Raw genomic sequence first — 288,358 nt, 5'->3', positions numbered from 1 at the left:
GCTTCTTCTCTTGTCCACCCGCCCTTGTTCTCTGTATTGTGCTGAAATGTTTCATATGGAAAATCAGTTGTTCTCAGTCCATCTGGGCAACAACTCTGGGCTTCTCCATGGCTCAGCGGGGCATATAAACACAGTGACTCACTGAGCTGTGTTACAAACTTCAAGACAGATTTTGGATCCAGATAAGCACAGAACTGGATGAAGCATACTCAGGAGTTGGCAAATACTCTGACTTGGGAATCCTTGCAAAGCGGTTTTTCTGACAGCTACTTGACGGTTTGTAGTTGGTGTATGAGACACTACTACAGGACCTGATGGAAAAAAACCTAGTTTTCAGTGCCAACATGGAGATGCCAGGGACTAACACGCCTCCTTTTTACCTTTGCACAGCTCTCTTTTGTGTTTCCAAGCCCCATGAGAGCTTTTCTTTCCCTTTCCAGGTTACCCTAGCGTCCCGTTTTGCTCATACGTTCTGTTCCCTGGGTGGATTGAAAAGGACTAGCAGAGAAACAAAAGGGTGCTCTATTCTCTCTTGAGGAAGCTTTGTTGAAAGTCATGGGAAATAAAATATACAATGGAAATTTTAGACTTCTTGTCTCAAAAAGACATTCCTGACTCTAGGTCGTAATGCCCTAAAAATGTACTTACAAGTACTACAGGCATACATAATTCATTTGTTTCTGACTTTTCAGACATACATTTTGATACATTTATGTTTTGGTGGAAAACAGAGAGGAATTGATCACACGAATTATCATCACCCATTTAATGCTTTCTCTACCATTTAAAAGTCAGAAAATAGAAGTTCGTATCATCTAAGATTCTGGGATCTGGAATTTTAATTGTGTAGAAGTCAAGTGTTTCACTTTAAAACATGATAGGGTATCCTTTCCCAATCAGATTGTGCAGACCTATTTCCCATGACTGTATTTTTCAGTAATTATTGGTAAATTTAAATAGCAGATGGCATTCTTCAAATATAAAATCTGACAGAGGACCATGGGGTAATTATGAATAATAGCCGTGTAATTTCAGAACAAAAGAGGAGTTGGTGTGGAGACTTTGGAGTGGAGGAGGTTCACCTAGAGTTGATATCTGTTTCTCACCAGAAGGCCACACACCACGCTTTACCCCCACTGGTGTGTTTATGGCAACTGTCTCTTATTACAGTGTACCGCCAAGCTTGAGCCCAGAGTCACCAGCGCTAAGGTAATTACTCACTGCCTTTACAGAAACCTCCAGCCTTCCCAAATAGAAACCACATGCTCTAATAGGCTGAATATATTCAAAATACCTCTTAATTTGTTTAATAAGTAGAGAAATGCAATGTTAACTGCTGGCTAATTCCTTATTATTGAGAAAATTACAGTATAGCATAGACTTCAACATCAATTGAGCCCCTTACCTGCAGGCTTGGTGGTTTGTGGTGGGCCAGGCTGGGCCTTCAAGTGAGAAAAACAAAGCCTCTGCCGATGGAGACATCCCAGATTTTAAGTTCTGGAGACCTGATACAAACATTGTTTGTCAGTGTGATGGAGCCTCCAACCAGGAGAGTCAGATGCACCTTCTGTTACTCCCACATAGAGGAACTCTTGATTTTCTGAAACCTCTCCGGCTGTTAGAAAGAAGTGTAGAGAGCAATATTTCTTTGCCAAAATATTACAAACCTTTCAAAACCTTACACCTTGTTTGAACACCCGTCGGGATATTTCCTCAATGCCTTTTAATGGCCCAGAGGAGGGGTGTCACTTTCGTAATGAGTGCACGTTTAGAATTCCATCAACATTTTATTTACTATTTCTTGTTATTTCTCATAGCTGAATTAGTATAACTAGTGAAAGTCTCATGTTTCTACCCTCTAGTTCATATGGTTTTAATTATTATATCAAAGGATTTAAATAGTATGTGTATTTATTGTATATGGTTAACTAGTATATCCTTTTAAAGCAGACTCTGTTGAATATTCCAGTAGAATGACTTGGAAAGAAATAACTCACGTTTTCTCTTCCCGTTAACATGCATGTTTTAGTGTCTACAGTGTCATGAATCATCCCACAGCTGAAAGCTCCTGTAATGTTACTAAGCACAATTGATATGTGTAGCAATGCATTTTAATTGTTAGTAGTAAAAGAAATAGATATGGAATCACTTGGTACTTCCTGTTTGGTGGTATGGGGGATAACCGAAGTTCCGGATGAATTTTGCCTGACTGAAAGTTCATAAAATCATCTTTGAACTTTTTTTTTTTAGTTGTTATTGTTTTGACTTAGGAGTTTAAAGGCAGTCATCACATGAAAGAAATAAATGTTGCATTTTATCTTCAATTTGATTTCTTATATTTGTTTCAACAATTATTAACAAGGCATATCATGTTTCTGCATGGAATAACATGCACAGAAGCATGAAAGTAAGCTCACACGTAAAGGGGACTCATCTTTAGTAAAGTAACATAGAAATGTGATGCTTGGGAAATGGATACTATAATCTTGCCGGACTGTGGAGTGAGTGGGATTCCTACATAGCAAAGGAGCTATGAAGGGTCAAGGAGTTCGGGATTTAAATTTAACTTAGATCTGTTCAAACATATATGAGGAAGAAGATGTTCTACTCTTTTGGCAAATTCTGGGGGAAGAGTGTTATTTCCAGCTGCACCCACTACTGTGCCCTGACTGGATTCGAGCATTCCGTGCACTGTCCCCTGCTTGCCATAGCTGGCAGTATCACATACAAGTCAAGCCCCAAGATAACCCGCGAAGATTTGACAACAAGTGGACATGTTTCCCAAGGACGGGGTTTCATAAATGCAGGAAGGTTAGCACAACCACTGGTGTGAGGGGAAGTCGGAGGACGTGCTCATAGTTCATGGGAACCAGCAATGCAGGATGGGCTACATTCAATTTAGTTTCCTTTGCAGGCTTAAAATAGCACCATTGTAAATTATGTCAGTCTTTCTCAAATCATGAAAATGATTGTTAAAAATGCCTCAGAATACACAATATGCATTGTTGTGTGGCTTTGATGTGTGAATGATGAGAGCATATGATATAATACAAATTAAATAATGGTAGAGCAGTCACAGGCTTTTTCCCCAAGGGAAGAGGGAATAAAGGTGAAGTTTCTGGGGGAGGGGAAGGCTGTTTTCTTTTGTGTTGGTGCTTACAATATAGAAATCTATAAATGGTCTAAAATGTTGAAGGGATTCCTATTCTGTTTCATGTTTAGCAGATCTTGAGAATTTAAGTTGTAAAGATTCTGGTGGTGTCGTCATTGGGTTGGGAAATCAGTGCATGCTGGAATTTGACTTTTTAATAAATATTTGAATACACAAATATGATGCAAAATACGATGTAGTGGGGGTGACAAATATTTATATATATTTATATGAAATATTTGTGCTGTCTCAAGACATTTGTCAGGTTGGATGCCTTGCTTTGGAATCTAGTGAAATGGGGTTTTCTGTGTTTGGAGCACCACTTTGGTGCCTCCAACGTCTTTTCCTGGCTTCCTAATTGAAATTTGGGGTAAACCACTTGTGATACTTGCTAAATTCAGAAGCAATTGCCATAAAGCCTGAGATTCTTTTTTGTTGTTTGCACACAGGTGAGGTCTGCCATAAATCCTATACTCAGTTTTCAAACCTTTGTCGTCATAAGCGCATGCATGCTGATTGCAGAACCCAAATCAAGTGCAAAGACTGTGGACAAATGTTCAGCACTACGTCTTCCTTAAATAAACACAGGAGGTTTTGTGAGGGCAAGAACCATTTTGCGGCAGGTGGATTTTTTGGCCAAGGCATTTCACTTCCTGGAACCCCAGCTATGGATAAAACGTCCATGGTTAATATGAGTCATGCCAACCCGGGCCTTGCTGACTATTTTGGCGCCAATAGGCATCCTGCTGGTCTTACCTTTCCAACAGCTCCTGGATTTTCTTTTAGCTTCCCTGGTCTATTTCCTTCCGGCTTGTACCACAGGCCTCCTTTGATACCTGCTAGTTCTCCTGTTAAAGGACTGTCAAGTACTGAACAGACAAACAAAAGTCAAAGTCCCCTCATGACACATCCTCAGATACTGCCAGCTACACAGGATATTTTGAAGGCACTATCTAAACACCCACCTGTAGGGGACAATAAGCCAGTGGAGCTCCAGCCCGAGAGGTCCTCTGAAGAGAGGCCCCTTGAGAAAATCAGTGACCAGTCAGAGAGTAGTGACCTTGATGATGTCAGTACGCCAAGTGGCAGTGACCTGGAAACAACCTCGGGCTCTGATCTGGAAAGTGACATTGAAAGTGATAAAGAGAAATTTAAAGAAAATGGTAAAATGTTCAAAGACAAAGTAAGCCCTCTTCAGAATCTGGCTTCAATACATAATAAGAAAGAATACAGCAATCATTCCATTTTCTCACCATCTTTAGAGGAGCAGACTGCGGTGTCAGGAGCTGTGAATGATTCTATAAAGGCTATTGCTTCTATTGCTGAAAAATACTTTGGTTCAACAGGACTGGTGGGGCTGCAAGACAAAAAAGTTGGAGCTTTACCTTACCCTTCCATGTTTCCCCTCCCATTTTTTCCAGCATTCTCTCAATCAATGTACCCATTTCCTGATAGAGACTTGAGATCGTTACCTTTGAAAATGGAGCCCCAATCACCAAGTGAAGTAAAGAAACTGCAGAAGGGAAGCTCTGAGTCTCCCTTTGATCTCACCACTAAACGCAAGGACGAGAAGCCCTTAACCCCAGTACCTGCCAAGCCTTCCACAACCCCGGCTGCAAGCCAAGACCAGCCCCTGGATCTAAGTATGGGCAGTAGGAGTAGAGCCAGTGGGACCAAGCTGACTGAGCCTCGTAAAAACCACGTGTTTGGGGAGAAGAAAGGAGGCAACATTGAATCAAGACCAGCATCCGATGGTTCCTTACAGCATGCTAGACCCACTCCTTTCTTTATGGACCCTATTTACAGGTAAGGGAGGTTGGGAGACTGCTAAGTGTGGACGGACAAACAAAAGGTAGTTTTTATACTCTAAAATTAGGACTTTTAACAAACCATTTTTTATTATTGTTATAAAACAGAGTAAAGTTGTTTGATCTGGTGAATTCATTTTTCTGTTCAGAAAGTCAACTCATTAGGTTTGGACTTATTTTTGGATGTCTCCGAATTTGGGGTTTTGGAATAGACCCATGGAGTTCTTTCCCTTGACAATAAATTTATTTTTAAACACATTTTTTTTTAAGTGGAAAATATGGGAAAGCCATATTTAAAGCAAGTTGTCAAGTGGCGGAAGAATGAGGCTCCTGAAGGATTAATGCAAATATGTGTGGGTACTTAAATGGGTCAGGTTATTTGGAATGAAATGGGACAGAGCGAGAGTTTATTCTTTATTAACCTACCAACACAAACCTTAATAAGTGCTAGTCCTATTCTGTTTATAAGTAAATCTCTTAGAAGCCCCATGTAAATGAAATATTGATCACAAAAATGCTTTGTAAATAATGTGAATGATCGGCTTAAAAACATATCTGTGTTTAATGCCTGCATTATTCAATTTCCTTTGATGCATCCAAAATTTTTTAGGGGGGGGGAATATATGCTTAATAAAAAGCCACTCAGGTCCAGTTCTCAGTTAGCACTGGACCATTCAAAATGATTCAGCTTTTAAATACTAGTTTTCTTCAAAGTGTACAGACAACAATAACAGTGCTTGTGATGTATTTTAAATATTACTGAGCATTTTCACATTTACTTTCTCATTCAAATCATGAACATCATTAAGAGTTAATGGAAAATGTAGACAATTTTTTATTGGACTTATTTAAGCTGGCAGTATTTGATATTTTTGCCTAATTTTTTTTTTAAATCAGGAGACAGTTTTGTTCAATTTCTTCATTCACAATGTTTTTTTGAGCACCTATAATTTGGTAGGTACCAGAGCTACAAATACTTTGCACTTCAAACTCTTTTTCTACCTTTATTATGTACGTTCACCAAGAAACATTACCAGTTCATTAAGGACTACCCCTACTTGAACATGACAAGGAGCATAGAAAAGGACAAAACAAAAATGTCTCAAAGCCATCATTACCATGCTTGGGCACTTCCCCCCCGTCCCCACTGATTGTATTTTCATTTATGTGGCAGTTCTTTTACAGAGAAAGAAAAAGAAAGGGAAAAACCCCCAGATCTTCCATATTTTGTGTGTAGCTTGTATATTACACGTGGTCAGTGTGTAATTGAGTGTATCACTGAGTATTCCAACTCAGTGATATGTCTCAGCCCTTTGTGAAGATAATTTCTCAAGCTTTCTTTCTTAGACCCTCCCAATGGCAATGAACTTCCAGTTCATGCACATACCCCTTCCACTCTTCTCCGTCATCTCCCAGCCTTCCACCTGCTTACTCTAATCTCAGTCTTCTCTCTGATACATCAGTTTCAATTGAGGCTTTAGGCATCTCATTTCACCAAACTCATAAAAGACCTAAACCCAGTTTTAGTGTTAAGACCTGGGTTGAAATCTCAGCTTTCTCGTGTCTTAAAGTTTTCTTCATCCATTAAATGGGTATAAGGGCACTGAGTTCAATAAGTGAAACGGTATGTGTAAAACATAACGTATATGCAATTTCAAGAAGTTGAAGCTGCTTCTAGGCTTCCCAGGTGGCGCTAGTGGTAAAGAACCCGCCTGCCAATGCAGGAGGTACAGGTGACCCAGGTTTCATCCCTGAGTCAGGAGGATCCCCAGAAGGAGGGCACAGCAACCCACTCCATTATTCTTGTCCGGAGAATCCCAGGGACAGAGGAGCCTGGTGGGCCACAGTCCATAGGATTGCAAAGAGTTGGACACAACTGAAGCAACTTAGCACAGAGGCTGCTTCTATTCATTCTGAAACTATTTTAAAAGTATACTTATTGAATGTTTTTTAAAATGAAATCACCAAAAGTTGGTGAAAGAAATTAATTCAATCCATGATGTCATTTCCTATATGCTTAATAGAAAGTAGAATGACAAACATTTCTAAAGCAGAAGCACTGTATAGATAAGTTTGATAAAGTCTTTCCTTATCTTCAAAAATTTCCTTATCCTCTTCCTACTACCCCTCTTTCACCTACCCTGTTCATCACCTTCAGCGGCGGCTAGCAGGGTGTGTAGTAGGCTTAGAAAGTCTCCTGCTGGCATTCATAACTGTAAAAGAAATAGAATGATGATTTGTGGGAGCACCTTATTGATAGAAAATGACTTTAATTTTCAAAGTGAACCTTCTTCACCTGCTTTTGAAATCAGCCAGCATTTTTGTCTACATTTGCAATGGAAAGGTACAAACTTGTGACCAATGCCTCTGATTTCATGACTTCGTTTTTAACATTTCCTTCTCATTATTATTAGTATTACTACTCATTCAATAGGAGTTTTCCATTTTAAAAAGGACCTTCATTCTTTGAGCACCTAGAATTGCCACAAGTATTCTTCAAGAACTGAAACAGATGTCTATATTTTTATTAGTGTGCTTCCCAGCAACCTACCATTTGCTTTATTGTTAGCTGTTTTAAATGTCAGCGATTATGCAGGGATTGATCTGTGAGACTGATTCTTCTCCAAAATCTAATTTTAACCTTTCAGAGTAGAGAAAAGAAAACTAACTGACCCACTTGAAGCTTTAAAAGAGAAATACTTGAGGCCTTCTCCAGGATTCTTATTTCACCCACAAGTAAGTATTTTGAATTTGAGACTTCAAGCTTGTAAACTAACTTGTTGATCCTGAAAAGCAGGTGCAATGAAATGAAAGAAATCTTGAGAACATTAGGATTTCCTATGACGCTGGTGTGGAAGAACACAGGAAATTCTAGCAGAATTAAAATCCAAACTTTTTAAAGAAAAAGTAGTCAATATATGTATATATATATATATGTAAAAATAACATGGTTTCAGTGTTAAGTTATTCTCTATTAAGTACTTACTGAGCTAAAGTGTATTTTGGAGTGATCAAAATTCAGGTAAGAAATTAAATATTGAAGTTGTCTTTCGTGTTTAAAAATTTGCGATTGTAAGAAATGGATCACTGTGCAATTTGTCCCAAACTCATGAAGGTCATTCATGTTCTTTTAGTGCTTAGATAAAAACAGGAAATGAGTCTACCTGACAAGTTGTTACCATAGAGGGTGAAGGAATTTATCTAGAGACCACTGGGCATTCCAGCAAAGTTCTGTAATTGCACAAGAATTCACCACAATACACAGAGCTATTTGCTGGATGGAGTTGTGTCCATTTATCAAAATACGTATAATTTCTCACTGCAAAGAAAATACAGAGCAGTGCTATCTAATTAGTTCATCTTTATGTCCCCACATTTTTGGTCATTTAAAAGAAAACTAGTTTGCATATCAATTAAAGTGTGGAGAATTATATTAAAAGAAGGAATATATAAACATCTCAAATCTGGCTTCTTAATGATATTTTTGTTTGTTTGTTTACTGATTTTTAAGGATACAAGCTCCTTATAGATAGTAAGCAAAACTTTTATGAAAATATTTGACAACAGAGTTAACTGATTTGTTCTGTTCCAATATATTCAAACCGAAACTTATGCTTCTCTAATAAAATTGGTGGAAAATTCTATGCAAGCTATCTTACAGAAAGCTATGAAACAATTAAATTTAATCATCTTGATATGATTCTTTCCCCCACCCTTCACCCTCACCCTCTCTGCTACTGCTTTTTTCTTCATTTTTAAAAATACTTTCCCAAATTCTGAACAATAAAGTATGACAGCTGAAATACCATATTCTGGGTTGAGTGGAGAGATCTGTCACTGCTCAAAAATTCTCTCTGTTTTAACCTGAAACAATATATGATTTAGTATGAAAAGGGTTAGAAATATTTCAGTTAGTATTCATTTTGTGTAGAAAACTCAGGAATTTCTTAAATTATTTTATGGAAAAGCAAGTTCTAAAACAGTAAATGTTTATCAGGTACTTATTTTCCACATTTAGATTGATCTGAATTGCACTTGTTGGTCTCGTGGGCTAATAAACCTGAGCATAAAATGCATTTTTGTGTCAGATATTAAACAAAAAGTGTAACTCTCTTGATAACTTTCTAATTAAATGCTTATAAGGATATTATAGTTATCCTTATAACTGTAATTAAATTTAATATAATTTAATTACAATAAGTCAAGCTATTTTATATTCTAATTATCTTTAAAATCTAGTAACTAATCATTTCAGAATCAAGTGCCATGGGTACGTAGTTTAAGGGAGAAAGAAAAAAAAATGCCAGGATTCAGTGTCTTTGAGTGACTCAGTCTACCTGGCTTTTAGTTTCCTTGCTTATCAGATGAAGGAGTGGGTGTAAGGTTCCTATCTTCTCTGAAATTCAAAGATTTCTAACTAACTAAGGCAAATTTACTGGTTCAGAAAATGGGGAGTTTTAGCTACTAACATCTTTACATGTGCATGCAGCTGTTGTAAATGTAGTATATGCATATTTTTAATCAAGTGATATAAGAAAATCTGCTATGTTTAATATTCCCAAAATTAATGAAGGATAGCAAAAGATGAGGCATGTGTACGGAGCTTGGGAGTATAGCAATCACCCGCTCAGATCACTGAAAATATACCTATGGGAGCACAGTGGCAGAGGGTGTCCTTCCACACCAGAATGTCACGTCTTGTTATATGGGACTGCCTATTGCTGCATGTTGCTGTAAGAACAGTACCCAATAGTGATCAGTAAAATATTTAACACATCATATGTCATGAATACTGATCAGTCAGAATGGGCTCCTGCCACTGGAGAGCTGGGTCCTGGAAGCCCTTGCTGGCCAACTCTTCACGCTTTGGTTGCTGGCTGGCGGGCTGTCTGAAGGGTCTTTTGGGAGGAGGCCGGGACAGCAGGAGGACATTCAGGGTAGTTGGGGCAAAGGCTATTTATCAGTGATGACAGAAATATTTCATTATTTTGATAACTAACCATTGTGGCTATTTTTGTGTGTAATGGCTGTATGTCACTGAGATACAGAGGGCATAAAGAGTGTCACCTGAGAGATGTTCAGGTCCCTCAATTTTCGTCAAGCCTTCAGAGCAGTCTGTCTTTTCAGACTTTAGGCTTTCCTGATGGCTCAGCAGATCCCCTGCAATGCAGGAGACAAAGGAGACTCAGGTTCGATCCCTGGATTAGGAACATGCCCTGGAGTAGGAAATTGAAACCCACTCCAGTATTCTTGCCTGGAAAATCCCATGGACAGAGGAGCCTGGCGGGCTACAGTCCATGGAGCTGCAGAGTCAGACATGACTGAGCACACAAATGAGGACTGAAGTTCTTTCAGAAAATCTGCCTCATATGTTCTGAAGTTTCAGCAGAACTTTTTTTGTTCTCTCTAGTACTTTATCAAGTCCATCACAGCCTCAAGGTCCACCTTCCCACAAACAAATAAACAAACAAATGAAAACAAAGAGAAACTGCCTAGGATTTGGGACCAGAAATAACTGCTTTAGAACAGGCTTTACTACTTATTAGCAGAAACGCTTCAGTTTTGAGCCATGTAGTTCATCTCTCTGAGCCTTCTCTACCCTTCTAGCCTTACTAGGGGCAGCTGAAAGGATCAGTGCTCACGTACATGACGTGTTTAGCACTGTGCTTTGGCATGTGGAAGGATCTAGAGGAGGAAAAGCTCTCTTTATTATTGGATGCAGAAGTACTCTGTTTTGACTATGAAGGAGTATCAGTAAAATACCCTCCTGCCATCCCCTGAGCCCAGTTTCTTTGGTGGAGATACATCGAGTATCTAGAAATACCTGGGAGGATGCTTGCTGTGTTGTTGGTGCTGCCTTGGTGGACACCAAAGCATTACACCAAAATGAAAGGACTTGCCATCGTTTTGTAGGTGGATAAGTGCTCGGTTAAGACCATTCACAACTTCATTTTTCATTTAAAGTATTTTGGAGCAAATCACACGGTCCCTCTGGGGCTTCTATATCCTCATCTTCAGAATAAGAATAATGGTACTTATCTCAGGGTTATCTACCTCTATCTATTTCTTACAGTTGTTATAATAATTAAAAGGAGACCACATGTTTTCCATGCTTTAGGGAAAACCTATAAATAGATAGATATGTAAATGCTTTGTAGTGGTATTCTCTGATTGTAAAAATTTTACAATTTTTGTATGTCTTTGTGTTCTGTCCCCCCTCCCCTGCCTGCCTCCCCTGTACATAGTTACTAATCAATGAAAGTTGACACTTCACTCAGATGGTAAAGAATCTGCCTGCAATGCAGAAGACCAGCGTTTGATCCCTGGGTTGGAAGATCCCCAGGAGAAGGGAATGGCAACCCACTTCAGTATTCTTGCCTGGAGATCCCAAGCACAGAGGAGCCTGGCAGGCTACAGTCCATGGGGTCGCAAAGAGTCGGACAAGACTGAGCGACTAACACTTTGATTTTCACTTATCCAAATAAGTTGGATATTTATTAAATTTTATTGGAAATAAATTATTAGGCCATTTTACTGCCTTTTAGAAGAAAACATGTATTTTTAAAATCCTTGACAAAAATACAGAAAACATGTAGGAACATATACATCAGAATCAAAAGATAAATACTGGCTTTATCATTCTCAGGGTTTAAATTCCTCTCAGTTCAGTTCTTAACAGAAGTATGTTTGCTCTGTCAGGCCACTAGAGCACTATTTCACTTTCTATTTTTCTCTTATAAATAAGTTAGTTTAACATAAGGCTGAAATAAGTAGTATAGGGTTTCTCCCTGACTATGTGTTTGAAAATTACATTTGGAGTCTTAGATTATAATTTTGAAAAGAAAATGACAGCCACAGGAGGTGAGATGGAGGAAATGATATTACCCTGTGATCTTTGGAATGTCCATTTCATTGAGTACTTTGCATTTTGGGTACTTTGCATTCACATTGACAGCTCATTTGAATTGCCATAGAAATCACTTGGCAATTATACTAGTATAAAACTGGCTATAAACTATACCTTTGTTTGATTTTCCTATACTTTAAATATTATTTTTAGTTATTTATATATTTCAATTTCAGATGTTTGGCTTTGTGTTAATCTACAACAGAAACTCTATTTTACTTCCATTTCTGTGCTTTATTCATTCTTTTTTTATTTTCTTCATTTTTAAGTGTCTTCACTTTCTTCATTTAAAGTGTCTACTTGTTACAGTATTCCAAGGAACTGGGAAAAAGACTAAGGTCTTTTCCCAAGTTCTCATGTGTATATTGATGTGAAAATCAAGTAAGTCTTTTGCCCTTCGTCTTTCTTTTGCTTTCAACAAGAGTTTCTTGCATTAGATTTCTTTTGTGATAAATCTTTCATCCTTAAAAACTGTGTATATTCCTTATTAAAGATACCATAACCTAAGAAAGTAAGATATATCCGCTTTAAACAAGCAAAATGATGTTTTTAAAGACATAACATTTGTGTTTCCTGGTAGAGTTTCTATTGGGTTAGCCAAAAAGTTCATTCAGATTTTTCCATAAGATCTTACAGAAAAACCCAGTGGAACTTTTTGGCCAAACCAGTAATCCACTGACATTTTCACTAGTAAGTCTTGTCATAAATTGTCACAAATAACTAGACATTGTAGTTCTTTTCATTAATATTCTTCAGAGTTCAGACTGCTGATGGTCCCATGCTAATAGAAACCAGTTTATTTCCAAGTACACTACCTTTTTGTTACTCAGTGATTCACATTTGAGTATTTATTTTCTTTGTCATTAATGCTGTAAAAATATAAGAGACTAGATATTTTTTTGCAGGAAATTGCTAAAATTTTAGTTATTAAAGTAAAATTTAGGAATCTTGTTTTGCAATCAGTAGAGAAAAATGAAAAGGAAATATCTATTTTGCTAAGATTGGTAGTAAGTAGTATTTAGCTTTCTTGGGAAAAAGAACATTCTGGTTCATAACCTTGATTCTAAAATTTAATTGAGGTAAATAGAGAAAACTCAATGTTATAAAAATATTCATTACCAAGGCTTTTACTCAAGGTATAGTTACATGATAAGCAAAAATTACTTAGTATAAATGTTAATTTCTCAAAGGATAGATTGCAATAAAGATACCTATACAGAAGTAATTTTTTTGTTTTTGTTTCAATTTTGCTCCCAGTTCCAACTGCCTGATCAGAGAACTTGGGTAAGTTTTCTATTTATATTTTTGACTAAAATAATGTAGCATTAAAAGGAAAACAACTAATATTATAAATTGCCATGGAGAGATTTCTGAGCCCTTTTCCTTTAAATGATAGAGCTTTAGCAGTTAGATTTTCATCTTTGTCAAGCTGCAAGATACTTTCAGTTTTAATTGGACATTTAGAGTCTATAAATTGTTTACAGAAAGTTTATTCTCTAAATCTAACCCATTCCATAGTAATTGTACTTTGATGTAGAACTCTTTCTGAGTACTTGGGAGCATGTGTTAATAGGGATTTCAAGATGGATCACTAAGTGGAAACAATAATTATTTGGGGGAGCCTGTACCTGCATGTTAAAGACGATTATGATAAAGCCTTAAAAAAGGATAAAACATGAACTTATGTGTAGACCCAAGTTGACATTGTAATTCACATCCATATAACCCGGGGCAGAACTTGGTTCTGGCTGTGTGGATTCACAAAACTAAATGTTTAAAAATCTTTATCTATCTAAAGAATATATCTTTTAGCATTGGGTCCCACTTCTTCAGGCTTACTGGTGGCTCAGAAGTATAAAATCTGCCTACCAGTGCAGGAGACGTGGGTTTGATCCCTGAGTCTGGAAGATCCCCTGGAGAAGGAAGTAGCAACCCACTCCAAAATATTCCTGCCTGGGAAATCCCATGGACAGAGGAACCTGGTGGGCTATAGTCTGTGGTGTTTCAAACAGTCAGACATGACTTAGTGATTCAACAACACCAACAACCCGCTTCCTCAACTTTTTTTTAAACTTTTAAAAATATTTTTATTGGAGTATAGTTGGATTTATAGTGCTGTGTTAGTTTCAGGTGTACAGCATAGTGAATCAGATATACTTACATATATATCCACTCTTTGTTTTTAGATTCTTTTCTCATATAGGCCATTACAGAGTGTTTTGAGTTCCCTGTGCTATACAATAGGTTCTTATTAATTATTTATTTTATATATAGTAGTGTGTATATGTCAACCCAATCTCCTTATTTATCCTTCCCCTTGACTTTCAATTAATATTTCCAGATACAGTAAGTTGGCATCACTAGGAGACAGCTTTATTTTTTATTCAAGATACAAGGAATACTATTTATTTACATTTCACTCTCAAATAAACCTTGAGACAATGAAAATGTATATAAATAGTATGTATTACAAAATTTCCTCTAAGTGTATATATTTTTACTCTTTTATTCTCCTCTTCACTCAGAATTATACTGATTTTAAAGTATGGATGAAATCTTGAAATATATTTCAGTTTTTCCTTAGTCACCGTAACATTATATATAAATTATTTTAAATTAGAACACTTTGGCACTTACCTGTTTCCTCTATCTGATGTTAGTTTTCCTTTACCAGAAAGTCTTCCATTTATTTCTTCTTCTATGTGAGGAACTCTGGATTTTTCTCGTCCTATCAACTTTTAAGGTTTAAGTTCACTTATTTCCACAGTATTAGAGCAAAGAGACAGAGACTTCCTTGTTAGGCAAAATTGTGTAGTAGACAGCATTGTTCTTTGGTTATCCTGGCTTATTATTTCTAGTGTTTTTTGGTCTGCCTTCCCTGGCAAGGGTTTGTCTTAAATATCATGCCACATTGTCTTCGTTCTTTCTAATGTTGACTTTTACTTGCTGGTAGCTTTGCTGTTAGCTGCTTCAAGAACAAGGTGTTGTCTCCTATACAAATGGCCAGTGCTGCTACAACTTACCAAGACAGTTCAGATTTTAAGTTAGATGCCTTTTCCTGATAATGCAATGGTATAGCAACTGCCATGTCAATACTTTGGAAATACTCCCACTCTTTGAATCATAGATTTTGCAGAGCGGTAATTTATATTTTTATTACAAAGTGGATATTAGTGGAACGTATTAAAATATTAAATTTTATAATTTTTAGTGGTTGAAAGCTATAATTTTATAATCATGACTGCAGAATATGATACATGGAATGAGACAACCATAAAACATGAATATTTATTTCTCCCCCAAATGGCCATGATTTTAAGATTTCTCAAGATAATCAAGTGAATAAATATAGAAAACTACCAAATCTACAAACTTTCCCATCATAAGTTATTTATGAAAAGTTAGTTGTTTTATGATAAAGGCATGTGTACTCTAATTTGTGAAACATTAGGTCACATAATTCATGGTGCCATTGGACATATCATTTTGTATAATCAGATTGTCACTTTAATAGTTTTAATGAGAAACTTCTTTATGTCATCAATTATTGGCTGCCAGATAAAAAAATGTTAAGCTAAGTGCTTCAGACCCAGTTGATGTTATCTTGCCTGCTGAAATGTTTTTGCAAATACGAACTATTTGACGAGGGAGATAGTTACATTTTTGGTAGAAGCTAGGGAATTGTGTCTAAATACTAGTTTACGTCAGTTTAAAGTTAATAGCCTCTTGGGGACTGAAAGAGGGGGAAATTACTTCCTTTTCCAGACATCTGGCTGCAGATACCATCAACAACTATAATATATGTAAATAAAAATCACTGTTCTATAGGAAAAAAAAGCTGTCATTTACTGATTGGAGATTAGTCAATGACATTGATAGGATATAGGGCAATATCTTTCTAAAATATATGATCTGGTTTTTGCCTCCTTTTTTCCCCTTATTTTCAGCAGATTTCCTATTCATTGTAGTATATGTTGTCCCCTTCATTTTTATTTTCATAATTGAAAAGTATACGTGGCTAAATTTTTTCATTTATCCCAATTCATCCTGATTTTTTAAAATACCAAGTCAGACTTTAAAATGAATGTCAAAACTTACTACATCTACAAAATGAATGTTTTTCCAAGGGGAGTATCACATGAGTCAGCCTAGATAGCTAGAGAAAGTTGAGGTTTTGACCCATACCCTAGATAAAGCTCATCTTAATCCCAAGATATGGAGTAGGACTGATTGTTGATCACAGAATGGCTAAACTACCCCAACTAGCAGATGTCTAAGTCACTTATTCTTTTTTTAATTAATTTTATTGGAGTATAGTTGATTTACAATGTTGTGTTAGTTTCAGGTGTATAGCAAATGAATCAGTTATACATATACATGTATCTACTCTTTTTTAGATTCTTTTCCCATATAGGTCATTAAAGAGTATTGAGTAGAGCTATACAGTAGGTTTGTATTAGTTATCTCTTTTATACATAGTAGTGTGTATTTGTCCAAGTTACTTCTATCTGTCCTAATGGAGAAATTTATTCTTTTCAGCTGATGTTAAGTACATGAGAGCAAATGTTAGGAAGATGAAAGAGAGGATTCAGTGTTGCTTTGGTGGTTGCTAGCTGCAAAGAAAGTGGTGGGTGTGTGTCCGCATGTGTGGTGTTAACAGCTACCCTCAGCTCACTTCCCATCTTTCTCCTCTGCTTCTTCCCCACTCCAATTTAATCTTCTTTTCATTTGACACCAGAAGCCAGAGGTGGGGGTGGCTTATAGAGGAGGCACCTGAATAAACACTATTTTTTTTCTTGTTATCCTTAAGAATGCTGTTACTTAGTCAAATCCATAATATATTTTTTAATTTCTTGATGCTTTCCCAAGTTGAAACAGTTTGAGGTAAAGTAATCACAGTGATCTTTCTTCAAAAGGAGCTATTAGTAGCTCCTAAAGTAAGACACATTTCTCAACAGCCAATTGCTGTTAAATAACCTGAAGGACTTACAGTTCATATGTGCTCAAGATAAAAGCCGAGAATAATAGTAGTCATGAGTAAGCTATTTTCCATATAAAAGGAAAGTGTTTCTGTAAGATGTATTGCCACAGGAATCTGAGTGTGTCAGCAGGGCAGACACTCAGATGATTTAAAACCACTAGATAATGAAACTTTACTCAAATATTAAATGTACATAAATAAAACATTTATAATCATCACCCTTGCACTTACTATTCTTCCCCATAATATATGCAATCATGACCCTTACCCTTGCTTGTTACTGTTAATCAGCTTGAAGGCCAGAGGTCATTTCTCACTCAGACAATTTATTCCATGGAGGGTGGATTATCAAAGTGATTTTCTGAGAAGAACAATTAGAAGGAATAAATGCAAATAAGATAGTATCATAAAATATTTCTGGATTGATTTTTAATAAATAAAATCCAAAGTAATATGAAAATGCTAATGCTCTGGCTAGAGGGGAATAATGACCATATTCTGTAGGGACAGAGTTTCCGCCAACCTCTCTGAGCAGCAGCATCATTCCATATCTCTGCCCTGTGATCAGTATGTGTCAGAATCCTTCATAGTGACAAATGTGCTGTCCACTTACATCTGTGGAGAATGTTTTAGCAGCTGAGTGATTATGAATCAAACCTCTGAGCTTACAGCCCCTACCGCCTCCCAGTGCGTTCACATTTGTCGTCTGACAAGTAAATGTATCTTGACTTTCCTCTGAGGTTTTTTTGCACCGTGTTTGATGAAAGACATTTGGCAAATTGGCAGTGGTACCCTGTACGTTGCAATTTGTAGCTAGCATTAGGAGTCCGGGCATGAAATGAGAGGGCAGCCTCCAGGATAAAGGGAAAAGAAGGAAAGCTAACTAGAGTATGAATAGTCATTTGAAAAATCAAGCATACAGTATTCCCTTTGTAAGAAGAGAATCATGTTTAGGCCATTCACTTAAGATTTTGCTCTAGTTTTAGAAGTCAGTAGTATTCTGTCCAGCCATGTGTCCGCACAATATAAATTTTAATTATCCTCTCGAGTACGAATTGTTGCCTTTTATTTTTAACCTGAGCTGAAAATAGATTAGGCCTCCAACTCTGTCTTGCCATCTTATCAGCAGAAGTATCATTTTCTTGAGTTGATCAGTTGCTTGAAGGTACAGTTTTTACCATTTTTAATCTTTGCATGAAGTCTCTGGTCTACCACCCTAGCCTTTGGAGAAACATACAGAGTGAATACAAAATACAAACACCTTTTAAACAGCTTTCTGAGTTCTCCAGTGGCAGAGTGCCCTGAGAGCCAAATAAACAATGGATGAGTTGATTTTACAAGATGGTCTGAAAGTTTGCTTTTTCTACTTACAAATTCAGTAGTAAGCAGCTTCCAAATAAAATGTGAGCAAGGAGGAAACATTTTAGGAGGGTTGAAAGAAAGGAGAGAGTCTAACTATAGACAGTAAGAATCAAGCTAACTTTGAAAGTAGATACCACCCTCTGATTATGACTGTCAAATATGTGTGCAGATAGACAAAAACTTGAAGATTATAAGCACAATAAATTAGGTTATTTGAGGAGAAGAACTAGGCAGGATACTTTTTCTGTGAGAATACTGCTCCTGTGGTCATGCCAATGTAATATGAAGTTATGATAATATATCATGAAGTGTCATTTCAACTCAATCCTTTTTCAGGACAAACTAATATTTTACCAAAACTCTTTGTGTTTGAAACCACTTAAAAATCTAGTATATCGATATTAACTTAACATAAAGTACATCTTACACACTTAATTTTTTCTTTCTGAATTACATATATTTGGCTACAGCAGTAACTTTGGAACACTTGATGTTTTTCATGCTTTGAGTTTTTTTCATGGGACTTCCTAGTTCCTATGGTTTTTATTACTTAGGCAAGGCATACAGAATCTTTTCCTATAATTTCCAGTTTACTATTTTTACTGTATGTTTTACTTGATCAGCTTGCAGGCCAAGAAGATGGTGGACTCATGTCCCAAAGAACCATCTTGCCAGAGTTAGAATTCAGACTTCTTTTGTTCTAAAAGGGGAGGGGTAGAGTCAAACATCTCCTGGTTCTGGTCAGCCTCTGGAGAGGATGTGTTAATTTCTTCCTTCCTGGAGTCATTCACAGGTGGGCCTAGTGAATAGCATGATACTAATGCTGTCCCTTAATTTAATAAAATCTGTAACTTGGTTTTGTTATCTCATGTATTTCATTGCTTTATTGTATATCAAATTATTATAAAGTGATCTAAGGTCTTATGGAAAAGTTCATGTGACATTGTGTATGCTTGGTTCTACCTTTGTTATTTTTAAAGTCAATGAATTCTTTCATTTGTTTAATATTGGGACACTATAATCTCTTTCTTCAGCCCCTGCATTCAGCAGATTTAATGCTTCTCTTTTATTAATAATGATTTCTTAGTTTGCTAGAGATGATTGCAGCAGAAAAGATCTCTGCCCTGTCCTTCATGGTCTTATGCTTTTGCCTTTCAGATGTCGGCTATTGAAAACATGGCAGAGAAGCTGGAGAGCTTCAGTGCCCTGAAACCAGAGGCCAGTGAACTTTTACAGTCGGTTCCCTCCATGTTCAGCTTCAGAGCTCCTCCCAACGCCCTGCCAGAGAACCTCCTACGGAAAGGAAAGGAACGCTATACCTGCAGGTAACTGAAAAGTCATCACGACTGACTTCCCAAAAATCTCCCCTCTGATTTCAAAAGGCCATGCTGTTTGTTTTGGAAATTATTCTTGATTAGATGATTAATAGCAACCATGATAGATTTCAAGCACTTCAAAGTACTGTTTATTTAGTGAGATATAAAAATAGTGGTTTAAAAGATTATTGTTAAATGAAAATTTTAACACAGGCCGTTTGGTTGTGATAAATGAGGTTGGAAATGGTCCAAATGCTATCTATTTGTTTCACTTTGATATTTATGAATTTTCTTTCATGGTTAATTATTTTCATCTGAAGGTATAATACTACTGTCCTCAAGCGTACATTTATTAATTGTCATGGTATTTAAGAATAAGGCTCTTAATGAAGGACAAATAAGGTCAATAAGTGAGAAAACTAGTTAATAAGTGCCTTGTTACTCATCAGTAGTATAGTAAAGCTTTTATTTGTTTCTGTTTTCTTTTTTTAAAATAAATCACGCTTATCATTTCTGAATTGTCTCAGAAGTTTGTGGCATCTGACTCAGGCATATCAATTTATCTGCTATTTGGAAAATGTGTTCCTTTCTTTCCAGAAAAGCTTTTATAGGAACATACCTTGATGGATGAGTTCTTAGAATCTTGTCTGATCTGATACCACTCAATGTATAGAGAGTTGTCACTGTGGCTAACATGTAAAATGAGTTAAAACATTTGAATTTGTTTATAGCAACCCAGAACCACAGGCTCCTGTCATTTTTTTATCTCCTTGTCTAATTTAGTTTTGCAAATGTAAAGATACAGAGTTAATAAAAGAGGCACATGGAGGGGGTCATCAAAACTCAAGTCTATTTTCATAAACTGCTTGCTTACGCATGAGCAAATTCTACCGTACTGGGTCTCATAAGGCAGCCTTTATTTATAGAGTTATTTATATCTGTAGAATGACTTTGTTGCAAATTTTAAATAACAAAGACATGTGAGTTCCATGCAAGATTAATTAAGTCAGAAATAAGCATGTGGGTTTTAAGCAGCTTGAGTGAAATATAGGCAATTGTGCTGACTTTTCTCTTATAAATATCTTTTCATAACAGATACTGTGGTAAGATTTTTCCAAGATCTGCGAACCTAACACGGCACTTGAGAACCCACACAGGAGAGCAGCCTTATAGGTTTGACAATGATTTTTACTAAATATCTTGATAACTGTTGTAATAAATTGGAGTTATTGCCACAATTTTAAAAGAGGTTACTTTTGTGTATGTCTGAACATATGTCTGTTCAATTTTGATTCAAAGAAGAATTAACTAATGGCTGGGATTAAAATTTGGAAGAATCTTAATTTCTTGAACTGTCTTCTTATATCTAAGTTTAAAAGTTTCTAGCAATGTCTAGAATAGAATAAGCTTTTAAGAACTGTTAGTAGTTTTTCACTTTCATGCATTGGAGAAGGAAATGGCAACCCACTCCAGTATTCTTGCCTGGAGAATCCCAGGGACGGGGGAGCCTGGTGGGCTGCCGTCCACGGGGTCGCACAGAGTCGGACACGACTGAAGCGACTTAGCAGCAGCAGCAGCAGCAGTCATTTTTAAAATTAAGTGTGCTCTCTCCTCAATGATTCATGCTATTTTAATTGACAATAATCATAACCTTGTAGTCTCCCTTTTCCAAGCCTTAAATCTTTGCTAAGAATTAACAACCCAGATATATCTTAGTTTTCCCAGTACAGCTAAGTCAATGTCTACAAGTCTTGACAGGAAGTTTAAAGAATAAATTTTACCTTGAGGAGAGGAAGAAAAGGAGTAGAACAGATAAAATAGAACATATTATAAGAAGGGAGCAGTTCCATCAACAATTTCTCAAGTGCTTCTTAGCCTATTCTCTTAAGTGTCAAAATCAGCCATATGACACATGGAACTATGTTTAATTTTAATATTATTCTTTACAAATGAATGATCATGATCACCATCTCCCTTCCAGCTTTAAAATATCATCTGCGTTGTTCAATGTGCAATGCCTTGCACATAGTATTAGATAACTCATGAATATTTCTTCAAAGAATGAATGTTAGTTATTTTAAGTAATACTGTAACTTTTTTTTACTTTGAAATTCTTATGGGTTGCATATGTGTAAGGAGAAGGCAAAGGCAACCCATTCCAGTACTCTAGCCTGGAAAATCCCATGGATGGAGGAGCCTGGCAGGCTGCAGTCCATGGGGTCGCTAAGAGTCGGACACAACTGAGTGACTTCACTCTCACTTTTCCTTTCAAGCATTGGAGAAGGAAAGGCAACCCACTCCAGTGTTCTTGCCTGGAGAATCTCAGGGACAGGGGAGCCTGGTGGGCTGCCGTCTATGGGGTCGAACAGAGTCAGACACGACTGAAGCGACTTAGCAGCAGCAACAGCAGCATATGTGTAAAATTATTTTTATCTGAATGTTTACTTTTTCATTAAAATAAACAATTTATCAGCTTTCAGATACTTCTTTATATACAAGAATAAGAAAGTGGGAAGACCAATGTTCATTTGAAGATAGTTGAAACTTTAGGAGAAAACTAGAGAGACTTAAACTAAGATAATAATAAAGTATTTTCTTAAATCCTTTGCTTTCCTACATGTTCTGTAAATTACTAATCATAAGTAATATTTCCACTTTGCATGTGATAGATTGCATTGGATATAATAGGTCTCAGAGAGATATAAATGTGGGAAGTGTTAGATGATTTCCCTTTTTGAGAAAATGTCATATCCAAGGAATTCTACTTAAATGGAAGGAAAGATTTCCACACTTACATTTTGTTATGGCCAAGGGTCTGGTATGCAGCTATGATATCATGCTCATTTTTCTCTTTTTTTGTACCTGAATTCAGTGGATTTATTCTGCCCCATAAATGGTGCTATTATTGTATATGTATTTTTAAAAACGCAAACCAGAATTTTGCATAGCTGAGGATCTTAAACAATTATTTGTTCAGCTCCTCTGTTTCACAAGTGAAAAAATTCAGATCCACATATGCTAATTGCCTTCTGTAACTGTTGTCGTTTAGTCGCTAAGTTGTGTCTGACTCTTTGCGACCCCATGGACTGTAGCCCACCAGGCTCCTCTGTCCATGGGATTTCCCAGGCAAGAATACTGGAGTGGGTTACCATTTCCTTCTCCAGGGGATCTTCCTGACCCAGGGAACAAACCTGTGTCTCTTGCATTCTATAAAATCGGATATTAATAGACCCCATACCGTGATCTCATACCATGATCTCAAAGACTCCTATACCCCCTGTGTTTACCAGGATGGCTTAATTGTGTATAGCTCATGAATGCATTATGTACTTCTTTTTAGAATTTCTGAAACTTAGGATCGGATTTGAGGGTTTCTTAACCACTTACTTCCTGGTGGCTCAGACTGTAAAGAATCCACTTGCAGTACATGATACCTAGGTTCAATCCCTGGATTGGGAAGTTCCCCTGGAGAAGGGAATAGCTACCCACTCCAGTATTCTGGCCTGGTTGGACACGACTGAGCAACTTTCACTTCACTAAACACCTACTAACTTACTGAAGTAGAATGGAATGATTATTATTTAGGAGCAGTCAAACTTTTGGCCAAGATGTTAGTAGAGGAAAGATAGAAAATTATAAATGCTTTTTGGTTAGAACTTCCTTATTGACTGAGTTTATTCATGTTAAAGTGGATGCTATTTATTAGATTTAAAGCTTCTATGCACGCAAGCAGTTTGAAGCATGTCAAAGACAAAATGTTTCTTCTTTGTGATTTCTGTAGAAATTATTTTAAGTGAAAATTATTCTAAAAAGTTTAATGAGAGTTTAAGTTTTCTCTGTCAGTGTTTTTTAGGTTATTCTGCTTAGGACAACACAATTGGGCTCATTGTACCATGGTTCTCGTTGCAGTGAACCTTGGAAGTTCAAAGAAGGCCCATATATATATTTTTTCAAAATCAGAGGCTTAATTATAAATGTGGGATCTTATCCATTTTTAAATTAATATTATTAATTTAAATTTGATGGACCTCATGATGCCAGAACAGTTTCTTAGGGGGAAATTAAATCAGCCCTTGAGTTGGTTTACTGATACTATGCCAAAGTAACTAGTTTAACAAATTTATGTTCCCCACTGGACTAACTAGATTTCTGGCATCATGTGGAGACAGCCATAGAACACTTTCAGTGGAACAGGGTACTTTCTCATGTTGAGCCCTCAAACTTGTGTATCTGCATTCAGAAGTAGGAGAAGTGCCCTTCACACATGAGAAAATGAGTTAAGGACTTTTTGGTTGCTAAGTTAGAAATTTTCACTTAAAAGTCATCTAGAGAAAGGTGATTTTTCCTTTTAAGCAACACACACAACAAATCATATAAACAGCTAACACAATCTTTACTTTAAAAGGCCAGAGGGAAAAATTTTGTCAATTACCACCTTTCTTCCTTACCATAAGAGCTGGTGGGAAGTGGGGTGGGATGATGAATTACTTTTTTATTTTGTGACTAAAGGAGAACTTCAGTAATTTATGATTTTTTATCATAAATATCATGGAAGACAGAAACAATTAATCAGTCAATATTATATGCTTTCTTGAAAAAAACTGACCTGGTTTAGAAAAATAGAAATGGAAAACTGGGAGAAATTCAGAATATGGTGGGGGGATGGGTAAACAAAGACCTTGTGCTTTTATTCAAAAAGGAGAATTTAGCACCCTTTGTTTTGTAAAGGTTTAAAGGTTAACACAGTAAAGGCTTTGTGGCTCCTAATCACTACAGATTATGAAAATAAGTATCTTTGCTATCAGACTAAACTGTTCATATTGCCCCAGTTTTAAAAGTTGGGAACCTTTATTGTTATTTTGCAGAAGAGAACAGAATTTCCTTTAGGATTAGCAATTGAGAAAATGAATTTACTAAGAAATTATTTAATCAGGCTCTGAAATTTTGAATTAAAAAAATGATCTTTTTGCTTCACTTGAAGAGTGCTCGAATCTGTTTCCTGTTTGTTTACAGAAGATTTAATTGTCCTAAGTGGAAGATAAAACTGCTACCGTTTCTTAATGTCTTTAATTTTGTCAACTTTGCTTGAAATACTAGAACTGATTATCTGGGTAAACTTGTGAGCAATCAAATTATCAGTATTTTATTATGATTTTTCACGAAGTCATAAAAATCTTTGATGCAATCAAAGTCATTTACCAGAATTGAAACCTTGGCAATGTGGATAGTAATCTTTGCTGCAGTGTTGTTTTATGGGTGATAATTTTGGAGATCTGCGTTGCTTGTCTTGAGAAATGTCTTTTGATTTGCTTGCAAATATTTGCTCTGTGTTTGCTTTTCAGATGCAAGTACTGTGACAGGTCCTTCAGCATATCTTCTAACCTGCAGCGGCATGTTCGCAACATCCACAATAAAGAGAAACCCTTTAAGTGTCACTTATGTGATAGGTGTTTTGGTCAACAAACCAACTTAGACAGACACCTCAAAAAGCATGAGAATGGGAACATGTCTGGTAGGTCATCGACTGTCTTCTGAGGAGGAGATGCTTGGGTTATTATTCTTATTTTAAAAGACAATTGTGATCGTTCATCTCTCATTCCCCGTTGACACGAGAATCAGATCCTATTGTGAAAATTTGTAGCACTTTTCCCTTGAGATTTCTGAATGAAGTGAACTGTTAATACACAACTCAAGAGCTTTATTTGGACCGTTTTATTTTCTGGATGCATCTCAACGGGCAATCTTGAGCACAGAGAACCATAGCTGGAACTCAAAGGAGGCTGATGAATCATGATTTTCTAAATCGCAGGGAACAATCTTTGACCCTGTTGGCACAGAATGTGGCCACTGACCTGGCTGGGATGACCAGAGTGGAGCTCCACGCTCTCAGCATTAACCTAGAAACCACAGCTGCTTTTGCAAAAAGCCTGCAGTTCAGAGAACTTCTCTAGGGGACCTGTTTTAGATATGAGTGATGAAAGACTGTCAACTTGATTAGAGTAGCCTGTAGCAAATGATAGTGGTGTGTGATTTTGGTCACAAATTCTGATGCAAAATTAAGTTTAAAATGGCAAAAAAAACCCTATCCTTCCTTTAATCCAGGCCTACTAATGCATAGTTCGCAGAAGACATGGTGGTTTTTTTGCCTTTGACTTCTAACGTGTGTGTGTGTGTGTGTGTGTGTGTGTGTGTGTGTGTGTGTGTGTGTGTGTACTCAGTGGCTCAGTTGTGTCGAACTCTTTGCGACCCCATGAGCTGTAGCTCTCAAGTCTCCTCTGTCCATGAAATTTTCCAGGCAAGAATACTGGAGCGGGTTGCCGTTTCCTACTCCAGGGGATCTTCTTGATTCAGAGATTGAACTTGCATCTGTTGCATCTCCTGCATTGGCAGGCAGATTCTTTACCACTGTGCCACCTGGGAAGCCCTTGGCTTCTAATAGTTAGATAATAAGCCATTAACTAATATTGACCAGCTGGCATATGTGCGTGATGCCAATCTATGTAGCTGTAATTGTTTCTAGAGAATTAAGGGAATGACTTGGCAGTGAGGGGAGGGGGCATGCATGGAATCGCTGAAAAGAGGTTTTAAGAACAGAGAAAAGTTGGATTGATACAAAGTAGTCTTTCTTTAAGGAAATTATTTTATTATTAATCTTTCATCTACTGTATAGGCACATTGCTTATGAATTTTGAATGAACTATGTACTGTTTGTTTCCCTTAAAGCCAAAACTCTAATGATCATGGTTTAAAAATATTGGATTTTAGAGACAAGAGTCTAATCCAGTACTCAAAAGTGACAATACTTTCTGCGTACACCCTTACAGTATATCACTATAATTTTTCTAGTCAAAATTATTTCAGAAAATAAATAAATAATTAAAAAAGCAGAATGTGTCAAAATTGAATACTTATTTGTTGGTCTGGATTATAACTTCATGAAGCTGAAGGGTATTCTAACCACTTGTGTTTGGCATCTAGACTATTGTGATGAACTATCAAGCCACAGATATTTTGTGGGCAAGATAAACAAACAAAGCAAATATTAGTATAAAGTTTGACCACATATTATAAAGAGTTTATAATTTGTAAATGTATGGAAATTTTAGGCAATCTTATGATACAGCTATTTTGATTCTAATTTTATAGGTAAGGAAGCTGAAGAACATTCTGTAATCCACAGACCCAATATTGTCTTCTTAATACTGTCTCAAGACTGGTGTGTTCTGGGTCTGCCCACAGCTTAGCTCAACAAAGCAGAATGCCATATTTGCAGCATGTGTTCAGGCTTTATTTGATAACATACATTAGCACAGGGGCAATAAATACATATTAACTGCAACCAGGACTGGGTATACAGTTTTTTTCTGGCAGAATGTTTTTAAGACCTTTTTATACTTTGCCTCACTCTGTACTCTCATTCTACGAATAAAAACATTCCTATATCACAGTGGGAGTAGGAGGAAGCTGGTAGGAGAAAGAGAATCTTTGGGAGATTGTACCTCATGATTTCAGTGGTTCACAGTAGTCCCCATTATTCATTGGCACAGATACTGTGGTAAAATTGGGAAGACCTTGACTTCCTAAAGTTTTCATTAATACTTGAAAAAGCCTGTTTTAGGAAACAACACCAATCAAATGAAGAAGGTGTGAGATTTCAAATAAGTCGCCCTGTAAATAATAGTCTTTTTCACAAAAGGGTTTCTCTCCCCTCAGGTACGGCAACATCATCGCCTCATTCTGAGCTGGAAAGTACAGGTGCAATCCTCGATGACAAGGAAGATGCTTACTTCACAGAAATTCGAAATTTCATCGGGAATAGCAACCACGGCAGCCAGTCCCCCAGGAACACCGAAGAGAGGTAAAGCTAGTCTTTCCCTTTTTAAAGTCAATGATTTCAGAAATGAACATTTTGAAATACATTTCAGTGCTCATTTTTGTGACACCGCTTTACTCCTGCCACCAATGGTTGGTGTTTATTTAGTACAGATTAAATACCAAATGTTCTTCTAAGCACTTTATGTGTATCAATGAGCTTAATTACCCTAATAACCCAACAAGATAAGGACTGTAATTATGTAATTTTATCACTGAAGGAATGGCCACATTGAAGGTTAAATAACTTGCTAAATGTCACATAAGTAATAAATGAGATTTAACCTAGGCTGTCTGATTCTATAGCCCATGATTTTAGCACCATTCTATTCCACCTCTTTTCATAGCCAATTAGAATATTTTATCAAAACTTGGCAGTTAGAAGGGAAAGCCACACAGGGGTTCAGTTGAGTCACTGACTAATGCTTGTTACTATTACGTATCATATTGTGTATAATGTATACATATAGTGACAGTGTTAGTTGTTCAGTCACGTCCACATCTTTGCAACCCCATGGACTGTAGCCTGCCAAGCTCCTATGTCCATGGATGGAATTCTTCAGGCAAGAATACTGGAGTGGGTAGTCATTCCCTTCTCTAGGGGATCTTCCCAACCCAGGGATTAAACCTGGATCTCCTGCACTGCAGGCAGATTCTTTACTCTCTGAGCCACCAGGGTAGCCCCATACATATAATGTATGACTATATATATTACTATATGTATCTATATATGTTAACATTATATGACTGTATGTATCTGTAGATATTTATACATAAAATACTTATTGTCATCCAAATATCTGTTTTGAAACCATTTGTGACTTCTTAATGAGATTCTATCACTTCTTTATATGCTCTCAAGTGCATCCTTGTTTAATTCCAGCGTGTTTGTTTCGGTGGGTATAATTATACTTGTTTTTAGTGACCTGGTGCACTGGATTCCTCTTGTCATTCTCAACATCAAGCACATATGGCTTAATTGATACAGAAATAGGGCTTCTCTGGTGGCTCAGCGGTAAAGAATCTGCCTGCAATGCAAGAGATGTGGATTCCATCCCTGGGTCAGGAAGATCCCCTGGAGAAGAAAATGATTACCCACTCCTGTATTTTTGCCTGGGAAATCCCGTGGACAGAGGAGCTTGGCAGGCTGCAGTCCATGGGTCGCATAGAGTCAGACACTACTGAGCAACTAAACAACAGCACAACAATCTAGCATTTTATGTTTTATGTGATATAAAGGAAACATTATTTTACCCAAACTACTGGATTTAATTTTTATTGCCTATAAGTTATAATTAAATATCTGGCATTGAGAAATATGTTATTCTAAATATAACTATCCAATGGCCTATTAAATTAGGATGTTGCACTGTAAATTTTAATGTAACATGAAATTAGTTAATTAAAGTTCCATTACTTTTTATCACACAAGTTTTGTTATTGTCCTCCATTTCTGATGCTATTAAAAGTCGGAGTTAATTGTTTCAGGTAGTTTTCCATTAAGGCAGTATTAAATAAGCATTATTTTCCAAGATTATATAAAAATATATGATCACTTCTGTTCTTTAGCTTGTATAAAAGTGTCTCTAAGGGAATGAGGAGAGAATATCTGCTATTGCATGACTCTTCCAGCTTCTGAGAAGTCTGACAAGACTAAACTTTGTGCTGTTGGGTGTATCTCTCCCTCTGCTTGCCCGTGTGTGTGTGTGTGTGTGTGTGAGAGAGAGAGAGAGAGAAAGAGAAAGAGAGAGAGAGAGAGATAGAAAGGCAGAGGTGAGGCAGATACTCAGAAGTACAGAGTACTAAGGACAAGTAAAGACAGTCATGATCTTATATTTTAATAATGATAGTTGCATGATACAAATAATAAATATCAAACAAAAAGCACCATTTGTGTTCTGAGACACCTATTCAGATTTCAAACCCTTAGTTGGAAATTTGTGAACCATAAAGCTGCAACATCTGGCTTCAACATGTCTAAACAGCATAGAAGTAAGAAGACTGAGTCATCTAACTTTTCTCCCCTCAACTCCTATCAGACTACTTTTGATGAATAATTTATCTTCTATAAATTGCCACATTTGAAGGCAAAATTAACAAATAGGTTTTCTTAATCACGTTGGCTTTGTTACGTTTGGTTTTCATCCACGGACTCTTTTGTTCTTTTACTTTTTCTTTCATTTATTTTAAAAAAACAATTTCAATCCATTCAGACTAGCAAGTTGGCAGTGTAACTGGAAACTAATAATTTATGTCTGTGCAAAACATGTTTTCATCATTCTTTGATAAAAGAGGTTAAGTGATGGATTGTATAAAAAAAACTTAATGATGATATGACTTTTTCTGGTCAAATGAATTTTTACTATGTGCCTCTGTCACACCCAGGATTGTTTAATTTATGTATTTTTTTGGTCCTGGGAAATCTAAATATAAAATTATACTCATTTTTTTAATATGGGAAATTGATGGGGGTCTATTGCTGGTATCTGATTTTCCATAACCTGAAAAATAGTTACATTAGTGTGAAAACTGTACATGACTGTAACAATAATTTAGCAGTCTCAGAAAGTTTTCTGAGTTAGTAAATAGGTAGGACTACCAGATGCCAACGTGTATGCTGAATCGCCTCAGTCATGTCTGACTCTTTGTAACCCCATGGACTGTATGTAGCCTGTCAGACTCCTGTGTCTCAGCATGGGATTCTCTGGTAAGAATACTGGAGTGGCTTGCCATTTCCTTTTCCAGGGGATCTTTCTGGTCAAGGGATCGAACCCGGATCTCTTGAGTCTCCTGCATTGGCAGGCAGGTTCTTTACCTCTAGTGCCACATGGGAAGCCCACCTAGACACCTACGATTGTTTAATTTCTAACAAGCTTTCTGTACTTGGGCAAGTGCCTTAGTCTCTCTGATCATATATCTTTAAAAGGAGGAAGTTAGGAGAGATTCAAAACATTTATAATTATTTTCTAACAGTTTCGTCTTAATCTTACAATGAAAGAAATTCAGCTTATACATATTTTAATGTTTCCTTTAAAGCCTGAAAAGCTTATCCTCATTTCATAAACATTCTCAAATGTATTAAATGGGGACTTCTATGTTATTAAACATTTTTTATAATTAAACTTTTGAATTACATATTGCAATCCTTGCCACCACTAAAATATTACAAATGATGTTTTAAATACAATAGGCTTCTTTTGCATTATTATATTACACCTATAAGCTTCAAAAGATATTTGTACAATGACATTTTTATATCATTTCCCACCCCAGTGTTATCCTGGGAAACAAGGAATATTTTTACATTCAGACTATCAAGGATAATTTGAACAAAGTACAAATACATGAGTTCTCGATCACTCCCAAGTCTCAGGAGAGTGTTTAAGTGCCATATACCAACCAGTGTCACCTAGAAAGAGCAAATACTGGTTGGTCCTTGGCAGCTGCTCTAACACTTTCTTTGAAATCTTAGCTTCTCTTGAAGCACGCATGTTGAAGCTTTGGCAGTGCTGCTTATGGGTATGAGTTTTCCAGAAATCTGTTCTCTTAAATGGTGCATACTTATATGGTAATTAGGTAACTTTGTGTAGAGAAAAACCTGTATGTGCTTTTTATATCATATATAACAATATCATTTATCAAGCAAAGGCCTGATAAGAAATAGGAGACTAAGATTGTTTTCCCAGTTCTGCCAGAGGTTCCATTTATAATCTGAATAATCACACAATTATTTTTTTCATTTTTCCATTTGTGAGGTTACATTATTTTCCCATGGTTGCCGTAGAGCATAAATGATAAAAATTTACTCTAGAAATGTGAAAAACCTAAATTATTGCTAGAAAGACATAATGTTAATAATAGATCTAACTGCATGTTTTGAAATGACACCAGTAATTGAACCTGCTTCTTTTTTATGCTTTTGAAAGAATGAATGGCAGTCACTTTAAAGATGAAAAGGCTTTGGTGACCAATCAAAATTCAGACTTACTGGATGATGAAGAAGTAGAAGATGAGGTGTTATTAGATGAGGAGGATGAAGACAATGACATTACTGGGAAAATGGGAAAGGAACCAGGGGCGAGTAATTTACATGAAGGAAACCCCGAGGATGACTATGAAGACACCAGCACCCTGGAAATGAGCTGTAAAGCATCCCCAATGAGGTGAGAAGCAAGGGTGGACCCACACAGGAATATGATTCCTGCTGCTCTGTTCCTCCATAAGCACGCTATTCCAGGGGATAAGCAATTTGGGAGCAATGAATCGTAAAAACTGTTTGAATTAGCAAGGCATATGCAGTGGATTAATTTTAAAAAGATGGAAACAAAGTGGCCATGAACATAATCCGCAGCATATAAATACATCGATAGATGTAGAACTCTGATCATCCTGAGGAAGGAAGGGTAAATGAAAGGGTAAACAAGTGCACAATCACTTATTTAGACTCTACCTATAAAACTCAAAGAAAAATAGAGCTTTTGGCATTATCTACTTTATTCAACTTATCATGTGTTGTTCAAATATTATTGAGAGAAATATCACTTTATTTGCTGTATATGGAATCTATATAGATAATAAATGTTTACAAGAAAAACATTAGCCCAATGATTAAATTGACGGGAATATTAAATTTTCATATGGATAATTGGTGCCAACTGAATATCATCATAACTGGCTTTATTTTAAATGGAAATTGTAAATGTATGAATTCTGTCTCCACTGCATTGCTGACTTCACATGTCATTGACTTTAATTCTTTATCTCAAATATGTTCTTGCTTTAGTCAGGAAAAATCTGAAAAGAAATATATGTATAAGATAAAATATTCGTAAGTTTTTTGAAGAATCCAAGAATCGATGGAGGCTACTTTCTACAGCAAATATAATATGACGTTTGACAAGCATATGGAATCAAATGAAAAGTGATTTGGTTGGATATCAAACTGAAAAAGAAAAAAAAAAACCCTCTGTGCTTTCCCATTGGTTCATTTTAGGTATAAAGAGGAAGAATATAAAACTGGACTTTCTGCTCTAGATCATATAAGGCACTTCACAGATAGCCTCAAAATGAGGAAAATGGAAGATAATCAATATACAGAAGCTGAGGTGTCTTCTTTCAGTGCTTCCCATGTGCCAGAGGAACTTAAACAACCGTTACACAGAAAGTCCAAGTCACAGGTACATACTTTCCTGCAGTATAGCATCCTGGTGACATTGTGCCTTTGATGCCAAAGGCAGATACTCTTTGCTATGTTCTAGAATCTGAGCAGGTTCAGATGCTTTACTCAAAAGGTTCCTATCTCTGCCTATGACTGAATCCAAAACACTCAACCACTACAGCAATTAATATGACTGGATTCTGCACAGAAATTTCTGTGACAAACCCTGACCTCCAATAATCCACCCTTTCCTTTGCAATCACCTTACTTTTGTATAGATGGTCCATAAACATTTGATTGCACCTATTTGGAGTAGGAAATGGCAACCCACTCCAGTATTCTTGCCTGGAGAATTCCATGGACAGTACATGGGGCTGCAGAGTTGGACACAACCTAGTGACTAACACTTTCACTTCATTTGTATATTACTTCAGAATTATTTTCTAATTGCTTTGTGTCTATAATTTTTGTCAACCTAATTATATTTTGATATTTTTGGAAAGTGAATTCTATCCCCTGTTTTTGTTTCTTATTGTACATAGTTAGTAGCTTCCCTTGTAGCTCAGTTGGTAAAGAATCTGCCTGCAATGCAGGAGACCTGGATTTGACTCCTGGGTTGGGAGGATCCCCTGGAGAAGGAAAAGGCAACCCACTCCAGTATTCTTGCTTGGAGAATCCCATAGACAGAGGAGCCTGGCAGGCTATAGTCCATGGGTTTGCAAGAGTTGGACATGACTTAGTGACTAAACCACCATCCATAGTTAATATACAAGTCAACTAATGGTAGAATTTAGAAATAAACTAAATTTAGGGGAGTCAGAGTTGAAATGAATTGCCAAAAGTCTATAGCAACTTAATGGCAATCCTGGAAATAAACCTTATCAATTTTGAATGAATGAATGAATGGTACCTGAGTTGGATGGGTTTTACAGCAATCTATCAGCACTATGGTAACCAAAATAAATCCATCTAAGGATCTATAAATATCGTTGAAAAGAGCCTCAGTTCTTCTTTCACAAAAAAGGGAATCAGTCCTTTCTGCTTGACATCTGCACTCAACCAGTTTGTTTATTCAGGTCCTTTTTAAAAAAAGAAAAAAAAACTTTCTGTCGTTACCATATTTGTTGGTTACTTTGGTCTAACTGTTTGATCCTGAGTTCGTTTTGGAGATGGCCCAAACCGTGTGACTGTATTCATTACTACATTTGGAAATTTTCTATTTGGCTGAGATGTTTTGGGCTCTCTTAACAGCAAATGTGGTCATATCTCAACTAAAGTGGGAAAAATGTTATCCTACTGGGATAGTACCAGTTTTAAAATATTAGTAAATTCAATAAAACGTCTTAAGATGTCATGTATGGTAATAGACAAAACACATGTTCTTTCTGAATTGAAGTGAAAGCAGCCAGCCTCATCTCTGACTAGTCTCACTTCCGTGGGTTTGAGAACATCACTTCACAACTATAGGTACCATTTCCTCACTGTAAAGTCGGGTGAGTGGAGAAGATGTCTAAGATCCCTTCCTGCTCTATCATTCAATGGTGATAAAAATGAATGTTTCAATTTCTAACATTAAAAGTAAACCAGCCAGTTTAGACATCTCATTTTTATGTGGAGACAGCCATAAGAAGTGGCTAATGTTTTTTTAACTCTTAGTTTCCCATTTTCCTTCCTTATTGATCAGAGAAACTGGGGAGCCAACTTTTCTTTCTTTTTTCTTTTTGAAAAAAATTATTTTCATTATTCCACCCCACATTATAAGACATCACAAGGCACAATACTGAAAATTCCTGAAACTGTCACAAGTTATAGAAAGCAAAGGGTCCTGGGAACCTAGAGATATTGGAAGTGATATATGCAATAGCATTTTAATATATAAAGTCCCTGCCCAATTGGGCTAACAATTACCCTCATGAGAAATGCTATAATTTTGCAATTTTAACTTCTATTTGTATTGTTACTTTATAATGTCATATATGTATGTATATATATTTATATCAGTTTAAAAATGGTCAGGCCTTTTGCAAACTGACATTGTTTCATGAGACTTTATTCTTTCATTCCATTGTCACTGTCAGTTTTGTGCTCAGCACTGATCCTTGTGGATGAAAATGTTTATTTCCTTTGATTACCAAAAGGCAGATACTCCATATTTACCACTTTCTAGAATCTGAATAGATTCAGATGCTTTACTCAAAACTCTTACATTTACTCTGTGATTTTTATAGTGATAGAATCCAAAATAGTTGACCAATACAACAGTGGCTGCCCTCTGCATGGAATTTTCAGGAGGCATGTATGCATGCAAACTAAGTTGCTTCAGTCGTGTCCAACTCTTTGCAACCCTATGGACTATAGCTCACCAGGCTCTTCTGTCCACGGGATTCTCCAGGCAAGAATACTGGAGTGGGTTGTTATGCCCTAGGCCAGGGGTAGTTTCAGGGTAACAGGTATTATTTATATCAGGCATGCTATGCTAAACACTTTATGTAAGTTAGTGCTTGTGGTACCTCCACAACCGTTGGAAGTAAGTTGTTATTATTATCCACATTTTATATGAAGGAAGTAACCTTGAAAGACTAAGCAACTTGCCCAAGGTCACACAGCTAGTTGAATAGAGGCAGGATAGAAGCCAGGATTAAAACTTAGAATTTCAAAATGTTCTCTCTGCTCCCATTTCTTTTTCTAAATACCAGAATGAGTTTTGTTAAAACCATGGCAGACTAATCTTTTATCTTGATCTGTAAATGTGAGTACATAATTGGAATAAAGTTAAGTGCTCACTTCACCCATACTTTAAACCTGCAAAGGAGAAGGACTCTGTATTATTTATCCTTAACTCCCTAGGACCTAGCACAGTGCCTGGCATTAGAGTAGATGCTTAAGAAATGTTTTTTAAACGTCTGCTGAGATTTGTAGAGGTCCAAAAAGCAAATTGCATGCAGAAAAGTCAAATGTGTACATTTAGAGCAGTGACCCAGCAAATCAAAATCAGCCTGAGAGGGCAGATTTTCTAACTGTATGCCATGATTACGGAAGAAACCACAGACCAGCCACATGTCTCAGCATGACTCCCAGAGATGAAATTCTGCTTCACAACAGAGGCATTTTGTCTTTGTTTACCGACAGTGGAATGTCTTTGGCAGGACTTTAATGATTCCACTTCAGCAGCATTTTGACAAGCAAGTTTAGCAATGGATGAGACCAACAATAGCAAATCAACAGTGAAAAGTTCACTCCCAAGTCAAGACCAAACATTTCATTTGAATATTTTACTTGGCAGCAAATGGGGAGATTCTCTGAACAGTTATTTAGAATTTGACATGATAATAGGTAAGAGAGAGCACTTCCTCACAGAGCACCCCCGTACATCTTCTGTTCAGCAGACCCTGGAGCCCAGGGGTGAGAACTTTGTTGCGTCTTGTGATTTGTTTGAGTTTTTGGTAGAACCTACTTGATCTACCTTGATTGTCAAGGTCTTTGAGTGTCAGCATTGAATATTTCAAGCTTGGAGGGGAAGTGGAGAGAGGACACTGGATTTGGGCAGATAAGCTTTTATTGATGCCTTCTTCAGTGTCTAGTTAAGTGCCTTTGGGTGAGTCTTTTCACCTGCAGGGCTCTTAGTCATCCAGAGAAGTAGTCTGTGGCATGCTTCCTCTAGATGCTTCCACAGTGCTGTCAAGACAGAGTTGTCTCTTATATGTATTTTCTGTTTCAGTTGTAAGCATTCAGTAATATTTTGGGTGAGTCAAACATGCACATCAACAGTGGATGGATGGTTATTATATTTATGGCTGGGGAGGGGGATGACTCCTGTTTCTTAATGGAGACATGATTGTCATTCTAGGTAGGATCATTAATTTTTTGTTCTGCAGATTGTGTCACTTTTGTGGCCCTGAGGCACTGAAGGCCAGCAGTAACTCCATGCCATTATAACACACAAGAAATGTTCTGCACTTTTCCAAACACACCCATGAGGGATGCTCCTTCTCAGGGTCCCGTCTCTTCCTAACATTCACCCAAGACAGCCTTCAAATGAAAAGTGATGTTTTTCAAATGCCATTTACCGATTCTCTCCTTTCTACCCCAGGCATACGCTATGATGTTGTCATTGTCCGACAAGGAGTCCCTGCATTCTTCATCCCACAGTTCTTCCAACGTGTGGCATAGTATGGCCAGGGCTGCAGCAGAATCCAGTGCCATCCAGTCCATAAGCCACGTATGACATTCTCAAGGTTGACCGGAGTGGGACCAAGTCCAACAGTAGCATGGCTCTTTCATGTAGGACTATTTAAAAGACTGCTGAGCAGAATGCCTTAGAAACCTGAAGGGTCACTCATGTAAAGTCTGGGGACCTTAAACGGAATGATTAAAAAAGAAAAGAAAGAGAAAGAAAGAAAGAAAAGGAAACTATTTATTCTCGATATTTTGTTTTGCACAGCCAAGGCAGCTGCTGACTTCTGGAGGATCAATGCGACTTAAAGTGATTCAGTAAAAATGAAAACCTTGCTGGGCAGAAGGCGTCTTCCCATCCACCTTGCCCTTGGGAGTGGGTGGGTGAGAGGAGCAGTTGAGATGGTGGCATGAACACTCCATAGAAACTGAATTCTTTTTTTTTGTACCTGACACATGATTGGGAACAGTTGCTTTTAATTACAGATTTAATTTTCTTGCTTTGTTAAAGTTTTTATGTAATTTAACCCTTTGAAGACAGAAGTAGTTGAATGAAATGCACACTTGATTATTATAGAAACTGATAACAGGGAGTTTCCCATTAACTTTTGCCTTCTTTAAGTACATTGTTTAAAACTAGGGAACAAGGGTATGTGTATATTGTAAACTATGGATGTTCAAATGCTCAGAGGGGTTAAGTCAGTGAAGTAACCTGTTCATCACCCGTACCGCTGTACCACTACACTAATAGAAGGTTTGCCAAATCCTTGTAATAACATCTTAATTTTAGACAATCATGTCACTGTTTTTTAATGTTTAATTTTTTGTGTGTGTTGCGTGTATCATGTATTTATTTGTTGGCAAACTATTGTTTGTTGATTAAAATAGCACTGTTCCATTCAGCCACTACTTTCTGACGTCTGAGGCACACTCCGTTTTGAATTGCAAGGACCAAGGTGACTCGACCTGTGTATGGGAGTGCCAAATGGTGTTTGGCTTTTCTTAACATTCCTTTTTTTGTTGTTTTGTTTTCCTTCTTAATGAGCTAAATACGAATAGATGCAACTTAGTTTTTGTAATACTGAAATTGATTCAATTGTATAAACGATTATAATTTCTTTCATGAAAGCATGATTCTTCTGATTAAAAACTGTACCCCATATTTTATGCTGGTTGTCTGCAAGCTTGTGCGATGTTATGTTCATGTTAATCCTATTTGTAAAATGAAGTGTTCCAGACCTTATGTTAAAAGAGAGACGTAAATAACAGACTGTATTCAGTTATTTTGCCCTTTATTGAGGAACCAGATTTGCTTTCTTTTTGTTTGTAATCTCATTTTGAAATAATCGGCGAGTTGAGGTACTTTCTTCCAATGCTTTGTACAATATAAACTGTTATGCCTTTCAGTGCATTACCATGGGAGGAGCAACTAAAAAATAAAGACTTACAAAAATGGTTATTTTTCCCACAGTGCTGTATTTTCCCTTCTCATGCAATTTTTGTTTCCCTTTGGGATTCAGTGATTTAAAGATATGCTGTCTGGGACTTTGATGCCCTAACAGATACATGGAATGTAGAGCATGTGTGTATAGACATTTGAGATGACAAGAAAGATAGCCCTTGGCCCATGGGGAATTGGACTCTCTTCCACTCATTGCTCGGAACTTTCTCCATGTGGTGCAAAGTCAGGGCTCAGGTGCAATAGTACAGGGTCCTTAGGATCACCCCACATCTGCAGCACCCATTTGAGTTAGAACAGAGCAACCTAGTGTTTTTTTTTTCTTCTTTATTTTTACGTAGTACATGCCAAAAGGTGTTCTGTGCTTATTTTTGTTTTTAATTACCCAAATACTGTTAACTGATTCACAGGAGGATGGGGACCCTTTAAATTTTCGATGATCATGTTAAGTCTTTGCTCACATGCAAAATATCATTTTTTTCATGACTAGAATCAGAGGGTAGATATGATTTTGAGTTTTCTTTCTTTACCCCCACCAAAAAATTCATTGCATGTTGCTACAAGTTCTTCAAAATAATCACTTATCAGTTTCTCCATTTTCCATGGGTCTGACCTCCTATGATTTCTTTAACCATTTCACTTCTGTTGAAAATTTATGTTTTCTGCTTTTCACTAGTGTAAGCAATGTTATTTTAATTTTCACGGTGGTAATTGTTTCTATGTGTTCATATATGTACACACAGGTTTGAACTGTGATGAGTGGTATTTCCATATTATAAATTGTCTAGTGGAGGAGCCATTATGAATATTTTTTGAACTTTAAATATAATGCCAGTTGTTTGAGAATGTGGCTTTTCAATCAGGCCAGCTGTAGAGGTTTTAACAAGGTCTGCAGATTAAACAAGTATGACACATAGAAGTAGATCCAGACTAATTTCCCTGTTTGTTTATTTATTCATTCTTAGCCAAATTGCCAGATATGGAGAAACTTCCTACATCCTTTCTAAATGTCAGTAGTATTAGAATTAAATGTGGGGGGGAGGGGATAAATATTGCTTTTTAAATAGAAAGTGGGCACAGGAAGTATTCAGAAAACATACTAAAACTATAAATCTGGTCTACACAGAAAGATAAGAAGAATCTAGTGTTTGAGACATAATAACAACACATTCAAGAAAGTCGAGAGTGGGAATGTGTTATGCATTTCCTTTTGTTTTAAAGAAAAAAACCCATAAATTCTGAAGCTGTTTGAATATTCTCAATGCTACTGAATTCGTGTTAGATTCTGAGCGTGACATTTCAGTTGTTTGCTAATGCTTAGCCCCTCCAAATTCCAAAGAGGTTTTCAAGCCTCACATTTCTGCTTTCTTTTACATTCATCTCACCAGCAGTCCTGCACCACATGGCCCTGTGGGGAGACCATGAGATGTGGTGGAGACAGTGTTGGATTTAGAAGGTGAAGACCTGAGTTTGAGTTCTGGTTCCATTCCTTTGGTGGCTTTGAGGTCTTAGGCAAGTAATATACCTTTCAAAATCTCATCTGTGAAACCAGGGTAATACCTGCTTCTCCTGCTACTGTACTGGGTCTCTGTGGATGTTGAAAATCAAAATCTATTTTTGGAAATATTTGGGAAAAGTTGAACACATTCAGGCACTTCATAATTTTTGTGGTGGTAGTTAAGAGAATAGAACGTGCATCTCTGTGTGTGTTTATACACATACACAAACACTATGCTAAGAAAAAGTTTTTAGAATATAACAGAAATCTAGAGTATAAAAAAGTGGATATGGACCTTTTTTGGAAAAATTGTATTGAAATATAGTTGATTTGCAATGTTGTGTTAGTTTCAAGTGTATAGCAAAGTGATTCAGTCATATATATATATATATATATATATATATTTGTATGTGTGTATTATTGTTTACACTCTAAGTCACATCCAACTCTTGTGACCCCATGGAGTATAACCTGCCAGACTCCTCTGTCCACGGGATTTCCCAGCAAAAATACTGGAGTCGGTTGCCATTTCCTTCTCCAGGGCATCTTCCTGACTCAGGGATGGAACCCACATCTCCTGCATTGGCAGGCATATTCTTTAACCACTGAACCACTAAGGAAGCCCATATATATTTCTATAAATATATATATGTATATACATGTTTCTTTCCAGATTCTTTTCCCTTTCAGGTTGTTACAAAATATTGAGTAAACTTCTCTGTGCTATACAATAGGTCCTTGCTGGTTAGCTACTTTATATCTAGTAGTGGGTATCTGTTAATCCCAAACTCCTTATCATGTTTCTTGAATAAATATGTAGCTTTGAAAAATAAAGAAAACTCAGCCCTTTGAGAACATGAACCATCCGGTCTAATTGCTGTGTGCTCTCCAAAAATTCAAGGACAGTTAAGAAAACACATTCAAAGAATAAGCACACACATATTTTTATTTTCAGATAATGACCATCAACCAATCATTATTTTTTATACAAAATAAATAAAATAAGCTATTCATTTTTAAAACTGTTATGCCAGTGTCATGCTAGGAATGTGTACATCCATTAGCTCCATTAATCATCACAGTAGGCCTGCATGCAGGAAGTATTATTCCTGTTTCACAGACGAGGAAACTGGAGCTTAGAGAATTTTAGAGCCTATTCCACTGCCACCCTGCTGGGAACTGGCTGGCTAAGAAGAATTCACAGGTGCCAGGCTCCTTAGCCTGCACTTAGTCTAGCATCTCAGACCTTCTGGTTCAGGAGCAACTGAAGAAGTCCAAAAAGGTCTGTTCCAAACCAAGGCTATGTGCCAAGAGACGCACATGTCTAACAAGGCTACGTCTCCAAACCAAGAGAGTAAGGTTGTTGGAGATTCAAATATGCCCCAGAGACATTTAGGCATTTGAGTCTTGACTGTGAAGAGTTGGAAAGGTAAGTGCCAAACAGTGGTTCCCAGGCTTTTTCTATTCAGGTTATTTCAAGTCACAGCCATAATACTTGTCCTCTTAAAAGATCCTAAATGCTTCCTTAATAGGAGGAAGGTCTGAGTCATTTTGTTTGCATATTTTTAACAGGTATCTTGAATGTCTTCCTTATCCCTTTTCAAACAAAAATTTACTCCAAACTTACATTTGAAATTATTAACATGACATGAGTTAAGCCTTTTCTAAAATAGTTAGCAGACTCATTGTGAGAGGAAGCAAAAGTGAAGGCAAGTGGAGTTGATAGCGTACTTATTTCATGTTCTCCAGGTTCAAAGAATTATTAATGGAAGGTTTATGGGGAGAAGTGGATGATTCAAAACAAAACAAAACAAAAACTAATAGTCTGGGTCCAGAAGACCCAAAGAGAGTTTAGAGAGCCAACCAGCTCTTCCCTGAAGAGACTTTGGTTAGTATCTGATCGTTCATTATAGTCTGCATAACTCATTTATGAATACAAGAGACTCTCCTTGTTGCAACATTTAGAAAATGTTTAAAATATTTATAAAAAGGAATGTAGAATGGAAACCATCAAAAAATCCAGAAAATAAAAAGTGCTGGCAAGAGTGGAGAAACGAGAAACTTTGTGTACTGTTGTTGAGAACGTGAAATGGTGCAGCTACTATGGAAAATGGTATGGCGATTTTTTTAAAATGTAAAAGGAAAACTACCATATGATCTAGCAATTCCACTTCTGGGTGTACATCCAAAAGGGAAGCAGAATCTCAAAGAGATTTTGTCCATTCATGTTCATAGCAGCATTATTCACAATAACCGAGAAGTAGAAGAAATTCAGGTGTCCATAGATGAATGAGTTAGACAAACAAAACATGTAGTATAAAGACCATGGATGTGGAGGAAATGGCAATCCACTTCAATATTCTTGCCTGGAAAATCCCATGGACAGAGGAGCTTAGCAAACTACAGTCCATGGGGATGCAAAGAGTTGGACAGGACTGAGCAACTGACCATGCATGCACAAACAATGGAATATTAGCCTTAAAAAGAAAGAAAATTCTCATACATGCTACAACATAGTTAAACTCTGAGGACATTATATTAAGTGAAATAGTCTAGTCACAAGAAGACTAGTACTGTGATTCCACTCATACGAGGTACCTGGAATTAGTCAAATTCATAGAGCTAAAATTAGAATAGTGGTTGCCAGTGGCTGGGAACTGGGAGGAATAGGGATCTGTTGTTTAATGAGTATATAATTTAAATTTTGCAAGATGAAAAGAGTTCTGGAGGGGACTTCCCTGTGGTCCAGAGGTTAAGACTCTGCATTTCCAATTCAGTGGGTGCAGGTTTGATCCCTGATCAGGAAACTAAGATACTAATCACCTGCCACATGGCCTAAAAAGAGAGAGAGAGAAAAAAGGGGGTTCTGGACATTTGTTGCACAACAGTGTGAATGAGCTCACCACTACTGAATTGTACACTTAATATGATTAAGATGATAAATTTTGTGTTATATATGTTTTTACCTAAAGAAACCTGAGCGCTGAAGAATTGATGCTTTTGAACTGTGGTGTTGGAGAAGACTGTTGAGAGTCCCGTGGACTGCAAGGAGATCCAATCAGTCCATCCTAAAGGAGATCAGTCCTGGGTGTTCATTGGAAGGACTGATGTTGAAGCTGAAACTCCAATACTTGGCCACCTCATGCGAAGAGCTGACTCATTTGAAAAGACCCTGATGCTGGGAAAGATTGAAGGCAGGAGCAGAAGGAGATGACAGAGGATGAGATGGTTGGATGGTATCACTGACTCAACGGACATGGGTTTGGGTGAACTCCGGGAGTTGGTGATGGACAGGGAGGCCTGGTGTGCTGTGGTTCATGGGATCACAAGGAGTAGGACACGACTGAGCGACTGAACTGAACTGAACTGAAAGTAAAAGAAAAAAGAAATAATGCAATACCTCTCTGTATGGTTCCTTAAGGTGAAAGAACCTAATTCTATTCAACTGAAACAGAAATGAATTACCAGGTGCATATTAGAGAGCTCATAACAATTGAAGGGAAAGCTAGGGACCCAGGCCTAGAACATAATCCAGAACTAGTGGGTAGCCAAGCTGCAAGCCACAGGCAGCCTCTTAGGCTGCTGTCATCAAGGTGAATTATCAACTACCATTATGTTCAACTTTTTCTTTTTTTTGTCAGTTTGGGTCTAGATTAAAATTCTAGAGACAGAGCATGAAAATGGCTCTACTTAAAATCCTACTTGATTAAGATCACCATTAAACTCACCTAAAAGTATGGGGCAGAAAAGGCTAGTCCCAATATAGCCAGATTGAGAGAATCCTCCCAAAAAAGTGAGAATCAATTATGGATGTCAAAAATAACAAATATCCACACCATCTGAATGACAGGAGAACTAACAAACATGTAAAGGCTAATATTTTCAGTGTAGGACAGAGTTTGGAAATGTCAAGGGTAATCAGAGGTGTAATGTGATAGCACACGCAAAACTAGAACTGTTCCAAAAAACAGAGGACTTAAATCCTCAAAGGAATAACTGCTTCAATGAATTCTTGAAGTAAGGATTGTTGCAATATTTTTTTTTAAGTGCTTCAACTGTGACTCCTACTGGTGACTGTATTGCCAAAACTGGCAATAAAACTGTAGCCCAAGTAGTCATGTATTACCCAGAATAAAACTGAATTGATTCCTAAAAGTATTTTGCACACTTCTTTAGGGCACATGCAATAATCATGGTGAGTAAGCAACTAAAGCATTTGTCTGAATCAAAAGCATTCAGAAAGCCAATGTCCAGAAAGGAAAGCTGAAATCACTCTAAATATTTTAAGCAAGAGGGACTGAAGGCAAAGGGTTGCGTACAAAAGCTCTGGAGGGGCTGAAGAGAAAGATGTAAACCAGAGACCAGGAAGTGGCTGGTACCCTCACTATGGAGTTGTGAAACCAGGGCTCTGCAGGTAGGATCACCCTTTCTGCTGTCTTCTCATCTCCCACCAGTGCCTTCCATTCACATCGTTGGAAACCAACTGGGAAGAGAGTCTGGGGAGTGAGGTTTTCAAGCACTCATTCCCCTGTGATACAGATAAATACTGGGAAAGGTGCTGAGTATCAACAGACAGTGTCAGGCATAAGAGCACTGAAACTACACATACTAGTTTAACTGGGAAAATCCTCCAATATTTCCCACTATTTTTAGAATGTATATCAAGACATCATCATGGCCTCCAGGGCCCTCCATGACCAAGTTTTTGCCTACACCCTAGTCTGTTCCACTTGCCTATCTGTCTCATGTGTATTCTCTCCTTTCAGTCACCAAATTCATCTCCACTTCCAAGGACTTCACACATTGTGCTCTGTGAACTGAAGACTTCCTTTTGCCTTCTTCTCAATGCAGAACCCCTCTCTCTCAACTTCCCCCTGCTGCCATGTTCTTGATTGGCTAAATTAATTTACTCTTCAGTTTTTAACTTATCTCTTGTTTCTTCAGAGAAACTTTCCTGATAACTCCTCACTGTTCTTCACCAGTAAATGTTGTAGTATGTTGTATATAGTATGTTGTAGTCTCTCATCAAATCATTTACTACGTGTTCAGTGTGCCCATTACAATTTGTAATTGTATATATGTTGGGATGTCCCTGGTGGTCCAGTGGTTAAGAATTTGCCTTCCAATGCAGGGAATATGCAGGTCCAACCCCTGGTCAGGAAACTAAGATCCCACATGCTACGGGGCATCTAAGCCCAAGATCTCTAGAGCCGACAAGACGCAACTAGAGAAGCCTGAGAGGAAATCAACTCTGAGTATTCATTGGAAGGACTGATGCCGAAGCTGAAGTTCCAATACGCTGGCCACCTGAGGCGAAGAACTGACTCATTAGAAAAGACCCTGATGCTGGGAAAGATTGAGGGCAAGAGGAAAGGGGACAACAGAGGATGAGATGGTTGGATGGCATCACTGACTCAGTGGACATGAGTCTGAGCAAACTCAGGGAGATAGTGAAGGACAGGGAAGCCTGTCATGCTGCTGTTCATGGGGTCCTAAAGAGCTAGACACAACTTAGTAATTGAACAACAATGAGCTTATTTGTTTCAGTCATGTCTGACTCTTTGAGACCCTATGGACTGTAGCCCACCAGGCTCCCCTGTCCATGGGATTTTCCAAGCAAGAATACTGGAGTGAGGTGTCATTTCCTTCTCCAGAGGTTCTTCCCAACCCACGGATCGAACTTGTGTCTCTTAGGTCTCCCTCATTGGCAAACAGGTTCTTTACCCCTGGCACCAGCTGGGAAGTCCAACTGTATATATATTCGTAGATAATTTAAGATCCCTGCTCCTAAATTCTTAGGCTCCATGAGTGCCCTAACTATGTCTGTCTTGATCAGTGTTTTGTCCCCAGTGACTAGTACAGAGTATGGCACATTGTGGTTTTTCTATAAATTTTATTAAGCCAATGGATAGACTCTAAACCATTCTCAGTGGTTACCTCCAAGAGAGGAGTGGAGAAAGTAACTTTTTACAATGTACACTTGTATTTTATTGCTTTCAGTGAGAATGAATTACTCTTGTGTTAAAAAAAAGAAAAAACACATGCATTTCTTTTTATGAGCATACCTCCTGAGCAAGAGACTCTCAATTCTAAGAATTCATCATAAGATATCAATTAGCATTACACACTAATATTTGCATCCATGGAAATTCACTAAACATTAACAACAGAAAATTATATCAATATTGAAGTCAAACAAAAGAGATCCAATGAAGTAAACTGTTCTATGTCTGCATGACCATGGTTAAATAAAAGGACAGATAATGCCAACATATTATTAAGTGAAAAGTCTTGTTACAAATGACTGGAGGTTATACACTGTAACATTTTACTGGTTAGTAGGGTTATGGGTGAATTTGTTTTCTTCTTTGTGCTTATCTACATTTTTACATTATCTAAAAATAAACATGCATTACTTTTTAAATGAGAAAAATATTATAAAAACAAACAAAAAGCTTCTCCCAAATTATTAAACAGAACAAAGGTGACTCAGACCATAAAGAATCTGCTTGCAATGCAGGAGACCTGGGTTTGATCCCTGGGTCAGTAAATTTCCTTGGAGAAGGGAATGGCAACCCACTCCAGTGTTCCTGCCTGGAGAATTCCAAGGACGCAGGAGCCTGGCAGGATACGGTCCATAGGGTTGCAAAGAATCAGACATGACTGAGTGACTAACACAACGAAGAGAAAAAAAGAAGATGTTTTGTCTGAGGGAGTGATGTATGTGCTTTCATATCATCAACTGTGAGAGTTGGATGAGACTGAACTGTTCACTATGTAAGTGACAAGAGTAACAAAGAACTATGATGGTTTTGTCCAAGGTCCAAGGTCACAGAGATAATGTGGTGTTGAAACTCAAGTTTGCGCTTTCTGGGCCACTTACCTGTGAACCATTCTCAGGATGAGGAGTGGGTAGAGTTCGTGGGTGTGTGCTCAATCATGCCCATTTCTTTGCAACCCCGTAGACTGTAGCCCACCTTCTCCTCTGTCCATGTGATTTTCCCCCAAAGAATACCAAAATGCTTTGCCATTTCCTCCTCCAGGGGATCTTCCCAATCCAAAGATCAAACCCATGTCTCTCACATCTCCTGCATTGGCAGGCAGATTCTTTACCACTGAACCACATGGAAAGCCCTGGAATGTGAGTTGAGAGTGAAGTCGAATTCTAGTGTCCCCTAAGGGAGCTGGGGTCAAGGGTTTCTAAAGTGAGTTCACCAATTAGAGTACCTCTGAATGTCCCTAAATCAACACCAATGCCATAAGTGTTAGACCATATTTGAACTTGTTTTTATGTTCAACACAAAGAAAAGGAAACATGTCTTTAAGGCAACACACTTATTGCACATGTTATAAGAATAGTTATGGTAGCCATTTCCCTCATGTAGATTCATGTTGATTTTATTTCAATTTGGAGTTCTAACTATTCATCGGAAATGGGGCTCCTTTAATAACTAGCTGAATGGTATTGAGCACATATAAGCAAGACGTGATGAAAGGCATTTTGTGTAAACCATCTCAGAAGGAAAAACTCTTTTGATACTTTCTCTACATTATTTCTGCAGGATAAAATTGTGGCTTCTTCCAATCATCTCTGTAGGCAGCAACATCTCTAAAACTGGATAAATAAATCAGGAGAAAGAAGAATCGGAGATTCCCCCAAAGAAGCAGAGTTAACAAGTCTAGCAGGAGGCCAGTTAGTGTCATGACTTTGTCAAAAAGTAACTCCTCACCACCAGCATTGAAGTCATCCCTGTCTGTTACAGTCACATTCTCCTCACTTAAAATAATAATGCATTATTCTAAGAGGAGTGACATATTAGTGATATATTACGTGGTTTCAGTCAACATTATTTTGAATTTGTGAATCTGATCTTTTCCTCTGTGGCTACAAGGGGAGGCTATATTTTTTGAAGAGGTCAGAGTAGGATGACATGGTCAGTAAGGGGACAGATTTGAAGCCCTCTCTGAATGAGTGATATGAGAGTTGAACTATAAAGAAGGCTGAGTGCCAGAGAATTGATGCTTTCAAATTGTGGTGCTGGAGAAGACTTTTAAGAGTCCCTTGGACAGCAAGGAGATCAAAGCAGTCAATCCTAAAGGAAATCAACCTTGAATATTCACTGGAAGGACTGTTGCTGAAGCTCCAATACTTTGGCCAACTGATGTGAAGGGCCAACTCATTGGAAAAGACCCTGATGCTGGGAAAGATTGAGGGCAGGAGTAGAAGGGTGTGACAGAGGATGAGATGGTTGGATGGCATCATTGACTCAATGGCCATGAGTTTGAACAAACTCCAGGAGATTGTGAAGGACAGGGAATCCTGGCATGCTGCAGTCCATGGGGTCACAAAGAGTCAAACATGACTGAGTGACTGAACAACTGAAATGGATAAAACTAAGGCTTATAAAGCAGGAGATGGTAGTCACAATCTGAATCTGGCTCTGTTGACCCGGGACAAGAAAAAGTGTTGTAAGTTGGAGAAATAAGTGCAAATTTTGTCTGCTGGTTTGTTTTGATTTGCTTTGCTTTATTTTTGTCGAGGACCGCTTCTTTCATCAAAATTCACTTGCTGACAAAAGTAAAGATAAAGGTCTTCAGATGTAAAAAATAATAGAAGTATAAGTTGGAAATCTCAGTGAAGAATTCTTGATAAGCAAATCTCTGTGACAGTGTAAATAGGAAAATTCAATTAGCTCTGTGGTTTTGTAAACCTCTTTTGAACAAAATACATGGTCTGAAAGAGAAAGATTTAAATTGTTAAGCTCTGAATTTCTTCAATATGGTCTTTACAGAGAAGCATTCCCATTTTAGTTCTACTAATTTAGTGTCTACTGTTATTTAAACTAATAAATGGGTGGTATTTTCTTTACTGTTCTCTCATGTACTTAAAAATCATTAATTTCCTCTCCACATTCTTCCATTAAGTCCAAAAATTTTTTTAATTATCAAAAAATTAGTTGCCAGGCCATTTCATTAAAAAAAAAAAACACTCCAAAATAATTAAAGAAAGTGGAGTTTCTCTCTTTAATACGTTCACATTTGAAAGACATTTGTAAGATCTCCTGGAGAAAGGAATGGCTATCCACTCCAGTATTCTCGCCTGGAGAATTCCATGGGTAGAGGGCCTGGCAGGCTATAATCCATGGGGTTGAAAAGAGTCGGACTGAGTGACTAATACTTTTAAGATGTTCACATAAGCTTGGTTGGCTACCACAGTTCTTGGAAGAGCAACAACAATATGGGGAGGGCATAAAGATGGAGTCAGAGACCTGGAATTTTATCATTTTTGTCACAAATTAGTTGTGTGACCTCATGCAAAAACAGCTACTCTCAATTTTAACAATTTAGATATCACTAGAGTTTTCACTATATCTGTATACCACCTGAATCATTGGTTGCTTAACATTTCTTTTTCTTGATTTATTTTTTATACATTGATAATTTTATCTGAAAAGAATGCTTACATAGAAACTCACTTTCCATAAGTATCACTTAGTCATAAAAATAAATATAATGAAAAACTACAGCGATATTAGATTTTAGGGAGATGCTTGTGGTCAACGTTGCTACCCTCTGGATGTATCAAAAAGGAGATGTTCCAGTTATAGAGGTACACAAGATTAGTTTTGTCTAAGAGACTGGAAGGGGAAGTGACCTAGCACTCTGATAATTTAATTGACACTATGCAGTTCTCTTCATTTCCTTCCTTTGATGTGACAAGGAAGAAAGCTGAAGGTCCCAGACGATGCCCTTATAAGATGGTAAAGCCACAGCCCTGGTCTCCAAGTGGTGATGGCATAGATTTGCTTCTGTCCCAAACACTAACCCACTGGGATATGAACTGTGAATAAGAAATACACTTTTATTCAGTTCAGGCACTGAGACTTTTTTTTTTTTTTTTCAGGCACTGAGACTTTGAGTGTGTTTTCACTTGCAGCAAAACCTGACCTATTCTGGTTAATACAACACTAATTGCCCACTTAAGACTGTGGTCTCTTAGCCTATTTGTGCTTTATGGGACAAGGGGAATATTTGGAAGTGTTAGAATGGTGTTAGAGAAATGTATCACTAATTTGAGACTTTCTGCTTGATTATGATGAAAAAGTTAAGAATAAAAAGAAAACAATGTTTTAAAATATACTGGGAAAAATATGAAAACTCTTTGATCCTTTGTTCCTCTATCAAGAAAATGATAGAAAATAATTAGCTCTATAATGATGAAAGAAAAACATGTGAAGATGGCAGTTGGCATCTTGGCATACAATCAAAACATCTTAGTAGGTCTTATTTTAGAGCTGTACAATATTATGCAAGTAGCACAAGGGTATTTTGAAGGGCAGTATTCCTTTAAAATTGTTCTTGGCTTTGGAGGATATACAAAACAAAATAGTACTTGGTTAGGGCAAGCCTATTTGAACTTAAGACATCCCTATGGAGAGCTGACTTTTGGAAAAAAGTGGAATCAAGGGAGATCAGCTAATTCAGTGAACCAGCAGCAGCAGCAGAAGAGGTGAATGAATGCCTCATTTGGGTCAGGTTGGAGAGAGAGAGCCAATAAGGACTTACCGATGGTTTGGCCTGTAGGATATTCAAATAGTATCTAAACAATAATTATTATTTATTGAATCCTTAGTATGCATCCAGCACTGAGGATAATGCTTTTATTTCTTTTAATTAACAACTCTACGCATGAGTTAATACTATTCCTATTTTATCATCTGGAAAACTGAAGCTAAAGAAATCAAGAAACTTATCCAAGATTGCAAAGCAGGGTAATCCAAGAACTGGGAACAAACCCAGCTGTATCTGTCTCCAAAGGCTATGAACTCAATCACTGTTTTGTCCTGGTGGCAAAAGATGCTATTTACCTTCCGATTGATTAATCAGCTATTACCCTTTTCTGCAACCGCTGTATCCTGCTTCTTGTCTTTTGAATATTTGGAATCTGATCATGAAGACAACCTGAGATATATCCATGTGCTTAGAATTTTGCTTGTGTAAACAGAACAGTTTGCAGGGGAATGCTAGTGTTAAGGGTTGCATGAACAGTCTAGCTATGCAGAGTAGGGTGGGTGCCACTTAACTTTGACCAATTACTCACATATGTCTTGAGCATGAAAACTATTCGTTGGTTTCCTACAATTATCCACGGAACAGTGCAAGGTTCTGGGTCACTTCACGGTAGGTGGTTGCTTTCCAAGCAGTCATTTCTGTATGTATGTGGGTTCCTATGAGTTTGAGGGGTGGAAAGGGAATGCAGAGGGGCAAGTGAAAAGATGGATGGATTAAAAGTTGAAGATGGATGGACTAAAAGTTGACCAGTGGGATGTGGCACCATCAAGTTGGCTCTGAAGAGAATCTCAATAAAATATGTTGTAGTAAGAGAAAGCACAGTGCAAAAAGTTCATGGGTTGAACTAGATACACCCAGATAAATATTGCAACTTTGCTATTAACTAATGCAGAACCATGGAGGAACAGATAAAACTACCATATAGTGGGGAAGAAGGTTGCAAATACTGTTGCACATGAAGCTTTTGGTGTATAATTCATGTGTTATTATAATCCTTTCTTTTTTTAAATTTTTATTAAGTTATTTCATTCATCTTTTTGCACAAGTAATAACTGCTCTTGGTAAAATTTTAAAAATTGTAAAAGGAGGCACAGTAAAAATAAATTTTCTTTCATCCTTGTATCCCAGCAACCTGGTTCCCCTTCACAAATGCAAATCCTGTTTTACGATTCTTATATATCTTTCCAGAAGACATGCATATTATTCCTTTATTTCTCCCACAGATGGTAGAATGATATATGGCTGTTTTTACTTTATTTTTCTTAGAAATCATTGCATCTAAATTCAAATAAAATTGTCTTCTTATTTTTCTCCTCTCTTCTTGCCTCCTCTTCTCCTTTTTCAAGTACATAATATTCCACTGTACTATAATTTGACTGCCCAATCCCCTACCAATGAACATTTAGGAACATTTCCAGTATTTTATTACTGGAAACAACACTTTAATGAATATCCTGGTAAATAATCATAGAATTGCAAGTTCAAAAAATATGGGCATTAGATTAATCCCTAAAAAGTTGTAACCAATTAATATTCTCATCATCACTGCTGTGTTTATTTCTTCATATCAAAGTAACAAATCCAATATCTTGATTTTTGCCCGTCTAAAATAATAAAACATGGTGTATTTCTTTCATTATGAGTGAGGTTGTGTGAATTTTTCCATATGTTTAAAGATCATTAGTTTTTTTATTTCTTATGTAAGATATTTGTTTAGTTATCTGTTCTTACCCTCTGCCTGCGCTTCTCTAGATTTATTGGTTTTGTATTTCAGGAGCTCTTAAGTAAGCAGCCTTTCATTTGTGGTATTTAATTATAATTTTTGACTTTAGCAGAGATTGGTTTTGCAGTGAAATTCATCAATCTTTTCTTTCTTTTTTGGTTTACTGTTATGTAGAGAGAAGTTCCTCACTCTGATTATCTTTAAACTTTATTTCGTTTCAGCTGAAGTTTGTTTTGTTGTATCATATGAGGTAGAGATTATACTTAGTTTCCTAAACATCATTTAAAAAGCTGGTTTAAAACTCAACACTCAGAAAACTAAGATCATGGCTTCTGGTCCCATCACTTCATGGCAAATAGATGGGGAAACAATGGAAACAGGGACAGACTTTATTTTCTTGGGCTCCAAAATCACTACAGATGGTGACTGCAGCCATGAAATTAAAAGACACTTGATATTTTGGAAGAAAAGTTATGAAAAACCTAGACAGCCAAGCTTCAAAAGTATATGAACTGTGAACTTCCAGATGTTCAAGCTGGATTTAGAAAAGGCGAGGAACCAGAGGTCAGATTGTCAACATCACTTGGATCATCAAAAAGCAAGAGAGTTTCAGAAAAACATCTGCTTCTGCTTTATTGACTACACCAAAGCTTTTGACTGTGTGGATCACAATAAACTGTGGAAAATTCTTAAAGAGATGGGAATACCAGACCACTTGACCTGCCTCCTGAGAAATCTGTATGCAGGTTAAGAAGCAGCAGTTAGAACTGGACATGTAACAACAGACTGCTTTCAAATTAGGAAAGGAGTATGTCAAGGCTGTATATTGTCACCCTGCTTATTTAACTTATATGCAGAGTATCATGAGAAATGCCGGGCTGGATGAAGCACAAGCTGGAATCAAGGTTGCCGGGAGAAATATCAATAACCTCAGATATGCAGATGACATCACCCTTATGGCAGAAAGTGTAGAAGAACTAAAGAGCCTCTTGATGAAAGTCAAAGAAGAGTGAAAAAGTTGGCTTAAAACTCAGCATTCAGAAAACTAATATCACGGCATTTGGTCCCATCACTTCATGGCAAATAGATGGAGAAACAATGGAAACAGTGACAGATTTTATTTTTGGGGGCTCCAAAATCACTGCAGATGGTGACTGCAGCTATGAAATTAAAAGATGCTCGCTCCTTGGAAGAAAAGCTATGACCAACTTGGACAGCATATTAAAAAGCAGAGACATTACTTTGCCTATAAATGTCCGTATAGTCATAGCTATGGTTTTTCCAGTGGTCATGTATGGATGTGAGAATTGGACTACAAAAAAAGCTGAGTGCCAAAGAATTGATGCTTTTGAGCTGTGGTGTTGGAGAAGACTGTTGAGAGTCCCTTGGACTGCAAGGAGATCCAACCAGTCCTTCCTAAAGGAAATTAGTCCTGAATATTCCTTGGAAGGACTGATGCTGAAGCTGCAACTCCAATACTTTGGCCACATGATGTGAAGAACTGACTGGAAAAGATCCTGATGCTAGGATGGTTGAAGGTGGGAGGAGAAGGGGATGATAGAGGATGACATGGTTGGATGGCATCACTGATTCGATGGACATGAGTTTGACCAAGCTCTGGAAGTTCGTGATGGACAGGGAGACCTGGAGTGCTGCAGTCTGTTGGGTCACAAAGAGTTGGACATGCATGAGCGACTGAACTGAACTGAACTAAAACATCATTTAATGATAATTAATTTTTTCATAATAGATTTGAAATGTCACCTTTTCATATACTAGATTTCTATACGAATTCGGTTTTATTTGAGGAGATTTTACTTTTTCCTCTAATCACCCTACCCATTGAGAAGCTAATAATACACTGTTTTAATCAATATAACTTTTCAAAATATTTTATGGTAGGATCAAGCTGTTCTGTATAATCATGTAGGTTGTAACTTCTTTTCAGGGCCATTTTTTGCATAAACTATAGATATAATGATGCCTACATTCCTCCCCCCACCATGTCAGAATTTTTCAGTATATAGCCTACACAGCTGATGGGTAATTGTCATTCAATGGTTTAACTTTTTCAGAATTTACTGTCCATCACTGGCTATTTATCTTTTAAAGGAATTTAAGAATTAATTTATATAGCTTTAAAAAGTCCTATTGATTTGTTTTTTTCTTTTCAACTGGGACCCACTGAGTTCACAAATTAATTTAGGGAGAATTAGCATTTACTCATGGCTCAGCCGGTAAAAAATCTGCCTGCAATGCTGGAGACTTGAGTTCAATCCCTGGGTTGAGAAGATCTCCTGGAGAAGGGAATGGCTACCCACTCCAGTATTCTGGCCTGGAGAATTCCATGGACTGTATAGTCCATGGGGTTGCAAGAGTCAGACATGACTGAGCGACTTCCACTTTCACTTTCACACCATACCAAATGATAAAATTAATTCCACTTAAATTGTGTGTGCTCAGTTGTGTCTGACTCTTTGTGACACCATGGACTGTAGCCCTTCAGGCTCCTCTGTCTATGAGATTTCCCAGGCAAGAATACTTGAGTGGGTAGTCATTCCCTTCTGCAGGGGATCTTCCTAACCCAGGGATCAAACCTGGGTCTCCTAGGTTACAGGCAGATTCTTTACCAACTGAGCCACCAGGGATGCCTGCTGAATTATAGATCTAAAAGTAAAGCTAAACAAGAAAAAATTGACATAACATACAGTAAGGATATCTTTGTGAATTTGATGTAAAATTTCTTTCTTAAATGGGATGCAAAAATTCTAACCAAAAGGATAATTGGTTAAACATTTTGTCTTCTGAATATGTAATGAATTCATACTAATCAACACATAATGAACTCCTCCTAATCAATAAGAAAAAGGTCATTAATCTCAGTAGAAAAATAGGCAAGGAATTTGACACTTCACAAAAGATGTTATCTAAATATTCAACTTCATCAAAAAGCAAGGAGTACCAATTAAAGAAAGCCTTCGTGAGACACTCTTCCCAACACTGTAGACTTATTAAATTTAAAAGACCGACAAACCAAGTGTTGGTAAGACATAGAGAGCAACAGTAATTCTCACACATTGCTGGTGGGAGCATAAATTGGTAAAACTACTTTGGAAAATTGTTTAAACATTACGTATGAAAACTGAATATATGCTATGCCAAAGAACCAGCTACTCAACAGAAATATGTACACATTTGCACCATAATTCATGTATAAATGTGTTCACAGCAGCATCATTCAAAATAGCCCACAAACTGTAAATTATTCAAATATTCGTCTACAGTAGCATAGATAAATATACCAATGACTCTGGCATTTGTATATAGGAAAATACTTCTTGTTGTTCAGTCACTAAGTCATGTCCGACTCCTTGTGACCCCATGGACTGCAGCGCCCCAGGCTTCCCTCTCCTTCGCTATCTCCTAGAGTTTGCTCAAACTCATGTCCATTGAGTTGATGATAGCATTAAAAAGGAAAGACTGAAGCTACATGAAGCAACATGGATGAATTTTGCTAAACACTATTTCAAATAAAAGAAGTTAAAGGCAAAAGAATACATACTGTGTTACTTCATTTATATTAAAGTTAAAAAAACCTAGGTAGTACTATTCTGTGAATTAAGTAGTCAGGATGAGTTAATGACGTGGTAAGTATAAAAAGGAACTTCTGGATGCTAATATATCCTGGCTCTTAACCTGGGTGATGGTTGCATGGGAGTGTTCATTTTATGATAATTCATTCAGGTAACACAATTTTTGCCCCTTTCTAACTGTGCATTAAAATACATATATATATATATATATACTTATATCTACATATATATACATATATATATATATACTTACATCTACATGCAGATGTAGGCTTTTAGCTTAGTCAGTTTATTATTTAATTATCATCAAATTTTAAAAATCAAATTATTAAATACCTCATAATAAATATTTTTAAAAGTCCTCTGGCCTACTCTCTGATTCCCTTTTTCTGCTTTCACAGGCATGTAATTTCAAGCGTTTTAGGTATTTAAATATTCATCTATAAATAACATTCTTATACTGCTGTAAGAATTGATTGGATTCTGTGCTTATATATAAAATGTTTATATTTATAATATACTATATTTGTATGCAATAAATTTTATTATCCATTGATTTCAGTTTTAGATACTATCCTCAGATTCCTGATATGGTTAATAAGAATTTAACTATCTTACATAATCTCTCCATACTTCTTCCTCTTATCTTCCCAGCATAGTTATATAAATAGCCCAAAATTGTGTTTACAAATTATGCTAATGAATATATTTTGTATTGATTATATAAATATCATTCATAGCTGACCCATGCGTTACATTTTATTTTGTATTGACTCTTATTTTCCTGGAGGTAAGGCTTGCCGTAAAATCTCTAAATTATATCTAAACTTTTGAAATCTGTTCTGAGCATTCTTACCATTGACATTTCTAATTTAATATATTCATTTTAAACATTTTCTCTAACTTGTTTTCCATAATTTATTGAACTCTGACTCCTTCAACTATTGTCTGTATGCTGAAGACTCCTCAAATGGTTCTATTTGTGGCAACTCATTACTATCCTCTGCAGAACTTCCCTCCAAGATGTTTCCTCTGTGTTCTGGTTCACAGCATCACCTAACAGAAGCACCTGCTACCACTTGACTGGCCACATGGGTTCTTTCACCAAGGCCTGTCAGTTCTTCCTCACTAAATTCTCTTATATCTGTTTCAAGTCTCCTTGCTCCTTGTTTCTCATTGGCTATAATTATTATATTTTGTTTTGTTTTATTTTCATTGGAGTATAATTGCTTTACAATGTTATGTTGGTTTCTACTGTAAACCAAAGTCAATCAGCCATGTGTATGCATATATTCCTTCCCTCTTGGACTTCCCTCCCACCTCCCCTCCATCCCATCTATCTGTTTCATCAAAGAGCACTGAGCTGAACTTCCAGGGCGTTATAGCAGGTTCCCACTAGCTATCTATTTTACACATGGTAGTGTACATATGTCAATCCTAATCTCCCAATTCATCCTACCTACCCCTTTCTCCGCTGTCTATTCTCTACATCTGTCTCTCTATTCCTGCTCTGGAAATAGGTTCTTTGGTACCATTTTTCTAGATTCCACATATATGCATTAACATGCAATATTTGTTTTTCTTTCTGACCTATTTCACTCTGTATGACAAACTCTAGGTCCATTCACACCTCTACAAATGACCTAGCTTTGTTCCTTTTTTTGGCCGAGTAATATTCCACTGGGGCTTCCCAGGTGGTGCTAATGGTAAAGAATCTGCCTGCCAATGCAGGAGATGTAATAGACATGGGTTTGATCCCTGGGTTGGGAACATCCCTTGGAGGAGGCCATGGCAATCCACTCCAGTTTTCTTGCCTGGAGAATCTCATGGGCAGAGGAGCCCCGGGGGGCTACAGAGCATAGGGTTGCAAAAGAGCCAGACTTGACTGGAGCAATTTAACACAAAGACACAATATTCCACTGTATTTTAGCTTACATCATCTCTTGTCTCTGGCCTGGCTGATCAAGTAGACTTCTGCCTGATTTTCTGGTTCCAGTCTGATCATATTCCTGTCAGCCCTTCATACCATCAGCAATTTTATTTTTCAAATCGGGAGCCTGATAATATATTTTAAAGATATTTATAATGCCAAGCTAAAAAAGCAATTAGATAACATGGAAAAATTCTTACGATAACATGATAAAGGAAAATGCCAAAACCAGAACAGTGTATGATGTAATTAAAATTTTGTAAAAGCATATATACTGAAAGGAAATACATCAAAATGTTAATTTGTATGGCGGGCATGGTAGGATCTATGGATCTTCCTACCCTGAATTGAGTAAAAACTACAAAATTTTGTTGACTACCATGAAGCCATCCAAGGACATGAACACAGAATTCTACCCAAGGAAGCCTCAGGATACTCCATGGATTCCAATAGCACGAAGCATACGTGGAGTATCGTTTAGTGAGGCAGACAACAGAGGGAAGCACATTCTGGATAAAAGAAACAGCAGTGTAAGAGCCCAGAGTCATGAGAAATAATGCTGGATTTCAAGGAACTGCAGAGGACTGTTTGGGTTGGGATGCATATGGGGAGGGAGTAGCAGATGAGACTGGGAATCCAGATGACTTAATCCCTAAAACTATGTTATGAGTTTGAATTTACACTACAGGTGACCATGAGGAGCCATGGAAGAGTTCAGTCATAATGTGAACAAATTTAGAACATAGAAAGCTCACCCTAGGAGAAAAGACTGCAATGGGCAAGACTAGAAACTGAGAGAATAATTGGTTCAATAGTTCTCAAACTTTTGCAATTGCTATCCTAGTAAAATCATTTTTAATTTGCAATCTAAGTGTGGTATTGTGATTTATAATAAGAAATACATATTTGATCTTCACCTCTAATTCTGGCACAAAACTTTCAAAACTCTTGGAGTTTCCCTAAGTGATGAGAGCCAATAAGTGTATGTTGTTATGTTCACGAGGAACCTAAGCTTGGACTGCACATGAGCATGGAGGCTGGTTGCCAATGGAGTCAACCACGTGATTAAAGGTTGGAAATTTTAGTCCCACCCCTGACTTCTGAGGATGAGAGAAGGGCTGGACATTAAAGCAATCAGTACTGGCCAATGATTTAATCATTCATGCCTAAGGAATGAAGCTTCCATAAAACCCTGCAAGGACATGGTTTGGAAACTTCCAAGTTGGTGAACCTGACATGTGGGGATTTGGGAAGAATGGCTAGCTGGAAGAGGGCTTAGGAACTTAGTGCCCTCTCATCATACTTTGTCCTATGCATCTCTTCCATCTGACTCTTCCTGTGTTCTTTCCTTTCATAACAAACCAGTGATCTAGTAAGTAAGATGTTTCTCTGAGTCCTGAGAGCAGTTTTAGCAAATTGATGAAACCTGAGCAGGTAGTGATTGGAATCTCAAACCTATAGTCAGTTGGTGTGAAACCCTAGTAAACAACCTGAACTTGCAATTGGCATCTGAAGTGGGGGTGGGGAGCACTCTTGTGAAGCTAAGTTTTTAAACTGAAACTTGACGGTAACTCCAGGTCAGAATTAAGTTGAACTGTAGGACACCAAGCTGGTTTGGATTGGTGTTGACTGCTTGAATTGTAAAGAAACCTCCCCTCACCCCCAAACACACACCTTGGAATTGCTGTCAGAATCCATACTAGGTAATACATACAATCCATATATCGATACATATTAATGTGTATATGCATAAATATAAATGAATCAAAAGTTTCAATAAATAGTACTTGTTTTTAACTCCGACATTTTCTTTTCTATTTCATTTTTTAACAAAAAATGTTGGTCATAATCCATTACAAGTATTTCATAACCACTAATGGACCTCATTCTATAACATGATAAAGACTGAATCTAGGGAGTATTATAATTAATTTATGGAAGAAATGGAGGATGTGGATTAAAAACTAAACATGTCTTAAGAACTATCTGGATGAATAAAGAGGAGGGACTGGCAGTCAACTGAGATTTAAGAAGACATGTCAATAGCAGTTGGTGAAGGATTAGATATGAGACAGAAGGGAAATCACACTCAAGAACAAGTTCCAGAGAATTCCCTGGCAGTCCAGTGGTTAGGACGCAGTGATTTAATTGCCCAGCCTGCGTTCAATCCCTGGTCAGGGAACTAGCATCCTGCAAGCCATGTGGCACCACCCTCCCCAAAAAGATGAGTTTAAGATTTTTTTTGCAGAACTAGGTAGAGGTAGGGCCATTTGTAGAAATGAAGAATGCAATAGGAAGGACACGTGTGAAAGGGAGTGGAGAGTGAGTAATAGTTTAATTTTGGCCATTTTGAATCTTAGGTGCATGTGAAACATTAACATGGTATTGCTTAGTGGAAAAAATTATCTGGATATAGGAAAATAGGTCTCAGCTGAGACCTATTGAAGCAAATTACAGATTTAGAAGTACAAAAAAATCTATAAACGATAGGGGGAAATGTAGAATGAGAAGGAAATAAGCTCAAGGACAGAATTCTGGGAAATATTGCCATTTGGGTGATTGATGATGGACAAATAACAAAGGACAGAGAGGAAGGAGGAGAACTGGGAGTCAGCTCTGGAGGCTGAGAGAGGACAGTCTGGAGAAGGATCGGTCAATAGTGCCACATGACAAGAAGGGGAAAAGGATCATTGAGAACTTTAACAATAAGTGTTGCTGGAGAAGTGAAAGTGTTAGTCGCTTAGTTGTGTCCAACTCTTTGTGAACCAGCGTACTGTAGTCCATGTGTATTGATGATCCTGTTCGTGATGCCCATTGTCTTGCTGTTCACACTGTCCACACTGTTCACTGAACCCGTGGTAGGCAAGGCGCAGGCTAAGAGGTTGGAAGAAAACTCGAGGAATTGTAGGAACTGCAAACACGTTTATTCTCTCCTGGCTGGTGCAGCAGCCATAGAAGCAGACACAACATAACACAACATAACCGCACACAGCTCCCAGGGCTTTTCCAGGTGAAGATTACATAAAGAACAAAAGTAGCCTATGGCCAAGCGAGTACCTCGTGACATTCAGGTACGCTGCCATAAGCAAGCTCAGTTGTTACATAACTGTGCAAAGTCATTGTTTACAGAACATGGGGCTAGAGGGTGTGAGAACATGGGGTGAGAGAGCCTGACCGGCACCATCTTGTTAATTTCCCCACACCACAGAATTCTCCAGGCAAGAATACTGGTATGGGTTGCCATTCCTTTCTCCAGGGGATCTTCCTGACCCAGGGACTGAACCTGGGCCTCCTGCATTACAGCTGGATGCCTTACCATTTGAGCCACCGGGGAAGCCCTATGTGTTGCTAGAGAATGGTAAGTACAGGAAGCCAGCTTATAGTAGCTCAAGACAGGACACTTTTTATATTAACAGGGTCCAGAGTATCAGTGGAGGCAAACATACTGTATGTCTAATATCTAAAAGCTGCAAACCAATAGCACGAACTGCTGAAGATGTTCTACCCATTCTAACCTGACAAATGTACCTATATAACCATCTGGAAGGCCAGGCTCGAATGTTGAGCTCTTTGATTCTTCAGAGTTCTGTCCTGGATTGTGGTAGTTTGGAGAGGTCAATGCCAGCCTACAGGAGCCCTTTTTTGCTCCCACCCCATAACCTCCATACAGTGAGGAACCCTGCACCCATAACATATGTATGGCCACCCAGCCTGTGAGTCCAAATTCCATCCACACCTCTTTCCCTGCCAGCATTCCCCTTATATCTATCCCTTGGCACTTGGAGTGTGCCCAGCAACATGGTGGTCTGCCTTCTAGAGAGCTGACCAGAGAAGCACTTCCCAAAATAATGGGTGAGCAAAGGCATATTTACATACCAGGGGGAAGAAACTAACCTTGGGGGAGTAGTAGAGAGCCTGAAAAGAGTGAGTGATTGACAGCCAAGTCCCTATAGGAGATGATAGGGGTCAGGATGGCACACAGAGCAAGGACAAAGGAGGGCTCCCGCCTCGATGGGAAGAGAGGAGAATTATGGATCCAGGGTAATTTGTAGAGGGAGAGGGAGTTTGAAAGCACTCATGCTTTATTCTTTCATTTTCTTGGCCAACTGGGAACCCATCTCCATGGAAAGAAAGTGGTTGAGGTTGAGATGGGGAGAGGAACCCTGACAAATATGGTTGTTTTTCTTAAGGAAAAAAGAAAATCTCCCTGCAGTAGCAGTGAGAGGGGCACAGAGAGGAATGGAAGACTACCAAGTGGCCGTCAAGACCAAGCTAAGTTTGGAGCAAAAAAAAATTCCAGGTTGCTATAATACAAACTGCATGACTGTGGGATTTTTCTTGGCTGTGAAGGAACCAGAGACATAATGTTCACTATGAGGTAAAGGCAGGATCTTACTCAGAGGTGGTTTGGTGAACATTTAATGGGTTATTATATGATTATTTCTGAGATTTTTTTCTTAATATCAGGTCACAGAAAATGGAAACGGAAAGGATCTCCTTCCTCTCCCCAAAGCAAAATGGCTTGTTATAAGGTACTCCAAGAATGCATGCCTCATTTGCAAAGTCCAGCTTTAAGGAAGAGGTCTCCACTTCCCTTAAGAATTATTTCATAGCCTTAGAGTTCTTGTAGCCAGGAAGCTGACTTTTTTTCCTCCTCTTGATATTTAGTCCAAATTATATTCTTCTTGATTTCAACCTATTATTGTTGGTCATTTCCTCATGGTTAACTTAGAAATCTCTATCCCTTCCTGGTATTTGCACCTTCCAAATATTATGTCGACTTATCACCTGACCTGGCGATAACTGTTTAAAAATATACATTTTTGGTTTATATATAGGATGATGGTTTTTACATCCTATAAACACACTATATCTGGATGTCTAGGGACTCGAGAAAATACACTTTTGTGTGAGTGAAAATATGTAGGCCATATATACCTGATATAAGTAATTACAATCTTCATAATCATTCATTTTAGATTTGCCAACTTGCACATGTGGAAATGTTCAATTTGTAATGTGATTATAACACAAAAACAAAGCATGTTTGATACCTGTGGCTTGGTCGTTTCATGGTAAGTGCAGAAAATTCAAAAAACCGTGTTACATTTCATACTCCCAGCCAAGTCAAACTCTGAAAGTAGCTCTATAATTCTTGGGGAATCTCTTTAAGCAGACTTGTGTCAAGGCCAATTAGAATCCAAACAGCCTTTTTCTAATTGGGGTGAGGTATGCAGCTGAATAATTCTGTCATTAAGCAAACCCCTTATAAAGGTTACAACTCCAAGGCAAACCTCAGCCCCAGGGCTGAATAAACACAGGAGGGCGGGAGTGTAGCATTCCACGACTGGCACCTTCACCCCAGAAGCCCTGAAGAGGGGCATCTGGGATTTCTTTTTATGCTATTGCCATCCATTTCTCCCCCCATCCCTGGCTTTTCTCATACGGGGCAAAGAGAACAGAATTAAGTGGGCGAATGTAAGTTTTCCATTAACTTTCACCTTGTCAAGAAGCCATATCGTTTTTTTTGTTTTGTTTTGTTTTGTTTTTTCCTTTGGGGAGATAAGAGCATTCATTTGAGAATTTTATAAAACTGTTTCAATTATTGGGTAAGCCCATGTCTGCTCTGGCATTCTTGGCTTATTCAAATTTGAGCTCTTCTTTTTCGAACTTATTTCTTCCTACTGCTCCTCATGTCCCCAATCACTAGCCACCATTCACTACTACCCTTAATAGAATACTCTATATTTCATCTTTATCTATCTAATTTATCATCTATCTATTTATCTCTATCTTTGTTCACATCATTGCCCCTGACAGGAATACTCAACCATTCATAATATTTTGCACAGGCTTGAGAAGTTGGCTTATCAGTTTCAGACCCTGACTCCACCAGTTATAGACGGTGCAATATTGGGTAAGGCATTCAACTTTTCTAAGTCTCACTTTCCTCAACTGTAATGGGTTGACTTTATTGTTTTTTAATTAATTATTTAATTAATTTTATTTTTGGCTGCTCTGGTCTTCGGTGCTGCACTCGGGCTTTCTCTAGTTGCTGTGAGCAGTTGCCACTCTCTAGTTGAGGTGCTAGGCTTCTCATTGCAGTGCGGTGGCTTCTCTTGTAGCAGAACATGGGCTCTAGGCACGTGGACTTGTAGTTGAGGCTCCTTGGCTTAGCTGACTTGCAGTAAGTGGAGTCTTCCTGGACCAGGGAGCAAACCCGCATCTCCTGGGATTAATATAAACTTTGCAGGTTTTGGGGGGCAGGAATAAAATTATATTAAAGTATACTAAGCACCTAATAATAATAAGTAATACTTCATCCTGTGATGTAGATTGGGATCTTTAAGAAAGACTTTGAAAGGGAGATTTGTTTGTAGGAAATTTATTAGGGAGTGTTCTTGGAAACAATACCTTTGCTAGTGAAGGAGGTACGACTGGAGACGGGAGAGAGAGGTGGCACTATGATGCAGTTACAATGAAGATCTCAACCCACTTTGTGGAATTCTTTGAAGCTGAGATGGCCTTTAGAATTGCCCCAAACTGTGTCAAGGTGCTGGTCCTTTGTATTGAGCATTGGAGGAGGGCTGATTCTGGGAAGTGAACATGATCTTGGATAAGGTGACTCCTTTCATCTGAGGGCAATTTCCAGTAGCTGACAGACTGAAAGATTAATACTGAAGCAGGAAAATATGCATAGCGTATCCCAGCATCCACAGAGATAGGATGGCTTAGCTCCACTCTTGGCATAGCTCAGATCCACTTTCTAGGAGAAGCTCCTTCATGATTCTGATGGACATATTTACCTGGAGAAACTTAAAAGAAGAATGTTAGCAAGACAGCTAACAAGATAGCAGTTAACCATAGCTGCTACTGCTGTAGCTGTTATTGAGGCTGCAACAGATATTCATCATCTCCTGTCTCTATTACAAATTTTAAATTTCTCTTGGTTAGTTCATACGCTGGTCGAGGTGACTTACCTTCTGGGGATAACCCAGACTCTCATCTCTCAGAGGTCTGATCTCAAGGTCACCGTGCCTTTCTCGGTCTGTGCTGCTTCACTTCTCCATTTACCATCAATATTGGTGAGGAAGTATCAAGAAACACTGAGGTAAATCACATGAGTACCAAACACACTCTTCCTTGCCTCCTTTGTGTAATGGCAAATCTCTCTTCCTTGATAATCAAGGCTAATCATCCCTGCCAGCATAGTCATCTCTTTCCTTGCTGTAGGTTTCTTAACAAAGTGAGTAGAAAGCAGCCATGGCTTCAAGTTTAATATAATGTTCCCTGTTGAAAGCATTTCCTTCTGGGAATCAGCATCCCTAAACCGGCAAGTACAAATTCCTCAAGTCAATGGGAATTATGGTAGTGGCACCACTCATTTCTACTTCTTGGGTCCTGGATTCAGGTACTCTGTGGAGTGAATGTATAATTTCTTAGCTGGCCCACTACACTCTTTCATTATTCCGTCAGGGCAGTTAAGTGGTGCAGCATGAGATACGCCCAATGGATTCAATGGTCTTGTGCCCAGCACCACACTTCCTTTGCTGTAGAGGATTCCTTAGTCTTATGCAGTGCTGTATTGTTAGTATTCCTGTGTTAGTAGTGAAACTCCGCACACCCTCCGCTAATGGTCCTAGCTGAAGCCCTCAAGCAAAAAAAGGCACATCTATACTAAGAATACATGTGGAATATAGGTAGAAGTGGTCCAATATCATCATCAGCTTCTCCAAAATTGTTCTTCTTGAAGAAGTACCATATAGAGGACACAGTCTTATTCTTCAGTGATGACTGTTTCGGGCATTTGGCAGTGGTGGTAGCTCGATCAGCTTCAGTGAAGGAGAGCTAGCTTGTGCTTTAGGTTCAGTGCAGAATTTCCATTCCTCCCATGAGGTTATTCTATTCCTGCATGTATTGTGCAAGAATGGGGGCTTCCAATGACAGGAAGGGTGATGTCAACTATTGAGTCATTTTTTCTATTTTGTTATTTAAGGCCTCTTCTCTGGCAATTGCTGTCATGTGAGGGACATTATGTGATACAAAGATCTTCAGATTTCATGACCACTCATATTGCATTCATATGGATCAGGAAGATCCCCTAGAGAAGGAAATGGCAATCCACTCCAGTATTCTTGCCAGGACAATCCTATGGACAGAGGAGCCTGGTGGGTTACAGTGCATGGGGTCACAATGGCTGAGCAACTGAGCACGCACACATTCCTTTTTCTTAAACTTCGCTACCCCTCACCTGCCAATCTTTTCTCTATCAGGATTCAGAATAACCAATCCAATTAATTACAAGGCTGTATACATTATAAACTGAACTAATCATTTTATACAAAGTAGGTGGCCTGGGGAACAGAACTGAATTTAAAGCCAAAAGCTCTTCTTGTTAGGAAAATTTCCTATCACTGATTTTTTCAGTACTACCCATGAGTACGCAGTAGTGTGGCTTTCATTCATTTTTGGCCTGCATAAAGTTTGAGTTAATCCATCCAAGAATCCACCTGATAGGAAGCATGTCCAAGACCACTGCATATCAAAGATCTTCAGTGACTGGCTCATCTCTGAATCTTCACTGGGTTTATTTCTAACCTAGAATGCATGTGTCTCACCAAGATCTCCAATATACTTGCCACTTCTGGATCATTCTGTCTAATTAACATGACATCATCAAGATATTGGACCAACCTGATTTTCTGTATAATATCTATGTGGTGTAGGTGTTTGGATGATCCTTTGACAGAGAGTGAAAGAACACCAAGGACAAGATAAGACACATACGCTGTTGTCTGTCTCAAGTGATTGTGAACTGTTGCTGATCTTCCATTCTGCTACAATTAGAAAAGAATGCACTTAACCCAATCAGTGATCATATTCAGTCACCTGAGTCTTTATTAATCTGCTCTAACAAAGTTACCATACCAAGCACAGCAGCTATAAGAGGGGCTAGTACTTGGTTGAGACCTTAATAGTCCATTATCATCCTCCAGGATCCATGCTTTGCCCAGTTTCCAGACCTGAACTTCCACCATTCACTTGCAAAAGGTCTAAAGCAAGTATTTCAACAAATATTAGATGCTCTCTTGCCTTCCTCACCAACTTTGGAACTTACTATAATAACTGTTCTTACCTTGCTTCTATTATTATTTTGGCTCCTATTACCTATGTTGTTATCAGGAAGCACAGTTCCATGGTCACGACCAGAGAGCATTTTAACAATTGCACCAGTACTACAAGTTAAGTATCACTGGTGCTCTCTTTATCATCTTTGATGGGATCTTCAATGTTTACGGGTGATCTAGCACCAAAATTCTATTTGTGAGCTTGAGTAGGTAGATAATATCTTCTCTCTCTCTTTCCCCTGAATTTGACTATTTTTACCACCTCCTATTACTCTTCTCCAAGCCACCACTATATCCTATTATGGTCCAGAGTGCCCTTTATCTGGCCCAGCTCCCTCTCTACAATCCTCTTTGGATCTGCTTCTCCTGGTTCACTCTTCTGTAGCATAAATGTCACCTTAACAGACAAGCCATATGTGTCCATCTTATCCTAAAGGCCACTTTCAAGTATTCTCTATCACCTTATATTGATACATTTCTTTTTATAGCACTATCACTGTCTGACATTATATTAGACATGTATCTATTTATTTTCTGTATGTTTATCTTCTATACTATATTGGACTCTGTGTAAGGGCAGAGTTTGTTTTATTTCTTTCTTTATCTTTAGTGCCTAAAATTGTTCCTGATATACAGTAGGCATGAATAGATATTTATCAAATGAATGAATGACTTCTTAGTGTTATCAGATATTGCATTGATGATCTCTGTTGGACATATATGTGAGTTCTGAGTGAATCAATGACAGAAGCCACAGACCTCTATTAAGTTCAGAACGGTCTTCTTTGAGTTAAATTTGGCTTGGATTTTTAAGATGAAAGGCAACATTCTGTTTTCTAAGTGGCCCAATTTCCTTTTGCATTGACATCCATTTTGGAGCCTCTATTGTGCTGTGAACTTTGCTCTTACAGAGTCTATTGTTTGCCTTGCACTAACATAGAATCCCTTGGAACTAAAACAAAAGGGATTAAAAGAGATACCATATCAGTTCATTTTCCAAGGTTTCTTTTCTACTCTTGGCATCTAGATTCTCACGTATCCCCATTACCAATCTGATCCGGGGACTATTAGGAATCTTGTTCTCTCCATAATCTCTGTGCTCTCTTGCTGGGTGTTAGAGGAAGCAAAGAGGGGCAGGGTCACTAAAATTAACTTATTCTTTGTAAATCTTTTGGATAGAATTTTTAGTATGTGATTTTAGTATGTGCATAAGAATCTCAGCTTTTTGTTACTTTGGAATATTTAAGTTATCCAAGTTCAAGTAATATTTACATAATTTATTTAGACATAAATATCCAAATTGGCAAATCTACCAAAGAAGTTACATCTACCTGTGTTTCAGTATTTATTTAAAGTCTTTTCCTTATGTCTCTATACAATATCTAGAGGATTCCCTAGGAGATTAATGGATAGGAGAGAAAGAATTAATGTTTTATAGGTCTACTTCAGAAATATTTAAGTTTTAAAATATCGACCAAGTCTGAGTGAACACCTCGTTATTTTAATTTTTTTTTCTATTTTTGTGTATATTATTTGCAATGCTATTCTACAAAATATAAACTCCCTAAGGGCATGGATTACTTTCTATTTTTTTCACCCTGCTTCTAAAATATCTGGAATAGTTCCTAGCAAATATTAGGTACTTGAAATAAGAATTTCTTGGAAGAATTAAAATCTGGTATTTTTCCTGCTTGTCTGAAATTTCTTTATACCAATGTTTATTTACACCAAACATAACCCACATAAAATTTTTATTGCTTTCCTTCTGCATGGAGAAATAACAACACTTTTTAAAGTATACTTTTGATTTCATCAGTTTTCACAAAGTGTCTTGCTTTTTCTAATTATGTTTATAGGTTTTTAAGATGTGTCAAATTTTCATCATCTCTGGAAATGTAAGGAAATAATAATTTTACATCTTCAGAATATCTGGTATTAGACCTAGATCTCTTCAATGATTTATTTTCTCCACAATATTTATTGAGTTATATTTTATGTAAAACATGGGCCTTATTGGACATTAGGTGTCCTCATTGATTTTATACTCTGGTGGGAAAGACACACATTGAACTAAAGAATTCAAGTGGGTTGAAATTTACAAGAATGATAACTGTGTGCCATGGGAGCAAACATTCACAACGGTGACCTCTCTGAAGACATGATTACTTAATTTGAGATGTAAAGGTTCAGTTGAAGTTAGCTAATCTAAAGATGATAGAACCATGTGTTCCTGGTACAGGATGTTACAAGTTCAAAAGTATTGAGGTGATAGAAAACTTGGTAAATTTTCATTTTTGAAAGTGAAATGTATGGTCCGAGCACTGAGAACAAGGAGCAAAGTATATGATGAGGCCAGAGAAGTTGGCAAGACTCAGACTATGTGGATTCTTAAAGGATATTTGATTTTGAACTTAGAGTCTGATAAGTCTTGTTTTAAACATGATGACACAGTTAGAAATGGTTGGGAAAGTTGCTCTAGCTTCAATGTGGAAATCAGTTTAGAATCATCTTGGAATGCAAATTGGACATTCGAAATATTTCAAATGAGAGATAATGGTGACTTTGACTAAGGTGATGTTAATAGTGGACATAATAGTGGACTAAGGTAAAGAACCTGCCTGCAGTGCAGGAGACCCAAGTATGATCCTTGGGTCAGGAAGACACCCTGGAGAAGGCAATGACAACCCACTCCAGCATTCTTGCCTGGGAAATCTCATTGACAGAGGAGCCTGGCAGTTTACAGTACAGCCCATGGGGGTCCCAAAGAGTCGGACAAGACTGAGCAACTAACACACTTTCACTTTCAAGATGATTTTAATGCCAAGGATGATTGTTGAGTCTCTGCTCCCTTTCCAGAAAGAGAGAACTCACTATCATGTTTTAGATGACTAGAACAGTTCTAGTGACTGTCTCTCCCTTATACTTTTCTAAAAGAATCTGCCCCTTGTCCCAGCACTGAATTATGGGTGGGAAACTGGATTCAAGAGGAACCAACAAAACCCTGTTGGAAGAATTTGAACCATAAAACCTAGAATGGTAGAAAGATGCTGTTGGGTTCTAGAACGCTAAGGAAATATGGCAATGATAATAGAGTTGTTGCTATGGCAAATCAGAGCCACACGCAAGTTGAAACTGTGGAGGCACAGAAACCAGAAATTTCTGAGAATCTGCAGAGAATAATGTAGCAGATTTAAGAGAAAAAGAGAAAGATGAGCCTCTGTGATTCCCAAGAGAAAGAGACACGGAGAGGAGAAGTGACACTGTCTTGGTTTCTAGGAAGCTTGACCACACTGCTTGCAGTTGCATTCTGTAAGTGACTCCTTATTCTTTTTTTCCTCTCAATAATCTATTTAAAAATTATTCTAGAGTAATATTTTGTTAGGAGTTTCCCAAGTGGCTCAGTAGTAAAGAATCTGCCCACCACTGCAGGAGACACAGGAAATGCAGGTTTGATCTCTGGGTCAGGAAGATGCCCTGGAGGAGGAAATGGCAACCCACTCCGGCATTCTTGCCTGAAAAATCTCATGAACAGTGGAGCCTTGTGGGTTACAGTCCACAAGGCTGAAAAGAGTTAAACACAACTGAGCGACTGAGAACAAGATTTTGTTAATTGCAGTCATTTGATACTTGCCTCAGATATTTTCATAAAGAAGATTCTCATTTTTAACAGATCCATTGGATACAGTTTTCTTCTATACATAGAGTTGCATCTTTCTTCCTGTAACATGGAGTTCTTGGGAACCATGCTAAATAAGTCTAATTTCTCCTGCTATATCCCTGTCCATTGGAGATCGTGAGGGGGCCTCATCTTAAAGATTCTCAACATAAAACATCCATAGTTACTTTCATTGTTCTTAACATGATTTGATTTTCAGATTTCTCTCCTATTCTGCTTATTTAACTTATATGCAGAGTACATCATGAGAAACACTGGGCTGGATAAAGCACAAGCTGGAATCAAGATTGCTGGGAGAAATATCAATAACCTCAGATATGCAGATGACACCACCCTTATGGCAGAAAGTGGAGAAGAACTAAAGAGCCTCTTGATGAAAGTGAAAGAGGAGAGTGAAAAAGTTGGCTTAAACATCAACATTTAGAAAAATAAGATCATGGCATCCGGTCCCATCACTTCATGGCAAATAGATGGGGAAACAGTGGAACAGTGGCAGACTTTACTTTTGGGGGCTCTAAAATCACTGCAGATGGTGATTGCAGCCATGAAATAAAAAGATGCTTACTCCTTGGAAGGAAAGTTATGACCAACCTAGACAGCACGTTAAATAGCAGAGACATTACTTTGCCAACAAAGGTCCGTCTAGTCAAGGCTATGGTTTTTCCAATAGTCATGTATGGATGTGAGAGTTGGACCATAAAGAAAGCTGAGCACCGAAGAATTGATGCTTTTGAACTGTGGTGTTGGAGAAGACTCCTGAGAGTCCTTTGGACTGCAAGGAGATCCAACCAGTCCGTCCTAAAGGAGATCAATCCTGGGTGTTCACTGGAAGGACTGATGTTGAAGCTGAAACTCCAATACTTTGGCTGATATGAAGAACTGAGTCATTTGAAAAGACCCTGATGCTGGGAAAGATTGAAGGCGGGAGGCGAAGGGGACGACAGAGGATGAGATGGTTGGATGGTATCATCGACTCAATAGACATGAGTTTGAGTAAACTCCAGGAGTTGGTGATGGACAGGGAAGCCTGGTGTGCTGCAGTCCATGGGGTTGCAAAGAGTCGGACACGACTGAGTGACTGAGCTGAACTGAACTGAACTCCTATTCTGTCATGCTTATCCAAATACCTTATGATTTGTCAATCATTTTAGAATAAGGAGCCCAGAATTAAATGAAATGCTTTGTGTGTCATTTATTTGACAAGCTCAGAGTAGAATTAGACTATCACAATCCACTGTATCTTTGCAGTTAACTAAAAGCTCCTTTCAGAAAATGTCTGTATTTGAGATTTTTTAAAACAAATAAACATCTAGAAAAAATACTGAATAAAACAATTCCTTTGGATTAAGGCACTGTCAACTGATCACCTGAAAAAGCTTTCTACAACATTAAATTGTCACCAGCTACTCAAACCTTAGCTTATATTCTTTCCAATGGGTCAGTTGATAGTTCCCTATTGAGATGAATCATAAAACATACAGTTTGAGAGAGAAAAGGGGAGTTCTGAGCCAGAATTCAGGCAGCACTTCATGGAAGTTGGGTGAGGACTAAGCTTCTAAGTCAATGAGAACATTAGGTGGGTTGGGTGGATATGAAAGAGGGATCAACCTAAGTAAGGACAACAAATGAAAGGTGGAAACATTTATAAGCATTTCAGTTCTAGGTAGCAGTTTTCTGCTAACAAAGCACTCTCCAAGGCTATCTTGAGATAGCAGCTTTTTTAAGTCTGGAGACAGGTGAGTAAAGGGTATGCAATTTCTGTACTTTGGTCTTGGATTGCCCATAACCAATGAGAATGATAAACGTAAGAAAACTCTTTACAGTGCCAGTGACTGGATGTAGCTATATTGGTCTCTACAGCCAGGCCTCACAAACTGGTATAGGACCCTCAATGTATCAGATTAGGTGATAAGTTAATATCTGACTCCACAGATCCTTATGGAGGAGAGTCAATGACCAATTGTTAACTTTCATTTTCTTTGTATGTGTGTGTGTGGGGGAGGGGGAACAGGCAAGTTTTGTGAGAAGGCTTTTTCCATAGTTACAGATGACTCCAGGGGCAGAGCCAGGAATAGACACAGTTTTTCATACATACTTAAATTTCCATCCATGCTGAGCCCTCCCAATTACAAACCGATCTGCTGTGCGCTGGCAATCTGTCCGTGTGCTAAGGGACATGCAAGCATGCCACACTTTCTGCAACGAGGTATTATAGTGTCTGCATCTGACAAAGCTTGTCTCAGCAGTAGTAGGGCTGCCAGTCTGTGGCTGAAGCTAAAGAAGGCAGGGTTTCTCACTATCTTTCTGGGTCAGATATGCTTATGCGGAGAAGTGCTTTGTCAGAATAAGTGATGAAAGTAAAACTTCTTATACCTTCTCAGATCTATCTTGGAGACACTCTCTGTAGCTGAAGGTTTCATTTAGCTTTCATAAGGTTACAATGCTTAATCTCAGTAGGGTTATCAGTTCTGTCATGTATTATAAACCCTCCAATCAAGGCAGTGGGAAACAGTGTCTCTATTTAATACCCGGAGAAATGGTGGAAGTCAGCGATTGATACCAACACAATGATGGGAAAAAGTGTCCAGAGGTGCTACTCACATAATCTCATTTTACAACATCTTGAAAATTCAATAGAAAGGACTCCACTAACAATACCATTACACACCACTGATTATTGTTCTCAAATGTTCCTAAAGCTCTGAAAACATAACCTAACAATAAAAATGTGCTATAAATACATCCCAACAATGTACTTAACTCTATTTTCCCTTTTAAAAACAAAAGCACGCAGTGTTAGTCACAAGTCATATAATTTCACTTAAGTAATTTCTTGACTAAAAGTGCGTTATCATTTCTTAAACATTGTATAAATACAAATAAATAAGCTATTCCTTGACACTGGAAAGTGTTTCCCAATAATTTAGAAAAAAGTGGGGAATGTTGCACCTTGGGTTAACTACTTAACATGTGATCTTTTTTGCAAGATACATCTTGTTTATCATGAGCTTTATGTTATTTGCAAAGGCTTTTGGGAAAAAAAAATAAAAAATTTCCTTGCAAAGAAAACACAAAACTTAAGTTTTCAAATTTCCTGCTATAAATGTGTCAGTGATTCTTGTTTTTATCTTTTGCCATTAAGACTTTTTGAATAAGTGTGTTTTTCAAAAGGGTTAAAATTGTAGGAAGTTACTGCTATATCCTGTCTAAAACACAAACAGCTGAGAAACATACATCCAAATTATGCTCCAGTTCTTTTTTTTCTTTTTTTAAATTTTTTTTTTCAAAGTATGCTCCAGTTCTTGAAAAAAGATTTTAAACTAGTTTAGAAAAATATATTTCTTGCTTCCTGTTTGTGCTTACACCATGAATGAGGGAACACAAATCTACATTATTGAGAAAAAAAGGTCAATATTATTTCCCTAAGAATATTATATTATTTTATTCTGTAATAGAAGGAACTAATAAATAAACATTTCTTTTACAAATAAATATTTTTGAATTGATAACTTACTAAAATATGTAACAATGTTAATTTTTTATTTAACAAGTTTCAATTTAAATTATTTTAATACTATTGACAACACAGAACAGTAAAGTTAAAACTATGCTTAGGATGATTTTCAAAACCACTGGAGTAGTCTGTATGCTTTAAAAAATTCATATTTATATCCACACTGATTTTTAAAGTGTCATGGAATTCCTTAAAATTTGTTGACTTTAAAGTGCAATGCAAATTAAAAATTATCAGTAATTTAAAAATGAAATCTACATATATTATTTTAATAATTCCTGAGATATTTAATAGTATTTTGTTGTATTAATTTGTTAGGAATTATTAAATATGGTGTATTATTAAAGTATTACTGGAATATTAAAATATTAAAGATATTACTAGAATATCTTTTTCATAGTTTGACTATCAAGACAAACTTCCAAAACCTGTTTTCTACTAAAAATCTGCTATATTGCTACATTAAAGTTCTTTCAAAAATGATTATTTTAGGCTATATTCTTAAATGGCCACTTTATGTATTCAATCAGATTTGTTTACCATTTTTATAAACAACATTTATTGGGGAATACAAGAAGCACCAGAAGAGAAAGTTTTCACTCCCTCAAACATAGTAAAATGATCAAACGTTTGGAGTAGAGGCAAATTATAAAAATGTGTCTTAACTGAGACGCTTTGCCCTAAGGAACCAAGCATTTGCGTTTGATGATTCTTCCATAAACCTGAGTTTATTTTAAAAAATTTATCCTTTTAATGTAAGAAAGTTGATGGAGAAAGAATTCCACTTACGAGTTTTTCCACTAGACACTATAAAACGCCATCGTAGCACCTTGCACTTTTGGCATCTGCAGTTGAACTGCGGAGTTCAACTGCAGATGCCAGATCTTATTTTGAAAAATGCTATTGTGTCTATAGGATGCAAATGATCTGGATGAAAATTCAAATCAAACAGAAAAGCCTACTTGGTCCTAGATGCTCTATTTGAGTTGAGCAGTGAGACGCCAAAACTTCAGTGGAACATAAGGAAAAGAGAGGGAAGAAGGGAAAAGGTAAGAGTAAAAGGAGAAAACTAAGAAAGCTAGGTTTGAAGACAGATTCCGTTACAGACTTCTTAGTCTAGCACGTACCTACTGAGAAGGCAATGGCAACCCACTTCAGTACTCTTGCCTGGAAAATCCCATGGACAGAGGAGCCTGGTAGGCTACAGTTCATGGGGTCGCTAAGGGTCGGACACAACTGAGTGACTTCACTTTCACTTTTCACTTTTATGCATTGGAGAAGGAAATGGCAACCCACTCCAGTGTTCTTGCTTGGAGAATCCCAGGGACGGGGGAGCCTGGTGGGCTGCTGTCTATGGGGTCGCACAGAGTCGGACACGACTGTCGCGACTTAGCAGCAGCAGCAGCAGCGGTAGTGCTGTTCCACCCATATGACGTTGCAGTTCCTCCAAATACAAGGACGACTGGTCTTTGTATGGCGAGGTACCCTGTACATGATCACCCTCATTGCAATAATCTGACTGTTAGTTGATTAATTTTTAAATTTTTCCTTTAGATAGTAAGTGTTTAATCCTTTTTCTTTGCTGACGAAATTGACTTCCATATATCAAAAAGAATACTTCTCTAAACTACGTGTTTGGATATTTTTTAAAAAGATACTAGCATAAAATGTTTTTAGCTTGAAAAATATGGGTAGGAAAGCTTTTGATAGCTCAGTCATCCTTGATGACTCATAATTTGATAAACGCTAGAGACTTTTCTGTTTCCAGATACAATTGTCATAAAGCAAAATTATTCTTTATTGTTTTCCATTATGTTTGTAGTTTCTGTACCTACATAAACTCTCATTTTACATCGGTTTATAGTAAAACCCTAATGAACGATGTGTTCATTTTGTTGAACAACAAAGTCAATCTGGAAAGTAAAAGCACCTATGGAGAACCTTTTTACATAAATAGGGAGCTCATGTGGAACTCAGTCTTACAGATTCTTCATCTTTCTAAGGAAAACGGTTCAAAACCAGAGTTAAAATCAGCAGAAAAAGAGAGTTGCAAAGTAAGAAATTCTAAATAATTCATGGCTATGCATGGAAATAATGTTTCAAAACTGGAGTCAGGAGCAGCCGCTGGGGAAATTTTTTTTTGAGAATCACAGTCAACAACAGTCATATTATTTCAGGTTAGCTCACACCATTGTGTGCATTTACAATGCAACGTTTGTATGCTTCCATTGGTTTGGGAAAGAAAATTTAGAAGTCTTAAAACACACAAACAGCAAATATAAAGAATCCTTTCTAGTTCTTGCAGACAGTATGACTCGGTAGTAAGAAACACCTTTCTACTTGTAGAATCTACACGAAAACATGATTCGATACTTTGAAAAGTAAATCCAAACTGTGAGTCTTAAGCCAGAGAGTCTCTCATTCATAAAATAGTACAAGATTAAGACAAGTTATTGTTTTCTGTTATTTCCCTTTGTTTATTTCACAAATGCCCCTCACTACTTACAAAGATTTAGGATAAAGTTCACTGGAGATGCTTGACAAATGAGTAATCACTCATTATCCAGGTAGGTCATTTATCATTCTAAAACTGAACAATGGCATAGAAGCAAATTATTTATTTTTCCTAATCTCTAAGTTAGAAATGTGAATGCAGTAACAGAAAAAGGAAAGTAATTCAAATTGTTTGAGAATAAATATTCAAGTAAAATAGGACATTCTTCAAAATCTCATTTGGAAAAGTGATAACTGATAATTATTTAAATGGGACCATTCCTCCTCAATTCATTTAAACTGATTTTTATTCCAGCTCCCTTTTCGTGGTAAGAACTATTGTTGTAGCTCCCTGGGCTGACGTAAAGATAATACTTACTAATACATTTATGGGATTTGGATATTAGATGAATCTAAATTACCCTGATGTCTCAAATAGAATAATGAACTATATTATTCATTATTTAGGAAATAACTCAGTAATATCATAACCATATATTCTGAAAATTAACTTTTATATTAATATTTTTAAGTTACTTATCCTAAATATTTTCCTTGAGTAATGGTGATGTTGATCCTGTAATTATTTGGGAAAAAGCATATTGCTCACCTTTAGTATTCAGGAAATAACTAGCTTCTTATTTCATATAACTCAGTCAAAATTTCCAAGTTTGTAAGTCAATTTTTCTTCCTACCAGAGTGTATGTTTAACCTTGTTAAGCCTGAGGCTTTAAACAGTATATTTTGAGTGTTTTTAAAGATACTGAACAGACTAAAATAATTTATATTATAGAATGCTAAATGAAATCTTTATAAATACTAGTTATCTCTAAGCAAGGTTTAGATTTCTTAATTCACATCATTAGTTACCAATCAAATATTGGTTTTATTTTGTTCTGGATCTATGATCATGCAGAATTTGAGTCAGAAGTAACCCTTTAAACGCACATCTAAAGCTGCAGTTTTCTTTCCTTTCCTTTTAATTACTAAAGGTATTGTTCCTGCTTTTTCTTGTTACTAGTTCTGATGCCCAAAAGGAACCTCCCGTGCAGTACATTCAAGTCAAAAGCTGAACATCTGATCTGCTCTGTGACTTCCCTTAATCAGCTGTCCCATAACAGTACAATTTAAAACAACGCCACCCCCCACTGCCCCATGCAAGTAGTTCACATTAAAGCCGTCATATACCACGTGGCTTGGCAGTTGGAACGTGGTGAGCTGGGGGATATGGAATTTGATCCTGATTTCATTGAGCACTTTGCTTTCCCATCTTGACCATCTTATTATTGGCTGCATCTGTTAGCCTATTTGGATAAAATGAGTGTGACACAAATGCACTACCTTTACATCTCTCTCCTTTCTAAAAAAAAAAAAACCCAGGTCCAGATTGTCTGAAGTCCTAGCGATTTTCCCTCAGCTCTCTCTTTGGCAGTTTATTAAGAAAGTGTGACATGAATGGGCTCTAGAGATGCTGGATCTCATATGTTTACTTTATGAGAAAACTCACTTCCATTTGCATAGAGCTCAGGAAGAGCAAGGAGGTTTCGTCCCCTTAACTAGCTTTCATGTCTCTGCAGCCGCTACTCAGTGCCCTCTGTGGCGAGGCCTCAGGCAGGCTCAGAGAGAAAGTATGCTGTGATCAAAATGGAGATGTCAGCTCTTGGTTTTGCAAAAGTAAAAAGTCCACCACATAGATAAAGCTGCAAAGATCACAAATGACCAGCCGTGCTTTGCCAAAAATCAGAAAATGATTTTGAGTTATTTATATGCTAACTTCACCTTAATCTCTACCTTGGTCTGAGAAAAAGAAATATGCAAAAATAGACAATGTGAAAATACAAATATAAATTTTTTAAATGAATGTTAATTTTCCTATTAGCACTTTAAAAAAAAAAAAAGGTTGTCAACTGGTGATGACCTTAGTTTGGACTCAGCTCTGCAGTGAGCATGTTTGGAGGCTACAGGTGTCTATAGACAGAAGAGTGAGGGTAGGGTGGCATACTATAAAAATGGTTACTCCATCAAAACTTAGGTTTCAAAAAGAACATCTATTTGTCTAAAACAAATGTGAAAGCATTTCAAGGAAGCATCTAAATATTCTAAAGCTAATTAGGATTGGCCACTTTAATCTATGATATTGAAGACTTTCTTGACTTTATTTTTTTTCTAGTTAGGATTCAAACAGGGCAACAATCGATTGTCTTGGTCTCAGAAATAGACTTACTTTTCTTCCCTAAGGTAAAGAACAAATAATTCAAATATTCTGATTATATTTAATGGTTAGATAACTTTCCATTCCAGGTCTGATTAGCCTTAAACTGTTGTATTTCTTTTTCCTTAAGGCGTAGCTAATGAATAGTCATTATAAGTTTTAAAAATTATTATATCTGTTTCCACTTGTGCTCTGAAGCAAAAAAATAAAAAAGGCCATTCTTTCCCACTAGGGAAGATGTAAATTTTGAAGTGTATTTTTATGAAGTCTCTCACAAGTCTATGGTCACTATTTCTCATCAATGGCATACATATAGATACAACAAGCCACAAATGTGTCTGATTATTGGGCCATCAATTTCACTCTTACCAACTAAAGTAGTTTGACTTTATTATTTACATGATTCTTAAAATATGCAGGCCACTGACCACACAAATAAACATGTGCTTTTGGATCGGTAGAAAGCTTGGTGTTTATGAACAGAGTTCTTTGTATTTTTAACAATATCTGGCACATTTAAGCAAAACTCTGTACTGAAACATGGAGCCTGGATAATTGCGTGCCTCATGATCTGTGCTGGGCAGGGGCCCCAACCTCTGCTCTTTAAGCAGACAGGAGTACAGAAATCTGTTATTGCAGTTTGACGTTTTCTTTGCATGATTAGGTCAGTTGGTAAATCTCCACTTTGCAGTTCTTAGAAGCCCAGATTTCCTGTTACAAAGCAATGTGGTTCTGATTACAGCCTTACTGAAGCCCAGACATAGTACCTATGTTCTGCTAGCAGCTCTACTTCTCATTTTTCCATGTTAACACCAGCAGCTTATTGACCCGACTTTCTTCTTCTTGGCTTGCAATGGTTGGGGAGATTGGCAATCCAAGGGGTCATCTTTAGGGAGGTGAACACAGAGTATTATCCATATGATCAGTTCTGGTAAAAATGCTCTTTTAAGTTTGAAGAGAAAATCAAAATGAATCAAACACAAAGAGAAACTGATTTTCTAGTGCAGAGCTCTGGTTTCATCTGCTTTAATTCTGTCACCACCAAGTTCATTTGGTGAGACCATTATTATTATATTTCAAAGGACCATTGTTAAAGACTTCTAGGTGTACCATAAAAAGTCCTAGTCCTACCTAATTATACATGGCGAATCTGGTTGATGGCACAATCTTTTTATTATAAAGATGAATTATACAGCTTCTTATATAAATCAATGTAAGCTTCTTTATATGCCTATATAAACCTGAAAGCCCACTGGTAAAGCTTCCTAACTTGTCTCCTTCTTTTCATTCGTACTCTCCTATAATCCATTCCTCACAGAGGAGTCTGAATTTTCTTTAAAAAATGAATACAGGTTAAGATCTTTTCTTTCTCCTGTTAAAATCCTCCAATGACTTTTCATTACATGCTGATCCAAACTTTTTTTGTGACATCAAAAAGTTGCCATAATCTAGGCTGTGTCATTTTCCTGACTTCAGTTGCTACCACTTTCTCTTTGTGCACTGTATTTTCTTCACAATGACTTTATTCCTGGCTCTAACTTGAAGACTTTCAACTGGTTGTTCCCTCTTTTTGAAATACTCTTTTTCTGTCTCATCACAGTACTGATTTCTCAGCCATCCTTTGGATCTCAACTTACTCATCATGTCACCAACTCAAACAACTCTTCTCAGAGTCACCCTATCTAAAGCACAGCTACTATGGAGAACAGTTTGGAGATTCCTTTAAAAACTAAAAATTAAACTAGCAATCCCATTATTGGGCATATACCCTGAGAAAACCATACTTCACAGAGACCCATATACCCCAATGTTCATTGCAGCACTATTTACAATAGCTAGAATACGGAAGCAACCTAGATGTCTATTGACAGATGAATGGATAAAGAAGCTGTGGTACATTTATACAATGGAATATTACTCAGCCATAAAAAAGAATGAATGTGAGTCAGTTTTAATGAGATGGATGAACCTAGAGCCTGTTCTACAGAATAAAGTGAGTCAGAAAAAGAAGAGAAAATGCCATAAATTAATGCATATGTATGAAATCTAGAAAAATGGTACTAACGAACCTATTTTCAGGGCAAGAATACAGAGGCAGCTGTAGAGAATGGGCTTGTGGACACAAGGGAAGGAGAGGCTGGGACTAATTGAGAGAGCAGCATTGACATATATACAAACTACCATGTGTAAAATGGATAGCAAGTGGGAAGCTGCTGTATAACACAGGGAGCCCAGATTGGCATCCTGTGGTGACCTAGGGGGTGGAATGTGGGGGTGGGGTGTGAGGGGGGAGGGAGGGTGGGGATATACATATATATGCACTTACGACTGTTGTACAGTAGAAACCAACACAGCATGGTAACACAATCATCCTCCAATTAAAAAAAAATTAACTAAAAAAAAAAAGAATCCTCCTAGGGTTTCTCCTTTAACTACCTTATTTCTTTCAGAATACTCATTATTCTCTAGTATTTTCTAGCTATTTCATTGGCTTATCTGTTTATTTTTTTTGTCTCCCTATACAGCAATATGTGCTTCATGAAAAGGGGGACTTTATCTTATTTTTGGTGGGTCATTGCCTGGTCTGGAATGGTCACTGGATGTTCTTTTTTGTTGGGTGGATGGTTGAATGACCAAATCATTAAATTTATTAATAGTTAAGCCCACTAGCCAGAAAAAGTCCAGGACTGGTCTTAATCTACTACAGCTACGTGAGGGCCCATTAATTTTCATTCCCTAGATTCTACAGTTACCTTAATTCTTGCCAGAGCCCTACATTCATTTAGTTTCTATTAGTACCTAGAGAGAGAATCCAACACAGGCTAGGTACTTCATGAATGTTAGTGCAATTGGAATCTGATATTTTATTTTAATTAAGTTGAGCAACCTCATACTTGCTGTATAACATATTAACTCTACTAAAAAAGCCAAGTTTCAAAAAGTTGAGTGATAACATTCCCCCTGTTTTAATGTCAGTGAAGTACCTTGTCATGATCTCCAACGTATAAAGGCTAAGCAAGCTGAGAGATAAAAAGACTAGCTGGAGTTTTTATGGGAATATTTTTCAAAGAGGTTTTATATTGCTGTATTACTGTATCTGCTCACATAGAATTTCTTTAAGGAAGTAGACTTACATCCCCTTTTCCAGAAAAGATTAATGTTAGGTGACTCACCCTAACTTGGTGAGCTGATAGGAAAGGAAGTACCCACGTTTCTAATCCCCGACCCCACCCACAGCCCTTCCCTTCATCTCCTATGTCTCTGCCTTGCTGCCCATTCACTGTTTGAATGTCTTTGCTGTTTGGTTCCCTTCAGATTTGTTTTAAAGTTCAAACTTATTTTCTTGTTTTTAACATATTGTTTAAAAGCATGCATAAACAGAAAGCCTGGGCGTGGAAAGAGAACAGTGTTCAGGGAATAGGAAAGAAAAGGGATAGGGAGAGACTGGTAAGAATCAGCAGATTCTCTGAAGTTCAAAAAACGTCTTTACCTAAGAAGGTAATGGTCAGGGCATGGTGAAGTAATTCCTTTTCAAAGGTAGCCAGAAGGGAGACTGGAAATGACTAGTGCATTTACTCATCACTGATGGCAAAGCTGTCCGCATTGTGTAGCCCAAACGTCAATGTCCTGCTGCTAAGTCATCCCGTGAACCACAGAGTGGAGGGTATTTAAAAGCACTGGCTATTGACACAGTTTGATTGGCAGCTAGAGACATTTTCAGATGTGATGGATAAAACAGAGGCACTTTCTTTTCTGATTTTACATTGCCATGCTACATTCTTTAGATTTTTCTAAGAAGGATAAAATACATTTTTAAGAGAGGTGGAGTTGTAACTGACCAACGAGGGTGACAACAAAACCTGTTCTGATTTTGTAAACGGAAACCATAAAGTACAACAAGTGGGCAGTTATCTCAGGGTGAGTCAGACCATTGGTGGTAAGTTGAGGAAGGGGACTCTGAACGGGCACACTGGGCTTTGCCTTGTACCCACCCTCACAGCCCAACTCTCAATTTCTACAAGTAAAGGCAGGGAATAAATTATAAAACTTTGAAAGGCATCTCAGACTTTCTTGTGTTTCTTTTTTTTTTTAATCTGGAAGAGTTCAGGGCAGGGGTAGAAGGAAAATGAGCTTTAAATGGTTGAGGAAACGTGTTGAAGAAAAAAGTGAGCAATTAGGAAAAAAGGCTTCCTTCATGTTAAAAAAAAAAAAAATGCAAAATTGTGGTTCCTAAAGAGTGTAGGGGTGCTTCTCCTTCCACTACACCATTCAGCCTCACAGGTGATAAACTGAGCCTCTTCGAGCCTGTGTGCCATCTTAAATTGAGGCTAATACTTATCTTGCAGCTTGTCATGAGGTCAAATCTAGTACTAGGTTCATAGCAGATAGTCAGTAGTTGATAATTTTAGAAATCAAAAGATAATTTGAACTGGGAGGAAAATGAAGAATTGCCAGTGGTTTATATTAGGAAACCTAGTATTCCTTTCCAAATCTGCAGTAAGTGGAAAGTTATATCAGAGATCTTCAGCTACATAGAAGCCAAATTCAGTAAAATCCCTTTCAAAATTTATCTTAATTGTGGGTTGAATATGGGTTTCAAAATCAATGAGAATGTGATCATTTAGAACATCCAGAAAAAAATGAAATAGGTTGGATGTCAGGTCACTGACATGTTTGTGGGTGAAAGGGGTAAGGAAGATTGTGTGTTTACAAATTTTATAAGTAACATATAATTGATTAAAAACAAACACAAATGCAGAAAAAAGACAGAAATCTGAGCCCATTACCCACAGATAATTGTTATTTGGTGTAAATCATCCAGACATTCTTTATGTAGTCATTCACAATTACTTCTTATGTGAAATCACACCCTGTTGTTTTCAATCTTATTTTAATTTAAAATATACCAATAGTTTTCAATATCAATAAATATATATTTGCAGTATTTTTAATGATTTGCATAATAGTCTCTTTGTGTGGCTATACCTTAATTTATTTAATCAATTCTCCTTCTGAGACTATTTAAGTTTTTATTTTCCCAATTCTTTTTACTATTATACCCTATGCTTGTATTTGCTTGAATGTTTCTATAGACTTAATTCCTTTCAGCCGAATTGCTAGGTTAGAGAAAATTCAATTTTGTTTTTTTTTTAGTTTTTGATATATATTTCCAAACTGCCCTCAGGAAAGTTATTCCAACAAATGCCCCGGTGTTTATCAGTGGTTGTTCTCTCTCGCTAACACTGGACATTACAATTCTTTTAAACCTATGCTTATCTAATAATAAAAAGGTACCCCATTTTAATTTATATTCCTTTGTTCACTGTTAAGCATGGATCATGGTTTATTGACTAGCTGAGAGTCTGCTTTTTGTGAATTGCCCATTCCTGTCCTTTGTCTGTTCTTCCACTGGCTCTTAATCTGTTTCAGAGACTGATTCTTAACAGCCTCTTGTATATTGGGGCTATTGTTGGTCATTTTGCAAAATTTAATTTTTAAATTTATTTTGTGAATTCACAATATTCAAAATTCCAAGTAAAAGGTGGCAAAGTTTGTATGTGCAGAAAAGGACAGGGCACATACAGAAAAAGGGACAGGCCTTGGGCAGACATCCACCGTCTCTCTAGATATTATTTAAAATAGTAGCTAAATTACAACATGAGGAAACAGGATCACATGTAAAATTACAGTTCCTCATAGCTAATGTTTTAAAGGGATGGTCATGTTCTAGAACAGGATGCTGAGATCTCCTTCTGAGGGACTTTGTAAATGAGTTACGTACCTTTCTGTCAGGCTTGAATAATCCGAAGGGATGGGCTGGATGACTGCTCAAGAGGTCCCTTTGCCCAGAGTGATTATTGTCTTCTATTTCCACACTTGAACTTGAGGTTAAGAAAAGCCCTAGCTCAAAGTTCTTTTCAGTAAATTTCAGCATATGGTATTTATATTGTCCTTCCTAAAGGGTTTTAAAAAATTAAGAAATTCTAAACTGTATTTCTGAGCTTAAGAACAAATAGAAATAGGTCTGTCTTTCGATTCTCCCTAATAGCAGAGCGCATACACAGAGAGTGTGACCATGAGTCATCTTCGTAAGCTTTAATTTCTTACTGCTCTCTTGTGGCCACTCAAATGAACTGTCCAGATGCCTTTTTTGAAAATCAGATCTTATAATATTAACAGGAAAACTTTTTTCAACCAGAGTCATCACATTTAGTTTGTGTAGTAAATTTAGTGTCTCTGACATTTGAACATCAAGGCTAACAAAATAATTTTTTAATTTTTTTATGAGGTACTTACAGCAATGGGGTTGAATAGGAAAAAGCCTTGTTTCTTCTAGTGTTTTTAGTAAAACTAACCACATTGTTATTCATCTATGAAGTCATCAAAAGGCTGAAGTTTGAAATAGTTCTGGCCATTCTGATGGTAAAATAATGCAGTTCCCATCTTGTTCCCTTATTGGGATTTTGGGAATATCAGTAGGGTCTAAGATTAACCATCATAATATAAAACAGTTTCTTTTTAGGGAAAACCAATTCAAATACTGCCTATGCATTATAGCACAAATAAGATAAAACTAAGAAAATCATTCTGGTACACCTGTGTCATGTTATACTGCCCATGAGTAGATGGGACCTAGGAACTGAAGTCTCAGCAGTCTTAGAAGTCAGAATAGATTGAAATGCTTTATTCTCCCAAGCCTGAGTGTCAGTCATGCAAATTATAATGTTGTCTAACAAACCTCTTATTCATTTGACTTCAATTCTTATAAACACAGCTTTTCAAAGTGTGAAGTGAAAATGTTAGTTGCTCAGTTGTGTCCAATTCTTTGCCACCCCCTGGACTATAACCCACCAGGCTCCTAGGTCCATGGGATTCTTCAGGCAAGAATACTGGAGTGGATTGCCATTCCCTCCTCCAGAGGATCTTCCCTACCCGGGGATCGAACTGGGGTCTCCTTGATGACAGGCAGATTCTTTGCTGTCTGAGCTACAGGGAAGTCCTTTAATTAGCATATATACGGGTTTTTTTTTTTTTTTTTTCCGTTCCCTCTTCCATAAAATGAAGTCAATGCATTCCAGGCATTAAACTATAGAGACAGAATTGAGCTCAGATTGTCCAGGGTTAAGTTACTCTATAAGATCTATATTGGAGCATTCAGTAGTAACCACCATTACCCAAGGCATGGCTTCAGGGAGTTTACAGTCTAATCTTTGAGATAGACATAAGCCCTAAAGGAATGTGGAGATACAACTATGATAAATACTAGGAAGAAAAGGAATATGAGGAGCTTATCTGGCCAGGAAGGTTGGATGAGGCTTTTCTGATGATGTAATGATACTGCCAAGATGTCAAGATGCAAAGGAGCTGATGAGGCAAAGAGGAGAGAAAGACTAGAAGGACCAGGGTGCAAAGGTCCTACTGTGAAAGAGAACAAGGAACTTTTAATGAAATGAAACAGTGGTCAGTGAGTTGGTAATAATAGAGCAAGAGGAAGTGTGAGAAGATTTAAAGCTGTGGAGACATGGTTTTTCAAGCTCAGTCAAGGAGTCAGTTTATCTTTATTATAAAAGTGTAAGAAAGACAAAGGTGTTCTTGAAGCAGATAAGGATAAGATCTCCTTGTGTCTGAAAAGATCATTCTTCTTGATGTGTGGGGTCAGAGTGATGAGAAGAGGGCACTTTGAGAGGTATTGCACTACTCCAGGTAAAAGATTACAGTAGTAAAAGGATATGGGAGATATACTTTTCAGGGCTTAATAAGTACATGGGATACTGGAATTGAAGGTGACAGAAGTATTCTGGATTATTCCTTGAATTCTAGCTTACATAACACATTGACTGCTGGTTGTATTTACTAAGAGGAATACCAGAAGGTGACAAGTTGGGGGGAGAAAGATTGGGTTTAAGTTGTATGTGAGATATATAAATAAAAATATTAAAAGGAAAGATTGATATGTCAGATAGGAATTCAGGGGAAGAGTCTGTCATGAAACACTATATTTGCATGAACTTGGTATTCTAATGTGTGACTTTTATGAGTTTCTGAGGGCTAGAAAAATGATACAAATAATCTACCTTGTAAAAAAAAAATAGGAGAATTTAAAAAAAGGAGGGAGAGAGAGAGGGAAACAGTCTGCAAAGGAGAGTGAGAAAAATTATTGGAGAGGATGTGAGAACATGGTACCACAGAGGTCATTGGAAGATTGGGATTAAAGAAGATAAAAATGATTACCATGCTGAGCAGCTTAGGTAGTAATAACAGCCGACAGTTGAAGCATTTACTATGTGTCAGACATTTTCTCAGGGCTTTGCATGCATTAATTCCTTGAATCCTTCTACCTGTACTATGATGCAGATACTATCATCATCCTCATTTTGTGAGTGAAGAAAGTGAACCATGGAGAGGTTAAGGTTAAGTAATTTGCCTGAGATGACACAATGGGTAAATAAAGGTGTTAGGGTTCAAAACAAGGCAGTCTGACTGTAGAGTTCTATGTTTTGTTCACCACTGCCGTCGTTCTGCCTCTTAAAGAGAGAGAAAAATGTGTTTGACTGGAGTGACATGAAGGTCCATCATGATCTTATCACAGACTTCGAATGGAAGGACAGGGCCAGGCCAACAGCCACACTCAGGTGAATTGCAGAGTGAGAGGTCCTGGGGAGAGGAAGAAGTGAATATGCTGCATTTAGACACAGCTAGAAGAGCAGCCATCCAGAATCATGGTGTTGAGAAATCTAGTGTTAATCGTCTTAAGATAGTGTCATGCAATTGGACTTTTTGAGGTCAGGCAACTATGGAAGAGTCCAAAGATTCGGATTATCTCTAGATGGATTTCAGGAAGGGATTCTGAAATGCATCAAGCTCTTAAGTTTTGTTTTCGAGTGAGGCAAAATCATTGGGTTGACTCTGATATTAAATCTCCAAGTTTAAAAACTATTTTATTCATCTGATTACCAGTCCTATTCCCAAACTCACACTATTTCCAGTGCTTTACAGGGAGTGGGGAGCAATAGGATTCTGTGGAAATTCACTCTGAAGTTAGAGGGCATGAGTGTTTACCCTGCTCTCTACTGGCTGTGACTTTAGACAAACCCAAATTTCCTGGTTCTTCTGCTGCAAAAGAGGAAAAAAACAGTCTCCTTTCAGTATTTCTGGTAGGGTTAAGAATCAAAATACTTTGTTAACTACACAATTGTATACAAACGTTAGGAGCTAATAAGCTGTTGTTGGAAAAAAGGAAAGGAAGGAAAGAAGGAGTGAATGACCCTGGTCTGAGAGTTTCATTAGACAAGAAGAAATAAAAATCTATTAAAAATGTGGCCACATAGTAACATGTTCAATGACTTTTTTTGGTGGATTAATTGATTTTTTTTTTCTCCCATTTGGGAAGGGCTAGAAACTGCAGCATACATCTAGTGAGGTCAGATAAGGATCACCCTGACCTTTGCCCCTGACCACAATTTACATGAGCATGTTGGCAACAGAGGGGGAGTTTCACATAAGCGGTAGTGATAGAACAGGCATTTCACATAAATATTTGTTGATTGATTGATTGAACTGGGCATATCATCAACACTGCAGTGCAAAACATTTGGACAAGTGATCTTGAGAGATTTGAGAGGAATAGGCTTGCCAGCACTTGGGCAGGCAGACATTTCCTGAATAGTCACACTGCAACGCCCCTGATGAATTGCCCACCAGTGCCAATTAAGTGTAGTTGTAGTTAAACCTTCAGGGTGGTAGAAAATGATCTTTAGGACAGCTTCAGATTCACTAGGGAGTAGCCAGTTCTACAATGCTATGGTTTCACTCATAATTTGAGCAAGAGGTGGTGGAAGATGAAAGACAGCTGATTGATATCTGCACGAACTCTAGATTCTTCCTCAGGGGCAAGTCTGAGAATGTTTAAATTTTTAGAAAGAATGAGACTCTTGGCTCTTTCAGACATTACACAATGTCCTCTGACACTTTTTCTTCAGGTTTTAAAAAAATATCCCTTTTTTAAAGTATTGACTTTTCCAATGAACAAAACAAGTGCACAAGCATAGCAAAAACAGTGAACACAGCAAATGAACCAAAGAGAAGAATAATGCAGTTAAGAAAGACTGCCTTTCTGTGTTAGGATTTACAGGACCTGAGAGTGTTAATGTGAAATTTATAAAACTATCTAAGATTTTCTTCATCACACCTCCTGAGTAGTCATCATTTCATGGACTCTTCATTCTAGAACATACCCAGCTTTCTCTGACCTTGCTCCAATATCTCCAAGTGCAAAACTACGGGGATGCTTAGTAGGATACAGCAGTAGGACACTCAAGGTAAAATGTGGGTTTTCTACGCAGTTGTTGACAGAAGTAGCTCAGAAGATGGCTGTCACTTTTTTTCTTTCTCTTAGGTATGCGTATGCTGTGTTAGCAAGGGCCCTTGAGAGAGTCACTTTTTGGAGCTTGGTGCCTTCAGTTCAGTTCAGTTCAATTGCTCAGTTGTGTCCGACTCTTTGCGACCCCGTGAACTGCAGCACACCAGGCCTCTCTGTCCATCACCAACTCCTGGAGTCTACCCAAACCCATGTCCATCGAGTCGACGATGCCATCCAACCATCTCATCCTCTGTTGTCCCCTTCTCCTCCTGTCCCCAATGCCACCCAGCATTAGGGTCTTTTCCAATCAGTCAACTCTTCACATGAGGTGGCCAAAATATTGGAGTTTCAGCTTTGACATCAGTCCTTCCAATGAACACCCAGGATTGATCTCCTTTAGGATAGATTGATTGGATCTTCTTTCAGTCCAAGGGACTCTCAAGAGTCTTTTCCAACACCACAGTTCAAAAGCATCAATTCTGCGGTGCTCAGCTTTCTTCACCGTCCAGCTCTCACATCCATACATGACCACTGGAAAAACCATAGCCTTGACTAGACGGACTTTTGTTGGCAAAGTAATGTCTCTGCTTTTAAATATGCTATCTAGGTTGGTCATAACCTTCCTTCCAAGGAGTAAGCGTCTTTTAATTTCATGGCTGCAATCACCATCTGCAGTGATTTTGGAGCCCAAAAAAATAAAGTCTGACACTGTTTCCACTGTTTCCCCATCTATTCCCCATGAAGTGATGGAACCAGATGCCATGATCTTAGTTTTCTGAAAGTTGAGTTTTAAGCCAACATTTTCACTCTCCTCTTTCACTTTCATCAAGAGGCTCTTTAGTTCTTCTTCACTTTCTGCCATAAGGGTGGTGTCATCTGCATATCTGAGGTTATTGATATTTCTCCTGGCAACCTTGATTCCAGCTTGTGTTTCTTCCAGCCCAGCGTTTCTCACGATGTACTCTGCATATAAGTTAAATAAGCAGGGTGACAATATACAGCCTTGACGTACTCCTTTTCCTATTTGGAACCAGTCTGTTGTTCCATGTCCAGTTCTAACTGTTGCTTCCTGACCTGCATACAGGTTTCTCAAGAGACAGGTCAGATGGTCTGGTATTCCCATCTCTTTCAGGATTTTCCACAGTTTATTGTGATCCACACAGTCAAAGGCTTTGGCATAGTCAATAAAGCAGAAATAGATGTTTTTCTGGAACTCTGTTGCTTTTTTGATGATCCAGCGGATGTGGGCAATTTGATCTCTGGTTCCTCTGCCTTTTCTAAAACCAGCTTGAACATCTACTCCATGCAAATTCCAATTGGCAATTTGGATATAGATTGTCCACTAAGTTAATTTAAGTCTGGAAGTCTGAAATTAATAGCAGGATGCTGCAATATAGCACCAAGTGAATGTAGCACTAGATGTTATATTTGAAATAGAACAATGTGATCAGTTTTAGAAATAACATTTTAAAAGATTAGTTTCTTACTAGTGTATGGGCAGTCAGTCTCCTAAATGTCCTTGCAAAAAATTCACAATTGTACCTTGTTAGCTCCAAGATGACAGCATCTGCACTTCTTGTAAGTAAGTAACAGATGCTTACTGGTCCAGATTCTGGTGGCTCTGACAGTAAAGAATCTGCCTGCAATGCAGGAGACCCAGTTTCGATCCCTGGATAGGGAAGATCCCCTAGAGAAGGGAATGGGTACCCACTTCAGTATTCTTGCCTGGAGAATTCTGTGGAGAGAGGAGCCTGGTGGGCTATAGTCCATGGGGTCACAAAGAGTCGGAGACAACTGAACAGCTAACACTTGACTTTCACCTGGAGCTTATATCTGTTTAAACCCACTGGCGAAATTGCTACTTCTCCCTAACTGCAGGAGTTAAATGCAGATCCTTCAAACCCACAGGCTTTCAGAAGACAGCTCCATCCTCCTCTTTTAGCAACAACACCTGCCTTTCCTTAGCTTACAGAATTTTCCTTCTGCCCTCTCCTAGTGTGGCAGTATTTAATTTAGCTTGCTACTGTTTGACTCATACCTGATGATTCTGTATACTCTGTATAAAATTTGCATGAATTTATGTGGAAGAGAAAGCTACATTTCAATTTTTAAAGCCAGACAACTAAGTGATGTACCATATGCTTATCCAACTGTCATGGTCAGTTTTACATAGTCGGTGTCATTTCTTTCCCACTCCTGAAAATATCAGCATGAAAAATGGTAAGAAAGTGGTAAGAAGGATGTTATAATAGAGATGACAGTGAATCTGCTTCAATTGAAAAAGAAGCCAACTTGTAAGCACTGGTATTTTGATATTAGAAATCACCAGTGACCCACTTCACAATTGATTGTCACCATGGTAATCTTGTTTCCTAAGACAAGTGCCCCAAGGAGAGTCCAGACTTCCCTGGTGGTCCAGTGGTTAAGAAATTGCTTGTCAATGCATGAGGCGTGGGTTTGATCCCTGGTCTTGGAAGAGTCTACATGCCACAGAGCAACTAAGCTCGTGAGTCACAACTATGGAGCCTGAGCTCTAGAGACTATAAACCTCAGCCACTGAAACTGAAGTACCCTAGAGCCCATGATCGGTAACAAGAGAACTGATCTCAAAGGAGAAGTCCATGCACAACTAGAGAGTAGCCCCCTCTCGCCGCCACTAGAGAAAGCCCGTGCAGCATTTAATTAAAACCCAGCACAGTCAAAAATTAAATAAATAAATAATTTTTAAAAAAGAATGAAAAGCCAGACCAGCTAATGGATTCATGTCTCTGTGCTTACATCCTCCTCATACCGCTCATCTAGAAAGCCTCAAAGAACTGGATTGAGGGGCTAAGGCTAGAGCTCTGAGCATGTGGACTGTATAAGAAGTCAGACAAGGGAAGGAGACCAAAGTCAGGCAGACCTTCACATTTCTGTATCTGTGCTGACATCATTCATTCCACTCTCAACATGCTACTAGATTATTTTTCTACATAAAAATGTGTTTCAGTAGATAACATTAATCTGTTCATTCTAAGTGTAATTGTGTCAAGAACTTTTACTTTCCACTAATAATTTTTGTGGTACTTTTATTCTCATTCCAACCTATTCATATATCTAAATATTAAGTGAGTATTTAATAAATACTTATTGAGCATTTATTACATTCTAAACTCTAATCTGCAGATACAACAATGAGCAAATAACTTGTTATCACCGAGTTTACATTCTTATTGGGAAAATAGGTAATCAATCAAATGCAATTATAACGAAGGTTTACAAGTGCTATAGAGGACAAGCACCAGGGGCAATTACCAAAAAGTACCTAATCCCACGTGCAAGAGAGAGTCCCCTGACTTCCTAGAAGGCATGAGAACTCAGTTGCTGTCTCAGGGATGACTAGGATTTAGTCAGGCAAAAAGATCAAGTTTAAGGAAGCGAGTTCCAGTCAAATGGAATGTCATGTGCAAAGGCTTCAAGACAAGGGAGAGATGGCGCATGTGAGGAAGCAATTACCTACGTCTGGGGTTAAGAGTTCAGGATGAGAAGGGGCAAGAATAGGTAGAAATAAGAAAATGTAAGATCTCTAAGCCATTTTAAGAATTTGGACTTCAAAAGTAAATGGAAGCATTAAAAAGTTGCATATATGGTAAGATTAGATTTGCAGTTTAGAAAGAGCACTTGGATATTAATGTAGAGGATACAGGAATCCCTTGCTACCCACATGATCTTTAGTGTAGCTTACTGTATCTCAGTTCAGGAGTGAGAAGATTCACATTAATTTTCACATAAATCCCTCAATCTCCAAATGTTGTTAATCACTATGCCAAATAGAGTTAGAATTTAATGTCCTTCTTTTTCCAGATTCTTGCTATCCAAACTGGGGAATCAAATAGATGAAGGAAATGAAGAATATTTGTAAATTTAAGTGGGCAAAAATAGAGAATGGAGACTTAATCAAAGTCATAAGTTGACAGTGACTTGAGGATTTAAGAGATATTTAGAATAGGCCATCAATAGGCCATAGTGATAGATTCGCTATAGAAAGGAGTTCAAGCAGGATAGAGGCAGAGAGTAGAGAATTATATGAAATGTGTTTGGGGAAATTGTGTGGTGTTTCTACTGCTGTGATAGGAAACAAAGGTAGAGGAATCAGTTTTTGGTAAAATGAAGTATGGGGGATCATGGAATGTAAAAGATTGTAATATTATATAGATTTTATCTGGGACACATTGAATTTAAGTTGTCAGTGGGAGATCAAAGCGGAACTATCCAGTAAGCAGATGTTTGAGTCGGAAGCTAAGGAAAGGGATTGGGGCTGAAGATACAGACTTTCTAGCTACTGGCTTTTCCATGGTGTGGCAGAGACTGCTAGGTGTTCACTAAAATCCACCTTCCCCTTCTCTCTGAGGCTGTGCCCAACCAAAGTCCACATTTCCCAGCTCTCACTGTGAACTCATGTGGTCATTTGACCACACTCTCACCAGTGCAATATGAGTAGATGTGTTGTGTGTAACCTCCATGTTGTTGGTTTAAAGAGTAGTCCCTACCCCTGAACTTCATCTCTTTCTGCCTCCCTCAGGCCCCTGATCTTAACAGAATACCAGCTTCAAACAGCAGACAGTGATGACGCAGATGATTCAGGGGTGCAGAGCATTAAGACAAAAGAAGCTGAGTTGCTGACCGACAGCATGGAGCAAGACTGCTTCTATCTTGGACCATGTGCACTTTGGTTCTTAGGTAAGAAAGACATAAACCTCATTCTTTAGGCCACTCTTCTTTTCATAGTACCTTAGTCTTCACCCTAAAGAATAGAGATGGCATATATTAGATATACCTAGAGTATATTAGATATACTGAGGAAAAGTACGTGGAATAAGAACAAAATGATTGGGCCTTAAATCAACCCTAAATATTCATTGGAAGGATTGATGCTGAAGCTGGAGCTCCAGTATTTTGGCCACCTGATGTGAAGAGCCAACTCATTGGAGAAGACCCTGATGCTGGAAAGATTGAAAGCAAAAGGAGAAAGTAGTGGCAGAAGATGAAATGGTTAGATAGCACCACTGACTCAGTGGATATGAATTTGAGCAAACTCCGGGACTTAGTGAATGACAGGGAAGCCTGGTGGTGTGCCGCGGTACATGGAGTCGCAAAGAGTCGGACACGAATGAGCAACTGAACAGCAACGTTACAGAATGACAACATTGAAAAAGTAGGCAAACAAGAATCGTGAAAAAGGAGATGAGAAGGTGTTATCTGAAATACAGGAGGAAATCAAGGGATGTGTTTCTTTATATAAGTTTGGGGAAGATTGTTTCAAGAAGAAGAGAATGGTGACTTGTGTCAAATCATGCTAATAGATCAACAAAAATAAGAACCAGGCAAAAAAAGGATAGGGAATTAAGTGTCAAGGAGGCCATTGGTGGCTCCATAAGAACAGGTTTGGAAGAGTGGTGGTGTGAAGAGATCCAGAGAGGTAAGAAAATGGAGTTTACACAGATAACATTTTAAAGAAATTTGGTGTGCTGAAAGAAGAGAGATGAAACCAGAATTAGGGATGGAAATAGGATCAGCAGCTAATAGGTAATATTTTCTGAGTACTCATGAGGGGCCAGGTCATGTTTCAAACACTTTATATATGTTTTCTCATTCAGTCCTTAAAACAACACTTAATAGGGTTCTACTATGTGCCTTTTCCAGTCCTGTGGCCACTGCTGAGTTTTCCAGATTTGCTGGCATATTGAGTGCAGCACTTTCACAGCATCATCTTTCAGGATTTGAAATAGCTCAACTGGAATCCCATCACCTCCACTAGCTTTGTTTGTAGTGATGCTTCCTAAGGCCCACTTGACTTCACATTCCAGGATGTTGTGGCTCTAGGTGAGTGATCACACCATCGTGATTGTCTGGGTCATGAAGAACTTTTTTGTACAGTTCTTCTGTGTATTTTTGCCACCTCTTCTTAATATCTTTTGCTTCTGTTAGGTTCCTACCATTTCTGTCCTTTATTGAGCCCATCTTTGCATGAAATGTTCCCTTGGTATCTCTAATTTGCTTGAAAAGATCTCTGTCTTTCCCATTCTATTGTTTTCCTCTATTTCTTTGCATTGATCGCTGAGGAAGGCTTTCTTATCTCTCCTTGCTAGTCTTTGGAACTCTGCATTCAAATGGGTGTATCTTTCCTTTTCTCCTTTGCTTTTCACTTCCCATCTTTTCACAGATATTTGTAAGGCCTCCTCAGACAGCCATTTTGCTTTTTTGCATTTCTTTTTCTTGGTAATGGTCTTGATTCCTGTCTCCTGTACAATGTCATGAACCTTCATCTATAGTTCATCAGGTATTCTGTCTATCAGATCTAGTCCTTTAAATCTATTTCTCACTTCTACAATACCAAAGAAAGGCAATGCCAAAGAATGCTCAAACTACCGGACAATTGCACTCATCTCACACTCTAGTAAAGTAATGCTTAAAATTCTCCAAGCCAAGCTTCAACAATACGTGAACTGTGAACTTCCAGATGTTCAAGCTGGTTTTAGAAAAAGCAGAGGAATCAGAGATCAAATTGCCAACATCTGATGGATCATCAAAATAGCAAGAGAGTTCCAGAAAAACATCTATTTCTGCTTTACTGACTATGCCAAAGCCTTTGACTGTGTGTATCACAATAAACTGTGGAAAATCCTGAAAGAGATGGGAATACCAGACCAGCTGACCTGCCTCTTCAGAAACCTGTATGCAGGTCAGGAAGCAACAGTTAGAACTGGACATGGAACAACAGACTGGTTCCAAATAGGAAAAGGAGTACATCAAGGCTGTATATTGTCACCCTGCTTATTTAACTTATATGCAGAGTAAATCATGAGAAACGCTGGGCTGGAAGAAACACAAGCTGGAATCAAGGTTGCCGGGAGAAATATCAATAACCTCAGATATGTAGATGACACCACCCTTATGGCAGAAAGTGAAGAAGAACTAAAGAGCCTCTTGATGAAAGTGAAAGAGGAGAGTGAAAAAGTTGGCTTAAATCTCAGCATTCAGAAAACTAAGATCATGGCATCTGGTCCCATCACTTCATGACAGATAGATGGAGAAACAGTGGAAACAGTGGCTGACTTTATTTTGGGGGGCTCCAAAATCACTGCAGATGGTGATTGCAGCCATGAAATTAAAAGACGCTTACTTCTTGGAAGGAAAGTTATGACCAACCTAGATAGCATATTAAAAAGCAGAGACATTACTTTGCCAACAAAGGTCTGTCTAGTCAAGGCTATGGTTTTTCCAGTGGTCATGTATGGATGTGAGAGTTGGACTATAAAGAAAGCTGAGTGCTGAAGAATTGATGCTTTTGAACTGTGGTGTTGGAGAGGACTCTTGAGAGTCCCTGGACTGCAAGGAGATCCAACCAGTCCATCCTAAAGGAGATCAGTCCTGGGTGTTCATTGGAAGGACTGATGTTGAAGCTGAAACTCCAATACTTTGGCCACCTGATGTGAAGAGCTGACTCATTTGAAAAGACCCTAATGCTGGGAAAGATTGAGGGCAGGAGGAGAAGGGGATGACAGAGGATGAGATGGGTGAATGGCATCGTCGACTCGATGGACATGGGTTTGGATGGACTCAGGGAGTTGGTGATGGACAGAGAGGCCTGGCTTGCTGCTGTTCATGGGGTCGCAAAGAGTCGGAAACGACTGAGCGACTGAACTGAACTGTACTGAACTGATGTGAATTTTATGGAAAACCGAGGTGCACAAAGATGCCAAATAACTAAATTTTGAGCTACCCTTAATCACCTTGTGCTATAGTACCTGGTCAGATAGATTAGGGAGGTTATGTATACTTGTTTTTTCTATATGCATAATGTGGAAATTTCCTACTTTATTTTTGCTGAATATAAGCTGAAAGTTACAGTGAGACCCAACAAAATATTTAACATCAAGGCAAAGCAAATCAGTTGTTCTATCCCAAGCAAACTCCAGAACCTTTCCTATTTGCCTCAGTCTCTGAGCCTAATCAGTTAAGGAAGGATGCTTCCAGATGTTCTACTCTGATAATCATCATCATCATCTATTATCACAACATGAATGATAGAATTGATTTGTCGGTCTACTTGGAACTGTTTGCCCTGGATCATAACATTATTCAGCTTGTTGTTTATTTGAAATAAGTACCTGGGGATCTCAGAAATACAGTTAAGAAAATATAGAAGAAAGGATTTCTCAGGACGGGTGAGGGCCCCATTGCTGTTGTGGAGCCTATAAATTTATTGTGATATTAGTCTGCACAGTTACATTATTTCCTCCAAATGATATTCAGCCACTGAGATAAATATGATGAGAAGGGAGGTGGCTGGAGTTCTCTAGGTTTGGACTTCTGCCGGTAGAGGATGGAAAAATAATGAACAAAGTGGTACAGATATTAAAAACAGAGTTGCTAAAATGATGGACCATGAGACTTAAGTTGTGTAGAGAAGGAAGTTGCGGTAGAGTTGATTAAGAGACTAAAGCAAGATCAATGGTTTTGAAAGCAGGTCCGTGAGAGCAAGTATCTCTGACTTCCTGGTTCACTTTAGGACATCCAGTGTCTGGAATAACATAAGGTATCAAGAGGGCTCTCAATACTATTTGTTAAGTGGCATAAAGTTGAGATGAAAGACAGAAGTATTGGAGATAATTAAGAAGCAAAGAATAAGTTTTGGCTCAAATCCCTGTAGAGTCTGAATTTGCAATTTAAGAGCTAGACCAGTTTCAGGTAAAGATTAAGGTCCCAATTTTACAACTTGGTGGTGGATGCCTGACGGCCACTGTATAGGAAAGTAAGTTATTGGAAATGAGGTCAACATCCTGAGAGCTAAGGGTTTATTTGAGTTGAATACACATCTTTCCAGGCACTCAGAATGATAACAGAGCCTGTGGAAGGGAGGAGAATTGTAAACCCAGGTACCAAGGTAATCAGTAAGTGAAAGGGAATGATTAGATCTGAAGACAGCACACTGTGAAGGACAGAGGATGGTATACAAGTCAAAGACACAAATTCCAGCTAGTGTCACTCAATAATAATAATGGTTAATGTGTTCCATTCACCTGGCTAAAGTGGCTGACAATGGGTACTTTATAGCTCGATTTACTTGTTTTCATGGTCTAAAATGAAATATTGATTGCTTGTCTGGAAAATTATTTCATTCTGTGCCATATGACTTGAATCTTCCTTCTATTTTTTTTTTTTTGCATGCCAAAATTGGATGAATCTATAATGGTAAGTTTATTTGACAGTAATGATCAATCAATCAAAAAAACTTCAAGCCAGTTTCTGAAAATGTATATTGTCTTGTCTTTGTTTGAGTTTCTGATATTTGTCAAATAATGTGCTCACAAATTCTTATTATTCACTATTCTTTCTAGATAATTTTCTACTTCTTTTTTATTTTCTTTGTAATGGCATGCATAATTTGGAGCTGTAATGCCAGATATCCTGGGTCTGCCAGTCTTTCACTTTTTACTATTGTGTATTGTTTACTGGTTGATAGAGTTTGAAGTTAACTTTATCCAAATTTGACAATTCAAGGATTTCAATGATCGGTTTTTATTGTGATGGTATTTTTATAGTGCTAAATATTTGGTTGCATGTCTTGCAACTGAAATTTATCTCAGCTCTTTTATGATGTCTAGAAACAAAGATCATAGGTTCTTTCATTTGCACACTTGAAAGAGAACATGGAAAACTGAAGTAATCATACAAATAGCTTAAGTATATAAATGACTTGGCTATTTCTTTCAAAAGTGTTTCTTCATCTATGTTATCTGGATATTTGTTTGTTGTTGTTCAGTCTCTTAACGTGTCCGATTCTTTGCAACCCCATGGACTGCAGCAAGCCAAGCTTCCCTGTCCTTTGCTATCTCCCAGAGTTTTGCTCAAACTCACGTCTACTGAGTTGATGGTGCCACTTCCTCATTCCTCTCTTACCATAGAGAAACAGTGTCTGAATTAGAAACCAAAGAAGTTTCTAACACTTTGGTTAAAGAATGAGTGAGGGACTTCTGTGGTGGTCCAGTGATTAAGAATCTGCCTTCCAATTCAGGAGATGCAAGTTTGATCCCTGGTTAGGAAACTAAGATCCCACATGCCACAGGGCATCAAAGTCCATGTGCCACAACGAAGAGCTGACACAGTCAATAAATAAATAAATATTTTTTAAATGGGTGGAAATGTTCTGATATTTGTGCTGTAATGTGTAGAAACTTTCACAGTCTGAAAATATTAATAAAGGATCCTTTACCTTGATTCTCATTAGCTAAAATTTAAGGAACAGAATCCCACCAGTGAATAGACCATTTCAGAAAGAGTGTTTGCACACTGAATTCTTGATTCCCTTGTCTTTGCGAAGCTAAAAGTCACCAGACACTGATAGCCTGTTCCACTATTCTCTAGTATTCTTTTCTTTTCACTATTTTAACTATGCTAGTCAAATGAGTTTCCATGGCCCTGTCCTCAAAAAGTTGTGCAGGGCATGATGGCTTGTTTTGCTTGGCAAAATTCTCTAAAATGTGATTCATTGTCTGCAGGTGATTCATGGTTAGGAAATTAATTCTGAACCTGCCAGTGATTGCGGTTGATTAAAGTCCAGAAGTCCCTGCCGTCTATTCACTAGCACTCTTTGTCAACTGAAATATTTCTATAATAAAAAAGAGCTGAAAGTAGATGTGTTTGATGCATGGAATTTACATGCATGTTTGCATCTTTTGAAAGAGCTACTCAAGACTACAGAATTTTAACACTTGGCATGAAAATCACTCTTAAAGTGTCTGACTGAATGAATCACATTTTACAAATAAATATCTGTCAAAGGTGCAATTACTTCAGATCCAGTCATTAAGCAATAAAATAAAGCAGTAAATAGGATACATCTGCTGCAAAGTGCTATAGAAATGTGAGTTTCCTTCTCAAGTTACTTGTCTTTTAATATTTTGGCCTAATTGGTGGAATGATTCACTAGAAACATCAACCATTCAATCTAATCATTGTACCCAAAATAGAGGAAAAAAAGGTTTCTTATACTAGTCAATAGGGCAAGGGGGGAAAAAAAAATGATACCCACTTACCCAAGAAAACAACGTGAAAAATAGGAATGGGACATAAAGCATTGCTTTTATGTGCCATTAAGAGGAATGTTTTGAGATGAAGGATCATACATCCTTTGAAAAGCAGTAACAGCATCTCAAGGTGTTATCTAGTTTCTGACCATTACAAAACACCTAGTTGTGCCCATGCACATAAAAGTAAGTTTAAGGAGATGTAACCTTTGTGAAGCAACTGAAATTCTTTGTGTGTGTTTTTTCTTAAATAAAGTAAATAAACAAAGATGATATTAGTGTCACAATTTCTCTATCACTTTAAGTTGATCAGTCATAGAGTTTATATTAATAGGAAGGCCAGGCAACACATTAGGTAATTATCATCCACTGATATATAGATCAGTACAGTCAGTTCAGTTGCTCAGTCATGTCTAACTCTTTGTGATCCCATGGACTGCAGCACACCAGGCTTCGCTGTCCATCACCAACTCCCGGAGCTTACTCAAACTCACGTGCATTGAGTCGGTGATGCCATCCAACTGTCTCATGCTGTCATTCCCTTCTCCTCCCACCTTCAATCTTTCCCAGAACCAGGGTCTTTCCAAATAAGTCAGTTCTTTGTATCAGGTGGCCTAAGTATTGGAATTTCAGCTTCAGCATCAATCCTTCCAATGACTATTCAGGACTGATTTCGTTTATGATAGACTGGTTGGATCTCCTTGTAGTCCAAGGGACTCTCAAGAGTCTGCAAAACCACAGTTCAAAAGCATCAATTCTTCAGCGCTCAGCTTTCTTTTTAGTCCAACTATCACATCCATACATGACTACTGGAAAAACCATAGCTTTGACTAGACAGATCTTTGTTAGCAAAGTAATGTCTCTGCTTTTTAATATGCTGTCTAGGTTGGTCATAACTTTCCTTCCAAGGAGTATTTGTCTTTTAATTTCATGGCTGCTGTCACCATCGGCAGTGATTTTGGAACCGCCCAAAATAAAGTCTCTCACTGTTTCCATTGTTTCCCCATCTGTCTGCCATGAAGTGATGGGACCAGATGCCATTATTTTAGTTTTTTGAATGTTGAGTTTTAAGCCAACTTTTTCACTCTCCTCTTTCACTTTCATCAAGAGGCTCTTTAGTTCTTCTTCACTTTGTGCCATAACGGTGACGTCATCTGCATATCTGAAGTTATTGATATTTCTCCCGGCAGTCTTGATTCCAGCTTGTGCTTCATCCAGTCCAGCATTTCTCATGATGTACTCTGCATATAAGTTAAATAAGCAGGGTGACAATATACAGCCTTGACGTACTCCTTTCACAGTTTGGAACCAGTCTGTTCCAAGTCTGGTTCTAACTGTTGCTTCTTGACCTGCATATAGATTTCTCAGGAGGCAGGTCAGGTGGTCTGGTATTCCCATCTCTTTCAGAATTTTCCAGAGTTTGTTGTGATCCACACAGTCAAAGGCTTTGGTATAGTCAATGAAGCAAAGTAGATATTTTTCTGAAACTCTCTTGCTTTTTCGATGATCCATCAGATGTTGGTAATTTGATCTCCGGTTCCTCTTCCTTTTCTAAATCCAGCTTGAACATCTGGAAGTTCACGGTTCACATACTGTTGAAGCCTATTCATATCATGACATATGGATAGACATCACAAATTACTAAGTCTTCTTTCTCCAGCTGGCCTCCCTTCTATATGAGTAACTATAAAAAGGACCATAAGAAGTAGGAAATCTGTGAAAATTCAGTTTGGTAAAATATTTAAAATAAGTTTTTGTTAGGATTTGATTATAAAAAGTACATTTTGCTGTTCAAACTTTAGAAAAAATAAAACAGAAGAAATTAAAAATCACATAATCCTTTCTTTCTGGTAACTAATGTTGGTGCCAACATATTTTGTGATTTTCCTACATTTTTCATTGCATATTCTTAAGCCTGGATTTAAAGAGGCTTCCTTTGTTTCTGTTTTCTCCCTTTACCTCTGTCTCACCATAAAGAGAGCATGCTCAGACTAGTACATTCTCCCAAGGAGGATGAAAAACGTGGAACAGAGCTGTTCCAGTCAATCCACACTCAGATTGTGGTGTTCAAATGCATGAGTGATGATAAATGATGGTTGTTTGGGTGATTTGTTATTCAGCAATAGCTAAGAGATGCAATGTGCATATATACGTGTATATGAGTACATACGTGTATGTGTATGTATATGTATACATAGTAGTGTTAGTTGCTCAGTTGTGTCTGCCTCTTTGTGACCCCATGGACTGTACCTTGTGAGGCTCCTCTGTCTATGGAATTCTCCAGGCAAGAATACTGGAGTGGGTAGCCATTCCCTTCTCTGGGGGACCTTTCTGACCCAGGGGTCAAACCCAGGTCTCCCACATTGCAGGTAGATTCTTTACCATCTGAGCCACCAGGGAAGCCCATATGTACACATATATGCATATATTTAATAAAGTTAAAAGCATAATGTCTTTTATATTTTTATTAAAGTATATTCATTGAATGAATATAGAATAACCACAATTATCTCAAATATAGATTAATAATTATTTTCATTTCTGGCTTACTGTTAAGAGTATGAGGTCTTTGAAAGCAGATACCCCTGGATGTCAGATACCAGGATCTAGCATCCAGTGATCTGTCGATAGTAAGAACTAAACAAGTATGTACAGACTAAGCTAAAAATTTCAAGGACTCTGTTTTAATGATTGCAGTTTTTCCATTGTATGTTGTTGTTGTTCTGTCACAGTCATGTCTGACTCTTTGCAACTCCATGGACTGCAGCACACCAGGCTTTCCTGTCATTCACCATCTCCTGGAGCTTGTTCAAACTCATATCCATTGAGTTGGTGATGCTATCCAACCAGCTCATCCTCTGTTGTCCCCTTCTCCTCCAGCCTTCAATCTTTCTCAGCTTCTGGGTCTTTTCCAATGAGTTGGCTCTTCCCATCAGATGGCCAAAGTACTGGAGATTCAGCTTCAGCATCAGTCCCTCCAATGAATATTCCGGATTGATTTCCTTTAGAATTGACTGGTTTGATCTCCTTGCAGCCCAACGGGCTCTCAAGATCTTCTCCAACATCACAATTCAAAAGCATCAATTCTTTGGTGTTCAGCCTTCTTTATTAGCCTTTCCATTGTATATATGCATATATTGTGATATTTCTAACCAGTCTCTTATTTCTGTTTTTGTTGAAATTCTTTTCTGGGCACATTTATGATTATTTCCATAGGAAAAAATCTTAGAGGTAATGTTTGTGGGCCAAAATACATAGAAAGGACAGCTATTTAGATAAAATTCTTTTTTTTATCACTATCTTAACAATTAAAATTTGGCAAAAGGCTTTGTTTTGTTTCTTTTTCTTCTAAGTTATTTGACTCATAATGGGCCTTTTCAGATTAAGGTGAAGAAAAATAGTGGTCTCAGATTGTGTCTGGTGCAAGGGAAGTTTAGAAGTGGGTATTTTTTCCCCCTTTAAAAAGGTAACTTATAACCATTCCTTTTTCTCTTTTTGGCTACCATATTCTTTTCTTCTTTTTAGGCTTTCTTTCATGTCTGGTCAATAAAGGATTATTGAGGTTCTACTATGTGTGGGGCTCACCTTTCATCAATCTCTTCTCTAAAGGCACTGCTCCTTCTCTTTCATTTCACACCCAAGGGAATGAATGTGTGGAATAACAGAGTTCAGAGATGTTTAAAACCAGGTTGAGAATTCCAAAGATAGGACTAATCAAAGCAAGGAGAATAGCAATCTTAGCTGCTTTGGGCACACTTGTATTGTCTAGCTTGAGAGAATTTTTTTGCCTTTCAGTTTGGACAGGTTTTAGAGCAGAGACCTGAAAGCTAACCAGAAAGGTAGAGACCTTATTGGCAATAAGTGAGAGTGGACATAGTACTACAGAGGGATTTACAACCACACCATTATACTGTGTGTAGCCTTTCAAACTAGCTCTAATTGTGTCTGAGCCTTTTCCTTCCTCATCTCTAGGGATCGCTGTACAATGCAGACTTAATTGTGAATAGACAGTTTCTCATGGTACCCGTTTAAAGTATAATAGACTTGTCAATCCATGGTAACGTTATTCCCACATTCTACTCAGCACTATAGTTATAACAAAACCTAAAAGATGGTAGGCTGACCCTTTTTTTTTTCCAGTACAGATACTAGATTTTAACCATGCCCAGTCTATTTTAATTGTATGCTTCTATAGCTAAAAAACCTTTTTTTGTTTTCTAAACTGCACCAATTTCTATTTTAATGCTGATATTATGTTCACTTCAGGGCTGTAGCTAAGGAAATATAATCAGAGAATTTAGTTCTACCTTGAAATGGGTATACGGTTAATAAATGTCAGAAAAAAGAAGAGGGAGTGGGTTTCTTTTGGTTTCAAATAACTATAATTTTGGCCCACTCCTGACATCAAGATTGTCTTGGGCTAATCTAGATATAACTCCTTTTAATAGAGTTGAAACATTTTCTCCGGATCAGAATTTGATTCAGTACTTAGAATAAAAGCCGAAAGGATTTTGAACTCTGCCCCACCCCCAATACACACCCACAAAGGCCATGGCTTGTCATTCTTGTGTGGAGTTGTGCTTGTAAGCAGCCTATTTCAAACCAAAATTACAGCTGGAAATACCATATTTCAGTAAAGATTTACCCATTTATCCACAAACTTCAATTTAATAATAATAAAAAAAAAGCCACTAGATTTTGAAACAAATTAGAAGGGGAAAATGAAAAGTAATACTTTTTATTTATATTGGAAAGATCAGAGACAGGATTCAGAGCCTACTCTCCTCCCCTCCCCCATCCAAAAGACCAGATTTATACATATATTCAAAATGATATGAATAATTGGGCAATTATTCAGATATTTGGCCTGAAATATTCAGACATACTACATAAAATTATTTGGGTACTTTTGAGCTTGAATTATTGAGGTAATTGGAACAATTCGCTATTTCACTTTGCCTCTGTAAGTATAGTGGTACCTTAATTACAGTCTAATTTACAGAGTTTCTGTTCCTCCACAGACACTTTAGGAATACTGAATTTCAAATAAGGAGACCTTGATTCCCCTTCATTCTTCTTGGCCCTGTAGCCTTGGACAAGCTACTCTTCTTTGGGGGGTCTGTTTCTTGAACTAGAACAAGACTATGATGGGTACCCTACACATTTCATGAAATTGGGTAAAGTTAAATAGCATAACAGGAAGAGTTACCTTTTATTGGTCATACATGAGTTCATTTAATTTTCACCATAATCGCAACCATGTAGAACAATTGATGTTTAGAAAAATTAAGACCATTGCCAAAATCAAATAGCTAGAATTGCCCAGAGAGCCCAGACTCAAACCCCCCAGACTTGAATTCTAATGTACATGTTATATGGTCCCTTTAGTGAGACAAACTCCTGCACATACATAAAAGATTATTTTTCATATGATTCTAGTAAGCACAATGAACCAGGTAAACTGAAATGAGTTGAACAAACTTCCATATTGGTGGGTATTTAATAAAATGTGTGGATTTTTCACTTTTTTTTCAGTCAGAATTCTAGGACACTTGAACAAATGGCTCTTAACAGTGTCACTAGTGGGGCTGCAGCCATATGTTCATGAAGGACATGTGAAACCTGTTAGCTTTGGCACCATCATCAATAATAACTTTGCCATTTCCCTCAGCTTGGGAACCAATCCCTGGGGTTGGATTTGCTAACACCAGCATGAGGTCCCTTATCTAATCAGAACTAGACCTATCCATATTTCAGGGCATTTGACAAGGAATGATGTAATGGTCTTAGTTGAAAATGAGATATGCATTTGACATTTGAATATCACACAGCAATATGATTGTCAACTGAATTGCCTTAGTTTAAAATAGGGTAATGGTTTTACTCTAGAGCTTTATTCCCTGGTCCCATATTACTTACCTATGCACATGTATATATGTGTTGATGCACTTATATCCTCACTTATCTATGAAATAATAATATGCCTGTGAAAACAACCAGGTTGTGTCTGCTTTAAATATGGAGATGTCACTATTTTTCCACACTCAAAAATTTCCCACATACTGATGAAAAAGTAAGAAATCTTCCTGCTTAGATTCCAGTGGTGAGAATTTCCCCATATGTTCACCATCTCTTTACCCTTTAGATATTTTGAAGGTAACAAAACAGTACATTCCATCCTCAGTAAATTTCCATCAAACTTTCTTATCACAGATAAGGATTTTAGTTTGATTAACCAGAATCTTACACCAAATGTTTGCAGAGTAGGCTAATTACCATTTACATAGCTTAAAAAGAAGGAGTATTTGAAATGAATAAAGGGAATATTTACCTTTCTAGAAATAATAGATAAGGTATAATATATAGCATAACTCCATGAGACATGGAAATGCTACATATAGGCTAGTTTTACATCAAACTATCGCTAGAAAAACTGCAAATGGAGGTCAGTCCTTGACATATCTAAAAATACAACCATGTGGATCAAATTTTCCAGTCACAGCTTCATCTCTGTTGATTTTCTTTCATTTGCAAAGGTTTAGCTGTTTCTGCAGAGGAACTGATTAGACTGTCCACTTTAGTGCTGAGCAATGTATTTCTGAAAATGAGCTTCAGCCTACAACAATGCAGTCTATTTGCTGTGTGTTTTTTTAATCTGTCCAAGACCAGCTTTTAGCCCTTACATTTCAGATTTGACAATTTGCCTTCGGCGTAAACTCTTTCTTCGTGGCAGCTCCTTGAGTTTTCACATTAACGGTTTTCCAGTTGAGAACTGTATCTATATAGCCATGTCATTGGAACATACACTTTTAAACCTCTTCTAATGATTAACATACATTTCCATGTATTGCTCTCACCAAGTTTTAACTTCGATCTTAGTATAAGAGAATAATATCCACATTCACCTCAACTTATAAACTAATGCTTCAGAACAATTGAGCTAGAAGAGGAAACAATCCTTGGAATATTTTTACAAAATTGTCATTTTAACAAGGATTCTGTTTTTCCCCAGGACCTCAATCACATCTGAAAGGATTTTGTTTTCTAGGCCACCTGATTGGTTTAGCAACTTGATGCTGTTATTGCCAAGACATTATTGTCAAAAGACTTTGACTAAAATATGTTTTGTTCTATATCATTAAATAGTGAAATGTCCCAAGTAACTACATTTTCTAGATAATTGAAATTTATTCTATTAAGTATTGTTGTTTGCTAAGACTATTTTGTGATCTGATGGACTGTAGCCTGCCAGGCTCCTCACTCCATGGGATTTTTCCTGGCAAGAATCCTGAAGTGGGTTACCATTTTCTTCTCTAAGTGTTCTTCCCGACCCAGAGATGGAACTTGCGTCTCCTGCATTGGCAAGTGGATTCTTTACCACTGAGCCACCAGGGAAGCCCCATTTCATTAAGAACCCAGCATTTTATGTTTAAAATTTGTTCATGATTTAGTAGAATTTTCCTTAAAGGTATTTAATTAACCTGAAGATCAAATATAATAGATGCTAATTATGGTGTCTCCTTGGCTTATGATTTCTTCGCCTATAGGACAAATTCTCTGGTAACTCAGCTGGTAAAGAATCCGCCTGCAATGCAGGAGACCCCGGTTCAATTCTTGGGCCAGGAAGATCCACTGGAGAAGAGATAGGCTACCCATTCCAGTATTCTTGAGCTTCCCTGGTGGCTCAGCTGATAAAGAATCCACCTGCAATGTGGGAGACCTGGGTTTGACCCCTGGGTTGGGAAAATCCCCTGGAAAAGGGAATGGCTACCCACTCCAGTATTATGGTCTGGAGAATTCCAGACCACAGGGTCTCAAAGAGTCAGACCGGACTAAGTGCCTTTCACTTTCACTTTGAGGACTAAAGATCTTAATATTGAGGTTAGTCCCACAAGGACCATTTTGATTTACTTAAACTCTTTCTCATGGACAGAACTGATTGACTCATTGTTAGATACCTGACCTAAACAGAGTAATAGGGTGTTTATCCATGATTTTCAAATGAAACTAAGTTATATTCCCTGGAATTTAAGTGATGGCAGCTCCAGGAAGTAATGCTGAAGTACTACCAGAAGCCATTGTCTACAACATGGAGAAGCCGTCTACAGTAAGAAGATGACCCTGAGGAGGCCGAAGTGAATAGAAAGACAAGCGATGCAAAGAGGGGCTCCTGGGGAAGACTGACGGCTTTGTTCACTTATCTCTGAAGCATAGTTGTACCTCTGTTCTTCCTGAGGTGAGAAAATTAGCCTTCCAATAAATTTTCCTTATTGTGTAACCTGGTTCCATTTGAATTTCTAGCACTTGAAACCAGTCCTGATCACGCCATCACATATTTGTGTTGTTTTCAGCTGATTCAGGCAAAATTCTGAACTTGACCATAGAATAGATCAGGTGATTTTTGTGAAAACCTCAGTCAATGCAGTTTTATGAAGTCAAGGAACATTTTACAGAAAATGTTTCCTTAAAAGTGGCAATGGCATTGATCTTCCTAAACATAGCATACAGAGTACACCCTCATATTTTCTTGATGATATGGAGCTTGTATACGAAAATAAATTTAAATTGTTGCACTCTCATAATTTAGTAACGCACTGAAGAGCATTCTGAAATAGGAGAAGCTGTTGGTATCCACATTAATGGCCCCAGACAGCTGTGGTTTGTAAGATATTGGGTCTGATTTATGAGAAATCTCTGTCATTCCTTCACTGACAATGTTGACTCTCATCTCATCTCCTGACACTAGAAAGAAATGGTTTGAGAAATAACATGGCCGTTAGAAGGAGAGAGATCTGGGTTAATCAGGATGTGTATGCTTGTTTACTAACTGTTTGACTTTGGGTAGATTATGTCAATGCCTGACCTTTTCTCTCTTATGACAAAATTGGCTTAACGGTAGATTTTTTTCTAAAGAATAAATTAGATAATACATGTAAAACACAAACTAGGAGTTTGATAAATGTTAAGTCACTTCTGATAAACCCTTCCTCTCAATTTACTACTTCTAAATTGTCCTAGACTAGAAAAATGAATCTGAAAATATGATAGCTCAAGTTTTGATAGTAATTAAAGGTGACCCAGTTTAAAAAATAACTTTAAAGATTGTTTAAAAGCTTACTCAATTAAAAACCGCTTGACCAAATTAAGTCTCTCAACAAAGGTCCCATCATATGCTTAGACAAATGCTTTCCCACCCTCCACTAAAGGAATAGTAAATGTTTATTCCTCCCTTATGCTTCCCTGGTAGCTCAGCTGGTAAGGAATCTGCCTGCAATGAAGGAGACCCTGATTCAATTCCTGGGTCAGGAAGAACCATTGAAGCAGGGTTAGGCTACCCACTCCAGCATTCTTGGGCTTCCCTGGTGGCTCAGCTGGTAAAGAATCCTCCTGCAATATGGAGACATAGTTCAATACCTTGGTTGGGAAGATCCTCTGGAGAAGGGAATAGTTACCCACTCCAGTATTCTGGCCTGGAGAATTCCATGGACTGTATAGTCCATGGGGTCACAAAGAATCAGACATGACTGAGCGACTTTCACTCACTCACTCACCCTTGGCCAACTATGGTCATTAAAAAGTTCTAGTCACATTGAGCTCATTGCACACTGGAATTAGTTCCACCCATCATTGCCATGAAGGTAGAAGAATGTGTATTTCTGAGTAATGACCATTCAAATATTTGAAGAATACTGTCTTGTCCCTTGGCTTCCTATGTGGCACTAGTGGTAAAGAATCCACTTGCCAATGCAGGAGATGAAAGAGAGAGATGCAGTTTTGACCCCTGGATTGGGAAGATCCCCTGGAGAAGGAAACGGCAACCCACTCCAGTATTCTTGCCTGGGATAGTCCATGGACAGAGGAGCCTGGCAGGCTACAGTCCATAGGGTCACAAAGAGTCAGATACAACTGATGCGACATAGCAGGTATGTGCGTCTTGTCCCTAAACGTTTTTCATCCATGTTAAAGATGGCTACCCATTTTGCTTCATCTTCTTTAGTCAACTTTTCAGTATTACCCAATTTGTCTCTTTGAATTATTGTGCAGAGGTGTTATCTGAGTCATTTGGGATATAATCAGATTTCTTTCAGAGTAGCCCTAGACTTCAAACAGAGAGATGTTTGTATTCTGAATTAGATTATCATTAGTGAACTCAAAGGGGCTTCCCTGGTGGCTCAGTGGTAAAGAATTTGCCTGCCAGTGCAGGAGACTGGAGTTTGATCTCTGGGTTGGGAAGATCCCCTGGAGAAGGCAATGGCAACCCACTCCAGTATTCTTGCCTGGGAAATCTCATAGAAGAGGAGCCTGGCGGGCTACAGGCAATGGGATCACAAAAGAGTCAGACACGACTTGGTGACTAAACAACAAAGTAAACCTAAACTATAGCCTAGTTCTTCCCAAGAATCAGGAAAATTTGTTTACTATCAATCAAAACTAAATCTGGTCTCTTTTTACTTTACCATATATATATGTGCAGAATTATAAAATTGCTTCTCTTACCCATTTTTGAAACTAGATATTTGCATCTTTCTATAATTTCTCAAGATTACCACGTGGTTCTGTCACTTCAGTAGTAAGTAATTTTAATACAATGAACTGGACTTATTTAGGAAGTGTAAAATACTATATATTCTTAGGATCATGATTGTCATTTCGATCTAACTATAATCAATTCAATTCTTGTTCTATATTTTTCAGCTTGGAAAAATTTCTACCTTCAGAGAATTGCTTTCTCCATGTCCTTTATAAACATTGCTTCAAATAGAGATCCAACATATTCCTGATTGCTTTTCTCTCAATATCCCTGAAAACTGGAAAACTCTATTTGATACCTCTGTGTTTGTGTGTGTGTGAAGGGGTAAAGTGTCAAGTTATTTAGAACTTTAACCCAAATGACCTGTGTGAAAGTTTAAGCCAGCTGCAAAATTTAAAGGAAACAGTCTCCAAAAGAGACTACCCTCAAATTTGATAATTTGTAAGAAGATTCTCAAAATTCACTTAAAGTGAGTGTATTCATGCTTACAGTTTATTACTGGACAAGGATAAATTTAAACCAACCAGGGGAAGGAAAGCATGAAGTAGAGTCCAGGAAAAGTACCAAATGTGGAACCTCCATTGTCTTCTTCTTATGGTGTCATGGATGTGTTACTTCCCAGGCATTGATGCTTAACAATACATAGTGGATTGATAACACGTGGAGTATTGCCACCAGGGAAGCTCACTAGATTTCAAAGCTGCTGGTGTCTTATTTTTGGACTTTCCTGACTCCATAACTGTGAGAAATATATGTTTATCCAGTGTATAACCATCTAGTGTGTGGTATTGTTATATCAACTCAAGCTGATTAATATACTTATCATTTTTCTCCAAAAAAGATGACACTAATGATAATAATGACAATGTTGTTGTTGTTTAGTCATTAAGCTGACTCTTTTGTGACCTCATTGACTGTAGCCTGCCAGGCTCATCTGCCCATGGGATATCCTAGGCAAGAATACTGGAGCGGGTTGCCATTTCCTTCTCTAGAGGACCTTCCTGACCCGAGGATTGAACTCTCGGTCTCCTGCATTGACAGGTGTTTTTCTACCATGGAGCCACCTGGGAAGCCCATTACACATAATAGGTGTTCAAATAAACCTTTTTGGAGTAAGTAAATACACAATTTCTCATTTTTTACTAGGATTTTACTACTTTCTTATGTTCGACTTTCCTCATGTGTGCTTTTATCATTTTTCATGTGTCCTTAGAAACTCTGAACTTACTTTACATAAAACCAAACTTCTGTCTTCTCTTCTGAAATCAAAACCCAAGACAGAGTTCCGAATAACAACATTTGTTGAAGTTCATGAATGTCCATCCCCTCCAGACTGAACAACACCCCAAGTTCATTGCATTGTGTTTTCTGCTTTCTATTCCCTTTATGGTAGTCATCTCTTCCAGATAAGAATGGGTTAGTGAACCTGCTTATACGACAAGATTTCTGACCTATATTGAGGTTTCAAAGATTGCCTTATTGGGGTCATTACCAATACTAGAACAGTAAAATGAATAATTTAGAATCATAAAATGATAAAATGCATTTAAAAAAAGACATAAAATTATGCATAAGAATAAACTCAATTATATTGAGAGTATTTGAGTGCATTAGGTTTGATCATATTGAGACATATGTCACATTCTTGAATGCAAGTATTATAAAAATGTAAGTTTCCCCAAATAAATGTACTAATTTAAAGCAATTCTAATAAAATAGATTCTAAAGTACCTACAGAAGAATAAAGAAGTGAAAATAAGCAAACAAAAAAAGCAAAGAAAGAATAACTAATGAGGAGAGCTTTCAGAATTAGATATCATGTTATCAAAGGTATAATAATAGCTAGTGTGATATAGTCTAAGGACAGATAAATTAATGGAATGGAATAGAAAACTGAGAAAGTGACTCAAGACACATTCATCACTTTAGTCAACCAAGTTGTTGGTATTTAGAGAGTATCATGTGATGAAAATTTGAAATTCATGCCATATTTGAACACAGATGCATTACTGTGAATATATAAGTCAAGTAAGAGGAATAAATAAATAACCCTGGATAACAAAACCTAACAAAATCCCATGTGACTACTGTCATAAAGAATTGATTTTAATTAGTGAGAAAGAATGGCTTAATGGGAAAAAGGATGGCATAATTTGTTGATTAATTGGAAAATTTTACCTCATAATATTTTTAAAAACTGCAGATGGATTAAAATGTTAAAGAGTATATAAAGAGTTTTAAAGTTATAAAATAATAATGTATAGATGAAAATAAACATGATTTTGGGACTTCCCTGGTGGTCTAGTGGTTAAGAATTCGCCTGCCAATTCAAGGGACACGGGTTTGATCCCTAGCCTGGGGAGATTTCTCATGCCTCTGGGCAAATATGGAGAAGGCAATGGCAACCCACTCCAGTACTCTTGCCTGGAAAATCCCATGGACGGAGGAGCCTGGTAGGCTGCAGTCCATGGGGTTGCAAAGAGTTGGACACGACTGAGCGTCCTTGCTTTCACTTTTCGCTTTCATGCATTGGAGAAGGAAATGGCAACCCACTCCAGTGTTCTTGCCTGGAGAATCCCAGGGATGGGGGAGCCTGGTGGGCTGCCGTCTATGGGGTTGCACAGAGTTGAACACGACTGAAGTGACTTAGCAGCAGCAGCAGCAGCAGCTGGGCAACTAAGCGTGTGTGCTGCAGCTTCTGAGCCTGCAGGCTCTAGAGCCTGTGCTCTGCAACAAGAGAAGTCACTGCAATGAGAAGCCCAAACACTGCAACTAGAGAGTAGCCCCTGCTTGCTGCAACTAGAAAGCCCACAGGCAGCAACTAAGACCCAGAGCAGGCAAAAATAAGTAATAATAAATAAAATTTTAAAAAAACTGATTCTTGATAGATATGCAAAGTAATAAAAAATATAAATGCTAATATATTCAAGTACATAAAAATTTTAAAATGTTTTCATAAAATATCATAAATAAATAGTAAAAGTAAAAATTTAAAAATAAATAAAAATAAAGAACTGTTCTTATTTATGAAGAAATTTATTTAAAGAATTGATCAAGAAAATAACTGGTTATTCACCACACAAGTTATGAACAATATGAGAAAATGTCTATATCACAAAAATCAAAAAAATGTATATTAAAATAATAAATAATTTTTCACATGTTACACTGGCAAAGGTGAAAAAAATGCTCATATTCAGTATTGGCAAGTGAAGTGAAAGTTGCTCAGTTGTGTCTGACTCTGCAACCCCATGGACTATACAGTCAGTCCATAGAATTCTCCAGTCTAGAATACTGCAGTAGGCAGCCTTTTGCTGCTCCAGGAGATCTTCCCAACCCAGGGATCAAACCCAGGTCTCCCACATTGCAGGCAGATTCTTTACCAGCTGAGCCACAAGGGAAGCAAAGGTGGTGGAAAACAAGGATAGTTACAAATTAATTTTGCTAATGTCAGATAACAGCTTTTTAGAGAGCAATATAGGGTCTTCCCAGGTGGTGCTTGTGGTAAAAGAATCCTGTTGCAATGCAAGAGACCTGGGTTCGAAACCCAGATCAGGAAGATACCCTGGAGAAGGAAATGGCAACCTACTCTAGTATTCTTGCCTGAAAAATTCCACGGACAAGAGGAGTCTGACGGGCTACAGTCCATGAGGTCACAAATAATCGCACACAACTGAGTAACTGAGGATATGGATATGCTATAACAAAAACCTTAAAAATATTCACACATTTGAGCCTGCAAGTTCACTTGTAGGAATGTGTTCTGAGAAAACAATTTGATATATTAAAAAAGATTTATGCTCATTTTTGTTCTTTGTAAAGTTGCTTATGCTGCCATAAAATATTAGGAATAGAAGTATGGTTAAATAAATTATGATCAGGGAATGAATTTGATATAACCATGAGAAAGTTAATTGAAATACTATAACCAAAGTCTTATATATATATATATATATATATATATACACACACATATATATATAGTTACACATTTAGAAAGATAGAAGAGTTGCTAGAAGAAAATGCATAAAATATTAACAGCAATATGTAGAATTTATTTTTTCTACTTTACCATATGCAGACAGATGACTAGCCTTGACTATTCCTACCTCACCACTCCTTAACATACACCTTGGTTGTCATTAAACACTCTTAGAACCTAATAAAACCTTCTAGCAGAGGAAGAGAGTGCAAACATTTTCAACAATGACAATACACTTTATCAGAAAGAAATATATTCCCAATCTTTGAGCTTTTGCCTTAAATTCAACAAACTTTTTACATAAATTAGTGCTCATTTGCCTCCCAGTTTTATTGAGATATAATTGACATATAGCACTGTATAAATTTAAGGTATACAGCATAACAGTTTGATTTACATACATCATGAAGTGATTATCACAATAAGTTTAGTGAACATACATCATCTCATATAGATAGAAAAATAAAGAAATGGGAAAAAAATTTTTTTCTTGTAATGAGAACTCTTAACGGTTTATTCTCTGAACAACTTTTGTATATAACAAACAAGTCTTAATTGTATTTGTCATGTTGTACATTACATTCTTATTTATCTTATAACTGGAAGTTTGTACCCTTTTGACTGCCTCTACCCAATTCACCCCACCCAACCTCTACCTCTACTAACCATAAATCTGATTTCTTTGTGAGTTTGTTTTTGAGGTATAATTGACCTACAACACTGTGCTGGTTTCTATTATACAATATAGTGATCAGATAATCTCTATACATTTCAAAATGATCACCACAATAATTCTAGTTACAATATGTCACCATACGAAGATATTACCTAATTATTGACTATATTTCGCACACTGTACATTTCACACCCATGACTCATTTATTTTGCAAATGCAAGTTTGTACCTCTTAATCTCCCTCTTCCAAACCCCCTCCCCTCTGATAACTACGTTTGTTCCCTGTATCTATTATTCTGTTTTCTCTTTGTTATGTTGGTTCATTGGTTTTGGTTTTCAGGTCTCCATTTTAGTGAAATCATATAGAATTTGTCTTTCTTTGACTTATTTCACTCAGAATAATACCCTTTAGGTCCATCCATGTGGTAATAAATCATAAGATTTCACTGTAATGAAATCTGAGTAATATCTCATTGTGTATATATATATATATATATATATCACAGATGTTTATTTTCTTTGAGATTCTTTATACTTCTTATATTGGTAGGCAGATTACTTGGATCAAATTTTTTTAACAACATTATTTCTTCAAATACTTTTTTTCTATTCCTTTCTCTCATATCTCCTGAAATCTAATTACACATGTACTAGACCACTTGATATTGTCTCATAGGTCACTGATTTTTTTTTTTCCTATGTTGAATAGTGAAAGCACTATTTCAGTTTGCTTTTCTGGTAATTCCCTTATCTCTTTCATTTCTAAGACTGTTTCTGCTGATTGATTTTCTTCTGGTGAGAAATTGTATTTTTCTGCTTACTTGCATGTCTGGTAATTTTTTTTTTTTAATGTATGCTGGATGTTGTAAATTCTCCTTGTTGGTAGTTGGGCCATATTGTATTTCTTTAAATAGAGTTAAATTTTGTTTTGGTGTACAGTTAGGTTACTTAAAATTTATTAGGTCATGTTGAGACTTGTTTTTAAGCTTTTCTAGAATGGAAGCCAGGACTTCGCTGGTGGTCTAGTGGCTAAGACCCTAGGCAGGGGGCCTGGGTTCCATCTCTGGTCAGGGAACTAGAGGATCCTTTGGTATAGGGCTGATGCAGTCCGCCACCAGTGCATGACCCTACCAAGGATTCTAACCTATTACTGTAATCTAACGTTTTTTCCACTCTGGCTGATAGGAACTCAAAACTACTCTCAGACTAATGTGAGCATCAGGAATTGTTCTACCCACTCCTTTCTGGTGACTGTTTCCCTGAACTTGGACCATTTTCTCTCAGCTGGCAGCAGTTAGTACTCAGCCAAAAATGGAAGGTTTCCTCTGCAGATCTTTGGACTTTTTCACTGTGCAGGGAGGAGTCTTTCCTGAAATGCCCTCCTTTCTAGTACTCTACTTTTAAATTGTCGCTTTCCCGGTGGCTCAGATCATAAAGAATCTGCCTGCAATGCAGGAGATGCAGGAACTGCGGGTTCAATCCCTAGATTGGAAAGATCCCCTGGAGAAGGGAATGGCTACCCACCCCAGTGTTCTTGCCTGGAGAATTCCATGGACAGAGGAGCCTGGTGGGCTACAGTCCATGGGGTCCCAAAGAATCAGACACGACTGAGTGACTAACACTTTCACTTTAGTTTCAGTGGTCTCCCTGAATTGTTTTCTGAAGTTAGACTGTAAGTCATTTTTGAATTTTTTCCCTGATTTGCAGCCTGAAAACTGCCCCTGGACATTTGGCTGGTATGACTGTATGCTTCAACTTATTTGTTTCTCTTCTCCCAGAGATTATAGTCTTGTGGTTGTGCTGTCTGAAAATTGTTGAGACTTTATATATGTATAGCTGACTCTTGAACAACATGGGTTTGAACTGCAAGGGTCTACTTATGTGTGTGTGTGCTCAGTGGCTCAGTTATGTCCAACTCTGTGACTCCATGGAATGTAGCCTATCAGGCTCCTCTGTCCATCAGATTTTCCAGGCAAGAACACTGGAGTGGGTTTCCATTTCCTACTCCAAGGGATCTTCCCGACCCAGGGATCAAACCCTCCTCTCTTGCATCTCCTGCATTGTCAGGCAGATTCTTTACCACTGTGCCAACCGGGAAGCCCCTTACACATGAATTTTTTTTTTTCAATAAATACTACTGTACTACACAACCACGGACAGTTGAATCTGCAGATACAATCATGGATATGGAGTGGTGGTGGTGGTGGTTTAGTTGCTAAGTTGTGTCCGACTCTATGGATACGGAAGGCTGTAAATTCATATGTGGATTTTCGACTGGGCATGGAGTTGAGACCAGTAATTCTTAGGCTGTTCAAGCGTCAACTGTGTACAGTCCTCCCAACACCCTGGTTTTCTACTTGTTTAACATGAGAGGGTAAATCTAGGTCTGTTGCTTCATCTTGTATACAAGACTAAGTCAATATATATTTTTATGATGGAAAATTAAGCTTTTGAAAATAGGTATTCATCTACTAAAATGAACTAAGCTAAGAAAATTACTTAACTTGATCGAAGCCTTAGTTTTCTTGCACATAAAGTATTAATGCTTCCCTACTTGATGACTGGATTGCAATTAGGATCAAATGTGACAGAAGAAATTCTTTGTAAACTGTAAAGCTCTATGCAAATAACAGTGTTGAGAATGGTGGTTTGGATGGGGTGATGGAAATGTTGATGACTGTTTCATTTCCATAACTATTCAAAGACTAAGACTATGTTTTAGAAATATTTACTTACAAAAAAAAAATCACGTGAATAATAATAACAACACATACTCTGGGTCTTACAGGCTCAAACAGCATCCTTATCCAAACTGGTTTTAAACAAAGAGAGAGTGTATTTGCTCTTTACTTGGGAAGGCCAAGTGGGCCAAGTATAGCCAAATTTTGCATTTCAGTGTTCTCAGTCTCTCTTTATGTCTCCAGCTCTCTTGCCTCTGCTCTGCTACCTTCTCAGACTTTCTCCAGGTGGCAGCAAGATGGTCGTTGGCAAGTCAATCTCATATTCCAACAGCTTGGCAAAATGAGTAGACAGAATGAACCTTTCAACAATTGTTCTGGCAGAAAATTGCTGAATCTTATTTGGGTAATTTTCCCTTTTATGAACCAATCACTGTGACCAGGAGAAAGTGATGTTCTAATTGACTGGGTCTCTTAAATCAGGGACAGTTTATTCGATCCTGAGGATTCAAAACTCCACAGAATATGATCTTTCAGATTTAGTATTTATAAGGCACAATAAGTCACAAAGGAGAGTATTATGAGTTTTACTCAATTAGTGATCAGGGAGAAGGCCACAATATGTTTTACATGTTTTAATATTTTCTTTAGCATCCTTGCTTGCTACTATAATAACCTGTGCCACTTTTGCAATGTAGATAAACAGGAAAACAGGCAATAAGAAACAAGCAAGCTTTGACCAAAGAATCTAAATAGCAATGCAAAAATGCTAAGTCAGAACACTACATAAATTACATGAATACAAGGGAAAAACAATACTAGCATTGTCTTTTCTCCTGTTCTTAGATAATATAATTAAGTATTTTTTAAATACTGTCTACATTGTTGCTTTTTTCATTTGTGCCTTATCTCCAATACTAGACAGCTAACTACTTGAAGGCATGAAAGATCCTGCATTTTTACCTTTGCATTTTCACAAGTCCCAGGACAATGGTTGTTGTTCAGTTACTGAGTCATATCTGACTCTTTTGCAACCCCATGGAAAGTGTAGCTCGCCAGCCTCCTCTGCCTGTGGGATTTCCCAGGCAAGAATACTGAAGTAGGTTTCCATTGCCTTCTCCAAGGGATCTTCCTGACCCAGGGATCACACCTTCATCTCCTACCTTGGCAAAGGATTCTTTACCACTGAGCCACCTGAGAAGTCCCCCAGGACAATGTCTTACCCATATTAGGATGTCAATGGGTTATTTGTTGAATGAATGAATAGCTAATGATTTATGGTGTGTAAGGTATTATTCTAATTACTTTACATATATTTACCATGATATCTGATGAGATAGGTTGCACTTATTCCTCATTTTATTATTTGAGGAAATTAATGCATGGAGACATTGTTACCTGCCCAAGAGCTTGTAATTAAGAACCAGGTTTCAAATGCAGGCAACTTGATTCCAGACTGCTCTGTTGCCTTAAAAAAAGATACTGAAATAATACTTTACTAAAGAATAGAAGACAAAAAAGAAGAATGAATGTTGTACATTGTAATAGTCAACAGCCATTGGCCACATATGAAGGAAAGAGAAAACATATACTTAGCTTAGAAATTGTCAAAGCACAAGGGTGTTACCCATTAGTTAGATGAGTCAAATGATGATGAAAGGAAAATCTTCAATGGTGCACTAAGGCAATCACCTGAGTGTTAGTATTATATGAAGGCTGAGAAATGATTCTTTCTTTGTTCTTAGGTAGCCATGTAGAAATAAAAAAAAATTAGTACCAGATTGCTTCAACCCTTAGTGAAGCAAAGGAACCACATTCTGAATTCATTAGACAACAATTACTTGATTCATACAATAAAGCTATTCCTCGTCTATTGAAGAGGAAATTGAAAGTTTTAAAAATAGCAAGGATAATAGCAATAGCAGCTTGTAAGTACAGGACCACCAATAGAGCAACCTACGGCTCTTGCTTGTAACTACCTTTGAAGATATTTTTATTTATTTGTTTATTTTTGGCTGTGTTGAGTCTTTGTTGCTACTCGAGCCTTTCTCTAGTTGAGGCAAGTGAGGATTACTCTCTAGCTGCAGGGCGGTGCGGGCTTATCATTGTGATGGCTTCTCTTGTTTGGGAGCACACTCTAGGGTGTGCCAGTTTCAGTAGTTGCAGCACGTGGGCTCAGTAGTTGTGGCTCCCGGGGTCTAGAACACAGGCTCAATAGCTGTGACTTATGGGCTTAGTTGCTCTGTGGCATGTGGGATCTTCCTGGACCAGGGATCAGACTCATGTCTCCTGCATTGATAGGTGGATTGATAGGTGACTCCCACTGAGCCACCAGACAGGCCCCTGGGGTTATTTTTATTGCTTGTCTCTTTGGTCTATGATTATTGTTTTATGTTAACTCTTATGTTGGAATAACTTGGGTTAAATCTAGCCGATAACCATGGAAAAATTATAATTTGAATAGCTTCTCTGTGTTACCCTTTTTCTCTCTTTTTCTTTGAGTATTGTCCTAGTTAACACTTGTCTCTGTCACTGAAACATAAACTTAAGCTGAAGTATTAATAAAATTATTTTACTTGTGTTAAAGGGCTTCCCTGGTGGCTCAGTGGTAAAGAATCTGCCTGCCAATGCAGGAAACACAGGTTCGATCCCTGGGTAGGGAAGATCCCCTGGAGAAGCAAGTGGCAAGAATACTGGAGTGGAGTGGCAGGCTACAGTCCATGGAGTTGTGAAAGAGTCAGATATGACTTAGCAACTAAACAACAATAACTTATGTTAAAGGAAGTTTAGAGGTAGGACAATCATCTTTTTGCTCTGATGCCATAGTATTAGCTTTTCAGACTGATTCTTCTCTTGGTCACAGGATGGCTGCCAGGAACAAATGCCATCCTTATTTGTGGAAAATGGGTAAAGGAGTCTGGCTACCTGTGAGAATATCTTGAGAGATGGAAAGAACATATTACACGGAAATAAATTACTACAGGCCATGAAGTCTTTGATTCAATAATGAATACAACCACAGTTAAATTCATGAACCATAAATTGCAAAGCTACCTAATTAAAAAATTTAATGAAAAACCTGTTGACACAAGATTTTAGAAAATCTGAAGCACTGGATTAAGTATTAGGCTTTTGTGGGGGGTGGGGAGAGATAATCTTAGAGAAAAAAAATGTACATATCTATAGTTAATCCTTTTGTAGTAATCATAAAAGAGTTTCAGCCTATTTTGAGTGAAAAAGCAGAGTTTTCCTACGACACTCAAGTTTACTTTAAAACTTACCTTTTAACGAGTGACTTGAATTATTGAGACATTATTGAGACAAATTGAGTTGTTCAATTTGTTGTAGAGAATTGTGTTTGTCCCGTCAGCACTGTAAACACTTTGTTCTTCAAGGTTAATTTTGCTTACCAACCTTGTGACGCATACATGATGACCACACTGTTCCTAACGATAAATCAGAAGGTAAGAGTTGAATATTTTCTTACTGAGTCAGAAACATATTTTGAAAGCATTTCTTTTCATGTAATGGAATGCTCAATAAACAATTAAAATAAGTGACTAACAGATTTATTTAAAAACACAACGAAAAATCTTATTTTCCTGTACCTAGAAGTCTTCAGCATGCCACTTATATTTTATTAGTTGCACACACATACACCACACAATTCTATTAGTACGAGGTTAAAAAAATTGTTTTTTTATCTGCTGTACTCTGGTTTGTGAAATCTTGGATAAATGAGATTGCCTTCAACTTTTAGAGTTGGGTTAAATGCTATCAATCATGTAAGGTATACATTCAGGGATCTTATCATCTATTGTAGAAAAAAATATCCATCCACGAGCAATAGATAATTTAAAACTGTTAGTAGTTAATCCCAAATTTTGTGCTGGAGATTTCAGTGTGCAGGATATGTTCAAACAAACCATTAGGCTCAGTATAAGCTAAGGTCTCCTTGTCTCTGAAACTCCCTCCAGTCTAGCAGTTTTGATGAAGGCTCTAAATGGAAATAACTGGTCATGTGTATTTGGCATTAGCACATAGGTTCATAAACAAAGGAAAGGACTTTGAGAGTTGTATGTTTAACCAGAGTTAATATAAAATAGCAAAGATTAGATTAAAATCTAAAAAATCAAAGGAGAGATTCTGTCAACTCATTCTAAAGACACTCACTGAGTAAAAGAACTGTGAACTTTATAAAATAAATATTATAAAATATAAATATGAAATAATTTATTTCTAGATTCCTGATAATTTTGATCTTATATCAGTTTATGTCTGTGATGTCATTTAAAAAAAAAATAGGAAAATTTCATACTTCCAGGAGGGAAAAATCCTTTAGCTTAAAGTCAGATACTTCAGACTGTCAATCAACAGTGTCAGAAGCTATGAGAAATCAATAATAAATAAAACATATAATCCTTGTTCTTGAAAGTTTGTAATCTAGTGAGGGAGAAAATAATGAGATATTTAAATTCACAGAAAAGTAGTATTAATAAAACAGTAAATCACATCTTCTTACAAAAATGTTTACTAATTCCAATGTGGTTTTAAAAATCTAAAATAATTCTTCTGAGATGTGTTTTACTTGCTTAATTTTAGACATGGGCTACCCAGGGTATTCTTGAACCTGGGAAGTATTTTACTAGATCAGTCAGTCAGTTCAGTTGCTCAGTCGTGTCCGACTCTGTGACCCCCATGGACTGCAGCACGCCAGGCCTCCTTGTCCATTACCAACTCCGGAGTTTACTCAAACTCATGTCCATTGAATCAGTGATGCCATCCAACCATCTCATCCTCTGTCGTCCCCTTCTCCTTATTTTACTAGATAGTTATTTTCTAAGATTTATTTCCTTTCTTGAGTCTAAGAATCCCATACCCAGAAGTTAGGACAACCTTAGAACATTTTCTATTGAGATTCTATAGGAAATTCTTCAGAAACTTTTACATATACTTGGCTCTCAAGATCCTATTCACTTAACCCTGTTTTTATTCTAAGTGAAAGTGAAGTTGCTCAGTCTTTTCCTACTCTTTGCAACCCCATGGGCTGTAGCCTACCAGGCTCCTCCATCCATGGGATTTTCCAGGCAAGAATACTGGAGTGGGTTGCCATTTCCTTCTCCAAGAGATCTTCCCAACCCAGGAAGATCTGTAGGCAGACACTACCGCATTGTAGGCAGACACTTTACCATCTGAGCCACCAGGGAAGTTCAATTCTAAGTGAAGGTCAAATATAGTTTGAACTTTTCATTAGGGTTTGCCCTGTCTTTGACATTTTCTTTTAAATGTGAAGTGGTCTTAAAAGACCTACAAAGAGTATCTATCCTTCTTATTCCCTGTCACAGTCCCCCCAGACATTTGAGTTGGCTTACAAGCCAAAGAAATGGAGAAAAAGGAAAATAAGAGAGTTGAGCAAGCACAAATAGAGTAAGTGCTTTGAAGAGGACGAAAAAGTCTGTTTTTGCTTTACTTTGTTTTTCTGATGAGAGAAAGAGAAGAAAAACCATTTACTCTTCTGCCCAGATCACATTAAGTCATGAGTTTGTGGTGGAGGAGGTGAAAATAAAATAAAGAATTCCTGAGTCTCCATCCTGTGCTCTAACCGCTAGACTGCCGCTTCCTGCTTAGTTTTCAGAAATGTATTTCATCCATCCTAAACTTGTTTGATACGTAAAGTGAGTTTAATAAACTTAAAAGTCATATAAAAATAAAATATGATTTATCAGTCAAAACAATTTCCTGGCTAAGGGTGCACTCTCTTACCTTAGGAACATGCCCCAAACCACAGCTTTTCTCTAACGGTGCCTTTTAAAAATTCCTGACCTCCCACCACCTCTGTTCTCACAGATTTTCCTTGTTTTAGCAGTACTCCATTCCATCAAATAGCTTTCAGTGGCATTATTTATTTGGGTAAAAAACAAGCGTCGATGAGGGACTCATCAATTACAACTCAGGCAGAAAAATGACTAGAATTATCTGGTTCTGGAGTTACTTTCTTTTTCACTTCATAAAACAACCCCAACATTCATCACACGTCAACTTCCTGATTGCATTTCAACCTGACCATTGTGTTTGTCAGTTCGAATAACTTTTACAGCCCTGTCTCTGTTTGTCTGAAGCTGCTGATGGTACCTTGGGTTTTACTCCTTGTCTTCCGGCTTCAGCACGCGAGGCAGGCTTCACTGTAAGCTCCTCCTGCTCCCCCTGGCTGCCATGTTACCCTGTGCCCTAAAGTCAGAGCCCTGGAAGAAGAATGGCACTGAGGGGGAAAAGTTGGGGCCCAAGGGCTAAGTGGTAGGTTTGGGGTGAGTTGGAAATGTGCTCCTAGACTGGTCAGAGCACCTTAATTGGGGGAATCTACAAAAGCAGACAACAGCACTGATCTGTGAGTGACTTCAGTAATCTGAGCGGTAACTTAGTGCTTCTGACCTCAATCCTCTCCTCTCTTTAAAAACAGCAGCAATAACAGAAAAGATAATGTCCACCTCATGTGCCTCACTGAGTTTGCCCCAGTACGTGGCTTGGGGTTAGTGGCCTTGAGTTCAGTTACAAACATAGCCCCTGTTCTCCCTACCCTACCCTACACCAGCCCCCGCAAAGGTAGCTGATATCTTTGGACGGCTATGATAGGAAGGCTCTTGTCTACTGCCCCCATACCACATTTCCTGTTTAAAACAAAAACTCACTTTTTACCATTTCCCTCTTTCTTTGATCTGTGAATGTTTTTGTGATAGTTTGGATCCTGGTGGTGTAGAAAGAGTTGTCCCAAGGTGTTTCTCTTGCAGGAAAAGATTTAAGACATCTGTGGATGACGCGCTAAGGCAGTCCTTGGCAACCTCTCTTCCATTTCCGGGTTGGCTCATTGTTTACCTAATTGCCAGTAATAATATTTCATTGTGTAAAGAATGTTGGCACCAGGGGCCCAGGTTCCAGTTTATTGATGGCTCAGAGTTTATGAATTGATGCCCTCAGCAGGTTGCTGCCCTGATGAATGGCAATTACTGTGACTCCCACAGAGGCAATTGTAGCCAGAGCATTTACTCCTTTCAAATAATTGCCCCCAAGAAGCTGAACAGGTAATTGTAACATCTGAAAACCATGCTTTTGGCTCAGAATCAAAGAGTATTAATCTCCATAACAGAGGTGTTTTGGAATGACCCAAAAGAGTTGTTAAAGAATGGTCTCCAGAGTGTTTAATTTTAAGATGAATTGAAGCAACCTTAGCAAGAACCCCACTCCCCCCACCCATGAAAATTAACATGTTGTAAAGACACCCAAGTAACAGTTATGGGTGCCCACCTTTTTAAAGTTGTAATACCTTATGGTGATTGGTTGATTTTAGGCTTTACCTAAATTACTTTTCCTTAAAATGCTTTAAGCACTCTGTTCCAGCCAAACTAATCTGCTTGTTAACCCCCACAATGTTACATGTTCATTCTAGCCACTGAATATTTGTTCAGACCATTCCTTAATATCATTTGATAAATGTTTGCAATGAAAAAAATGACAAAAAGAGTAAGCTATTTGAAGTACAATTTAATTTTGCCCTGTGATTTAGGTGAGTTTAGTTAATTACTAAAAGCTCTTTTGTTCAGTTAGTGCTAAAATCTTGGGGCCACCCATGTGTCTTCTACAGTATCAAAAGGCTATCAAAGTTAGACCTTCTACTCTATTTATTTTGGTGCCATAGGAGAAATGGTAAATACTCACATAGTATAGCTTCTTTGCTTAAACTTAACTTTGAGAAAAATACTGCACCCAATGGGAAAGAAATATAAAGAGAATAACCTATGATGGTTTTTGGAGGACAAAAAGTAAAGAGTAACAAAAAAAGAAGGTAAGTACAGAGACACACCTACAACTTTGAGGTCTTTTGTGTGGAGGGAGAGCCAGAAATAATTACAAGATGACACTGAGGAAAGGAAGGAAATTATAAAAAAGAAGAAAAAGATCTTTCAAAATAAATAAGGATGTAGAAAGATCATAAACTAGTTTTGAAGTCTGGAATACTTGATGTTTAAACATTTCTTCTCAAATTGTTGGCACTATGTCCAATGTGTTGAAGAGAGAACAGCCAGGTGTGCTCTCCTTAAAGGCCATCTGAGCATTATCATTTAAAGTGGCAGGGGGTTAAAAAGTGTGTTCATATCACCATATTCCGGACTGATTAATAATGCCAAGAGGAATGATTAGAAGACTTCAAACTGAATTACAAGTCAGTTCAGAAACACTCGATGATTAGAATGAAAAATATAAAAAAGTGATTGTGAGAATAAATATAGGATAAAATTATGAACATGGATAAAATTAAATGTGAAGTAATTCTATAAATACATATGCATGCATGCACAACTGGAAGGACCAAAAGATACCCAAATAAAATTATAGTCATCCATGGCCAGGAAGATCCCCTGGAGAAGTAAATGGCAACCCACTCCAGTATTCTTGCCTGGAAAATTCCATGGACAGAGGAGCCTGGCAGGCTACAGTCCATGGGGTTGTAAAGAGTCAGCCACAACCGAGCTACTGGACACACACATAGGCATGCAATCCTAGACATAAATTAAGGAACTTAATTTACCATAAGGTTTCAAGACTTCCCTTCTTATATAATCATGATCTTGTTCTGCCAATTAGATGATTGGAACTGAGAGTTTTGTAGGCTCAGAACTAGACATGAATTTTAGAGAGCATGTGTTCCAGACACCTGCCTTAAGGCAGGTAAATATCTGAACCAAGGATAACAAATGAGTTTTAACTTAGAGGCTAATTCCAGTCCATATGTAGTTTATTGGCTAGAGCAATGTGTTAAGGTGGATTCTGAGGTCCAACAGGAAGGAGTACTAAGTCTGATGAGTACAATAGGGTCTGATTTGCTCAGGATCAGGAATAAGAATCAGGCATGTATAAGAGTAGAGGCTGACTAGAATGTCATGCATTAGTCCTTTTCAGTCTAAACCATTTAGGTCTGAGGAAGGTAAGCATACAATATGGGCAGGCACATAGATCCTCTTGACTCTGAATTATTTTCTCTCTCTTTCAATGGCCCGCTCACTCCTTTTGTCCTTTCTTTGATCTTTCCTTTCTGCCTCCACCCAAATGTATTTGTTTATAAATTCAGCAAACATTCACTGATAATTACCTTTAACCAATTGACTAATATGCACCCAGACACTACAGTAGACACTTTTGTGTGCTTTCTTTACCTCTTCACAGCAGTCAAAATAGCTCAACATTACTACCCTCATTGCATGGTTGTGTAACTTTAAGATCAGAGACGTCAAGTTACTTGTTCGAAGTTATACAGCTAGGAATCCAGATTAGGATTAGAGTTTAGCCATCCTCTTTCCAGTGATCTTCTTTCACTTGCAAATCAGTCTTAATTGTGGCACACAAGACATTGTCCAAACTTTTATGGAACTTAAAAATTAGAAACATACTTAAATCATTATCTACCTATTGTATGCCCTATATCTACCAAATCAGGTGGTTTTATCCTATCCCCTGAAGCACTGCCAATAGCCTGGTCCTGTGCTTGTGACTTCACAATTGAGGCCAAACCTTTTTCACTAACACCTTAGGCTGTGTTGTTTTCTTTCTTGTATGTAATCTGCAAGCAGATTTTTTTCTTCTCAAAGACCTGTATGCTATTTCACCTGGTTTATCGATATCACTTAAGCAGGTATAAAGGCAAATACGTAATTTATAGTTTATTCCACATTTGCTGGGCTTCCCCAATGGCTCAGTAGATAAAGAATCCACCTGCAATGCAGGAGACACGAGAGATTCAGGTTCAGTCCCTGAGTTGAGAAGATTCCCTGGAGGAGGAAATGGCAATCTACTCCAGGCCTCTAACCTGGAGAATCCCCATGGACAGAGGAGCCTGGCTGGCTATAGTCCATGGAGTTGAAGGAGTCAGACATGTCTGAGCAAGAGCACCAGTTTTTCACAGTCTTTTCCATACTCTCAAAATTTTGATTCTATTTGGTCTAGTCAAGGTTGCTATCATTTCTGTGTACTGACTGTCTTCCCAATTGGATTATCATCTCTTCATGGCCAAGGATGCATTTTTTACTTTTCAAATGTCACATAAAACAGAGACATGAACTGAGCACCCAGCATGCATTCAGTAAACACCAGATGATTTATTGGGTTATGAATGAATGAAACTGTCCACAGAGAATGTGGTTCAAAACTGTTAAATGAATATTTCAAATTTATCCCAAGTTGTTACCTATGGAAAAAACTAACCATCAGCCTAAGAAAGACACAACCAAAATATTCTTGGTACACCCTATTTCTGTTAAAGATATTTCTTTGATCAAAAACACTAATGTTGGCTGAGTAGTGTGGTATGCATCTAACTTTGAAGATGTACTGTAGGAAAATAAGAAAGAAAAAGAAAAACCTTTCAGTTTTCAAGCAACATTCTCAAACTTCTGTTGAAATGATTCATACTTCATTACCTACTAAGATTGGGTCATATGTTCTTTTACTACAATTATTTCCACAAATATGAAGAAATATATTTCATGTTTCCCCACTGAAATTCAACTTCACTTATTAATGCAGAATTATCACCAGATTAAAACTCAAAATCTAAAACTGCTGGGTAATTTATATAAATTCTGTTATTAAAATCTGCCTATGGAATCACTTTGGCAGAAGTTAACTCAACCAGTTAAAACAATAACTTACGGGAGAACTGTCAGAAAAGATGAGAACCCAAATTACATACATGCACCATAAATATACAGTGTGTAAGCTGACACTGGAACTGGTAAGTTTCATGAGTCTATTATCTAAGAAAATTAAAGGAAGAACACTGCATTCTTTCTCTGACTTATACTTGGTCTGACAGTGATTGATGCTGCCGATAGACTAAGAATATGTGCTATTCCCCCAGAGAATGATAACCTCTTCCTTTCCATCCTAGCAATCTGCTAAATCTCTTCTGATGTTAGAGAAAGATTCATAAACTACATATTTAGCTTTTGGTATTTCCTATCGTTATTTATAGTTTCATGCATATTTTCTGTCTTCCCAATTCAACTGAAACTTTTCTTACAGTGAAAGCTGGCATTTTTCTTTGTGCCAGTGTTTTGAACAAGGCTTATGAGTTTTTGAAGAAAACTAATGAAGGATGAGACATAGCAAGTGAACCCATCTTTTAAAATGCATTTCTAATGAAAATAATGACTGCTTTTTTTTTTAAACTATTAACTTAGTCAAATATGTCAAACTGTTGTCTATCTAGAAATGTGATTCAGGATAAGATTAAGTATAATGGTGCAAATTCTAGATCATATTAGTGGTACATCCCACAGAACATACACTGCTTAGCTGTTCATACACATCCAACTGTTGTATGTGCGTGCGTACTCAGTTGCTCAGTTGTGTCCAACTCTTTGTGACCCCGTGGACTGTAGCCTGTCTGGCTCCTCTGTCCATGAGATCTCCCAGGGAAGAATACTGGAGTGGTTGCCATTTCCTTCTTCAACTGTTGTTTGTATGTTTGGATTAAAAATGCTCAGTGAGTTAGGATTTTTCTGTCATTGAAGAATATATCTTTTGTTGACTAAGCTGGGCTTCAAGACCTGAGAACTCTACATATATGCTTGAAATTTTTGGCAATACCACCTCATCGATCAAATTTTAGTTCCTCCCAAAACCATCTTGCTCAACCACTGACTGGGATTCCTGGCACTATTCTTACACTTTCTCCCTTTGACTTTGCAATTTTGTGGCAACTGCATTGCCCTCAAACCCTTTGTTCTAGAAGATGCATATTAGTGGGAATATATTCTTTCTCACATAATATGGTGGCAACATACAGTCAAATTAATTAAATATGCAAAAGAAATGTAGGTAGTTAATGGTGCTTTAAAACATGTTTCAACATTACCACAGCAAACATTTCCTAACACACAAAAATAAAATAAACTGTTTCAAGATGGTATATGTATGCTAAGTTGCTTTAGTCGTGTCCAACTCTTTTTGATGCCATGGACCATAGCCGGCCAGGCTTCTCGATCCATGGGATTCTCCAGACAAGAATACTGGAATGAGTTGCCATGCCCTCCTCCAGGGGATCTTCCCAACCCAGGGATCGAACCCATGTCTCTTATGTCTACCTGCACTGGCAGGTGGATTTTTTACCATTAGTGCCACCTGGGAAGACCTGATAATAAGCATATACATACAATTCAACTTTCACATCACAAACTTAGTACCAAACAAAGCATATCTTTGTGAGAAATACTTTTTAGACATTCTAATAAAAGAGTATATTATACATATAAAAATTATCAACATGGCTGTATATCATGATGGGGGAGAATTCATTAAGGAAATAACACAATATCAGAGAATAAGTAGATTTTTTTCGAGGGGAAAAGGAATAGCTTTTAGGCATAAGGATCTGCATGAGCAAAATGAACATTCAGAGAAAATTTAAAAGTCAAAAGTATTAATTCTATTTTTAATTTGCAATTGATTCTCTTTTTAAAAATTAATAATTAATTCTATTAATTAGATTGTATAAATTAGAGACAAAGAAATGACAGAAAGCAAGGTAGTCCCCACTATTGACATCTAGCAGAAAAAATAACTTAAATAACTCAGTTATTAAAAATGTAAACAGGATGAGTGAGTCGTCATCTAGGAAAGGTGAAGATTATTGTGGGGCTGCAGAGAAAGGAGTGGTGGTAGTGGTTTAGTCTTTAAGTTGTGTCTGACTCTTTCCAAACCCATGAACTGTAGCCCGCCAGGCTCCTCTGTCCATGGGATTTTCCAGGCAAGAATATTGGAGTAGGTTGCCAGTATTTCTATTTCCTTCTCCAGGGGATCATCCATACCCAGGGATAGAACATGTGTCGCTTGCTTGGCAGGTAGAATCTGAACAGGGAAACTGATTCCAGATCAAATGGAATTTGAGTTAGTCCCTAAAAGATGAGGAAGAATGTGAGAGATGGATCCGGGAGGACAGGGCCTTTCTGGGAGAGGAGCAAGGATGAGAGTAAATAGAAGCAGGTAAAGAATGCTTGTAGACTGATGCAGCTGACAAGAAAGTGGGGCTCTTTGGTTACTAGCTGGGGAAAGAAGGCATAGTAACAGTAAAAGCTGAGATGGTCACTTGGAGAGGAGTGGCAGAGTAGTTTGAATCATGGATCGAGGACCTTCAACAATGAGGAGTGTCGTGATTTGATCTGTGTCTTGAATTCAATGGAGAAGCCACACTTAGCAGTGTCAGGAAGTGATCCATAAAGAAGAGTTAATTGGGTTGTGCTTAATATGAGAAGACCAGGCTGAGGATGGAACTTAGAAAAGTCTTTCATACAAGGAGGGGGAAGAAATAAAGAAACTGGAGAAGATTCAGGAAAAGATTGCAAGGAGATGGGAAGTGTATCTTTTGCATCAAACATTCATTCTTTGAAAACACATTCAGACATGGTAAATTTGTGGCACTTGTGGACCTCAGCAAAGACCTGACATGTATATCAAGCAATTCTTTGAAGGATGGGGGTAATGTAGGACTCTCAATTCCCTGCCTTTATCTCTCCTTCACCATTCATCCAACTCAAAGTTCATGTATTCTATGACTCTGTGTTGTTACCCTCTAAAACATCCCCATATGTAATTTTATAATTAAAACCACAAGAGGTAATTCTGTACTACAGCTCCTAAATAAAATGTGGGCTTTCCCAGTGGCTCAGTGGTAAAGAATCTACTTGCAATGCAGGAATCACAAGAGACACAGATTTGATCCCTGAGTAGGGAAGATCCCCCACAGGAGGGCATGGCAACCCACTCCAGTATTCTTGCCTGGAAAATCCCATGGACAGAGAGGAGCCTGATGGGCTACAGTCCATAAGGTTGCAAGGAGTTGGACATGACTGAATCAACTTAGCACACACAGGGCTTAAAGCATGTCCTAATGCTCTGTGGTTGTCAAAATGAGGGGCAGAAAATGACTAAGATGGAATAGTACTAAGAGAGATTATTTTAGACCCACACAGAATATTAATCTAAAACATATTCTTCAGGGTAGTTTAATACCAAGCTAGTTAGTTTAGCACACTGTCATGCAAAATCATTTCTAGACATGTGCCCATTATTGGCATAGAATTGTTGATAATACCTTTTTAAAAAAAATTGCTGCGGGCTTTACCATTTTAATTTCTGATACTGGTAATTAATGCTTCCTTTTGCTCTCTGTGTTTCTTTATCATTAATTATTAATTAATTGTTAATCTTAATTATTAACCCTATAAGTTTTTTAAAAATAATTAAACTTTTTATTGAATTTCTCCTTGCATGTTTGCTTGCTATTTCATTAATTCTGCTGTCACATTATGATTTCTTTTCTTCTACCTTCTTTGGGTTTCATATTTTGCTTCAATCATTTCAAGATGATATTTAGAGAGTTTATTTTTAATCTTTCTTTTTTTTCTAATATATACACTTGAGATTATATATTTCTAAGCATACCTTTAGCTGATGTGTTTCTTAAGTATTGATATTACGTGTTTATTAACATTCAGTTAATATTTTTTCTAATTGTCATTATGATTTCTTTGACTCACAGATTATATAGAAGTGTGTTACCAATTTTCAAACATTTGGGGGCTCGAAAATATTTTTAATGATTGGTTTGTAGCTTCAGCCTAGGTGGTCAGATAACATATTTCTAATAATTTCAGTCTTCACATTGACTAATATTTGCTTTATGATTCAGCATATGTCCAATGTTTCAAGGGCTTTTGTAAAGAACATACATTCTGCTGATGTTAAGTGTAGCATTTTTTGGATAGCATTTAAGTTAAATTTGTTAATCAAGTCAGTTTTTCTGTATCCTTACTGATTTCTGTTCATCAGTTTTCAAGTGAAGTATATTAAAGTAATTGTGTACTTTTAAAATATTTCCTTCTATTTCTACCAGTTTTGCTTTTGCTAAGTAGAAATTTAGAATTTTGAACACTAAGAAAATCTTATTTTAGATCTAGTAATGATTTCTGTATTAAAGTCTACTTTGTCTGATACTAGTATAGCTATACCAGATTTCTTCAGTTTATGGCTTGCAAGATGCAACTTTCCCATAATATAACTTTTCAAATATTTTATATTTAAAGTGTGCCTCATAAATAACATATGATTTTGTTGTTGCTTTTCTTAAAAATCCAACTTGATAGTATTTATATTTTGCTATAATATTTACTCCACTGAACTTTATTTCTTATATATTGGTTTTAAATCTACCATCTGAGTACTATTTTCTATTTGCTCCTACATTTTTACATTCCTTTTCCTCTTTTTCTCTGGCATTAATTCCTGTTTTATTAGCTTATTAATTATGGGTTTTTCTATTCTTTTGTTGGTTACCCTAGACATTAAAAATTGTTCTTGATTTTTATAATTTAATTTAAATTTTCACATTTCTCAAGCAATGCAAGGACGTGCGAATGGTTTTACTTCATTTATCACTACCATGCCTTTTGTGTATTGTTAGTGTTGTCATATATTTTAATTTTACATATGTGTTCAGTTTGATAGGGCATAATCCTTATTGTTTTAACCACCGGATATTTATTTAGATTGAGCCTCATATTTACTCTTTCCAAGGCTTATTCCTTATTACTTCCCACATTTCCATGCTTTCCTCTAGGATCATTTTCCCTTTGCTGAAGTAACTCCCTCTAATATTCCCATAAGTGTGTATCTGTTGAGGATACATTATCTTAGGTTTTGGTTATCATAAAATGTCATTATTTTATATTTTAAAAAATATATTCACAAGTTATAGAATTCTCAGTTGTGAGTTATTGTTTTTATCACTTTTAAAAGATCATTCCCCTGGTTTCTGACCTTCATCATTGGATATCATTCTTCTTGTTGCTAATTTGTAGGAACTATGTCTATTTTCTTTAGATTATTTTAAGGTATTCTCTTTATTTTGGTTTGAAGTTTCACTGGAATGGCCTAAGTGGTGTTTTCTCTGTATGTATTCCATTTGGAGTTCACAATACTTTTGACTCTGCTTAATGACATTTTCCTCATATTTTTATAATTCTCCCTTTTTTTTTTCTTTCTTTCAACTTTGGTCTGCTCCCACCAGCACTTACCTGACACCCCGACCTGATATCTTATATTTTATTTTTGGGTTTTGTTTTTTGGGGGTTTTTTGTGTGTGTGTCTTTTTTTCTCTTCAAGCTTCAGTGTAGATATAACTTTTTTTTCTGATGTGTCTTCCAGTTCGTCATCCCCTCCTTAGCTTTATCTAGGTTGATACTAACCACATTTGTTATGTTTCTAATTTCAGTTATTATATTTTATTTCTATAATTTACATTTTATTATTTTTTGATTTTCAATCCTATGTTAAAATCTTACTATCTAATTTCTTAAATGTATTCATTATGGTTATTTTATAAGTCTGTGTTTATTAACTACTGCATCTGAATTTCCCTGAAAATTTTCCCTCTGTTTTTTGTGGGGTTTTGATTTGTTTGTTTGCTTTGGGGTCGTATAACTTTTTTTTTTTTTTCTTTTCTGGTTGTGCTGGATGGCTTGCAGGGTCTTAGTTCCCTAACCAGGGACTGAACCCATGCCCTCAGCAGTGAAAGTCTGGAGTCTTGGCCGTTGGACCTCCCAAGAATTCCCTGGGGTCATATAATCTTGTAGGTAGTTAAGACAGGGATATATAATTTTAAACTATCAAGTGAACTTTGCCATGCCATGATAAGTTGCTTCAGTTGCATCCATCTCCTTGCAACCTTATGGAATGTAGCCCACGAGGCTCCTCTAAACATGGGATTCTCTAGGCAAGAATGCTCGAGTGGGTTGCCATGCCCTCCTCCAGGGGATCTTCCCAGCCCAGGGATTGAACCTGCATCTCTTTTTGTCTCTTGCATTCACAGGTGGGTTCTTTACCACAAGCACCACCTGGGAAGCTCAAGGTAACTTTAGTTTTTGCTAAATTCAGTCTAATTTCAGTTTGCCCATACACTTAGAGTGTGACTCTTTGGGGTTTCTCCACTGAAAGCTTGGGGTCTTTGGGAGGACTCCTTGTTGGTTAGATCAAAGCTTCATTTTTTTGCTACCCAGGTCTTTCAAAAGATTTGTTCACCCTCTCAGCCTTTTAGCTTTTGCTTGTGCATCAGTATATAGTGGGAAAAAAATGGTCCAGGACATTGGGCTCAGCTTTCTACCTCTCTGAACATCCTTTATTTTGGAAATTTTGACTTTTGTTATCCTTATTGCCCTAATAGTTCCCACTTTCTAAGCACAAAAATCATCTATCTATCTATCCAAAGAGAAAGATAGAGGTAATTATGTCTATATGTGTATCTGTGCATTGTCCATTTCTTCTTATTTTTGGTGGGACAGTTTATCTGCAAAAAGCTAGTTCACCATTACCAGAAGATGAAACTGCCTGATATTAACTCTTAAACATATACCATTTGTTTAGCTGAAAGAAATTCTCTAAATGTAGTTTATAAGAAATCCTGATATATAATCCTGAACTTGAAATTGTGTTCACAGAATTGGCTGCTAAAAACAGAAATCAGAAAAGAAAGCAAAGGGTTGAGGGAGAAGACAAAGTGTTTTGCCAGAGAAATTGCAGGCAAAGAAAGAGAGAGGGATAAAAAAATGAGGAGATACCAAGGCAGAGTTGGGAAAACAGATCATTATGGATCTCCAGATAGGTTTCATTCTGTGGCTCCTTTTCTGTGTTTCTGATTTTTTACGTTATGTATCTTTCTTGTGTCTGTCACCTCTTGTCGCCTCAATCAACCTGTCTGGGAAGTTCATGGCCAAACCAGTCTCTGGATGCAACCCACTGTCTTTTATTCAAACTCTTTGTTGGACTGCAGATCTAAGGCATATTCTGCCAGCACTTCTTGTATGTACTCCAGCTGGGAATGGGACTGACTGAGCTCTCCTTTATTCCCTCCTCCACCTCTGACCCTCTTTCAGGCCTTTCTTAGTGTTCCTGGCCATCAGCCTGACATCCAGAGTTGCCTGCATTCTGACAAGACAGAGTGGCTCACCTAGCTTCGGAACAAAATCAGAGGTGCCAGCACAAAGTAGACCAGATACACCATCCAAAATACCCCTCCATCATTATTCCAAACCCTAGACTAAGCCAAGAGTTGTTCCAAAAATACATCACTAAATTTTGGCCTGAGTGTCACTTCCCCACTTGGCAAGCTTGGGCTAGAGAAATTGGAACAGAGATTCCTTGCTAGCCTCCCCTATATTTTCTCTTTTGGGATATACATCTTTTACTTTTTCTATCTCTAATATGACACAGTTGCCCCAGCTTTTACAATTATTCATAACATATCAGAATGAAGTGAAAACTTTACTTTTTGTCTCCCATCTTCTCCAAAAAGAATTTCAGCTAAATTTTTCTTTTCCTATAAACAAATACTTTTGAGTGGACAAATGATCAACTAAGTGGATATTTGTTGTATATTTGTAATTTCATATTGTGGTTTTTCTGAATTTCCCAACTACATCTGTTTTCTCTTTTAATTGGCCAAGTGCAATTATATCCATCTATTGAAGTCCTCTCAAGTCTTGAAGCCTCTACTCACCATCTTAGTCCTCTTGATGTCTTTTGTGGATTTAATAATTAGAGCAGTAATTTTTGTTAACCACTCATTGTGATTAATCAAATACTTCTTTTACTGGTAGCAAAACCATTTGTTGTAAAGATAGCTTGCTTCCAGAAATGGGTGGGAAGTGTCTCTGGAACAGGAAGAAGTCCTCTCATTATAATACTGACATTGGCCTCACATTTACAGTTTATTAAAGATTGTCATCCTTCTAATATTTTCTTCCATAATCTTCAAATACCAGAGTAGAACCAAGTAGTGGCCTTATTTCAATTTTTAAAATGATGAAACTGAAATACAAAGAGAATAAGTGATTTCTTCAAGGTTCTGTCCTTGTTAAATGAAGAAGCCAGGATAGAATTAAACATTGCTATTCCAAATTGGTGGCTCCTCTACTGTAGCAGACTGTTTTCCACTTTAAAAATTCCTTTCAACTTCCAACAAAGCCTTTCACAAGTTATAAAGGCTCAACAAAGAATGAATGGATACATGAACAGTGATATACTTTTTTCAACTTAGTGTTTATATACCTATTTAGGCATAGATCTAGCTAATATTTGCTTCAAGGAAAAGAAGAATTCTACTAATAGAATAGAAAACATGTGCAAAGATATGTAAGAGGTGACTAACAACAACTAAAAATCTCAATGCAAAAGATGGATTCCATGGCATTATATCACTATTTCTGCTATAAATCAAGCTGTTCCTAGACTTGGGTAAATGGGTTCATTTAAAAACATGCCACCTTCTGATCTTGTGCTTCAACTTACTCTTATCTTATACCTTCCACTAACAAGCCGTGCCTTGTGCATGAGCATATATGTAGACATTCAGAAAATATGTGGATAATACAGTCAAACTGATAGCATCATCATCTTTCCTGACCCAGTTCTCTTGGAGAGGCTGTGAGGAATTTTGACTAAATTCATATTGCAGAGGGAAAAAAAAAAAGTTGTTTTTGCAGACTGAGACCAGATCTTCCAGGAACTGGCTTCTCCAGTTCCTGGAAGGTTTTGAAAATGTTAGACTATCTGTACATTGCCTTTCTGACATGTCGGTAGAGATTGCAAAGTATTATCACCACCACTAATTTACTTTTCTGACCGAGAAAAGAAAATGTACTTTAAAAAAAGAGAGAGAGAGAAATTGTAATGATAGGTTTTTGAACATTATCAGCATTACTATGTATCAGCTTTTGTGTTAGAACAGCCTGTTTGGAGCCAGGAATGATTCAAAAGCTTTATAATACAAAATGGTGAGGTTTTAAAACAATGCAGTCTAGACAGAAATTGTGTGACAATACAGTCAAATCGTTGTTGTGAATTTAGAAAACAAAATAATATAAAGGATGAAAGATTACTTTTAATTACTTCTTGGTGCCAGACCCTTCCCCCTCAAACTAAGCTAATTTTAACTGTTATTTCTTCTGTCCCAGATTTTTTTTTCTCAAGTAACTACCCTGGCCATAGGCAGTGATTAAAATACTAGGATTGAAGCTGCAGCGTTACTTGTGCCCAAATTCAGATTGGCCATCAAGTCTTCAGCTCGGCTCTGCACTGCCAGTTCTTCAGTATACCTGTGTTGGGGAATTCAGGGCCACCACTCTGCCAAGACCAGAGCCAATTGTTTCCCAAGCTGGCAGACCCAAGTACTGCTGCGAGTCAGGACAGTGTCCTAGCAACCAAGTGACTCACCTCTTAAATTATCTCATTATTCTTTTACCCTAAATTGGGAGAAAGCTCATAATTTCCTTCCAATATATTTTCCTGCCACAATTTGGTTTCTCTTTTAATTATATGCAGAGAAAGAGTATTTCATTGTGGTCATGGCTTTCTTTTCTTACCATTGCGAGTCTTTTATATTAGAATACATTCTTCATGAATATATACATATGCACGCACACACATATAAATTAAAACTTCATCTGTTGCTTCCTTTAATCTCTATATTTTAAAAATATACATTTTTTTTTCTGTTAGTTTAGGACCAGTTCCAACTTCCAATCCCCAATTTAGATTACACGCTCTGAAACCAACTCCAAACATTTACCGAGTTTGAAGGTCACAGTGCTATTGATTGATTTCTAGTTATAATGTATGTTGTCCTAACATGAGTTGTGCTTTTTTTTTTTTTTTTGTATAACTTTGGGCTGAATCCAAAAATGCAAGGATCAAAGCATCTGGACTTGTTGCTTTCATGTTTGGCATATAAAGGGGCTGGCAGTCACCAATGTGGTCTTGGCTGGGCCCTACTTGTTTTCATTCTCTGATGTGAAACAGTTGGGAATCACAGACCCTCCAACAGCTAGAGTGGACTCAATAAAAATTGGCTTAATAATCTGCCAAGCATTTGGAAGTGCCAGTCTCCACAGTTTTTCAGCAGTTATTGGCCATGACATGTTGCTTTCTTTTCTTCTCTTAAGGAAAGAATTTGCTGTGAAATTAGTTTTGCGATCAAAATTTGCAATAGGTAAACTATTCGTCTTAGTAAACTGACTTTATCATCTGATCTTATTGAATTCATTATTTTACATATTTTGTTTTTCTTACATGACAGTTCCTTTTAGCTACTTGTTTGTTTCTCTTGAAAATCAAATGTGAAATATAACACATAATGAAGAGAGCTTAAATATATGATAATTCTATCCAAAGTTCACTAATTTTAGGAAGTTATTGAGTCATCTTAAGGTTTTCAGTTACTTAGATGTAAAGCAGTCCATATGAAATAAATGCAATTTGATTCCAGTAAAAAATATTGAATACATTCATAAAGCTGCATCATATATGTGAACATCCATTTTGCCAGATATCCTGGAGTGTGAAGTCAAGTGGGCTCTAGGAAGAATTACTACCAACAAAGCTGGTTGAGGTGATGGAATTCCAGCTTAGCTATTTCAAATCCTAAAAGATGATGACGTTAAAGTGCTGCACTCAGTATATCAGCAAATTTGGAAAACTCAGCAATGGCCATGGAACTAGGAAAGTTCAGTTTTCACTCCAAACCCAAAGAAGGGTAATGCCAAAGAATGTTCTAACTACCATACAATTGCGCTCATCTCATGTGCTAGCAAGGTAAGGCTCAAAATCCTTCAAACTTAGGCTTCAATAGTATATGATCCAAGAACTTCCAGATGTACAAGATGGATTTAGAAAAGGCAGAGAAACCAGAGATCAAATTGCCAACATTCGTTGGATCATAGAGAAAGCAAGGGAATTCCAAAAAAATATCTACTTCTGCTTCATTGACTATGCAAAATTCTTTGACTGTGGATAACAGCAAACTGTGGAAAATTCTTAAAGAGATGAAAATACCAGACCACCTTACCTCTCTCCTGTGAAACCTGTATGAGGTCAAGAGCAACAGTTAGAGCTGGATATGGAGCAACAGATCGGTTCCAAATTGGGAAAGGAGTGCGACAAAGCTGTATATTGTCATCCTGCTTATTTAACTTATATGCAGAGTACATCATGTGAAATGCTGGGCTCAATGAATCACAAGCTGGAATCAAGATTGCCAGGAGAAATATCAACAGCCTCAGATATGCAGATGATACCACTCTAATGGTAGAATGTGAAGAGGAACTAAAGAGGCTCTTGATGAGGGTGAAAGAGGATAGTGAAAAGGCTGGGTTAAAACTCAACATTTTACTTTGAATGATCTCAAAAAACTAAGATCATGGAATCTGGTCCCATCATTTCATGCCAAATAGAAAGGAAAAATGTGGAAGCAGTACAGATTTTATTTTCTTGGGCTCAAAAATCACTGCAGATGGTGACTGCAGCAATGAAATTAAAAGTTGTTTGCTGCTTGGAAGGAAAGTTATGACAAACTTAGCCAGTATTTTAAAAAGCAGAGATATCACTTTGCAGACAAATGTTCATATAGTCAAAGCTACGGTTTTTCCAGTAGTCATATATGGATGTGAGTATTGGACCATAAAGAAGGTTGAGGGCTTAAGAATTGATGCTTTCAAATTGTAGTGCTAGAGAAGACTCTCGAGAGTCCCTTCAACAGCAAGGTGATCACATCAATCAATACAAAAGGAAATCAACCCTAAATCAACCCTAAATATTCATTTGAAGGACTGATGTTGAAGCTCCAATACTTTGGCCGCTTGATGTGAAGAGTTGACTCAGTGAAAAGAGCGTGATGCTGGGAAAGATTGAAGGCAAAAGAAGGGAGTGGTAGAGGATGAGATGGTTAAGATAGCATCACCGACTCAATGGATAAGAGTTTGAGCAAACTCCAGGAGATAATGAAGGACAAGGAAACCTGGTGTGCTGCAATCCATGAGGTCACAAAGAGTTGGACCCAACTCAGCAACTGAACAACAACAACATTTTGATTGAGGTGAGGAATTTTTCAAATAGATTTTTTTTTTTGCACTAAAATCCAGGGACACATTGTTCTTTATATTGAATTTTATTGCTGCAATTATTATTTAAGATGGAATTGTTAGCTAAGGCTTGTAAATATTCTCATTATTTAGAAATTCCATTGGCTTTCAATATAATTTTTAAATCAACATTTTTACATTTCTCTACAGCCTTGTTTTCTACCAAAACATAGTTGTAGATAACGTACATTTTCTATGGATTGTTAAGGTCTTCCAAGAGAAGGCTGTAACAGGATAAATTTAATAGCATTGTGGATGGGGTAGGAAGCCAAGTTGGGAGAGTGTATTAATATTTTTATAGTTAAAATAGAGCTCTAATTTGAATTTTAGCTTCTATTTAGTCTTTGCAATTGGACAAAAGGAAGCAATAATAAACTTAAAAATTGGAAAGGAAAAAATTTACCACTATTTACCTAGAAAATTCAAGGAAATGAATTAAAAAGCTTCACAAGCAAGAAATGCATTTGATAGGTTTGTAGGGGAAATGTTAAGCTTCTGAAATCAAGCATAAAACAATGGCAAACTAAGAGATAAAATGGGCACCACTTTGACAACAATAATAGCAACCAAAAGTGAAAAATAGAAGAATAAATGAACAGAAAGTGCATATGATCTGTAAGAAGAAAATCATAAGATGTTATTGAGGAAATAAGATTAAAATAAATGAAAATGTGCATGACATTTTTGGATAGCAAGATGCAACATCTCAGAGATTTTTACTTAATTAATCTATATATTTAATGCTCAGTTCATAAGAAGAAAATCTTTTTCAGAAGCAGACATACTGTTTTTAAAGTTCGTGTAGAAAAATAGACAAGCAAGAAGAGCAAGAACAATATTGAAACACGAAAATAATGAGGAGCTAAGCTCCATGTAGAACCATCTTAAAAAGCTATAGTAATTAAAGCTGTGTGATACTGACATAGGACTAGACAGATTGATTAATGGAATAGATCAAAATGGCCATAAATAGACTCAGATATGGATAGGCATCTGCTGCTGCTGCTGCTGCTAAGTTGCTTCAGTTGTGTCCGACTCTGTGCGACCCCATAGACGGCGGCCAACCACACTCCCCCGTCCCTGGGATTCTCCAGGCAAGAACACTGGAGTGGGTTGCCATTTCCTTCTCCAATGCATGAAAGTGAAAAGTGAAAGTGAAGTCGCTCAGTTGTATCCGACTCTTCGCGACCCCATGGACTGCAGCCGACCAGGCTCCTCTGTCCATGGGATTTTCCAGGCAAGAGTACTGGAGTGGGTTGCCATTGCCTTCTCCAGGATAGGCATCTAGTACATGATAAAAGTGGCACTGCAAATTAGTAAGGAGAAAGGGTTTATTCAATAGTTACAGTGGAACAACTGAGTAAACATCTGGAAGAAACTGATATTGAACTCTACCTCATAAGCTACACCAAAATGAATTCTAAAATGGATCAAATAGTCAAATTCGTAGAAGGATGCTTTTATAATCTGAATGGAGAAGGCCTTTTCAGTTATGTAAGTTGAATTCAATTGCCTTAATAAATTCAATGAGGTATACAAGAATCTGCATGGATAAAAAACATAAAACATTAAATACAAATCAAAAGTTAAGAATGTATTAATTATATAAGAATAAAGAAATCATTTTCCTAGTATTTGAAAATTTCCTTTGAATAGTTTGGTAAAAATGAACACAAGGAAATTGGAATGAGGAATCACAAAGTCTGTGGAAAAGGGAAATAAATGAAAATACATAAAGATTTTCACCCTTATTTGTAACAATAGAAATTTAAATTAAAACTACATATGGATCACCTTTTTTACTTTTCAATATGGAACACAAAATCTAAAATTTTATATTGCATTAATAAGGTAGAGAAACCTGCTTTTTCATAAACTCATGTCAATTAACTGCAGTGATTTCTATGGCAAGCCATTTGACAGCACCTAAACTCCCTAAACATGCACATCTTTAACCAAGCAACTCTGCTTCTAGAAATTTATTGCACAGATATGTGTGCTCATGCACAAAATGGCATGAATTTGGATATTCGTTCCAAAATTGTCTTTAACAGGAGCATGAAAACAACCTAATTGGAATTTAATAGCGGATGAGAAATTACATTACATCCACAAAGTAGAATATTATACTGTTGCTAAAAAGATGAAGCATAAATTAGAAATTTAATTTTCTAACAAAGAAAAGCAGTCTGGTGCTACCACAACGACACCATTGTACCAACAAAGATCCAGGCTGCTTCTTTTTTTCTCTCACTAATTCTCACCGTGTGGCTTACCACCTACTTATTACAAGATGGTTGTTCCCTTTCCAACATCTTACTGATCTTTCAGGCAGAGAGAAGTGAAACTGTGCATTCTGCAGCCTTCCAAAGAAAATTCCTCAAAGTCCCAACTATCGATTTCTGTTTTCCTCTCTTTGGCCAGAACCATATTGAATAACTGTTCAAATGGTAGGGTATCTTGGAAATATGGTATTTTAGCAAGGCACATTTTCCTGCAGAACAGGATGAGCTTCCATTATAAGAAAGGAAAGATTAGGAGTTGGGTAAGGAAGAATGTGTGTGTGTGTGTGTGTGTGTGTGTGTGTGTGTGCGCGCGCGCGCGCATGCACATGCTTGCCTACATGCCCGTGCTTATACATGTGATGGATATCTATGAGGAGGAATAAGAAACAGGTGGCTTAGGTTTCCTCTTAGGAGGAAAACTGAGGATTATAAGTCGGAGTAAAGATATGCTTTTTACTGTATAGTCTTTTATAGCTGGCATTTTATACCTCATGCATATATTGTTTATTAAAAAAATATTAAATAAAAATTATATTTCCCTTCAAAATGCTTTTTAGTGAAACTCTTAAACTTTTCCAATTTACATAATATTCTTAATCAAATGCTCTAGTTTTAAAAGTGTAATTTCTACCATACATTTGTACCATTACAAAAATTTTTTAACCCTTTCACAGGGAAAGATTTGGGCTAAATTTCAGTTTTGTCACTTCTGGGTAGTATAACTTAGAGAAAGTTACTTGTAATTTCTTTAAGCTTCTTTTTTTCTGGTGTACAACATGGGGATAAGATTATTATTGGAGCATTAAACTAGGTAATGTATGTAGTGCTTTTAATATAGTACCAGGCACGGAGGAGATGCTTCATCAATGGCACCTACTATTTCTATTACCATTAAAATAATTACTATTCCTGAGAACATTGGTATAAGACTCTGTACATTCTCTCTAAATAGCATTAAAATGGATAATAATATAAAGATTAGCCTGTTTAGAAATAATACAGTGACAGGAGATCTCTAACAGGGAACAATAGCCTATATTAGGTCTTACACTACAGTCTGAAAGTATCCTAATTTCTACAAGCTTCGTATCATGTGATATGAGCAGTTAAGCCACTAAACTCAATTCTGTACAACAGATATGTATTCTCCAGGTTAAATCCTATTAATGTTAGGTCTGGACATTTTAAGTGAACAATCAGTCTTGAATACATTTCTGCCAAGTTTAAAGTAAATTGAAACTTCTGACTCAACTATAAATTTGTAACACTCACTTTCTTTAAGATCTTCCCTGGTAGTACAGTGGTAAAGAACCCGGCTGCCAATGCTGGAGATACGGGTTTGATCTCTACATCAGGAAGAACCCCTCGAGGAGGAGATGGCAACCCACACCAATATTCTTTGCTAGGAAACCCCGTGGACAGAGGAGCCTGGTGGGCTACAGTCCAAGGGGTAGCAAAAGAGTTGGACACGACTTAGAGACTAAACAACAAATAACAACAACTTTCTTTGGCTATTGGTTGCTAAAACTGACTTCCCCCAAAAGTCCAAATGAGTCAAAATATAGAAAGGAGGTAGTTAATATAAGCGAGAGACATATTTGAAAAGTGAACTTAAAGGCAGAACAAGGTATTTGCACTTCAACATTCATAGTATGCCCAAATTCTAAATAGCACTATTGGTATATGCTCCATAGCTCAAGTGCAATATATTATAACTGAAAAAAAATCTCTACATGTCTCCTTTGGATTGTTAATGATTTTTTATAGATAAAAGACTAAAGCCATTTGGAAAGCAGTTGGCTTTCTTCTGTGATCTATTAATACTTCCCAAAAAAAAACAAAGATTTTCTATCACCTAAAATGACATGTTTTGCCCAGAGGGGTAAAAGAAGAAAATCAGCTGGACAGGTAGATGTTGGTTGGTCTGTGAAGCTCGAACACTTTTCAGCATATCACCTACATGGGGCACCCATCAGATTTCTTCCTCAAGAGAAAAGAGACAAAATATTCCATGTCCTAGTTCTCAAGGATTGCCTACAAATAGCTTTTTAAACAAATCTTTGAAAGCAGAGTTCTTTTCTACTGTTACAGCATGCTTAGTACAAATGTAACAACGTGGACTATTTCAAGGTCTTAGTGTTTTTATTTTTTAATCAAATATATATACAATGTGAAGAGTGTCTGATATTAACACTATGTGTATATGAAGTTTCAGAAATCTTTGTAACCTAAAACATAACCAAGTTTTAGTTGTTTAGAAAGGTTGTCTTTAACTCTTGACCAAAATATGCAAGTTTTGCAGTTTTCCAAACCATTAACTATATCAGTAACACAGATATAGAGCAGAATGCTGCAAGTAAAAGGAGCTGAATATGTTTCTTTGTGCTCCCTTATCCTGTGTCCTTCACCAGCATGGCTGGGTCTTATACATTTCAGTCTTTAAGATGTTCACTTAACTTCCCCCCTTCCTTCATTCCAAAGCTGCCGGGGAGGGTTCTAAAGAGGAAAGGGACTATGAGAACTCTAGCATGGCAGCAAGCCATGAGAAGGAAGCAACTAAAAAGATCATTGCAAACTTGCTATATTTGCATATTAATACTGCTGTTTCTATAGTAAACATTTTGGTATTCATTAATATTTTTTTTCCTTTTTTAGGTAAAAATTTTAGGTCTAGAAGCATTCCTTTCATCGTCTCTTCAAAGCACCAGGAAACTCAGATTTTCACAATTTGCACATATAATCTTTAAAACTATGAGAGGTACCTCTATAAGAGAGCATATGTGAAAAATGCAGAGGGGGCTGGGAGCAAAAAGGAAAGAAAACAATGTTAGGTTATACAACTCTTGTATCCTTAAAGACAGCTTGGAGACATGGAAACCATATGTGAACTTTTAGCTAATAAAATAAAATGCCAAAATGTGGTGGCTAAAGCTATTGCACCCAAAATGTAATTGGACATATGCTCATTTACTTGCTTATAATCAAAACATTAAATTAAAAAAAAAACTGTTTTGAATTCAAGCTAGGTGTAAGCGTTGGACAAACTTAATTCATATAATTATCTCACATGGAAAGAATGCATTTGTGCCATGGTGTTATTATTACATTAGGAAAAGTAAACAATGTATAAGCTGGAATAGATAACACTTAAGCAAAACCGAAAAGTTGCTATTGCCCACACTGAATAAAAGGAAAGAACATATTAATTTTACTCTAAGCCGAAGCTATTTTCCAATGAATGTGCTAGTTGGCTAGTGTGCTTGCTGTAGATTGATCATGTTCTCTCAAATGAATGTCAGTCTGTTTAGGTAATCAATACAAATTTCATTCTTCAGTCAAAAATAACAGCTTTTAAGAGTCTGGTGAAATGGCCAATATGTCAGACTTGGTTGCTAAACCCAGTTTATGTACCACATGGATCTAGATTTCTCGTGTAAATTCATTCAAGAATATCAAAGTGGTACTGGACATTCCCTACTTGAAGGCCCTTTTTAATTTGTTGATCTGGTCTATTTATTTTTATTTACTTATTTGTTGGTTGGTTGGTTTATTAAACATTTAGAATAAAGCAAAGTTATTTTGAAAATTAAGAATCCTGAAATGGGTCACAGACACAGACATTAGTTAAGAAATGTAGAAGAATAAATCAGAATTTTAAAGAATTTAAGCAATCATGAGGGGTGTTGAGAAATCTGACTGAATTAGGAGAAAAGAACCATTGACATGCTTTTATTTACTCAGAAAACAGTTGAGTAGGAACTCTGCAGGAGAACAAATGACAGAATTAAGCAGGAAAAGTTAAAACAATCAGGTTTTCTTCCTCAAAACAATGTAATATAAGATGCTAAACAGGCACATACAAAATGTGTAGAGTACACTTTTAAAGCAGCTTTCCAACCCATGTAAGATCGTGATACAAACTGAGTAACAATGACGGGACATGTCAAAAGACAAATATCTTATCTCATGTGGTATGTGGTATGTATCTACATATATGCTTAGCAAAGAATTCATAAGCCATCTATCTGTATATAATCAATAATTTCCTGAAAATTTGTTTCACACTTGGGATACAAAGAATTATCACAGGGTGAAGTTTGTCAGCGAAAATATTTGTATGTAACATAAATTTGCTGGTAGATTGATGAAGGACCATCAGTGGGGAGGACACATACAAGACGTGTGACTGTGGAAGCAGAATCCGAGTGGCTGGGAAAATAAGGTAAAAACTGGAAAGAAGGACATCAGTGGAGCTGGAGAAAAGCGTTCATGGTATGAGATAATGTGGGAAATCAAGAACACTTTAAGGAGCTCAAAAGAAAAAAAAATTACATTAACTTGAATGAAAATCTGAAAATTAGGCTAGTTGATTCAATACTTTAAATTCTATAAATTTGAAGGTTTAAATTAGTTTGGAATTTTGGGTTTTCCTTTTTTTTGCATGCTTGGAGTTATGAAGAATAATCTGGATGGGGCTTCCGGAAGATAGGAAGTAGGCCTTGTGGTTAATTCTGTGGTTTTATATTCAAGATGGACTAGAGGTGGGGCTTTCCATAAAGCATTAAGGCACAGTGTGTCAGCAGTAACAGAAGAAGGAACTCTACCTTCCAGTGTGTAGCCACTGAGTTAGAATGTGGTCTTCACGGCATCTGTTGCTGTTCAGTCGCTAAGTCGCGTCTGACTCTTTGCAGTCCCATGGACTGCAGCATGCCAGGCTTCCCTGTCTTTCACAATCTTTTGGAGTTTGCTCAAACTCATATCCATTGAGTCAGTGATGTCATCCAACCATCTCATCTTCTGTCGCTCCTTTCTCCTCTCCCATCCTCTATCTTTCCCAGCATCAGTGTCTTTTCCAATGCTGCTGCTGCTGCTGCTGCTGCTGCTGCTAAGTTGCTTCAGTTGTGTCCGACTCTGTGCGACCCCATAGACAGCAGCCCACCAGGCTCCCCTGTCCCTAGGATTCTCCAGGCAAGAATACTGGAGTGGGTTGCCATTTCCTTCTCCAATGCATGAAAGTGAAAAGTGAAAGTGAAGTCGCTCAGTTGTATCCGACTCTTAGTGACCCCACAGCCTGCCAGGCTCTTCTGTCCATAGAATTTTCCAGGCAAGAGTACTGGAGTGGGTTGCCATTGCCTTCTCTGCTTTTCCGATGAGATGGTGTCTACAGCACAGAAACTCAAGTGATGAAATGACAATCAATGGATCAGCTGAGAAAATAAGAATCAAAAAAAAAAAAAATTAGGGAAAAGAATCAAAAGATCATATCAATTAATAGAAAGCTAAAAATGACAGAATAAAAATGAAAAATGGCTTCATTTAATTTTCTCTTTCTAAGGAAATAAATTAATATATTAATAAATTTATTAATTTATAAATAAATTAACAAAGAAAGAGTTGAAACTGACTGCTGCTGCTGCTGCTGCTAAGTCACTTCAGTCGTGTCTGACTCTGTGCGACTCCATAGACAGCAGCCCACTAGGCTCCTCTGTCCCTGGGATTCTCCAGGCAGGAATACTGGAGTGGGTTTCCTCTAGAGAATCTCTAATCAACCCTGAGTTTACCCTCCATAGTGAGGAGGTACTAGAACTTCCTAAATCAGTAACCAGTGTAGCTGCCAGCAGCAATTCTCAATGCTTATTTTAAAAATCTTAAGCACAGTTTACCAATTCTTGTTAAAAGTTCCAAATACAAATCTTGAATACATATGACATATGTTGAAATATCTGAAGAAGGGAATGGCAACCTACTTCAGTTTTCTTGCCTAGGGAATCCTATGGACAGAGGAGCCTATTGGGATATCATCCATGGGGTTGCAAAGAGTCAGTCACGACTGAGCAACTAAGATACACACACATATTGAAATATAAAGATAATCTATAAGTATATATTGGATTCTCCCATTTATTAAATGTTAATTATTTGCCAGGCAATATGTCAAGTGACTTAGTTATACCATAGTGGTTAAAAATATAGCCTTTGGCTTCCAATTGCATAGAATAAAATTCTAACTTTGTCGTTACCAACTTTGTTAGCTTCAGCTAAGAGTGCTTTCTCTTAGTTTTCTTATCCTTACAATTCAAATAGTAACATTTGCTTTATTCCTTATAGGATTATTATAAAAATTATTAAATTGAAAGCCATAAACAAAAAGCTTAGAACAGTGCCCAGCATGTAATAAGCACTCGATATGTATTACTACTCACAGTTCCACAAAGGATATAAAATTTGAAGCTAATGAATTTTAAGGATTTTGTCTAAGGTCGTCTATCTACTTAGTAGTGGAGCTGGGATTTTAACCTGGGTATGTCTAGCTAGTCTGTCTTCATTACTTAGTACTCACAACTTAGCCATCTGTCTTACCTTTCATTTAACTGGCTCACCAGGCCTCAGTTCACAGCAAAGGGCCAGCCTCACAGAGCTCCATTTCCCTCCTGCCCAGACTGTCAAACGTTCCTTAGTCTCCCCTGACCTCTGCAGAATTCAGTGAACCCAATCTATAGATCCAAAAACTTAACTCATTAAAAAAAGAGTTTCAATGTCTCCAGAAGAATCAGAATGGCTCTTCACTTTGTTTGTTTGCTTAGGATCATGTAACCTTCCAAGGAAAACATTTACAGTTTTGGAGAGGGGTTGATTTTCAGTGTTAAAAAAAAATTGACATGATAACTGGACAGAGTTGGCTCCAGAGGGGGCAACAGCACATAAAATCATGAGACACTTCAACCATCCTGTTAAAGTTAGAAAAATCCATTACCAAGTTGTAGAAAGAAAACAACTTGCGGAAATATCATCGAGGGCCGACCGTTTCCAATCACTGGTACTCCATTCATTATAAGCTCGAGTGGTTCCAGGAACAACAGAAGACCGTGCACTGTTACAATGCCAAGGACAAGAAAGGCAACTCAGCCTGTCGGGCTGACTTCCCCTCACAGCAATCCCAAACATTTCAGGCTTCGCTTCCCTTGCCCAGATGACTTAGTCATTGGGAAAGAGAAACCCCTGCCAAGGACTCCTTCCTGGGAGAAGCCTCACTGCTCTCTCGTGGACCATTGGTGGATCCCCACAGTCCTAGGCTGAGCACACACCAGCTCTGTTTGGAAGGGACAGGGACGGCTTTTCATTCATTTTTATTCTAGCTTCCTTTAGTTCCTTATTTTAACTCTACTCACTACTTTGTAATGACCTATAGGAGAAAAGAATCTAAAAAAATAGTAGATACGTGTAAATGTATAACTGATTCACTTTGCTGTACACCTGAAACTAACACAGCATTGTAAATCAACTATGTGTCAATAAAAAAATTTTTTAAAGAGCTTCCAAAAGTTCAACATTGTCATTGCACAGTATCTCTAATTCTTATACTAACCTACAAAACTGTTTCATTGTCTAGAGGAAGAAAATGATGCTCATAATATTAAGTTTAAAAGGATACATACTAGCAAGAGACAGAAATGGTGCTTGGACCCAGGTCTGCTGAATTCCAAGGTCCATGACTTTTCATATGGCAGAGTTGAGGGTGGTTTGGAGGGATGAAAAATCCAGGCAACAGTATAGAACCTGCAGTAGAATATAGGGAAATGGTGTTTTGTTTGAGCAAATCAAAAAAAAAATGATGCCAGTGAAAGAAATGAAAAATTTCTGTGAAGAGAGCATCTGGATAAGACAGGGTGGAAAAAATCTTGTGTAGTAAATATTTTCTTACAAAACAATGGGTGGGTCAAGGGAAGATAGGATTCTAGCTTACCTGGAGGTCCCACATATCAGCTTTAAGCAGACACGTCAATGGTGAAAATGAATAAAATATGTAACCATACTGAAGGATTACTTTTAATTTCCATTTGACATGCTTTTGTTTTCCTCAAATTTTTATACTGAAATAATTAAATTTTTGATGAGCTTAAACACACACATCCCAAACCTGCTCTGTGAATTTATTTAGCCATATGTTTATGAGTTAAATCTTGCTAATGAGATCTTAAACTTGGCAAAGACTCTCTAAATATTAAGTCTAGATATTGTTTTGATATGAACACCCTGATATTGTTATTAATAAGACTATATTAAGGCTATATGTTAAAGACACAATTCTCCAAAAATAAAAGTTTCTCAATTTTGAGAGGGTGTTATTTGATACATGAATTTGAGCAAACTCTGGGAGACTGTAGGGGACAGAGGAACCCAGTGTGCTGCAGTCCATGGGGTCACAAAGAGTTGGACACAACTTGGTGACTGAAAACAACAACCACATTACTTGGTTCACCTATCTGGTAAAATTGCTTAAATATGTTAAACAGCCGTATGAAAAGAACTAGTAACTGGAGTTTATCACTCAGAGATGCCTTGAAGTTTCTCCCACTACAGTAGAGCTCAGAGCTGTTATTATAAACCTACATACTTATCACAGGTTCTGGATTTATCCCTTAGTTTTTCTTTTTTTCTCTAAAAATTTTGCATTTAGAATAATAAAATTGGTTTCACTGATTCACTCCCCATTTTGCATTCTCTTTAGGGTTTTGTTCTAGTATGTCTAGCCCAAGAAAGAATTTATGCAGGACTTGAGTTAGGAAACAGATGGTATTGAATATGTTTCTCTTCTTTAAGCCCTCTCCCTTCCTTATCCAAACAGAGAAAAGACAGATCTGTTTTCTCCTACTCAAAAGGAGAAGAGTGAAATCCAAATCCTCCAAAAAAGAGACAGAATGCTGTTCTACCTCACTATTCACTCCTACTTCAAACTTTAACTTTTGGACTCACATCATTTTTAGAATGTTAAACCATTTTTCAGAGACATTATCCTCCCAAGGGGTAGGTGAGGATTAGTTCCAGTTGAAGCAACATTCAAACACACAACTTTTGGAAAAACAAAGCAAAACAAACAGGCTGGACATCATTTTTCTCTTTCTTTTTAGACAATGAAGATTATAACATTGAAAACCATCCAGTCTGCGGCATCTCAGGCTGTACTCCCTGGACCCTCCTATCGGCCAAAGAGAAGTTTGGGAAGACAAGAGCAGTTGAGAAGTTGCCAGTTAAGAAGTCAGTTTGGAAGCCACTTTAAACCAAAGTTGTGTAATCAGAACTGTTGGTCTTTAGTACGTGTTTGAGTAATATATTAAATAGCATTAACATGGACAGTAAAACTCTTGCATTATTTTCTTCCCTTGGGGCTTATAATGCAAAACTTCATTGACTAGAGCCAGTTTGGTAAATGGAGCAGAAAATGCCTGTAGAACTGATGTAATGTTATGAAGAAAGTGGAGCATAAGATGGCATATAAACTCTTAATAGCATTGTTTTCTAGATTCTCCATGTGCAGCAAAGTGGAGATTGTAGCTATTTTAAAGGAATGGCTGATTACAATTAAAGCACCAGCGTGTACGTTTCCTGGCACACGTATGACTGTGGGGCACCAATTAGACTTCATTTCATCAAGCTTTAATTTCATGTTCAGCCCCTTAAAAGTTCCATATCTCTTAAATATGCTGCCAGCAACCTGTTATCTGGTATAATGAAAAGCTGTGTAACCACTCACCAAATAAAATCCCATATAAAACCTAAACCTCAGTTTCACTTTTCAGGCACTGGTTTCATTGCTGCTTCTACCCACTTTTTCTCTCTGCCAGAGCCTCTAATGAGCAGCAACTCAAGTCAAACCCTGCCAAGTGTGAGCAGGTGGGGTTGATGGGATGTGAAATGTAGTTTGCCTGTAACCAGACTACCATTCGCTGGCAGGACCACATGGACATTAAGGCAAGAGCAAAAGAATTTAGGCAGGATGTTTATAAATAAGATTGAAAATAAATAATCCTGCTTAATGATACTACATTATTCATTTGAGCAATACTCAATGTATTTAAATTAATATTTAAAGACATATTTCCTGAAAGAGTTTCTTTGTACTTTGTTAAATGAAAAATAAGTAAATTTCTAGAGGGAGGAGCACGTTTCTGGCTCTCTTCACAAAGTCCAGAAAGCAGAAGCTGTTTGGATGATATGACCATCCATTCATTCTTTTGTTCATGCACTTACTTTAAAACAAAAACCAAGAAATTCCGAACTAATTAATCTTAGCTATTTCTCAGACAAATCAGTAAATATAGCTGTGGTTTATGAAACAAAAGCAAGATTATTTTACTGTTACTTTGATTTGATTATCTAATAAATTTTTAACAGAAAGATATTATATTTTCATGGCTAATACTACGTTTGGTTTCAATTATGCTCTATATATTTTATGAGAAGGAAGAAATATGCTAAAGAAACTCAAGGGTGAATGTGAGAATCAAAACAGATGACGTGATGTGGAAGGCGTTTTCAAAGTGGTGAAACATTTCACAGACTTACAAGCTTATTATTATCTTTTCAGGTAAAATGGTGTAAGGAAGAGAATAGACAAAAAGTGGAGAGTCAAGTATAATCTATGCAACTAGCCAATGTGTGGACCTGTGTAGGTCATTTACAGTCTTAAAGACTTAGTTTCTGCTTATTTAAATGGTCCTTCTAATAACTGCCTTATCCATCTGCCACTCGAGCTTTCTGTAAGAGTCAAATGTATTTAAAAGCAATTTTTTGAACTGTAAAGCAGAATAAATAATTTCAAAATTTATAAAATGTGTTCTTCTTGATTACAGTCACTATTTGGGAGGACGAAAACCTCAGCTAAATTTCAGAAATAGGGAAATTTCAGAAGCCTATTTCATACAAATGCAGGAATTCAATCACTTCTAAAATTTCATTTTTAAGTGTGATTAGTATAAATAAAAACCTCCGTCCAATTAGATGTCTTTGAACTAGAAGTAAATCACAAATCCAATTTATAAATTTTTATTGACTTATGGTGTTGATAATAAATTATTTTTAAATTTACATTTTTCCTTTTAATACATGTAAAAGAAAAGCAAAATACATGTATCATACAATGTAATAACAAATATGTTATGAGACATAACAACACATATACCCAATAACCATGAGCCTAAGAACTAGAACATAAGTAAGAATGTATATATTAGACAGTCCTGGCAGGAAACAGATGAGATACAGTGGTTTAACTGAAAAGAACTAATACTGGACCAGCAATGACTAGGAGTTCCCATATCTTCTCCAATTTTTGTGTTGTCAAATTCTAAGTTTCTGCCAATCGAGTGGGTAAAATTGCAGTTATCTCATTGCATCTTAATTTTTATTCCCCTTACTATGAATAAGATTGGACTTTTCCCCATAATTTTGCTTGATGAAATGTTTCCTCTTTTGTGAAACTCGTTTTCATATCTTTTGCTCAGTTTTATGTAGAATAATTGTAAATATGATTGACTTATGAGTTTTTTTTTAATATTTGATACAATAGTCTTTTGGTGATTGTATGTATATTGCAAATATCTCCCCAGAACTTGTGGCTTTATTTTCACTTTCCTTTAAGATCCAGAAGTTGTTAATTTAATGTAATCATAGTCATTAAACTTTTGTGGTTAATACTTTTTTTGCATCATTTAGGGAAGTTTTCTTTATCCTAATTTCAGAGGGACCTCTCTTACATTTTCTTTTTTTTACTTTATATTGAAGGATACCCAATTAACAATGTTGTAATAGTTGCAAGTGGACAGCAAAGGGACTCAGCCATATATATACAAGGGAATCATCATCCCCTAAAATCCCCTCCCATCCAGGCTGCCACATAGTATGAGCAGAGTTCCTTACGCCATACAGTAGGATCTTGTTAGTTATCCAATTTAAATATAACAGTATGTACATATCAATACCAAATTTCATTTAATTTTACCTTCATATAGACATCTTTAATTCCTTTAGCAATTATTTTTATTATTGTGAGAGGAAGGGGCCAATTTAATTTTTTAAATACGAATTTTCTTTATAAAGCCACAATCATTGAACAGTCTTTCAGCTCCCTAGCTATCTGAGATGACAACCCTGTATTTATCAAGTTCTATTCTGTGATTTACTTCTAGTTACCTGGGGCTTCCCAGGTAACTCAGTGGTAAAGAACCCACTTGTCAATGCAGGAGACAGACACAGGAAATGTGGATTTGATCCCTGGGTTGGAAATATCCCCTGCAGGAGGAAATGGCAATCCACTCCAGTAGTCCTGCCTGGAAAATCTCATGGATAGAGGAGCCTGGTGTGCTACATGGAGTCACAAATAGCTGAACTCGACTGAGCAACAATACTCTGTGCCTTAGCCTGTATTCTGTCCCTGAACCTGCATTCTGTCCTATGGGTCAACGTATCTATCCATGTGCCAATCCCACACTTTCTTACTTACTCTGACTTTATCTTAATTCTTAATATCTGATAGAAAAAAATCATCCCTCTTTATTTTTCTCCTTCGTGAATGTCTTAATAAATCTTAGCTCTTTTCTTTTCTGTAAATATTAGAATCTGATTTTAAAATCTATATAAAACTCTGTTAGAATTTTAATTAGAATGGCATTAAAGCTATAGATTAATTTGGAGACATTTGATATCTCTATAAAAGTGACTATTATCTACATAGAAAACATCTCTTCATTGATTTAGGTCTTGGTAAAATTATTTGGATAAAGTATTAAAATATTATTAAGTCCTGCACACCTTTTGTTTGATTTCCCCAATAGATTATATATTTTATTGCTATTACAAATGATATTTATGGAAATACTTATTTTCTGATCTGTGTTACTATTTCTTTTTCTTTTTTTTTATCTGTGTTACTATTTCATAATGATGCAGGTGATTGTTGCATTTTAATTTAGTATTCTAACTTGCACTATATACTCATATTATCCTCAACAACTCAGATCCTTTTGGTGTTATTCCTTTTTGATGTCTTTAATTTCTTTTTATTTTCTTACTGAGGACCAATTAGGATCGTTGAGGATTGCCTAAGAGTCTAATATAAATGCAAGCAATTTTGTAACTATTTTAAGTGTGCTTGAGAAGAATGTATATGCTATAATTTAGGAAGTATTATAATAAATATTTCTACTACATCAAACTTTCTAAAATTCCTCTATGTCTATATTAATTCTTTTCAGCTTTGACTTATCAACAATTAAAAATATATTACAATTTTCATTATGGAAATAGAATTATCAATTTCACCTGGAAGCCTACTCATTTTTTTCTCTATATATTTTGAAGTCATTTTATCAGGTTTTTCAATTGGTATCTTTCTAATATGAACTGAACAATTAGTATTAGCTAATGATCCTCTTTATAACTAGTAGAGCTATTAAAAATCTTCTAATACATTTACTTGGAAAAACCATTTAAATCATTTTTAAATGTGCAATTCAGTGGCGTTAGACCTTAACAATGTTTTGCTACCATCACAACTATCCATTTCCAGAATTTTTTTTTAATCAATGCAGACAAACTGTGTACCCACCAAATAGTAACTCCCAACCCCTCATCCAGAAAAACATCTACTTCTGCTTCATTGACTACACTAAAGCCTTTGACTGTGTGGATCACAGCAAGCTGTGGAAAATTCTTAAAGAGATGGGAATACCAGGCCACCTTACATGCCTCCTGAGAAACCTTATGTAGGTCAAGAAGCAACAGTTAGAACCAGACAAGGAACAATGGACTGATTCAAAATTGAAAAGGAGTATGTTAAGGCTGTATATTGTCACCCTGCTCATTTAATTTTTATGCAGATTGTGTCTGTGTGTGTGTAGTTGTTCAGTGCAACCTGACCTCATGAACTGTATCCTGCAAGGCTTCTCTGTCCATGGGATACTTAAGGCAAGAATACTAGAGTGCATTGCCATTCCCTTCTCCAGGGGATCTTCCCAACCTAGGGATCGAACCTGGGTCACCTGCATTGCAGGCAGATTCTTTACCCTCTGAGCCATTAGGGAAGCCCTCTATAAAGAGTACATGAGGCAAAATGCCAGGCTGGATGAAGCACAAGCTGGAATCAAGATTATGGGGAGAAATATCAACAACCTCAGATATAGATACCACCACCCTAATGGCAGAAAGTGAAGTGGAACTAAAGAGCCTCTTGATGAAGGTGAAAGAGGAGAGTGAAAAAACTGGCTTACAACTCAACACTCAAAAAACTAAGATCATGGCATCAAGTCTTATCACTTCATGGCAAAATGATGGGGAAACAATGGAAAGAGTTGAGAGACTTTGTTTTTTGGGGCTCCAAAATCACTGCAGATGGTGATTGCAGCCATGAAATTAAAAGACACTTACTCCTTGGAAGAAAAGCTATGACCAACCTAGACAGCATATTAAAAAGCAGAGACATTACTTTGTCGACGAAGATCTGTCTAGTCAAAACTATGGTTTTCCCAGTAGTCATGTATGGATGTGAAAGTTGTACCATAAAGAAGGCTGAGGGCTGAAGAATTGATGCTTTCAAAATATGGTGCTGGAGAAGACTCTCGAGAGTCCCTTGGACAGCAAGAAGATCAAACCAGTCAATCCTAAAGGAATTCAGCCCTAAATATTCATTGGAAGTACTGATGCTAAAGCTGAAGCTTCAGTACTTTGGCCACCTGATGCGAAGAGCTGACTCATTGGAAAAGACCCTGATGCTGGGAAAGACTGAAGGAAGGAGGAGATGGGGGCAACAGAGGATGAGATGGTTGGATGGCATCATCAACTCGATGGACATGAGTTTGAGGAAGCTCCGGGAGATAGTGAAGGACAGGGAAGCCTGGTGGGCTGCAGTCCCATCATGGGGTCACAAAGAGTCAGACACAACTGAGCGACTGAACAACAAACTCCCTCATATGACCAACCCGTGGTAACCTCTATTCTACTTTTTGTTTCTACGAATGTGTCTCTTCTATCAGTTCAGTTCAGTCACTCAGTCGTGTCCAACTCTTTGTGACCCCGTGGATTGCAGCACACCAGGATTCCCTGTCCATCACCAATTCCCAGAGCTTGCTCAAACTCACATCCATCTAGTCAGTGATGTCATCCAGCCATCTCAGCCTCTGTCGTCCCCTTTTCCTTCTGCCTTCAATCTTTCTCACCATCAGGGTCTTTTCCAAGGAGTCAGTTCTTTGCATCAGGTGGGCGAAGTATTGGAGCTTCAGCTTCAGCATCAGTTTTTCCAATGAATATTCAAGGTTGATTTCCTTTAGGATTGACTGGTTGGATCTTCTTGCAGTCCAAGGGACTCTCAATATATAAAGTCTATTCTGTGATGTAACTTATTTCTCCCACAAGTAGAATTATACAATATTTGCTCTTTTTGGCTGGCTTATTTTAGTTAGCTTAATTTTTTCAAGGTTTATCCATGTTGCACCATGTAATCTAGTATAACTTTTCATTTTAAAGTCTATTTTTACTGATATCACATTACTTGGCAGCATTCTCTTAGCTAGCATTTACCTGGTATATCATTTCAAATCTTTTGCTATCACCTTTTCTTTGTGCATTAAGATTATCTCTTATAAAAATCACATATGGCTTTATTTCCTTAGTCCAATCTAAAGAATCTTCCTGACAAATCAAAATTATGATTATTGACATTGGCTGATAAAATTTTTATATTCAGATTTTTATATCCTTTTTTTCCCTTTCTTAAAGGCTTTTAAAAATTGATTGAGGCTGAAATTTCTGTGATTGTTTTTATTTTTTTATTGTATTTCTGTTTTTCTGCACTGCTTTGGAAATTGCAACCCTTATTTTATTATATTTAACTTAAAATCTAAAGCTGAACAATGTATTAATTCCTACTTTTCAACCAGAAATGTCTTAAAGAATGTATCAAATGGTCTGTGTTGCTTCTTTAGGGACATTAGTCTAAGTCTCTACTATAGACCAATAACACACATTATATTATCATTTGTTATGGAGTAATATGGAATGTATGTTTGTGTACCCCCTTACATTTATATGTTAATATTCTACACCCCAAAGTGATGGAAATAGGATGTGGGGCCTTTGGAGGTACTTAGTTCAGAAAGGTTGGGCCCTCATGAATGGGATTAGGGCCCTTTAAAAAGGACCCCAGAGAGCTCTCCTGCCTTCTTCTGCCATGTGAGGCACAGTGAGAAGATACTTATCTATTGATTAGGGAGTGGGCCCTCACTGGCACTAAATCTGCCAGCACACTGAGCCTGGACTTGCCACCTTCCACTCTGCAAAATACATGCTTCTGTTTAAACCACCCAGTCTATGGTAGTTTATTAAGCATCCTGAACAGAATAAGACAAGAAGTATGAACACTATGAACTAGAAAATGTAGCATGTAATACCATAGATTGGAATTTTTAAAAACATGGCCTCAAGTACTGGCTCACAATTACTTGACCTTGAGCAAGTTCCTTATAGCCTGTAAGTCAAAATTATTTCTATAAGTAAGACAAATGTACTAATATCTACCATGAAGCACTAATTTATTTATTTGTTCATTTATTTATTGGATAAATATATGTTTGAGCTAATATGTGACTGTTCTGTACTAAATGTTGGGTGTGCAGTAATAGACAGAATGTATTTATTTCCTGCCCTCATAAAATTTACAATCTTGGGAATACAGAATTTTGAAAAATTTTATAAAAATATCTGAGACAAATTCTCAGAAGAAATTGACATGCAATAAGAGGCTGTTTTAGTGATACTGCATATGAAATGTATGGAATGTAGTAAACAATAAATGATGGGAGTAATATTATGAATAATAACTTCCCATAATTTTAGAGTGATTATTTATCATAAATAAACAATAAGTGAACACTATGCTATATAATGAAATAGTTACATTGTTAAAGGCATTACATTTATCTTAATGATGTCAAAATATTTGATTTGTGATTTTCAAAAGTAGAACTCAATGCATCATGAAATTGGACAAAAATATTTTTACCAATAGCCAATATCTTTTTTATTAGTTTCATCACTATGTAGAATTCCGTTCATATGACATTCATCTTGCATTTTCCAAGGGAACAGTTTAATATCTCAAATCTATTCACAAATTTTCATAATTTCTTACATTTTTTAAAAAAATTCAGCATTATCGTTTGCTCATTCAATCATTCAGTAAATTATTATTACTGAACATTTACTATGCACTACAAGTGTGCTATACCAGGGGTCATGTCATGGCATTTTGCAGTAGAATTTGAGAACTGGGCAGTTAGGGGGTGGGGTAGCCCAGAAATAAGAGTGTGAGATATTTGACACAATTTACCAGATTATGAGTCATACCATTTTGTTTTATAAAGACAGAATAGAAATCAATTAATTTTCTATTCACTACACATTTGTCACTGCAACTCATGCTTCCTTAGTGGCTCAGACATAAAGAATCTGCCTGTAATGAGGGAGACCTGGGTTCGATTCCTGGGTTGGGAAGGTCCCCTGGAGGAGGGCATAGCAACCCACTCCAGTATTCTTGTCTGGAGAATCCCCACGGACAGAGGAGCCTAGTGGGCTACAGTCTATGGGGTCGCAACGAGTCGGACATGACTGAGCGACTAGGCACAGGACAGCAGCACACGTTTATCAGCTGTCTACTATGCATCAGGCCGTTGTCCAAGATTCTGGGAATGCAACAACTAACCCTCTCTCCCTGCTCCGAAACTGTTAACAGTTAATTGGGAATTATGGATGAGTATAATCCAGTGTGATACTAGGAAGATCAATAACCCTCTCTCCCTGCTCTGAAATTATTAACAGTTAATTGGGAATTACGGATGAGTATAATCCAGTGTGATACTAGGAAGATCAATATAACAGAAACAGAGCGTAGTATTTAGAATACTTTAGTACAAGGATTCTAAAATAATTCTTAGACCAGGAGAAGCAAACCTTACCAGATTCCACACTGCTTTATTCTAATTGTTTTTGTCTGCTTTAAAGAACAGTTACTCTAAAATGTTCTCTGAAAAAAATATCAAGATGAAACTGTTGAAACCATGTCATAGAAATCCGTTTTTGCAAGAAATTTGAGAAATAATCTTTATGCTTATGATCTGAGGAGAGAAACAAAGGATATCTGGAAAATTGACATATCTTGGTACATTCAATATTTATATCCAACTCAACCAGTGTAATTTTAAACTTATCTACGAGTTCAGTTTACCTACTTTTTAAAAAAGTGATAAATCAACAATTTTGCAGGCCAAGGGAAGGAATTTTTTGTGGATGGCAAATAAAAAAAAACACACAAAAACTTTAAAGTATTAGGCACTAAGTCTAGTTTAGCTATGATTGTATTTTTCAGGAATTAAAATTCTCTGGAATATTTGACACTTGGAATTTATCAAATTCATCCTTAAAATGATAATGATTGGCTGATCAAATAATAATTGGATTAGCCCAATAGTACAAATAATTACTGAGAAAATTGAATAATCTAACCCCAAAGAGTGGATATTTGTCAGTGAAAAAAAAAACAACAGAACGTGTTAGTCTCTCAATTGTGTCCAAGTCCTTGCAACCCCATGGACTGTAGCCCACCAGGCTCCTCGGTCCATGAAATTCTCCAGGTAAGACTAGAGTGGGTAGCCAACTGATAATTATTTCTGCATATGTGGCAGAACTTTTTGCTACACCAGATTTGCTTTGAGTGTATTCATATATAAACTGTGTTATTTTTTGAGTTATCAGAAAAGATTGACATAATAGCAAAAGAGTTTTTAAATTGGGAAGAAATGGCAAGATTGACAATACATACAATGGCTATAAAATGTTTTCACCTTTTTATTTCTGTCTTCACTGAATCTGGCTATACTTTCATCTTCTTTATTATACTCTTCACTAAAAATGGGGGATTTTACAAAGTCATAGAAAGCTGAACTTTTTATAGCAGTTTAGCAGTTTTATTTTTCTCTAAGTGAAGTGCTTATCGTTGATGGAATTGATAGCTATGTAAATCTTACCAAAGCAAGGTACATCAGGAAAAATAACTCTAAAAATAGAATGCTTTCTGTTCAATTTTCTTCAAATGTTATTTGAAAACTCCAGTATAGTCAGAATCTCAGGACTGAGAATAATACAATATAGTTTTATTTTAATGGGATATATGGGATAAATGGGATAAATGATAAATGATATGACAAATGGAATAAACGATAAATGGGAATAGTAAAATATAGTTCCAACGGTGCTACAAATAATTTTCTTTTAATGTGAGGAACACCTTTTCTCATACCAAACAGCACTAACAACAACAATATTTTTAAATGAACATTTTAATTAAGATGTTTATAGCTGTGCAGGAAGAAGTGTAAACATTAAGATTCCTGAGCCTGCGGTGAGGGAAATATAAGAATATAGATGTGAATTTTGGGACTTTCTAGGTGAGTGTGAGTGATCACACCATCATGATTATCTGGGTGATGAAGATTTTTTTGTATAGTTCACCTAGAGCCAGACATCCTGGAATGTGAAGTCAAGTGGGCCTTAGAAAGTATAACTATGGACAAAGTTAGTGGAGGTGATAGAATCTCCAGTTGAGCTATTTCAAATCCTAAAAGATGATGCTATGAAAGTGCTGCACTCAATATGTCAGCAAATTTGGAAAAGTCAGCAGTGGCCACAGGACAGGAAAAGGTCAGTTTTCATTCCAATTCCAAAGAAAGGCAATGCCAAAGAATGCTCAGACTACTGCACAATTGCGTTCATCTCACACGCTAGTAAAGGAATGCTCAAAATTCTCCAAGCCAGGCTTCAGCAATATGTGAACCGTGAACTTCCAGATGTTCAAGCTGGTTTTAGAAAAGGCAGGGGAACCAGAGATCAAATTGCCAACATCTGCTGGATCATCGAAAATGCAAGAGAGTTCCAGAAAAACATCTATTTCTGCTTTATTGACTATGCCAAAGCCTTTGACTGTGTAGATCACAATAAACTGTGGAAAATCCTGAAAGAGATGGGAATACCAGACCACCTGACATGTCTCTTGAGAAACCTGTGTGCAGGTCAGGAAGCAACAGTTAGAACTGGACATGGAACAGCAGACTGGTTCCAAATAGGAAAAGGAGTACGTCAAGGCTGTATATTGTCACCCTGCTTATTTAACTTATATGCAGAGTACATCATGAGAAACGCTGGGCTGGAAGAAACACAAGCTGGAATCAAGATTGCCGGGAGAAATATCAATGACCTCAGATATGCAGATGATGCCACCCTTATGGCATAAAGGGAAGAAGAACTAAGGAACCTCTTGATGAGTGTGAAAGAGGAGAGTGAAAAAATTGGCTTAAATCTCAACATTCAGAAAACTAACATCATGGCATCCGGTCCCATCACTTCATGGCAAATAGATGGGGAAACAGTGGAAACAGTTCAGTTCAGTTCAGTCGCTCAGTCGTGTCCGACTCTGCGACCGCATGAATCGCGGCACACAAGGCCTCCCTGTCCATCACCAACTCCCAGAATCTACCCAAACCTGTGTCCATCGAGTCGGTGATGCCATCCAGCCATCTCATCCTCTGTAGTCCCCTTCTCCTCCTGCCCCTAATCATTCCTAGCATTAAGATCTTTTCCAATGAGTCAACTCTTCGCATGAGGTGGCCAAAGTATTGGAGTTTCAGCTTCAACATCAGTCCTTCCAATGAACACCCAGGACTGGTTTCCTTTAGGATGGACTGGTTGGATCTCCTTGCAGTCCAAGGGACTCTCAAGAGTCTTCTCCAACACCACAGTTCAAAAGCATCAATTCTTCGGCGCTCAGCTTTCTTCACCGTCCAACTCTCACATCCATACATGACTGCTGGAAAAAACATAGCTTTGACTAGATGGATCTTTGTTGGCAAAGTAATGTCTCTGCTTTTAAATATGCTATCTAGGTTGGTCACAACTTTCCTTCCAAGGAGTAAGCGTCTTTTAATTTCATGCCTACAATCACCATCTGCAGTGATTTTGGAGCCCTAAAAAATAAAGTCTGACACTGTTCGCACCATTTCCCCATCTATTCCCCATGAAGTGATGGGACCAGATGCCATGATCTTAGTTTTCTGAATGTTGAGCTTTAAGCCAACTTTTTCACTCTCCTCTTTCACTTTCTTCAACAGGCTCTTTAGTTCTTCTTCACTTTCTGCCATAAGGGTGGCATCATCTGCATATCTGAGGTTATTGTTATTTCTCCCGGCAATCGTGATTCCAGCTTGTGTTTCCTCCAGCCCAGCGTTTCTCATGATGTACTCTGCATATAAGTTAAATAAGCAGGGTGACAATATACAGCCTTGATGTACTCCTTTTCCTATTCAGAACCAGTCTGCTGTTCCATGTCCAGTTCGAACTGTTGCTTCCTGACCTGCATACAAGTTTCTGAAGAGGCAGGTCAACTGGTCTGGTATTCCCATCTCTTTCAGGATTTTTCACACAGTTTATTGTGATCCACTCAGTCAAAGGCTGTGGCGTAGTCAATAAAGCAGAAATAGATGTTTTTCTGGAACTCTCTTGCTTTTTCAATTATCCATTGGATGTTGGCAATTTGATCTCTGGTTCCTCTGCCTTTTCTAAATCCAGCTTGAACACCTGGAAGTTCATGGTTCACGTATTGCTGAAGCCTGGCTTGGAGAATTTTGAGCATTACTTTACTAGCGTGTGAGATGAGCGCAATTGTGCAGTAGTTTGAGCATTCTTTGGCATTGCCTTTCTTTGGAATTGGAATGAAAACTGACCTTTTCCAGTCCTGTGGCCACTGCTGACTTTTTCAGATTTGCTGACATATTGAGTGCAGCACTTTCATAGCATCATCTTTTAGGATTTGAAATAGCTCAACTGGAACTCCATCACCTCCTCTAGCTTTGTTCGTACTGATGCTTTCTAAGGCCCACTTGACTTCACATTCCAGGATGTCCGACTCTAAGTGAGTGATCACACCATTGTGATTGTCTGGGTCATGAAGATCTTTTTTGTACAGTTCTTCTGTGTATTCTTGCCACCTCTTCTTAATATCTTCTGCTTCTGTGGTTGACTTTATTTTTCTAGGCTCCAAAATCACTGCAGATAGTGATTGCAGGCATGAAATTAAAAGACGCTTACTCCTTGGAAGGAAAGTTATGACCAACCTAGATAGCATATTAAAAAGCAGAGACATTGCTTTGCCAACAAAGTCCGTCTAGTCAAAGCTATGGTTTTTCCAGTAGTCATGTATGGATGTGAAATTTGGACTATAAAGATGGCTGAGTGCCAAAGAATTGACGCTTTTGAACTGTGGTTTTGGAGAAGACTCTTGAGAGTCCCTTGGACTGCAAGGGGATCCAACCAGTCCATCCTAAAGGAGATCAGTCCTGGGTGTTCATTGGAAGGACTGATGTTGAAGCTGAAACTCCAGTACTTTGGCCACCTGATGCGAAGAGCTGACTCATTTGAAAAGACCCTGATGCTGGGGAAGATTGAGGGAAGGAGGAGAAGGGGATAACAGAGGGTAAGATGGTTGGATGGCATCACCAACTCAATGGACATGGGTTTGGGTAGACTCTGGTAGTTTGTGATGGACAGGGAGGCCTGGTATGCTGCGGTTCATGGGGTTGCAAAGAGTCAGACACGACTGAGTGACTGAACTGAACTAAATTGGGACTGTCTAGTTGGTGGATTAATATTTGGACTAATCTTTTACCTTGGAGTGAAAGATGTACAGAGGTTACTATTTGTTCATCCAACTATTTATCTTTCCTCTCTGGGCACAGCAAGACTACATTTCCCAGCCACTCTTACACTCTCCCAGCCATTTTCACAATTGGCCTATTTAATCTGACAAAGGAGCCACTGTTCTCTTTGCATCTGCTCCTTGCCATCTGTAGGCTGAATCTGAAGGACCCTAAGCACCTAGAGAAGGGCAAAGTCACGAGAAAAGGAGTTTCTCCTTGGAAAAAGGACAGCCAGAAGAGTCACTCAACCCAAAACACTACGTTTGTTTATTGTATGCCATAGAATGAAGTTTTGTTAATACTAAGTCACTAAAATTTGGAGTTCTCAGCCTATCATGACTGATTCAAAAAGATTCCAAGAACGAGAAGTAGAAAGCTTACTATCAACATTCTAGCATCTGCATTATTTGTGTGCATATGAAGCATAAGCTGGAGGGGTATTAAAATGTTTACCTCGTCTTGCTGATAACGTCAGAATTCCATCACACAGGAGAAATTCTTCTAGGATTTTTTTTTTTAAATGCAAATATTCAGAGAGAGGAAATGTACTTTCATGAGGCTGTTTTCCTATATAACAGGAAAAATGGGAGCAACCTGAGTGAAAGAAGAATGCTAAGGAAACAATAAAAGAGTAGGAAAACCCAGGTAATAGCAAACACTGCCTTCACTGATTCCTTTTCAAAGGTAACAGAAAACATAAGATATCTCTTGTAATCCTTAGTTCCAAGAATAGCAGGAGATGGGCTTAAAGTGATGCCATCATTTCTAATAAAGCAGATTATATCACTTGATTACTCAAAATCTTTTGTATCTCCTTTGTAGTATTTTTCACATTCTGACTTGTTTTGCATTCATCTTATAGTCAGATATTGTGTAGGGACATTAAGATATAAAAATAAAAATCAAACACAGTATCTAACTTCATGGAGCTTACATTCTGGTCATGGACAGAAACATGACACATATAATAAAATAGGTATGTAAGTACATAACGATAGCTGCGTAATTAAAGTGATCTGAGCACTATGTTGGAAGTAGCTGTGTCACATGAGTTGGAAATTGAAGACCATGAGATAAAGCAAAATTTTACCTGAAACTTTAGTGAGGTAGGCAGGTAAGAGGAGAGAGAAAAAGAGAAGACTCTAGGTAAGTAAAGAAAGGATATGGAAAATATCCAGTATATTTATAAGTATGCAAAAACTCTGAGATGGGAAAGAAAGTGGTAAAGAGAAGGACAAAGATAAGATAGAGTGAATTAGCAAGGTAAGGACAAGACATGAAGCTAGAAAGGAGTTGGATCACACAAAGCATTGTGGGCCATTTCAAGAATTTTTAGTTTTATACTAAGCAATGGGAGATCATTGAAGACGTTTAAGGAGGGGAGCTGTGTGAACTGTCGTGCTTTTGAAAGACCACTTATACGCCATGAAGAATGCATTTGAGGGGAAAGAGTGTGTTCAGAAAGATCTGTTTGGAAGTCACATCAGAATTTCAGGCAAGAGATGATGGTGGTTTGTACTAGGATGGTAGCCAGGGAGACAGAAGTTTGAAAAGTTAAAATGTATTTAGGGGGTGAAATCAAGAGGAATGATTGAATGTGAAACTTAAAAGAAAGGAGTGTACAAGACTGACAGTCACAATTCAGACTTAAGCCACAGGTGGTTATTTTTTCTGTAATTGTTATATTTCTCCTGCTTCCAGTGAGATTCAAGACAAGAAAAAATAATTTGGGGGGTCAACTTTTTAGCATCTAATCTAGTAAAAATATTATAGATGCTTAGGATGTTGAAAGAATGAGTGAATGTACAAATGCATAAATAAATGAATGTATAACATCTTGAATACTAAATTAGTTCATAATCCACTCAACTGAAGTTTCTAAAGCTGGTAACAATCTTTGAGACATTAATTTATATCTCTTATCTATGCATTATTCTCATTTTTCTCTTCATTCAAGGCTCAGGAGATTATATTACTCAATACACATTTGTTCAGCTCATTTTATTGAGGAAATTCTGGGTCTAAGCACAAAGGCACTGAAACTACTGAGACAAGATCTGAAGGGACCATATATGTGGGGGGCCTGGGCTTCTTAGCTACAACCTGTGAATTACCATCTCTATGACCATACTTCCCAACCAACATCTTAGCAGCACTGACATAACTCTAGGGGTAGAAGAATTGATCAAAATCCCATGGGTAAATTACCATTCCACCTGGTGTAAGGGAAGGTATACACTTGGATTTGTAGCTTGACCTTCATATCTACAATATATACTTTGTGATAGAGACTGCGATGGTTAATTTTATGTGTCAACTTGACTCAAATATGGTGCCCTGATATGTGACCAAATAATATTTTTGATGCTTCTGTGAGGTTGTTTTTGGATGAAATTAGATATCAAATTGGTGGAAAGCAGTTGCCTTTCTTAATGTGGATAGGTCATATTCAGGTGAAGGCCTGAATGCAACAGAAAACCCTGGCCTCCCATGAGCAAGGGGAACTGTGACAGTTGGCCCTAGAACTTAACTACAACATTGGCTCCTTTCTATATCTCCAGCCTGATGAACTTTGTACTTGATCTGTAGTATTGCTTCCTTTCTGCATCTCCAACCTGCTGGTGCATCATACAGATTTTGCACTTGCTAGCCTCCATAATGATGTGAATCAATTTCTTAAAAAATTTTTTTTGTGTGTCTATATCTATATATCTTATTGGTTCTGTTTTGCTGGAGAACTTTGTCTAGTGCAGAAACTAATACTCATTGAATGCTTTTGAAAAAGAGTGTGTTGTCTCAAGTATCTGACTATATTTTAAAATATTATTACCTATTAGCCACAGTCTGGCTACAACTGTTATAGATTTATTTAGACTAATGGTTCAATGTCCACAAAGATATTAAACTAGAAATAACTAACAGAAAAAATATATGGATAAAGTACAAATAATTATCAAATAAAAAAAATTTCTACACATCACATGGGTCAAAAATAAGCCATAATTGAAACTGGAAAGCATTCTGAACTAAGTGAAAATGAAAAAAAAAAAATCAAAATTTGTAGGATGCAGCTAAACTTGCCATTAGAGGAAAAACTATAGTTTGAAATCTACTATAAAGAGAAGAAAAAACTTCAAAGTCAATTGTTTAAGTGCCTACTTTGAAAATATAATAAGAAGAAGCAAATTAAATTCAAATCTAACAGAATAAAGTAATCATTATAGGTAAGAGTAGAAATAAATGAAATAGAAAACAAAATACAATAGCAGTTAAATCAAAGTCTGGATTTTTTGAAAACTTGATAAATATTTTATAGAGCTGATAAATCTTTAACTAGAATGATCAAAGGAAAAGGATACCCAAATTACTAACATAATAATTGAAACTGGTGACATCATTAACAGAATAAAAAAGGATAAATGGATAATGAATATTAAAAACAACTTTGGGGTCATGAATTTGACAACTTCAATGAAATGGACAAATCCTTTTAAAACACAAATTGCCAAAACTGAATCAAAAAGAAATGAAATATATGAATAGTTTCATACCTATGAAAGAAATAGAATTTGTTATTAAAAACATCTATGCTTAAAAAAAAAAACTCCAAACCCAGATAGCTTTACTAGTAAATTTATCCCCAAAATAAGACTTTTCAATAAAATTGCTCACCAATAACCTTTATAGACACCAACACAAAGATGTTTAACAAAATTTTAGGAAATAAAATTTAATAATTTTAAAATCACTAATATGTCATGTTAAGGTTTATTGCAGTAATGCAAGTTTGGTTTATCATTTGAACAGCTATCAGTGCAATTCATTATATCAATAGAATACAAGAGAAAAATCATATAATCATCAAAATAGGTTTAGAAAAAAACATTTGATAAAATCCCACAGCCATTCATGATTAAAATTATACAAATTAGGAATAGATAAAAATTTTCTCAACCTTATAAAGAAATCTAAGAAAAATCTACATCAACATCATACATCTCGCAGAAAGGTTGAAATCTTTTCACCTAAGATTCAGAACAATCTCTATGTAACATTGTACTAATAGTTTCAGGCAGTTAAGTTATGCAAAAAAGAGAAAGAGAGAAAGACAAAAAATTTGAAAGAAAAATCCAAAATGCTTTTTGGCATATTCATAAACCTATAAATGCACAAGAAATCCACAAAATTGCTACTTGAACTAGTAAGAAAGGTTAGCAATGCTGTAGGATATAAGTTCAGTTCAGTCCCTCAGTCATGTCTGACTCTTTGTGACCTGATGGAATGCAGCACTCCAGGCTTCCCTGTCCATCACCAACTCCCGGAGCTTACTCAAACTCATGTCCATTGCATCAGTGATGTCACCCTACCATCTTATCCTCTGTCGTCCCCTTCTCCTCCTGCCCTCAATCTTTCGCAGCATCCGGGTCTTTTCCAATGAGTCAGTTCTTTGCATCAGGTGGCCAAAGTATTGGAGTTTCAGTTTCAGCATCAGTCCTTCCAATGAATATTCAGGACTGATCTCCTTTAGGATGGACTGCTTGGATCTCCTTGCAGTCCAAGGAACTGTCAAGAGTCTTCAACACCACAGTTCAAAACATCAATTCTTCAGCACTCAGCTTTCTTTATATACCAACTCTCACATCCATACATGACTACTAGAAAAACCATAGCTTTGACTAGATAGACCTTTGTTGGTAAAATAATGTCTCTGCTTTTTAATATGCTTACCAAACAAAAATTAAATTATATTTCTATATACATAGTAAAAAACAAATAAAAAATTGAAATTAAATAATATTTACAATAGCATCAAAGATATAAAGTTCTTAGTAGTAAACTTAATAACATGTGGGTAAAATATAGTCTGTATTCCAAAAACTATAAAATATTTATGATACAAAGGAGTATTACTGAACCATAAAAAGAACAAAATAATGCCATTTACAGCAACATGGATGGACCTGGCAATTGTCATACTGAGTGAAGTCAGACACAGAGAGACAAATAAATATACGATATCACTTATATGTGGAATCTAAGAAAAAGAGTACAAACAAACTTATTTACAAAACAAAAGCAGAGTCACAGATGTAGAAAACACCTAAAACTAACACAACATTGTAAATCAAGTATACTTCAATAAAAATTAAATAATTCATTTCAGCAATATTCATAATAGCCAAGTTATAAAAACAAATGTCCATTGATTGATGCCTGAATTAAAAAATGTGTCATATACATAGAATAGAATATTATTCAGTCTTTAAAAAGTAAGAAATTCTGCCATTTGCAAAAACATGGATGAACCTGGAGGATATTATGCTAAGTGCAGTAAGCCAGACACAGAAAAACAAATACTGTATAATTTCACTTCTGTAAGCAGAGAGTAGAATGTTGTCACCAGGGGCTGTGGGAAGGGATATGAGGAAAGAATTGTCAAAGGGTACAAAGTTTCAGCTATATAAGATAAACAAGTTCTGGAGATTGATTTTACAGTGCCCAAAGCTACTGCAAATACTGGTCTTAGTCTATTTGTACTGTTATAACAAAATACTGCAGATTCAGTAACAAGTAAAAATGTACATTTCTCTGTTCTGGATGGTTTGAAAAGTCCAACATCAATTCTTCAGCCTGGTTGCATTCTTTTGAGGACCCTCTTCCTGGTTTATAAACAGTGTCTTTTGCTATGTTCTCACATAGTAGAAGTGACTAAGGAGCTCAGTGGGGCCTCTTTTATAAGAGCACTAATATTAATGAAGGCTTTATCCTCAAGACCTAACTATCTTCCAAAGGCCCCAGCTCCTAATACTATCTCATTGAGCATTAAGATTTTAACATGAATTTTGGGGAGACACAAACATTTAGACCATAGCTTTATTTAAAATTGTCTAAAAAGATGGATTTTATGTTGTGTTTTTAGCACACCATACAAAATAATAATAATTCAGGGCCAAGATGAAACTTCAGGAGTGATGAATATGCCTATGGCTTTGATGGTAATGATGATTTATACTTATTCTTGTACTCATTCAGTTATGTACATTAAATATGTTCAACTTTTTGCATCTCAACTATACTTCGATGAAATGGTTAAACATACACACACATGCATGCACATACACACTAGGATTTTTTTCCTACTTTCTCAGACGTATTACCTTGTTAAAAATACAGTCATCTTTACTTTAAAGATGCCTTGCCTTCTGATCTAAATTTTCACATCTGAATTAATCAAATGTTTAAAATCATTTTATGTTAATGGCAAAAGCACTTTATGGAAGACATCCTACTTTCTCTGAAGCTGTGCTCTTTGCATTTGTAGAGAAGATGAGATGATGCTCTTCTTCCACCCAAATAGGGGCAGAGGTGTTCTCTGTGAAGCAAACCTTTCAACAATTGCCTGTGGTTCAGTTCAGTCGCTCAGTCGTGTCCGACTCTTTGCGACCGCATGGACCACAGCACGCCAGGTCTCCCTGTCCATCACCAACTCTCAGAGTTTACCCAAACTCATGTCCATTGAGTCGGTGATGCCATCCAACCATCTCATCCTCTGTCGTCCCCTTCTCCTCCTGCCCTCAATCTTTCACAGCATCAGGGTCTTTTCAAATGAGTCAGCTCTTCACATCAGGTGACTAAAGTATTGGAGTTTCAGCTTCAACATAGTCCTTCCAATGAACACTCAGGACTGATCTCCTTTAGAATGGACTGGTTGGACCTCCTTGCAGTCCAAGGGACTCTCAAGAGTCTTTTCCAACACCACAGTTCAAAAGCATCAAATCTTCGGCACTCAGCTTTCTTTATAGTCCAACTCTCACATCATGATTAGTGGAAAAACCATAGCCTTGACTAGACGACCTTTGTTGGCAAAGTAATGTCTCTACTTTTAATATGCTGTCTAGGTTGGTCATAACTTTCCTTCCAAGGAGTATTGGTCTTTTAATTTCATGGCTGCAGTTACAATCTGCAGTGATTTTGGAGCCCCCCAAAATAAAGTCAGCCACTGTTTCCACTGTTTCCCCATCTATTTGCCATGAAGTGATGGGACCAGATGTCATGATCTTAGTTTTCTGAATGTTGAGATTTAAGCCGACTTTTTCACTCTCCTCTTTCACTTTCTTCAAGAGGCTCTTTAGTTCTTCTTCACTTTTTGCCGTAAGGGTGGTGTCATCTGCATATCTGAGGTTATTGATATTTCTCCTGGCAATCTTGACTCCAGCTTGTGCTTCATCCAGCCCAGCATTTCTCATGATGTACTCTGCATATAAGTTAAATCAGCAGGGTGACAGTATACAGGCTTGACGTACTCCTTTCCCTATTTGGAACCAGTCTGTTGTTACATGTCCAGTTCTAACTGTTGCTTCCTTACCTGCCTACAGATTTCTCAAGAGACAGGTCAGGTGGTCTGGTATTCCCATTTCTTTCAGAATTTTCCACAGTTTATTGTAATCTACAGAGTCAAAGACTTTGGCATAGTCAATAAAGCAGAAATAGATGTTTTTCTGGAACTCTCTTGCTTTTTCGATGATCCAGAAGATGTTGGCAAGTTGATCTCTGGTTCCTCTGCCTTTTCTAAAACCAGCTTGAACATCTGGAAGTTCACAGTTCATGTATTGCTGAAGCCTGGCTTGGAGAATTTTGAGCATTACTTTACTAGCGTGTGAGATGAGTGCAATTGTGCGGTCGTCTGAGCATTCTTTGGCGTTGCCTTTCTTTGGGATGGGAATGAAAACTGACCTTTTCCAGTCCTGTGGCCACTGCTGACTTTTCCAAATTTGCTGACATATTGAGTGCAGCACTTTCATAGCATCATCTTTCAGGATTTGAAATAGCTGAACTGTAATTCCATCACCTCCACTAGCTTTGTTCGTAGTGATGCTTCTTAAGACCCACTTGACATCACATTCCAGTGACGGGTGATAGAAGCAAGGTCCGATGCTGTAAAGAGCAATATTGAATAGGAACCTGGAATGTTAGGTCCATGAATCAAGGCAAATTGGAAGTGGTCCAACAAGAGATGGTAAGAGTGAATATTGACATTCTAGGAATCAGCAAACTAAAATGGACTGGAATGGGTGAATTTAACTCAGATGAGCATTTTATCTACTACTGTGGACAGGATTCCCTTAGAAGAAATGGAGTAGCCATCATAGTCAACAAAAGAGTCCGAAATGCAGTACTTGGATGCAATCTCAAAAATGACAGAATGATCTCTGTTCGTTTCCAACGCAAACCATTCAATATCATGGTAATCCAAGTCTATGCCCCAACCAGTAACACTGAAGAAGCTGAAGTTGAACAGTTCTGTGAAGGCCTACAAGACTTTCTAGGACTAATACCCCAAAAAGATGTCCTTTTCATTATAGGGGACTGGAATGCAAAAGTCGGAAGTCAAGAAACACCTGGCGTAACAGGCAAAGTTGGCCTTGGAGTACAGAATGAAGCAGGGCAAAGGCTAATAGAGTTTTGCCAAGAGAACGCACTGGTCGTAGCAAACATCCTCTTCCAACAACACAAGGGAAGAGTCTACATATGAACATCACCAGATGGCCAACACTGAAATCAGATTGCTTATGTTCTTTGCAGCCAAAGATGGACAAGCTCTATACAGTCAGCAAAAACAAGACCAGGAGTTGACTGTGGCTCAGATCATGAACTCCTTATTGCGAACTTCAGACTTAAATTGAAGAAAGTAGGGAAAACCACTAGACCATTCAGGTATGACCTAAATCAAATCCCTTATGATTATACAGTGGAAGTGACAAATAGATTTAAGGGACTAGATCTGATAGACAGAGTGCCTGATGAACTACGGACAGAGGTTCATGACATTGTATAGGAGACAGGGATCAAGACGATCCCCAAGAAAAATAAATGCAAAAAAGCAAAATGTCTGTCTGAGGAGGCCATACAAACAGCTGTGAAAGGAAGAGAAGAGAAAAGCAAAGGCGGAAAGGAAAGATACACCCATTTGAATGCAGAGTTTCAAAGAATAACAAGGAGAGATAAGAAAGCCTTCCTCAGTGGTCAATGCATAGAAATAGAGGAAAATAATAGAATGGGAAAGACTAGAGATCTCTTCAAGATAATTAGAGATACCAAGGGAACATTTCATGGAAAGATGGGCTCAATAAAGGACAAAAATGGTATAGACTAACAGAAGCAGAAGATATTAAGAAGAGGTGGCAAGAACACACAGAAGAAATGTACAAAAAAGATCTTCAAGACCCAGATAATCAGGATGGTGTGATCACTCACCTACAGACAGACATCCTTGCCTGTGGATCTAGGATCAAAACCAGGAAGGATAAAAGACTCATTTGAATGGATTAGGCTAAGAGTAAACAGGTTTGATTACAATAACAACTATAAACAGTTGCTTTGACAAGATTCATAGTGACAGAAGGTACTACTCTTTACCCAGCTTGGACTCTGTCTTTCCTTTTATATAAGTCTGCTGACATGTGAAGGGAAGATGATAGATACCATTGTGAGAAATAGCATTCAGAACATATATCAGACAATCTTCTGTCTATTCTTACATTATGATTATATGTTCTTCCACTGCATTCTTTTGAGTGGGGAGCAGAATACAGAACAAAAGTCTCTACTTACCCAGGAATCATATGCCCACTAACTCATCCTCCAAACTGGGTCTTGTGGCTTTATTTCTCTCTTCTCAATATGTGGGTGGCATCACCAGACTCTTGTCTTGGTTAGCAAAATGTGCTATCGGCTCTTATTTTTCCCATCATATTTATAAGAATTCAGGGAAACAAAAAATACATATTCATCAGAGAAAGTCAACAATGTTTCTTCTGATGTTACAGTCCATGCTTAGCTAGCAGACCAGAAGTGTGGGGAGACTCCAGGTCACAGTGTCCACTCCAGCATTTTGTGAATTAGGCAGACTTAGGTTTGCCCTCTGATCTGAAATCGGCTCCTTCATATTTCAAATGAGAGTTCTAACATCTTCATTACAGTGTCTTGTGAGGATTCAGAGAGAGAAAGAATGTAAAGCACTGCCTGCAATTCCTGGTACTCTGTTCAATATACAGTAACTTTTATTATCATTATGGACAGATTAGGAATGAGGACTATGCCATGGAGTATGCCCATGGAATACTCCAGCAAGAGCCAATTCTTAACATTTGTGCCTGTTTCCTTCTCTTTAAATTGGGGAATAATACCTTCCTTGTCTATTTGATGAGATCATTAAAAGGATCCAACATGAAGGAACTCTGGCAATTGCAACTTTGGGGAACCAAATGCTTGAGTCAAAAGTAGCCAGGAACACATTTCATTTTGATTTCATTGCAATGGACTGATCAAGTATGTGCCTAATTACCTTGTATTTGTGGTAGGATGAAGAGGGAGGGTCAGGAAAAAGACAAAATCTAGAATAAACTTGCTTCTCAATTGAGTGAGAAGAAACATTTTGTAGAAGAAAAATTTATAGTTACATAATTGGTTGAAAATTGGGCAGGGTCAATAAGGTGAGAATGCTTCTAATAAAATCAGAATTGAAAATCATGGATTATCATGAAAGAGTAAACAAAGAAGGAGAATATTGGACTCCAGGAAATTATTGCTTAAGACTGCTAAGAAGTGAAACTCTGCTTAGTTCCTTTTTTGGCCTTCAAACACACACACACACACCACACACACACACACACACACACACACACACACACACACTTGATTCCATGTGATTAAGCAGCTTTGTGACTGTCATTTTCAACATGCCACTGCTTCCCAGAACGTGGGGAGGTTTTGTGGAATAGGGCTCCCTGTTTCTCAAGTGTCCCTCCTTACGTAACTCTGGTTTTTGAAGAGGTGCACCAGAGGCAAAGTGCATAGTGTGTCATTTCCAGGATTTATGGGGAAGCAAATGCTTGAGTCAGAAGTTGCCAAGGATACATTTCATTTTGATTTAAAGGACAGTTAATGGCTAAAATTGAAGAGAACACAAGTGATTATTAATAAAATAGGTACTAGGAATTAACCACTGAGAAGCACAGCTCTTTTACATTCAGTCAATGATGCCGATTTGCAATTAGGTACCAAAGTGAAAGTTGCTCAGTCATGTCCAATTCTTTGCGACCCCATGGACTATACAGTCCATGGAATTCTCCATGCCAGAATACTGGAGTGGGTAGCCTTTCCCTTCTCCAGGGGATCTTCCCAACCGAGGGATCGAAGCCAGGTCTCCTGCGTTGCAGGCGGATTCTTTACCAACTGAGCCACAAGGGAAGCCCTAGGTACCAAAAGCAGGCTCCTAATATGGATAAAATGAGAATTCGTTTTCTGAATGATGGTATTCTGTGACTGAGCCTTGGATCTTCATTTATGATGAAAAGGCAAATGGGGGCATTTTGATATGTTGCTGGAAAGATCATTTTCTCTAGCTGTTCTGTAAAGCTCTGTTCATTCCCCTGACTTCAGTGCCATGATAACTTGGCAAGAGGTTACAATGGCTCACAAACGGATGCTTATAGAGGCATTTAAATTATCCAGACTTCATTGCAGCTTGGAGAAAATGAAAGGGCACATGGTTACTGTAAATGTGGACCTTTCCATTGAATGATGATATATAAGACTGATGACTAATAAACATACCCTACATGGGAAACAGTTGAGTGATGACATCTTTCTTCTTTCACCCTTTTAACAAGCCACCATGGCTGGGATTTTACTTAAGGAATATATGGGAAACAGACTAAGCCCCAAGGCAGATCACCCTGGCAGCTGTAGAAAGAGAAGGCTTTGCTTTCCCATGTATGTTATCTGCATTTTTCTATCATTTTAACATCTGCCAGTGAGATCAGCATGGTCCCTTGCATGCTGCACACTGAATGCCCAAGTTTGGTGAACAACTGTGGCTTCCGGCCTTAAGAGACAAAAGAGGCTATTAGGCCTCAGCCTTTGAGGCCCTGCCACCAACCCTATCCATATGCTTAGCTTTTTAGACACATAAATTCACCAAGGTTCCCTGCAATCTTGGGGACAATTTTTTGTTCAGCCATCCTTTTCCCTGTGTCTCCAACAAGGAAGATGCTTGTAGTTCCTTGATCCTCATGAGATTCATCATGATCCAGTGAGAGGTTGATTGCAATTTTGCAAAACATAAAGTGAAAGGCAAAATATCATATTATTGGCTAAGACCACTTTGAAACAAAGATATTTATTTTATCTTCTCCATGAGATTTATTATGTCCAGTTACTTACTTTTTGCCTGCAGAAATGTATTTCTCAGAGTACAACTAGCTTAGGTTGTCATTAGACTCTATCTATCACTGAGCATGCTCCTACCCTTTTGTAATATCTACTCTGTTTTCTCCTGTGTTGCTGAAATTTTCCAAAAATATCCTTAGACCTGCTTCATTATTTATTAAGATATAATTATAAGAAAAGAACCTACTGTAGCACACAGGGAACTCTATTCAATATTCTGTAATGTCCTATAGGGAAGTAACTGATTCCTTTGTTGCACAATTGATACTAACTCAACATTGTAAATCAGCTATACCCCCATAAAAAGTTTTTTTAAAGATATATTAATACCTCATTGGTTAAATTATTTTCAAATATTTTCTCCCATCCCATAGGTTCCCTTTTTATTCTATTGATGGTTTCTTTTGATATGCAAAAGCTTTTTAGTTTGATGTAGTCCAACATCTTTATTTTTGGTTTTGTTGCCTTTGCTTTTGGTGCCAAATAAACAAAAAAAAATCTTGTTCTTCTAGTAATTTTATGGTTTCAGGTCTTTAATCCACTTTGAGTTGATTTCCATCTATGGGGATAAGATAGGGGTCCAGTTTCATTCTTCTGCATGTCTGTCCAGTGCTCCCAACACCATTTATTGAAGAATCCATTGTTTCCTTTTTGTAATATTCTTAGCTGCTTTGTTATTGACCATAAATATGCAGGATTATTTCTGGGCTCACTATTCTGTTCCGTTGATATATATGTCTAATTTTATGCCAATACCATATTGTTTAATCATTATAGCTTTATAAAACACTTGAAATCAGTAAGTGTGGTGCTTCTAGCTTTGTTTTTCTTTCTCTAGATTGTTTTGACAATTCATTATTTTTTGTACTTCCATACACTTTTTAGAATTGTTTGTTCTCTTTCTGTGAGTGCCACTGGAATTTTAACAGAGATTTAACTGAATCTGGATTATTTTGGGTAGAAGGGACATTTTGAACAATATTAATTCTTCCAGTCTATGAGCACAGAATATATTTTAATTTACTTGTGTCTTCTTCCATTTATTTTATCAATGTCTTATAGTTTTCACTGTACATATCATTTTATACTCTTAGTTGAATTTATTCTTAGGTGTTTTATTTTCCTTGATGTAATTACAAATGGATCATTTTCTTGATTTTGATCTGATAGTTCATTGTTAAGGTATAGAATCACAACTTATTTTTTTTATTGATTTTGTATTTTGCAACATTACAAATTCATTTATTCTAACAGATTTTGGTGGTCATTTTTCTATAAAAAGTAATTAACTTGCTTAATCCTATTTCTATTCTTGAACTATAGTTAGATGAATTTAACCACATAGATCAGTTACTCCAATTTTCCAGATTCTTACCACATCTTGTTCTTATGCTACTGGAATTAGTTTTTTAGAATGAAGAAGAGCATATACGTGCCTAAGGATCTGGTCATTCTAAAACCACATTATTTTTAGGGAAAGGAAAGGGAGCATGTCCTTGCTTAGATATACAGTTCTGTTATTTCAACATGAATATAAACTATCAACTTCCTAGATATCTAGAGTATCTCAAACTCTATGAGCCTTCTTATTTGACTTTTTATTATGTACTACTTAAAGCAGTTTCCAGGGTCCAGCCTCCTGAGAATTGAACAGATGTTGAGGTCAGCATGACTTGACATGACTACAAGGTCAATGTGACCATTTTTAGGACTAAGTGCTAATCCTGTGGTCAGTTCAAAGAATAATGCTGTCCCATTGGTCCTTCCTTTATTACATCTGTTGCTAAGACAAACGCACATTTAGAATCAAGATTGCATGCTTAAGATGATGTGGAAGAGGAAGTTATAAAGTTAAAAGTTCTTGCTCCTTACTCTCCACTTCTCACCCCCATCCTGCCCAACTACATAAACATTAAAATACTATCTAGACATACTTCACTGTGAGCTTTAGGAATGTATGTTTCTATTGGCAACCAAGCTCCTAAACATCACTGCACACCAACTAGGAAAGAATTGGGACTGATGAAAATACAAAGGTAAGATTTGTTCTAGATGATTTATTCTTCTGTAATTTCTTCCAAGAACCCCCCAGCCCCAACACACACACACCCCTATTTCTCTTAAATAAATAATAAACTTTGGAAGTCCTTTAACCTTTTTTTCTTATAGACATCATTCTAAAAGAAAATAGAGCCCCATGTATTTTGGACGTTTATATAAGTTCCAAAAAAGGAACCACTCTGGTGCAGTTTCAACCCTCACTACAGCAGGTTTCTTTATGGTGAATATGACAAAGGGCAGGCTGTGCTGCAAAAATGCCAGCCATCTCTGTGTTCGCAAACCTTCTATCACTCTTCTTGATTTGACATGAAATATTAAACACCAGTTACCAGCAAAAGGTTATTGAACACAGATGTCCACTATCACTTTCAAATTGCTAAAGTCATTTTAGGTTTATATATTTTCTTTGCTTAAGCATTCACATGCAACGCAAATGTTCTGTGACAGTAATGATTTCACAATATACCCTTTCAATTAGGAAAGCACATCGTATATGTGTTTTCATTTTTAAAATGCCTATTTGTTTTATTCAAAAGTTCTGTGTCCCTCGCTAAAAATGGGACCTGGGATTGAGAAATAAATAGAAAGAAAGAGCTCCACCTACTGATTCATTTTAAAAACTTTTTTTCCTCTCTGAATTGAAAATACTCGGCATGACAGGGATCTGGTGAGCAATCAATTCAAACTGTTTGGTTTACAAAAAAAAAAAAAAGATACAAGAGTTGCCTCCATGAAGAGAAGCAGATTAGAATGGAGCTCTGTCTCTGTAACTGGAAAAGCTCCCCCCCACCCCTGCCTTTGCTGTGCCCCTCAGAAGCCCTAATTAATAAGTCGGCTTCAGGGTTAGTACTCCCCAGAGATATGGGTTAACTGTAGCATTCACTTTTGCTGGATTTAACAGAATCCTCACGAGTCACACATTTTGGTGCTTTACAATAATCACATTCATGTCCCTGGCTGCCTCGTCTTTCTGAAGGATGTGGTGGGCCCTCTTTGAAAGGACTTACAGGGCCATTTCTCCCACCGGCGAAACCGGGATTGTCAGAACCTACCATGCTACTCCCTTCCCCGACTACTGCCCAGACTCTAGTGACTTCACAGGGATGGTGAAGAAAAACATCCACTGAGAACCTGGGGGTATTTTAAGGAAGCCAAGAGTAATTACTTGAGGAGGAACTGTTGTGCCAGCCTCCTGGGAGCAGAGCCAGCAGCTGGAATGACGACTCTCTGTGACTTCCACCAGCTCCCACCCCGCTACCTCTGTTGTTGAGAAGCTTCCAGGACCATATCTAATTCCTCCCTTAGAGCTTCTTTTGAGAAGGGCGTCTTTCCACGTCTCCCATTCTGTGCCAACCCAGGCAGCTTCCTTGGGATACAGACAGAGGTGACTTACTGGGGAAATTTACTGGCTGCCTGAGAGTGTGACGATGTTCTTGATTTTAGGTGCCCATCGCTTCCAGCTTGGGCCCTGCTTCCTGTATTACATAATTTCTCTTAAGATGAACAAACACCAGACTGTATTCATCTCATACATTTGAGCAGTGGGTATAGAAAATATTACCAATGGGCGACAAGATGATATCTGGGAACAGACAATGGAGTCATTTAGATTAAAGTCTCCTTTCTTTGAATCTGTCTGCTCAGTCATGCATTCCTATAAACATGATTAACTAACCATAAGACCCAAGAATTCAAAGTCTGAATAGAAAATGTCTATTCTTCCCCAAATGAATCACACATCACCTATCACTGCAGAGTTGCCAAACTCCATGGTTTTCTAGTCAAACATAAATTCAAGAGCTGACCACAGCCAGGGAAAGGAATTTCTTATAAATCAAATAACTACATACATTAGAGCGAGATGCAGAGGACCCACTGCCACATTTCAGTCAATCAAAAATATATGTAATGAGAATCTCCCATGTTCAAGGTGCTGTGCTTGGTGTTACAGGGGGTTGTATTTAATGAAATATGACCTGGTTCTAACTCTCAAGCAAGGAAATGCCTACTTCATGTTGCTGCTGCGAGGATTATATGCAATCACCAAACACAATGCCTGGCACATTGTCAGTGACAGGTAATGACCACTATTATCATTACTAGCATTGTAATATAATATTTAGGTAATATTTAAAGCCTAACTGGAAGAGATGGCACACGATGGATGAGTTACCAAATGGTTGACTTAGACACTAAGTATTCTGAGTTCAGAAGTAAGGGGAATTCCTGGACTCTGAAGTAGGTGAGATGGTTTTATGCAGATGATTTCAGCCCTAATTACAATTTACTATTTTGGGAAGCTCATTAAGGTCTAGGCATCAGGTTGAGTAACTAATAACTTCATCTGTTTTTAAGTTTCACAATCAAATGATGTAGATATAATCACTCCCATTTTACAGATGAGAAAATGAGGCTCAGAAAGGCTAAGCAAGATACTTGTGTCACAAAGCCCTGACACGAATGCTCACGGTTTTAGCACTTAATCAAGTGGTCTACATCATAGGATTATAGACTATTAGAGCTGGAAGCAGAGACCATGTTGTCTTAACTGCTCACTTGACAGTGGTAAAGAAGCAGAGGTCCAGAGAAGGAAATTAATTTGTTCAAACACTTAGCTAGTGACATAACTGAAATTAGAAACCAAGGCTCTGGTTTCAAGTTGGTACTATTTCCAATATTTTTCCCAAATATTTTCCAACATTTATCTTAATTCAATAGCACTTTTAAAATACAAATATAAAAGATTATGCTAAGAGAAATCTTTGTGCTTCAAGTTAATTTTATACAAACTCTTCTCTGATGAGAAGATATTTAATGATTTCCTGTTAGAAGTTGTTCTCCACCTCACATCCCACCCAACTCCATTCTTTATGTGTACAAACACACACACAAACCGAAAATACATACAATCTCTTTTTATTTAGATGGTAAAATGCAGGCTAAATTTATATCACAGTATTTGGAACTTCTATTCAATCCTAGGTTTAACTGGATCATTAGGTCCTCAAATTTATCTTTTAGTAGGATTTGGAGCCAATTTGTTTCTTTAGAATTGTATAATTTAGGAAAATATGGCAAAAATCTACCATAGTAGATGTTATGGTCCAAAAATTTAACCAATGTTAAAATCCAAAAGCTCAAAGTAATGGTTTTAGTAGGTGGGGCGTTTGGAAAGTAAATAGGTCACGAGTATGGAGACCCCATGAATGGAAGTACTGCCCCACAGAGCTCTCTAGCTGCTTTCACCACATGAGGACCTAAGAGAAGCCGATGTTATGAACCAGGAAGAGTGTTCTCATCAGAAGGCGATCACGCTGATTCCTTAATTTGGACTTCAAATTTCCAAAAGTCTGAAAAATAAATTTCTGTTGTTATCAGCCACCAGTGTTTTGTTATAGCAGCCTGCATGGACTAAGAGGGTAAATATTAATAATAGATTACAAAACTTTCTTATTTGGCTCATGACTGTTCCAAGATCAATCAGGGTATCTGTCAATCAGATTGTCAAGTGAGAAAAATTTTGCTCTCCCTGATTACAAACTCTTCTTCTTGGTCTGATATGCTCATGCTGCTCTCTGTCCCTCTTTTGTTTTCTTTTACAGTTCCCTACCAACTGCTAGAGCTGATGCAAGCATAAAATTAAAAGAAGCGTACAACACAGCACTACAATAGGCAGGATTTTTTTTTTTTTTAAAACAAGGGAGCTATAACAAAAATCTGTAATTGATCTTTTAGTTTCTTAATTCAATCAGGTACCGTGAACTTCCAGACGTTCAAGCTGGTTTTAGAAAAGGCAGAGGAAACAGAGATCAAATTGCCAACATCCATTGGATCATCAAAAAAGCAAGAGAGTTCCAGGAAAACATCTACATCTGCTTTATTGACTATGCCAAACCCCTTGACTGTGTGGATTACAACAAACTGTGGAAAATTCTTAAAGAGATGAGAATACCAGACCACCTGTCCTGCCTCCTGAGAAATCTGTATGCAGGTATAGAAGAAACAGTTAGAACCGGACATGGAACAACAGACTGGTTCCAAATCGGGAAAGGAGTACTTCAAGGCTGTATACTGTCACCCTGCTTATTTAACTTATATGCAGAGTACATCATGAGAAACGCTGGACTGGAAGAAGCACAAGCTGGAATCGAGATTGCTGGGAGAAATATCAATAACGTCAGATATACAGATGACACCACACTTATGGCAGAAAGTGAGGAACTAAAGAGCCTCTTGATGAAAGTGAAAGAGGAGAATGAAAGAGTTGGCTTAAAACACAACATTCAGAAAACTAAGATCATGGCATCCAGTCTCATCACTTCATGTCAAATAGATGGGGAAACAATGGAAACAGTGACAGACTTTATATTTTGGGGCTCCAAAATCACTGCGGATGGTGACTGCAGCCATGAAATTAAAAGACGCTTGCTCCTTGGAAGAAAAGTTATGACCAACCTAGACAGCATATTAAAAAGCAGAGACATTACTTTGCCAATAAAGGTCCCTCTCGTCAAAGCTATGGTTTTTCCAGTAGTCACATATGGATGTGAGAGTTGGACTATAAAGAAAGTTGAGCGCCGAAGAATTGATGCTTTTGAACTGTGGTGTTGGAGAAGACTCTTGAAAGTCCCTTGCACTGCAAGAAGATCCAACCAGTCCATCCTAAAGGAAATCAGTCCTGAATATTCATTGGAAGGACTGATGCTGAAGCTGAAACTCCAATAGCTTGGCCACCTCATGCGAAGAACTGACTCATTGGAAAAGATCCTGATGCTGGCAAAGATTGAAGACAGGAAGAGAAGGGGATGACAGAGGATGAGATGGTTGGATGACATCACTGACTCAATGGACATGAGTTTGAGTAAGCTCTGGGAGTTGGTGAAAGACAGGGAAGCCTGGTGGGCTGCAGTCCATGGGGTTGCAAAGAGTCAGACATGACTGAGCGACTGAACTGAACTGAATTCAGTCATGTTTTTCTTTCTGAGAGTGCAATTATCATCACAAAGCAAATAGCCATGTAATTATCATCATGACCATGAAATAAAATATTGTCAGTTCCCAGGAGGCCTCTCTGTGCCCACTATCTCCCTCCCCCTCAAAATTACCAATGCTTTGAATGCTAGCCTAATGATTTCCTTGCTTTTCTTAATACCATCAATGTCTGTATTGTTAAACACTTCAGGCTTTCCTGTTTTTAAAGTTTATTTAAATTGAGTTTTATATATATATGCATATATATATATACTATATGCATTAATATTTATTTGTTAAAGGACATTTTTCCAGTTTTGTCTATTTTAAATGATGCTATTATGAATAATTTTGTGCATATTTGGTATTATCTTGAGAGTACATTAAAGAGTAAAATTATGGGGTCATGAAATATGGTTGGTCTTCCCTGGTGGTTCAGATGGTAAAGAATCTTCCTGCTTTGTGGGAAACCTGGGTTGAATCCCTGGGTCGGGAAGGTCCCCTGTAGAAGAGAATGGAAACCTACTCCAGTATTCTTGCCTGGAGAATTCCATGGACAGTGGAGACTGGTAAGCTACAGTCCATGGAATCTCAAAGAGTTTAGACACAACTGAGCGACTAACACCTTCACTTTAGAAATACAATCAGCTTTAGAAGATGCACTTTTCTAAAGTAGTTGTAGTACTCTATCACAAAGTACTAGTGTGTGAGAATGCCCGTTGCCCCCTAATATTTATTATTATCAACATTTTAAAATTTGAACATTCTTTAGGTGCTCTTAATTTGCATTTTCATGGTTTTTAATGAGTTTGAATATCTTTTCATATATTCCATATGTTTACTAGATATTTGCTACCGCAGTGTGTGTGTGAATAGTGCCTTTTCAACTCTCTTGGTCTTTTTTTCTATTGGGTTGTCTGCTTGTCTCTTACTCCTAGGTAAAAGTTCTTTATATAATCTGGAAAAAAAGGTCTATATCAGTAATACATGTTGAAAGCATATTTCTTTTCTTGGTGATTTGTTTTTAACTACGTTGTATATTTTGGTGAACAGAAATATTCAGTTTTACTATATATCCTCATTTATCTATCCTTTCTTTATGGTTAGTGCTTTTGTTTCTCATTTAAGTTTTAATTAAAACAAGATTATGAATATATTACACAAATTGTCTTTTAGATGCTTTATTGTTTTACCTTTAACATTTAAGCCAATAATACATATGGATTTGATGCTTGTGTATGATATGAAATAAGGTCAAGTTTGTTTTTTAAAAATTTTTCTATACATAGTCAGTTTTCCCAGTATCATTTATTGAAAAGACCATATATCCCAACTATTATAGTACCAATGTAGTTATAAATCACATGTCCAGATACATATCTGTCTGTTGATGGGAATCTTGATTCTGTTCATTGTATCTTTATAAGCCAATACCATGATCTCTTAATTACTGTAACTTTTTAAGTTGGACACACAGTAGAGCAATGCCAACCACTAATGGTTACTTACAAAAGAGATTAGTCTGCAGAAAATATACAAGAGGAATGTCAGAGGAAGGATGAAAATTAAGAGATGCTGGCGCATCCAGGGCTGAGTCCTTGGACCACTTCTCTTTTCTTCCTACACTGATTGCCTAGGTCATCTCATCCATTCTCATGGCTTGAAATACTATCTGTATCCTAATGGCTCAAAACAGTACGTCCCCAACCTAACTTTCCCCACGAATTTTGGACTCAAGTCTGGAAGAGCCTGTGTGACATTTCCCCCTAAAAATCTAATAGCTATCTCAAACTTAACTGACTCCTGATGCCTGCCCCTCCCCAATAAAATTCTAGCTCTTTCTGTTGTCCTTCTCATCTCAAAGAGTATTTTGATTCTTTCATAAATCTCTCTTTTTTTTTTTGCTCTTCTCTTTCTTACACATCCATTCTCCACATCCATTGCATCATCCATTCACTTTCTCCACATCCATTACGTCAAGAAATTTTCTTTGTTTGGCATTAAATTATATCAAAAATTAACACCTTCTAGCTCTACTCTTGGCTTCCCAGGTGGTGCTAGTGGTCAAGAACCTCCTGCCAATGCAGGAGACATTAAGAGACATGAGTTTGATCCTTGAGTTGGGAAGATCCTGAAGGGAATGGCAACCCACTCCAGTATTCTTGCCTGGAGAATCCCATCCCATGGAGAGAGGAGCCTGTCAGGCCACAGTCCATAGGGTTGCAAAGAGTCAGACACGACTGAAGCAATTTAGCATGCACTCTCCTCTTGACATCCTGGATACCATCTTCTCTTGCCTGGATTAAGGTAATAGCTCCTCACTAGTCTCTGTTCTCTTCTACTCCTAGTTCTCCATAAATTGTATCTACCCAGGAAAACATAATTATTTTCCTATTAGTCCTCTTTTCAAAAGCAGTTCAATTGATTTCCACATCACTCAGAGTAAAAACAAAAATACTACATTGAACAAACTTCTAAATGACCTGGTTCCTTGATGACGCTTTGATTTCATCTCTTAATATTCTTCCCTTCATTCTCTCTGTTCCAGCTACCTTGTCCTCAAACATGCCAGGCAAGCTGCCTGCTTAGTGTTTTCACATTAGCTATTCCTTCTTCCTAGAACATTATCGGTTGTCTCCCTGCAGATAGCAACATGTCTAAATTTCTCATTTCTTTTAGTTCTTAACTCTGTCTTCATCATTTCAATAAGACTCTCTCTGGACACCTTATCTAGGAATTTCAAAGTATAACATTTCATATTGCCTTTCCATGCTCTGTCTTTCTCCTTAACAACTATTACTATCTAACATACTACCTAAAATACATACTTTCCTTGTTTATATTATTTATTTTGTGGCTCTTTGAAGTGATGTGACTTGAAGCTTAAGTGGAAAAATTAGTCTCAAGAGAAGTAAGAGGAGTATATCCACTGTAACAGGTCAGAAGAATAATTGGATAAATGCCCACATAAGTGGGTTTATAAGTCTGGTTGGTTGAGGAATCTATATGTAATTAACTCCCTTGACAGTACTCCTGACTACCTAAATATTATCTTCAAAAGGTTTGACTGGGCTGAGCAGATTTCTAGAAACTATGTTTTGAAAAAATCTTTGGTTGATCAGTTTCTGTGCTTTGTAATCATATTCGAACACTTCAACTATTGAACATAATTGAAAGTTGGGAAGATTGAAGATGGCATGGAGACAAGAAGAGAGAAATATGCACATCCAAGTCCAATGTTTTCACACTCATTTGAGCTTAAAAATTCTTTTCAATTTAAGAAGTAGCTAAAAGTTACATCTCTAGATTTAGCTATGATTGTGTCAACCCAAATGTAGGAAACTCTAGGCTTACAACAAAATTTTAGTACCATTCTTACCCTACCACTCTCATGTAGTCATCCAGTGGGTAAGGTGACTTCCTGGATGACCACTTAGAATTCAAAGATTGTGTTTGTTATGGGTTAAACTATATTCCCGGAACTGTATTCCAATGTATTAGTGGAGATACCTGTGAATGCGACATAATTTGACAATAGACCCTGTACAGACGTCTATTAACCAGAATGTAGATGGTAAAGAGTCTACCTGCAGTGCGGTAGACCTGGGTTCGATCCCTGGGTCAGGAAGATTCCCTGGAGAAGGAAATGGCAACCCACTCCAGTATCCTTGCTTGGAAAATTCCAAGGATGAAGGAGCCTGGCAGGCTACAGTCCATGGGGTTGCAAAGAGTCAGACATGACTGAGCGACTTCACTTTAATTTGAGAATACGGTCTTTGGAGATAATTAAGTTAAGATGAAGTCATTAGGGTGGACCCTAATCCAATAAGTGCTAAGTTGCTTCAGTTGGGTCTGGCTCTTTGCACACTACATGGATTCTCCAGGCAAGAATACTGGAGTGGACTGTCATGACCTACTCCAGGGGATCTTCTTGAACCAGGAATCTAACTCTGTCTTTTATTTTTTATGTCTCCTGCATTGGCAGGTGGGTTCTTTACCACTAGCACCACCTGGGAAGCCAATCCAATATGACTAGTGTACTTATAAACCAAAAATTTGGACAGGGGCAGACATGCACAAGGAGAATGCTATGTGCATATGATAACAGAGATATAGGAGATGTGTCTACAAGGTAAGGATGCTGAAGATGGTCAGTAAATCATCAGAAGCCAGACAGGAGGTATGGAATGGATTCTTCTTCACAATCCTCAGAAAGAACCAAACCTGCTGACATCTTGAGCTCAGATTTCCATCTACCAGAAGTGTGAGACAATTTATTGTTTAAGCCACATAGTTTGTGGTACTTTCTTATAGCAGCCCTAGGAAACTAATGTGGTCCCAGTTCTTTTTTAGAACAACTATTGTAAATAGAGTTCAACTTGTGACCACATAAATTTTAATCTAGTAAAATTTTTAAGGTTTGAAAAGTCATTATTTAAAAAAAAAAAAACAACTTTCTAGGGGACTCCCTCGGTGGTCCAGTGGTTAAGACTCCCACTTCCAAGGAAGGGGGCATGGATTTGATCCCTGGTCGGGGCTTCCCTTGTGGCTCAGCTGATAAAGAATCTGCTTTCAATGCAGGAGACCTGGGTTCAATGTCTGAGTCAGAAAGATCCCCTGGAGAAGGGATTGTCATTCCAGTATTCTTGCCTGGACAATTCCATGGATAGAGGAGCCTGGCAGGCTATGGCCCATGGGGTCGCAAAAAGTTGGACATGACTGAGTGACTAACACTTCCACTTTCTTTCAAGGAGCTAAGATCCCACATGTCGCAAGATGAGGCCAAAAAATAATATTTCTAATTTAAAACAATTTTAGATTTAGAGAAAAATTACAAACATACTGCAGAGAATTTCCCCACACAGTTTCCTCTATTGACATTTATATTAGTTGAGCACACTTGTCACAAGTGGGCTTCCCTGGTGGCTTGGCAGATAAAGAATCTGCCAGCAATGCAGGAGACCTGGGTTTGATCCCTGGGTTGGGAAGATCCCCTGGAGAAGGGAATGGCTACCCACTCCAGTATGCTGGTCTGGAGAATTCCATGGATTGTATAGTCCATGGGGTCACAAAGAGTCGGACACAACTGAGTGACTTTAATTTTCCTTCCCTTGTCACAAGTAATGAATTGATATACATACACTATTATTAACTAAAGCACACACTTTACTCAGATTTCCTAGTTCTTACCAAGTGTCTTTTCCCATCCAGGATACCATGTGACATTTTGTTATCATGTTTTCTTGTGTTCCTCTTGGTTGTGACAATTTCTGACTTTCCTTGTTTTTTATGACTTTAATCATTTTGAGGAGTACTGGTCGGCTATTTTGTGTACACTGACTGATGTTTTTCTCCTAGTTAGGCTGTGATGTTGACTTTTAGGGAGGAAGACCACAGAAGAAAGGTGTCATTTTCATCAGATAACATCAAGGGTAGAGACTACCAATGTGAAATATCCCTGTTGATGTTCACCTACCTGAGGGAATATTGGTCAGATTTCTCCATTGTTAATTTAACTCCTGCCCCCTGCCTTTTGCATTATATTCTTTGGGAAGAAGTCACTATGCACAGCCCATACTTAAGTAATGACAAGTTATACTCTACTTCCTTTGGGAAGAGTATTTACATAATTTTTTTGAAACTCTTCTGCACAAGAGATTTGTCTCTTCTCCTCAGACTGGATTGTAGTTAACTGGAATACTATTTCAATACCTTGAAAATCAAGAGACTCTACAAAGAGGATAATTAAAAAATTTTACTGTATAATACAACTTCCCTTTAAAACAAAGAAAACAAAACAGTGTTAGTATTTGATGTATAATACAGCAAAAATTCTGATCCAGATAATTAGAAATAATACACACTTTTTAAAGGTTTCCTTTGATCATACAGTCTCAATTTCTCTCTACTAGAGCATGTATGCTCAATTATCAAGAGTTTGAAAGTTCATTTTCAATTACAAAGAAAATTTACTATCAATAGTAGAATACAAGATGCCTTTGCCTCTTTTATCACCACATCGAGGGTTTCATATCTTTGCTCATGACCCAGCACTGCTCTTTCATTATGTTTATCCTTCTCCCGAAGTAGAATAGAGAATAGAGTGAGAAGGGGGAAAAAATGTATTTCCTCCAAAATGGCAAACTCTGTCACTAACCATGGGCATGCCTCAATTCAGATGTACTCAACATCTGAATTAGTAATGTGGTATTATGGAAAAGCTCTTGCTTCAAAAATTCTGAGGAGAGTGAAGTAAGTCAGAAAAAGAAAAACAAATATCATATGTTAACATATATATATATATATATATATATATATATATATGCTAGAAATGTGGTACTGGTGAATCTATTTGCAGTGCAGCAATAAAGACTCAGACATAGAGAACAGAATTGTGGAGACAGTGGGAGAAGGAGAGAGTGGGACAATTGAGAGAGTAGCATTGAAACATATACATTACCATATGTAGAATAGATAGCTGGTGAGAAGTTGCTATATAACACAGGGAGCCCAGCTTGGTGCTCTGCGATGACCTACAGCAGTGGGACAGAGGGAGGGGAGGGACCTCAGGAGCAGGGTGATACATGTATAATTATGACTGATTTGCATTGTTGTACCAACACAGAAACCAACACAACATGGTAAACCAATTTTCCTCCAATTTAAAAATAAATTTAAAAAACTCTTAAAAAAAACAAAAAAAACTCTGAGCATATTTAATGCCTTAATTTTGTTCATTCAACAAATAATGATGAAAGGCCAGCCTTGTACAAGGCAGTTATGTTTGATTCTAAGAAACCAACACTGAGAAAGCATAGACAACGTCTCTGTTTTGGTGCAGTTTTCAATTTGGTGGAGAAAACAGGCACTGAGTAAGGATTAAAAGTGTGCTAAGTTACACGAAGAAATTCAGGGTACTATGAGGGTGAAAATTGTGATCAGGGAATGGGGTGGTGGATTAATTAATTCATTGCAGTGAAACAGAAGGTTTCTTTGAGAAAATCATGTTAAAGTTAACTTCTGCACAATGCATGCAATTCAGGTAAACATGGAAAGTCATGTTAGGGAGGATTATCATATTAACTAATACAGTCTTGTTTCAAATGAAAGTTAAGTTTCTCCTTGCTTTGTAAGACAGAAATTTTGGAGATCTCAAAGAAGGCTACACTAGTGTTTATAATATTTTTGAGAAGCCAGTTGAAAACTCCTAACCCTGGAAATTTACCATAAATAATTAGAGATGACTCAGACTGGTAATTCTTTGAAAACCATCAGGAAATAGCAATGCTACAATACTTCCATAATCAAAATAGTGGTTGATAATAGCCAACTTCTCATGCAAATGATAGAACTGTGTGGTTTTTAGGATGTGTGCTACAAAAGGAGAAAATAAAATAACTGAGGAAGCAATTTCCCTAAATGTGGTGACGGTCTAGTCATTAAAGAACATTCTACTTCATTGTTATGAATATGTGACTCATTCCAATGGTTTAGTGGGAATATATGTATATATATATATATATACACACATATATATCATTTACAAGAAAACATCTGCTACAACTAGATGATTAGCTGCGAAGTATATAGCAATTTTGTCTTTTAAAGATTTCTTTCCAAAGTGTCCCCATCTACCCTTCATTTACTTCAGGTGCATGCCTAATGACATCAGTAGTGATTTCCAGAATTTTCCTGGTTGGCAGGAGCAAATTCTTGAAGGGGCTCATAATACAAAGCTTTTGCTTCTCTCAGAATTTCAGCATTTCTTTGAGATTACTCCATCCCATTTTCAACAAGTTCTATGCCCCGTCTCTGGCCCTCCCAAGGACATATCTTCAAGGTTAATGTTTAAGTGTTAATTAAGCCTAGCCATCCTTTAAGAGATAAGTAAGTAAACAAGCTGGCCATGATAACAAGGTTTCTAAGACTGGACAAAAAGGAATGTTAATGCATCTGTCATAATGGAAACAATACGTTTATAATCTTAGACTTAAAGTAACTATGGTTACAAAGCCTTGTGCTGCTTACCTTCACTTTATTCCTTTCACTGGGAATCCACCTCTGTCATCAGGAGAGAGTCTCCTTGGCTAATGGCCCTCCGTGTGTCATCATGAGAATACAGAGATTAAACACCTTGTGAATAGAGAGTGTAAATTTCTTTATCTGCTTCAGAAGTGTCTTTTCAATAAGGAAGACTTGGTCAACAAAAGAGAGAGAAGTGTTCTCAGTTTAAACCAACTTTCTAAATTAAAAAAAAGACTGGTTTTCTATTATACCTGAAGTGTTTTGTTGTCAATGATTACCTTCCAAGTGCTTCAAGTCTTTATAGCCATAGTCTTGATGTTGACTAAGTGCTTCAAAAAGAATTTCTGCAGATACTTAGGGTGAAGGGGTCAAGAAGAAGATATTATCAGGATAGAATTTAGAATACTAGATTTAAGATGAATTACTGCAGGCATCTTCACAAAGATTGTTAAGAACGTAGGAAGTTGTTCAAACATAGCATTAAAAATAAAGCAGGGCTCAAAGTTACGTCTATAATGCATTCTACAGAAATTATATAAAATATATCAAGATGAAAAGAAGCATATGAATATAAATAAATGTTAGAACTTCAAAAAAAAAAAAGAAAAGAAGCATATGATAATGTAAACAGTGGTTATCTTAGGGGTGAGATTATAGGTGATTTGACACAATAAACGTTATTAATTAAACAGTCAGAAATAAACTGTAAGTTTTATATAGTAATGTATAGTATATTTTAAACATCAGCTACAGCTTTGGCAATTATAGAAATGACTCACTGTTAATCTGGGACACATTCAGAGGAGGTTAGTAAAGGATATTAGGAGTAGTTAAAGCACTGACGCTTTTTCCCTTGGAGGAAAAAAAAGAATAAAGTAACATTAAAGCTGGCTTCAACTCTTCAAAAAACTGTCAAGTAGAGGAGTAACAAGATATTTTCCAAAGACGAGGAGTTCTATGGAGTTTAGCGCCTGTCTTAATTTAAGAAAGACATTTCTAATAACAAGGGAACAGACTGATATTCAAGAATTACTGAAGGTATTTAAGAAGAGATAGGGTAGATATCAGATTTGGTTATAAAAATGATTGCTTCACTGAGGGAGAACTCAGCCTGTGGGGTTTTTAAGATATTTTCAACTCTTGGATTCTATTATTTTAAACATTGCTAACATGTTTGCCCAACACTCTAGACCTCAGATCTTGATTTTCCTTTCTTTCCCTCGCTTTTCCCTATCCCATTCCCACTTCCCTCCCATATTGACAGAAAATGCTGACTTGTGCTAGGAGTCACAGGGGCATATTGCCTTTGAGAACAATGATAAGAGAGCAGTAAATTCCTTGTTAGAAAGCCTCCAATTTAAAAAATAGAAGTGGCAGAATATAGTGACTTGTCTAATCCACCATAATGTGTTTTGCACCATAATGTTAGGGCAGGGTTCCCTTGTCTTGGGGTTACAGGGGCTTAAGACAGATCAGAAAGAATAAGACTGGGCTCAGATTTCTATCACTCATCTGATCACACATTTGAACATGACCCATTTTATCCATCCCTTTCTCTATGTCATCAACTTCCACACCATCTTACTGAAAAATGGCACAAGACATACTGTAGCCAAACTTCCCAGACATCCCAACCCCTTAGCTCCCAGGATGCTTGTTGTGTGATCCCCACTGAGTGTGATATCTTCACTTCTTGTCAGCCCCAAATAGGAAGCAAATACAAATACTCTTGTAACACTATTCGTTTAGGAACCAGTCAAATAGTATTAGAAATTCCAAAGCAGTAACCAGCCATCTTCCAGTAACACTATTCATTTAGGAACCAGTCAAATAGTATTAGACATTCTAAACCAGTAACCATCTATCTTCCAGTAAAAATAATAGAATATATATATATATATACACAATTCTGGGCGATTTTGAATTTTACCTTCACTTGATTCCTAAGATTCAAAGTGAAGTTTCTGCAGAGTTCTCCATGCATGAAGTATTAAGGAGAAGAATGCACCTCAAGAGTGGCAAACCCTAAAATCTCCTTATGATGTACAATGTCTTGCTTTACACAGTGTACATTACAAAGAATTTTTATCAATGCAGATGATCTTTACTTTTTAAAATTTATTTCATTGAAGTATAGCTGATTTACCATGTTGCATTAATTTAGACTGCACAGCAAAGTGATTCAGTTAAGCATACACATATGGAAGTTTGTTTGTTTTTGTTTTTGTTTAGTCACTCTGTCATGTCTGACTCTGCGAACCCATGGACTGTATCCTGCCAGGCTCCTCTGTCCTTGGGATTTTTAGGCAAGAATACTGGAGCGGGTTGCCAGTTCCTCCTCCAGGGTATCTTCCCGACCCAGGAATCAAACCCATGTCTCCTGTAAGTCTCTTGTGTTGCAGGCAGATTCTTTACTGCTGAGTCACTGGGGAAACCCCACATGTATGTATACACATCCATTTTCATATTCTTTTCCATTATGGTTTATCACAGGATAGTGAATATAGCTTTCTGTTGCTATTCAGTAGTTCCTTATTGTTAAAGATTCTTTCTTTGTTAATCATTAAAATCCATGGAATGAGTTATATTTCAAATGGGTCTATTAGTAGGAAAAAAGCATTCATCAAAACAGAAGTCTGAAAATGGAGACAGACAACGTTGGCCAAGAAAGAAGAAAGAACAGGTGTTTTATCTTATCCCACACTCGTTCAGAGTGGAATATGGAAGATCAACACTCTTGTTTTTGTGGATATGTGCTAAAGAAAACAGAGAACTCCAGCCAAGTTGCACAGTGAGTTTCGTGAATATATGGAGAAATGTTTACTTGCCTTGAATTGAGGATGGAATTCTAGTCCCCTTAGACAGTGAGCCAGATTTTAGAAAGCCAACATAAGCCCACTTGTATTGTCTAATCATGCTCTCTTCTGGGAAAATTCTAATTTAGCTAAAACCAGGATTTGGATTTGGCCTAGCTATAAATTAAAAGAATACTACATGGCTGTGTAGCTCTGCTCAAGAGTTTATTTGCTCTTACATTAAAAAATAACTCAAGTTACTCTCAAAGGATTCATTAAAAACCTGATTTCTCCACTTTATAGCTATTTTGCCTGGCAGATGGGATCTGGTTTTTTCCTTATGTTGCATTTTTCGAACTAAGTCTTTATGGTGAGATAGCAGTATTCTCTCCCGCCAACAAAAAAGCCACATGAATATTTCAATAAAATTGCCTTATTTGGCATCTACTGTCCACATATGTTCATTTGGCTATTGCTTGTCCAAGCCAATTATAGCCACAAGGGGAATGAGTGTTTGAAATTTAAACAAGGAGCTCTAAATTTTGTAAGAGAGAAGAGGCCCCCTGACAGGTAGATCAGTCTCTAATTCATTTTTAATGCAGTTGACAATTTCATAAATCATTGTTTCCCTCCTAGTACATGCCAGCTTCTGTGCTGTAGAAGCCCAGAAAGAAAACTTCTTTATATTTTTGGGTGGGGGGGGGTGGATTAGGACAAGTTAGACTCTTTGAATGAGCCTTTAAGGAGGAATAACTTCACCATGCAGAGAATAAAGAGTATTTCAAGCAGAGAGAAAGGCATGAAGGTGTGATGAGTTCTAGGGTAGAGCTAGGATACAGATACATAAGTTGGAAGGGGATGGTAGAGGTGATGGATTTCTTGGTACAAAAAGCCATCATCAAAAGTTTGAAAATAAAGAATGTTAAGTTCTATCCCTATCAATCCTAAGAAATGGAGTATTACATTCCCACAAATGTGAAAAGAAAACCTGATTCCTCTTTCCAGCAAAGAATGCCTGTAAGGTCTGAAGTTAAGTAGACAGATAAACAGGGCCAAGAGATATTGGAAGTACTGTTGTCACTTAAGAGCCCAAATGGGCTTCCCTGGTGGCTCAGTGGTAAAGAATCTTCCTGCCAAGGCAGGAGACTTGGGTTTGATCCCTGGTTTGGGAAGATCCCCTGGAGAAGGAAATGGCAACCCACTCCAGTATTCTTGCTTGGCAAACCCCATGGACAGAAGAGCCTGGAGGGCTACAGTTTATGGGGTCACAATGAGTCAGACACAACTTAGCAACTAAACAACAACAACAAACAAAATATTCAGTGCCTAAGTTAAATCACCCTAGGGATTTTTTTTTTTCATTCTATTTTTAAGAATCTGGTTGGAAATTGGGAGAGAACAAAGTACACTTAAATTAGTGTGATTGTTCTTTGTTGAAAGTTAAGGTCACTCAGAGATACCATTTGCTTAATCATTGCCTATACACATGTCAAAAAAAAAATCATACACACACACAAACACACACACACATATCTTTTTACATGCCAAAAGTGGTTGAAAATGTGACTAAATCATGTGTCTTGATTGGAATCTGGAGTATGAATCTACTCTCATAGATTTTATTACTTTATCAAATTTTCAGCTATAGATTTCATCCTGTTTGGTAGTGCTTTAGAATCACACACATAATATAGACAAGAGTTTGGCCCCCAGAATCAGGCAAACCTGAGCTCTGTCTACTTATGAGCCCTATGAACTCAACAAGTGATTAGATTCCTTCGGTTCTCAACTTTCTGAACTGTTATTAATTAAAAGAAAAATCAGATTCAAACTCATATCTACCAAATAACTATTGTGAATATTAAGTGAAATGTTTGAAAATGCTTACTGTGGTGTCTGGTGTATATTAAGAACTTGATAAGTGTCATTAACCAATTATATAATTATTATTATTATCCAAAGAAAAACACCCACAATCAGTTTGAGAAGAAACATCTGTAGAAACCGTTTTATCTATACACTGAGCCAGTTGATTCACTGCATTTTTCTTGATTAAATAATAATGAAAAGGGTAATAATAACATACATATAATACTTCAGTGTTTAAGAATATTTTCTTATGAACAAATAATTTGGCACTAACTCTGTGAGTTAGAAAAGATAAAATATTTTACAAAGAAGAAAAAAAAAAGAAATCAGGATATAATATACAAGAGAAAAAAATCTATAAAAGTCACAACAAAATAAGGAGATTAAGGGGGAAGAAAAGCCTCTAAAAATGATTAATTTGTCATAACAAACACTTTCAGATAATCAGAGTGGAGAAAACACAGTGTCAGTCAATGGATTGACATTGTCAAATAGACTGATGGGTATCTAACAAATGTCAGACTTATTTCACTTTTTTATTGCTAGTTATTGATTTCTCAAGTTTAAATGACTCTTTCCAAAAATTAATATTTTATTTATGTTTATGTTTATATATGTTTATTTATGTTAAGAACACATACATTATTGCAGAGAATATATATCATAAAAACATTCATTTAAAATAAGCACCATTTTCTGGCCAGTCCTGGTGTCTGAGTGATTCCCTGGGCCCAGCAAAGGGACCAAGTTTCCAGAGCCTTGAAGACAAGGGGTAACACCCCAAAATACGGACTCATTTTCCACTCTACCTTCATTGGCCGAGCAGCTGCCAAGAACAAAGGTCGCATCTCCCGATACCTGGCAAACAAATGCAGTATTGCCTCACGAATCGATTGCTTCTCTGAGGTGCCCACCAGTGTTTTTGGGGAGAAGCTTCGAGAACAAGTTGAGGAGCGGCTGTCCTTCTATGAGACTGGAAAGATTCCCTGAAAGAATCTGGATGTCATGAAGGAGGCAATGGTTCAGGCAGAGGAAGCGGCTGCTGAGATTACTAGGAAGCTCGAGAAACAGGAGAAGAAACGCTTGAAGAAAGAAAAGAAAAGGCTGGCTGCAATTGCCCTGGCTTCTTCAGAAAATAGCAGTGCCCCGGAGGAGTGTGAGGAGACAAGTGAAAGACCCAAAAAGAAGAAAAAGCAAAAACCCCAGGAGGCTCTTCAGGAGAATGGAATGGAAGACCCATCTGTCTCTTTTTCCAAACCCAAGAAAAAGAAATCTTTTTCCAAGGAAGAGCTAGTTAGTAGTGGTCTTGAAGAGACAGCTGGTACTGGAAGTCTCCCCAAGAGAAAGAAATCTTTTCCCAAAGAAGAACAAGTTACTGACCCTGATGAGTCAGAAAACAAGAGGGTCCCCAAGAAAAAGCGGAAATTGTCTTCCAAGGAGGAGCCACTCAGCAGTGGACCTGAAGAGGCTGCTGCCAGCAAGAGCAGCAGCTCCAAGAAAAAGAAAAAGCTCCGAAAGCTATCCCAGGAAAGTTAGAATGGACATCTTCCTAGTGGGGCATAACTTACAGAGGTATTCCCCATCCCATCCCCTAGACCCAGTAAAATAAAAACAAATTCACAAGAAAAAAAAAAAAATAAGCACCATTTTCATAATACACAAGTTTGTTTTAAAAAGCACATTATTGAGGAAAGTTTTGGTTCTCTATTTCTAAAAATCATATATTTATAGGTTGAAATACAGTCACCATCTTTATCTATTATTTAAATTATTGATCAACAAACCATAAGATAGACTTTGGAACAATGGCACTCAAATTTTACAATGGTGGGCTGAAACTTTGAAAAACAGTTCCACTGCTTAATTGAATATAGTCAATCTTTCTTCCAGCTCATATTTGATTACATGTTTTAACCTAGATTTTTTATTATATTCACCAATAACAGTTTTCCTTTAAAAAACTGATACCTGATAATTGTTGATTCTGACAAAGTGAATGTCCAAGTATCATAAAATATGTATTTTTTTTTTTTTTTTTTAGTTCTACCAGTTTATTGCTACCAACCCATCTCCCTCCACCCTCATGCACGCGTGCTCAGTCATGTAACCCCATGGACTGCAGCCCACCAGACTCCTCTGTCCATGGACTTTTCCAGGCAAGAATACTGGAGTGGGTTGCCATTTCCTTCTCCATAAAATATGTATTAATAGAAGTCCTTAGAAAGATGACTGTGCCTTATTGTACAGCAAATAAATATGGTCATAGATATTCATGTCTGTGATTTTTGTATCACACTTCCCAGGTGGTGCTAGTGGTAAAGAACCTTCCTGTCAATGCAGGAGATGTAAGAGACACAGGTTTGATCCCTGAGTTGGGAAGATACCCTGGAAGAGGGCATGACAACCCACTCCAGTTTTCTTGCCTGGAGAATCCCATGGACAGAGGAACCTGAAGGGCTACAGTGTGTAGGATCACAAAGAGTCGGATATGACTGAAGCAACTTTGCACACACATATCTATAATAAAGTTATGGTTTCTCTAAGAAATACTGATTCCAAGCCATGTAATATGATCAAATATCTTAATGATTTATATTCTGTGATGATCATCATGATATTCAGATGCTTCCTGATCAAATTTAATGACAATTGCTTTAGAAGTGTACACATATTCATTTTTATTTAATTACTTTAAATTTCCTTGAATATATCTTTATTGAGTAAGCATAATATAGGCGGTACAATTGGTTAGTTAAAAATATGTGGAGTAGATCCATTGTTATCACCAGGGTCTCTATTTCAAGTGCTCTCACACTGATGGAAAGAAGATACTTTTCCTTATGGCTACCAATGGAGGTATTACTAATAATGGTTCTCAGAGTTTTCTTTGGTACTTACATAAACCTAAAAGAATTACGTATTTAAACTTAAATGTCTGTTTGATTTGAATATAGGAATTGGGCTTTTCATTACATAAATAGATAGCTATGGCAAATTATACTTGTTATTTGTAGGCTAAACTGTTTTTTGCATGAAATGTTCCCTTGGTATCTCTAATTTTTTTGAAGAGATCTCTAGTCTTTCTCATTCTATTGTTTTCCTCTATTTCTGTGCATTGATTACAGAAGAAGGCTTTCATTTCTCTCCTTGCTATTCTTTGGAACTTTGCATTCAAATGGGTATATCTTTCCTTTTCTCCTTTGCCTTTTTCTTCTCTTCTTTCCTCAGCTATTTGTAAGGCCTCTTCAGACAACCATTTTGCCTTTTTGCATTTCTCTTTCTTGGGGATGGTCTTGATCACTGCCTCCTGTATAATGTCACAAACTTCCATCCATAGTTCTTCGGCACTCTTTCAGATCTAAGCCCTTGATTCTATTTGTCACTTCCACTGTATAATCGCAAGGGATTTGACTTAGATCATACCTGAATAGTCTAGTCGTTTTCCCTACATTTTTCAATATATGCCTGAATTTGGCAATAAGGAGTTCATGATCTGAGCCACATTCAGCTCCCGGTCTTGCTTTTGCTGACTGTGTAGAGCTTGTCCATTTTCAGCTGCAAAGAATATAATCAATCTGATATCAGTATTGACCATCTGGTGATGTTCATGTGTAGAATCATCTCTTGTGTTGTTGGAAGAGGATGTTTGCTATAACTAGTGCATTCTCTTGGCAAAACTCTGTTAGCTTTTGCCCTGCTTCATTTTGTACTCCAAGGCCAAACTTGCCTGTTACTCCAGGTATGTCTTGAATTCCTACTTTTGCATTCCAGTCTTCTATGATGAAAAGGACATCTTTTTGGAGTGTTAGTTCTAGAAGGTCTTATCAGTCTTCATAGAACTGTTCAACTTCAGCTTCTTCGGCATTAGTGGTTGGGGCATAGACTTGGATTACTGTCATACTGAATGGTTTGCCTTGGAAACAAACAGAGATCATTCTATCATTTTTGAGACTGCACCCAAGTACTGCATTTCAGACTCTTTTGTTGACTATGAGAAATACTCCATTTCTTCTAAGGGATTCTTGCCCACAGTCATAGATATAATGGTCATTTGAGTTAAATTCACCCATTCCAGTCCATTTTAGTTCAATGATTCCTAAAATGTCAATGTTCACTCTTGCCATCATCTCCTGCTTGACCACTTCCAATTTACCTTGATTCACGGACCTAACATTCCAGGTTCCTATGCAGTATTGTTCTTTACAGCATCAGACTTTACTTCCATCACCAGTCACATCCACAACTGGGCATTGTTTTCCCTTTGGCTTTGTCTCTTCATTCTTTCTGGAGTTATTTCTCCACTGATTTCCAGTAGCATATTGGGCACCTACCGACCTGGGGAGTTCATCTTTCAATGTCCTATCTTTTTGCCTTTTCATACTGTTCACGGGGTTCTCAAGGCAAGAATACTGAAGTAATTTGCCATTCCCTTCTCCAATGGACCATGTTTTGTCAGAATTCTCCACTATGACCCTTTTGTCTTGGGTGGCCCTACAGGGCATGGCTCATAGTTTCATTGAGTTAGACAAGGCTGTGGTCCATGTGATCACTTTGATTAGTTTTCTGTGATTGTGGTTTTCAGTCTGTCTGCCCTCTGATGGATAAGGATAAGAGGCTTATGGGAGCTTCCTGATGAAAGAGACTGATTGTGGGGGAAACTGTTCTGATGGGTGGGGCCATGCTCAGTAAATCTTTAATCCAACTTTCTATTGATGGGTGAGGCTGTGTTCTCTCTCTGTTGTTTGACCTGAGACCAAACTATGGTAGGGGTAATGAAGATAATGGTGACCTCCTTCAAAAGGACATATGCATGCACTATTGTATTCAGTGCCCCTGACCCTGCAGCAGGCCACCGTCCACCCATGCCTCCACAGGAGACTCCTGGACACTCACAGGCATGTCTGGGTCAGTTTCTTGTGGGATCACTGCTCCTTTCTTCTGGGTCCTGGTGCACACGAGGTTTTGTTTGTGCCTACCAAGAGTCTGTTTCCCCAGCCCTGTGTAGTTCTGTAATCAAAGCCCACTGGCCTCCAGTGTCAAATTCCCTAGGGGTTCCCAATTAGAGATACCAAGGAAATATTTCATGCAAAGATGGGCACAATAAAGGACAGAAATGGTAGGAACCTAACAGAAGCAGAAGACGCTAAGAAGAGGTGGCAAGAATACACAGAAGAACTACACAAAAAAGATCATAATGACTCAGATATCCACGATCGTGTGATCACTCACCTAGAGCCAGAGATCCTGGAATGTGAAGTCAAGTGGGCTTTAGGAAGCATCACTATGAACAAAGCTGTTGGAGGTGATGGAACTTCAGTTGAGCTATTTCAAATCCTAAAAGATGATGCTGTGAAAGTGCTGCACTCAATATGTCAGCAAATTTGGAAAAGTCGGCAGTGGCCAGAGGACTGGAAAAGGTCAGTTTTCATTCCAATCCCAAAGAAAGGCAATGCCAAAGATTGTTCAAACTACTGCACAATTGCACTCATATCACACACTAGCAAAGCAATGCTCAAAATTCTCCAAGCCAGGTGTCAGCAATACGTGAACTGAAAACTGCCAGATGTTCAAGCTGAATTTAAAAAGGGGGAGGAGCCAGAGATCCAATTGCCAACATCTGTTGAATCATCGAAAAAGCAAGAGAGTTCCAGAAAAACATCAACTTCTGCTTTATTGACTACCCCAAAAACTTTGACTCTGTGGATCAAAACAAACTGTGGAAAATTTTGAAAGAGATGGGATACCAGACCACCTGACCTGCCTCCTGAGAAACCTGTATGCAGGTCAAGAAGCAATGGTTAGAAATGGACATGGAACAACAGACTGGTTCCAAATTGGGAAAGGTGTATGTCAAGGCTGTATACTGTCATCCTGCTTATTCAACTTATATGCAGAGTACATCATGTGAAATGCTGGGCTGGATGAAGCGTAAGCTGGAATCAAGATTGCCAGGAGAAGTATCAATAACCTCAGATATGCAGATGACACCACCCTTATGGTAGAAAGTGAAGAAGAACTAAAGAGCCTCTTGATGAAAGTGAAAGAGGAGAGTGAAAAAGTTGGCTTAAAGCTCAACATTCAGAAAACTAAGATCATGGCATCTGGTCCCATCACTTCATGGCAAATAGGTGGGGAAGAAATGGAAATAGTGACAGGTTTTATTTTGGGGGGCTCGAAAATCACTGCAGATGGTGACTGCAGCCATGAAATTAAGATACTTGCTCCTTGTAAGAAAAGTTATGACCAACCTAGACAGCATATTAAAAAGCAGAGACATTACTTTGCCAACAAAGGTCCATCTAGTCAAAGCTATGGTTTTTCCAGTTGTCATGTATGGATGTGAGAGTTGGACTATAAAGAAAGTTGAGCGCCAAAGAATTGATGCTTTTGAACTGTGGTGTTGGAGAAGACTCTTCAGAGTCCCTTGGACTGCAAGGAGATCCAAACAGTCTATCCTAAAGGAGATCAGTCCTGAATATTCATTGTAAGGATTGATGCTGAAGCTGAAACCCCAATAGCTTGGCCACCTGATGTGAAGAACTGATTCATTGGAAAAAACCCTGATGCTGTGAAAGATTGAAGGCAGGAGGAGAAGGGGACAGCAGAGGTTGAGATGGTTGGATGGCATCATCAACTCAGTGGACATTAGTTTGAGCAAGCTACAGGAGTTGGTGATGGACAGGGAAGCCTGGTGTGCTGCAGTCCATGGAGTATCAAAGAATCGGACTTGACTGAGCAACTGAAGTGAACTGAACTGAAACAGATTTTTTAACATATAGAATATTTGAATAATATATGTCAAAGAAGATATAACCATGTTTACAATTCAGAAGGCAATGAAATCACTATAGGGCCCCAAACCTCTCTTTGGCTTCAGTTCTTTATATCTGTATAAAACTACTATTCCCAGATAGAGCAAGCATAACTAATAAATGGTGCCACTGAAATTTTGGAAGATCTATGATACAAAAGCTAGAATTCAAAGGGATTTCTATAAAGCAAAGTTCAGTGACCCTCCTAAGCCAGAAGAATTTTTCATATGTCTTGGAAAAGGCAGAATCAAAAGGCAAAGGACGAAAGACATAAGACAGGAGATAAGAGATGAAAAAGTCTTCATTCTGTGATTCTTGGTTTCATTCCTGAAAAATAAAAAAGGACTAGAGGAGACTCTTAAAGGTGTTTTCCAATTCTTGCTTCTATGATTCCAAGTATGTAGAATTCTCTCTTCTTTAAGTGTCCTTCCCTTGTTTTGTTTGGTTACCTAACACATAATATAGCTAGGTTACTGCATCTCAAATAACCAATGGAGGATGTAGTTTAGCCTGATATGATATGAATCATTACTCACAGGGGATTGCAATTTATTAATTTTTCATTTAAATATATATGTCACATAGAATTGGAAGTGTTTAAAAGTAAGGAAGATGACATTTCTGAACACTACAGCTTACACATTTATTTTTATTAATTTGGAATTTTTAATGGAGTTTTAACAGAAAATGGCTAAAATATATAATCCAAAAGGAAATTCTCTACAAACTTGAACCACTATCAACATAAATAGGGGTGTGTGTGTGTGTGTGTGTGTGTGTGTGTGTAGAACTAGGGATAATTTATGTTAAACATTTAATAAGTGATATAACAATCATCAGTAAATAATAGCTCATAATAACTCTAGTATCACCAGAATCCACATACTTCAATTATGATGTGACAACAACTTATGTAACCATTTAGCAATTCTCAAAAAGAAATTACATTCATTCCAGTGTGCTATTAAACATTCTTGCTTTGGAATTTTTAATGCATTTAAATAATTCCCATGGGTTGTTCAAAATATGGTATATAAAACTACTATAAAATGCCCAGATGTTAGCAAAACTTTAGTCTTTTTTTTTCTAACACACATTTCTGTATATCTTTTATAATATTTCATTTAAAAAGAATATATTTGTATACCTATGGCTGATTCATGTTGAGGTTTGACAGAAAACAACAAAATTCTGTAAAGCAATTATCCTTCAGTAAAAAAAAAAAAATTAAAGAAAACAACAAAAATATAATTTATTTCACAACTTCCTAATTGTCCTAAATGTTTAAAAAAATATTTACTCAATTTCTCATATTAACCAAAAAGAAAAGCAGATCTCTTCAGAATTTCAACATTTTACTTTGCATTTCAAAGTTCCATTTTGAGAAAAACTTACTGACTCAGGGCAAATTTGTGGGAAACTATAAATTAATACAGGTCTTGCTTAGAATCCTCTCAGGCAATTACTAGAAGCACCATAAAAAGGTGTGATCAGAATACCAGACCAAGTATGTTTTGAGGACTCAGGTATACATTTACTCCCATTTTTCACAAAAGATGTTTCTTGGGACACTTGTTTTTCAAAATTCTCCTCCAAAAAAAAACTACCTAGTTAAACAATTTGGAATTTTTTGCATACTGTGTCTTCCTATTTGAAATTCACAAATCCATATTAGCGCTCCAAACAAGTATTTCAGTGAAGTATATTATTTAATCCATGTTTAACCCAGAGTTTTCTAGTCGTTAGTGTTGTTCTAACACTCCCACAATTCTCCTCTCCTTCTCCCCACTTCTTATTAAACACTATTCTTTTCTAATTTCATGGAATACTTATTGCTTGAGGCCACAAGGCTTTGAGAGCCTCTGTACTATGGCCTTGATACTGTGACTGCCTCAAGGCCAGAGAGGAGTCATAGGTGGAGATATTGAAGAAAAGAGTACAAACGAAAAATCCATGAGGGTTGTTGTAAACAGAATTACAAGTTGGATTAATATTTCATTGAGAAATGAGTGTGCTTATTTTTGGTTTTTTCTTCAGTACGTTTAGAAACATGAAAAAATGGATAAGCTACAACTGTGATACACCTAGGAAATATGACTACTTTTTTTATTGCATGATCTTTAAGAAAAGCATAATTGTTTAAACAAGAAAAATGTCTTTGTTTTCAGAAACATCTAGCAAATAGGAAAAAGCTATTATAGAAAGCATATTTTCAAATAATCAAAGCATTCACAAACACGTGAAAAACTTCACAAGCGCAGGTAATATGATTAAGCATTCAAGTAGGCTAATAATTTATACTGAGGACTCTACATATTATTAAACTGGAATCAAGAAGCTCTTCCTATAAAAAAAGAAATAATCCTTGGTGATTGTAGCATAGCAATGTGACTGTTCTTAATACCACTGAATTAGATACTTAAAAATCGGTAAGATGGTAAATTTTACGTTATATGTCTTTTACGACAATTGAAAAAGGAAATAATCTAATCTTATTTTCAAACATCATTAAAATAGCAAGATTTTTTTTAATACTTGAGAGTATTACACCTTATTATAAAATCAGATTCTTAAAAATGTCTGAAAACTCTCCTCTCTCACTAGGAAACACTTATCTTGACCAAAAGAGAAGGCAGTAGTGGATGGTGAACGAACATGTTGGTTTCAGAATAAGAGAAATATTTTCTTTTTTTCTCTACTTCCACCTAAATCTGCATGCCATTAGAGCTACAAGAATAGATTTGAAAGTGGACTTCCTTTTTACATTACAAAAAAATTAATAGAGTTTTCTATAAATATAAAATGGTATTTCACAAGTTTTTAAAAAATATTTCATTTCCTGTAGTGGCATTAAGAGTAAAATCTTGTGTGTGGATTTTTTAAAGTTAGGTAGGATACATTTGATTTATCAAAGTGTGTGTTAATATAGGAGCATTAACAAATTTGTGAGAAATAGACTTAGGAAAGAATTAATGAACTCTAAAACTCACTGCAAAGCTAAGAATGTTTAAAAACATTGTTCTCCTTGGCTAATATCTTATACTAGACTGTAATTTTATGAGAGCAGGGAGCACATCCATCTTGTTCATCACTATTTTTTCATGCTTTCAATAGTATCTAGTGTTGTAAACAATAAATATTAGTATCTCTCAGTGTATTAATAAATTCAGACAAAAGTTAAAAATACAGAAAATTGTTTTTTAGGTAATAGTTAAAAAGCAACATTAATGAAGGCCATTTTTCAATCAATAAATGATTTCAAATATTACCAATGGACTATATATCTAATCAGTTACAGGTTCCATTATTCATCAAATATGTGTTAAACTTAGCTACCAAATTCATCCAAATCTTACGTATGGAATTTTATTCACAAACCAGTGTTCTCCATTTCAAGAGACCAATATTGTCAACACTTAAGCACTTAACATTCAATTCTTCACATGAATCTTTTTGTCTGATGGACCACTGTTGAACTTTTCTCATGAAGTCTGAGCAATAAAGTTGTACTTCGTAGATATTCTCACCGTCTTTTCAAATAGAGGCATTATTAAACTTTTTATGTATTTTTAAGATATCCAGTGGAAGAATATAAATTAAAATGTTAATATTTGCCATTTGAATTAATATTCTTCAAAATTTAAGCTATTTGCACATAAATATCAAAATGAGAATTATTAAATAGTGTTTCCTATAATCCTGACAAAAATTTTAGAGATGAAAGAGTGTGTCAATATTTGTAAAAGTATAGAAAAGAGATACCTACTGTTTTTAAACAGATTTCCTAGACCTTAATTATTGTTTTTTGTGTTTTTGATTTAGGAAAACTAAAACATAAGCAGAGAAAGTAGGACATAGTTTCCTCATGATTAGCAAAAGAGTCAAAATTCTGGAATCACTTTGAAATCTATTTTAAAAACTCAGCTACTTTGATTTTTTTCTGTTATAGAACCATGAAAAGTTATTTCAACTGAATTGAATACATAACTCCTAGAGTGTAGACAGTTGCTATTATTTATTCACTTCATCAAAATGCTTTTTTAAATTCTTGCTACATCTGTATTACCAGGTCTTGGAGAAACCAAGGTGAAAGAGGCCCAGGAGAAGCCAAACCCTCTTTGCTATTTCTAACAAAGGAAATGCCATTCTTGCCACTAACTCTTGGAATGATTTCCAAGTTCTCTAAAAATAATTTAACCTGTGTCAAATAGCTGTCTCATCTGGAAAACTCAATAAATGAATGTAGAAGTTAGAAAGAGCAAGGGGAAAGTTAGGTGTTAAACTGAAATGGTATATATCCCAGGCATTTTAGATTAAAACTCCAAATTAGCCAGCACACTTCCATACATCTGCTCACTTTTCTTTAAACTTGAGCTATATTATTGCAGAAAAGCATAGTAATCCCCACTCTGCTCTTGTATTTCAAATGAGAGACTGAAACATAACAACATAGGCACCTTTGAAAGGGGGTATTATGGGTGGATGAATTTCTCTGGGGTCAGCATTTCCACATTCAAAGAGCAGATTATATAAGGAGGAAAAGTAGAAGGAATAATAAAAATATTTCTACCCCACGACAATGATTCTAGTTTGACATTGAACTTTAGTTTAAAAAAGACATGTCTATTAAATCATGCTTCACTTTAAACAATAGTTGAATTTAAAACTTTTGTGCAAATTATTTCTTGGTAGCCAAATTACAATTCACTATACCTCAGTAGCTGTTAACAAGTAGAAAGCTCAGGTAAACTCTTACAGAGTAAAAAGTATGCTATATTTATTCAGAAATGTGGGTCATTGTATACTATCTTCTTGATTTAAAGCATTTTAACATGCCAGTGATTTAAAAATGAGTTTTTAAATTCTGTTACATGATTTTACAAGGAAATTCTATCTTATGCTTTTCCATCTGTTAAATTAAGATTAACGTTTATTATATGCTGGTCCATGAATGAAATGTCATTGCCTAAATGATTTTTAGACATCTGTTAGTGTCCTCAAAGAGAAAAAAACTGGAATATTTTTAGAACAGATGACTTACCACATGACTATTAACTTTTGTAGGGTCCCACTTAAGATTTTTCAAGGTGACTAAAAGTAAAATGGAAACCTTCTGGGTTTTAAATATTTTTCTATTTTCTTTTTTGATATGAAAGGGAAATCTATAAAAATTTTGTAAAGAAAAGGGGCTACAGTAACTTGCATTGGTTCCTGTTGCATGGTAGAGGGATGAAAGTCAAACTCAGTTTGTCTAATGGGTCACATGACTGTGTGACTAGTGATTCATGCAATGACTCTGCTTTCCTACTCTCATAGTTAGTTTTAGAGCTTGAGGTGGAAAAGGAGATGAAAAGAGATCATATGTGGACTATCTGCCATTTGCCAAGAATTGTGCTGGACATTTTATATATGGCTTCTCATTTATAAAGACTTAAGCAATACAGAGGGCTTCCCTTGTGACTCAGCTGGTAAAGAATCTGCCTGCAATGTGAGAGACCTGAGTTCAGTCCCTGGGCTGGGAAGATTCCCTGGAGAAGGGAAAGGCTACCCATTCCAGTATCCTGGCCTGGAGAAGACCATGAACTGTATAGTCCATGGGGTCGCAAAGGGTCAGACAGAGAATTTCACTTTCTCTTTCAAGCAATACATAAGAAAAAACTCAACCTAAAGAAATCTCTTTTCTTTTTTCCTGTCAAATTATTTTCTGTCTTACTAAGTGAAAAAATCTCTAGTAAGGAAGAGAAACCTGGTATCTTGCTTTTCTCCCTTGTTTGCAGTCACTGTGTTTTAAGTCTTGAAGTGAAAGGAGTTCAGTGGTAGGTGGCAGTGTGAGAAAGAAGGCTGCTTATACTCTTTGCAGGTAAGATGAGGATAGCTGAGAGAAGTTTTAAAAATAAAAGGTAAGGAAAATGGGCAAATATTCAGAATAAGGCATAGTTTTCAATTGACTGGATAAAAATAGTTTAAATGAACTTAATTGTAAACATAAAACTTTAATTTCAAATACTATAGATGGAGACTAAAAAAGGATAAGTTGATTGTAGCTCTTTTAAGACAAAAGCAAATTTAGAAGCAATCCTTGAGGACGTTATCTAATCATATCTTTCATATTATTTAATAACAGTAAATTTGACATGGCTGTCTATTGCAGATATGATATATCTTTGTCAACTGTGCTGAGATATAGGAAGATAAATGTTAAGTAAAGATCAGAAACTAGTGAATTGATAACACCAAACATTTTTCATAAATCCCTGTCAAATTTTTCTTAAGATTTTATTTAAAAGTTTTAAATATTTTATTTAAAATTGCGTTTAAGAGCTTTAAATACTATATTATGTACATATTGTTTTAAGTCAAATATATAGTCATGTAATTTCAGTATTCTCTGTTTATCCTATTAGATAACATGAGTAACAAGATTTCTAATCAAGAAAAATTATTGTTATTTAAAGTGAATTAAGCAGTCATCTGAAATTTTAAACACTTATAAACCAGTTGAGAGAAAGAATATAATCATATTTATTGATGTGTCTCTCTGGAGCTCATCATATGGCTCATACTTACACATGTCATAGAACTGACCTAAACGGTGAACAGTTTGGGTCAAGATTACAGTGTGGATTAAAAGCTTACTTCCAGTCAGGCACTACTGTATGGGAAATCTGTGGAGCAGGCTAAGCACTTGCCTTGATCAGTTGTACTCACTTTTTCTTCCTGTCTTCTGACCAGTGATGAGGAGAACACCACTAAACATTTTGATGATTCATTGTAAGTGTGCACGTCATACTTTTACCCTGATCTTTATGTGGCTAAAGTCTTAATAGCCTCCCACACCAAAAATCATGTTTGAAATACAATACATTAACAATCTGAAGCTGACTTAGCTGTGAAGCAGGATACTGAGAGTAAATAGATGAAATTCTAGACATTTCTAAAGAGGATCCAGCTACTTAATGGTCACTGAGGTCTTCAGTGAATAGGTGTGAATATTTCAGTACAGTCCAACCTGAACTGAAAAGCAGTTCTTACTTCCAAATTTAAATACCTCCTGTGCATATAAAAAAAGAGTTTCATTTATTAGTCCAAAATGTTACTATGATTTGGGACCTTGAAAAAACATTCTCTTTTTCTTGGGCATGTTCTTCAGCGAAAGGAAGTTGGGAAGGGTAGGCTAGAGAATGGAACTTGTGCTTGGAGGCCATAAAGTTGAGATGTCCTGTCTTTCACCTCACAACAGGCGAGGTTGGGCTGAAGATGGTTGAGTAAGTACATTTCTCTGCCAAAGTTAAGATGATGAACCGTGGGTGAACCTCAGCAAAATTCTATTCATCCGCTGAAAAGCTGTTAGCATTTGGTTATTGAGGATTGTCCAAACCATTTTCCTCACAGGTTGGACCCATTCTCTTCGGGGGGCAACTGCAGTGCCCATTAAGAGGGTCACAGTGAGCTGTGTGGGAACACTGGCACTTCAGAGAGCAGTTGGGTCAGTCTGGCCTGACCTGCATTCTGAGAGGGGAAAAATAAAAATAAAACCAATTCAAATATGCTTTTCAATCAGTCTTTTTACTACTGTTTCTTGGAATTCAATAAGATAATGATAGGCTTGTAAAGAATTCTGGTTAACCATTGGTATCTTTTTCCCATGCTTAGAATGTTATATAAGAAAGTAAGGACTTTAATGGGAAACAGGAGGAGGCTGAAGAGTGTTAAGAAAGTCAGTGACAAAATCAAACAGACGAGAAGACAGGACAGCAACTGATATTTTCAAAATGCCTACTCAAAATTAGATTATTTGATACAGCTTATAGTAGCACTTTGTGAGGAACACAAGGAAAATGGATTAGTTGTCTTGAGGTCAGAAAAAGGCAACATTTACCCAGAAAACACAATATACGAAATTTGCCTTTAGGTTGAAAACACAATTACTTGTGCTTATGTTGCTGAAAATGAAATGACTTTAAATTCAACTCTTTCATCTCTTAACATATGTTGAAAGAATTATAGATCTCATGGAGGATCCTGCTATATGTACTAAAGGGTTATAGCTGTCTTTAACTTGAATTGCATTGTGATCACAATCAGTAGAGAAATGAAGAAAAGGAATTAAAAAGCGTTAGCTTTATAAAAATAACAAAACATGGGCTAAAAAAAAGTCCCCCCTCCAAAATCACACCCCAACCTGCATATTTTGTCTTAGTCTGATATCCAGCAGAGACTTAGCAGAGAATTAACAGGTTCTGTTTCTGAAGGATTGTGAGCTTGGGAAGAAAGCCAAGCCCAACCCATGGAAACAGAAAATGGTTTCACATTTCTTAGGCAGTCAGGCAAGACTGGGAAATAATTTACCAACGTTTAAGGACTGGAGAAACTTAACTTTGCAATAATAACATTCATCTAGCTCTATGCCATTTTTCAAAATGGGTTCCTAATATATCTTAATTGGCTCTAACAAACACCTGTGAGGTAGGAAAGGTAGTGAGGTAAGCTCTCTCATTCTGGAAAGAGATGAACTAAGGTTTGGATGTCTTAAGGGAACTTCTCAAATGTTAGACCCCTGGAAAATGACAGAGGTGAATTTCTAAATTCTCAAGTGCTCATTCCTTATTCTACACTACCATGTAGAAAGACACCAGGTATTAAGCATATGGAAAAGAAAGCCCAAATCAGAAAGTGGAAAGCTGGAAGGTAGAAAAAATTAGAGATAGCAATATAAATTTAAAGATACAGACACCTAGAGCAGATTCTGAGTCTGTGAGCAAAATTTTGTTAAACATTTCTTTCTGGTCTCAAAATTCTTTTTGCTGGGTTAGAGATTCACCCTGAATATTCCACAAGCAGTGCATGTTTATTTTAATTTTCTTTCTTGGATAATGAAGATAGATTTAGGCATGGTCTAGCTCTCATCTTAAGTAACTAGTTGCATTTAAAATACGAGATAAAGGAAAACATACGTGTCAATTTTACAATTAATTCTTTTGACAGAGCTTCAACATGAGCAAACAGAAATTCAATCCCTTCCTAAATCAAGGAACAACAGGTAGGCAGAAGGAACTTGGGAGGTGATGCAAATACTACTCTGAAATGAATCTCTTTTTTAAATCATCAAACTTTACGAACAAACAAAACAAAACAAAACTCTGTGTCATTTTGAATTTAACCTAACACACCCACCACTGCCCAGTGTGTGGAAGGATTACTTAGTTTGGTCTTAAGACCTAGTTTTCTTGTTTGAAAAAGAGTTATGAGTCAGGATCTCTCCTGAGTAGTTCAGAATCTGATTTTAATTTACAAAAATACCACATTTTCATGTTAATAACGATGTGTATTTAAGACATCTGTTTGAATGTCTGCAAATGTTAATTTACCAAGGGGGTGGGGAAGTAATCCAATAAAAAGCTGCTACATTCTTTTATGAATTAATATTATGGCTGTTTAATAGGTTCTTTACCAGAGTTCAAATTAAAATGAGGTCTTTTATCTTTATAGTGCCTGCATAGACACAGCTGTTCACAGTTAATATCGCAGATGAACTGTGCCTAATTGAAAATAAAAATGCAAATAAAAGAGCCCACAGTACGTCTGTGTAGGCCATGAGTACCCCAAAGAGCTCACAACAAGAGAGGCCTTGAGGTGCCCACCTAGAATGAACAAGTTAATACAAAGCATCCACTGTCACGTGGCAATTTACTTGTGGATGAAAGAGACTATGTGATAGTCAATTTAGTCCATAGAAACTCCATACTGTAAGGTTTTAATTTTCAGCTTGTCCATCAGCTCTCCTGGTTTAGTGGATAGTGTTAAGTCATTGCTAAATGTTGTCAGATAGAGCTTTCTGAAACGATGAAAATGTTCTATACCAAGCTATTCAATACTGTAGTCACTAGTCATGTGGCCACTGAGCACTTAAAATGTCATGTGTGACTGTGGAGGTGAATTTTAAATTAAGTTAAATTAAATTAAATTAAATAGCACTCACTCTGGTTAGTGGATGAGGCAGACAGACAACTGAAAGCAGTTCCTATCCCTTTCTTTTCCTTGAGGGGCAGTATCTAGTGGGGATGTTAAAAGTCTAGCTCTGGATCCAGACTGCTTGTTTCAAATCCCTAAGCTCCCATTTACCAGCTATTAACCTTGGGCAACTTACTTAACCTTCAGCTCCCAGCTTCTTCACCTAGAAAATGGGCATGGTGATAATAGTAAAGGCATCTAGTATAAATGAAAATGCCTGGCTGATAATATGCATTCAATATACATTAATGGTTTTCTTGAGGATTTAGATGAAACCACAAATGCTAAAAGCACTGCCTTTAGTGAGCATTTCATTGGAGACTGTGTCCTGTGGCTTCATCATGATGTCATGTGGACGTTTCTTCTGATGAATTTAGTTTAGATGTGACCAAGCTCAGTCTATCATGACTCCATTCAGAAAATGGAGAAAGGAAGCGAGAATGAATTCAAAAAAATTTTGCTGAGGCTATCATGTGCTAGACCTAATTCTAAATGTTTTTGATAAAAGATAAGTAAACATGGGTTCGACTCTCAAGAAACTTGTAGTGCAGTGAAACACAAGGATTAAAGATACAAATGAAGCAGATTTTCAGGGAAGAAATGTCAATATCAGTAAGCTCCTGAGTTTGAAGATCCAAAGGATTCCTAGTTAACACTCAAAACCTCTTGGCCTTATTCTGTAAGTCTGCACAGAAGGGAAGAAGGAGGGGTTGGAAGGAATACAAGACTCTTAATGAGCCACTGGAGGTTCCTATTCTGGACTAGATACAGATATTTACATATACAGTATTGTCTTCTAATAGCATTACCCAAGGTCTGAAGCCAGATTACCTGGGTTAAATCTTGGCTCTGTCACTTTTTCCTTTCTGTGCCTCAGCTTCCTCATCTGTCGAATGGGAAAAAGAACAGCAATGATTTCATGGGGTTGTGATACGGATGAAATAAATATAAGCACAGTTTAGGGCAGGGCATGGCATTCAAAGCAAGTCGTTTTTATTGCTATTTCTCAGCAGCAAGGTTGGGTGGGGGAGATGGATTATTTGTTCAGTCACTAAGTCGTGTCTGACTCTGCAACCCCATGAACTATAGCCCACCAGTCTCCTCTGTCAATGAGGTTTTTCAGGCAAGAACCCTAGAGTAGGTTGCCATTTCCTCATTCAGGGGATCTTCCCAACCCAGGGATTAAACCTGCATCTCCTACATTAGCAGACGAATTCTTTACCACTGAGCCACCAGGGAAGTCTGACGTGGAAGGTTACTGAGGCTTTTTCAGCATGATTGAAATTCTAGGTTACAGAATCACAGATTAGTGCTGGAAATGTTAGAAATACATAGCTTCAACCCTCCTTTTTTTTTGCATTTCTTTTTCTTGGGGATGGTCTTGATGCCTACCTCCTGTACAATGTCACAAACCTCCATCTATAGTTCTTCAGGCACTCTATAAGATCTAATCACTTGAATCTATTTGTCACTTTTAACTGTATAGTCATAAGGGATTTGATTTAGGTCATACCTGAATGGTCTAGCAGTTTTCTCTAGTTCCTTCAATTTAAGTCTGAAGTTGGCAATAAGGAATCCATGATCTGAGCCACAGTCAGCTCCCAGTCTTGTTTTTGCTAACTGTATAGAGCTTCTCCATCTTTGGCTGAAAAGAATATAATCAATCTGATTTCGGTATTGACCATCTGGTGATGCCCATGTGTAGAGTCTTCTCTTGTGTTGTTGGAAGAGGTTGTTTGCTATGACCAGTGCATTCTCTTGGCAGAACTCTATTAGCCTTTGCCCTGCTTCATTCTGTACTCCAAGGCCAAATTTGCCTGCTACTGCAGGTATTTCTTGACTTCCTACTTTTGCATTCCAGTCCCCTATGATGAAAAGGACACCCTTTTGGGGTGTTAGTTCTAGAAGGTCTTGTACGTCTTCATAGAACTGTTCAACTTCAGCTACTTCAGCTTTACTGGTTGGGGCATAGACTAGGATTAACGTGATATTGAATGGTTTGCGTTGGAAATGAACAGAGATAATTCTGTCGTTTTTGAGATTGCATCAAAGTACTGCATTTCAGACTCTTTTGTTGACTATGATGGCTACTCCATTTCTTTTTAGGAATTCGTGTCCACAGTAGCAGATATAATGATCATCTGAGTTAAATTCACCCATCCCAGTCCATTTTAGTTTGCTGATTCCTAAAATGCCTTATAAATAGCTGTGTAAAGAAGAGAAGTGAAAGGCAAAGGAGGAAAGGAAAGATATACCCATTTAAATGCAGAGTTCCAAAGAATAGAAAGGAGAGAAATGAAAGCCTTACTCAGTGATCAATGCAAAGAAATAGAGGAAAACAATAGTATGGGAAAGACTAGAGATCTCTTCAAGAAAGTTAGAGTTATCAAGGGAACATTTCATGCAAAGATAGGCACAATAAAGGACAGAAACGGTATGGACTTAACAGAAGCAGAAGATACTAAGAGGTGGCAAGAATCCACAGAAGAACTATACAGAAAAGATCTTCACAACCCAGATAATCACGATGGTGTGATCACTCACCTAGAGCCAGACATCCTGGAATGTGAAGTCAAATTGGCCTTAGGAAGCATCACTACAAACAAAGCTAGTGGAGGTGGAATTCCAGTTGAGCTATTTCAAATTCCAAAAGATGATGCTGTGAAAGTGCTGCACTCAATATGCCAGCAAATTTGGAAAACTCAGCAGTGGCCACAGGACTGGAAAAGATCAGTTTTCATTCCAATCCCAAAGAAACACAGTGCCAAAGAATGCTTGAACTACTACACAATTGCACTCATTTCACATGGTAGCAAAGTAATGCTTAAAATTCTCCAAGCCAGGCATCAGCAGTACGTGAACCGTGCGTGAACATCCAGATGTTCAAGCTGGATTTAGAAAAGGCAGAGGAACCAGAGATCAAATTGCCAGCATGCGTTGGATCATGGAAAAAGCAAGAGAGTTCCAGAAAAACATCTACTTCTGCTGTATTGACTATGCCAACGCCTTTGACTGTGTGGATCACGACAAACTGTGGAAATTTCTTAAAGAGATGGCAGACTACCTGACCTGCTTCTTGAGAAATCTGTATGCAGGTCAGGAAGAAACATTTAGAACTGAACATGGAACAATAGACTGGTTTCAAATAGGGAAATGAATACGTCAAGGCTGTATATTGTCACCCTGCTTATTTAACTTTATGCAGAATGCATCAAGAGAAACGCTGGGCTGGATGAAGCACAAGCTGGAATCAAGATTTCCGGGAGAATTTCAAAACCCTCAGATATGCAGATGACACCACCCTTATGGCAGAAAGTGAAGAACTAAAGAGCCTGTTGATGAAAGTGAAAGAGGAGAGTGAAAAAGTTGCTTAAAACTCAAAATTCAGAAAATTAATATCATGTCATCTGGTCTCATCACTTCATAGCAAATAGGTGGATAAACAGTGGAAACAGGGAGAGATTTTATTTTGGGGGGCTCGAAAATCACTGCAGATGGTGACTGCAGCCATGAAATTAGAAGATACTTGCTCCTTGGAAGAAAAGTTATGACCAACCTAGACAGCATATTAAAAAGCAGAGACATTAATTTGCCAACAAAGGTCCATCTAGTCAAAGCTATGGTTTTTCCAGTTGTCATGTATGAATGTGAAATTTGGACTATAAAGAAAGTTGAGCACTGATGAATTGATGCTTTTGAATTGTGGTGTTGGAGAAGACTCTTGAGAGTCTGTTGGGCATCCTAAAGGAAATCAGACCTGAATATTCATTGGAAGGACTGATGCTGAAGCTGAAACTCCAATACTTTGGCCACCTGATGCAAAGAACTGACTCATTTGAAAAGACCCTGATGCTGTGAAAGACTGAAGGCAGGAGGTGAAGGAGTCGACAGAGGATGAGGTGGTTGGATGGCATCACCAACTCTATGGACATGGGTTTGAGTAAGCTCTGGGTGTTGATAATGGACAAGGAGGCCTGGTGTGCTGCAGTCCATGGGGTCGTAAAGAGTCAGACATAACTGTGCAACTGAACTGAACTGAACCCTCCTTTTAGCCAGATGAAGAAGGTAAATTCTGAGATTAAATGCTCTACTTTGGGTCATATCTGTGGTACAGTCAGTCCTTCAGGACTATTGTGAATTTAATATAAAACCTATTCATCTAGTATGCATCTGTTAAGTTTAACAGCAAGTGAGAAGTCAATGGTTCATTGAACCTATTTTCTCTTTTTTTAAGATATTCCCCGAATACTACAATTTTATTTAAGGCTATTCTTCCTGGAAGTAAAACAAAGCAAAAAGTATGTTTCAATTCCCAAAGTATAGTTGAGAATGTTGTTTTTAAGAATACCATCTGGACCTTACCTTGACTGCCTTAAATCTAATATTTTCTTGAATCACTTTGTGGTCACAATGTTTAACTGCATCACTTACAAGGTATGCTCTGTCTGTTGTGGCTCTGGTTTTGGGTGTCTATAATGTAACAACTACATACCCTGATTAATCATGGTAAGGCAAGGTAACAAGCAGTGGTGAGGCAATGTTCTTTGAGTAATGCTCTTAGTATGAAAATGTCTATATATTTCCACATAATCCATGAGTCAGAGAGACATCCAAAGGTGCTATGGTTCATACCAGCATCACATCTCCCTCCAGTTTTCCCAGTTGGGTAGAGGCATTTTCCAGTTACTGGGTGGCAGGAGCTTCCTCTTTCACAGTCACAAAGTTGATGGCAATTGTCTCCAAACATTCCAGCTGAACATTCTTTCCAGGAAAGAGAAATGCTGAAAAATTAACTCCTTGAGCTCTCACTGATGCACCTAAGTTGAGACTTAAGATACAGTTTCTGCAAAAGCATAGTGGGAAGATAAAATGAGATTGATTGGTTGGATGAAGAGAGGAAAGTTCTGGAATGAAGCTTCATTTTATACACAGGTTCATACTTGCACCTTAAAATTGACTTACTTCAACACTGGTTTGCACCTGTTAGAATGTATATAAGCTTTTTGAAAACAGAAATTTAAGGAATGAGACTGAGTCATCCAGCCAAGTACATTACTTTAAGTGTTGTTGTTTTGTTGCTAAGTTATGTCTGACTCTTTTGTGATCCCATGGACTGTAGCCTGCCAGGCTCCTCTGTCCATGGGATTTCCCAGCAAGAATACTGAGTGTGTTGCCATTTGCTTCTCCGGGGGATCTTCCTGACCCAGGGATGGAACCTGTGTCTTCTGCATTGGCAGGCAGAGCCTTTACCACTGAGCCACCAGGGAAGCATTACTTTAGTTTTCCTTATAATGCTATATATTTATTTACTATTTCTCCAGAAGATGGTAAGCTTCACAATATTCCCAGATTTTAACACAATAGCAAGCACATAATATGTGTTCATTTTTTCAAATTGTTACATAATAAATGAATAATTGAATAAAGGATGGACAAGAGATACTATATGTAAAGTTCTAGTGACCTATGAGAATAGGATATGGAACTAATATATAGTTTCTTTTTTAAGGCAAGAACTTTGATTCACATAAAGTCAAATGACCACTACCATTATATTATCTTTATAATTATTGGGGTTGCTGTAACCATATGCACAAGAGCAAACATAATATAAACTAAAATGAAACTTGGAATAATTTATTGAAAACTATGTGGTTCTGTATTGTTTTGAATGGACTGGGGCTTAATAATATTTTATTTCAAACTGAGTAGCCCACTTTCTCACCTATATATCTTCATCCATATTCATGGCTGCTATTGCTTCTGCTGATGAATGCCTAGTTCACATATTTAATATTTTCATAAAGCCCTTGAATCTGTTTCAGTACCACTGAACCCAATGAATGTCATCCTTTTCAAAGCATTTAATGAAATATTTCTAATTCAAAGCAGAATCCTTTTCAATTGAAGACTAACTGCTTTAGTGGTGTTTTGAGATCCTAAATAGTTTCATTTAGGGCAGAATAAATATTTTGACCAATCAGCAATAAAATCAGGACTCATTTTACTGCTTGTAAGAGTGAATTCTTGTCACTTTAATGTCCACATCAGAAGCTCAGGTGATTATTCCATGTTTGAGATTCAGGTTTACATGTTTTCCATCAGATGGAAAGATCTCACAGTCATACAGAATTCCCACATTCAATGCTTAAAAACACCCTGGCTATACCGTTTTCACACTGGTTGCCATGGAAACCTGCTGGGCAAATGCACTGTCCACTGGCTGCATCACAATTGGCTCCATTTTTGCAGTCACAGATGTGAGCACAATTCAAACCATAAAATCCAGGAAGGTATGCTAGAAAATGGAAATGTCAAAACACTATTTTGGCTTTAAGAATAAATAAGGAAAAAATTAAAGGATACACTCTAGGTAATCTCTTTCCCAGGACCAAAGAAAGAGAAAAGAGGCACAGAACTGGAAAGCAAGGAAAAATTACATGGAGAAACATAGTGACAGTACTTTAATCATGCAGATATGTGAATATATCAGTGCCATTCTCAACCACTAGTCTAGAAAAGTCCACAAGAAAATGTAAAATATCTTCAAGTAGATAAAGTTGATTTGCTGTAATGTGTTATAGTCTGACAAAGACTTCATCAAAACCCTCTAGTAACCTAAACACCTAAAATAGCAATGTTTTCTAACTTTAGATCCAGGCTAACTTTAGTGAGAATTAAAAATCCTTTAAATAAATTAGAGACTGTCTGTGGAAGGTGATTCATATAGCTCTTGGTATTTGAAGTCCCAGGGATAGATAGATAATGGAAGGGGATATAAAGAAAATAGGGGAGGAAAAAGAGCAAGAAAGTAAATAAAAGAGAATATGATGTATATGTATGGATTAAGTTAACATCTTATGAAGTCATGTTTTAAAGTCAGTGAAATTTAATCTTTAAAAAATTTCTTTAGATAGCCCATAGAAGTACAATGTAGAACTGTTTCTTAGCAAGTCCGATATAATCCATTTCTCCTCCATGGTTGGAGATATTTTTGTGGCTGAACATCAGAAGTAATTGGTTTAGATATGATGCAGTCCAAGCAAATGCATTCCTTGGAATGCTAAACTTGTCCTCTGCCCAGGGAGATGCTCACCCTGAGGGAGATATGTGAGAGCTAATTTTGACAGCAGGCAAAGGATTCTTATTTCTTACTTGGGTTTTGTCTATGGCTATACTCACTATTCACCAGTGGGAACAGAAGGGGTATGCAATTTCCTTTCCTTTCAATTATCTCTCTCTTTCTCTCCCTCTCACTCTTGCTCTTCACACTTTCTTCCTCTCTCTGTGTCCGCCAACTTCCCTTTCCAGGCACCTAGAGTTGGATTTGCCTAGGCTTCAAGTGTGTGACACTTCAGGACATATTCAACATTAGGAAAAACTCACATCAGAGAGCAGAAAAAGAAGGTAAAACCAAAAAGAGATGAGGAATGAATTATTTTGTATGATATACAGTCTTCCATCTCTTAATCTCATTTTAACTCTTAAAAAATGAATAATAAAGGAAGATATAGTGCAAGGTTTCTTCTTTTTGATCTTATATAATTGTTGTTGACAATACATAAAAAAATCAGATCTCCTCTGTCCATGGGTATTCTCCAGGCGAGAATACTGGAGTGGGTTGCCATAGCCTCCTGCAGGGGATCTTCCCAACCCAGCGATCCCCAAGTCTCCCGCATTGCAGGCAGATTCTTTACTGACTAAGCCACCAGAGAAGCCCAGAAATATTGGAGTGGGTAGCCTATCTCTTCTCCAAGAGATATTTCTGACCCAGGAATCAAACTGGGGTTTCCTGCATTGCAGGCAGATTTTTTTTACCAGCTGAGCTACCAGGGAAGCCTCTTTTATCTCCCCTATTTTAATTATATAAAAAAACTGAGCTCACAAATGTTGGTTTGCTCAACTTTTCCTTTTGTCTAAATAATATTATCATTCTTCCAGGTCCATTGGCTTAGAACTTTAGAGTTATCTTTGATTCCTACATCTTCCTCATCTGCATGTCCAAATCAATTGTCAAAATACAGTCAATTGTTCTTCCAACATATTTTTCTGTTCATCCATTTACATTTTGATCCCAGAATAGATTTTTGAAATCCTAGTCCATCACGATAGCTTCCTGTGTGGACACAATCAATGGCTACTTTTCCTAATAGTTAATAATGTATCCACTTTACAGATTTCTTTCACCAGAGGGATGTCCCTTGTCTGCTCAAAATCTTCCTTGCTACCCTACTGTAAGCAGGATGAAATTTGTGGGTCTTGAATAGATACTTTTTTTTCCCTCTTATATATCTCTTATTCCAATATAGAAAACAAAACAAATAAAAACTATATGATGTTTGCTTTCATACTTCCTAACCCAAGAAACATCAGAGTGTTGGCAATAATTCTAAACCTAGAAAGGGTTAGTAGAATTTGTTTCTGTGAAATGTTTTCTAGAACCTAAAGACAGGTTGAAACAAGTGGGAACAATTTTAAATATTGTTAATATCACTGTGCTGTGTTTAGTCGCTCAGCTGTGTCTGAGTCTTTGTGACCCCACAGACTATAGCCTGCCAGGCCCCTCTGTCTATGGGGATTCTCCAGGCAAGAATATTGGAATGGGTTGCTATTTCCTTCTCCAGGGGATCTTTCCAACCCAGGGATCCAGTCCAGGTCTCCTGCAGGTGGATTCTTTACCATCTGAGCCACCAACTACAGAGGCTTTAAAAAATACTTGATTTATAAGTAATCAATGTTCATCAGCTTTTACAACATGCATGCATGAGCGCATGCTAAGTGGCTTCAGCATGTCCAACTTTTTGCAACGCTATGGACTGTAGCCCACTAGGCTCCTCTGTCCATGGGATTCTCTAGGCAAGAATACTGAAGTGGGTTTCCATGCCCTCCTCCAGGTGATCATCCCGACCCAGGGATCAAACCCACATCTCTTATGTCTCCTGCGTTGGCAGGTGGGTAATTGCCCACTAGTGCCACCTGTGAAGCCTTTTACAACATGCCTCAGTGCTAAATGCTTCCAAGTATCTTCTTATTTAATCCTAATGATGACCTTTTAAGGCCAGTTTATTATTATCTTCATTTTATACATGATAAAAAACTGAAACTTACAAAAAATTTTGTTTATACATATTTTATATGGCAGAGGCAGGCCATATACAACTAATTCTAGAGACTAAGCTATCACATCTTAATCTCTTAGCTGTATTGTCCATCAGGGCTCTCTGATGTCAAAGACAAATTATGGCAGAATTTTCCCTTTTCCTAGTTTAGTTGAAAATATAGAGTCCAAATGAAGAAATGATATAAAGAAATATCAGTATATTCAAAAAGACCAACACTTCACTGAATGTGTCTGCCTGTGTCTACTGTAGATAATCTTAGAACCACAGACATTTTTTTAAACAGCTATTCCAAAAAGAATAAAGAAGTTCAATTACTTCATCATCATGACAGTTCTCAACACATAGAGCTTGAATTAGAGCTACAAAATATATTGCAAGAATAAACATTAAAATATTAACAGTTTATCTAGTTTGATATAATGTGAATGTATTATTTTATGATTTAAAAATATTTTTTAAAACTTATCAACATCATAATATGCCCACTCATTTTCTCTGTTTACCATGTTCACAGTCTCTTCTGTAGTAACCAGGGAGGCATTCACATCTTTCAGAAAACCTACTGCAAACTCCATTGTTCTGACACGTGCAATTAAAATGGCAGCCTGGACCATAATAACCAGGAAAACATTCTGAAAAAGAAACCACTCAAGCAATAACTCTAGTTAAGACAATTGAACCTGTAATGAATTTGAAGACAGAAATAAACAGTACAATTAATGAAAAAGACAGACAAATCATTAGCCCATGTGATCAAGATAAAAGAGAAAAAGTACAAACACACACATTTTTTAAAAAAATGTGTAATGATCATTAAAAGGAATCAATATAAAAAGTATAATACAAATAAATACAAAAATCTAGATGAAATGGAAAAGTTACAGAAGACAACTTACCAACATTGTCCTAATTTGAAGCAGAAAACCTAGATAGGCTAGTTATAACAGAAAATCAATAGAGAAAATAGAAAACAGCTCCAATTCAAAAAAAAAATCACCACTTCTGAGCTTCACAGGTAAATCCTATAAATTTTACAGTTCAGATCATCACCTTTTTACTTATATATATTCTAGAGCATTGAAAAGGAAGGAAAGTTCCAAATACATTTTATTATGTGAGTATAACATGAACTCAAAACCCCTCCCCAAAAATGCTTAAAAAACTATACTTCAATTTTACTTATGATATTGATGCCAAACTCATGAAAAGTACACAGAAGCCAATAGCATATTATAAAGTAATATATCACAACTAATATTTATTTTAAGAATATAAACTTATGCAATATTAAAAAATGTATTTGATAAATCCATCATATTTATTAGCCTAAAGAGAAAAATCATATTACTAATTTAATAAATGCAGAAGAAACATTTGAATAATAAAGTCATTTAAAATTCAGTAAAATGATTAAATTAAAAAATTAATAGCTATGTCATAATATGAATATTAAAATCCAGTGTTTTACTTCACTGGGGAACAAAAAGAGTACACAAATGGAAAGATAGACCATGTTTGTTCTTGGATAAGATGAGTTAATATCAGAAATATGCTAATTCTCCCTAAAACAATAATTCTTCCAGAGGACAATAAAACAGTGGGAAAAAAAACTGATTTTTGTGTTTTTTTTGGCATCTGGATGATTTGGTTATGAATTTCATTTGGAAGGACAAATTAACAAGAATAGCACCGGGAAATCCCCAAAAAAGGAAAGTAATGAAGGGTGGCTAGCTCTGTCAATATCAAATACACATAATAAAGACTTCCTAATAAAAACACTATTGCATTTTCACATAAACAGATCAGTAGAATGGAACATCAGGAACTATATCTAACTGCGTATTAATGTTTAGTTGTTAATGAAGCCTGCATCTCAAATCAGTGGAAGAGATAGGCTTGTGTGATAACTGAACAGCCACATAAGCGAGAAATCAATCTATTCCTCACACCATACACCAAGAAAAATATTTTTAATTGATCAGAGAATTGAATGTCAAAAATGGTATCATATGAGTCCTAAAAGAAAACATGGCTGAATTCTTCTAAAACCTGAGAATGGGGAGTCCATCCCTAATTAAGACTCAACTATTTACAAAATAGAGAAAAGATAATTTCATAACAAAAAAAGAAAACAAAATCCTTTTGAATCATGCAGAATCTATAATTCAAAGATGCTCTTAATAAAGCACATCACCTGGGATTCATACTCTTGCATCATCAATCCTCTTGTGGAATGTGGGCTGAATCCATAACTGGCTGTACCCAAGAGAATGTGGTGAATATGATGATAGATCATTTCTATGTCTTAGGAAGACCTGACAACTTCTGCTTTAAGATGTCAGCTGTTTGTAAGAAGTCCAATAATCTTGTTGAAGAAAAAAACCTTGCAGTGATGAGAGTGGCCAAGACTGTGGAACACATAGACCCTGTGCTCACCTCCTTCCCTGGGCGCATCGAAATGACAACTGTCTACAGTATAAGTAGACAATTTATAGAAAAAAAATGCAAAAAGTTCCTTAACCATTAGAGAGGATGCTAAACATTACTCATAATAATGAAAATTAAAACTCCACTAATATAATAGTTCTCACCAAATTGCATAATATACTCTTTTGATAACCATATATTGCTTTTGAGGATGAAATATGGCATAATCTCACATGAAAGAGAATTTGTCCATATGTTGCAAAGTTGCATTTGTATTTACCCCATGACTCAGTAACTCTTGTATATGTTTGAAATGTTCCATAATAAAAGGTTTAAATGATAAAATCAGAAGTTAAAATATCTCACATCCCCAAATGCTTGAGAATTATCTAACTTAAAATCAAAAATAAAATCAAGAGCACATCTATTCTACACAAAATGCTATTATTCTGCTTTAGGAGTCCTGAGTATTACAATGTTGATAGGAGCTATCTCCCATGAATTAAGGGAGGAGATCCATGGTTTTAAAAATTCCATGAAAATTAGTCTTCTTGAATGTTGGTTTTAGATGGGCTGTCATTTCAGTGTCATCATCCTCACTTCCAGATGGGAAACTATTGGGGAGACGTGAATGTCCTTATGGCCCAGAGCACGGTATCAGCAGAGCAGGAATTAGCGTAAGGACCTATGCAATCCCACTGCAACGTACTTTCACTTGTGCTGTGCTGCCAAGTTTCATGACAGTCAAATGAGTGGTGAAAGATGGTGGGTAATTACACCCATTATGAGAGTATGTCAGGGTCCCAGGTCTAAAGAGCCAGAGATCCCATAGTTGGAACCACCTCAGTATAAGTTCACTGTGAACTATTTTTCATTCAGGGAGCCCCAAGGTTAGGCCCCAAGAACAGTGTTCTCATCCATGCTTTGTCTCACTACCCTTTCTCAATGTTCTGAAAAACACAACGCTATCTCCTTAAAACAGTGTGCTCTAATTAGGTGAATGCTTTCCAGTGCTGTATACAATAATCAACTGTGGTTTGAAAAGCAAACACTAGAACACCTATCGATATTTATTTTTATCCACTCATTATCAATTTTTCTAATGTGGAGCAGCACATGAATATAACTTCTAAATAAAAGTACATTTATGGTGGTACATGATTAAATTTCTCCTGATGATGTACAGTTTCAAGACCCCTGGTCCCAGACTCCTCCTCTTCACCCTTTGAAGCTGGGCCCACTCCTGATGTGAGCTGGGTCTGCCCAGGGCCCCGCATCCTGTGCCCTGCCCACCTCAAGAATTGGCTGGAGGGGGAGTGGGATTTAGGTCTCACAGGAGCTCTTTCACATTAATACTATTTCAATTAATTAAGAGTTTTAAGAGTTTTCATGTGGTATTCCGGTAACAAGGTAACAAAATCAATTGGTATTAACATAACATTATTTTTATTAGAAATGTAATCATAAACAACTGCATAAATGTACTAGAAAATAGCCCCTTCACAAGTTTCTACTATATTTTATCAATGAATGGCTGTATGCTGTAGATTTTATTGAATAAAAGAAGGTAGTAATCAACTTACCTTTTTCACAATAATCTCCTGTCCATCCAAGGGCACAGGTACAGCTTCCATCTACAGGATTGCAAAGGCCACCGTTTTTACAGGTGCACTTTAGCTCACAATTTGGGCCATATTTTGTTGGAGGACATCCTGTAGTAAAAATTCAAAAAATCAAACTAAGTAAAAATGTCATGCAAGTAAATATTTTTCTCTGCTTCAGATAGACTAATCAAATCCATATAGCAAAATCATTTTTTTAAATACTCAAATTAAAACAAACAACTACTCAGATGTATCCTTCAGGTAGTAAGCACATCAATGTCATTCATTCATATTTTCATTCACTCCATAAATATTTATTGAGTTTATAACTATGTGCCTGGTATACTTTGGGAACTACAGATGTTCTATGAAAAACAGAGATCAATCTTAGATTAGTGATGGGAGATTTTATGTATTTAATCCCATAACTGATAAAGATGCATTAGTCATTTGCTCCTTAATGTCTCTGTGCTAAAATGTGAAAAGCATTTCAGTACAAAGTGGTAGGTGATACAAACAAAAATGTACTGGCAAGAGGAGTTAAGATATACATGAGTGAAGCTAACCAGACATAAGGGAAATTGAGCCTTCATTGTCAGGGGGAAAATAATTGAATGATGGGAAGTGCCACCAGTGGGAGAGTAACCATTACTCACATTTATTTCGTTTTGCCATGAAGAATATGGGCCCAACATAGCCAATGAATATGCTTTTTTTTTTTTCTTCAGGAAAACTCAAAATCCATATTTTATATGAAATCATCTAATATTTGAAAGTTGGCAACTAATTAAAATTGTTTTATAGCACTGTGGAAGCCAAAACTATGTCAGCCAATTCAAACACATTTGTGGCTAGATTTGGCCAAAGGCCTACCATTTATACCTTCTAGTTTATAGTAGCTTTACATAATGATATTTTCCACATGAATTATCTCATTTAATGCTTATACATATTTCTCTGATGTGGGTAACAGTATTCTTATTTTACACTTGAGAAAACTGGAGCTGAGAAACTCAAGTCTTGCTCATGCTTAAGCAGTCAAAAGATAAGACCCAAGATTCAAATCTAGAACTTCTGACTCTCTTGCTATTTTAGCTAGCAGAAGAGACATTAGAGGGATAAAAAAGTTTTAACTTGCTCTAAGTGCATGCATGGTCTGTTGTGTCTGACTCTTTGTGACCCATGGACGGTAGCCTGCCAGGTTCCTCTGTCCATGGAATTTTCCAGGCAAGAATACTGGAGCAGGTTGCCATGTCCTACTCCAGGGAACTGACCTGACCCAGGGATCAAATCCATGTCTCTTGTGTCTCCTGCGTTGGCAGGCAGATTTTTTTTTACCACTGTGCCACCTGGGAAACCCAACTTGCTCTTGTATTTGGCTAATAAACAACAGAGCACATACTTTGATGTGTATGACACTTTCTTTCTCACCTTTATTTAACTGAATAGGTGCACTTAACTTCAGTATCAAATGCTGCTGCTGCTGCTAAGTCGCTTCAGTCGTGTCCGACTCTGTGCAACCCCATAGACGGCAGCCCACCAGGCTCTGCCATCCCTGGGATTCTCCAGGCAAGAACACTGGAGTGGGTTGCCATTTCCTTCTCCAATGCATGAAAGTGAAAAGTGAAAGTGAAGTTGCTCAGTCGTGTCCGACTCTTCGCAATCCCATGGACTGCAGCCTACCAGGCTCCTCCGTCCATGGGATTTTCCAGGCAAGAGTACTGGAGTGGGGTGCCATTGCCTTCTCCGCAGTATCAAATGAGAGAAGCATTTTAATTTTATTTAAAAAAAAACAGATATGGTTGTACAATTAATGTTTGAAACAGTATCGTATGTATTTTTGGTTTTTGCCTTTAAGGCAATTAAGCAGAATCAAGACACCATGTCTTATACTATTAAGATTAACTTTATTTGTGTCCCTTTCACCCTTCCAAAACAACTTCATCACCCAGGAGGCCTATTCATCTTCCAATCTAAATGCTGAAATATATTCCCGAAACTGGTGAATCAGTTAAAAGATGGGTCTTTAAGATAGGACTTTGGACAAAAAAACAATCAGAAAAGTGAGGAGTGCTTAGAAATGTTTCTTTCCATTGTTCTAAGTCCTAAACAATATTCACACAGAATTGTGTGAATAACTTTAGAAAAGTTATTGTAATTACACAATAAATATTTCAAGCAGTATATCAAGGTATATTATGGAGAAAAGTATTCCATCCCTCAGCTCTATCTTTCAGTCTCCCTTCTAAAAAACATCATCGGTACCTGCTTTTCCCTTATAGGTTTCACTTCAAAGAGACTTACCCTGACCACTCGATTCAAAATTTCAATCCCCCTAATACTTTCAAGGGGCTTCTCTGGTGGCTCAGTGGTAAAGAATCTGCCTGCAATGATCCCAGGGTTGGGAAGATCCCCTGGAGGAGGGAATGGCAACTCACTCCAGTGTTCTTGCCTGCAGAATCCCATGGACAGAGGAGTCTGGAGGGCTACAGTTCATGGGGTTGCAAAAGAGCCAGTCAGATACTACTTAGTGAGTAAACAATACTCTCAAGCCGTACATCATGTTCTTTTTTCCTTTATCATAGATCTTACTCCCTGTTAACATACATAAAAATCAGTTATTAACTATAAATGTTAACATTGATATTGATGTTATTGTTAATGCAAGTTCATGTGACCAACACACAGTAAGGTCAAACAAACTGAAGCATCAGAGTTCTGACCAAAGAAAGGTTTATTGCAAGGCCTGCAAGGTGGCTCATGCTCTAAAAAGCCCCAACTCCTCACAGGGTTTCAGCAAAGCATTTTTAAAAGCCAGGTAAGGAGAAGGGTTCCAGGGTCTGTGATCAGCTGGTGCACAACTCTATGACTGGCTGATTGTGAGGTAGCAGGGTGGTGTCAAAGGGATTAACATTATCAGTTCTTACGGAGCCTGGTGGGCTGCTGTTTATGGGGTTGCACAGAGTCGGACACGACTGAAGCGACTTAGCAGCAGCAGACTCCTGGAGGCCTGGAGCTGAATGCTCAAGGTCATCATGTAGTTTGTTGTCTCCATTTGTTGGAGAAGGGGAGTTTTTCATTTTTTTTTTTTAACATCTGCAAAACAACTCAGGAAATGGGCATCAAGTACTGTTATCTAGGTATTTCAGAGAGGAGCTAAAGCGGAGAATATGGGGTAGGGCCTGCCCTGGGAAGGCCCCTTGGGGTCCTGCTCAGTTATATCATAACTACTGCTTTACTTTTGCTCAAAAGTGCTTGCTGTGTCTGTACCTATTTATTTACCTTGATTTTATTCTAGTCTTTTTTTTTTGGAAGGTAAGGTAGTTGTTATTTTTCCCTTGCTATTTTCAAAATTTGTTCTTTTTCAGTTTTCAGAAGTTTGACATTGTTATGTCTTTTGTGGATTTCTTTTGGTTTATCCTGTTTGGCATTCACACAGATTTTTTCATTCTGTAGGTTTAAACTTTTTGTCATGTTTAGGACATCTTTAGTTATTGTTCCTTTGACTCCTTGGGTCCTGCTTAATTTCTCCTCTCCTCTGGGACTCTGATGACATAAAAAGTCTGAGTTTTATTTATTTTCTTTTTCCGTTCCACAGATTCCCCAAGGCTCTGTTGTTATTATTTGGTTGTTGTCATTTCCTTATCTGCTGTCTAAATTGGGTCATTTCTATGATCTATCTCTGAGTTCACCAATGTGTTCCTCTGTCCTTTCCAAACTGAGATTTTTTACAGTTCTGGCTTTTGTATTTTCCAGTTCTAAAATTTCCATTTGATTCTTTGTGGCTCTTATTCTTTGCTGAACGTTTCTATTAAAAAAAAAAAAAACAATTTTTTGTTGCTCAGTGAATCATTTTTTATGATGGCGTCTTTAAAATTCTTATCAAGTAATTTTGATATCAATGTCATCCAAGTGTTGGTGTCTTTCAATCATTTTTTCTTATTCAAGTTGAAATTTTCCTGGTTGTTGGTATAATGAATAATTTTTTAATGAACCTGACATTTTGAGACTCTGGATCCCCTTTAAATCTTCTGTTTGAGCAAGTCTCCTATGATACTCCACTGGCAAGGAAAGAGGTTCATCCGTTAAGAGGCTGAAGCCCAAGTTTCCCACACAGTCACCATGGGGAACAAGGGTAAATGTGCCTCGTCCCTGCTGGGCCATGGCAAGAGTTTAGGCCTCCACTAGGCTGACATCCTTCTTGAAAGAGGGGTAGAAGTGTCTCTTTATGGCTTCCTGTTCGCTCTTCACTGACTTGCCTGGAGTGGCCTCATTGCTGCTTGGTGTTTGTGAAAGTCCCGACTGCCCACTAGACCCCCTCTGACTCCATCTTAGCTTGGAAGAGTATAGTTTCCTCATCACCCGGTGGGTGGAAGCTGGTGCTTTCCACACGGTTTCCACTGTCACTGCCAAGGTGGCCGGTTCTTTCCTTTCTGGCAGGAAGAAAAGCATCTGCCCCACTAGGACTTCTCTTACCCTATCCCGGTGCAGGGTGAGGGGTGCCTTATATGCCCCAGTGGAGCTTAAAGGATAGAGCTTATGCTCTTTATGTTACAATCTCAGCATTTTTTATCATGTAAAATATCTATATATTTATCATATTCCATGTCACCATAATTGCCACATTTGTTTTAAACTTAGCCTTAATTAAAATAGATTTAACACCCACTAAACATCCTTTTTACCAGAGGTTTTCTATGTATTACTTGGTTGCTCAAATTTATCTTCTAGTAGTTTCTTCAAAATATTTTATGGTTACTATATTGCCAGCAATTTTTGATGATTAAAAATTATTGTTTATTTCCCATCATGTTATTCTTGAATAAAAGTTTGTGTATAAAATACTTGAATCACATATTTTCCCTAGAACTTTGTAGGTTTTGATAGCCATAAACTAGCAATAAACATCCTGTGACAGGCCAACTTTTTTTCCCTATCTCTTCATATGAGATCTCATATTTTTTCTTATATCCTCAATAGAATTTCCTCTCACTTATGATTAAGCCTAACTAGTATTTCTAGGGATAGAATTTCTAGGGATTGAATGAATATTCAATCTGTAGCAACAGATCTTCTTTCATTTCAGAGGGAAAAAAAATCTTGATTATATTTGAATATTTTCTTTTCTATTTATATATCTATTCTTTTCTATTTCATTGTTTCCACTTTCCCCAGACATATTCTCCATGTACATGGCTATCACATCAGCAGATTCCATTCTCTCATTACCTGAGTTCAGTGTGGTCTACATTTATATGATGTGAGGTTTAATTTTCATTTCTACTTCCTTCTGAGTTCTGCCAGGTTACTTTTGCACTTCCCTTTGTTGTCTTTTCATTTATTCCATGAACCCACGTATCTCTGCATTGCACTCACAATTTATAGGGAACACTTTTTCATTATGTCCTTTGGATGCTTGGAATAAATTCAGTTAATATTTTCATGGGCTCCATAATAAAACTCTTCTGCTCCATGTTCATCTGCTTTTTGTTTTCCTATTCCTTTTCTCCTTCTTATAGAAATTTTGCTAAAAAAATCTTTGAATGGTTTCATATTTTGGTTCTAAGATGAGGGAAGGTTTTCATGTGCACCAGTTTTTAAAAAAAATCAGATTAGTTTTTGTGCACTTGTAATTTTATGGGGAGATGGGCACAGTATGGATTGGGCCTTCCCAGGTGACACTGGTGGAAAAGAACCCTCTTCAAATTTCAGGAGATGTGGATTGTCCCTAAGTTGAGAAAATCCCCAGGAGAATGAAATGGCAACCCACTCCAGTATTCTTGCCTGGAGAATCCCATGGACCGAGGAGCCTGGTGGGCTATAGTCCATGGGGTGGCACTGAGTCGAATGCGACTGAAGCAACTTAGCATGCATGCAGTATGGATTAGAGGCTAGAAAAATGATTCTGGTTATTAGGATGCCTCTTTAGCCCAGAATATGACACAAAGTCATATGACACAAAGTCATGGGATGTGGGTAATGTACTTGTGTGGGTGAGTTTAGCCTCCCTTTAGATGCAAGACTGCTTACAGTTCTCTCTTCTCTAGTGAAGACTTGAAATGATAATATATCTGTGCACTTCCTCATTTTATCCAATCTTCCTGCACCTTTATGATGTCCACTGGGGTTCAATAAAGCTCCTGCAGCCTGCCCACACACCCAACTTTTGTATTTCAACAAAGGATCTTTAGACTTGTTCCTCTGTGTGTGTCATTGAGAAACAGCTCTTCTGCTGGCCCCAACCCAGAGCTGTAGGGGCCCGGCATCCTCTATGTATGTATTTTCATTGGCCAGTTCTGTTATTATGATAATAATAAATAATATTATTTAGGACAAAGAAAGTTTGACAGTTTTAAACCAAGATCATGTATTTTTCCTTCTCTCATTTTTCTTGCAGCTTTCAATGGCCTTCTTAAAAATTAATGAGGACATAAAACTCTTCAGTTGTTGTAATCAGACACCTCCAACACACAATTTGAGGTAGTTTTACAAAAGTTAGTTATTTAAAAATTTGCTCCTAGTTAAGAATATGCATAAATTATTCTGTGTTTGTGTTCATTTTTTTGTTTACTCCCCCAGTAAACTATTTCCTTTATAACTCTACAGGAGTGTGTACTTTCATATGATTAAAGCCACATTTTAAAGTCTCGTAAACAATTCCCACTTAATTATAAGCCCTGGCACTGCATCTGCGTTTAGAATTTAGCTTAATTAGTGCCTAGACGACCAAGGTGACCCTGCAGGCATTGTTACCTTGCTGACACCTGGCTCCCATTTGGCCAGGTGGACACTGGCACCTTCCAGTCACCGGGTCACACTGTCCTGAGACACAGGAACACCGCTGGACACAGTCCTTCCCATAGTAACCTTCAGGACAAGCTGTAGAAAGGAGCCAAACAAAGCAGAGCAAAAGGAAATCAGATTTTCCTTAATAAAGCATTTCTCCAGTCAAGATTTGTAAGAACGTGTAGATACGTAACCTTTTCTTTTAATAAATAGGTTTCCCCGATTTGCCCTCGGTTTTCAATTTAAAAGGTTACTACGGAAAAAAAAAAGACCTGTTCAAATTGTTGCTTACTTAGTGCAATTTTAGTTGATATCGGGAATTCCACCCAAATATCTAGTATCAGACATTTATGATGTATGTGATATGAATGACAGTTAACAGGCTCAGTCTTCCTTTGCTGTGTGGCTGTCTTAGGCTGTGTATGTATGTACTAATCTTGAGTACAAAAGTGAAAGTGAAGTTCGCTCAGTTATTTCCAACTCTTTGCAACCCCATGGACTACACAGTCCATGGAATTCTCCAGACCAGAATACTGGAGTGGATAGAGTGCATAGAAGGCAGATTCTTTACCAGCTGAGTCACAAGGGAAGCCCAAGAATACTGGAGTGGTTAGCCTATCCCTTCTCCAGCAGATCTTCCTGACCCGGGAATTGAACTGGGGTCTCCTGCATTGCAGGTGATTCTTTACCAACTGAGCTATGAGGGATGCTTCCTCTTAAAGTGCACTGGGAAGATTTAGCTTACACTTCTGTGCCATATGCTCACATCTCCAAATATTTATTTATGTATTTATTAATTAATTTCTAAATTTATTGTGCATTTATCAAAACAAACAAATATGCTAAATTACCTTCAATAGATATCTATTAAATTAATTGCATTAATTAACAAAATTAAAAATTAATTTATTCATAAATTAACACATTTATTAATTTTCTTGTTTGTTTTGCTGCAATCTCATTCTACCAGTTCAGTGATATGCTTACCAAAATAGAGATAAAACAAAGATAAAACAAATATCTGTGAAGTTCAATCAAAGGGAAAATACTGTAACAGTGTATACATTGTGTGCTTAGTTGCTCAGTCATGACCGACTCTTTGCGACCCCATGGACTATATCCCGCCAGGCTCCTCTGTCCATGGGGATTCTACAGGCAAGTAAACTGCAGTAGGTTGCCATGCCCTCCTCCAGGGGATCTTCCCAACCCAGGGATCGAACCCAGGTCTCCCACATTGCAGGTGAATTCTTTACTGTCGTAGCCACCAGGGAAGTGTGTACACATAAACAAGTATCATAATTCTTTGAACTTGTAAGAGGTGACAAAAAACTTGGCTCTGACCTCCATAGCTGTCAAAGCGGAGAAGGAAAATTGCTCAAGTACAAGATCGTGGCTTTCTGCAGACAAAACTCCTCCCATCGTTCAAGGAAAGCATGACTTTTGAAGATTCTTTGGCCTAAGGAAATTTCTCCAATGATTTTCTTTGAAGAACAAACACAAAGGAGCCAGTTAGAACCTTCATTGGGAGATGTTTATGGGCTGGCTTTCACTCAAAGATAACTTGGCCATTGAAACCTCAGAGGCAGTATCCATTAGGTTTCAATTTTCTACCACTTGGAGCCAGGACTTTGTCTTATTCATCTTTTATTCTCAGAACAGCAGGATACTGAAGCAGAGTAATTAAGATTACCCTCATACGAAGAAACAGAGCAACTACCTGCCTGAGGAAGATAAGCCTTCTGAATATCTTTACCACATAACCATAACTCTGTCTGATCACAAACTTCATTATCATTCTTCCAAATAAAAGAATCTCACAGTCCTTCAGTCTTTAAGATCTTTACTCTTATGTGGCAGCCTGAATGGGAGGGAGTTTGGGGGAAAATGGATGCCTGTATTTGTATGGCTGAATCCCTTTGCTGTCCACCTGAAATTATCACAACACTGTTAATAGGCTATACTTCAATATAAAATGAAAAGTTGAAAAAAAAGTCTTTACCCTTTTGTGAAGTACAAGATAAAGAATGCATGCAAAGTTGTTTCAGTCATGTCTGACTCTTTGTGACCCTATGGAGTGTAGTCCATAGGCTACCAGGCTTTTCTGTCCATGGGATTTTCCAGTCAAGAATACTGGATTGGGTTGCCATTCCCTCCTCCAGGGGATCTTCCTGACCCAGGGATCAAACCCAGGTCTCCTGCATTGCAGGCAGATTCTTTACCACTGAGCCACTTGGGACATCCACCAGGGAAGATACAGAAGAGTGCACAAAAAAATATAATAATTGTGAACGGATCAATAAAGGATCACCAAGCAAACATCCTCATCAACAGCACTAGGTTAAAGAATACGACATTGTCAGGATCACCTCCCCACCATGCCCTCTCCAACTCATTGCCTCCTCCATCCTCCCTAAAGACCATCATCATCTTGTGAACGGTCTAAATAGTTGGAAACTGACAGATTTGATAAAAGCAAAATGTGTTTGCTAAGGATATTCCCACAATGTCTAAGCCAGTGCATTTGTATGGCATCTTTAATTTATATCTGGTCCCTTAAATTTTATGTCAGTAGTTATTTGTATGATGTTGCTATTCAGTCGCTCAGGCATGTCCTACTCTTTGCAGCCTTACAGACTGCAGCATGCCAGGCTTCCCTGTCCTTCACCATCTTCCAGAGTTTGTATGATAGGTAGTTATTTAAGGTCTTTAGATTTTAAGGAAGTGGTTACTTTTAGGTAAGGGGAAACTACTTAATTTTGAGCTGGAAAATTGCTGAGGATAAATGAAATTGTGGAAATTTGGACAATGAATTTGACATTGTGTACATAGGAATCTCCAGTCTGCTCTGATCTTGCCAAACACATTTTCTTATCCTGACTTGAGTCCAGCATTGCTGGGGCAAGAGAGGTTGTGACCAGAGGGCTTCCTGGCTGCCTTCACTGACCTCAGCTCTTAATCAAATTCCTGCCAGAAGTACTCCTCAACCTAGAATTTACTCCTGTTACTGCAGTAAATCATTATGTAAAATAAATGCAAAAAACCTGTACTCTCTAAGTGCAGTTCTTTAAAACTCTGCTTTAGCATATCAAATTCATAGTAGATAGAGTGACTTGCTTTGACTGCAGTCAGCCCCGATGAAGCCAGGAAGGCAGTCATAGGTGCCAATCATGGTGTCACAGCTGCCACCATTCAGGCACTTACACTTCCTTTGGCAATAAGGACCATAAGTGCCTTTTGGGCATCCTGATGAAAGAGAACAAAACCATATGCGGCATTGTAACTTGAAGCTATCAGGGCTTAACTTCATGCCCATAGCCATGTGGTTAACTCAACATTCCAGTTACTGCTCTCTGGTATTCTTATCACCTTCAAGATACTGATTCAAGGGATGAACTTATCTGAGGATACAAATGGATATGGATAGATGCCTTAGAAATACAGATGGGGACGTAGAGTTCCTGAGGCTGTTCATTAATAAGATATAAGAAACTTAACCTTGAATTTCCTTGAAAATCTACCCACTTTTAGAGTATGTTCAGAAAAAAAGACAATTCACCAAAGAAGGTTGTTTTATTCCTGCCCAGAAAAAGTCATTCTTTCAGTTAATGTCTAAGTATATAGTTTGTCTGATCTGGAATGATCTGGGTTTAATACACATAAGAATTCAAAATGGCAACAAGCATGGAGGAGCATCTTCATTTTCTACTAGTGTCTCAGTTTTCTACTCTCATATCCATGGATCTTGGTTGACCATGATTATACTTGTGTAAGAGGTGGATAAATGGCCAGACTTCAAGATAAAAGGAGACTGAGCAGGGCAAAGAGTGACCTGAAAACCATATTATCTGTGCAATGATTGAATGATTGGGGGTGTTTAGCCAAGAGAAAATAGACCTAAGAATATAGAACTGTATTCACACATGAAAAGAAAGTCTTATGGAAAAGGAAGAAGGGAGATATTCTCTCAATAAGGAAATACTCTTTGAAAGAGCTATCCAGGATTGGAATAAGCTTTTTCCATGAGGCAGTGAGTTACCCATCTCTGTAGGAGTTTAAGTAGAAATAGGATAAGTAGCTAGAAGAGAAAATGTAGCAGGGATTCAAGCACTTAACTGAATTTGAAGCACTTCCAAATATGTTGCTGTCCTGCTCTATGAAACGTCTGGTACTTTAAAGTCTTAAAATCACAGAAGTTTTAGTTTCAAGAGACCTCAGGTCCATCTGGCTCAACAATTATTTGAAGATGAGGAAGTAGAGTATAGTTAACTTAAAAATGTTATTGCAAAAAATTATGTTACCTGGTAAAGACAAGTTTCCCTTTTCCTGTCATATTTCAAAAATAAAAAGATGTAGAACATTTTGAACAGACTGAGATTTGAACCCTGTATCTTCCACTTGCTAATGTTATTGAGAAGTCCCTCCTTTGAGCTCCTAGTTCTTTGCTCCCAAAGAGGATGATAACAGAATCACAGGCTTGTTGTGTGAACAAGTAGGGTACCTAACATATCACCAATCTCAGATAGCTCCCAAGTTAATGGTAGCCATTATTTTCTTTCACAGTGACAAGATGGGCCTATGGCAAAACCCTTTCCCTATCTGCTTAACCTGAGTGCAAAAGTCTCATATTTGCCTGAGGTCTTTCTTCTTGCACCATGTTTTCACTTGGAAGCACAGTTTTAAAAATGAATCAACTAGAGACTGAATGACACTATCCTGTATTTCTTTGTAAGAATTGATGGTAAAGAACATTTTTGAGTGTTGCACATGTAGCAGGTTTTAGACACCAAAGAATGGTTTTTATTGAGACTCAGATTGTTTATAATCCCTATCTATATCCTGTCCTAGAATCCACTCTCTCATCTTGAGCCTCAGACTCAAATGGCTTCTCCTCCCCTCTTTCAGTTCCCATCTTCCCTTCTCTTTCAGTTTTAAAATATTAGGTTGCTCCACTGTTGCAGCTGTTGTATTATTTTTTTCCTTTCTATGAAAAATGATGAATGCACTTCACATTCTCTTCTATTGTTTCCTCCTTCCAAGGGATGCCAGTTCTCATAGTTAATGGCTACTTCTTTGGTATACAGCATTCTTTAGTCCTCCTAAGAAGTTATGTTTCTCCCTTACTAAAATTCAATAGAGTGTATCTAAAAACAGAACTAGTGGTTTAAAGAGTCTCTGACTCCTCTTATTCACCAAAATATAAAATGCTTTCATGTCTATCTGGGTCAGTCTTTCAGAATGTAATTTTTAATAGCCTTTATCATTATTATATGATGCTTAAACAAATGTTTGGTTGCTTGATAGTGGAGAAAAAAACACAAAGAAAGATAAAGGTATAGTTGGAAACAATGAAGTGTGGTGTATACTGCTGGCATGTTGCTTCTAAAAAGGAGGTTAAATTAAGAATTGACTAATATAAAAAATTCTGCAATCCCATGAGTAGGAAGTAAAAAGTGACATGGGTTTTTGTTCAAATAGGGAAAAGAAAACACCCCATAAAGTGAAATTTACATATTCATTAATGAAGAAAATGTTGAACTGTAGATGTAATAATGGTTATAAAAGAATGAGCATCAGTTAAAAGGAAAGAAGAGTTAGATACTGTTATCTGATGAATTTATATAACTAATATATATAAAGATTTATATTTTAAGATCACTTTCATTTGAATTTAAGTGACTTGGAAAATATAATTTCTCTCTGACATGTACTCATTTCAAACTGTCTGAATGGTGGTTTTGCATCTGAAAATATCATCTCTTGCTGTTTCTTCTTGGTATACAGAAAGAAAATAAGCCTTCAACTTAATTATCCTTTTAAAATTGGGACACTGAACATGATGAAATTAACCTTCTAATGAGCATAACATCTGTTGAAAGACAGTACATGAACTAACCTCTTAATCCCGCAACTCATTAAATTTATATTAAGAGTATGATATGTGTTTACAAAAGTACCCGTAACTTTTTTTCCCAAGAATAAGTTATTTTACCGACAGCTCCACTTTCTCATATAATTCTGTGACTATGTGAAAGTCTAACTTCTAGAATCATGCACACATCTCTTGCTCAGATGTTCACTAAATTTAACAAGGAAACATATGCCCGGGAGATAATGATTTCATTTGGCTTGTTGGGGTGTTCGATCTCCCCTCTCTCATTTCCTAAAATTCCACTTTGATCATTTCTTGGCCTTTGTTCTATTCTTTACAATTATTTTTCCCAGGAAATTTTGTTTCTCAAACAAGGGATATTTGGTTATTTTCCATTGTGTGTGTGTGCACACGCGCGCGTGCGTGTGCTCAGTCGTGTCCGACTCTCTGAGACCCCATGGGCTGTAGCCCACCAGGCTCCTATGTCCATGGGATTCTACAGGCAAGAACATTGTAGTGGATTGCCATTTCTTCTTCCAGGGGATCTTCCAACCCAGGGATCAAACCCTTGTCTCTTGCATCTCCTGCCCTGGCAGGAGATTTCTTTACCACTGTGCCACCTGGGAAGCCATTATTTTCCATTAGAAGATGATTATTAATATTTTCCCCTATCCTTGCACCACCCCCTCTACATGAAGGAGATTAACTAAGAAGAAGCTTGGAAATGAATTCACCATTCTGATTTGTTTAAATATTAAAGGTTACTGTATACCATGATGAAGTGAGTGACATTTGGGAAGTTTAATTAGAAAGTTAGAATAAGCAAGGTTGTGACTATATCTTGAGACACTTAGCTCCAGAGCAAATGAAAAGCATGAATCTGTTTTTCAGTCTGTTTTCCTAGTAGTATTTGACCAGTTTATTCACACATGCACCAGCCATTGTTACACAGTTTTATTTTATTCTTAAAAACAGATACTAAGATTTGATCTGTCTAATAGTCATTGCTATGAGCAAGACCATTCAAGCCAAGCTTCCACTCATGTCTTGACATCTTCCTCTTGGCACAGTTGAGCTATCCTGTGGCCCATGTTTCTCAAAGCATCCTAAACCAAGTGTTACGGGGTTCTTATGGATACTGTCAACAGAGTGGTCTATAGTTCCAGAGGATTCCAATGCCTTCAGTTCGCTCAGAGAGACTTCTAATAAATCATACTGCAAGTTGGAGACACAAGAGATTTCCAGGATCTGTAATCACTTAACAATTTCATGTTAGTCATAAGATACATAGCAAGATGAGTTTACATCTATCAAGAAATTTGTTTGTTTTCCTCCCTGCTTGCTATCCATAGACTGGGACTAAACCACCCAGTATAAATTAAGGAAAAGTGGTGAGATTCCTACTCCAAGTTTGTCTGCTTCCTCTGACCTCTACTGAGAGAAAATATTGATTCTCCACTCTGAACCTGAGAAGATGAAAGCCCAGTTGTTTCTGGCTGCTGAGTGTTTGCTTTTGAGCCAGCTACACCTTTTACGGATATTTTCTTGAGCCTCTCTTTTGTAGTCCTGTAATTACAGTGCATGTTGCCAAGGAACCTTTACAGCAACTTCCAACCACGTGTTGCCTGGAACTGAGCCCATCTGACTAGTCAGGGAGTGGCTCCCGGCCTCAACCTGGCTGTTTCAAGGCAAAGCTCCCCTCCTTCAACCCAAGGTAGCTGGCTTTCTGAAATGGAAGTATGACCAGCTTTATGTAACTTAATTTTGATTTATTCAGATGAAATATCCTTGATATCAAGAAGAAATTCTTCCTGAGAAATGTGACAGCATCAAATGTGAGAAAATCACTCCTTTCTTTCATTGCTTGAGATTTGCCATGACTGAAAAAATAATTAAAATTTATTAATTTAATGCTTTAGTTCTTCATTGTAAGTTTGAATAATGCAATGGTTATGGGTTCTATGGGTATATGAAACCATTTTTGTACATGCTTAATTGTGTTTTTAGTTGGTAATGTTTAAAATTAGGACAAATGTGAGAATTGATACTCAAAATATATATTCTATGGCTTGTGGAAAATGGGAACCAATAGCTTGACCATGAGTCTATGTTTTATGGCTGGTGTTTTTTGGGGGAGATCCAAAACTCATCCATATACTTGCAGAATTAGGAAAGTAAAGTAGGAAAAAAAAACCCAAAAAACCTGTTATAGGAACAACTGGGGAGAAAAGAGAGTAGCAAGGGCCAAGTTGGGGGAAAAATGAAACTAAAGCCAAATCATTTTATCCTTAAACCTATAAAAAGTACATTATAAATAATTACGAGCTTAAAAATTAAGTAGCTGACTGAATATTTTAACATGTTCCTTGGGAGTTTTTATCATGTGTTCTCCTATAACCATTTCTATGTTAAAATGTCCTAACAAATGAATATAAGGTGTTTGGTCAAGGGAATATGCTTTTTTATTATACAATAATGAGCCAACTGGCATTTTGTCATTTAAGCAAGTCATTGTTTTCATTCCAGAATAACAATTTATTTAACTTGATTGGAACAAAAAAGCAGATTGTGGATCTAACTTACTTACTAACTTACTTTATGAATCACTCTGAATATGTTGCCATTTGCTATATATCGATTTATAATAATAGGTTCATATTTTCTTCTTTCTTTCTCTTTAATTCTTATCTTTTTCTTGAGGATATTCTGAATAGGAAAGGCAAATGGGAGAATGAGTTACACAGGAAAGTATGTTTTCAACCATTCTAATAAAAACTCCCATAGGATTTACGATGAATTAGAACCTTGAATTAACATTTGCCCTTTAGCATTCCGAGTGATGACCCATTTCAGCAGTGTCTCTTCAATAAATTACAACTAAAGCACAGAACACACTTACAGAGATGACAGTGGTTTCCATGGTAGCCGGGCAGACAGGTACATCTCCCTGTGACTGGGTGACACTCCTCATTCTCAGCTGAACACTGACATACCTGTTTACAGTCCTTCCCGTATGTGCCTGGTGGACAAACCAAGGGAAAGAGGAAATGTAAACCCAATGAATTAAATTTGTCCGTGTATATATAGCTCTAAAAGTGAAAGCAGGGAAAAATTTATTAAATAAGACCATTGCCTACAGAAGTGTGCTACCCTTTGGGATTTAGGTTTCATTAAATTTACTTGGGGATTACTTCAGTGTTTGATTTTGTTTTGTTCAGTCAATTTGTGACCGACTGTCAAGGGCCAGCTGCAATTTTCTTGTCACTAAAGAAACTCATAGGGTGATGTCAGGTAAAATCAACTAAAATAATAGTATAATTCATGAGGGACCACATATCTGGATAAAGATTTTTTTTTTTTGGTGCAGCCAGTTTAAATTCTCAAGGTTGTTTCTCTTTGTGCATTAGTATGTACTGTATTTGTGTCACTTGTCAGCTACTCTGCTGGTTTTGAGGGTTTGTTTTTTCACAGCCCAAGCAGTAAAAGGTTTTCCTCTCAACTTCTAAATAATATCATACCATTTTGTTAGGAAAAGAGAAAGGCTTTCTGGATATTTCTCAATTTCTCAGCTTACAAGTTGGAGTCAAGCAGACATTTTGAATTTCATGGCTGTATCTGATGACAATTCAAACAAATTCAGTGAAAAAAAAATCAGATAATTTAGGTTGCTGCACCTAAAGTTGCATAACAATTTCTGGATCAACCTTTTATCACCTCGGGGGTATGGCATCGTTAAAGAACAAACCTTTTGGAAAACCTTCACACTGGAGAAGTTATTAGCTGCCTTGTTCACAGTAACTCTCTGTTTCATTGGCTGCTCTGTGTGCCTGTGGGGTTATTTGTTTTCTCAGCATCCACGATCCTTAAGATCATTTCATTTTCCAGTTTTCTTTTTAAGTAGAAATGACAGCAATGGTAGACAAACTAGATATTCTAACTTTAAAGGCCCTTGGTTGTTTGCTTAGTATTAAAAACAAAGACTAATGAAATATGGGTGATTAATTTAAAAAAGAGAATTTTAACCAGACAAAGATGCCACAAAAAAGAAAACTACAGGCCAATATCACTGATGAACATAGACGCAAAAATCCTTAATAAAATTCTAGCAAACAGAATCCAACATCATATTAAAAAGATCATACATCATGACCAAGTGGGCTTTATCCCAGGAATGCAAGGTTTCTTTCACATCCGCAAATCAATCAATGTAATACACCACATTAACAAATTGAAAGATAAAAACCATATGATTATCTCAATAGATGCAGAAAAAGCCTTTGACAAAATTCAACATCCATTTATGATAAAAACCCTCTAGAAAGCAGGAATAGAAAGAACATACCTCAACATAATAAAAGCTATATATGACAAACCCACAGCAAACATTATCCTCAATGGTGAAAAAATGAAAGCATTTCCCCTAAAGTCAGGAACAAGGCAAGGATGCCCACTCTCACCACTACTATTGAACATAGTTTTGGAAGTTTTGGCCACAGCAATCAGAGTGGAAAAAGAAATAAAAGGAATACAGATAGGAAAAGAAGAAGTAAAACTCTCACTGTTTACAGATGACATGATCCTCTACATAGAAAATCCTAAAGATTCTACCAGAAAATTACTAGAGCTAATCAATGAATATAGTAAAGTTGCAGGATATAAAATTAACACACAGAAATCCCTTGCATTCCTATACTCCAATAATGAGAAAACAGAAAGAGAAATTAAGGAAACAATACCATTCACCATTGCAACAAAAAGAATAAAATACTTAGGAATATATCTACCTAAAGAAACAAAAGACTTATATATAGAAAACTATAAAACACTGATGAAAGAAATCAAAGAGGACACAAACAGATGGAGAAATATACCGTGTTCATGGATTGGAAGAATTAATATAGTGAAAATGAGTATACTACCCAAAGTAATCTATAGATTCAATGCAATCCCTATCAAGCTACCAATGGTATTTTTCACAGAACTAGAACAAATCATTTCACAATTTGTATGGAAATATAAGAAACCTCGAATAGCCAAAGCAATCTTGAGGAAGAAGAATGGAACTGGAGGAATCAACCTGCCTGACTTGAGGCTCTACTACAAAGCCACAGTCATCAAGACAGTATGGTACTGGCACAAAGATAGAAATATAGATCAATGGAACAAAATAGAAAGCCCAGATATAAACACACACACCTATGGACACCTTATCTTCGACAAAGGAGGCAAGAATATACAATGGAGAAAAGACAATCTCTTGAACAAGTGGTGCTGGGAAAACTGGTCAACCACTTGTAAAAGAATGAAACTAGAACACTTCCTAACACCATACACAAAAATAAACTCAAAATGGATTAAAGATCTAAATGTAAGACCAGAAACTATAAAACTCCTAGAGGAAAACATAGGCAAAACACTCTCTGACATAAATCACAGCAGGATCCTCCATGACCCACCTCCCAGAATATTGGAAATAAAAGCAAAAATAAACAAATGGGACCTAATTAAACTTAAAAGCTTTTGCACAACAAAGGAAACTATAAGCAAGGTGAAAAGACAGCCTTCAGAATGGGAGAAAATAATAGCAAACGAAGCAACAAACAATTAATCTCAAAAATATACAAGCAACTCCTGCAGCTCAATTCCAGAAAAATAAACGACCCAATCAAAAAATGGGCCAAAGAACTAAACAGACATTTCTCCAAAGAAGACATACAGATGGCTAACAAACACATGAAAAGATGCTCAACATCACTCATTATTAGAGAAATGCAAATCAAAACCACAATGAGGTATCATTTCACACCAGTCAGAATGGCTGCTATCCAAAAGTCTACAAGCAAGAAATGCTGGAGAGGGTGTGGAGAAAAGGGAACCCTCTTACACTGTTGGTGGGAATGCAAACTAGTACAGCCACTATGGAGAACAGTGTGGAGATTCCTTAAAAAACTGGGAATAGAACTGCCATATGACCCAGCAATCCCACTGCTGGGCATACACACCGAGGAAACCAGAATTGAAAGAGACGTGTGTATCCCAATGTTCATCGCAGCACTGTTTTCAATAGCCAGGACATGGAAGCAACCTAGATGTCCATCAGCAGACGAATGGATAAGGAAGCTGTGGTACATATACACAATGGAATATTACTCAGCCATTAAAAAAAAATACATTTGAATCGGTTCTATTGAGATGGATGAAACTGGAGCCCATTATACAGAGTGAAGTAAGCCAGAAAGAAAAACACCAATACAGTATACTAATGCATATATACGGAATTTGAAAGATGGCAACGATAACCCTATATGCGAGACAGAATAAGAGACACAGATGCATAGAACAGTCTTATGGACTCTGAGGGAGAAGGTGAGGGTGGGACGTTCTGGGAGAATAGCATTGAAACATGTATATTATCATATGTGAAACAGAACACCATTCCATGTTCGAAGCATGAGACAAATGCTCAGGGCTGGGGCAATGGGATGACCCAGAGGGATGGGATGGGGAGGGAGGTGGGAGGGGGGTCCAGGAAGGGGAACACATGTAAACCCATGGCTGATTCATGTCGATGTATGGCAAAAACTACTACAATATTGTAAAGTAATTAGCCCCCAACTAAAATAAATAAATTTATTAAAAAAAATAAAAAAGAGAATTTTTTCCTCTCTTCTTGACTGGGATATGTACAAGTAAGAGAATTAGGTGGAATCTGACTCAGCATGTGAACAACTGTTTTTTATATAGTCTCCTGTTGATCTAAACATCCTTTTTCTCTAAGAATCACTGATTATTCACATATATATCAGTAAAGTATACAAGATATATACATATACAAGATATATACAATAAGTATATATACTTATCCTGAACTTGCTAGGTATACCAAAGAGCACTTCTGGTTTTACTGCTTGAGAAGTTGATTAACTTTACTTGTTAATGAGTGCTGAAGCAAGAAGAACTGGTCATGGCATTTCAGAGGTGACTGGAAGTGGATATTTGTGATATTCTTACTCCCTTCACATCGTTGTCTGTAAATACATAAGAGCATCAGCCCAATTTCACTGTGACATGATGAAAGGTACTCCCTAATGAAAGGCTCAGAATCAGAAAAATCAAATGTGTGTCTTTAAAGCCTTCTGATAAATTCAGAAGCCATGAGCTGCAGTTCTACAAATTCTTCCCATCACTGGGAAGACCTGTTTTTGCCATGGCATTACTGAGCATAAAGTTTGACACAGCGAATATGGCCACAAAATTCTGTGCTCTGAGGAGAATAACAACATTAAGGAGTCAAAGTGGCCATGCTGAACACAGAAGTGTTTGTGTAATAAGTTCCAATTTCCCCATCTATTTAGCCATTTCCCGTCTTGAGGTATGGGGCCTACTGGCTTGGGGCTTCGAGGGAAGCAATATTCTGAATGATTTGCTTTGATAGAGAGGTGCTTCATGATTACTGTGCTGGTCTGCAAGATCCATTGAAGGTTGTGTATTCTAGAGGAAATGGCATGAACTTTGGGTCAGGGAGGCTCAGCACTACTATGAACGTTATCTCTGACTTTAAACAATTGTTTAAGACCACTGTTCACTTCAGTTCAGTTGCTCAGTTGTGTCCAACTCTGCGACCCCATGCACTACAGCACACCAGGTTTTCCTGTCCATCACCAATGCCCGGAGCTTACTCAAACTCATGTCCATTGAGTCGGTGATGTCATCCAAACATCTCATCCTTTGTCGTCCCCTTCTCCTTCTGCCTTCTATCTTTCCCAGCATCTGGGTCTTTTCAAATGAGTCAGTTCTTCGCATCAGGTGGCCAAGCTATTGGAGTTTCAGCTTCAGCATCAATCCTTCCAATGAATATTCAGGACTGATTTCTTTTAGGATGGATTGGTTGGCTCTCCTTGCAGTCCAAGGGACTCTTAAGAGTCTTCTCCAGCACCACAGTTCAAAAGCATCAATTCTTCAGTGCTCAGCCTTCTTTGTAGTCCAGCTCTCACATCCATAAATGACTACTAGAAAAACCATAGCTTTGACTAGACAGTCCTTTGTTGGCAAAGTAATGCCTTTGCTTTTTAATATGCTGTCTAGGTTGGTCATAGCTTTTCTTCCAAGGAGCAAGCGTCTTTTAATTTCATGACTGCAGTCATTATCTGCAGTGATTGTGGCGCCCCCCAAAACAAAGTCTCTCACCGTTTCCATTGTTTCCTCATCTATTTGCCATGGAGTGATGGGACTGGATGCCATGATCTTAATTTTTTGAATGTTGAGTTTTAAGCCAACTTTTTCGTGCTCCTCTTTCACTTTCATCAAGAGGCTCTTTAGTTTTTCTTCACTTTCTGCCATAAGGGTGGTGTCATCTGCGTATCTGAGGTTATTGGTATGTCTCTTGGCAGTCTTAATTCCAGCTTGTGCTTCATCCAGCCTGGCATTTCGCATGATGTATTCTGCATATAAGTTAAATAAGCAGGATGATAATATGCAGCCTTGACATTCTCATTTCCCAATTTGGGACCAGTCTGTTGTTCCATGTCCAGTTCTAACTGTTGCTTCTTGACCTCCATACAGATTTCTCAGGAGGCAGGTAAGCTGATCTGGTATTCCCATCTCTTGAAGAATTTTCCACAGTTTGTTGTGATCCACACAGTCAAAGGCCTTTGGCATAGTCAATAAGACCCTCAATTTCCTCTTCAGTACAGTGGGATCAATAAGAGCTATCTCACAGATTGTTATGAGGATTAACTGAGTAGACATAGTAACATAGGGGAATCTCATTGTATTTCAGTAAAATCTGTTTCCTTTCCATTGAAACCCTTATATTTAGAATCAGGATCAACTATTTAACAGAGATGCTATATATGGGCAAAACCCATATACACATTCAGAATAATATGGGAAAAATATCTAATATTTAAAGACCAATATTTTTCTAAACAAATGTTGTATATTAATGGATATATATGGTATTGATGAACTTATTTTCAGGGATAGAATGGAGATGCAGATATAGAAAACAGACTTGTGGACACACTGGGAGAAGGAGAGAGTGGGATGAATGAAGAAAGTAGCACCTACATATATACACTACCATAGGTTAAACAGATAGCTGGTAATAAGTTACTGTGTAATTCAGGGAGCCCAGCCTGATGCTCTGTGATAATGACCTAGAGGGGTGGGATGAAGGGAGGGGAGGGAGGGTCAAGAAGGAGGTGATGTATATCACCAGGAGGTGATAGTGGTTCTCATAAACCAGTATAATTATGACTGGTTTGTATTGTTGTACGGTACAACAATTTTTGTATTGTTGTACAATATCGTAAAGCAATTTTCTTCCAATTAAAAAATTAAAAAGAAAGATTGATATTTTTCTAAAAAACATTGAAATCACATGGCATGAAGTCTGTGAAATACATTTAAATAAAATTTATCCACACCCTCCTTAATTTTTCTGCATTTTGAAGCTTCACAAAAATGTTCACAAATGTTAATCACATCTCCATCCCAAGAAGAGTTCAAGCAAATCCTTAGCTTTGATTCTTGAATTCCAGTGGAATCAAAATTGCAGAAGATATAAATAATCACTCAGGAAAAATTTATCTCTTGAAGTTCTCAAAGGCAGTTCTTAAATGGATGTTTAAGTGTCTTTGAAGGAATTTACAATCTGGGATCGAACTCACATCTTTTATATCTCCTGCATTGCCAGGCAGGTTCTTTACCACTAGCACTACCTGGGAAACCCCATATTGAAAACCAATAATGTGCAAATGGAACTAAAAGCAACAAAAGCATTTTGAATGTTATTAAAGAGAATTTTTCAGAAATACTATAGTATTTCTTAGATTATATATGCATCATGAAAAACATCAATCAATTGTCATCTGGCTGAATGACTTTGACTAGGACTTCTGAGGAAATCAAAGTTAAAGCAAAACCTGCTCCTTGTCCTCTGAAGGAGAAGATGGTGTATTAGTTTGTTGCCTCACGATCCCTGATAGACAGCATTATGAGGCATGCTTTCACTCCATCTTACAAAACTGAACTCTTGCAGAATTCTGGAACTTTCTCATTCAGCCAAGAGATATTTCCTGGATACCTAGTATGTGCTAGGTTCACAACAGTGAGCAAAATCAAACATGGTACTTATACCTTTCAAACTTGCAATAGAAGAAAGAGGGAAACAATAAAATAAATACTCACTCAAATAAATGTCTAATTTTAAAATGTTGTAAGGGGGTAGGATGCTATGAGAGAGAACGACATCAGGGACCCTAATTTAAACTGGCAGGGAGAGGATGGAATGTGTTCTGTTTCAAATGTTCTCTGTGAGGAGATTACCATTTAACAGATCTGAAACACTAGAAAGAGTATATGCAGTGGGAAGGGAAAGGTGAGGGAAAAGAAGAACAGGGAGGAGAAAAAAAATCCAAAGGGAAAGATCCAAGTATGTATGAGTTACTGATGTGTGAAAGCCACTCAGTTTTGTCCAACTCTTTGTAACCCCACATACTATACAGTCCATTGAATTCTCCCGGCCAGAATACTGCAGTGGGTAGCCTTTCCCTTTTCCAGGGGATCTTCCCAACCCAGGAATTGAACCCAGGTCTCCTGTATTACAGGCATATTCTTTACCACGTGAGCCACAGGGAAGCACATGAATTACTGATGTAATTCCCAAATAGTGTGTAGGCTATCGTACCTGTGTATGTATGTTAGACAATGGTAAGGCTTATATTGTTATAAATGTTTCTCCATTGGTTTCCTATGCCTGTTGTGACAAACTGTCGCAAATTGAGTGGCTTTTAAAAACAAACTTATTCTCTCACAGTTATGTAGGTTGGAAGTCTAAAATCAGGATATTGGCAAGGCTGCATTTTTTTCTGAAGACTTAAAGACAGGATCTATTTCTTTGCCTCTTCTAGTTGCTAGAACCCACCTATATTCCTTGGCTTGTGGCCACTTTCTCAAATGTTCTAAGCCAGCAGCTTAGCTTCTTCTTTTTATTGTTTCCCTCTTTAAAAAAAAAAAAAAAATCATTTGTATTTATTTGGCTCTGCTGGGTCTTAGTTTTGGCATGCCAGATCTTTAGTTGCAGCATGTGGGATCTAGTTCCCTGATCAGGGATTGAACCCAGTCCCCCTGCATTGGGAGCACAGAGTCTTAGCTGCTACACCCTCAGGGAAGTCCTGTTTCTCTCTTATAAGAACCTTTTTGATTATACTAGGTCTATCAGGTAATCCAGAAAAATCTCTCCATCTCCAAGTCCTTAATCACTTCTGCAAAGTCCCATTTGCCATGTAAGATAACATATTAATAGATTGCAGAAACTAGGACATCTTTGAAAGCCTATCATTCAGCCTATCACAATCTCTATATTCCCAAGTATTTTAAGTAGCTTCTGATTTATCCTTAGAGATCATGTTATTAAATAGTTATTTTACTAATAATAGCTTGATGCACAAGTCATTATAGAAATCAACATAAAAATACAAATTTTTAAAGAAATATATAATATAAAAATATGGAAAAACTATCAACAGTTATTTAAAAATATTTTTACTTACTGGAACCAAAGGACATGTTGTAATGAATGTCACTTTGAGAATGACTTGGGATTCTTGAGAGCAGGTCAGAGCCCAGCAAGAACCTGGAAAGCAGCTTGAGGGCCCAGATACACCTACAGTAAGACTCAAGAAGAAGAGACTTCTCAAGGGCTAAAACTGAGAGAAGTAAAAGGCTAAAAGCACATCACAGTGGATGTTTCCACAGCATGAACTGCTTGTTGTTCTTGGTGCTTCATGTATAATATTGTTTTTCTGTTTTAAGAAAATAACTTGAGGGGTTCTCTTAGCTATAGAACAGTGTTTGCTTTTATTAATATGTGTAAGGTCGCCTTTAAGCAGGTGCTACTGTACACATAGCAACATAGCAGACATTAGACCACTTGCGCAAATGGTAAGGTTACTAAGTGGAAAAATCGGGACAAAACTAAGATGGCCTTAGGATGAGCTCTGAGCTTTTTTCCATTCTCTCAGGGATTTTTCTTAGGAAGTGAGAAGGGTGCTAATGTTATATAACACTGAAGAGATTACAAAGTTGGATAATAGACCAAGTTGTGCTTTAACTTAGTAGATATGAAAATCAGCCCGGAGAGTTTTATATTGACAATTTCTTATTCACCTTGTTTACTAGTTAGCCATCCAGGCCCCTGGAAGAACTGGTCAAACCAGTTTGAAGTAGTGTAATCCATGCTACTTTCTATCATTCTGAACCACAAAACCTTTGTGGATGTCTTCTCTAGATTTAAGTTGTTTTTCTATATTAAAGCTGAAGTTCCAATAACTTGTCCACCTGTTGCAAAGAACCAACTCATTGGAAAAGACCCTGATGCTGGGAAAGATTGAAGGGAGAAGGAGAAGGGGGCGACAGAGGATGAGATGGTTGGATGGCATTACTGATTCAATGAACGTGAGTTTGAGCAAACTCCGGGTGATAGTGAAGGACAGGGAAGCCCAGAGTGCTGCAGTCCATGGGTCGCAAAGAGGGGGACACCACTTAGTGACTGAACAACACAATTAAAGCGAGATTTCACCCTTTGAATTAATCAGTGAATGTACTCCAAAATAAGACTGAATTGACAGTTACTATCTTTTGATTTATGTAGAATTTATATCACTTTTACTATGAAGATATGACTTGAATAGAGATAAATACCCAAAAGATTTTGGAAGGGGGAATATTGCATTTTTGATTTATTGCATTCTTGGCATTTGAATGATTTTTATTAAAAACTGAGGAGTCATTTTGCTAAATTCAAGTTGAAAAAAAGTCAATTAGACAAGTTGATTAACCCTGAAAACCTCATGAACACTGCTTCTCAGCTAATTTTACGATGGGTAAACTTTCTAATAGTGCTTTTTGCTTCTAAGAAATAAGGGCTATCTTCTTCAAAGTGACTCCTGAGAGGTCATTCATATCTTTACTTTTTCCACTAAAATTTAAAGATCAATGAGATCTCAACTAGAGAATGTAATGAATTTGTTTTTATTAAATTGTCTTGTCTACTGCCTTATATATTCATAATTATTTTCCATGAGCAATATATCTGGCTGGTAAATGTTTTCTGAGATAGCACACAGAATTCAAACCATACGTAGAAGAAAATGCAATGAATTGACTTTTTGTCTGGAAATTTATGACTGTCTTAGCATTTGTCACGGCACAAAGTAATTTCTCATGGGAAGACCCTGTCCAGCCTAGAAAGTAGATACATTGTGTAGTCCCAACATCACTGTGACAGTTACAAACTCCAAGGCCATCTACACCAGCACAGAGTTCCTGACAAGCTAAATAAGCATAAGAAGAAAGATGCTTTAGACTGTCGAAACAAGTATCTACCCTCTCACTGGTTAAGAGAAAAAAAAAAGAAGTGTATAGCTTTCATGATGGTCAGAGAGGTATATGCAAATTTCATCTAATACTTTGCTTCTTACAATTTGAGATTGACCTTAGGAGGTTTATGACAGCATATTTTGCTCAGGTCCTTATCAAAGGCCTGGTGATAGATCAGCTGTCATCCACCCGTTTCTCAGAATGTCTTTGTATTAAACTAATGGTCCAGCAGAACAGCCAGGCTGACAGGCATGTTATTTATTTGCAATCCGGTAAAAGAACTGACAACTTCATTGTTTTAATTGTTCATTTTTCATGGCTTGATGCATTAGCTCACTTAGATCTTTGTGCCTCAGTCAGAGGATAGATATATGGAGATGAGGGCATCAGAATGGCTGAGTCCATCTTAAAGTTCAAGAAGCTGCAGAGAGACCCATGGTGCCAGTTGTGATTACTAGCATCCCACAAGTATCTGGGGATTTTTTTTTTTTTTTTGTCTTATCTATGTTCTGCATCTCTTTCCTCTCTTTCAGGAAGACCTATGATGTCAGCTACTGATCTGATTGTTTCTTGAAACAATGTTCCTGGTTCTCACAGCCTATTAAGGGAGAAAGACCGGAGTGGCCTAGAGTCTCCATGTCTCAGTCAGGGTGGGGACCTGCCAGACAGAGGCCCAGGGACCTCAGATATCAAGATATTATCGAGAGCAGATATAGCTCAGTCAGAGCCTCTCCAAATTACCCGCAAGTTTTCTTTCTTTTTTTTTTTTTTGCTAAATATATGCAGCCTGGCCTTAACTTGTGAGATTTAATTCTAATTCATGATTCTTTGCTATGGACTGAAGAGATGTATTTTTAAAACCCCATGATGAACTCCTGGTTGAGAGCTATTAATCTAGGGTGTAGAACAACACACTCAATTTACAGACAAGACATTCAAATAGAGTGAATCATTTGCCTGAGGTCATAGCCAATTAATGGCAGAGCTAAAACTAGAACCCAGGGGTCCTGACCCTTGGATCAATGATCTTGTCATTCTCTGCATCAGATACCATTCTCTGAGCTACTGAGACACTTCAAGAAGTTTCCCCAAGACTTTCTGCACATCTTAAGTTGTCAGCGCATAAGATGGAGGTGACCATGTGCAACTCAAGGCTTATCTCAAATGCTGGCCCTCAGAAAGAAGAAGACATGTCCGTGGTCCAGTAATAAACATAGAGGGGGTGACTGTTAAGAAATTGGTACCCAAATCATACTATTAATTTATTGCTTTTCCTTCATATTAAAATTGAAAGCATCTCCAGGGAAGAGGCAATGTTTTATTATTTTTAATATGCCTGATGCCTCTCACATAACCTAGAACACAGAAGTTGCTCAATAAATATTTGTTGAAGGAAAGAAAAAAGAAGGAAGGGATACTTCTCTTGTCCAATATGCATGACTGTGTGCAAGACTAATCCTACACAAAAACAGAACACTGGCTCCCTGGATGGTATGTGTATACATTCATTTGCTTATTAAATAGTTATTCAAAATTTACATTATTCACAAGGTCCTGTGCTTGGCACTGATGATATAAAATTGAATAAGCCTAGTATCTGTTTTGGAGAATCCAAGAGAACTGATTCAGGAAGACATGTGAAAAATTGATATAGAACATTCTGACAAGTGCTACATACAGATATGTAAGAAAGGCTAAGGAATCTAAAAGAAATGAATAGTTAATCCTATCAGGTGGGAATCAAGGTGTTCTCAGAGAGACAGCATTAGAACTGGGTCTAGAAGAGTAGAAATTCATCTGTCAGAAAGAAGAGAATGAATGAGTAAAGTCTTTTATTGAAAGTGATAGACACATTACTTCATGGTTACAGGACAGGGTTTAGGAACAAGAATGATGTTGAAGAGTTGTGCTGGTCCTTCAAAGTGAGGCATTTTTAATATCACACTGAAGCCTTGATCTGGTGCTTGCAAGCTGCCATAGAAATATCATGGTCAGACTGATGACAGTGTGCATATTGGATTGGAGGATGGGAGCCCATTGCGGGGGCCACTGTAGGCAACTTAGAGAGAGACAAAAACCTGAACTGGAGATCTGGAAAAGGATGGAGATAAGGGGTTGTTCCAAGAGACTTTCTTTGAGGTGGAATAAATAGGACCAGATGACAGATTGTATAAGAGATCAGAAGAAATGCTCTTGGCTCCTAAGTATTTCTCTCATTGTTTGTTGTTATATGTTTGCTTGTTTTTGCCATATGGCATCTCTCTTCCAAAATGGCCCAATACACTTATATTTGAGTTGCAAACGGGCTAGAATATTTTAAGACATTGATTGCAGAAGTTCATAGCAAATACGCAAATCTAAATCAGCATGCAGCCATCCTTACATTTTTTGACAACAGGCCTTTTCAATTTACCTTGCAATTAAAGCACTAGTTGGAGAGGGCAGGCTGAGAGGGCAAGGTCATTGTAAGAGCTACAGAGTGTGGATAATCCAGTGGCTCAGTAGCATGTGGAACAGAAAAGCGAAGTGAAGCTAAGACCTGGGGCTCAACATTGGTGCTGAAAACAAGTTCCACCGGGCTCATTTTAATGCTTGTTTTCTGAGTATATGCTCATATGTGACATAGTCATTAAGGAAATGTTCAGAGTGTTTTAATGTTGAAGTCAAAGTGACAATGTTCCTTTTTTCAATGGAACCTTCTATGCCAAGATCAGCATGGTATCTCCCTGGGGCCTTCATGATGGCTGTCGCCTTTTTGTGGAACCTGGTGATTGCCATCCTCCACATGTGTGGACAGTACTAATAAATATCTGTTAACAATATTTCCTCCTTGTCAGTGCTCCAGATAAAAGTCAAACAATACATAAAATTTTGAGAACGTTACCATTTCAATTTAATGTGGGTGGATTATTAATATAATAATAATTTCTCCACAGGAGGAACAGGCATCTGTATGTGTGTGCTAAGTCACTTCAGTCATGTCTTTGCAACCCTCTGGACTGTGGCCCATCAGGCTCCTCTGTCCATGGGATTGTCTAGACAAGAGTACTGGAGTGGGTTGCCATATCCTTCTCTAGGGGATCTTCCCGACTTAGGGATGGAACCAAGTCTCTTACATCTCTTGCATTGGCAGGTGGTTCTTTACTACTAGCACCATCTGAGAAGGCCCAGGAGAAATATATCCATTCTGAAAACCAAGGGTTAATTTATGCAGGCCTATTTTTCAATCTTATGTTTTATTCAGCTACTAAAAGGTGAATTAAGTAGCATGGTTAAAATTGTGGTTAGGAGACCTTTACCCCCAATCAGATGTTCAGAATATAAGAATTCAAGCAGAGAGAGGGGAACAGTTTATAGAAATAAAAGAAGGTAAGAATGACCAGAGAGTAGGTTATGGGAAATTAATGAACTGGAGAACTGAAGAAAGGCTCCTGACTAAAGAGCTGACATTCTCTGAGTACCTACAGTGCATCAGATCTGTTCTAAACTCTCTCCTTGTATTATTTCATTTTATAACTTGAACAACTCTGCAAGGGAATGGCTATTATTATTTTTGTTTTACAGCAAAAACTAAGGAAACTAATGTGAAGTCATTTGCTCAAAGTATGCACAGTCTGAGTCAGCATTGGTGACTCTGTATCACTTTCTTAAGCATGACTTTATACTTCTTCCCAGGAGTTGTTGCACTAATGGTGGGGTGGGGTGGGGGTAGGAACATACCCTATTGGTTTATGGGCCCTTAAGAAAGGACCGGAGGGCTTCCTTGATAACTCAGTTGGTAAAGAATCTGCCTGCAATGTAGGAGACACTGGTTCGATTCCTGGGTGGGGAAGATCCACTGGAGAAGGGATAGGCTACCCATTCCAGTATTCTTGAGCTTCCCTTGCAGCTCAGCTGGTAAAGAATCTGCCTACAATGCGGGAGACCTGGGTTTGATCCCTGGGTTGGGAAGATCCCCTGGAGAAGCAAAAGGCTACCTACTCCAGTATTCTGGCCTAGAGAATTCCATGAACTGTATAGTCCATAGTGTCACAAAGAGTTGGACACGACTGAGAGACTTTCACTTTCACTTTTCAAGAAAGGACTTGAGATCCATGTTCTCACCTCATTTCACAGAAGCAGGGTAATATAGAGAGAGGAGACCTGGATGGAGATTTGTGAGTTATCAATTCTTACCCATGTTGCCCTGGAAAAGTCACTTCTCTGAGGGTCATGTTGTCTTTTTGTCATTTCCATAATTCTATTTAGTTTTATTTTTCAGAAAACTTTTATTATGAAAATGTTCAGAAAAACATCTACAATGATGGAAATCTGATACATTCTACTTTAGTATGAGTGTACAATAAGTTAGCTATGCTATATTCACAACCATAGAAACTGATAAATATGATTAGATTCCATAATTTTCTGCTTCTCTATGAAATAATTACATATTAAGCTTGAGAGACTATGTCACCAATGACTGCTTTCCCCAAGATCCATAAAACTTAAGGGATAGGAGTAGGATCTAGAAAGAAGGACACCCAGGTCCAATCTTCTGTTTTGATGGATAGCACCAATCATACTAGATGCAAAAATTCTACCTTGAAGAGGGAAACATTCAGTATTATCTGCTTAGAATTCACAGATTGGATCATGTGCAGTATGGAGGTTAGACAAAGGGGACAGACCATGTATAGGAGATGCTTACTTACTTGGCAAGGAGCCCTGGAATCCCCCAAACCCAAGTGTTTCTGCTTCTACTCAAGTGTGTTAATACTCCCTTCAGTGCAGACTCAAGATAAGTTTATAGAACCCAGGAACAGCATAGTTAATAGTAATTATTTTCTTTTTGCAGATGTGCTACCAGAAGAGAGGCAATTGTTTTTTGACTATTATTCTAGAGTGTTAATTTTTGGTATTCATGTAAAATGAATCCTTAATGAAAATTTTCTTCATATCACTATTAAGGTCAATGAAAGTCAACAAGTGATATTCACATATACTAATGAAACTTATGTATTAGAGATCAGCTCAAATTCTCACCTGACAAACAGATGTCTATCTTGAATATTATCCCCCCCTTTATCAGTACAGAAAAATAAAGCATCAAAAACAGAAACACAAAAGAACCTGTTAGTGTTATTTTGCACAATGCAATAAGATCAAATAACTGTAGCAGCGTTAAGTAGATTCTTGTCAGTTCAAATCATAAAAATCATTGCTTTTAGGCCATGGTTTTTGAAAACAAATGCCTTTTCTTAATGCTGATATTTTAAAGACATATAAATATTCACTCACAAACAACCACTAAAGCTACATTCATTTCACTGGCAAATATTAATTCAATGCTTACCATGTAGCAGGCACTGAATTTATTTATGAAAAACTCAAAATTGACTAGATCTCAGAGTTTTCTTCATAGCAAAGTCATCACCTTGTGCAAATTCCTTAAGAACAAGATACTTGAAAGAAATTGGCCCCTAACTTTTACAAACTGTTCCTCTCAACTTCAGCTGCTTTACCTGCCAACTCTCTAAAACAAACTCCAATTCAGTTAGTAATAAAATATTGCAACTCTTATGAAGCTCTTTCCCTTTCTAAAGGCAGTTTACTTGGCCCAAAGTAAGAGACTGAAATGAGCTACTTCATGTTATCCCTCTTGCCTTACACGTTGTCCTGAATAAGTCACATTCTTTCTTAATAATTTGAAAGCATTTTTATTTGTGCCCTGGGAATGGCTAGAAGAGCTTTTAATATTATTAAGTCTAGATCAAATCAATCCAGTCCAAATAAGGCATAGAACTAATGCTTGTTTAACCACTCCTACTTTTTACCAATTATTCACAACTATATTGGTGGCCTCGTTAGGAAATCCTTGACATCAATGATCAGAGGTTCCAGTTGCAGGCCACTTTCATACATTTTGCTGACAACCTTTGAACCAAGCTGCCAAGTCAAATCTTACCATAGTCTTAAAACCCAAATGGTGATTCATTGTTTGCTTACAGAGAGACAGATTACCATTGTTAACTTGACCTCAGCCTCTAACTCCAAGTCAAAAATGCTGGAAGACATGGGCATCTTAACTAGAGCAAGACATAAATCAAATTACCTTCAACACCACAAAGAAATGAATGGCTGGCATCTCATGAACTGTAAAGTGCAGTGGGTTTTCCATGGAAGATGAAGTTGATGACAAAAGATCCCATTACTTAATTGAGTTTAATAAAATATGGAGGAACAAACTTTGCCATGATTTCAAATAGTTTGATGAATAAGTAGGGTCATGCTGAGAGCTTGCTACCTGCACAGTTGTTGGGACTGCAGTTTTTCTAAGAGTAGGAATGAGAAAAGAGACAAACTATCCAGAGACGTGTATAATGCCTTCATTATTGTTATTTTTTTTTTTTTTTGCTACAACCAAATCAAATTATACTATCTTAATCAGCATACTTGCAGGATTTTTAGATATGGGTAGCAGAGAGGGAATGAAAAGGCTGCTACGAGGAGACAGGGGAAAATATATTTGTTCCAGAGAAGACAAATTTTGGTAAGTGAAAGAGGTGTAGTGAGGTTATGGGAGAGCTAAGGCCAGGCCAAACATGATCATCAAGGAAGAATTTTATGAGCATGTTAAATCTCATCATGTCATGAGTTAAACTGCAATTTTATACAATGTTGGTTGAACTGAATTGAGGCAATGGATCCACAATTGAGGAAAAGAAAGACTTGGAAGTTTAAATAATAACAAATCATTATTGTTTTTGGTTTATGACTCCAGTTCTACTTTTTCCAGTGAGTTTTAACTAGGTAAAAACTAAATGTGTCTATGATTTTAAAAAATAGTTCTAAAATCCAACCTTCAAGATTAGCTTGAAACCAAAATAAATGGAAATAAAATGTTGAAAAATATCGAATATTGGCAAGAGATAACATTGATCCTAATATTTTAGAAAGTTATAGTTCTTATTTGTCTTCCTTGGTAGCTCAGACAGTAAAGAATCTCCATGCAGTGCAGGAGACCTGAGATTGATTCCTGGGTTGGGAAGATCCCCTGGAGAAGGGAAAGGCTACTCAGTCCAGCATTCTTGCCTGGAGAATTCCATAGACAGAGGAGCCTGGTGGGCTACACTCGACGGGTTCACAACGAGTCGGACATAACTGAGTGACTAACACTCACTCACTCATAGTTCTTATTTACTTTCTGCTTCAGATCTGGGAGGAGACAGAACTCTACCAGTCCAGAAATGTGTGACAATCAGTATTATTAGTCTTGATATCTCCATAAAAGTAATGATTTTTTCCAAACAAAATCTTTTTGAAAATTGCTCTAGAAAAACTGCACCTTTTCACACAAACAGCAAATAAGAGCTTTAGAGATTCGTCCCAAAATGCTCTGTAAATTCAGCATTTCCAACAAAAGGTGATCTATCCCAGAAACACGAGAGATATTTCTCATTTTGATAGTCTGCCAGTGTGTAAGCTCTTGTGACATCTGAAGGTTTTAAACATTGGCACAAGCCAGTTACTTAGAAACATATGAGCATTTTAACTTTTTTTTTTTTGGTCTCTGGAGAATGCAACTTAATAGAAAGGGACACTCATGTGCACCTAAGGATACCAGCAAGACACATCTAAGGATACTAATGCCTTCATGTACCTCTTACTGTGTGACCTCATCAATCTACTGTCCAAATTGCTGGTTGAAGAAGAGTTAAATTATTCTGGCTATGTTGCCTACACTCACTGGTCTTTTTTTTTCTCCTTTTTGAATTAATTGAGCTGATGACCTGTGTTCATACAATGGAGTTGAGCTTATGTTATCATTGATTGGAAATAATACAGTGTCTTTCCCAAAATATTAAACAGCAACTTAAAGATAGTGTTTTTAAAGTAGTTACAAGTCAACACTAGAATGGAGGGTAAGAAATGGCCACATTTGGGAGTATGCTCATTAACCAGAATTTGAATTATTTTAAACTATGGGAATCTGTTGGACTAAAAAAGGTACACGCTTACTGGCCCCATGTGCAAGGTGTGGGATAGAACTGCTCAGTCCATTTCCATTGTGGCCTTTGGCTCCAAACCAGCCATGGAGAGAGAAGAATATCCCAGAGATGGACTGACAGTATGACACAGCTGGTGACAATTCAACGCCCAAAAGTCCGTCTGGACAAGCTGAAAATGGAAAAATACAAATCAATGTTTTCTCCCTTCCTTCCTTCTTTTTTTCCTTCTTTACTTCCCTTCCTTTCATTTTAAAAATAAAGGTCCGGTTTTTGTGCACTATTCCAGTGCTGGTCAAACGAAGCAACTGTGTTTCTAGGCTTTTGGACATAAACTTTTCAACTACTGGAAAACTTTTTAATATTTTTTAAAATAGATTCCCCAATCATACTGAAAACCATTTGACCCTCTGTCAAATTATTCATTACTTGTCTAACACAGAGCATGGAGAATTTTATGCACATTATCTGTTATAGAGAATATACAACAATTTAAAAATATTCAGTCCAAAGGTTATTTTACAGAGTTGATAAGAAATCACTGCTTAGTTGGAGCTTTATAATCTAAAATCACATTTTCAACACAGAAAGTTACAGCACAAGGCAGAAATAAATTCAAGTTTATTTACACAAATCTCTTTCTTTTCTGGTTTGTATAAATGACTTTTTAGTAAATTATTATTTTTTTACAATAGCATTCACACTCAGGAATTCACCCTATATACATAACTCATTTCTCACAAACAAAAACCATATCTATGTATGTAGCTAACTCATTTTTCCTTATTCATATGTATTTTTCTTTTCTAGAAAAGCCATATTTTCCAAGTTCATAAATTGGCAGTCAATAATTACAATTCCTCCTCATTTCATCTCCCTTATTTAAAATTTATTAATTACTAAAAATGGAACTTACATAGAACAGCCTAAAAATCCAAAAACCTCAAAATGAGAAATTACTGAGATAAGTCACATAGATTCCTATCTGGTTAGAGAAGGGGGCAGGAAGGAGAGGGCTATTTCTTCAATTAGCACTGACCAAAGTCCAACAAAATTCCCATACCCAGGAAGGCTGGAATGTGGTTTAAAGCCTTCTATTATAAAGGCTGAGGTTATGGATACCCAAAACCAAACTGAACATGCACACACAGGTACACATACAAAAGACTGAAAGAAATAATGATGCCCTAGTACATCTATTGGTTCTTTGCCATTATATTTTTCTACATCTGAAATTTCATGTTTACACAGACCTAGAGAAGCTCCATAGAAGCTGGCATAGAAACCACATAGGACATTCTCTATGCTTGAAAGCACATCTCCTGCTCTCTATTCCAAACTATCCTCTTAAGAAAAGCTCTCCTTTGAGTCTCTGACTGTTCTTCATTTATATATACTCTCCACACCCTGAAAGACATAGTCAACTAATACTGAAGTTCAGATATCTCCCTTCCAGGGTAGATTACTCAGAAAAAGCTAAACACAGCTAGGTGGAGGCTGGAAGGAGGAAATAGGTAGAATGTATGGGCAATATGGAGGGTTTGAAGGAGGAGGAGGGAAGTGAACAGCTTTGCCTGCTTTGCAATTTTCCAAGGTGGGGTTGTCCCTTCATGGGATATTTTTTGGGTCAGGTAGGATATATATAGCTACCATGAAAGGAACTGTCAGAGCAAAATGAACAAAACTGGTGCAACAAACTAGCCAACTTCTGTTGTAATTATTTTTAACCTACTACTTGGGTGTATATTTAACTTAGTAACAAAAATATTTGTTAGGGAAAAACTATTTGGCATTTCAATTCTTGGCATTTTGTTCTTTGCTAAAAACCAAGAGGAAAGGGTGGGTGCTATAATTTAGAATGGAGAGAAAAGAATGGGTAAATTGTGATAGGCGGTCTCTAAGGAGAAAGGGAGAAACAGGCTTAGCAGGTGGAGTAAGATTCACTTTAAGATTCAAGATTAGTTATTAAAGTTCTTTATGCTAGAGATCATAAGAGTGATGAGGTAAAAAGAACACTGTTAAAGTTTCATTCTCATTTGAATGTTAAAAATAATAATATTCACCCACCTTCCTTTTTATCATTTAAAAAATTTATAACTTTTAAGTGATATAAAGTATGTGGAAAATTTTAAACATTTATTTAGACCTAGCACTGGTTTTATAGCACCCCACTCCAGTACTCTTGCCTGGAAAATCCCATGGACGGAGGAGCCTGGTAGGCTGCAGTCCATGGTGTCCCTAAGAGTCAGACACGACTGAGCGACTTCACTTTCACTTTCACTTTCGTGCATTGGAGAAGGAAATGGCAACCCACTCCAGTGTTCTTGCCTGGAGAATCCCAGGGATGGGGGAGCCTGGTGGGCTGCCGTCTATGGGTCGCACAGAGTCGGACATGACTGCAGCGACTTAGCAGCAGCAGCAGCAGCACTGGTTTTATTACTACTGGTTTATGGAAGTCAGGTAAATTTGTCCAGTGATTTTTTTTTTCTGGAACCATTAACAACTGGTCATCCTACTTCCATCTTCTGATCTTTTCAATTTTAAATTTAATTTATTCATTGAATTTAGTTATCATGGACCTAGACCAAGATGTCATTTTTCCTTTAATAAACTGGCAAAGATTATAAAGTTTGACATACCCAGTGTTTGCTAGGGCTAGGGCTAAAAGGTACTTTCACACATAGTGTGAGTTTAAATGACTGAAGCACACCTTGGTTTTTTTTTTTTTTCGGAGCTTGACACGTGCTAAGTCGCTTCAGTCATCTGTGACTCTTTGAGACCCCATGGACTGTAGTCCACCAGGCTCCTCTGATCATGGGATTTTCCAGGTAAGAATACTGGAGTGAGTTGCCATGCTCTCTTCCAGGGGATTTTCCCTACCCAGGGATCGAACTCACGTCTCTTATGTCTCCTGCATTGGCAGGCAGGTTCTTTTCCACTAGCACCATCTGGGAAGCCTGGAGATTGACATACTTCGCATTAATTATTAAAGTTTTAAATAAATAGGCCTTGCTATTATGTAGCTAGGAAATTTAACTCACAGAGAAACTCTCACATCCATGCAAAGAAATAAATGAAAGAATGTTCACCACAGCATTTTTAAATACCAAAATCCTGAAAACAATCTAAATATCCTTCTATAGAGGATTTCTTAAACAAATCATTTCAGGGGCATATAATAGAGTATTCTGAAATCATATTGAAGAAAAGGTATATCTGTGTGAGCTGACCGGAAAAGATGCATACAATACGTAGTTTAGCAAATAAAACAGACAAGCAAGAATAAAATTAATATTTGGTGCAAAATCATTTATGTTTTAAAAAAATTGCATAGTGGGTTGGGAGGGCAGAATTTTAAATTGGCAGGGAACTTTCACTATACATACTTCTGTGCCATTATTTTTTAAAAATATTTTTACTTGTCATATAGTTAAACATATTCTTATGTTATTATTTTCCCTTCAAGCTCATTATTTCCCCTCAAGCTCATTGTTTTATATATGTATATATATAATACACATAAAACTCGTTGTTTTAGGTATATATAACCTATATGTAATGTAAAATATATATATATATGTACATATATAAAACACAATGAGCTTGAGGGGAAAATAATAATATAAAAATATTTACTTTTGTTTTTTTGAGCCCCATCCCAGATGCACAAGGAAGGAGGGAGCTATGGCCCTCTAGTGGAGAATTTGAGCTAAGAGCTTCTGTTCACTATTCCACATTCTAAAGAAAAGGCAACATCTGAATTTATTTATGGGTAGACTCAACCAGAATTTTATATCAGGTAATATCAAAAATATATATATAAAATTCAATGGACTTGAATTTAATGCTTGCTTTAAAAGTCTTACAAACATTCTAATAAAATTTGAGTTGATGATGCATTTTCAATGTGCAACACAGCAGTATCCACACAGTTGCATTTCATGGGAAAGGTCTGAGCACTTCTGTTTATTGTGAAAGCATATTTGCCAGCATAGATATTTCAATTACAGGAAAAGGTTGACTTCTAATAATTACAAAGAGCTTATTGCTAATTAAAAGTCAGTCATTGCTTATGCCAATCTCTGAACCAGGATCTATGTGGGTAGCTGTTCCCTCAAAACTGAATCACTGTATGTGAATGATGAAGGTGCTTATTTTCACGGAGTAATTTAAAACATTTCTAACAAGAGAAAGTATTTCAAACTATGTATGGCTACGTCAACCGCCAAATTCCTTCGGTCCAGTTGAAGGCATGCATAGTTTCCTGTCAACTTGTGCTCTGAAGCGGAACAGTCTCTCCAACCCCACCACTGGGCTTGCTCCATATTAAGTACTGGCTACCTTGGAAAGGTACCGTCTCTCAGTGTAAAACTCCCCAAAGGGCAATTCAAATCACATTTAGAATTTCCTATTTACATTGCAACAGCCATGGCAGAAGCTTGAATGTCACAGTACAAATCGGGCACCAAATGCTGAGTGTGTTCAAGCAGCGGATTTGGTTTCAGAACTCAGTTCACATGAGCATGCTTTCATCAAGTGAAAGGGGGAGGGAGTGTCAGGGGATAAGTTCATGGTATGAACTCTGGTCTTAATTCTATCATTTTGAACAAGTAAACTAGTGTTTTTGCCCTTGCAAAGAAAGTTTGTATCAGACTACTTTGCATAGGAACCTTGCCTTTTAAATGAAATGCTTATGCAGAAATGTTATCAAGCAAGAGCAGGCCACTGATGTTTCCAGTTAAATTTCCCATATGAAAAAGGGAAATTTGGTTAGAATAGCCTAGTAAATAGAGGCAACTTTCCTGAAGAGACATGTTTTTCTCCACAAGTAATGAAGTTTGCTAATTGTTTTTCTTTCTTAAGCTGTGGCTATCCTGAGGGGAAATACATTGAGATATCATTTTGAACTTCTGATTTCCTTTTTTTTAACTATATGAATTTATAGGGGTAGATTTTCCAACATAGATAATCTGATGCAATTTTAAACAAACTTTGTTTTGTGTGCTCTTTTTTATTATAAAAAATGAGCTGCAAGAGGAAAATGTTATTCCAACTGGACACAGTCACACACATGCATACCATCTCAATCTTCAGATTCCAAGTCCACCCAACTGAGGTGAACTTGAAAGAACTCTTCCAGACAAAGCTGGAAGGTAAACCTGGCAGTGAGCAGTACTGTTTCATGTCACTATTTAATGACTGGCTAGTTGACTTCACATCTATCCAATGTTCCCTACTTCAGACATGAGCATTTATTTGCAGTAAAAGAGGATATGCCTAGCAATTTATTACCATCTAACTTCAAAATTATTTATTCTGTCCTGTCTCTTCTGAAGTTTGTTTAAAAATAAAACAAACCTAAAGGCAATATGTATTACCATAGATTTCTAGGCTCAAAAAAAGAGTATTCATACTTGGCCTTTGCATGGTTATGGAAAAAAATAACATAAGCATCCTTGGCTAAGACTGCCTTTGAACAATCCTGAATTGCAGATATAAATGGCTGCCTTCATTTGAAATGGATGCAACCCATTTGGGGGCTGAGACTATGGGTTGTTCCATCACATGAAGCACACAAACTCACAAATACATTTGAGCAGAACAGACTTGGCAGCCTAGGGAGTTACCTTACTCAGGTAGAAGAAAATAAGACATTGTTTGTTGTTCACAATCCACTGGCGCAGAGACTATTTTTCTTTCAAAAATTTAAATCCGTTTGAACACTTTGAATTAGTCACTTATGCTGGGTTTTGATAATACATTAGCATATTAGATTGAAACATCTACTTTCCTGAAGCACTAGGATAAACCTTCCCAGAGATCTAAAATTCATCCCATAAATTCGTTTCATTTTGCATATCAAAACAAACAGGAAAAGAGAAAACTAGCCCCCTCCCTTTTTTTAATATACCAGCCTCAAAGAAGATAGAAGCTGAATACTTCAGAAGTCATATATGTTAAAATGATTATTTCTTTAAAAAGCCTTACTGTCTCCTTATGTATTATTCTGTGTCATTTTGTTTCAATACCCATTGCCATCTAGCTAACAGAGATCCTATAACTTCCCTGCCACACACCACAGGGCAACTAAAAAATAAGGGACTTGGGGTTGAATAGATCTGACCTCTAGTCTAGCTCTGCAGAGATGACAGTGAAGATGACAGATACGTTGTCCTGCCAGGTATCAGAGATAATGCTTAACAACAGCAGTCCCAGGGTCTGGCATAGGGTTGTTAACAATAGCAATAAGTAACTTTACCCCTGACTGACCAATGCATAAGCTATAAAGCATCCAGGTCAAAGGCAACAGCCCAGAGCTGCCAGAAGGAAAAGTGTAAAGCCACAGTTAGAACTCAGCTGCTGCTTATCCAAGTCCTAAACCTTAAGTTGTTCATCCAAGCACAAAGAGTAATCCATTTCAACCTTTCCCAGTCTTAGTTGATCTTTAATTGAATTGTTCCCATAGGAAGAAAGATTTAGCCAAGTTCCTTATTATGTAGAAACTGTTGCATGTAAGCATTTGAAAATTTAATGTGAGTGCTCCTTTTATAACAAGCCAGGTCACGTCACTCCTCTTTACAAAGGCTTTCAGTGGATCCCTCATTTTATTCAACTAAAAGCCAAAGGCTTTCAATGGCCCACAAGGTCCAATAGAACAATCCCTTCCCTCTACTTTTCTGATTTCATCTCTACAGTTTTTTTTTTTTTTTCCATTTGTCTCTCCATTCTTGATACACTGGTTTCTTACTGTTTCTTAACTCTCTCAATGAACTCAAATCTTGCCTTCTCCCTAAGGTCTCTCTTGACCACTCTTTACCACTCTGAACTGTCTTGCCTACCCAGCACTCCTAATCTGCTTTATTTGTTTTATTTTGTCTTTTTCCAATTGCACTTTCACCTTATCCTGCAACAAAATGCACTTAAAAATAAGTGCATTTGTTTATTGTTTATTGTCTATTTCTCCCTGCTAGGATATAAGGTCTAAGGGGGCAATGCTCTTTTTTTTTGTTCATGGGTATATCTCAGGAGGCTATATCAGTGCTTGACCCATAGAAACATGGACATAGGACATTACCAACAATTCACAAGACACTTGAAGAGGCAATGTATCAAAAGATGCTAAACCTCACCAGTAATCAGAGAAATGCAAATAAAAATAGCATCTCCTTTAAAAGTCTGACACAAGTTAGACATTAAAGTAACACAACTGCAGCTCTCACATAACTAGTACCCTTACACTGGAGAGCAGTTTGACATTATTAAACAAAGTTGCATATAGAATATCCTGTGACCCAACAAATCCACACTTAGTACAAACTCTAAAGAAACATCAATATATGTCACAAGGAGACACACACTGAGGTGTTCTTGAAACACTGACGGTGATGGCAAACAGTCAGAAGCAACCTCTATGTCCTTTTTAGGAAAATGAAGAATGAAGCTGTAGCATGTTCACCCAACAGTAGTCTTTTAAGTACTTAAAAGAAATGGACTCAATCAACATACATCAATACAAACTAACTTCTAAAAGAATATTGAGTGGTAAAACAAGTTGCAGGTGGAGAAACTCAGTATGATGGTCTTTGTTAATCAAGACATTAGAAACTTACAGAATAATATTACATGTTGTTAACTGAATACATTATTAACTCCTTAACTCTGTATAAGGCTCCCCACTTTATAAATCTTTTCTGCATATCCTACCACACTCTCTCCCTCACTTGTCTTTGACTCTGCTCCAAGTTTGGATGAAGTTCAGTAATTCTGCTCCAGGTACATAGAGTAGCAAGTTGTGGCTCTGAACTGTTTTTATGTTGGTTTTACATAAGCCGGATTGTTTTAGTTGACTAGAAGGAGGGCTGTCCTAAATCTCCAAAATTGCACACAATGTTTGCATTAAATAATCTGGGTCGTTAGAGTTCAGCCATGACTTTTCTAAAAGGCTGCTTTCATAGACTTTATCTTGTTCCATGTGACATATTTCCAGCAATAGACCATTTTAGTTGGTCTATTGCAGATATCTGCAGATATCGCTCTCAATTTTGGAGGAAATAGAAACGCACTACAGTTCCCAAATGCTAGATTATCAGAAAGAGACCAAGATTTTTAGATACAATCTAAATATGTGAGGCTTTAAGTATATAAAGTTAGCTCATGTACTTTCTAGAATGCCAACAACTTCATTTGCTATTTGAAACAGGGCAAAATAACATATCAGTTTTTAAATGCCCAATAAATACTTTTTTTTTCTTTTGAAACATTCCAATTTTTCATCAAATGCTTTACTTGGGATGGAAATGACCAAGAAGCTTCCTGGCTCCCAGCATAAATTCTTCTCCTTTTAAATGTGAATATGTCTCCTTTATAGTCAACATGGTCAGAAAGAAATCAGGTTAGTCTTAGACAAAATTTTTAAGAAGTGATTTGTCTGTATTCTTCAACTGCATCTAAAAACCTTCCCTCATTAGTAACAGTGATTCTCATCTGCCTTTCTCTAAATTAGCTTTTAGCCAGCTTGGTTTCAGGGGTTATTAACTTGAACCCATGAGTTAATCTCAGGGGTTTCATAATCTCTGTAAAATTGTTAGTAAAAATGAATGTGCATATATATTTTTCACAGGAGAGTTTCTACAGCTTTTGGCAAATTCTCTTAAGATGATGAACAACCAAAAAAGTTGAAAAATAATGTTTTAAGAATTGTACCTTGTTTCTAGCAGTAGCTTTCAGAGAGTGCAAAAGATTTCTTGGCTCAGTCTCCAGAGATTGAGATCTGATTCATTTGATCTAAGAGCCAGGAATCTAAATTATTATAAAAAGTACTTCAACAGATCATGATGCAAATGGATCTTGACAGAAAAAAAATGATACTAAAAACCTACAGAGTAAAATTTAGCTTCCTCAGTGATGCTTTCATGATCTCTGGCTCTAACCAATCTTTCTAGTCTTACCTTATTTCTCCAGTACTCACACTGTCCTACAAACATAATAATCATTCTTCCACTCATTTATTCCTGTATGAAAAAATAACTGTTGGATTCATTATAGGGACCCTGTGCTATATTTCAAAGATCCAATGGCTGACACTCTAGTCACAAGAAATGACCAGCATTTTGTCACATTGTATCTCTTCCTCCTTCACCAGGTATGTGCCTATTCATCTTGTGAAACCCAGTGTAAATATTAACTACTTGTGCAACCATTCTAGATCCTTTGAGACAGAGTTTTTTGTTTGTTTGTTTTCTCAGTGAGTCCCAAGCATTGTTTTTTAACACCTTAAGTATATTGTGGTGCAATTATTTGTTTTGCTTTCTGGTCTATGTGCCTCTCCTGGTCAGGAACCATGTAGAACCTCTAACATACCCATGTTTCCCTCCAGTTCCAGTGAAACATTCCCAAACGTCATGTTTTCCTCCCTCCCAAGATGTGCATTTTAGTGAGGTGCTCTTGAAACCCAAAATTCCATGAGAAGAAGTTAAGGAGTCCCCTGGCCATAATCCTAAGCACAATGGTACACTACTGGGCCAGAGACTTCAATGAGGAAATCATTAAATTCAGCAGTACACCTGAAGAACTAGCTCCCCAAGAGAGTCTATTGTTCCACAGGATGGTAGGAATATATCCAGGCATTGGTCTCCAGCAACAAGAATGATCTTCAGCTCAGAGTGGGTATTGTAATCTACTCCAGAATGAGCTCTCCTATCAGACAATCTAAAAGATACTGTCAGTGGTGGAGCCACTGGAATTTTACTATTTTTGGAAAGAAACTAGAGAGAAAAACAGAGTCTATCTAAAGTTGGTTTTATTCTTAAAGTCATTCAAAAAATCTACAAGTAGTAGTGAAATAAATAAGGCAGCATTCTGAGCCTTGGATCTAGTGACCACAGTGAGGATCAGGCCAGGAGAGAGCATTCCTGGTAAAGCGAATTCACTTGATAATACCTGAACCAATACCTAAACTTCTATTAATTCAGCAGCTATTCATAAAGGATTTCTTTCAGAGCTAAGAATAACATATGTGTGTACTCACACTCACATATGGTGGTAGTTGGTGGTTTATTAGCTTAGTCATGTCCGAGTCTCTTGTGACTCCATGGACTGAAACCCACCAGGCTCCTCTGTCCATGGGATTCTCCAGGCAAGAATACTGGAGTGGGTTGCCATTTTCTTCTCCAGAGGATCTCCTGACCCAAGATGAAGCCTGGTCTCCTGCATTGCAGGCAGATTCTTTACTGCTGAACCATAAGACTTGATATTTTTTTCCAAATGAGTACCTAAATTTATTGATGAGCTTTATATATTTAAAGTACGTTATATATCTCTAAGAATAAGTTACCCTCCAAGTAATTTGTATATCCTCACTACTTTTATTCTATGTATGCCATGAAATTTATAACATTTTAAAATGTTGTAAAAGCATACTTTGTAGAAATATCATTTATTTATATTTTCTTTCAAAGTATGTAATTTTTAAATTTAGGCATCTTTCAGATTATTCATCTTTTTTCATTTTGAAGCTACTTCCTTGCTGCATAGAATATTTCCCTCATGTGTTGAGACACTGGATTTCCAGGCTTTATATGTATGCATTTACACTTATAAAGATGAAAAGACATGGGCACAGATCACTTAAGCACAAGATATGAGGGTGGTCTCAAATATGTGTTGAAATTGACAGACACAATTTTCCCTACCTGTGCATCTTAGAGATCACAATCTGGAAGGTCAGTAGACTGAATCAAAAAGCTAAATATGATTCCACTTTTTAAACTAGACATGCATTCAAAGTGGAAGACACTTTAAAAAATGGAATGTTTCACATAAAAATTCTGATTTTTGGTCCTTCTTGAAACTGTCAGAAATACTGGCAGCCCTGGGCCAACCTTCCTACACGGCCACAGTCAGTGGAGTTGAGAAGCTGCTATGACAGCTCAGGGAATCTTCATGCCATCCCAATATCCCTTAGTATTTCTTAGAGCCTGGGGTACTTTCATGTTGTTAATTCCCCTTCTTAAAACTGTACTTTTAATGTTTGAAAAAGTGGATATTTACAATATTCACTCAGACTGCTGCTCCAGTATCTCCAATAATCCCCAAAGACTGTAAGATTTGTTCCTGATTGACTACAGCATCTTCATTGGGTGAAGAGTTGACATACCAGCTGATGAGAATGAGGACCTCACAGAAATGCTCTGCATCTTCCTTTCTTGGGGAGCCTCAGGGTGCTGGGCAAACATATTCGTAGGAAGTCCTGAGGCCCTTCTCTTCTACCTTCCTTCAGAATTTTTCAGAGGACCAGGGGCAGGTTCTCCTAAAGTTAGTTCTACCCAGGGAAACATGTGTTAATCTACTGCAGGACAGGCACCATTCTCTATAGCAGTGGTTCTCAAACCTTAGCAAACTTCAGAATCACCTGGAGAGGTTGTTTAAAACGCAGAGCTCTGAGCTCTGCCTCTGGAGTTTCTGATTTGGTACAGGATGGAACTGAAGAATCTGAATTTCCACCAAGTTCTCCAGGGACGCTGATGCTACTGTTTGGGGACCTCTGTCTGAGATGCATTTGCCTACAGATATCTACAGAGAATTTTTCAGATGGTTTCTGGACAATGTAAATGCCAGATTTGTGCAGAAAAGGTCAATAAATAGCATTTTGGGGCATATCTTAACAAACTTCTTGATGACATTCACTGGGGAGAAGCTGAATCCTTGGCAAATTTTGAAGAATTATTAGAATCATACCCACACTGCCATCTCTACGTTACTATCCCCCTATTTTCTACATGGTCATCTATGGACTATATGGGATTATGACAGAGAACAAGCAAACAAGAGACAGTACTTGGATTATTATAATTTCCCTTTTGTAAGTAAGAGACCATTTCTTTGGATGTTTTTTAAAATTGAAAGGAATCTTTGAAACCACACGATGGCAGTGTAATCACATGAGTGACTGTCTCAAGGTGCCTGAATTGGGTTTTTGAACCCAAGTCTACATTAATAAATAATTCTGAAAGCCAAGCATCTGCAATTTTGGCTTAACAGCTATTGGCCCATAAAGTGTAAATGACAAGTTGTAGTCGGATACCTCTACAAAAACCCTCAGTCAGAGCTTTCAATATTTTTACAATGCCTCAGACAGAATACAGCTTTTTCCCCCTCTGCTGTTTCAGTGTGGCAACAGCTTCACAAGAACAAGCAACAGATCATTTCATGCGTGAGCTATGTAACAAATTCAATCCAAAATAACTCCTGCTTCAGTTTAGCAAATTACTGTGTGATAGCAAATTCGTTTCTAGACTTTAATCATTTTTGAAACGTGAATTTATTTTTTCTCTAGCATTGCTTAATTTTAGATATTTGCATGCCTATATACTTCTTCCAAGCAAGTAAAATGGAACTTTTTCTAGATTTGTTTACTAAAGCATCTACTCAGAGCTTTGCTTTCTATGGTGATGTTTCAAGATGGCATTAAGTCTTTGGTGCATTTTAATTTGGCTGGTTGGGTAGTAATCTGTACTTTGTAATCTATACCCCAATATCATATCAGATGTATAGAAGTCTTAGAACAGGATCTTGTTGAAGTGAAAGACATAATCCACTGTTTCAATCCCTGTCTTGTCGCAAAATATTCTGTACAGTCAGTAGAAACGGTAGGTCTCTGGTATGGGGAAGTGGGAAGACGAAAGGCTGATTTACTATTAAATATAAAAAATGCTCCTTTATTTGCATCTTGATATGGTGCTCAGGTCAGCTGAGCAATTAAAATATTTAAATAAGACCATTGGAAATGTCAGTAGATATGGATGTCAGCAGATGGGAAAAAAGACCCTACAAACTTCCCAAGCACACAGGGTTCAGTTCTAGTTTGATGACAGAAGTCTGTCTTTGCCAAAGATGATAGGACTTAAAAAACAGCAGCAACCAGACAGAAGTGGGAGAGAGGGAAACAATACCTTTTCACAAACTGTCCTTATCCATCCTCCTGAACACATGCAGGCTTTCCCCACCAACCACAGACACCCTGATTCTGGTTTTGGATGCTGCCCTTACATTGTGGATCAAAGGTTCCTTCAGGGCATTCCAAATTAGATAAAATACTCTGTGGGAAATACACTGTGAAAGAGATTTCCCCAAATGCAGGGATCTGAAGGGGAAGGTGTATTAACCTACAAAAAGAGAAAACCCAAGGTCTAAAATCATCTCCCCAAATGCAGACAGAAGTCATTAAAATATTATTTTGAGGATTTAGCTATTGCTCTGATGTGGGCACCATGTGCTGCACTTTATTGCCACGTGTGTTGGGTGGAATGGGAGCTCAGAGAGCCCACCAGTGCTGTTGTGCTTCACAGTACAGCAACAGCATCCACAGTTTCCGAGGTTACAACTCTCCAGGGCCTCATTGCAATTGATGGGCTGCACAGTGTTCAGAATTTCTTATTTGCCCCATGTCATCTGGGTTTTTTAACCTGCTCTCCTATTTGCTGCTGCTCCTAGTTGAGCTATTCCATATTCAGCTAGCTTGTTTTGTATTGGTGTCCAATTTATTCTCTTCCAGAATCTCAAATCAAGATCATCCACTTAAAGTAGGATAGATATTAAGATTTGAAAAATTACACTCTGCAAATCAATTGACCTCATGCATACATTCAGCCATACAGAGCCAAGCTTGTGTGTGGTAGGTATTATTATCCCCACTCTGGATATAAAGAAATTGAAGTTTAAGAAATGTAACTTGTCTATGGATTACACAGTTACTAACTGGCAGTGCTGGGATTCTTATGCAGGCTGGTTTGGTAACTCTAAAGTCTATGTTCTTAATCATTAACAGGGGTGGAAAGACTTATCAGTCATTACACTTCCTACTTTCAAAACAGCTATTCCTTCTCCCCACTTCACTCCTCCACTGTGATGACTAAAGAGGAACAAGTTATCTATTTTTTGGTTCAAGCATTTATTATAGTCAGTTTATAAAAAGCAAACTCTTTCTCCATGTGAATGCTATGTAGTTTTAATTCTGACACATATGTTAACATTTAAAGAACATTCCATGTAATATTTATATGCATAATGCATATTGGCAATATGATGTTGGACAGTTATAATTTTATCAAAGTGAAATTATTAGTACTCTATGAGCTATCATTCTTTTTGACAATTCAATCAGGCTTCAAAATTTCAAAAGAAGTTTAACTTGCCTCCTTGATTGACTTATTCATTATTTATACCCTATTTCAAAAAAAGGATTTAAAATAACTTGCACAAAAAGGAAAGACCCATAAAATAGAATCATTATAGCAAGGATGAAAGAAAAAGGACCATGCAATAAAAATGACAAAATTTTTAGATTAAAGAAAATTATTATAATCAGACATACTTTACCCATGAGTTTTTAGACAGCATAAACAAATAAGCAAATAAAAATATAGTTCTCTGATTAAAAAATACTATTTTTTAAAATAAAAGACAGATTTTTTTTAATATTAAAATTATGTTTTGGCTTGTGTGTGTAGTGTGAAGTAGGAGTGAAGATTCTTTTTTTTTAAACTTCCTATATGAATATTCAAAGGGCTTCCCTGGTGGCTCAGACAGTAAAGAATCTGTCTGCAATGCAGGAGACTCAGGTTCGATCTCTGGGTCAGGAAGATCACCTGGAGAAGGGAATGGTTACCCACTCCAGTACGTATATTCAAGGGACCCAATGCTATTTACTGAAAAGGCCAGTACATGCCAACTTCACTGTGAGGTGATTTTCATCATAATCAATTAATTCTGTATGAGAGGGTCATTTTAATGGACTTTTCTTACGTTTCATTGGTCTACCAGTTCAGTTCGGTTCAGTTCAGTCACTCAGTCATGTTCGACTCTTTGCGACCCCATGGACTGGGGCTTCTCTGTCCATCACCAGAATGCCAGGCTTCTCTGTCCATCACCAACTCCTGGAGTTTACTCCTCCCACCTTCAATCTTTCCCAGCATCAGGGTCTTTCCCAATAAGTCAGTTCCTCGCATTAGGTGGCCAAAATATTGGAGTTTCAGTTTCAGCATCAGTCCTTTCAATGAATATTCAGGATTGATTTCCTTTAGGATGGACTGGTTGGATCTTCTTGCAGTCCAAGTGATTCTCAAGAGTCTTCTCTAACACTAAAGTTCAAAAGAATTAATTCTATGGCTCTCAGCTTTCTTTATAGTCCAACTTTCACATCCATACGTGACCACTGGAAAAACCATAGCCTTGACTAGACAGACTTTTGCTGGCAAAGTAATGTCTCTGCTTTTTAATATGCTGTCTAAGTTGGTCATAACATTCCTTCCAAGGAGTAAGCGTCTTTTAATTTCATGGCTGCAGTTACCATCTGCAGTGATTTTGGAGCCCCCAAAAATAAAGTCAGCCACTGTTTCCACTGTTTCTCCATCTATTTGCCATGAAGTGATGGGACTGGATGCCATGATCTTAGTTGTCTGAATGTTGAGTTTTAAGCCAACTTTTTCACTCTCCTCTTTCACTTTCATCAAGAGGCTCTTTAGTTCTTCTTTGCTTTCTGCCATGAGGGTGGTGTCATCTGTATTTCTGAGATTATTGATATTTCTCCCTGCAATCTTGATTCCAGCTTGTGATTCATTCATTGGTCTATTCATCTATATCTAAATCAATACTATTTTATCTTAATTGCTATGCCTATAACTAGTAATGAAAGTTCTCTAATTCTGTTCCTATTCTTCAAGATTGTCTTGGTTCTTCTTAGATCTTTACTTTCCCAAATAAATTTTATATCCAGCTTCTCAATTCCAAAAATAACTGGAGGGATTTTGATTCTGATTGAGTTAACACTATCAATCACTTTGGGTTGAATCTTCCAGTCCATGGCCAGAGTATATGTCTCCATTATTTAGTTCTTTTAAAATTTATTTCAATGATATTTTGTAGTTTTAAGTTAGAGGCATTATATAGATTGAATATAATTTATTTTTTACATATGATATTATCTAATGCAATTATAAACTGATTCTTTTAAAATATTCATTTTCTATTTGTTTGTTTTTTGGATACAGAAATACAATTAGTCTCTTCATTGATATAACATCCAGGTGACCTACGTAAAGTTACTTATTATTTCCAACAGTATGCAGTTTCTTTCTTGAGGTTCCTAAGCACATCATGCAGGAACAATGACAGTTTTAAGTCTTTCTTTCCAATACATCTTTTTCTTGCCTTATTACAGTGGATGAGACCTCAAGTGCAATACTGTAAGGAAGTGGTGACAGCAGTATCTTTGTCTTGTATTTCTAATCATAAGAGGATAGTATTAGCCTTTTACCACAAAGTATGTTTGTTGTATTTATTTTTATAGATTTTTAAAAAAATCAGACTTAAGAAGTTCTTTTTCTCATTGTCTAAGACTATGTCTGTGAATATATGTATGAATATGTGTATATGTTTCATTATAAAGAGTGATGAATTTTTCACGTTTTTCTGCATCTATTAACATATATAATTGTGTCCTATTTTTCCCTAACACAATGGTGCACTAGAGAGATGGTTATCAATTGTAAAACTACCTTTGAATACTTTTTACAAATGCTCTTGGGCAAGAAATATTATTTTTTATATAATGCTAGATAGATTGTAGATTTAAATTCGAAAGATAAGACAACAAAGCTTTTAGGAAAAATACAAGCAAATGTATTCAAGAGCTTGAGTACATAAAGTATTATTAAACAAGTCTCCAAAAGTTAAACACAAAGAAAAAAGTGATGAAAATTTCAACCATATTAAAATTAAGAACCTCTGCTCATTGAAGGAAATAAGTATTAACAGAGTGAAACTGTATGCAACCACAATGTGGGAGAAGATATTTGTAATATACGTGATTATGAGGACTGTACAGAATATAGAAAGAACTTCTACAGACCAATAACAAAATGTAGGTAACCGACTTAAAAACCAGCCATGACAGAGAATGCTGCTGCTAAGTCACCTCAGTCGTGTCCGACTCTGTGCGACCCCGTGGACTGCAGCCTACCAGGCTCCTCCATCCATGGGATTTTCCAGGCAAGAGTACTGGAGTGGGGTGCCATTGCCTTCTCCGATAACAGAGAATAGGGATTCACAAAAGAAAAATTCTAAATCACAGTATGTATATGAAAAAAGAACAAATATCATTAATTATCAGGGGGGTTTAAATTAAAATCATAATGAGATAGCATTCCACCTTGTGCTTTCTCCAGCCCAGGATTTCTCATGATGTACTCTGCATAGAAGTTAAATAAGCAAGGTGACAATATACAGCCTTGATGTACTCCTTTTCCTATTTGGAACCAGTCTGTTGTTCCATGTCCAGTTCTAACTGTTGTTTCCTGATCTGCATGCAGGTTTCTCAAGAGGCAGGTCAGGGGGTCTGGTATTCCCATCTCTTTCAGAATTTTCCACAGTTTATTGTGATCCATGCAGGCAAAGGCTTTGGCATAGTCAATAAAGCAGAAATAGATGTTTTTCTGGAACTCTCTTGCTTTTTCGATGATCCAGCAGATGTTGGCAATTTGATGTCTGGTTCCTCTGCCTTTTCTAAAACCAGCTTGAACATCTGGAAGTTCATGGTTTATGTATTGCTGAAGCCTGGCTTGGAGAATTTTGAGCATTACTTTACTAGCATGTGAGATGAGTGCAATTGTGCGGTAGTTTGAGCATTCTTTGGCATTGCCTTTCTTTGGGATTGGAATGAAAACTGACCTCTTCCAGTCCTGTGGCCACTGCTGAGTTTTCCAGATTTACTGGCATATTGAGTGCAGTATTTTCACAGAGTCATTTTTCAGGATTTGAAATAGCTCAACTGGAATTCCATCACCTCCACTAGCTTTGTTTGTAGTGATGCTTCCTAAGGCCCACTTGACTTCACATTCCAGGATGTCTGGCTCTAGGTGAGTGATCACACCAGAAGAACTTTTTTGTACAATTCTTCTGTGTATTCTTGCCACTTCTTCTTAATATCTTCTGCTTCTGTTAGGTCCCTATCATTTCTGTCCTTTATTGAGCCCATCTTTGCATGAAATGTTCCCTTGGTATCTCTAATTTTCTGGAAAAGATCTCTAGTCTTTCCCATTCTATTGTTTTCCTCTATTTCTTTGCATTGATCACGGAGGAAGGCTTTCTTATCTCTCCTTGCTATTCTTTGGAACTCTGCATTCAGATGGGAATATCTTTCCATTTCTCCTTTGCTTTTCACCTCCTGTCTTTTCACAGTTATTTGTACGGCCTCCTCAGACAGCCATTTTGCTTTTTTGCATTTCTTGTTCTTGGGGATGGTCTTGATTCGTGTCTCCTGTACAATGTCATGAACCTCCATCCATAGTTCATCAGGTATTCTGTCTATCAGATCTAGCCCTTTAAATCTATTTCTAACTTCTACTGTATAGTCATAAGGGATTTGATTTAGGTCATACCTGAATGGTCTAGTGGTTTTCTCCACTTTCTTCAATTTCAGTCTGAATTTGGCAATAAGGAGTCCATGATCTGATCCACAATTAGCTCATGGTCTTGTTTTTGCTGCCTGTATAGAGCTTCTCCAGCTTTGGCTGCAAAGAATATGATCAATCTGATTTTGATGTTGACCATCTGGTGATGTCCATGTGTAGAGTCTTCTCTTGTGTTGTTGGAAGAGGGTGTGTGCTATAACCAGTGCGTTCTGTTGGCAAAACTCTATTAGCCTTTGCCCTGCTTCATTCTGTACTCCAAGGCCAAACTTGCCTGTTATTCCAGGTGCTTCTTGACTTCCTACTTTTGCATTCCAGTCCCCTATAATGAAACGGACATCTTTTTTGGGTATTAGTTCTAGAAGGTCTTGTAGGTCTTCATGGCAGATAGATGGGGAAACAGTGGAAACAGTGTCAGACTTTATTTTTTGGGGCTCCAAAATCACTGCAAATGATGACTGCAGCCATGAAATTAAAAGATGCTTACTCCTTGGAAGGAAAGTTATGGCCAACCTAGATAGCATATTAAAAAGCAGAGACATTACATTGCCATCAAAGGTCCGTCTAGTGAAGGCTATGGCTTTTCCAGTGGTCATGCATGGATGTGACAGTTGGACTATAAAGAAAGCTGAGCACTGAAAAATTGATGCTTTTGAACTGTGGTGTTGGAGAAGACTCTTGAGAGTCCCTTGGACTGCAAGGAGATCCAACGAGTCCATCCTAAAGGAGATCAGTCCTGGGTGTTCATTGGAAGGACTGATGTTGAAGCTGAAACTCCAATACTATGGCCACCTGATGAGAAGAGCTGACTCAGTGGAAAAGACCTTGATGCTGGGGAAGATTGAGGGCAGGAGGAGAAGGGGAGGACAGAGGATGAGATGGCTGGATGGCATCACCGACTCGATGGACACGGGTTTGGGTGGACTCAGGGAGTTGGTGATGGACAGGGAGGCCTGGTGTGCTGCAGTTCATGGAGTGGTAAAGAGTCGGACACAACTGAGCGACTGAACTGAACTGAGATAGCATTAAACACACCCCTAGGATTGCTAAAATGAAAAATACACACAATATTAAGTATTATCAAGGGTGGAGCAAGTAGAGAATTGCTTATAAAAGAATAGTTTGACAAGCACTTTGGAAAATTTTTTCTTGGTATCTGTCTGATGTAGGAATTCCACTACTAGGTATTTCTACCAGGTATAGACTGACAAAATGTTCAAAGCAGTACTACTCCTTTTAGCCAAAAATGGAAAACTATTCCAATAACCACCGCAGTAACCAGCCTCTGAGATGGTCTGCAATGTTCCTGCCTCCTGGTGTCCACATTCTTTTGTAGTCCACTCTCACACTGAAACCATGTGTGTAACCATAGAGTATGGCTGAAGTAATGGCTTGTCACTTCTGAGATTCAGTTACCAAAGACTGCAGCTTCTCTCCTGGACTTTCCTGTCCCCTTTCCTCCCCTATCACTCTCTTGGGAAAGCCAGCCACCACATCAGAAGAAATGCTATGAAGATATCTATATGATGAGGAACTGAAGCCTTTTGCCAGTGGACACATAAGTGAACTTGGGAGCACTTTGCCTTAGTCATTTCTTCAAAGACTGAACTTAGGCTGGCAACTTAAATGAAATCTCCTAAGAGATTCTGAGTCAAAATCCCCCAGTGGCATCACTCTCAGGCTCCTGATTCTCAGAAGCAGTGTAAGATAATGTTTGCTCTTTTAAGGTGCAAGTTTGTTGCCAATTAGGAATAATCTATATGCAGAAATAGATAACTAATATATCCATCATCAATAATAAAACTGAAAATTATGGAACATTTATCAAATGAAACACTGAACAGTGATAAGAATGAGCAAATTACACCTATATCCAACATTACAGATGAATCTCACAAATATGTTTATAAAAGAAACCAGATACTTAAAAGAGTATATACATCATTATTTAATTTGCATAAGATCAAAAGCCAGCTGGAAAAATGAATCTATAGTAATAGAAGTCAGTATACTTACTCTTCTATGAGGCATAGGAGGGCTTCTGTGAATTTTGACAATGTTGTATTTCATAATCTGAATATTGGTGACATGGATGTGTTCATTTTGAAAAATGTACCACCCTGAAAGCTTATGATTCATTCACTTTCCTATATGTATGTTATAATTACACAGGTTAGTTGGCTTAAAGGAGGAGGTATCATGTGCATTTGTGGATGAGGGTCTTTGAACAACATACTGAACAATTGTCCGAGGATAGTTTCTTAAAAGTACAGAATCACTTTACGTGTTGTCATTTCTTATACTGATTCTTGATAAAAAATCAAGCACAAAATAGTGAATCATTGTAACATGAAGAAAATTCTCTAGGGAATTGAATTAATAAGGTCCCAGTATATAGTTTTCTAATAATTAAATTTAATTCTGGGATAAGGTTAGCAGTGTTTCTCAAACTTTAATATGCATAAGAAATAGCTAAGGGATTGACTTAGAAATGGAGATACTTTGTCTCTATTTCCAGAGAGTCTGATTCAGCATGACTGAGAAAAAGCCATTAATTTGTATTTTTAACAGATGTTCCAGTGAAACACTTTGTAAAATCTGAAATAAAACTGTACAGGTGTTTTTGCAAACCTTGGTACATACATTTCTAAATTCCAAATAGAAACCATGGTTTTAACCACACACACAGTATTTGATACTTTTTTCTAACTTCCCTCAAACAGAGGGTAGATAAAATTAAAGCTTGAATATAAAAGCTTGTATTTTAAATCTCTTTGGAAAATAAAAATGATATGAACTAAAAAGAATCACATATACTTTGCTGATTCTAACATATAACTTCTTTTGCACAGGGGTGACATGTATAAAATACACATATGTGATGTACAATAAAATGTCACTCTCATATGAACACAGCTCTTATATACACCCTTAAATTGTAGCCCAAATGACCAACTGAATCCTCAGATTAAAACATCTACAAAAATGTTTATAAAGCAAACAAAACAATTTCCAACAAGATCTCAGGGTTTCTTAGAAGTTTCTCTCTTCCTAGTTTGTGTCCCTCACTACAGTTCACAAATCTGCATTTGGTTGTGAATGTGACTGTAGCTGAGAGAACATGTGATTCTCACTTGGAGGGAAGAAACAACAATAGCTCTCAGAGGACAGGCATCCAAATAACCTGTTTTTATTCAAATACACTCATAACAAACAAAGCAAGGCAAGAGGTATCCTGAATATATAAGATATGTAGGCAGAATTATTTATAAACTGTATTATTGTGAAACTGCCCAAGAGGCATGAGCAAGTCTTTAAAGGTCCCTTATGATCACTGTTGTAAGTACTGCTGGAAATAACATACAGCAGTAATAAACGATGGGTAGCTACAGAAGCAGGCATACCATTTACTTTACCAAACGGGGTTTATTTTTCCTCTGTAGTCTCCTCATAGTAATATGAGCCCCAAAGTGAGGTCTGTGTCTAGATTTATGAAGTAAGTGAAAACAAGGAGGTCCTGGGTCCTCATGCACACCAGTAACTCTGTAATCAAGCAGTAGCTTATTGGGAGGGGGATATGGCTGCCTCTGTGCTTTGTACATTAGCTAGGCCTGTTGGTGCTCATTAAATTCTTAATGGGGATGATTACACTACAGCTGAAAGATTATAAATGCAGCTACCCTAGGTGCAAAACTATGGGCCAGATTTCAAGCCCCCATTGCCGAGCCCTATGGATTTTTGATTAGAACTATCATATGAAGGGATGTATAAACAGGATTATTAACATCTTCCCTCTCTACAGAGTAACTATTTGCCCTGTTGAAGCAGGTAACATCTCCCCTTCTGGGCAGTGAACTTTAGGGTAATCAGTAGTCAAGGTAGTGTCTCAAAGGGCCAAAGACTAGCAAGGATGCTAGCAAGCTGGCAGAAGTGGAATAGGAAATGTGTGTGTGTGTGTGTGTGTGTGTGTGTGTGTGTGTGTATACTTACAGATATATATAAAAACATATATGTGTGGGAATATACATATATATAAGGCCATTAATGCACATATATATAAAAACACACACACACACATATATATACATACATGAAAGAAGATGAAACACTTTCAGAACAAAATCAAAATTCCATTAGAGAAGTTATATCTGTATTAAACCAAACATAGCAGAAATGTATTAACCAGTGCAAAACAGCAATATGGAGCTACCTAGTTATTTTTCTCAATTACTAACTTCACTGAAGGCTAGAGAGAATTCAACACCTCACATCTCACTTTTGACTGATGGAGATTATCATGCATAAAAGAGTGGGTGAGATGCAGTATATGAGGGGTTCTCAACACTGCCCCTCATAATCTAAGAAAGAAATGGTGGCCGACTGATCATCAAAATCATCCCCAATTCTCCTCCCATCCCTGAACCCCTGCCCTTGGCAATGTGACTTTCAGTTTCTCCCTTCTAGAGGTGAAGTTTTCTTCCCCATCCCTTGGACCTTGGCTGGCCTTGTGATTTCCTTTGGCCAGTGGACTACAGCAGAAGTGATGGTGTGCCAGTTGTGAGATTAGATCTAAGAGGCCAGCTTGCACCAGCCAGAAACGGCTGCCTTGCCAGCTACCCACTGACACATAAGAGTCCAGCTGAGTCTGGCATTGTCTGACAACATGACTGCCCAGTCTATCCTTGGACTCTAAAGAAATAATGAATAGTTATTGCTTTCTGTCATTAAATTATAAGGCAATGTGTCATACAACAGTAAGTACATAATCTTGCCCAGCATTATCGTGAAGAAATTCCCTCTCTAGTTTTTGCATCCCTTTTTTGATCCTAGGTTATACCAACTATTATCATTTTTACTATCTCATGTGAGGTACAGTTCAAGTAACTTATACAATTACTACAATTAATGGCTTTAAAAATCCTGATTTCTGGTAAAGTGCTTTACCTAAATGGGAGGTCTGGCTCTAACCAGAGAGCCACTATTCTCTTGTCATTGACCCTTTGCATTAGAAATGGTAGTTCAAAGGAGCTGTAGCCAGTAGAGAAAAGCAGTGGGAAGATTAAAAGTGATCCTGGCATGGGGTAACTGGGGACCCAGATGAAAAGGGAGTTACATCATGAATAGGCAAACTCTCTAGTAACCTTTTCATCGTCAATTGGTACTTTGAATTGAAATCAACCTTAAAAGCTCAGTATGAAATGCATTCAGAAAATGACTAGTATCTTTAAATCATCATGAACAGGTTCAAGTGGGACGTTGGTCCCAGGGTGCTCCTCTGTAAGTGAACAGAGACAAACATCCTAATATTCTTTCTTCCTAAAAACCAAACTCTAATTACTGAGCAGACTGTTCCCAGGCAAAGACATCTGAAACTAACCCAGTATCCAATCTATTACATATTTGAATTCAAATGATAAAAGAAACCATAAAATTTTAAACATGGGCTCTCTAAAAACACTAGTGATCATAACATATTGAAAAATCTACAACTTGGAAGAGATTGTAAAATATCAAGGCAAAAATAAATAAATAAACATTTCTATCCCCTTGACTCTTGCAGATTTCCTGCTTTGGCCCAAGGATAGCTGTCACAGAAAACCCTCTTCATGAAGACAGAAGCAACAGGGGAGAGGTCACAGTTATTACTACTTTTAACCACCATCACATGTGTTTCGTGGCCCAGTCTGCAAATACCAGCATCACTAGCTGCAAAGAAACAAAATTTAAATGAGAGTGAATTTCACACTTGAGGCAACAGGCAGCTTTACATTTGGATATGACATTCAGAGCTATGTAAAAATACTACTTTGCATACAGATTATTGAATGCTTTGCCTTGGAAACCAGTTCATGTTCTGTATGCCAAGAACAAGGGAAGACTGGTGGTGCTGACTGGCAGAGTCTTTCATTTAAGTTATAGAAGTCCAAGAAGGAATATAATTTTCCCTAAGTATTTTTTTTTATGGAGAAAGGAAACCAGGAAGCTTCGGGAATGGACTTACAGGCATATACAATGAGAGAAGTGGACTCTTTGAAAGTTGGAGAAACCATCATTTCTTCCAAATTGGTAGTGAAAATGACTATAGAAATTTATACAATCATGCTAAATAACATAGCACAGTTCATTAGATTATCTTTTTTTAAAAAAATTAAAGTTATTGGAAAGCAATATCTGAATACTTCAAAAATCAACTATCACAATAAGAGTTACTAATTATTGAAGATCTAAATGTGAAGGCCATGTAGCTGATTTTTTATAATAACCTTGATCCACTCAGCATTCCACATCAAAGGTATTATTATTATTCCAATTTGAAAAATAGGGGAATGAAAAAAAACTGATTCATCAAAAGTCATATTCTAAATACATGAATGATTTAAATAAATATTTTTGATCAGAACTATTTTAATGCTTTGTTTTTGCTGTCTTTCACTTTTTTCATTTTTTGCTGGCTATATGAAGACATCAAAGTTGTAACAATACAGATTCCTCTAAGAACTTTCTTCTCTTTTCCATCTCCCTTTTCTATTCATGTCTCAGAATTCCTCTATTCTCCGTTTAGATATCTATTTTTCATTGATCATCTTATTCTCAAACTCTTGCTCCATTAAATTCTATGGTTCTCCTCTATGAAAACAAGATGCAGATTTTAGATCGTGAGGAAGCCTTCATCATAACTAACATATCTGTGACTGGTCCGCCAGTTAGCATTGTAAGTCATACAAGGTTCCAGAGGTAACCAGTCTTTGAAGACATCCTTCTGTACCAAACTTCTAGACTAGTATGCATATGGCCATCATTTTCTCATTTAATTATTGTCAAAGACCCTTGTTTAAACATCTGTGTGTAAATATTTTAACAAATAAGAACTTTAGATTGGTGAAGAAGGCAGAGAGTCTTACACTATGTGTCCTTTTCAGAGCAGATGCATTTTAATTCAGATAACTAAAAACCACTCCAACTCTTTGACCTCAAAGCTGACACATAATTAATCTTTAATGAGTTATTAATATTCTTTGCAAAGTTTTAAAAGGCCTTGCTAGAGACTAATAAAATTATTAAAATTTAAAAAATTAGTCCTGAACAGATGAGTAGGATATTTTACTATCTTGTCAGGTGGATAATGTATTTGAATACTAAGTATGTGGAATGTGCTACTTTACACAGGCTGGCCTTTGCAAACATTTGCACTCTTAAAACTATTTGTCCTCTAGTCTTTTCATATATTTTCAACCAGAATAGTCTTATTTTTCATTTTCAAAAAACTTAAATAGGAGAGAAAAGAGAACATAAGATTCAAGACAGTTGAACCTTAAGACTTCATATTAGATACCATAAAGAACACATATTTCAAGATTGATAGCAATAATAATTTAAGAGGCTAAATATAACTAGAATTGGCATCTTCACCATTTCAACAGAACTGTAGTATTAAGGTAGACACCATTGTTTCTCCTTAGATAATTTTCCAATTTTGAACAAGATAATAGAGATGAAAATCCTTTGTAAAACATAAAGTGCTAAACAACTTTTATGATGATATGATTATTAAAATACATCAGACTGTGGATCACATAGTTTAAATTGGAGACATTCTCTGCAAAAATGCACACTTCTATGTATCCACTATATGGGTATGGCTAGCACTATCCCTTTGCATTCTCTTAAGTTTAAATGTAAATTTAGCAACACAGAGTTGAAATATACAATGGAGATATTTCACGATTCTATAATGTAAGGAAACATAATTTGCTGGTAATAGCCAACACACTTTATCCTTGTGGGAATACATAGGCAATTTCAGTGATACTACAGAACTTCCTCCTCAAGATTTACAAAGTTTCAGACTGAGCTTGCAAAACATCAGTTATGTGGAGCCTCTCACAAAGGTAGGCTTGCTCAGGAAGTCTGAGCTCCTTGCTGCTGTGCTGAAGTGAGACACATTTCGTGGTCTGCAAGCTTCTTTCCCTTTCTTCTCTACACTCAGACCATTGATTAATGATGGCACAAGAATACAGTGAGATCGACAGTATCTTGAAATAGGACAATTTCTTTTCCCTAGTTTCTTGGGCCTATCATTTTTAATACAGAAAAAAAAAAATTCAGATATCTCCCAGCTTGTGCATCACTATTGTTTCTGAAGCCAATAGGCAGTTTTTTATTTCAACTTGGAAAGAGCTATTACGATCCATCAGGCATTTACAATTGAGTCACTTCAAACTGCTTGAAAATTAATACACAGACTTCA

General features: G+C 37.2%; 1 protein-coding gene, 3 long non-coding RNA genes and 1 pseudogene across 36 annotated transcripts in view; 3 read left to right on the top strand and 2 right to left on the bottom strand.

Moving 5' to 3' along the window:
* Positions 1–36,960, top strand: part of MECOM (MDS1 and EVI1 complex locus) — a 617,068-nt gene extending 580,108 nt beyond the window's left edge. For 13 of the 32 annotated variants that reach the window (XM_081570764.1, XM_081570763.1, XM_081570765.1 and 10 more), the window contains 9 exons: positions 3,601–4,957; positions 7,608–7,695; positions 19,368–19,534; positions 20,621–20,698; positions 24,868–25,037; positions 27,239–27,383; positions 31,324–31,560; positions 32,391–32,574; positions 36,646–36,960. In XM_081570764.1, the coding sequence (XP_081426890.1) occupies positions 3,601–4,957; positions 7,608–7,695; positions 19,368–19,534; positions 20,621–20,698; positions 24,868–25,037; positions 27,239–27,383; positions 31,324–31,560; positions 32,391–32,574; positions 36,646–36,780 (2,561 nt within the window). In that variant the 3' untranslated portion in view covers positions 36,781–36,960. Of the gene's footprint in view, positions 1–3,600; positions 4,958–7,607; positions 7,696–13,123; positions 13,151–19,367; positions 19,535–20,620; positions 20,699–24,867; positions 25,038–27,238; positions 27,384–31,323; positions 31,561–32,390; positions 32,575–36,645 lie in introns of all 32 variants that reach the window. The other 19 variants (XM_081570762.1, XM_081570770.1, XM_081570767.1 and 16 more) reach the window with 3 other exon arrangements.
* Positions 36,961–69,714: 32,754 nt separating this feature from the next.
* LOC145538562 (uncharacterized) lies at positions 69,715–152,253 on the top strand. The gene is made up of 3 exons (XR_014077015.1): positions 69,715–69,940; positions 93,448–93,605; positions 152,031–152,253. It is a non-coding gene; the product is annotated as an uncharacterized LOC145538562 (long non-coding RNA).
* Positions 119,812–124,654, bottom strand: LOC145538565 (uncharacterized). Of its 2 annotated transcripts, none has more exons than XR_014077019.1 (2): positions 124,515–124,654; positions 119,812–121,267 (listed from the first exon to the last, which is right to left on the bottom strand). It is a non-coding gene; the product is annotated as an uncharacterized LOC145538565 (long non-coding RNA). The 2 variants fall into 2 exon arrangements; XR_014077020.1 differs by having other exon boundaries at positions 124,508–124,625.
* On the bottom strand, positions 146,834–175,420 carry LOC145538567 (uncharacterized). Its single transcript, XR_014077023.1, has 3 exons — positions 175,305–175,420; positions 150,558–150,678; positions 146,834–148,328 (listed from the first exon to the last, which is right to left on the bottom strand). It is a non-coding gene; the product is annotated as an uncharacterized LOC145538567 (long non-coding RNA).
* Positions 175,421–198,649: 23,229 nt separating this feature from the next.
* On the top strand, positions 198,650–199,262 carry LOC145531050 (nucleolar protein 56 pseudogene; annotated as a pseudogene).
* The last annotated feature ends 89,096 nt before the right edge of the window (positions 199,263–288,358 follow it).

Source organism: Giraffa tippelskirchi, chromosome 2 (assembly GCF_054371585.1).
Source record: "Giraffa tippelskirchi isolate mGirTip1 chromosome 2, T2T-mGirTip1v1.2.pri, whole genome shotgun sequence".
NCBI lineage: Eukaryota > Metazoa > Chordata > Mammalia > Artiodactyla > Giraffidae > Giraffa > Giraffa tippelskirchi.
This window is presented reverse-complemented; position numbering and strand designations above follow the sequence as displayed.